The sequence below is a fragment of the Schistocerca gregaria genome, chromosome 2, assembly GCF_023897955.1.
Source record: "Schistocerca gregaria isolate iqSchGreg1 chromosome 2, iqSchGreg1.2, whole genome shotgun sequence".
In the NCBI taxonomy this organism is placed as follows: domain Eukaryota; kingdom Metazoa; phylum Arthropoda; class Insecta; order Orthoptera; family Acrididae; genus Schistocerca; species Schistocerca gregaria.
The window spans coordinates 535,940,310-536,228,667 of record NC_064921.1 but is presented as its reverse complement, the minus strand read 5'-3'; the positions used below and the strand labels follow the sequence as shown (position 1 = coordinate 536,228,667).

Below are 288,358 nucleotides of genomic sequence, written 5' to 3'. Positions count from 1 at the left end.
CCTAAAAAACCCCCATGTGCACTCCACACGTACTCCGCTATCCTTGTAGCCGCTGCCGGCGCGTAGTGCCTGACCTATTCATGGGGACCCTACATTTCTCCACCCGATAGCGGAGGTCGAGAAATTTGCACCCCAGATCTCCGTAGAATCTTCTGAGTCTCTGGTTGAAGCCTTCCACTCGGCTCCAAACCAGAGGAGTGCGATCGGTTCTGGGAACGATACTACAAATAGTTAGCTTTGATTCCACCCGGCGAGCGAGGCTTTCCGCCTTCACCAATTCCGCCAACCGCCTGTACGAACTGAGAATGACCTCTGAACCCAGACGACAGGAGTCATTGGTGCCGTCATGAACAACAATTTGCAGTCGGGTGCACCCAGTGCTCTCTATCGCCGCTGGTAGGGCCTCCTCCACATCTCGGATGAGACCCCACGGCAAGCAGACAGAGTGAACACTAGCCTTCTTCCCCGACCTTTCCGCTATTTCCCTAAGGGGCTCCATCACCCGCCTAACGTTGGAGCTCCCAATAACTAATAAACCCCTCTCCCCGTGTGCGTCCTCGGACCTTGCTGAGTCACTAAAGGCGGCTGATTATTGACTAAACTGTGATTGCTAGCCACTTCTTGTAGAAAACAATGAAAATAGCGCTACCTGTCTCTGGACTGTATTGAAAACAAACACTAGCACTACTGGCACTATGGCTGACTAAAGGGACTTTCTCTGACTGTATTCAAAACAAACACGAAATCCATGGAACACTATTAATAGCACTCGACAATTAAAGCTTCCTAAAAGCAAAAACACGCGGAAGAAGAAGTGACAAGTAAGAAAAATACAATTAATACTTAAATTAAGGTAGCTCGCTGCGCAGCGGACGTGAAGCAGACGGCGGTTAGGACGACACTGGTTGAAGTATGCTGTAGAAATTTTACAATAAAGCACATGGCCTTGTCGTATAGTTGAAACAAGTGTCAAGGAAGAGAATTGTACACAGGATAGTTATTAAGAAATATTTTGCTAACTTGTCTAGGTGTACTGCTGTCATGGCCTAATCAACCATAGTTAAACTTGAAGTCTTCGTTCTCATTTATCGGTTGTTAAGATTAGTTCTCCATTATCATTTTTTACTTTCATGATTCTGTTTGCACACGTGCATTGCACATTGCGAGTTTTGTACTGGGAAGCATTTATAAAAATTGATAAGATATCCTATTGCATTGCATATCGCAAGTGCGCCAAATGAAACTTGATTTTCGACAGTCACATCATTATTTCTAATAGCAACGAGCTGCAGAGCTGACGATCGTTCCGTGCACACAGTAGGCCAATAAATTTAATTACCATCAAAGTTCATGTGCATTATAAAGCAATGTTATTGTCAGAGTGTATCTGTGAAAATAATATCATATCAGTTGAGAGGCTTAATACCAGTAGGAGATCTTAGTAAAGTGCTATTTTGTGAATTTTCAAGCACTTTTATCAGAAAGTGAGACGCGTTAATTTTGATGTTCAATTGGTGTGTAATTACAATAACACCTCTAGTACAGTGACTGATTGTAAGACTAAAGATAAAGGTTAGCAGTATTCAGGGCCAACATTGTAATCTGAGTCATTTTGTTTTGCAGTCAGATGGCCTATGTAAGTTCATTGAAAATGGATCGTTTCATGCAGACGAATTTTTTGATGTACCGGTTAGTCTGGATTTCTCATCGTGTGGTGAGAGCCTCACATATTTCCGTTCAAAATTAAATTTTTATATAGTTTGGTTGCCCTGCTCCAAATTTATGCGTCTCTTAGGTACCAACTTAACACTTGCAAACACAGGTTTAAACTTTCACTGTTATTAACTACATTTTCTGAAATTACACCACAGTTCACTGCGCTGATCAATTTGCCACTACTTCTAAACCACATATACAGCAAATAAAAGGTTACACGTTCTTCTAACTTCAATGGGTGTTACACAGTAAATAAATGACAGTTAAGTCAATGGCTCTTAACTCTTGCTGGGACGATGTACCGCATATGAAGCTGTGAGTCTTGCTTCATTCAGTCGGTTTAAAGCTCCCCAGGAACTTTATAATGTTTGGTTAGTTGTAGTCGAGACATAAAATCCAACACTGCAATGGGTGAATGAAAACTGAAGCTGGTTCTTCTCAATCTCACAAAGAACATATTCGTATCGACACTTTAAGTACTCTAGAGAGTACACAACTAATTGATAGACAACGACTCTTGACACTTCATCTCACATAGCATTTTGTCTATATTCCCTGTGACAACATTAACCAGCAACGTCAGTAATGACGTGCCACATCACTGATTAAGACCACCGACAGTGATGATTAAATGAGCACTGGATTCAAATTTTCCAGAAATTACATAGTAGCACGACGTAATAACCATATTTTGCTACTTAAAGATACCCAGTCGTAAGTAAATGATGAAAGCAGCCGAACACCTGAAAAACACCCAATGAGGTTAACAGCAAAGAATGCAGTAAGATGTGAATTCACTTTCCTCAAGCAACATGACGAGAAAACACTTTCGGTGCAGTGTCAGTTGGACTCAGCATGACTCTATGCAGTTGACACCAGTTTCCAAACTGTTTCCTTCGTCACAGCAGCACGAGACTACAATGATCATAGACCTTTTTCACATCTAACCGACAAGCCAGAAAAGCAGTGACACCATTGTTAATGTGAAACTAAGCAATTAAATTGGGCATACACGATGAAAGCACATGAACATCCTCAGACCTCAGTAAACAGGTCTGCATCTACAATTGAAGCAGATAACCTTTGACACTACATGGAAAATGAAACAATGCTCTCTTTCACATGATATACTGTTACTAACTACATTTTCTGAAGTCACATCACACTGCACTGCAAGCATCAATTTGCCAGTACTTCTACTCTATAAACACAACAAATCAAATTTTATACACTCTTCCAACCTCATCTGATGTAATACGGTAAATATACACTTGACAATTAAGTAACTTGCTCTTACCACTTGCTGAGATGATTTAACTCCCCTCTGAATCTGTGAGTTTCGCTTCGTTCAATGGCTTTAAGGCTCCCCAGGAACTTGAGAATGTTTCGTTAGTTATATAGTTATAGTCGAGACACAGAATCCAACACTAAAAATGCTCGAATCAAAACTGAAGGTTCTTTTACTCCGTTACGCAAATAACGTATTCATATCGATACTTCAAGTATTCGAGAGAGTACAGACGTAATTGCTAGGTAACGACTCACAACGCTTCATCCGACATAGCATTGTTGTCAGCATGCCCTGTAACCAACTTTAGCCAGCAATGCAAGCAACTACAAAGCACGTCACCGTTTGACAACTCAGGTAATAATGATTAAACGAGCGTTGGAATAAAATTTTACATAAATTAAGTATTTGTGCAACGTAATAACCATATTTTCCGATTGAAAGATACCGAGTGGTACGTAAACGACAAAAACACCGGAATACCTAATTAATATTCGACTAATTTCTTAAGCAGTTGGCACTAGTTTCGAACTGTCTTACTCGTCGCAGACGGCAGAAAATTACAGCAGCACGATCCTTCGATGAACATGACAGTATGTGTGATGCGTTTCTAATGGGCGAGCGAGAAAAGTCAGTCACACCGAAATTTAAAAGGAACCCCTTGAGTGCGAGGCCGCAAAACGTCAATGATGTTTACGCCATTCGACGCCCCACATATTGTCTACCATGCAGCCATAATATTGGCTGCTACTGACAATAGGGGGTGGGAATGGAGGTATTCAATGGTGAGCGCGGCACGAGGCTTGGGAGGGTCAACGAGTTACTCACAGCAGTGCTACAGTGCTAGTGGTGTTGGTACAAAGCTGAGCAATGGCAACGACAAACAAAGCAAACACAGCAGTACATAGACAACAACAATTGCTGAAGATTACATTTCGTCAGAAAGGAACGCAAGCAATTCCGCACAGTGAGAAAGAAGTGGTAGATGAAATATTAGCGTTTCTGAAGATGAGTCAGTGATATGAGTGGTGTCGTATACACTCGACTGTACGGGCAATGTACAATAGGAGTACAATGACGACGATATGGGCTTAACAAGTGAAAGTGACACTCAAACAGATTTCGAGCCATGTAGTTCATCTTCCCTGTCGGACAGTGAGTCACAGATCCTGTCTCCAGTGGAACGTAGTAAAGTACAATAATTGTCCAAAGAGCAGATACTAAACATAATTACATACATAGAAGATCATTCACAGCACAGTAAAAAAAAAATATGTACAAATTTCAAATAAGTCTGCAGTCTGTGGATATTCGAGGGAAGATAAGGTACACTTGTTAAAAAACGTGTTCGTGCGTTTCGAGGCTGTTCCATACAATTTTCAGGGTGTACATGATAGTGACTTACCAAGTTATGCACATCAAGTTGCACGCGACATGGATTACGGCGATTTCAAAGGAAGCAGTGGGTAGTTGCATTTCTTCAAACAGCGCTACAGAATTGGAAGACGTACGATAACAAAATTTCAAATATAGTTGAACGATGCACAGCAAACTGAGGACTAGGTCCGAAGATTTGTGCGTCAGGTAAACGAATTTGTCCCATCGTTCCGTAAGGAATTTGTTTCCGATTCCGACTAATAGGAATTTCAAGAGGAAATGCATATGAAAGGAAACCTTGAAATTAGAGGTACGAAGAGTGTTGTATCAATATCAACTAATATCAGTGTCTTCACACATTCGTATAAAATTATGCCTAGTGTTTATCTTGATGGTAAATTGGCTGGAAAGTTACTTATTGTTCAGCGAGAAGTTGGAGGTGGTCTTGTCCTTACGATTGCTTCTTGTGTGTGTAAACTTGCAAGGGAACCAGGGAACATTTACTTCACAGCAAGTACGAATGGGAAAACTGACGTACAACTATGGTATCAGCGCTGGTTTTGGCCAATAGCTGGTCAAACTAACTAGCTTCTTCTTGATTTCCGGTCTGTGTACAAAAATCACACTCCCTTAGACAAATTATCCCTCCTCGAAGTGTGTGTCAGTGGAATTCACACCACCTGGAACCACTGGACAAATTCAGCTTCTGGATGTTTGTTTTCCCCATGCCTGTAAATCATATTATCGCACTATCTGCACATACGCCTTAAAGGTCAGCCAGTTTCGTGATAAGCACTGTGACAGACTGTTTCGGATTCAGTTGCATGCCATCACATTCCATCAGTTCTCATCACCTCGATTCCTTAACAAGAGACACCTATCTCGACGTCCTTCCCGATTTGAAACTCCTAAGGAGTTCGCCTTCGATCTTGATGGAGCGAACCTTTGTGATCACTGTGGCGCGCCATTTTCCATTCGGCGTTCATGGAGCAAGTTATTGATTTGTTTTGAACATTTCTTGAACATCGACGATGTCCATTTTGTGAAGTGTAATACATGTATGGCATACACGATTGATCTCTGCGTCTGAAGAACACCCAGTTTTGTCGTCCTCTTGATGCATATTGTGAGTCATTAGCAGGAAATATATTTCATGTCGTAATTGATAACACAAAACTGTCAAATGAGAGCCTCACTAAAAACTGAACTTGCGACCTCGCACTCAAGGAGTTCCGTGTGAGTAAACAGGTGTGCCCCTACAAGTGAAGCACCTAAACATTGGAACTGTATGAAAATGAAACAATGCGCTCTTTCATGCTGTATACTGTTACTAACTCCATTTTATGAAATCACATCACACTTCACTGCACGCATCAGTTTCCAAATACTTATACAATAAGTACACAGCTATTCTAACTTTAGATGATGTTATGTGGTAGATAAATAGATGACAGTCAAGTCAATGGCTCTTACCTCTTCTGGGCGATGTACCTCGTCTCTGAAGCTGTAGTTTCGTTTCGTTCAAGGAACTTTAGAATATTTCGATATTTGTAGTTTAAACACAAAATCCAACAGTACAAAGCGTGAATCAAAACTGGGACTTCTTCTCCTCAGTCACACAAATAGCGTACTCATATCGATACTTCAAGTACTCGAAAGTACTCGAAGTCACTGCTAGGCCGGTCGCAGGTTCGAATCCTGCCTCGGGCATGGATGTATGTGATGCCCTTAGGTTAGTTACGTTTAAGTACTTCAAAGTTCTAGGGGACTGATGACCGCCTATGTTAAGTCCCATAGTGCTCAGAGCCATTTGAACCACTGCTAGGCAACGACTCATGACGCTTCATCCGACATAGCATTGTTGTCAGCGTATCTTGTGACCAACATAAACCAGCAACGCCAACAGCTACAGAGCACATCATTATTTAACAACAGTGATAGTGTTGATTAAACCAAGTGTCCTACGGAGAAACCTACGTGTCTTGATAGAGCCAAGTAAAATCTGCAGCTGATTCCTCTCATTGTGTCAGTCGAAGAACTAAACGATTGCTTCACTTTACCTGCAGCTGGAGTTGACCAGACAGAAAACAGAGACTCATTGTTTACATAATGGTGGTAGACGAATGTAGCCACGAAGAATTATATTTGTAGCAACTTGGTTTCAATACCATCAAGAACGGCATCATGCGTATCTGATGAGCATCTACTGGATACGATGGCATCACAGGCCAACTGATGAAGTTTATTACTGACCTACTTCCACCCAATATAACATATATCTTCAACCACTCTTTAATCCTAAGAGTTTTGCCTAAGGCCTGAAAACAGAGAGTAGTTAAGCAACTACCAAAAAAGGACGTTGCTACAGCACTTTCTGATCACCTGCATATTGCATTCTTCCTCCACTGTCTAATATCTTAGAATATGCACTGAAGCGCGAAAGAAATTGGTATACTCATGCATATTCAAATACAGAGATATATAAACAGGCAGAGTAGGGCGCTGCTGTCGGCAACGCCTATATAAGTCACTAAGTGTCTGGCGCAGTTGTTAGATCGGTTACAACTACTACAGCGGCTGGTTATCAAGATCTGAGTGAGTTTAAACGTAGTGTTGTAGCCGGTGCACGAGCGATGGAACTCAGCATCTCCGTGGTAACGAAGAAGTGGGGATTTTCCACTACAACTACAGTATTTCACGAATGTACCTTGAATATCAGGAATCCGGTAAAACATCAGATCTCCGACATCGCTGCGATAGGAAAAAGATCTTGCAAGAACGCAGCCAACGACGACTGAAGAGAATCTTTCAACGTGGCAGAAGTGCAACCCTTGCGCAAATTGCTTCACATTTCAATGTTGGGCCGTCAACAAGTGTCTGCGTGCGAACCATTCCACGAAACCTCATCGATATGGGCTTTCGGAGCCGAAGGCCCATTCTGGTACCATTGATGACTCCACGACACAAAGCTTTACACCCCGTCTTGGCCCGTCAACACTGACACTGGGCTGTTGTTTACTGGAAACATGACGTCTGGTCGGACGAGTCTCGTTTCAAATTGTACCGGGCGGCTGGATGTGTACGGGTATGGAGGTAACCTCATGAATCCATGGATCCTGCATATCAGCAGGGGACTGTTCAAGCCGGTGGAGGCTCTGTAATGGTGTGGGGCGTGTACATTTGGAGTGATCTGGACCTCTGATACGTTTGGATACGACTCTGACAGTTGACACGTACGTAAGCATCCTGTCTGATCACTTGCACCCAGTCATGTCCAGTGTGCATTCCCATGGACTTGTGCAATTCTAGCAGGAAAATGCAACACTCCACACGTCCAGAGTTGCTGCAGAGTGGCTCCAGGAACACTCTTCTGAGTTTAAACACTTCCACTGGCCTTCAAACTCCCCAGACATTAACATTATTGAGCATATGTGGGATGCTTTGCAACGTGCTGTTCAGAAGTGATCTCCACCACCTCATGTTCTCACTGATTTATGGACAGCCCTGCAGTATTCATGGAGTCAGTTATCTCTAGCACTTATTCAGACATTAGTCGAGTCCATGCCACATTTTTTTTTGTGGCACTTCCGCGTGCCCGCGTGGGCCCTATACGATATTAGGCAGGTGTACCAGTTTCTTTGGCTGGTCACTGTACTCGTATATACCAGTTAACGCCGGAGTGGCATAGAATAAGTTGAAAGCTAACTAATAATAAACGTGAGCAATACTTCGGTGCCATGGGCCTCATGTAATTTTATATACAATGCGGAACCATATAAAGTAGATTACATACGGACAGCGGCGGCTCCCTCGGCAGTCTCCCGCATATTTACTGACAAGGCAAACGTGAAGCAGCACAATATAAAAATTTAATTGGAAGTAACACCCTTTATTACTACAAGAATGGAGTATAAGCAAATGCGCTCACACATGTAGGCACCGCACTATATTATAGGGCAATGTATCTCGGTAACCAGAATACAGGAACGTCCCTCCACAGCACCCAGTGCTGTAAAACAAATGGTCAGTGTAGTTTCCACGTTGTTCCAGGATGAAATTAAGAACGGCAACAGCCCCATTTTCACCAGGAAAAGCAGAAAATTCAGAGACTCAGGCTCCAATCCAGGACTCACTGCTGCACTAGCAAAACGCAAATACCTACTCTTATCAGCGTGGCTGCCACGTTAACGGTAAACGCTTCTGCCTCGATACTCCAAACGGACCCAGCTGACGTAACCTTGGCCGTTACATTGAGCCATAAGCAAAACGTCACCCAGAAGTGACAGTACTGCAGTGGACGCTCAACTAACTTCTTTGCCGAAGCTCATTCGCGAGCATTCGTCCTCGCGAAACACTATGCTGCTGCCCCCTAGGTGATGTGCGAGCTGCAGTTAGCGGGCCAAAGATGTTATATAGAGAGACAGTTTTGCAAAAGCTCCGGGGGGAGTGGGTTGGATTCCAAATTTAGGAGCCAACCAACCTTTCAGCATCCTGGTTATCAGATGCAACTTTAAGCTGATTTATGTTTGATCTAACCTCTTCGTTAGTGGCTCGATCTTGGACCAGGGAGCTAACTGTGGAAGTATTTTGGTAGTAATCTTCGTGTTATTCTTATATTGGCCCAGAATTTGTTCAAAAAGTGGTTCAAATGGCTCTGTGCACTATGGGACTTAACATCTGAGGTCATCAGTCCCCCTAGAACTTAGAACTACTTAAACCTAACTAACCTAAGGACATCACACACATCCATGCCCGAGGCAGGATTCGAACCTGTGACCGTAGTGGTCGCGCGGTTCCGGACTGAAGTGCCTAGAACCTCTTGGCCATACCAGCCGGCCCAGAATTTGTCAACATACAACATCACCAAAGCGCAAAGAGACCGAGCGCCTTAACCTGTTGTACATGAAGCCTCCCTTTGGAGCGCAAGACGAATGTTGGTCCGGGTCACCTCCCAGGTTTTACTAATGACCTTGTTCCTATCTATGAGAAGCACGTCACTGATCGACCACAGGTAACAGATTATTTTAAATTTAGGGCAACCATAACAAAACTAATTAGATATAATTGATTGACCATTCGTACAGTATAACTCTGGTGTTTACATACAGGTGTTAAAACTTTTAAAATATAAAACTGAATGAAAAGTCCAATAGTCGGCAATCGCTGTATTTATTGAAATCGATTACAGACTCATGCAATTGGTATCGCATCTTTTACCACAGATCAAATAGAGATGAGCAAACAGGAAATGCTAACATCAACGTGGAGGGAGTATTTCTGTGAGTTTCATGTACTGTTGGTATTTAGCGCAAAATTTAAGGCAACTGATTGGTTGATCCTGCTTGGCCTGTGATCTGGCATGGAAAATGATCAGCGATGGATTTCAAGTTTCAATTAATTCATGTTCCAAATGACTACTATGGTTTTTAGGAGGCAGTAGTGACATGACACATAACGCTATTGAAACAGAATTTTCTAAATTTTCTAGAAAAAGAAGGCTGGAACGTTATCGCTCACCAACACGGGTCCTTTAGATACCAAAAATATTCCGCCAGTATTCTCGGCCATAATATTGGTGATGGGAGACTCGGTAGCAGCCACACAAAAGACGTAAAGGTGTCGACCACCACCAAAACGGACCGGTTGCCTTGTTTGGTGTGGGGTAGAGACCCCAGAGAAACGGTAAAAATATTGTTCATTAGATGCTCCGCCGTAATGGGACGAAGCTCATCTAGATGTGTACTGGAATTGGGCTTAAACATCTTGCACTCTTTACATTGTCTGATTAGCTTCCTTGCATCACCATTCAAGGTTCGCCAATTTAAATGCTGCTTAATTTTCATGGCCGTGTTATAAACTGCTATATGTCTCCCACACAATGAATGATGGAAATACCTGAAAACAGCAGAAGTAACTCTATCAGCAAACATATCTTATCTTCGCAATCGTAGCTAGAGTGCTAACAGCGGGTGAGGGCATCAATGCGATACCACGATACTGATCAACTTTAATTCCACTAGCAGACACTACGTGCCTCAAAATCGAAATTTCCTGGTAGGCGAAGCATCATTCAACAGGTGGAAGACTTTCTGCAAATGATCCAGATGTTCATCATAGGTTTTACTGCAGATGACAATATCATCCAAGGAACTGATCACGCATATAAACTACAGGTCACCTAACACGTAAACCAACAACTGCGACAACACTGCCACCCCCATAGCTCACCCAAACGGGGACACAATTACACTCAAATAGATTCCGGTCAGTGCAGAGTGCTATGAGATGCTTAGATTCCTCAGCCAGAAGGAATTGTCGGTACGCTTGATTAAGTTCAAATATTGTAAATTTTGAGCTTCGAAAAACCCACGTAAAACAATTACGTAGCTTCGGTAAGTGTACCGATTCTAACACAACATTTTTTTTTTATTAAGGGGCGGCGGTCACAAAGTGGCCAATATCCCTCACCACTGGGCTCAGGTGGCACCAGAAACATAGGCAAGCCATATCAGAAGACTGAGGGCCTTATCGCACCATCCGCCAAAAGTTGGTCGACAATGTTCCGCAACTCCCTCGTCTTAGTAGGTGACAGCTGGTAAGGGGAATGGCGGACGGGAATCTGATCAGTAAGCTCTGTTTTATATGCACTCTTACTGGTGGCCACTACCTTTTCGTTAAGCAAATCAGGGAACCTCTCCAATATTTCCACCAACGCTCAAATAAGCCACAACAAAGGGCTTCGATTCGAAACCAAACAATCCCTAATGTTATTCAACGAAATGTGTCACCACAACATAACCTTACACACCTAAAAAAGTATACAGAAACCAATGATGCTTATGGATCTGACTATCTACAATATTACAGACACAAAAAAGTGATTTCATTTCTGTACATAAATTGAGAATACATCAGGGAACCACTCCTGCAGATTACTTACACGCCTATTTCCTGACTGGCAAACATGTCAACCACCATCTTTCCGAAGTTTGGAATTTCACTGATATCCTCCTTGTGAATGGAACAAACAGCCATTGAGTTTAGCCATTCTTGCCCCCGTACTATTCCTGAGGAAGATTTTAATTCTCTTTAAAGTGCTGATATGGTGGTGTGTTTCTTCTCTTGAAGCAGTTGTAGTTGATTCAATATGCAAAGTTTTGTGCACTTCAGTGAACGATTCTTCAAGAAAATGTTCCACAAGGAAAGTGAACAGCTCAAAAACCGATGTAATATCTCTAAACCGGGCACAGCCAAAGCATACCAAACCTGCCACGTGGGTGGGTGGGGAGTGGGGGCTTGGCCGCGTGCGTGCTAAGGCTCGCCATACCTTGGCTTTGCTCGTTCCTTCCGGGAAGAACTTGGTACAGCGCAACATTTATTTATCACTGCCGTGTGGCATTTTTGGATTGGCACAACTCTCTTCAATTCGACAGAATATTGGTGTAAGCGCTGTTTACCCATCGTTGTTTGTTCTAGGTGTGAAGGACTTTCACAGGCCCGGTGGCTGTTTGCACAAAAAAGGCACTCTAGTGATCTAACGTCACAAGCTGATCCCCGTTGGTATATGGAACTGGTCAAAACGCTGTTGCAGAAACAACGAAAAAGCATACCACATTTAAACGCAAAATCCCCTAGATTGGCGATCTTTTGCGGAAGCTCGAAATTTAGCGCTGAATTCAATTCGAGATGCTTATAATAGTTTTCCCAACGAAACTGTGTTTCGAAACTTAGCAGAAAACCTAAAGAAAATCTGGTAGTATGTAAAATATGCTAAAAAAGTAATGTAAATGTCGTCTGACTAGGGCCTTCAGTTCGGTAGACCGTTTCGCCGGGTGCAAGTCTTTCGATTTGACGCCACTTCGACGACTTGCGCGTCGATGGGGATGAAATGATGATGATTCCTAAGCGGAGAAAATCTCCGGGCCCTTAGGATTGACATTCTCTCGCGCTGACCACTCAGCTACTGGGGGCGGACTGTTAAGTATGGTAGTGGCAAGACACTATCACTGCCTTCCCTGCGCAATGGAAGTACTATCGATGACAGTGCTGTTAAAGCAGAGTTATAAACACAGCATCTCGAAATTCCTTCGCCAAAGAAGACGAGGTTGTTGTTGTTGTTGTTGTCTTCAGTCCTGAGACTGGTTTGATGCAGCTCTCCATGCTACTCTATCCTGTGCAAGCTGCTTCATCTCCCAGTACCTACTACAACCTACATCCTTCTGAATCTGCTTAGTGTACTCATCTCTCGGTCTCCCTCTACGATTTTTACCCTCCACACTGCCCTCCAATGCTAAATTTGTGATCCCTTGATGCCTCAAAACATGTCCTACCAACCGATCCCTTCTTCTAGTCAAGTTGTGCCACAAACTTCTCTTCTCCCCAATCCTATTCAATACCTCCTCATTAGTTACGTGATCTATCCACCTTATCTTCAGCATTCTTCTGTAACACCACATTTCGAAAGCTTCTATTCTCTTCTTGTCCAAACTAGTTATCGTCCATGTTTCACTTCCATACATGGCTACACTCCAAACAAATATTTTCAGAAATGACTTCCTGACACTTAAATCTATATTCGATGTTAACAAATTTCTCTTCTTCAGAAACGCTTTCCTTGCCATTGCCAGTCTACATTTTATATCCTCTCTACTTCGACCATCATCAGTTATTTTACTTCCTAAATAGCAAAACTCCTTTACTACTTTAAGTGTCTCATTTCCTAATCTAATTCCCTCAGCATCACCCGATTTAATTTGACTACATTCCATTATCCTCGTTTTGCTTTTGTTGATGTTCATCTTATATCCTCCCTTCAAGACACTGTCCATTCCGTTCAACTGCTCTCCCAAGTCCTTTGCCGTCTCTGACAGAATTACAATGTCATCGGCGAACCTCAAAGTTTTTACTTCGTCTCCATGAATTTTAATACCTACTCCAAATTTTTCTTTTGTTTCCTTTACTGCTTGCTCAATATACAGATTGAATAACATCGGTGAGAGGCTACAACCCTGTCTCACTCCTTTCCCAACCACTGCTTCACTTTCATGCCCATCGACTCTTATAACTGCCATCTGGTTTCTGTACAAATTGTAAATAGCCTTTCGCTCCCTGTATTTTACCCCTGCCACCTTTAGAATTTGAAAAAGAGTATTCCAGTCAACATTGTCAAAAGCTTTCTCTAAGTCTACAAATGCTAGAAACGTAGGTTTGCCTTTTCTTAATCTTCCTTCTAAGATAAGTCGTAAGGTCAGTATTGCCTCACGTGTTCCAACATTTCGACGGAATCCAAACTGATCCTCCCCGAGGTCCGCATCTACCAGTTTTTCCATTCGTCTGTAAAGAATTCGCGTTAGTATTTTGCAGCTGTGACTTATTAAACTGATAGTTCGGTAATTTTCACATCTGTCAGCACCTGCTTTCTTTGGGATTGGAATTATTATATTCTTCTTGAAGTCTGAGGGTATTTGGCCTGTCTCATACATCTTGCTCACCAGCTGGTAGAGTTTTGTCATGACTGGCTCTCCCAAGACCGTCAGTAGTTCTAATGGAATGTTGTCTACTCCGGGGGCCTTGTTCCGACTCAGGTCTTTCAGTGCTCTGTCAAACTCTTCACGCAATATCGTATCACCCTTTTCGTCTTCATCTACATCCTCTTCCATTTCCATAATATTGTCCTCAAGTACATCACCCTTGTATAAACCTTCTATATACTCCTTCCACCTTTCTGCCTTCCCTTCTTTGCTTAGAACTGGGTTGCCATCTGAGCTCTTGATATTCATACACGTGGTTCTCTTCTCTCCAAAGGTCTCTTTAATTTTCCTGTAGGCAGTATCTATCTTACCCCTAGTGAGATAAGCTTCTACATCCTTACATTTGTCCTCTAGCCATCCCTGCTTAGCCATTTTGCACTTCCTGTCGATCTCATTTTTGAGACGTTTGTATTCCTTTTTGCCTGCTTCATTTACTGCATTTTTATATTTTCTCCTTTCATCAATTAAATTCAATATTTCTTCTGTTACCCAAGGATTTCTAGCAGCCCTCGTCTTTTTACCTACTTTATCCTCTGCTGCCTTCACTACTTCATCCCTCAGAGCTACCCATTCTTCTTCTACTGTATTTCTTTCCCCTATTCCTGTCAATTGTTCCCTTATGCTCTCCCTGAAACTCTGTACAACCTCTGGTTCTTTCAGTTTATCCAGGTCCCATCTCCTTAATTTCCCACATTTTTGCAGTTTCTTCAGTTTTAATCTACAGGTCATAACCAATAGATTGTGGTCAGAGTCCACATCTGCCCCTGGAAATGTCTTACATTTTTAAAACCTGGTTCCTAAATCTCTGTCTTACCATTATATAATCTATCTGATACCTTTTAGTATCTCCAGGGTTCTTCCACGTATACAACCTTCTTTCATGATTCTTAAACCAAGTGTTACCTATGACTAAGTTGTGCTCTGTACAAAATTCTAATAGGCGGCTTCCTCTTTCATTTCTTAGCCCCAATCCATATTCACCTACTATGTTTCCTTCTCTCCCTTTTCCTACACTCGAATTCCAGTCACCCATTACTATTAAATTTTCGTCTCCCTTCACTATCTGAATAATTTCTTTTATTTCATCGTACATTTCTTCAATTTCTTCGTCATCTGCAAAGCTAGTTGGCATATAAACTTGTACTACTGTAGTATGTGTGGGCTTCGTATCTATCTTGGCCACAATAATGCGTTCACTATGCTGTTTGTAGTAACTTACCCGCATTCCTATTTTCCTATTCATTATTAAACCTACTCCTGCATTACCCCTATTTGATTTTGTGTTTATAACCCTGTAATCACCTGACCAGAAGTCTTGTTCCTCCTGCCACCGAACTTCACTAATTCCCACTATATCTAACTTTAACCTATCCATTTCCCTTTTTAAATTTTCTAACCTACCTGCCCGATTAAGGGATCTGACATTCCACGCTCCGATCCGTAGAACGCCAGTTTTCTTTCTCCTGATAACGACATCCTCCTGAGTAGTCCCCGCCCGGAGATCCGAATGGGGGACTATTTTACCTCCGGAATATTTTACCCAAGAGGATGCCATCATCATTTAATCATACAGTAAAGCTGCATGTCCTCGGGAAAAATTACGGCTGTAGTTTCCCCTTGCTTTCAGCCGTTCGCAGTACCAGCACAGCAACGCCGTTTTGGTTAATGTTGCAAGGCCAGATCAGTCAATCATCCAGACTGTTGCCCCTGCAACTACTGAAAAGGCTGCTGCCCCTCTTCAGGAACCACACGTTTGTCTGGCCTCTCAACAGATACCCCTCCGTTGTGGTTGCACCTACAGTACGGCCATCTGTATCGCTGAGGCACGCAAGCCTCCCCACCAACGGCAAGGTCCATGGTTCGAATCAAAAGCAGCTGACAACATGTTGAGATCTATTGACAAGGTATTCTAACATTATGCTTATGGAATATCATCTCACTTATTCTACTGGATTCGTCATTCCTTGTCAGAGATGTCAAAGTTCGTAGTAATTGATGGAAAGCCATCGAGTAAAAAAAGAATTGATATCTGGCGTTCCCGAAGGTAGTGTCATAGGCCTTCTGTTGTTTCTTATCTATATAAACGATTTAGGACACAATCGGAGCAGCAATCTTTGGTTGTTTGCAGATGATGCTACCGTTTAACGTTTAGTAAAGTCATCAGAAGATAAAAACAAATTGCAAAACTGTTTAGAAATGACATCTACATGGTGTGAAAATTGGCAATTGAACCTAAATAATGAAAAGTATGAGGTCATCCACAAGAATGCTAAAAGGAGTGCCATAAAAATTAATTTAAACGAGGAATTACTCAAATCTAAAGTCCGTAAATTCAAATAAATACTTAGGAAGTACAACTTACGTTGGAAAGAACACACAGAAAATGTTGAGGGAAGCGAACTGAAGTCTGCGCTTTGTTGGCATAACACTTGGAAGATGCAAGAGATCTACTAAAGAGACTGCCTACACTACACATTAAAGTCCTCTTTTGGAGTATTGCTGGGATCCTTCCAGTTAGGATTAAGGAGTACATCTAGAAAGTTCAAAGAAGAACAGCGCGTTTTGTATTATGGAGAAATAGCGGAGAGATTGCCACGGACATAATACAGAATTTGGGGTGGACATCATTAAAACAAATGTGTTTCTTGTTGCTGTGGGTGTTCCTCATAAAATTTCAACCACCAACTTTCTCCTCCAAAGTCGAAAATATTTTGTTGACGAATACATAGGGAGAATCGATCATCATAATAATATAAGGGAAATCAGTGCTCTTATGGAAAGATATAGGTGTTCGTTTTTTCCGCACGTTGTTCGTGATTGAAATAATAGAGAATCCTCTGCCAGGCATTTAAATGTAAATTGCAGAGTATCCCTGTAGATGTAGATGCAGAAGTCCTTAAAAAATGAATAGGAATGACATGGGGGGGAGGGGAGGGGGGGATAAGAATTCTCAATATGCACTTTCAGACAAAAAAAGAAAAACGATACATCACGAAGGAATTATCCGAATGGAAGTATCAGAAGTGAGCCCTGATGATCAGCGAAGACGTGTCTGGAAGGGTTGTGAAGAGGTGGTTGTTCTGGGTACTTATTTCTCAGGATCTATGCACCCAAATTGCGTGGAAATGTAATCACATGTCAGTTCTCGTATAATATATTTGTCCAATGAATAACCGTTTATCATCTCCATTTCTTCTTGGTGTAGCAATTTTAATGGCCAGTAGTGTATATAAGGGGAAAGAATATACATGGGAAGAGACAATTTGTCTAGTGGTTTATACACCTTGCTATCATAGTTAAATGTGTGTAATTGCGAGAGTAAAGCTAAACTGCACATTTTTACAGTACAGTACAAAGCAGCACATTTTCTTTCTCTCTGACAGTTTCAACATAAAACCCACACCTTGTAGTATAGAGTAATATATAGCTTATCTCCGTCTGACTGTCTGTTAGAATACAGTGTAAAAATTTGAAGTAAATCCGTTAACACCTTTTCTAGATTTTTGGTAACGAATTTTGCCATTTTTATGTATATATTTATATCTAATATACATTAAAAAGTATGTAACCTATGGCAATCAGAGTGTTTATTAGAGCATCGTGTAAAAAACTGAAGTCAATACTTCAAGAACTTTTCGAGATTTTTGGTAACGAAGTTTAAAAATGTCTGATCTTTGTATACGGTGGTAGTATAGATATATTTAATTGTATACCACATTTATTGAAAATATGTAGCCCATGTCTGTACCAACGTGTGTTAGAGTTTCGTACAAAGATTTTAAGTAAATTGGTCAAGAACTTAACAGGGTTTTTGGTAATAACGTTGAACAACGACTTATCTTCACACATTGTGGTCAAAAGCAGTCTGAAAAGCTTGTAAAGGTGTTGAAGGGTACCTTGTGCTGAGAAATAAGCGTTAAGAAAAAAATTCGAGGCGTTGCACCGTTTACGAGTTATGTAGCGAATCAGGTCATCGCGTACGCAAATTCAAACAGCCTGACAGAGACCGTGTAGCCGAAAGTGGTAAGCTGAAATAAACACACACAAGAAAAAGGAAATCATTTGACGGTAGCGAGGATCGAACAACCAGCCATTCTGGTGTGCCCATGTTTGTGAGTAATGGATACAAAAATTTCGGAATTCGGCGACATACACCAGTGCCTTCAAAATAATAGTACTGGGCAGAGTGGTGGTGTAGTGCAGTGGTTACGGGACACTAGTGACTCGCACAAGATTATGGATCGGAATCTCGTCGTGCGTACCCAAATTATTGTTTGTAATTCGTTATCGAAATAACTTTGATCATTATTTCTACCTAATTAATTGCTTTAAATGTAACTTTTTTTTATTTCTGCCTCTTTGTAACGTCATGTTAAACGTGGTACTAACGTTTCATTTGTCTTCATTTTTTCTTCCTATCATTGTATACATGGAAGATTCCTGGTGATACTAGAAGGTATCAGATAGATTATATAATAATAAGACAGAGATTTAGGAACCAGGTTTTAAATTGCAAGACATTTCCAAAGGCAGATGTGGACTCTGACCACAATCTATTGGTTATGAACTGTAGATTAAAACTGAAGAAACTGCAAAAAGGTGGGACTTTAAGGAGATGGGACCAGGATAAACTAAAAGAACCAGAGGTTGTACCGAGTTTCAGGGAGAGCATAAGGGAACAATTGATAGGAATGGGGGAAAGAAGTACAGTAGAAGAAGAATGGGTAGCTCTGAGGGATGAAGTAGTGAAGGCAGCAGAGGCTCCAGTAGGTAAAAATACGAGGGCTAGTAGAAATCCTTGGGTAACAGAAGAAATATTGAATTTAATTGATGAAAGGAGGAAACATAAAAACGCAGTAAATGAAGCTGGCAAAAAGGAATACAAACGTCTCAAAAATGAGACGTTAAGCAGGAATGGCTAGAGGACTAATGTAAGGATGTAGAGGCTTACCTCACTAGGGGTAAGATAGATACTGCCTACAGGAAAATTAAAGAGACCTTTGGAGAAATGAGCACCACTTGTATGAATATCAAGAGCTCAGATGAAAACCCAGTTTTAAGCAAAAAAGTGAAAGCAAAAAGGTGGAAGGAGTATATAGAGGGTCTATACAAGGGCGATGTACTTTAGGACAATATTATGGAAATGGAAGAGAATGGAGATGAAGATGAAATGGGAGATACGATACTGCGTGAAGAGCTTGACAGAGCACTGAAAGACCTAAGTCGAAACAAGGCCCCGGGAGTACACAACATTCCATTAGAAATACTTACAGCCTTGGGAGAGCAAGTCCTGACAAAACTCTACCATATGGTGAGCAAGATGTATGAGACAGACGAAATATCCTCAGACTTCAAGAAGAATATAATAATTTCAATCCCAAAGAAAGCAGGTGTTGACAGATGTGAAAATTACCGAACTATCAGTTTAATAAGTTACAGCTGTAAAATACTAACACGAATTCTTTATAGACAAATGGAAAACCTGGTAGAAGCCGACCTCGGCGAATATCAGTTTGAATTCCGTAGAAATATTGGAACACATGAGGCAATACGGACCTTACGACTTATCTTAGGAGCTAGATTAAGGAAAGGCAAAACTACGTTTCTAGCATTTGTAGACTTAGCTTATGAAAATGTTGACTGGAATCCTTTCTTTCAAATTCTAAAGGTGGCAGGTGCAAAATACAGGGAGCGAAAGGCTATTTCCATTTTGTACAGAAACCAGATGGCAGCTATAAAGAGTCGAGGGGCATGGAAGGGAAGCAGTGGTTGGGAAGGGAGTGAGACAGGGTTGTAGCCTCTCCCCGATGTTATTCAATCTGTATATTGAGCATGCAGTGAAGGAAACAAAAGAAAAATTCGGAGTAGGTATTAAAATCCATGGAAAAGAAATAAAAACTTTGAGGATCGCCGATGATATTGTAATTTTGTCAATGACAGCAAAGGACTTCGAACAGCAGTTGCACGGAACGGACAGTGTCTTGAAAGGAGGATGTAATATGAACATCAACAAAACCAAAACGATGATAATGGAATGTAGTCGAATTAAGTCGGGTGATGCTGAGGGAATTAGATTAGGAAATGAGACACTTAAAGTAGTAAAGGAGTTTTGCTATTTGGGGAGCAAAATAACTGATGATGATCGAATTAGAGAAGATATAAAATGTAGACTGGTAATGGCAAGAAAAGCGTTTCTAAAGAAGTGAAATTTATTCATATCGAGTATAGATTTAAGTGTCAGGAAGTGGTTTCTGAAAGTATTTGTATGGAGTGTAGCCATGTATGGAAGTGAAACATGGACGATAAATAGTTTGGACAAGAAGAGAATAGAAGCTTTCGAAATGTGGTGCTACAGAAGAATGCTGAAGATTAGATGGGTAGATCACATAACTAATGAGGAAGTATTGAGTAGGATTGGAGAGAAGAGAAGTTTGTGGCACAACTTGACCAGAAGAAGGGATCGGTTGGTAGGACATGTTTTGAGGCATCAAGGGATCACAAATTCAGCATTGGAGGGCAGCGTGGGGGGTAAAAATCGTAGAGGGAGACCAAGAGATGAATACACTAAGCAGATTCAGAAGGATGTAGGTTGCAGTAGGTACTGGGAGATCAAGAAGGTTGCACAGGATAGAGTAGCATGGAGAGCTGCATCAAACCAGTCTCAGGACTGAAGACCACAACAACAACAACAACATTGTATTACCTATGGGACTCTTTGTGCAAGGTATTTAAATTATTTTTATTATTCTGAAATATTTGAAATTTTCGATCTATCTGTTAGTAACCAAAATACGAGCTAATCTGTATGTACTGACTGTGCAAGAACGTCATAAATGTATTTTATATGTGGGTGTTGTGGATGGTGATGGTCATACAAACATTTAAAACATAAGTTATTGTTGTACTACGGAAAAAATAACACAGATGTAGATGTAAACGAAAGAATGGATTATAATTCAACCCTAATGAGAAAAAGACATAAAATACTTGTTTTTGTTTAAGATATTAGTATTAAAACTATTAATGGCCACCTACTACTACAGTGGAAACGAAAACTTGCAATAACTTAGTGGAAAATAACTATTTTCATGCACTATATGCCATGATTAGTGTCAATTGCATTGTCAGTCAAGTGGTTGTTATGATATGAATGAATATCTTGAACAGAATAGTTACGACTATTATGTGTTTATATGTAAATATCGACTTAGTATTCCATGTAAAACATCTTTCATTAAATAATGTAATTACTCAGAGTATTATTCGCAATAGTGAATGTGATTTTGTTTAGGATACTGTGAACTACCGTATTGTGTGGGATGCCGTACATCCTTTTCTACTAATAAGTAATGCAGCAACATTGACGAAAACATAAGATGTTAAAAAGGACGAAATGAAATACACGTCATTACATAAAAATAATGAAAATCATGTGAACAAAGATCGAAATTGAAAACAGAATTATTGGAAGTAATAATAAGAGCTTTGAAACGGTTCATACGGTGATTGCAATTTAAGGGACGTAAGTGAATAAACATGATGTGCGAAGTAATTTCGTTAAAAATTAAAAAATAAAAAATTCCAGAGCACCCAACGAGATATTAATCCACAAGCTTGCAGACTTCAAGAGCGTTTTACCACTACGCTACGCCATCGATCTGGGCAGTATTATTATTATTAAGACACAAGCGTATCGCGCGAAGTTCCAGTGGTTTCAAAACATGGATCCCATGCCTGGAGACCTCTTCGTTTTTGTCAATAGCCAGAGATATAATTAAAAGAGGGAGAAATAATGACGAAGATGAAGCAATAAATACGAGGTTTTCTCAAGTATTTCATGTAATAACAAAGTAACCAAGAGCGAAAAGTAAATATAACAGCTGCTCAAAGAGTCCTGCAACCTCAACGCACACGTTGCAACGCTGGGTCAAGGGGTCCGCAGGTTTTCCAGGGGACTGGACAACTTCGATCAATCCACCTCAGCCGACACAAAGCATCGTTTGCTCCCGTACGCAGCAGCGAGGTGCGGCAGTGTGCCGTTATGTTGTATCAGATCACCAGACGGACCGTCAGAGGAACTTCTAAGTACAGCAAATGGACGTTTTAACGGACCGTTAAATACGTCCGTCCGTTTAAACTGGGAGAAGCAGGATGAACCCCAATAAGCAGTCGCCTATGTTACCTGCCGAAATGTTCACGCCAAACGTATGCTGATATGACTTCACACATGCGCCATGAGTATTTTCGTCGTTCCAAATGTAGCTGTCTCAAGAGCCGAATGGCCCTTTCTGGTAAGACATGTCTCGTCCGCCCACAACACTCTTCTTTTGAAATTTGGAATTTCGATGTGTTGAATAAAGGACCACAGGGACTGGTGACTCCGAGAAGGACATTCCTCTTTCACCAGATCTTGCCCTTTCTGTACGTGGTACGGAATTAGAGACAAAAGAATACATTTTACCACGTGTAGTTTTCATGTGTAGTTTAAGAACTAACTCCCAACAAATTGCCAGTGGGCGTCGAGCTGGTAAAAGGATTTGCAACAACCGCATCAAGAATGTTTTCTTCAAATTGAACGGTCTGCTCGTAGAGTTGTCGTCCAGTGTCAGCATTGTTCATATCAACACTTCCGCTCTTCCTTAATTGTCTGTCGACCGCTATAAACGTATTCGCACATGGAATAAGGAATTGTAGGTTGTGCGGGCCTCCAGTGCAACTTATCCAGCAGCATATCGACATATTCATCGAAGGAATACCTATGACACGTCAGATTACCACAAGTTCACTGCTGTGGATGTACGTGTCACTCCGGCCGCTGTGCTCGAGCCGTTCTAGGCGCTTCTGTCCGGAACGACGAGGCCGCTACGGTCACAGATTCGAATCCTGCCTCGGGCATGGATGTGTGTGATGTCATTAGGTTAGTTAGGTTTAAGTAGTTCTAAGTTCCAGGGGACTGATGACCTCAGATGTTCAGTCCCATAGTGCTTAGAGCCATTTCAACCATTTGTACGTGTCACGCCGACCTCCGACGTTGCCCCACCGCACCACTTTCCGTGTACATTCTCAGATAAACGAATACTTCCGTTAACGATCAGTTGAGTCAGTACGATTTCTAAAGATGATTTAATGACTACCAGATAAAAGTCTGCTACTGAAGGTGACAACAATAATTCCAGTTGTTCTCATAGCATAGCCTGTAGCGCTCGAGACTGCTAAGCTGTTGGCTCGAGTTCGTTCCACGCAATCTTCATTTATTTAGTTATTCTATTGGTCTGTTCTTCGATTTGAGTAAACAAAACGAAGAACACATTTGACAATACCGCATCTGGCAGGCTGCTTAAGTTCACGTGCGCAACGACCTGCTTGGCTGACTTTAGTGCGAAACTACTGGTAACGGCACAACGTATCGAATTAACTGCTTGTTTTTTGTGAAATCACCACTTTTCTTCTAAATGATAAGTTACCCGAGTAAAGTAAATGCATAAGTCATTACTGAGTGATAATTTAATAAATATGCTAGAAGACTGATCACCCCATTCTGTGCTGAATACTTCACATGATGTGAACGTAATAACTAAACATGGAAAACTTGTGCTTAATGAAATTAATAAGTATTTTAGTTGTAACGCAAAAAATTAGGAAATTAATCTAGGAAGTTATATGAAACAATTTCACGTATCATTTGTACATTGTGGAGCGTTGTTTCGCAGTCAGGGAAACGTTTTTTCACTCGAGAATGTGGCACTCATCTTTCTATTTCTACATTTACAAATATCTCTCGTTCGTAAGGAATTAGAAGACTTTCAGAAATAGAAAATGATTTCTCTGTGAGACCTTACCAGCCATATTTCTGTCCGGAATTTCCAAGTAATGAAATTTTAATGTCTTGGCTACAGACAGTTTATGAGCCTTACAAGTAGCTACACAGTAACAGAATGTCTTCAGAATTTCATGACGATTCTTTTCGTTGAATTTTTCATATTGCCGTCGTTTACTTAAGCATTTGGAACACCAGAGAGTTTGTTGATCTGACTCGGCCTCAACAGGTTCCAGCAGCCGTCATAAAGAAGAGTTCTCCTCATTTCAATCGACTGGATCGTATCGTGCCTGGGGCGACACTCACAGACCGTAAATACCTGCCGATGCTATCAGCGACAGAATGAGTCCTAATGAGGCCATATTATGTGTAACTGGCGCGCCGACCCAAGTGGCTGAAGTATTAAAGGCGGCACACTTCTTTGCTATCACGATCACCGTCCATAACTTGGTGCCGTCATGAGATCCAGCTTCATGGAACTGTTCAGTTTTATTTAGAGCACGAATTCTGCTGTTACCGTCTCCCTTCAGCTCACGTCACGTATGTCTGTTGCAAAGAGGTGCACGATATTGTCACAATACCTTACTCGTTGGAAATTCGACAGTCTAAATCATTTTCGCCTGTGTTGTGATTTAGTTCTTTTCGGTGTGTTTTGTATTTTATTCTGACGGACATAACTGTTTGCAGTAAGGCGACAAGTGGAAGCTTCAAAGAAAATAATGGTACAGACTTGTGGGAAAGAAATATTGATGACGTAATGACATAGCTTGCAGTGAAACGACCAAAATTAAGGATTAGTCATTATTATAAAAAAGCTAACAGACGTGCACTACTAAGTAAATGCCACGCTTCCTTAAACATCTGATAATTGTTTCATTAAGTAAATTAAATAAACGTATATTTGGTACTACCTCTTGTTTCGGAGGAATAAAAGCGAAATATGATGCGCATTTTTCTTACAAAATACGAAAGGTTCTGGAAAATGTGCAATTTCTGTGGACTTCTACGTCCATGCGCAAACAGAAGACACTTTAATTAATTTTCTGACGTCCATAAACTTACCTATTACGTTACTCCATATTTATAGATCGTAGAAACAATAAACTGAAGCATTGCTTCTAGTCCCTTCAGAACTAATAACTTTACAGAGGATCAGTATGAGACAGTTCAAGTGTTGTCACCGTGTCTTTTGTGAAAGTGGCCGTGTAGAAACGGAAGTATGTTTCAGAACATACTCCAGTACAACTCTGGCGACCAAGAGCAAGAGATGCCTCGTGTTGCAAGGTTGCAAGGGGCGAGAGCGAGAGTGCGACTCTGGAACATCTGGAGTAGTGTCAACCGAACAAGTGTAATACAACATCCGGTAAAAGTGATGTAACGATGAAACCGCTACTCTCTGCATTCAGTCATTATTTTTCCATGAAAATTAATCCCATGGTGGTAACGAATGTTAAGTAAATCTGTACACTGAAGTTAATAAAATGAACTTTATGCCGGTGATTAGACACAGCAAATGACAATAAACAAATGGTTAGTATTACAGAACTGGAAGAGATCTCTGACTTACAATCAGAGAATCCTGTGAGACGTGAATCTCCACCTGACTATCTTCCTGTCTAGTGGTGTATCGCTGCAGTGCCTTCGATGAACAAGTTGCCGAACAACTATATCCCAATATGTTCGATGAATGGCAGTCGAATTTTCAGGCCTTTTTCTCGAAAGAAGTGTTGTAGCATTCTCGTGGAGAAACCAAACAAAGGTGTACGTTTTATTGCCACTTAGAAGACGCAACAGAACTACTAAAGAGACAGCTACTCTACGCTTGTCCGTCCTCTGCTAGAGTAGTTCTGTGGTGTATAAGGTCCATAAAGGTTAGATTGACAGAGGGTATAGCAAATGTTCAGGGAAGTGCAGTTCGTTTTGTATTATCGCGAAACAGAAGTTATGATGAGGAGCGAGTTGGGATGGCACTGATTAAAACAAAGGCGTTTTTTGTTGCAGCGAGATCTTTTCACGAAATTTCAGTCACCAATCTTCTCCTCTGATTGTAAAAATATTTTGTCGTCGCCAGCTTACATAGGGAAAAATGATCATTATAATAAAATAATATAACTCAGAGTCGTTCAGAAAGGTTTAATTGTTGATTTTTCCCATACGCTGAGAGCGGAACGGTCGAGGAATACTCTGAAAGTGGTTCGAAGAACACTTTGCCAGACGCTTAAGTGTGAACTGCAGAGTAGTCTTGTAGATGTAGACAAGTAGATGAGTAGTTCGCAGGTAAAACACGGTATGTGGATTCATCTAACTGCCGACAGAGGTGTCCGGCGCGTTGTGGCCGTGTGTACAAGGTAGAGGCCGCTCCATTCTGTAGTCACATTGTGATGTTAAGCGGCCACTCCTTGCTGTGTGGGAACCTCTTCTGCCAGTTAGTCTGACAGATTCTTTACCGCCCGTGCGAGCAAATTGCCAGTGAATGACAAAAAGCAATGACCAGTGATTTTTCTTCGTTCGAGGTCACTCACGCGCTAAAGTTTCGCCGTTCATCAGCGACAAGAAATATCGGAACATGCTTTCAAGTTTCCACTTTGTTAGTCTCCTCTTTGCTTGCTGACCTTTGCATAACACTGACTTTCTCAGTCAGTAGAACTGGAAAGAGTGAAGCTGGACATAAGTGAACGCCAGCTGTCAGTAGTCGTAAGCAATTATTGACGGCGAACTGTTCGGTAGACCCACTGATCTATGATCCATTTTGGCTACTCTTTCTGTGTCTTGTAATGTTCGCAAATCTTGCTGCGAAGGACTCAACGAATAGCTGTAATTTTTATATGGGTTTATGTAACAGCTCGACTTCCAGTCCTAAGTCTGCAATGTTAACGTTTTTACACAATGTTGAAGAGCTGCAGGGTTCATGTGTGTGATAATTCTACCGTCTAGAGGTTAACACAAGTCCTCGCATGAAGTCTGACAATGTATTCGACGATGATCCACTCTCTGTAACACTGCTGGACAACCGGCGGTCCACGGGCAACATCTGGCCATCGATTGGTTTCAAAACGACCTGCGGAGAAATTCTGGGTGAACATAAAATTAATTTTATCTAAAATCCACGTGTTTTGAGCCGTAATTGCGAGTCGAGAAAGGAGTGCCACTCATATCGGTGCGTTCTCCGATAAACATTAAGGTCACTCCGCGCCAGGGCAGCCTACGAGCTTACGTAAGTGTGTTAATTAGGCCTGCGGGTCATCAAAGGTTGCTTATGCATGCTCTATATGAATTGCAATTGGCAGGCACAGCTAACGAAAACTGCGGTAGGACGCAAAGATTTAAGAAATAGTTTATTGTTCACGACAAAGTCAAATGCAACTGTAAACGATTGGAAAATCGGCCCAAGTGCTCAGACTTGTGTAGTCATTACGCAATAACAAAGCCCAAGTCCTTTCATAGCAGTTCAAATAACACGTTCCGCTAAATCCCTCTGAAAGTTCTTCGAACACTTGCTGCCAACTCGCAGCCCATCAGGCACACACACTTCCTTCAGTGAATCCCAGTCACACGTATCCCACATCTTGGGGATAGGTTTCTGAGCAACCCCTTCCTCTCTCCAGCAGCCAACTACGTTCCATACGTTTACAAGACGAATCCTAGAACCTCTCGTGTTACATATAGAAATATTTATTTACCCTGGCCGCTTGTACCATAGTTCACTTTAAATTAGAAAGTGAATTCCTGGAATAGAAAATAAAATGTTTAGATAAATACTTACTAAGGGGACAAAAGGCTGATAAGTACGAAGTTCGATGTTTCCTTCACAAAATCTGTCCTATCTTCTGAAATTTTAAAATAGATTTCAACAGCTTTGTATATATTTAGACGTTTGCATATTTCAGCATTTCGACAAATTTTGAACGATAAGCTGTATAATTAGATAATAACTAGTGATACATTGCTTCACTGCTTGTTTTGTGTGGAGATGATCGCATGTAGCTGAAGTTAAACTTGAAAATGCATATACCATTATCGCTTCTCCGACTGTTATTACCCATTAGTGAAATTTTTATCACATATAAGATAAAATGTTTCTCTGACATTGAGTATGTACTCTCAAGAGAAAACCGTGTTGCTTCGTCTGTGAAGAAAAGAATCTATTTGTGCTATTCACTCATTTCCGGTACGTGACAGATTTTTACCTGTTCTTACTTCCTGCTCCCGTTTCTCCCACTGCGTTTTGATGCCATGCTGATGAACAACCGAAAGATTGCATCCATAAACGCAAAAACACAGCTTGTCTCTTTCACATACATACTTCACTTTTGTATAACTGATGTCATTTAGTGATATCCATGTGGTTAACGTTTTGCTAAGTTTGAGTTTACGGATTCTGGAAAGCGCATTTTGCTCCTTTTCTGTACTTACTTGTTTCTTTAATGGTGTGGCGTGAATTTAAAATCGTGCAGTGTTGTTTTTGCTGCCCGCCCAGCCGGCCACAGCAGGGTTGCTCCAGCGCTTATAGATTGGCCGGAGGGCGCGGCTGGCGGCGTGTCTTCTGCAGCAGCGCCGTTCCCAATCTAGCTGAGGAGGCGCAACGAGGAAGAAGTCAGTCAGGTGCGGCTAGTGGAACAAGGAACATCTTCTGGAGGCCTCCGCCGTCACCGCGGTGGTGGCGACAGACAAGCTCGCGGCGGGTCGCTGGTGACCTGATTGGGGCAGCGACCGAGACGAGCCAGAAGGTCATGCCGAGATGAGCTACACTATGTCATCAAACGTATCCGGACACCTGGCTGTAAATGACTTACAAGTTCGTGGCGCCCTCTATCGGTAATGCTGGAATTCAATATGGTGTTGGCCCACCCTTAGCCTTGATGAAGGCTTCCACTCTGGCAGGCATTCGTTCAATCAGGTGCTGGAAGGTTTCTTGAGGAAAGGCAGCCCATTCTTCATGGACTACTGCACTTAGGAGAGGTATCGATGTCGGTCGGTGAGGCCTAGCACGAAGTCGGCGTTCCAAAACACTCCAAAGGTGTTCTATAAGACTCAGGTCAGGACTCTGTGCGGGCCAGTCTATTACAGGGATGTTATTGTCGTGTAACCACTCCGCCACAGGCCGTCTATTATGAACAGGTGCTCGATTGTGTTGAAAGATGCAGTCGCTGTCCTCGAATTGCTCTTCAACAGTTGGAAGCAATAAAGTGCTTTAAACATCAATGTAGGCCTGTGCTGTGATAGTGCCATGAGAAACAATAACGGGTGCAAGCCCCCTCCATGTAAAACACGACCACACCATAATACCACCGCCGTCGAATTATACTGTTGGCACTACACACGCTGGCAGATGACGTTCACCGGGCATTCGCCATACCCACACCCTGCCATCGGATCGTCACATTGTGTACCGTGATTCGTCTCTCCACACACCGTTTCTCCACTGTTCAGTCGTCCAATGTTTACGCTCCTTATCTGAATCGAGGCGTCGTTTGACGTTTACCGGCGTGATGTGTGGCTTATGAGCAGCTGCTCGACCATGAAATGCAAGTTTTCTCATCTCCCGTCTAACTGTTACAGTACTTTCAGTGGATCGTGATGCTGTTTGGAATTCCTGTGTGATGGTCTGGATATATGTGAGCCTATTACACATTACGACACTCTTCAACTGTCGGCGGTCTCTGTTATTCAACAGACGAGGTCGGCCTGTATGCTCTTGTTCTGTACGTGTTCCTTCACGTTTCCACTTCACAATCACATAGGAAACAGTGGGCCTAGGGATGTTTAGGAGCGTGGAAATCTCGTGTACAGACGTATGACACAAGAGACACCCAATCACCTGACCACGTTCGAAGTCTGTGAGTTCCGAGGTGCGCTCCATTCTGCTCTCTCACGATGTCTAATAACTACTGAAGTCACTGATGTGGAGTACCTGGCAGTAGGTGGCAGCACAATGCACCATTTCGAAAAAAGTATGTGTTTGGGCGTGTCCGGATACGTTTGACCACATAGTGTACGTCAGCTGCACCGAGCGGCGCGAACGAAATACACGAGCCCTGCAACGAACTTGTGACGTAGGCTTGTCCACTTAGCGAACGCTCACTTCTGTGCAGGGTCCACGGGAAATCAATGTTTAATAGAAAAGGTATCCACAGGTCTTAATTTTGTAGTGTGCCATAGAGAACTTCATGCATCTAAACGGGCAGCAAATAGTTACGAAACTCGTGTAAAACAGTTACTCACTGCTGCTGGCAGTGTCACGTACTGTGACTTACGCGCCACAGCCTATCTTTCTCGTGGGCCTCGCACCGAGTGGCAACGCCAAGATCACGTGTGGCCAGCACATGGGCCGTGGTGTAGTGGCAGGCGATCGTGCGACATGGCGTCGCGGGACTGGGTGATGTAAGTGACTACTTTTGCTCCGCCAGAAGCCACAGTGGCTAGCGACGGGAGGGTAATGGGTCGGCGCCGGCCCTGGTATGGTGCGCTGTCCATAACGACACAGTAGACTGTTGTTATCGTTTCATCGGTATCAGTTTTCGTTTCATGAATTGGCAATCCGCGTATTTAACGCAGATGGTCTATCTGAATGTCACCGATAAGGTGATGAAGAGTTATGTATAAACCTATGACATTTAGCGTGAATCAGAGAAGCGTAATGTAACGTGAGATGAACCTCTTTGAACTTTACTGCAGGGTGCTGTCATCTCGCGCCAGAGAATGGAAGCAGTTGAATGTATTCGATATTGTGTTTTCTGTAAAATGTATTATTAAAAGATTTAGTATTGATATTACGTCATATATAAACAAAATATTAAACAATATTGTCAAAAACTTGATGTATTTAATAAGAGAGCAATGGTTGTAAATAATTGACTGTGGGGTCGATTAGGTGATATACCGCGGGACAAAATATGCTATGTAATCCCGTCTTTTTCATTACTCTTTTTTTTAGGCTTTCTTATGATGTCGTTGCTCAGAAGGATTTGTAAGAGATTCAAAGTAAGAAGCTGCTCTTATGAAAGTGACTGCGCGTATTTTTATTGTGCCTCGGAACTGTATTAAAAATTCTTCTTCTGGCGACTATGTCTTATATTAAAACTGTACGTCGTTGGAATGGTGTATTTTGCCTCTGTTTCTGCAAGTAAATAGTAGCCGTATCTTGTGGATGCTAACTGGCAGTTCACACAAAGGATTCAGTAGCTTGTATGTATTGCAATCTACTTTATGGAGACAAATGTTTAACTGGTACAGCTGTGTGGAATTATGTAGCATTTACGATGGACGCAAATCTAATGATCACCGAAGCAACTGAACATTTGTGTATTTTTATTATGAACGTTGTGAAAATCAGTGAAAACGTTGTCAGACAGTCATTTCTCAAAGTTAACTTTTTACCTGATGTAAAGCCAATCTCTCTCAAGCCTAGTGGTTTTATTTTTTGCATATTTATTTTCTTCATTCATTGAACTTTGTGTTACGTGTTTTATTACGCAAATCGTGAATGATTTCCAAGTCTATGTTTCCTATTGCTAAAGTTGTTTCCAGTGTGCTACACATACTACAGGAAGCTGATTCCATCTAAAAGCAATAAGTTCTAACATTAGAAATGTTATGGAACCGTCTGTATAATAATTCAGTTTAGGTCAGCAAACATAACATCTAACTCTCAACTACACAAGGAAGTTGACTTCTAAAAGTAACGGGCCAATTTCTCTAACTAACAGCATAAGCATTGTGGGAGATGTCCAGTGATCTATGGGTAGCGGTCCCTGGTTTGAACACCGCCGCTGCTTAGACATTGAATAAAAATTCATCAGCATTGGCCGCCGAAGAGTCACCATCATTCTCCCAACGGCCTTGTCAAAGACGGCGGAGGAGCGGACAGTAATTCAAAACATTGTCTTGCCCTTGGTGTGGAGAACTGCCCCTAAAGGCAGCAAAATCAGCAATGATAAACGGCATGAGGATGCAGAGGGCAATGGAAACGACTGCACTAAAGACGCATAATGTTTATCCGCAGGATATGTGACCTATAATTGAAAAAGTGGCAAGGTGATCTCTCCATTCGCAACACATTCCGGAATATTCCCCTTTTTGACCCCCGGGAGGGCTGACAAGGGAGAGGTGACCATGAGAAAAAGATTGAATAACCAACGAAAGGGTAAAGTTCTACGAGTGCAGGTCAGAAGTTTGAACCTGGTAGGGAAGCCAGAAAATCTGAAAAGGAAAATGCCAAGGCTCAATCTAGGTAAAGTGATGATCAATGAGGTGAAATGAAAAGAACACAAGAATTTCTGAACAGATGACTATAAGGCACTATCAACAGCAGCAGAAAATGGTATAACGAGAGTAGGATTAGTTATGAATAGGAAGGTTGCCCAGAGGGTGTGATAATGTGAGCAGTTCACCTGATAAGGTTGTTCTCAACAAAATCGACAGCAAACCAGCATTTTCAACGATACTTCAGGCATAAATACCGACGTCGCAAGCTGAAGATGAAGCGACCAAGAAAGTATATGAGGATGTTGAACGAGTAATTCAGTACGTGAAAGGAAACGAAAATCGAATATTCGTCGGTGGCTCGAAAAGGTTTGTAGGAGGAGGAGTAAACGAAAGGGTTAGGCGAGAATACTGGCTTGGTACTACGAATGAGGGGGGATGAAGAGTAATTGAATCATGCAATAAATTTTAGCTAGTATTAGCGAATACTGTACTCTGTTCAAGAATCACAAATGGAGGAGATAGGCTATATTTGGAAAAGGTCGGGAGAAAGGGGAAGATTTCAGTTAGAATAAATCATGGCCAGACAGAGATTCCGAAATCAGACATGAGTGTAAGGCGTGCCCAGGAACACATGTAGACTCATATCACAGTTTAGTAGTGATAAAGAGTAGTCTGAAGTTTAAGAAACTAATCAGGAATAATCAGTACCCAAAGAAATGGAATACGAAAGTACTAAGGAATGAAGAGATACACTTGAAGCTGTCTGAGACTATAAATAGTGTGATAAAGAATAGTTCAATAAGTAGTGCAGCTGAAGAGGAATGGGCATCTCTAAAAAACGCAATCATAGGAGTTAGAAAGAAAAATATCGCTACAAAGAAGATAACTGCAACGAAGTCATGGGTATCAGAAGCAATACTTCAGTTGATTCATGAAAGAAGGAATTACAAATATATTCAGGGAAATTCAGAAATATGGAAATACAAGGCCCTTAGGAATAAGATAAATAGGAGGTGCAGGGAATCTAAGGCGAAATGGCTGCATGAAAAATGTGAAGAAATCGGAAATGATTGACAGATGGACTTAGCACATAGAAAAGTCACAACAGCTCTCTGTGAAATTAAAAGCAAGGGTGCTAACATTAAGAGTGCAATGGGAAATCCTCTGATGAATGCAGGGGAGAGAGTGGATAGGTGGAAAGAGTACACTGAAGGCCTCTTCAAGGAGGAAGATTTATATGATGTAAGGAGAAATGGGAGTCTATGAGTATACAGGGTGAGTCACCTAACATTACAGCTGGATATATTTCGTAAACCACATCAAATACTGACGAATCGATTCCACAGACCAAACGTGAGGAGCGGGGCTAGTGTAATTGGTTAATACAAACCATAAAAAATGCACGGAAGTATGTTTTTAACACAAATCTACGTTTTTTTTTTTAAATTGAACCCCGTTAGTTTTGTTAGCACATCTGAACATATAAACAAATACGTAATCAGTACCGTTTGTTGCATTGTAAAAGGTTAATTACATCCGGAGATATTGTAACCTAAAGTTGACGCTTGAGTACCACTCCTCCGCTGTTCGATCGTGTGTATCGGAGAGCACCGAATTACGTAGGGATCCAAAGGGAACGGTGATGGACCTTAGGTACAGAAGAGACTGGAACAGCACATTACGTCCACATGCTAACACCTTTTTATTGGTCTTTTTCACTGACGCACATGTACATTACCATGAGGGGTAAGGTACACGTACACACGTGGTTTCCGTTTTCAATTACGGAGTGGAATAGAGTGTGTCCCGACATGTCAGACCAATAGATGTTCAATGTGGTGGCCATCATTTGCTGCACACAATTGCAATCTCTGGCGTAATGAATGTCGTACACGCCGCAGTACAACTGGTGTAATGTCGCCGCAGGCTGCCACAATACGTGGTTTCATATCCTCTGGGGTTGTAGGCACATCACGGTACACATTCTCCTTTAACGAACCCACAGAAAGAAGTCCAGAGGTTTAAGATCAGGAGAACGGGCTGGCCAATTTATGCGTCCTCCACGTCCTATGAAACGCCAGTCGAACATCCTGTCAAGGGTCAGCCTAGTGTTAATTGCGGAATGTGCAAGTGCACCATCATGCTGATACCACGTACGTCGACGCGTTTCCAGTGGGACATTTTCGAGCAACATTGGCAGATCATTCTGTAGAAACGCGATGTATGTTACAACTGTTTGGGCCCCTGCAATGAAGTGAGGACCAATGAGGTTGTCGCCAATGATTCCGCAGCATACATTTACAGTCCACGGTCGCTGTCGCTCTACCTGTCTGAGCCAGCGAGGATTGTCCACGGACCAGTACTGCATGTTCCGTAGATTCACTGCCCCGTGGTTTGTGAAACCCGCTTCATCGGTAAACAGGTAGAACTGCAACGCATTCTCCGTTAATGCCCATTGACAGAATTGCACTCGATGATTAAAGTCATCACCATGTAACTGCTGATGTAGTGACACATGAAACGGGTGAAAGCGGTGACGATGCAGTATGCGCATGGCACTACTTTGACTCAGTCCACCGGCTCTCGCAATGTCCCGTGTACTCATGTGTGGGTTCATGGCAATAGCAGCTAGCACACCAACTGCACCCGCTTCTCCTGTGACGGGCCTGTTACGGACCCGTTTGCGTGCTACGACCATACCTGATGCATACAATCGGTGGTAGATGTTTTGCAATGTACGGCACGTTGGATGCTCTCTGTCCGGGTACCGTTCTGCATACACCCTGCAGGCTTCAGCTTATTTCGTCGACACTCGCCATAGATGAGTATCATCTCCGCCTTGTCAGAGTTCGAACACACCATGGTCACAGTTCCTACAACGCTACACTATCACAAACGTCTGGTATCACGGTGTACTACAGTTGGTCTGCGTGCGGAGACGAATGCAGAATAACAATAGCAACAAGCGCTACATGCGGACACTGCGACAGCTAGACCAAACCACAACAGTGCACTACAGCCACACTCGTAAACACGGTCGTCATCGTAAACATGTCCCTGCAGATGCTGCTCGCCGACCGTGGCCCGTGTTTGTTACAACACGCAACTGAACGTCGGAGGTTTCAAGCGTCAACTTAAGGTTACAATATCTCCGGATGAAATCAACATTTTACAATGCAACAAACGGCACTGATTACGTATTTGCTTATATGTTCAGATGTGCTAACAAAACTAAGGGGGTTCCATTTTAAAAAACGTAGGTTTGTGTTAAAAAACATACTTCCGTGCATTTTTGTATGGTTTGTATTAAACAATTACATTAGCCCCTCTCCTCACTTTCGGTCTGTGGAATCGGTTCGTCAGTATTTGATGTGGTTTACGAAATATATCCAGCGGTAACGTTAGGTGACTCACCCGGTGTAGGAGAGCTAGGGGATACAATATTAGAATCAGAATTTAAAAGAGCTTTGGAAGACTTAGGAATAAATATGGCGGTAACGTTAGGTGACTCAGCCTGTGTAGTAGAGCTAGGGGATACAATATTAGAATCAGAATTTAAAAGAGCTTTGGAAGACTTAGGAACAAATATGGCAGAAGGGAGTGATAAAATTTCACCAGAGTTTTTAAACGCATTGGAGGCTAGTGACAAGGAAATGAGTGTGTAGAATGTATGAGTCTGTTGATATATCACCTGACTTTCGGAAAAATATCTTCCACATAATTCCGAAGAGTGCAAGAGCTGACAAGGGCGAGAATCATTGAACAGTCAGCCTAACGGTTAATGCATCGAAGTTCCTGAGAAGAAAAATATACACAGGGATGTTGATTTTTCTTTAGTCTTGCTTCCATTATCAGCCGCAACGTCAATGTTGTCTCTATGATGCCTTTACCTTTCCTAAAACCAAACTGATTGTCGTCTAACACACTTCAGTCAATTTGGTTTTAGGAAATGTAAATGCATCATAAAGGCAATACTGACGTTGCGGCTGATAATGGAAGCAAGAATAAAGAAAAATCAAACGGTCATAGGATTTGTCGACCTTGAAAAGGCATTCGGCAATATTAAATGATGCAAGATGTACGAAATTGTGAGGAAAATACGAGTTAACTGTTGGGAGACACGGGTGTATACAACATGTACAAGAGACAAGAGGGAATAATAAGAGAGGAAGACCAAGACCGAAGTGCTCGAATTAAAAAAAGATTGTAAGACAGGGATGTAGTCTTTCGCCTCCACTGTTCAGTCTAAATATCGAAGAAGCAATTATGGAAATAAAAGAAAGGTTCAAGAGTGGGATTAAAATCAGGGTGAAAGGATATCAGTGATAAGATTCGATGTTAAAATTGCTATCCTCAGTGAAAACGAAGAAGAATTACAGGATTTGCTGAACGGAATGAACAGTCAAATGAGTACATAAGAAAGTAAATCGAAGGAAGACGAAAGTAATGAGAAGTAGCAGAAATGAGAACAGAAACTTAACATCAGAGTTGCGGATCACGAAATAGGTGAAGATAATGAATTCTGCTATGTAGGCACCAAAATAACCCGTGATGGATGACGAAATTAGGATATCAAAACCAGGTTAACACTGGAAATAAGGGAATTCTTGGCCAAAAGAAGTCTACTAGTATTAAACATAGGCCTTAATTTGAGGAAAAAATTTCTGAGAATGAACGTTTAGATCACAGCGTTGTATGGTAATGAAACATGGATTGTGGCAAGACGGAAACAGTAGAGAATAGAAGAATTTGAGGTGTGATACTGCAGACCAATGTTGAAAATTAGATGGACAGAAATGGTAAGGAATGAGGAAATTTTGCGCAAAATCGGAGAGAGCATCTGCTAAGACATCAGAGAATAACTTCCATGGTTTTAGAGGGAGTTATAGAGAGTAAAAACTATAGAGAAAGACAGAGACTATAATACGTCTAGAAAATAGTTGAGAAAGTAGGTTTCAATTGCTACTCTGAGATGAAGAGGTTGGCACAGAAAAGGAATTTGTGGCAGACCACATAAAACCACTCGGAAGACTTATAACTCAAAACAAAAAATACGGTGGTGAATAAAGTTAGTGAAATCATCACACTGTTTACGTGTGGCGAACTTCAACTGTTCTTACATTCCCAAAACAATATGTTGAAATTACATTCAGTTAACTATCAGATTTTCCATAATTACGACCAAGTGAATTTTTGTCAATTTTTTCACTGTAATATAGCAGACACAAATATGTGCGAAATTTCTATTTAAAACACCAGTCAGCAAAGTGTGCATTGAGCTGTTGAGCTTTTAACCCAATGCAGGTTAATTAGATATTTAATTTTTGAATATTAGTGATTTATGTGTTGTACATTTTGAAGTGTTATACGTGTTTCTATGGTCTGTGGTCATATAGTTTCATATGGTTTTGTTAATTTGTTCTATGGACTATGTTACGATCCCACCATCGGCCAACTCAAAGTAACGAAACAGTTTACAGCTCAATTAGCATTTCCTCTTCTACTCAGCTAAAATTCTAATTAGTTATACTTTTTGTGCGGTAGCTTGCATGCACAATCGTTCAATCAAGTGCGGTTTAGTAAACATAATTTCTCAGCAGCTTCTGTACACGAGAGTTATCGCTCGACTGTCCGATGTCTGACGGTGAAATAGAGATCATACCCAATTAGGGGAAAAAATCAAATGTTTCTGAGCACTATGGGACGTAACTGCTGAGGTCATCAGTCCCCTAGAACTTAAAACTACTTAAACCGAACTAACCTAAGGGTATCACACACATCCATGTCCGAGGCAGGATTCGAACCTGTGAACGTAGCAGTCGCGCGGTTCCAGACTGTAGCGCTATAACCGCTCAGTCACTCCGGCAGGCCCCAATTAGGAAAGGACTAACTTTAAAAAACGGAACGGTAGTATTTGCATGTTCCAATGTCCAGACTTGTTTTGGATGTGGCGTAGCGGGCCGAAGTGTTGCCGCGGGCAGCAGCTGCAGCTGGTTGCAAATGGTCGGCGGCCAGCAAGCAAACTAGAAGTTCAGCTGGGACGTGATGTACTGGAGAACCGTCAGCCTATGCAGTCAATGCTCAACACAGGGCGTGGCCAAGCTGCCATGAATATCACTTGTCTGAGAGAAGGGCGTGTCTTTACCCGGTGGCTACAGAAGATGGCAACCACAACCAAAAAGAGAGAAGAGTGGTTTTGTTATCGCTATAATATTTTAGGGGTGCTAGCATTGTATAGTGGGCAACTGAGAAGTTGTCAGACTAGATTATCGTACGGCAGGTACTATGTACACTGAATACAGCCAGTGGCTGACGCATGTGTTCTGTATTCGAAAATTACTTCTTTTTCCTTGACTGATTTTCGATTCCCCCCTGAAGGGGGCGGGCTGGCTGCAGCTTAGTACTCCGCTCTTCAGCCTACAGAACTTTTAAAATATAAGATGAAGATAATAAACAATAAAAGCAGGCGATTTAACGGTGATTTAAATTATAAAACGGCGGAAAATTGTGGACAGTTAAAACATAAAACAAAGGGTTGGCGTTGCTAATAAAAAATACAGGAAGCAGACAGGTAAAATAGTAGCCAGACAATTAAAAAAAAACACGGCGTCAGTCTGGTTTCTGTTCGCAAGAGATATGAAAAGCACACCCAGCGACAGTATGATTTCCGTCTGCAACACTTCGGAAAAGACGTAGAACACTTAACACTCAATGGAAACACTGTACTAAAATGTCAGCACGAAGATGACACACCACAGCCAAGGGCAGATTGGGGGGGGGGGGGGGGGGGAAGGAGGGGAGAACCTGGACAGATCAGAGGAAAAAAGAGGGAGAAGAGGAAAAACGAAGTGGGGGAGGGGACCCGCCGACAAAGGGAGAGTACTCATAAGGGGGGGGGGGGGGAGGGCAGGCGTGACAGGGAATGGGGAAAGGCAGAGGAGGGAAATGCAAAAGGGGGAGAGAAGGGAGGCAGAGAGAGGGTAAGCAGGAAAAAAACAGGATGGAAAGGGGGGAGAGGGAGCCCAGGAAGAGGAAGGGAAGGGGAGGTGAGGATCAGAATTGATATGAGGGATAAATGGAGGGAAGGAGGGCATCATCTGGGAGTGGTAGTCAATGGAAGCCACCTTGGGAAAGGAGATGAAGGGTGCAGAGATGGAGGGCAGGGGGGACACAATGGTGAAGGCAAGGAAGAGGGCGGGGGTTGGAGAGGAGAGGAGCAACCATGGGATGAGAGGGGTCAAGGCGGTGGGAGGTGTAGAGTAGGTAGATACGTTCAAGGAATAGGGGCAGATGGGGGAAAGGAATCAGGTCATAGAGGACCCACGTGGGGGATGGGAGACATATACGGAAGGTGAGGTGGAGTGCATGGCGCTGGAGGATCTGGAGGGACTTATAGAATTTGCAGGGGCTGATATCTAGGCGGGACTGACATAACAGAGGATGGGGCAGATTAAGGATTTGTAGGTGTGGAGGATGGTAGAGGAGTTCAAACCCCATGTCCACCCAGAGAGGTATTTGAGGAGTTGGTTGTGGGCTTTGGATCAGATAGAGTGGAGATGAGGGATCCAGGTGAGGTGACGGTCAATGGTAAGGACAAGATAGGTGAGAGTGATGGAGAGGCGTACAGGACGTGTGCGGATGGTAAGGGAGAAATCAAGGAGCCAGAAGGAGCGAATGGTACGACCTACAATGGCTGCCTGGGTCTTGGAAGGATTGATTTTCAGGAGCCACTGGTTACACAATGCATCAAAAAGGTCAAGGTGATTCTGGAGAAGGCGTTGGGACTGTTGAAGTGTAGGAGCAAGGGCAAGGAAGGCGGTGTCATCGGCATACTGCAGGAGGTGTACTGGAGGAAGGGGGGGTTGGGGCATATCTGCCGTGTACAGGAGGTAGAGGAGAGGGGAGAGGACAGATCCCTGGGGCACGCCTGCGGAGGGGTAGAAGGTGCGGGAATCGGCGTTATGGATGGTAAGATAGGAGGAGCGGTGGGAGAGGAATGAGGCAGTCAGATGGAGATGGTTGACAGGAAGGGCGTAGTTCTGGAGTTTAAACAGGATACCTGGATGCCACACACGGTCGTAGGCCTTTTCGGGTTCGAAGGAGACAAAAATGGTGGATCGACGGAAAGACATGAGTGAGGTGCAGGAGTTGGTCATCGGCAGCGTGTTTCCACGAAGAAGGCGTATTCCATCATTGTATTCTGTCTGAATTCACGCTGGATGTGTGTTGTACTGTTGTACATTGCTGTACGCATTATGAATTATATTTTGCTGTTGTTCTCCGTAGACTAGGTATCCTTGGTGGCCCTTTGTGTGTAGCAACAGTAAGTAGCTGGTATAGGTAGATCCTGTTGTGATTTTATACGTTTTTTGTGCTGTGCTGACTGTCAATGACCAGTGAGGGTGAATATTCTGGTTTGCATTCTGTTATTCCTGGTGAGTGCCCACTTATGCGTCACGGGGACTGAAGCAGATAGGAGGTGAATATCCACTGTATTGATTAGGAAGTTTTTATATTTATTTTATTACTATGTAATGCCCATGTTTACATAAGCATTAGCTCTGAGCTGAACAGTGCAGAGTTATTGTTAACTAATTAACAATCATTGGCGTCACTGTATTCATGTGAAAATACACGTATTGTTAATAAATGCTTTTATAAAATGAGCCTTGCGTGCACAGTCCCCGGCCCAAATCCCACCCCAGTCCGGTCTTGCGGTACAATGGAACCACCTGTTTCTTTCTGACAGATTTTAACAAAACCCACCTCGTAAACGCTATCACCAAACAAACTACCCGATTGTTCTATGGATGATTATGAGAGATTGTAATATTTCTATGAACCGTGGAAAATTTTAATGCACTGCATCCAATGCATATTTTCAGTGCGACGTATCATTTCGTGACGTGTCACATCACATAATACCTCTTTCCTTGTACTGCTAATGTCTACACTGGACCGGCAGCTGAAAGTCTTCTTTGTCTTCATCGCATCATGAACACTGGACAGTAACACTTTTTGACAACACAATTCTCGGACTTGAGGTTCTTGCCAGTGATTTAGAATGCCATAGAGATCATTGTGTTAGTCAGCACTATCTTTTGAATTATAAGATGAGGCAAAATAACACAGTATATATTAACTTCAATGATAAAGCATCCGAAATTAAAAACAATATGGAGCATTAGTGTCACTATGATGTAGGATCGTCATTACCTAATATCACAGCTTTGATTGGTGTAAGAAAACTTTAATGTTGTTGACTCTGAAAGTATTTTTTGTGTTCTGCCGCAGCACGGCGAACAGTTCTGCAAGTGATTGGGCGTTGTCTGAGCAGGCTGTCAACTGTGTCCGAGTCTGATTAGGTGCTTCTCAGAACCATTCGAATCCATTCATACCCTTTCTATCAAACCTCACTATAGCTTCACCACAACGTGGTCATTATCATGGTAGATAGTAGTAGTACTGAAATTTCCATAGACGTCTGTAAAGAACTACAGTTATGATTCGACAAACTAAAGTTGCTGGAGGAAGAGTAAACCATGAAAACTAGGAGCATGAATTGACAACTGCGCCTCTGTTGTTGCATAACTAAATGTTCAAATGTGTGTGAATTCCTAAGGGACCAAACTGCCGAGGTCATCGGTCCCTAGACTTACACCCTACTTAAACTAACTTTACTAAGAACAACACACACACCCATGCCCGAGGGAGGAGTCGAACCTCCGACGGGAGGGGCCGCGCAGTCGGTGGCTCATGGGTCTGAGCACTATGGGACTTAACATCAGAGGTCATCAGTCCCCTAGAACTTAGAACTACTTAAACCTAACTAACCTAAGGACATCACACACATCCATGCCCGAGGTAGGATTCGAACCTGCGACCGTAGCGGTCGCGCAATTCCAGACTGAAGCGCCTAGAACCGCTCGGCCACCTCGGCCGGCCCCGCGCAGTCCGTGACATGGCGCCTCAAACCACGCGTCCATTCCCCGCAGCGTTGCATAACTCACCGAACAAAATCGACGTGGAACGTTCAATGTTGCTGTCGTCGGTCTATGGGCAGCGCCTGGGCTTTACAGACAAATATGAACACCCCTGTCCCATTTACGTAAGACGTGAATTGCACGCGTTTGACGTAATTAAATAGCTATAAGAGGGGTGCTCTAAGGTTTTCATTATCACTTAGAGAAAATAAACTTTTGCAATTAATATTTTAAGATATTATCTTTTATTTTTCACACAAACACTTTTATGGTGCAATCATAAACGGTTTTGGCCTACAATAGCCATCTTCAGATGCTATGGGCGGAATCTGGTGAACAAGTGTTCAATCGTTATGAACATTTGTTCAACAAGTATCACCCATAGCATCTGAAGATGGCCATTGTAGGACAAAACCGTTACCGGTTTGTGTCAAAAGTTTTTGTGTCAAAAATAAAAAAATACCTCATATTAAGTCAGTTACCGTCTCCCCAAACAGACTGTCGTTTTTCCAACATTTTTGTTTGTTTGTGTGTATAGACCGCACAGGATATGGTGGTCGGTGCACAGTGACCAGTTTTTGTCCAAAGCGCTGGACGAGTTCATTCGTGTGCCACCTTTTGGCTGGTCGGCAAATGATAGAATCGAGACATACGCCCTGCAATTTTTCTCACGCAATTTTACAGTAACTATTCGCTAAAAAATCTCATATTTGCGTTATTGGTAGCTTTATATAACAGATTCTTTACGATGTGCCCATCATTTCGTTAATGATCGTAGTGATATTTAGGTTAAAGTAAAACACTGCGTGAAATTCGAAAAAGTTTGTAATTTAAAATAGGGGCCCCTATGATCTTGGGTCTGGTGCATATTAACATATGTTCCTGCACATGAAATTTAGCTAACATACTGAATTTTTCTTTAGACTTGGGCGGAGGTCTCTATCTATCACCAATCTAGAGAAAATTGATCTGATGTAGCACATTCATCCGCCATCGTGTCACCCCAGCGATAAAGTGAGAGTGAATTATTCACAACATTCCTTATATTTTATAAACAGCTCGAGATATCGAAATGAGATTTTTTCAAATCATAGCACACAAAGAGGTATTTTTCCATGTGGTTATTATGCAAAAGTAAATTATCTACCGTGTTACTCCACCAAGTACTGAATTTTTCGATGAAAAAATATAATTTTTAAGGATCTCCGATATCTGATGAAACGAGAAACGCAATTGGTTCAAAGATGTGCTTTTTCATATACTAGTGACCTTATTTTTCCTCAGTTCCTCACTTAATAAACCACCATTTCAGGATTCTCTCGCAACTGCGCCTGCCTATGGTGTTAGTGAGGGGACACTCTGTAAACTCCACTGCATTACGACAAAAGAAACAAATTTTAATTTAGCAACAAAAGAAACGTGTAGGCTTTACTCAAAATTCTCCACTCACGACGTTTCTCTGAAAGTTACAAATAGTTCAGATGCTAGGCGAAAATAAATCGCTAAATTTTCTGTGGAATTCTTTTTTAATATGAACCAAAGCAGAGGTGTCATATATTTTTAATAGTCACCATAGGGGTGGAGGGGCTCCACTTAATATTTAGAAAATAATGTAGCGCAGGTTTCAGTTTAAAACGGCACTTCTCTTCCAGCGCTCAACATATCCCCTACAGCGCCTGTATGCAAACCACACCACTACTGCTCTACCCACGCATGCCCTGCCGACAGCGCATCTACTGGACAGGGTATTCTGTGCGGACTTTCTTTCTTGGTATACACTCAAATTCTCGCACCACAGATCATGGATCACAGTTACAGGAGACAAAACTAAGTAAAACAGGTCACACTGTAGAAGTGGAGTATCGTGTAGTAACTGTAGTAATTCGGTTTCTACATTTTAAGGGGAACGCTGATGAAGCAATCCATATTGAGTTGGTAGACGTGCACTGCGCAGATTCTAACACTATTGCCAAAGAACGTCTGAGTGACGAAGAACGAAGCTGCAGACCATCTCTCTGTGAAGAACTGGGTGTCGCTAGAGAAGATGAGGCCCTGTTCTGAAAGACCAATGAATCACAATCGAACCGGTAATGGAATGACAGAAAATCAGTGATGAATCAGTTTTCAGCGTCGTCCACGACACACTTAACGTAACAACGTCCGCCGCCCATTGTGTTCCGCGACTACTCACAAACACTGCACATGTCTGCCGAACCGAGGCAGCACCGGACATGTTTCAGAACCTGCGTCAAGCCAATTGAGATGACTTCATGAGCTGCCTAATCGCCATGGACGAGTGCAGGGTATATCACTGTGAGTCTCAGGCAAACGAGCAAACCAAACAGAGCAAACATATGGATTCACCACTGCCGAAGAAGGCAGAGACCCAGTTATCATCGGGCAAGGTGATGCTGAGTGATTATTGGGACTGCCAAAGAGAGGTGCTGACACATAAGTTCGTAACGAATGATCTGTCACAGGAGAACACTACCGAAGTCTCCTGACAAGGTTACAGAAGGCCGTGAAGGCAAAGCTTCGCATGGAGCTGTCCAAGGGAACCATTTTGCCCCATGACAGCGCGCCAGCACTTGCTGTACACGACACAGTCAAACATACTGCTTTTCTGCGGAGAAAAATTTTGCCTCGTCTCTGTATTCTCCTGACATTACATTCAGTGACGTCTTCCTCTTTCCTCGGATTAAGAAACCATTGCGTGGCAGGCACTTCCACAATGATGACGAGGCTATGTGCGAGGTGGTACTCACTTTCTAAAAAAAGGTCTACGCCAAGTAATACAGTCATGCATCGTTCGACAAATGTGTCGCATTGAAGGGTGAACAGAATCAACAACTTTCATGGTCGCGACATAATAATTAAAACTTAATGACACTCTCACAAAGCCTTTTCATTTTCGTGTTTACCAAAGACTCTCTGTCTGTCTTAGTACTGCACTTTAAAATCAGTTTAACGTGTTTCACTCTCGTTACACTTCTCTGCATAACACGTGGAAAGCTTACTTCACACTTGTGTATTATTCGATGAAGAGCTCATAATATTTTATAGTTTACTAGCTGTATCCCGCCATGCGCTGCTATGGCTCAGTCTGATTAAATGGAAGAAAAAGTAAAAGAGAAATCACATTATAATGTTCTTCTCCCCCTTCTCTCAGTCTTTAACATGTCTGCAACATGGCCGCTGTTGGTTTTTACTTTGTGTTTCTTTCTCATATAAAACGGGAATTCTGCGGAAACATCCTTTCCGTAGTGTCTGCTGAAGTGATTTCCTGTTTGTGACATTGTATTCCTTTCTCACGAGTGTTTTTAGTGTGATTTTGTGCTGGGAAGTGCTTAAATGCAAATTTATTACATTCACGTTGTATATAAGAGGTTAGAATTGGCATAATTTAAATTGTGAAAGTCGTGAACTTCCCTTTGTTACGGAACATCATTTCAAGTTCCAAAGTGTTTGGTTGACGCGAGGAAACCACCTTGCGTGTGTTGGTTTTCAAGTAGTTTGTGCAAAAGTGGTTTAGTTCGATCTGTGTACCACTAAAGTACCACGGAAATAGTTCGATCTGTGTACCACGGAAATAGTTCGATCTGTGTACCACGAACAAAGTTCGGTCTAAGTACCACGGAGGTAGTTCGTTTCGTGTACCACGTCTTGTGTATTACGACTGATTAAGACTGTCGTTATCCTTCGACTTCACCAGAAGAGTGGCGGCCACAAGGAGAACTGGAGCGAAATGTAGCAACCAAGATTCCTCACCACTTGCAGTAATGGGAACGAGACCAAAGGCAGCAGGTAAGAGCTCGCCAGCGCCTTCGCAAATTTCGGAAATGGAAGATGTACCACCGATATCTGCATCTGAGAAATTAGCTGTAATAGATTCAATCATTACAAAAATATCCAATGAACTGAAAGGGAAACATGCTGGTCAAGGAATCATAGGAATTATAAGAAATGAGATATTTCCTCTTGCCTTGCATCAAGCTAATCTTGAGGGACAAATAACCGTGCTCGAAAGGGAAAACACGAGACTACAACTGCAGGTAGATACGCTAAACGGGCTGCAAGCCGCCAGTAATGTCGAATCACTTGAGGCCTTAAGACATGCACGACTGGAAGGACAAATAGATATTTTGAAGGAAGAGAATGACAGATTAAGACAAGAGTTGACAGTTGCAAATGCGCCAGACGCAAAGCAGCGTATTGAAGATTTACAAAAGGAAATCGAAAAACTCAAGGGTGAAAATGACAAGCTAAGAAGTGCAGAAAACAGATCAATCCTTCCTTCCTATGCAGCAGTGGTTGGAGCTAAAAAGGCAAGTACAAGAATAAAGATTGACCAAGTCAAAGAGAAGCAGGAGACCACTTTGTTTATTAGATCAGCAACTAAACAAGACACGAAGGAGGTAAGGAACATATTAACAAGCAATATCAATCCTCGTGTAGACAAACTTAAAATTAAGTCAATCAGAACTACTCCCAATGTGGTCATTGTGGAAACTGAAACCAAGGAAGTTTGCAAGAAATTAATTGATAAAACATCAACAATAAAAGATATGATGTGTGAAGGCCCAAAGAAGAGGAGACCTTTGCTTGCAGTATATGCAGTACCAACAACTGTTTCTGATGCGGACTTCTTAGATGAGCTGTATGCTCTGAATCTAAGCGACAACCTAACAGAGCAGGAATTTGCTGATGAAGTGAAAATTCGCTTTAAAACTGGACCAAAGGGAAGTGGCACAGTAAACAATATAATTGAAGTTAGCCCTAGAGTGCGAAACTTATTACTGCGACAAGAAAGGGCCTACATCAGTTTTCACGCTCTCAAAACAGCTGACTACAACAATGTTGTCAAATGTTTTAAATGCTGTGATTTAGGGCACTCTACTAAATTTTGTGCAGAAAGCCAACCTGTTTGTATTTACTGTGGTGTGAAGGGGCACAGAAAAGCTGAGTGTTCTGAGACAGAGAGAAAAGCGGGTTGCATCCCATGTAAATTGAGAAATCGTGTATGCAATAAAGCTGGTGGTTCTGACTGTCAAACGTACAAGCAGATGTATATGCGTCAAATAGAAAGAACTGATTATGGCGTAGACGATAATTAACAAGATGGCCCATAGTAGCATCAGTCTGCACACCGATTTTAAGGAAGAACAGGACGAAACACATAAGAATCTGACAGAGAATACGACACCAGAATCCAAAAAGAAATACAAGTCACCTTCTACAAGGGCGCGTTCATGGCGGAGAGCCATTGCATGGCAACAACAAAAGGAACACAAATCAACAGACGTGGTGGATACCACCTTAACTACGTCTTCATCAGAAGAAATTCAGGCAAAATTTTTTGAAGTTACTGATTATATAGATGATATGACCATGCAGGGAGCAATTGATTATTTTGTTGCACGTAATTTAAAACACAAGTTTTTCCAGTGGGCATTGTCAGAGTCGAGTAATATAAATAAAGTTGAAATATTAGAAGAAGAACTGTCTACTTATGAATGCATGGTTACATGCTGTCATACAAACAATTCTACAGACAAATATGTTCATGACAATGAAATTACAAGTTCAGAACGGACATATCAAATAAAATGCACACCCAATAGCTCCAGTGAACATTTTATACGTGAATCATCTGCAAATGAAAGTAAATTTGAAGATGACCCATCCAGAAAAGAACTGAAAAATAAATACGATACAACAAGGTGCAAGGGAAATTCCAAGCCAGTTACGTTTGAGTCAGTTGGTTACTTACGGGCAAGTGCGGAGCAGGTCAGGGTACAGGATACAGCTACATGTACAGTGCATTCAACTACTCCTGAATTTGATCAGCTCCAGTCTAAATCAAGTGAAAGCAAAAGTACACAGGTTGAAATGCCCCCTTCTTACCCCATGATAGACTACAGTAAATTAGAGGAAAATCTACAATTAACGAGGATGGAGAATAAAGAGAACCTACAAACAGTACAAAGACTGCTTATTAGGTTAACCCATCCACAGGGGGATAGAATCTGTTATCCAACAACAGAACAAACGGATAGGATACTTTTGCGATCAGAAAATATACCTACTGATGCGAATGCATTAGAAGACTTGTTAAAAAAGGTGTGTGTACGTCGTTCTGAGAAGCTAGATTTAGAAAAAATCTACAAAGATTTAGTTCGTGCTCATGGTAGAATTTATTTTGACCATAACAAATCCTCGCCTAACGACTACATCTTCACGAGATGTCTACTTTGAGAGTAATGCAGCTGAACGCCGGTAGGAGTATGTTAGTGAGTGCTGAACTAACGAAGGTGGCAGCCGAACAAGATGTGGATGTCATTTGTCTTCAGGAACCATACTCCAGGGCTGGACAGCTTATACACCTTCCCCCTGGAACAATCACCGTGACTGGCGATTCGACTCCAATGCCAGCTATTATTGTACTAAATAGAAATATGAATGTAACCAAAGTAAGCCAACATAGTAATAAGCACTTAGTCACTGTGGAACTTATATGGGGGCATATAAAATGGGTCATATCCTCACTGTATGCCCAATATTCAGATGATATTCATCCATACACGCATATGATAGCTAATGTGGCACAATATTCGATACACAAAAATTTGCTCATTTGTGCAGACATAAACTCTAGATCTGTTTTATGGCACACAAACGAAACTAACGAAAGAGGTAGGCTAGTTAACGATATAATATATGAAAACGACCTGCACATACTGAACAGGGAAGGGCAACCACCGACTTGTTGCACACATACTGGACATCATAGTAATATAGATATATCTTTAGTAAACAACAATACACTGAGGTTTGCGATAGATTGGACAGTTCATGAAGGGTACACTCAAAGTGATCACAATGTCATTATGATTAATATCCAAACTTGGAATGTGGAAGAAACAACAACGTACAATAGATTTCTCCTGAATAAAGCAGACTGGGATGGTCTGCGCCAGATAATCTCGAATTACCCGTTATCAGACATTACAGGTAGTGTGGATTACAAAGTACATAAACTGACAGAGTTAATACAAGACGAGCAATTACGATCAATACCATATATAAACAAAATTTCAAAACCAAAAATGAAAATGCAATGGACTCGTGAACTTGCGGATCTAAGGAAAAGAACACGACAAACACGTAAATATTATCAGCGAGCAAATAATGCGAGGGAAAGACTGGCAAGACTGCAAATATACAGAGAGACGAAAGAACAATATAGGACCACCATACTTGAGACCAAAAAACGACAATGGGACACATATGTCCAGCGACAGATACAAGACAATATGTGGGGAACCCCTTATAAAATTTTGACAGAAAGGATCAAAACCCCGTTAGTTTTGGCTACCCTGACTAAAGATGACGGTACACTGACACAAGGTTGGAGGGGTACTGCAGAATTTTTGCTGCAGAAACTCCTTCCCGACGATGACATAAATACTGATCAAGAGATACACACTGATATTCGAAATAAAATGGAAGAAGAATATGCAACTTAAAGGGTAGTTGATCCATTTACAAACGAGGAGGTGGCTAGAGCAATTGCAAGACTAAAGAAAGGTAAGGCTGCTGGCCCTGACAACATTTATGCAGAAGTGTTACAGCAGATTGTACCACTTATAACAACTTTTCTAACTGAGACCTTAAATGAGGCATTACAGGTAGGCAAAATACCCTCAACGTGGAAAACGGCCAATACAGTAATAATAAAGAAATCCACAGATAAAGATCCCAAGGACCCGAAATCATATCGGCCCATTTGTCTCTTAAATACTCTAGCCAAAGTACAAGAACGATTATTATGCGACAGGCTTCAAGCTCATAGAGAGTTAGTTGGACTGAGTCCTTATCAATATGGATTCCGTAAATATAAGTCAATAGATGATGCAATCAATCAGGCACTTAGTGTAGTCAGTCACACGGAACTAAAATATTCCATCGCAATCATGATAGACATCGCAGGTGCCTTTGATAATTTGTGGTGGCCTGCGTTGTTTGCACGTCTCAGAGAACTTCGGGTGCCAGCAGCCCTCTATTACAGCCTACGGGATTACTGCAAAGACAGGGTTGCTGAGTGGCGTGCAGGAAATCGTAAAGTAATTAAGAAACTCACGAAAGGATGTCCACAAGGATCAATTTGTGGTCCCAATTTCTGGGATCTCACAATTGAACCCTTGTTATATTTGGTGGAAAATCATGAGTGTGCTGATGGAATAGTGGCCTACGCTGATGACATATTAGTGGTTGTGTCAGCAAACTCAAGAGCACAATTGGAAATGAGAGCTAGAGGTATAATGGGTGACATGGCAAACTGGTGTACTAAGTATAAATTGACAATTGCTTTACATAAAACTTTATACATAATGTTAAAAGGAAGTCTCAGTAGAGACCCCTCCATTAAATTAGGAATAAACAACATATCTCGAAAAAAAACCACACGGTATCTGGGTGTCATGATTGACGAAAGGCTATCTTTTAGAGAACACATACAGATGTCCTATGACAAGGCTGAAAAATTACTACAGAAACTGGCTAGAATTAATACAATAGAATTCCGATTGCCATTAAGATATATGAGAGTGTATCACTGTGCGATTTTTGAATCTATTATATGTTTTGCAGCCAGTACGTGGGCTCATAAACTGAACTTTGCGGTAAACAAAACTATTGTTCGCCGCAGGCAGAGAGGGGTGCTACTGAGATTGTCAGGCGCCTTCAGGACTACATCCTTGGATGCCTTGTCTGTGGTCCTGGGTGTCTTCCCAATTGAAATAACTATTAAATATCGTGCCGCAGCATACTGGCTGAAAAAGGGTAGCAGAGATCGGGTAAGAGCTATAACAGGAGAAGACATTCAAGACAAATTACACTTAAAACATTGGCGCCTGGTTACTTGGCAGAGGGACTGGGATAATAGTGAAAAGGGCCGCAGGGTCCATGACTTCTTCCCAAACATTAGGGAGAGACTACAAATGAAATACATAGATCCAAGTAGAGGCATGATACATTTTTTGACCGGTCATGGGCCCTACCCATCACACCTACACCGCATGAATCTCAGGGGAAGTGATACATGTTCATGTGGGGACACTGGGACCCCTGAACACACGATTAGTTTCTGCACACTATTCACGCATTTACGACAGTCAAATTTGGGACAGTATAATATTTACAACTCTATTAGAGATCCAGGTGCCTGGACAGAATTAAATAACACAGCAGACAAAATCTCAAGACAATTACAATTAGAGTACAACAGAGGGAGACCATGGAGACATAGACCGAGAGAACAGAGATCTTCAATTAATATTAGTAGCACTGAGGATTCTGATGATACTACCAATAATGATACAGACACAGAATTGGATAATACATAATATAATATAAGTGGTAATGTGATGAACTATAATATGCACAAGTAAATTCAAATGTAGTAATTTGTAATAATTATAAAACAATAAATATGAAATGTAGTAGAGTAGGTTTAGACATAGAAATAGGTTAGGAAATTTGCTGGTGAGAGGGTACATGGCTCGACGACATTATTCCGAGCACTATCCCTCACACAAGCACTTCAAACTGTGAAATATGCATCATTGTACTATTGTAATAGTAGTGATATGGGTGTGGGATATGGACACAAAATCAATATTAGTATCCAGAGTGAGGCCATAAGCGGCAAGGCTCGAGAAAGTTTGCGAGGTTTCCCACTCATGGCCTTGTTGGTGTTGGGATTTTCATTAGATATAGTTTCTTTTTCATTTTTCTTTATTATAATATGAATTCAATGTATAACAATTAGATTATTTGCTGTATTTTCCAAATAACATGTATGTTACTTTGTTCTTTTTTCTTTTCAAATTATTAAATGCTGCTCAGTGTAAGTAAAAACTGCCAGATACTGCATATGGTCCGCCTCCACGGGGCGGGACACGGGCAACGGCACGTCAGTCACTCAGGTAGATATGTGAACTAAATAAACATTGAGGAGTTGTGTGAGTAAGTCAGCTTTTTGTGGAAGTTCCCTATGTTTGGGCTGAGTGACTGAGGTGACGGCTAAGAGACCAAATGTAGTAGTTACAGCCCGCTTTATTATATAGGCAGCGGGCGTTAATGGCAAGCAGCAAGTGAAAAAAAAAAGTGTCCATTACGTCTCGCACCTCTCTGCGCCCATCTTCTCCCCCGCCCCTCTCCCTCTCTCACCATATCCTCCTCTCTCATCTGTCCACATTCCCCTTTCTTCTCTTTATGACAAATTCCACCCAACCCTGTGTCCATCTCCCCTTTCTCCCTCTATCTGACCTTGAGCCTTGTTTATTGTTATTGCAGATTCTGATTTAGTACTCTGAATGTTTGATATAGTAAAATTTGGTTTATATCGGCGAAGAATGTATCGAGATTTTTGGTAATAATGTTTACCGTTTATGTATTACAAATATGTTACATGTACCAAAAATATATTACTTACATCCATCAGAATGTTCATTAGAGCATCGTTGAAAACTTTGAAGTAAATCGGTCATGAACTTTTCGCTCTTTATCATTACAACGTTTCCCCTTTATATATTACAGATTTATTTATATATAATATATGGTATATTTAAAATTAGGCACATAAAAACATTCTATGTATTCGAGTGCAATATTCTGTCAAAATTTCAAATCAATGGGGAAAAAACATACGCAGGCTGAATTTTTATATATAAAGATTTTAGCCCGCACGTTGTCCAAACCATTTATACTGAAATGATTCCAAACTTAACAGCCTTCGAACCCACTGCAAGCGCAGCAATAAATATCCATGGAACATCTCGTGTAACATTTATTTCCCACGATAATTGAGATGGGATGTCGGGCTGAACCTGCAGGATAGTTTTATAATATTACTTACCTTAATTGCCGTGCGGCAATTACGAGGAATTACGAGGGCTATTCGATTATTAAGATCCGATGTGTCGCGAAATGGAAACCACAGTCAAAATCCGATGAAGCTTTGTACAGATGTACTGCACAGTATCCCTAGTATGCCCACCGATCATATCACGTCGCTCTTTTCAGTTCTCAACTGACGGTGACTACGTATAGATGTCTAGAAAGTAGTGTCTTCCCCCAAATTTGAGGGCCTGGTGAGAGATTTCGTCTGATATCATGCAGCCGACATAACGTGACTGTCATACGTTTCTTTCTTCATGACAATTTTCGGCAGCGTTTTCTATGGGAAATGTTTGATCAGCTACAATACAACCGGTAAGTGGCTTCCTCTGAATTTCAACTCTGCCCACATGAGCCGCTGCTTATGAAGACAACGTTTTGGCACAGACAACGAGCTGCAGACCAGAGTAACGAGGTGGCGGAAAGCAGACTGCCTTATGTGACGAGATCGTTGGTTCGCCAGAGAGGCGACTTTGTAGAGATATAGCTGGAAAGTGTAGTTAACTTCTGCAAATAAAGGATTTTTGATTTTCAATGTAGTTCCTATTTCTCGACCGATCCGAATTCAATAAACGAATAGCCCTCATACCTTTGTCACCAGCCTGGGAGGGACGAGTGTGTTTTCCCTGAATTCGAGGATAGTGGAGCATTCACAGATGCGTTTACTGCACAGAGTATTCAGGCTGTTTCCCGTATTCATGGTGTTCCCAGGACGTCGGGAGTTTTCTTTCTTATTATTCCCTAGATGCAGGAGTTGTCGCAGAGTGACGCAAATGGGAGAACGCAAGTGATAATATCAGGAACACTTTACGTTATTTCAGATGCTACAAAATTCAGTGTTTGATTGGTCATGAAGCACCTCTTATAACAAGTGCCCACTGAGTCGCGTGCTGGCTTTTATGATTCATTTACTATTGGAACACAGTGAAATTCGCTTTCGAATCTTTGTGTGTGAGTAACTGCGCATCCATGTTGCGTTTGACTGATCCAACCAAACCCCTGCTGACAAACGACTGGTACCTTAATATCGTTCGCTCGTATGGAACCGTAAAATTAGTGGTTTTTGTGTGTGTTCCGTGTAAATGCAGTCTCAGGAGTATGATCCACCTTTTAAATAAGCTTTAAAAATCCCACCAGTTAGTTCATTAAAATTAGCCCCAAAGTGCACCCCAGCATGTCTTCGTGCATCCTGTAATCTTTGACTCCCTTTAATCGGTGAAAGAAAGTTATTTAACATATTTAACAAACCGAGATCCCTAATCGGTCATTCTGGTGTTACCTAATGAAAATTACGTTGCACAGTTTTCAGTTTAGGATTGAGGTTACAGATAATAACCAATTAAAATTCATGCAAATTCAGATGATTTGGCAATCAAGGCTGAATAAATATTGTTGAGAACCTTTAATGCTCAGCTACCCAAAGTCCTTAATTTAAGTCGAAGTCAACTTCGTTATAAAACCCAAACTTCACTTTTATCTGGCGGCGTTTGGAAGGATTCTTTTCGACCCAATAGAAATTTTGGGAAGCGTTAGTTAGGAAATATTTAATGTGTAATTTACTCTTACTGGAATACTGAAACTTCTATGCTGCAGAGAAAGTTCAGTGTATAATATGTTCATTTGTATATCACGGCGCGTGTTTTCAGTCGGTTATGAGGATAATCTGGCTAAGGAGTTTTATTGGCAGCTTTGCGTTTGGTTAATGTTCGGAATTGATATTGACAAAGACAGCATCTGATTTGGTGTAATGTTGGCGCCTGAGATTTGACTAATCGTAAACTCCTTGAAATTTAAGTTCTATGGTTGTAAATAAAGAGCTGCGATTGTGTTGAAATCATTCTGTACTGTTGCCATCAGGTTTCATCGCTTGCTGCTGTGGCATCGCGACTTTTGAATGCACCTCACGAGCCAATACCTGGAGAGCTCTGTACAGTGACTCGTAACGCGAAGCAACAAACTTTCTTGACAATGACCGTCTGCATTGATAGCCAATTGTAACTGCATATTCACGCCACATTTTTGTGATTTTCACCTGTAAACGCAGATGATGTCATAATTGTGCTATACTGCCATCGTAGCTGTACTCTTGATGCTTTAATGGATTATCAGCATCAGAAAACACAATGCGTTTCGACTGTTTATAACTGGTGATTCCATCTCTTAGCTGTTTAACAATATTCATTCTCTCCTGGTCCACTCATACAATTGGAAGTTGCCTCACGATATCTGAAACAGAAAACGCCGAGTCCGCAGCTCGTGGTCTCGTGGTCGCGTTCTCTGTTCCCGGGGTCCCACGGGGTCCCGGGTTCGATTCCCGGTGGGGTCAGGGATTTTCACCTGCCTCGAGATGACTGAGTGTTTGTGTTGTCCTCTTCATTTCATCATCATTCATGAAAGTGGCGAAATTTGAGTGAGTAAAGTGTTGGAATTTGTACGGGCGCTGATAACTTCGCAGTTGAGCGCTCCACAAACCAAACATCATCATCATCAGGAAAAGCCGATAGTAACAGTCAGTTACAAAGCCTGAAAACAATACGTGTGAAAGCAAAAGCTAATACTAGTCGTATTTTGAACGCGGTACACGGAATTGTTGATACAAAGCCCGTTGACGATTACGAATATTCTAAAGTTCAACTTCTGACTGGTTTGATGCGGCTCACCACGAATTCCTCTCCTGTGCCAACCTCTTCATCCTCAACTGTTTGCTGAAGTATTCCAGTCTCTGTCTTCCTCTATTGTTTTTACCCTCTGCAGCTCCTTCTAGTACCATCTAAGTTATTCCCCAATGTCTAAACAGATGTCCTCGCCGATTCTGCGCAGAACCTCCTCATTCCTCACCTTATCAATCCACCTAATCTTCAACATTCGTCTGTAATATCACATCTCAAATGCTTCGATTCTCTTCTATTCCGGTTTTCTCACAGTCCATGTTTCACTACCATACAATGCTGTGCTCTCAGAAATTTGGTTCTCAAATTAAGCCCTATGTTTGATACTCTTAGTCTTCTCTTGGCCGAGCTTGCCCTCCTTGCCAATGCTAGTCTGCTTTTGATGTCCTTTCCCCCGTCCGTCATTGGTTATTTTTCTGCCTAGGTAGGAATATTCCCTAACTTCATCTACTTCGTGACCCTCAGTTTTGATGCTAAGTTTCTCGCTGTTATCATTTAAGCTAATCATCAATACTTCTGTCTTTCTTCGATTCACTCTCAAATCCATATTCTGTACTCATTTGACTGTTCATTCCATTCACTAGACCATGCAATTCTTCTTCACTTTCACTCATCATAGCAATGCCATCAGCGAATCTTATCATTGCTACCCTTTCACTTGAATTTTAATTCTTTTCTTGAACTTTCTTTTATTTCCATCATTCCTTCTTCGATTTATAGATTGAACAGTAGAGGCTAAAGTCTTATCATTCCCCCTTGGCTCTTGTACATGTTGTATATTACCTGTGTCTCTCTCTATAGTTTACCCCCAATTTCCTCAGAATTTCGAACATTTTGCATCATTTGAAACTGTAGAACGCTTTTTCCAGGTCGAGAAATCCTAAGAATGTGTCTTGATTTTTCTTTAGTCTTGCTTCCATTAGCAACCGCAATGTCAGACTTTCAATTACATTAATTAATATGTACTTCTACAGACATTGATGAGAAAATCCGCAGTCTCCTCGATGACACTGACTAGACTGCTATCACGTCCTAATATGACGAAAATATAGACGGAGCCATGTACGCTGATGAACTCCGTGGATCACACTACCATTTACGATAAACAACCTATTACTTCTGTTATTCCACGAGCTAAAAGCAGACGAGTGACAATAAAACTTGAGGAGGTACTCAGATCTGGGCTCGTTTTTGGGAACAGTTCCGGCAGTCGATTATTCAGGATCCCACATATTTTTCGTCTGGCTGCTTGGAAGAGAAACCGAAGCTGATGGTATTGCTGTGGTCTCTGACACATATGAAGAAAGCAAGAAAATTCTCACAGGACTCTACGCCTTAAAAAATAGAATTATATTAGCTCTCTTGGATTCCTTGGAGTATTTAATCTCACATACTTCCCAAATCCAGACTCACTTAATTCTACATTTATCTATTGTAACCGCTGCATCCAAGCATTTCACGCTCTCGGTGAGTACATAAATTCTTGTGGTCGTGCTCTAGCACCAAAAATTCACAGAACTTTTCCTGGCGATATCTGCAGGCGCCGGCGTATTGAAAAGGGCTCGCACTACTATTGATCGAATCAACATGGGATGGAATAGATTTGTGACAACAAAATGTCGACTTAAACTCCTACGGCAGCAGGCTCTTATGTCAGCGCTAAGCAAAAAAACCGTCCATTTTGAATCTTCTGCGAATAACGTGGCCTTTGGGCCCAAGAATGTAATAACGTTACTGATGACACTAAAAGAAATGTGAAGTACTAATCGGTGTTTCCTATGCCTACACAGAAAACATAGAATTTGAAATCGGGGGAAGAAGGCTAGAGCATAAGTTTCATATTCTGGCAAACACCTCAGGTGAGCACCGTAGGACCAAGAGGACTAAATAAGTTAACACGATGTGTGCTAGACAACGGAAGTCAAGCATCCATCGTAGGAAAGTCATTTATAGAGGGTTTGAAACTGCCTCTCTCCGATCGCCGGCAACTTGGTGTTTGCATGTTCTGATCTCATACTCGCTCCTCGCGATATCACAGCCGTGTTACTTTTGATATTAGAGGAGTGTGGGGCAGTTCATCCACTTCCATCAACACCTATTAAAGTTACAACTGCCTCACGCCTCATCCCAGAGTCCCACAAGATATTGACAATATAGCAAATGCACGCTCACTGCGGTTAGCTGATCAGCGGACAGATTCCATAGAAGATGCCCATCGCGCTTTTAATTGGCAGTGATCATTATTGGTAGATGTTTCCCACAATATTCAGTTTGATCGTCAGTGGGAGCCAGCCTGCCATTTGTGCGAATTTAGCTGTTGTTAACTTTGTATAAAGGGTGATCAAAAAGTTTCCGTTCGAATGGCACGCTAGACCCTTTCCTGCGTGTCGGTGCTTATATGCCTGCATAGGAGTCCCTCTGGATCGCATACACTCTGCAGCAATGTCCTCAAAGGGAAAATTTGTATCGCTCCTTATATTCCACACTCAAATGCCCAAAGACGACAAATTGAGGCTATTTTGGGATCTAGAAACAGTTGGGTTAACCTCTCATTATAGTCCAGTAAAGACCAATAAAGATTCTGGCCTCCTTCAAAAATTTCAGGAGCCCTGTCTGGTGCATAGTCATAGAATAGTGGTTCGTCTTCCTAAGCAACAAAATATTGTTCTATATTCTACTCACCGACCGACGTGGAAAGTAGATTCCGTAATTAACGTAAAGGACTTGTTAGGAACTGCTCCTTATAGAACATTTGCCAACGTCTCTCGTTAGACTATGTTACAAAGAACCATGTAGAGTTCCTCCCTGAAGACCCGAGTAACACAATGTTTTTCCTTCCGCATCAAGCAGCTAAGAAGGAGAAACTCGTTTTCTCTTGAGACCAAAGCCTGCGCTTTCAACAAAATGTTAGAGGTGGAACTAAATCTCCTGCCAGAAACATTTGCTGTTCTGTAATGTCTCCGATTATATCCCGTAGTGATTATTAGCGATACTGCGCAAGCATTTCTGCAAGTCAGCTTGTACGAAGACGACGTGGATTTGATAAGATTTCTGCGGCACAACTTTTGTCAAAATAGTCAGAGAAACTTATCCGTTTCATTAGACTTTGGCCCCTCCAGCATATCATTCCTGCTTCTGGCAACTTTGGAGAGACGCGCTTCTAGGGATGAGACGACATTTCCATCCCCGGCATATACTGGCCAATAATATTTTCATAGGTGACATCGCGTTTGGCGCAGATAACAACAATGAAGCTATTGCTATGTATTATGAAGTAATAGCCAGTAAGAAATTATTGAACTTTCGATTAGCGAAATGAGTCACTACTTCAGATCAGTTGCAAGGTATATAGAGGGTCGAACGGTGAGAGATTAAAGCAGACTCAAGATTTTGGCATATATTGGAATAAAGCGATGGACAGCGTCTACTTCAACACAGATGATATTAAAGAAGAACTACCTAATGTATATGCTACCAAAAAGAAACTGTTACAGTCCATAGCTAAACTTAATAGACGGCCGGGGTGGCCGAGCGGTTCTAGGCGCTATAGTCTGGAACCGCGCAACCGCTACGGTCGCAGGTTCGAATCCTGCCTCGGGCATGGATGTGTGTGATGTCCTTAGATTATTTAGGTTTAAGTAGTTCTAAGTTCTAGGGCCTCAGAAGTTAAGTCCCATAGTGCTCAGAGCCATTTGAACCATTTAAACTTTATAGCTCACTAGAACTATTTTCTCCTGTGTCAGTACTGACTCAACTATTATTCCAAGAAATTGCGTGTAGAGGAATGATTGGAAAGAACTGCTACCGAATGATCAGTCAATGCGGCGAAATACCTGAGTGTCCATTTTATCTTCATGGTCATGCCTTCTTATCCCGCGTTGGATATACTAAAATCCACGACGTCCATTTTCGTGAATTTTGTGGTGCTTCGGAACGAGCGCATGGGGCAGCTCTATACACCCGCAGTGATTTACACTGCAACACAATGATTCACAGACTGTAGCAAGAGCAGACCTGCACCTCTCGAGCTTCTAGCTGTACTGGTGGGAGCAAAATTATTAACATATTTCTGCGCAGCTACAGAGTAAGACATTACTCATGCAATGTTGTGGACTATCGCTACAGTGGCCTTAGGCTGGACAAACGGAATGAATGAAGGTCATGCATATACGTTTCCTAGCCAATGGAGACATTGTCTTGTATACGATAACCCAGTGGACAACCTAACATGGAGACTTCTTGACAATCAAATCCAATCTGTGCATGTTTGGTGGAAATGCCTACCGTGGCTTGCACGCCCAGAAGAATACTGACCATCCAGTAATATAAACTGAGTCTTGACCTCCCAGAAGAGAAAAGAAGTATAATGCATGTGATCTTCCAGTCTCACAGAAACTTCCAGATCCACTTGTTACTAGAGAGTGATTCGTACAACTGATTGGATCCTTTGCTTCGCACATAATATTCGTCACAAAATAAACTTGCTGGAGAGTTGGCACCAGACGAGCTCTCAAACATATGCAATTACTCGGTCACTATCGTCAAACAACAATGTTTCACGCGGGAAAACCAAGCACTTCAGAATGTCAAACCGAAACCACAGACTCTAAAATTGCTCACTTTCATCCGTTGCTGAAGACGACCCTTTCTTCTGTTAGTAGTCGCAGTTTTCAGACCTCAGCAGTGGACAATGATATCCAGCGCTCTTTGGTGGGCCTCGTAATTGTGGGAGACTCCTCATCTTTCAAACAGAAAAAAAAATGGCACTCCGGCCGGCTTTCAAACTCATATTGATCTTCATCATCTTGTGCCCGAGTTGTGTCATCCGAACTTCGGAAGAATTTTGTATACTTAAAGGTCGTCAAATCATTGAAAAGGTCCTCCATGCATGTTTAGCATGCGAGATCATGAACAGTCGAAGAAGATAGCAACTCGACAACTGCACCGGCTTTGCAGATCATCTTTACATCAAGATAGGCATGACTTTGGAAAAGGCCTGTATAACAGTCTTCGCCTGAGCAGCAACGCCGGCATTGCATTTAGAATTCTGCTCCAGTATGAACATCGACACATTTTGTATGGCCCTACAGAGATTTGCTAGTAGACGCGGATTGCCGGACACCATCTACACTGACAACGCAAAGGCCTTCTACGCCGCCAACGCAGAATTTTCTGAACTATGTAATTCACTGATCAATTCAGGGACCCATCGCTTTCTTGCCAGAAACAGACTCAGTTGTAAGTTCATTGTCCCACAGAGGTCTTGGTGGGGAGAACGGCGGGAGAGGATGGTGGGCACCGTCAGGTGATTCTTACGGAAAGTATTGGGACGATCAAAATTAACTGCAAAACAACTCTACACCACCTTGACCTTTCTCTCCTGGAGGTCACGGCCCACTTTCTGGTCGTTGAAGGGCTACTGAATGTGGCCACTGTCTCGAACCTACTGTCACACGCGGTCAGATGAAAGACTTCAAACTACGTCAGAAGCTAGCTTTAGCTTCCGTGAGTTTAGGGACAGGTCTCTTTCGTGAAGTTAGGGACACGTTTCCTAGATGTATCGACTTCTGATATGGTGACGTGGCTTTAATTCAAGAGGATGGTAATACTGCGCACATCAGACAATAGCTAGCACGTCTGGTTCAGCTGGTTAGCCCACTGTAAGATAATGAACATTAATAGAAACAAAGACACTTATATCTTTGGTTTTATGTATGTTGATACCTGTGGTTTGAATTGTTGTAAACGCCCTACAATATAAGTTCCGTGATTCTAAACATAGAGTCGTGTTGCACTGAAATCACTGTGTACTACTGACGCCACGACAGTAGAAGGCATTTAAGGTGTAATAGGCTGTTTAGGTTTTTATGTTGGTAACGTCACGTAGCGCTCTTTATGAAAATCACTGGCTGTGCTGTGTGCAGTCTGTGGCTGGTTGGCATTGTTGGAATTGGAATATTCACTATTGTAGTGTTGGGCAATTGGATGTGAACAGCACGTAGCGTTGGGCAGTGGGAGGTGAGTCGCCAGCAGTGGTGGATGTGGGAAGAGAGATGGCAGAATTTTGAGTGCAGACGATCTGGACGTGTGTCCATCAGAAAGGGTAAATTTGTAATACTGGATATCATGTATGATGAATTTTGAACATTATTAAGGTAAATAAATTGTTTGCGTTCATATGAAACGTCCCCTTACAAGAATTTATGAATTACTTTGCTGATAAACCTCTTACATTATTTGATTTTCAAACAGCTGAGCAGAACTGAACGTACTCTGACATTTCTCTCTTTGCTTATTCTGATCAACCCTAAACTAACACACAATATTTTTAACGCAACCCAATCTGACTTTCAAAAATCCCTACAAAAGAATGGCCCTGATTAACAATAACCTATACCTTTCATGAATCACTTACCTCACAAAAATCTTCGTTACTCGAACTACTGCAATAAAGCGAGCGCCAATACTGCCAGCTAAATAAAAGATTCTAACTACTGAAGGCACTAACTACTGATAGGCATAATTAGCAAATGAAAGTTTTTGATACAGAACAAACAATGTTGTTATTGTTGTTGTTGTTGTGGTCTTCAGTCCTGGACTGGCTTGATGCAACTCTCCATGCTACTCTATCCTGTGCTAGCTTCTTCATCTCCCAGTACCTGCTGCTGATTACATCCTTCTGAATCCGCTTAGTGCATTCATCTCTTGGTCTCCCTCTACAAATTTTACCCTCCACCCTGCCCTCCAGTACTAAATTGGTGATCCCTTGATGCCTCAGAACATGTCCTACCAACCGATCCCTTCTTCTTGTTAAGTTGTGCCACAATTCCTCCCCAATTCTATTCAATACCTCAAATACAAACAACGTATTTACCTTAATAATGTTCAAAATTCATCATACATGATATCCAGTATTATACATTTACTCTTTCTGATGGACACACGTCCAGATCGTCTGCACTCAGAATTCTGCCATCTCCCTTCCCACATACACCACTGCTGGCGGCTCACCTCCCACTGTGCAACGCTACGTGCTGTTCACATCCAACTGTCCAACACTACAATAGCAGATATTCCAATTCCAACAATGCCAACCAGCCACAGACTGCACACAGCACAGCCAGTGATTTTCATAAAGAGCGCTACGTGACGTTACCAACATAAAAACCTAAACAGGTTACTTACAAAGATTCTAGGGCAGGCACGTGTCAGTTTACTTACGTCGAAAGCTTTGTACCAATAATAGCTGACTCGCGAAATGCGCGACCTTTTAGACCAAACTGTTGGTATTGCTCGTTTCCCTTGTTGCTTCAAGTCAGACAGCTAATATGTAGCTGGAAGTGCTGGTGTCTGTAGAAACGGTTTGTTAAAGAGGGAATCTACCATAAATTTCGATGTTTAATTTTGGTGTGACTTTCTAACATTTACATTTTTAACTGTTACCCTCAAACTCTTTTCGTTTCTGATATTTGCGAACGATGTTGCAGAACCAGAAGACAATTAGAAGAGGACTGTCAGCTTTGTATGTTTCCAGTCCAGTACGCTGATCTTGTAATTTACGTGAACCCAATAGGATTGATGCAGACAGAAAACATTTGTGACTTTTAACTTAGCTATGTGCCTTTAGCACTACTGGCGACCACAATCAACATCTGTTTCAGTTGGGGACGCAGAGTTAGCTGATAGCGTCTGTCGCAGGTACCGTGCTGCCCATTAACATTCAATATCTGGAAGGTCAGAAAATTTTACTTCGCATAGAAAGAAGAAAGAATAAATTAATAAATTTGTAGATTATTTTGAGGTATACAAGGTGCGGAATTTAGTGCACTGAGCCGCCACCTCTCGTAGCAACAATGACCTTAAGACAGATGGGCGTCGAGGTGAAATGAGCTTCGATGACAGATACGAATAAGTCATTCTACGCTGCTTCAGCGCAGTGTCAGAATTCAGCAATAACAGTGGCTGTCGATTGGTGGCGACCTAGTCTCTCAGTAACGCATGACGTGTTTTCGATGAGTGCAAGTGCTGGAGAATGTGGTTGCTCGTCGGAGCAACAATCGAGCACCATCTGTATCGAGGTATGCTACAACAGCATGGGGAACATGTGCTGCTCGGTTTCGTTACTGAAGGGTGGAACTCGAGCTGTCTTCAAGCATCATTGCTGCTGCTGCTGCATCATGCCAAGTCACGACAGTGGTCGTTATGGTAATACTCCAAGTTGTTTCAGATGTCGCACTGCCCTTACAGCTGCTTCTGTGGCTGTAAACAAGCCCGTTTTCTCGCTCAAAATACGAGGCGTGGCTGTCGATCCTGTACGGCCGAGCAACGAATGTGTCTGTCCTCTTGGGCGCTAGTTTCGCAGGGGTCAGTGAGATCGTGTAAGACGTTGGGTATTGCCGACGTGAACACATAGATTCCGTATTCGCACGACATTCGTGGGATGACGACCAACGGAGGTGTCAGCATCGTGAGATGGTAAACACTCTCAACAAGCCACGGTCCTGCCACTGCCGAATTCGGACGCTTGCTGGTACAATATCTCAATCTTGTCGGCCCCCAGTAGCTGGATGGTCAACGCGACAGAATGTCAGTCCTAAGGGTCCGGGTTCGATTCCCGGCTGAGTCGTAGATTTTCTCCGCTCAGGGACTGGATGTTGTGTTGCCCTAATCATCATCATTTCATCCCCATCGACGCGCAAGTCGCCGAAGTGGCGTCAAATCGAAAGACTTGGACCCGGCGAACAGTCTACCTAACGGGAGGCCCTAGTCACATCTCAATCTTCTCGCAAACAGCTGTTGAGTATCTTTTTCTAGCTGCCCAGATGCTATAGCCCAGTTTCGGTATTGTATTCGCCTCTGCCAGCTGCCGGCGGCAGGTGGAAGGCGGTTTTTATTCAGCCTGAAAGAGATGGTTTGGATTTTCCCTGCTTCTAAGAAATGAGAGCCGGTTGGAGACTATTAGACTGGCTTCCGAGCGATATTTCTGGGCGGCGGCTGTTGCATAGAAGGTTCTTAACATCGTGGAAGGAGGCAGCACCTTTCGAAGGGCTGTAAGCAGAGAAAGGGAATAGTCAATAACAGTGTTTACTTTCTGCTCCAGATTCTGGTTGTCTGAAAGGCCTGCATGTTAAATAACGTCGTGGAGCGGTTTGGTGCACCCGAAATCGAGGAGATGGCCGGCAGCCTTCGTCGGAGTCGAAACGGCGAGTTGTGGTCCCTCGGCGGCGGAGGCTTTTCAATTTTTAAGTGCGGGGTCTTACTTCTCTAGTATTGAAAGCCTACAAAATACTCGAAAGTGTGTTGTGATGGGTGGACGTCAAATTCTGCCTACGCCCTTTCTGGTTATTCCCTGTGAGTATTGTAGTTCAATGAGTGGGGACTTGTTCGGTAAAAGATGAGCTCACAGTAGCGCATGGAGACATTAACTAGCTGGGAGTGTGATTGATTAAAAGTGACAGACTTGGTTAGAGTTTATTGATACCACTAAATTTCATTTGTTTCCGTGCAAATTTGAACGTGGTTGTTTTAAATGAGCTTTTCCATGTGGATAGTTATGACAGTTACCATCGGCATATGCAAATAGCCAGTTGTACTGTTAGCGTTGAACATTTCCGGTACATTGTTCGGATCTTGGACTCTTTTCTTAAAGTAGTTAGATACCAAAAGGGCTTTGAATTATTTTCTGAGATGTGAAGTAGAACCTCGTCTCAGGGATCATGTGTAGCAGTTCAGACAATCTGAATCCACTGGTAACAGGTTCCGATAAACATGTTCATGGCGGCGCTACCAAGTGTTTTTCGTTGTAGAGTGACGGGCATGTTCACGCTTTCCTGCGTCCGACAGCCGTCTCTCGCCGTGGGAAGGCGGTCGGATTCAAACGCCCGTTCTTTTACAGCAGCGAGAGATCAAAAATAATATTTTACACTAAATTAATCACAAATTATAAAATCTCTCATTTATTCAGGAAGCTCTCTCATTGACGGGACACGCAAAATTGTATTCACAGCTGATCGTTGCACCTTGCTTATAGATATTATATCATACGTTTGTGTATTGCTGGTAACATACTTGGTAGAGACGAGTATGAGCCACCTGTGGTACACACCGGCGTGAACGTGCTAAATATGCGGAGCAGTGAGTCGCTAATGGGTGTGGCGCGCCGCACGTCGGCAAGAGTGGTGTGGATTCTGTCCGCGGCAACGTAAATGATTTCGCCCGACGGGAACTCTAAGATACGGATGAAAGGAACGATTCACTGCCCACATTCAGATGCTACTTTTGAATGGGAGACCTGCTGTGTTACATTTTCTTTTAGGTAGAAGGTAGATGTCGGTACTCATTTCTGCTGTTACGCTAAAATGTTTATCATTGGCATATACAACCACATACTACGTACCTACAATTAATGTGCAACTTGTCACGCCGGCCGCGGTGGTCTCGCGGTTCTAGCCGCGCAGTCCGGAACCGTGCGACTGCTACGGTCGCAGGTTCGAATCCTGCTTCGGGCATGGATGTGTGTGGTGTCCTTAGGTTAGTTAGGTTTAAGTAGTTCTAAGATCTAGGGGACTGATGACCACAGCAGTTGAGTCCCATAGTGCTCAGAGCCATTTGAGCCAACTTGTCACGAAGGTCCGTCGTGACATGTAATTATCGTGTGGCACCGAAACTTGGTAGATATACTGATGCGTTGATACGGAACCGATTTACGCTGGGGAAAAAAAAGAAAAAAAATACTTCTATCTGTGGCCACCGGATGCGAATCTGGCGCTGTGAACTGACGGTATGACATCTACCTTGTCATTTGACAAGCCATAACGTGAACAGTATGGCTATCGGGCACAAAGACCGTGCGCTGTTAGTGAAACGGTTTTACGTGAACAACAGCAATTACAGTCCTGTTCTGAGAGAATATCGCCGACTGTAACGTCTGAAGAGAGGCCCGAGATCATTAAATCGTTTAAAGAAACTGATTAACGAAATTCGAAAACACGCGTGAGATTGACGTAATACCTGGAGGAGTATGGTTTCCTGTTCCAATCGCAGTTACTGAAGAAGTTGCTGTTGCTGTAAATGACCATGCAAAAGGTGCGCCTTATGTGACTCTGTGGTGTGCTTTTACAAGCACCTTTATTCTTTCTCCGTTCTTCTTTGAATAGAATACAGCCAGAGGGCCTGTTAGGTCTACCGTGACTTCTGAACGTTATCGAGATCTCCTTGTACAGCATGTGATCCCTGCTTTGGAAGAACTCAGCTGTGTGCAAACTATTGTTTTCCTGCAATATGGGGCAACACCTCGTGTCGCATTCCCAGTGAAAGACCTGCTTACTGCAACCTTCGCGAACGTGTTTTCTCCAGATGTTCCCCAGATGCATGGCATGCAAGTTCTCCTCGTGTGAATCCATTTGACTTTTGGTTCTGGGGATATCTAAAAAAACGCCTTTACCAGGGACACATTCTGTTTCCATCTAATCTGAAGGGTAATGTACAGGAACACGTCGCTCACACCTCACCGGAACTGCTGCGAGCAACTGCTGAGCACGTCGTTTTACGGTTACAGGGCTCCGTAGACTTTCAGGTGCTAATACTGAACAAATTGCGTAACTGGTAGTTAATAATAAAGTCAAGATTATGCCTTTCACATTTGTTTGACTTTTTCTGCCCACGTTCCGTTCCTAATCCATTAATTATGGAAACATATCTGTGAGTCTTTCTTGATTTCCCTGCGCCAGATTCGTGCGTGATGGCCAAAATTGGAACTATATTTTTCAGCGTAAATCGGTTCCGCATTAATGCACTAGTATATCTAGCAACTTTTGCTGTAATACGATAATTGCGGCCCTCACTGCACATCCGTAAGTAGCTGCAGTTTAATTATAAGCAACCAGTAGTGCACTTCGTGCCAATTTGACTTTTTTTGCATGTTATCTTCATGGTGCTGCAATTTTCAAGGCAAACAGTCTCCTTGGACACATGCTTTTGCGGTTGTGCCGAGTAGTCGTAAGAGAGAAGACGACTGGTACATTCATCATCCTTGCTTAATTTTCGTCTCAGAGCTGGAAATTTCTTGTACCACATCCAGATCTTCGACATTTTTGTTACGTTTAAACGTAAGCAAAATAAGGAAAATAATGGAGTTTACATTTTAATTTTCAACTACGGCTATGTCATTTGAAGAGGAAACCTAGCGTACTTCGCAACGTGTTGAGGGAGGAAACGAGCATGGCCTGTTTAAGCAGCTATCCCACTGTTCATCAGAGGCAGTAGCCTCGCAAAGACTAAACCACTGTGAACTATTAGCGATCAGAACACTGCGTCTTCAAGGTAGAAGTCGAGTCTGAATCACGAAAGCTATTCACTCGCTCCGTCGGAATTGGAAATGTGAATTATGTAGAGAAAATAAGATGTGTTGGAGAGATAAAAGTGAGAGGACTCGTCCATGGTATAGTTGAAGGAACGATTCAAGTTTTCGTTCTATATGACGTACTCAAACCAGTGAAAGACCAAAGTGAGATGATATTGGTGTGAATTTGAATACAGCATCTTCCTATTGCCAACGCAGGTATAACGATTTGCTCTATTCGATCAGATCGTGTACTACTGAATAAATCCTGTGAAAAGCCTCTCTCTTTACCTGTCGTTAGAATCATTCCTCCTGGTGAACTGCTTTTGCTGACTGCAGGAGAGCCTGCAAATGGGTTACTATTTTATGGTAACTGAAGATCGGTAGCTGGTAGGGTGTTAATTTCTGAGGGAGCAGTAAAATGTTGGATGCGTAATACGTTAATATAAGAACAGACAAACAAATTTTATTCATACTGTTATGTATGTACTAGGTCTTAAAATTTGAATAGAAGTCTTAAAAAAATGGAAGAGTGATTCAGTGGCAGTTTTTCTATCATTAGAAGCAATCCACAACCCACTGGTAGCTCACGTATTATTTGTACCTTATTGTCACTGATTTTAAAATTACATTATTAATTATTGCTATTTCTCGATATATAAAAATACTTTGTTTACACATGTCTCGAACTAAGATACATTTTGTACACATGAAACTAACAAAGTTACTAGTATGAGAGAAATACTTAAAAAAAAGTTCGGAGCACATATCTTAAAGCTTAGAAGTTCGTAGACACAACCAGGTACTCGTACTACTGTTCTAATCCAATTCAACAATGAGGCTGCTACAAATGCCCAACTACCGGACTTAACGGTAGTTGGGACGAGAACAGCAGTTTTTACTAGTTTTTTACCTTGTAAAAATTACGTAGCTGCCAGATCATGTCTTTAGTGTTCTAAGAACGCCTTCGGCCACAGTACTACTCCACATACACTATACGTCACACAATTTGACACAAAATTATACAGTCACTTTATATGGACTAGAATGTTATCACATTTCACATTACGATCTGCCACTCCTTACACTGACCGCCGCAACGTTAATGAACGTTAAGGAAACAGGAAACGAAGAAAAGAAACGTTGAAATAGAATAAATGTGTTGAGTATTTACGTAACAGTTATTTCACCTATATAAATAAAAGTCAGTAGTCTACTACAGGTGACAAGTTTCTCCTTGTTAAAGCATCCCTCTCATTCAAAAATCAGAACGTTAGTGCACCACATATAAAAACTGTAGGCACTGTTTAGAGTATTATTGAAAACCAACTGAATTCACAACACGCAGGAACTGTATAACAGATGTCCATTGGCACGATGGTCAATCACACTTCGTTTTCGTGGCAGTATTCAATGAAGTTTTTGTGTTCATCAACTCGCTCCAGGACGCTGAGTTGTTTTCTGGACACCAGAAGTTCCTTGATGCAGCCTTTGAAGCCGACGTAGTAGGACATTGGCAAACCAGGCGGCAAGGAGCGGGACCCTCCTGCAACCGAAAACGTGATTTCATACTTAGTGGCTCTGTCACAGCAGTTGGACATGTTCACTACAGCCTCTAAATAAAGACTGGGCATACATTCACTGCTGCACGAACCCAAAGAAAGTTATAAATTTTATGTTGCACTGCGTTGACAAGTTATTCCTTTGTTTTGAATCAGATAAATATATAGATAACTAATTATACTATTGTAACTAAGGTGTAGTACAGAATTACTGTAGGCGGAAACTGAAGAACCTTTGTCATTACTTGAAACTTCATTACAAGATGATATACTTATTACTATTATTTTTCGAATCAGAAGCATCGCATTCATGATAATACATATTTGCTAAAAAGTAATAAATGACCACAATTTCAAGCACTATTCAGTTTTAGCCCAGAAACGAGCGCCGTTCAATCCACTGGACTGCATTGATATAAATTCTTCCCAGGTACACATCGTAGGATATCGGGGACGGGAATACGTAGGCGTGACTACTTTTGTTGCACCAGTTCGTAAAGTCTTGGAACGCCAAGGCAATCCCAATTGTACAGAGTTGCGCTGCGCCAGCGAATCCCAACACGATGTCAGAAATTCTCATGTGGTGTGGTATAACTGTCTATATGTCCAGCCACGAGCTCTTTTACAGGTGGGATCCAACGGTCTGCCGTCTATTTTATCCACCTCTCCAGTCGAGATGTGGATATTATAATCTGTCCAGTAAGAAACAAACAGACATTGCTACTTGCGCCAATGGGTGGAATACTTTACTTATAATATTTGCGACACATTGCATCAATCATCAAAGTTGACTAGTGCAATCAAGTTGAGTAACTGACTGCTTACTTTAAGCATCCGTCTTCTGGCTACAAATCACACACAGTGAATAGCTATGTTGAATAAATTTTGAATAAATCAAGTGTGTACTTAAAGAACTGGGCGTCATTACAGGAGACAAATTTCTCCATTGTTTAGGTAGTGGAAATACACTCCTGGAAATTGAAATAAGAACACCGTGAATTCATTGTCCCAGGAAGGGGAAACTTTATTGACACATTCCTGGGGTCAGATACATCACATGATCACACTGACAGAACCACAGGCACATAGACACAGGCAACAGAGCATGCACAATGTCGGCACTAGTACAGTGTATATCCACCTTTCGCAGCAATGCAGGCTGCTATTCTCCCATGGAGACGATCGTAGAGATGCTGGATGTAGTCCTGTGGAACGGCTTGCCATGCCATTTCCACCTGGCGCCTCAGTTGGACCAGCGTTCGTGCTGGAAGTGCAGACCGCGTAAGACGACGCTTCATCCAGTCCCAAACATTCTCAATGGGGGACAGATCCGGAGATCTTGCTGGCCAGGGTAGTTGACTTACACCTTCTAGAGCACATTGGGTGGCACGGGATACATGCGGACGTGCATTGTCCTGTTGGAACAGCAAGTTCCCTTGCCGGTCTAGAAATGGTAGAACGATGGGTTCGATGACGGTTTGGATGTAGCGTGCACTATTCAGTGTCCCCTCGACGATCACCAGAGGTGTACGGCCAGTGTAGGAAATCGCTCCCCACACCATGATGCCGGGTGTTGGCCCTGTGTGCCTCGGTCGTATGCAGTTCTGATTGTGGCGCTCACCTGCACGGCGCCAAACACGCATACGACCATCATTGGCACCAAGGCAGAAGCGACTCTCATCGCTGAAGACGACACGTCTCCATTCGTCCCTCCATTCACGCCTGTCGCGACACCACTGGAGGCGGGCTGCACGATGTTGGGGCGTGAGCGGAAGACGGCCTAACGGTGTGCGGGACCGTAGCCCAGCTTCATGGAGACGGTTGCGAATGGTCCTCGCCGATACCCCAGGAGCAACAGTGTCCCTAATTTGCTGGGAAGTGGCGGTGCGGTCCCCTACGGCACTGCGTAGGATCCTACGGTCTTGGCGTGCATGCGTGCGTCGCTGCGGTCCGGTCCCAGGTCGACGGGTACGTGCACCTTCCGCCGACCACTGGCGACAACATCGATGTACTGTGGAGACCTCACGCCCCACGTGTTGAACAATTCGGCGGTACGTCCACCCGGCCTCCCGCATGCCCACTATACGCCCTCGCTCAAAGTCCGTCAACTGCACATACGGTTCACGTCCACGTTGTCGCGGCATGCTACCAGTGTTAAAGACTGCGATGGAGCTCCGTATGCCACGGCAAACTGGCTGACACTGATGGCGGCGGTGCACAAATGCTGCGCAGCTAGCGCCATTCGACGGCCAACACCGCGGTTCCTGGTGTGTCCGCTGTACCGTGCGTGTGATCATTGCTTGTACAGCCCTCTCGCAGTGTCCGGAGCAAGTATGGTGGGTCTGACACACCGGTGTCAATGTGTTCTTTTTTCCATTTCCAGGAGTGTAAATTCTTCCCAGGTACACATCGTAGGATATCGGGGACGGGAATACGTAGGCGTGACTACTTTTGTTGCACCAGTTTGTAAAGTCATGGAATGCCAAGGCAATCCCAACTGTACAGAGTTGCGCTGCGCCAGCGAATCCCAACACGATGTCAGAAATTCTCATGTGGTGTGGTATAACTGTCTATATGTCCAGCCATGACCTCTTTTACAGGTGGGATCCAACGGTCTGCCGTCTATTTTATCCACCTCTCCAGTCGAGATGTGGATATTATAATCTGTCCAGTAAGAAACAAACAGACATTGCTACTTGCGCCAATGGGTGGAATACTTTACTTATAATATTTGCGACACATTGCATCAATCATAAAAGTTGTCTAGTGCAAGCAAGTTGAGTAACTGACTGCTTACTTTAAGCATCCGTCTCCTGGCTACAAAACACATACAGTGAATAGCTATGTTGAATAAATTTTGAATAAATCAAATGTGTACTTAAAGAACTGGGCGTCATTACAGGAGAAAAATTTCTCCATTGTTTAGGTAGTGGAAATATAATACATTTTTTGATCGTCTTTAATGGTATGGTAACAAATTTGCATAAAAGGTTGTCGATCAATTTGCCGCGTCAAATTAGAATACATTCCCTAGCGTTCGACAACTGCCTTGCCCAGAGGACGGCATCTGATTGGATGAATTACGTCACAGAGATCGCGCTTGCAGAGGTGGCGCCCAGTACGTGCATAGATTACGTTGGCGCCCGTTGTCCACAGTCGCCTGCCACGCAACCACGTACACCAAACGGAAAACTGTGATAAGTCCTTCTCTGTGCTCTTTCTTCATCAAGGACATGCGTCCACGCATTGTAAGGCACACTGCCCAGTATCTCCGTTATTACCACACAGTCTAATCACCATGGATCACCAATCTGAATAGTTCGATGCCAGAGGCAGAATTCTTGTTTGTTCAAACATAGTCTTGTGTTTATTTCACAGTCTGCATTACTGAGTTTGATGTGGTGCTGATGCTCAACACAGAGATCGCCGGTAGTCCGTATAGACTGGTCCACGTAACCGCCATTACACTCATTCGAAATATTATAAATCCCTCTCGAGCCAGCACAGTTTCAAGAATTTCTTTAATTTTCCACCCACAGAGGAAGATTACTCACATTTTACTGCCTGATATAAGTGGTGGAGCTGCAAGCGACATTGGTCAGCAGACGCATGTGTAATCTGTACAAGCGCACCACCTCAGCATACATCATGTCCATGTCACATTTTTGCCGATCAGATGCCGTCCTCTGTCCATAAAAGCAAGAACTTAGACAGTTTGACGACAGTCAGACAGGCCGTGACGACGATGATGCAGGCAGGCAGTTGCCGAAAGTTTGAGATTTTAGCTACAGATATCACAAACATTCCGTCTTCTGCTTGTTTATTAGCCTTGCGTCTTGAGTTTGGGCAGGATGACTAGATTTATTTCACAAAGCCATCGCGGAATCGGAAGACCATTGCAATCGTGGTCATTAGACTGCGGCTTCTTCTCGTATATTAATACCCTTTCCTCCCGTGAAAGATGCCCTCTAATGGGACTCGTGATCCCTTTTCTGGCTGATTTCAGAATCCACTGTCCCACCGCGTTATATTGTGGCTTATGCTCCAATAGAAGGCCTTCAAGACTGAGCCCTGGAAAGCGTTGTTTGTACCTCGGCCTCCTGTGCTCCACGGACACACTACATGTGCCAATGAAACACAACGGCCACCTGCCACTAGTCTTCCGCCACAACCCAAATGTTCTTGTTCACTGAGGCTGCCGCTTGAAACGAAACTGCAGCGGCGATGACTACCTGTCGCCATCTAGCACCGACTCCTTCCAGTCCATCGCAGCCGCTGCCCGATAACTTTGAAGCTTCAGCCGCGTCGTATCCTGATGAGGAAACCATTCTGGAATCAAACTGAACTACTATAGGAATTTCCATACCGGGATTTTGAAAAAGAGGAGTATCGGAGCAGCTGCGTCACCACGGTATTTACAATTTCTTGTAAGACGAGCCCTCGCTCTCGTCAAGCTGCAGCGTCGGCTTTGAGATGCAGTCTCACCCTTCCACTGTCACTTCTGGAAATACTCTTAACGTCTATGAAAACTGCACCACCACGAAGGATGCATACGACTGGAATCAGCATATGCCTCAGATTACGTGCAATACCGCGAATCACAAATGATTAGGGTTACAGAAATGTAACGTGACCTCTGACTCAGATTATAGCACGTTACGTACCTCTATGGAGATGGTATCTGTTCCTTCGGACAAATACCATCTCCATATAGTTAAGGCTAACCAGCCATTGACCTTCTTCTTCTGTGCAGATGCACACGCATTGCCCGAACTCTTACGGGATTCGGTCAGATTGTCTGCCGCGAGTAATGAGTGTAGTGGGCCGGGGCACTACGAATGTAGTGTGTGGGCATTAAGTTAGGTATGTGGGTCTCTCGGGAAGCGTGCAAGGGATAAATCCCTGCAGCTGCACTATCCTCTGTGCCCTCGGTGGCTCGCATGGACAGAGCGTCTGCCATGTAAGCAACAGATCCTGGGTTCGAGTCCCGGTCGGGGCACGCATTTTCCACTGTCCCCGTTGATGTATATCAATGCCTGTCGACAGCTTCAGGTGTTCATTTAATTATCATTTCATTTAAGTACCTCTTATCGTAATGAATCTTCGGAATCTCTGAATGTCGTGACGTGGAATCAAAGAAGGTTTGTTTATGGTCCTGGACAGGAGCTTTCTATGTGGTTTAACCGAGAGAAGTGGTGAGACCCCGACTACAATTCGCGAGAGCAGTGATTCAAATCCCTGTGCAGCCATCCAGATTTAGGTTTTCCGTCATTTTGCTAGCTTGCTTGATGCAAATGTCTCGATAGTTCCTTTGGAAAGCACACGGCCAGTTTCTTTCCCCGCCGTTCCCTAACACGAAATGCGCTCCGGCAGTTGATGAGAAGTAAAATCCAAATTTTCCTTCCTTCCACGTGGTTTGTATACGAGTTGTAAATAATAACCGCCTTTTGTTGCTGTAGAGTATTTTATTTCTCCCACACGCGTTTCACTTTTACTTTAAGACGTCTTCAGTGGAATGGTTATTTGCCTTTTGATTAGTATTTGCGTTTTATCTCATCAGTTCACATGCTGGTGGCTGCGCTATAGCTTCACATACGATAAATGAGCACGTTTCCAAGTTACGAATTCGTTTCTTCAGAATTTTGTATTGTTTGTTTACAAACCAGATAGGGAGAGACAAAATGAACACATTTTTCGGTGAGATATCAACAACTAATGACAGGCAACTAATAGTGCTCCACAGCAATTATCGCGAACAATCTGAAAATTGGGAGAAAAAGATTTCGTAACATGAAAACGTGCTTATTTTTCTTAAGTGGAGATATAGTGCGACCTCCAGTATGTGACCTGATGAGAGGAAACACAAATACCACTCAAAAAGGCAAATAACTAATCCATTGAAGATGTCTTAAAGTAAAAGGCGAAACGGGTGTGTAAGAAGTAAATTACACTTCAGCACGTAAAGACAACTTTTATTTGCAAAACTAGTATTTCTGTGCTTGCTGCGGATGATGGCTCTCATCAGAACCTGTAGGTAAACTATGGGTATTTATATACGTAATTAAGTTTGTACGGAACCGTCAGAGCACTTTCCCTTTTTCCCCCTTACAGTGCGACGCTCCTGGTGACGGCGGTAACAGCGTCCCCGCAGCTGTGCCTTACCTAGGCAGAGCCAGCCGTCGGTGCGCAGCCTGGCTGCGGCGCCGCCGGCCGCCGCCCCTCGCCCCGGAGCCCCGGCGTCCACACGGAGCGCCGCTCTCCAGCGGTGCCGCAGCGCCACCACGCGGTGCCACGCGCCGTCGCTCACCCACACCTGCGCACACACGCTCTGCTAAGTCCTGCCGCCACGCTACACGCTGCACGCTACTCACAGCCCCACGCACTGCCTCGCAGCTTACCTGCGACCTGACGAGGAGCGGCTTGTGCCTCCGACCCAGGGCGAAGCTCATCTCCACTTGCCCGTTGACGACCGCCAGAGAGAAGTGGTTCGTAGCCGTTCTGCCTTTACTCAGCCACAGCAACAGTCCGTTTAACTCCATCGTCCTGAATACGATCTCGTACCGGTTCGCTTGCTCCGTCTTCTTCCTGAAATGGACAATTATTTGTTTCTCAAAAATGCACTAACCTGCTGAATACTGTCTAACATATGGAGCTGTCAATGTCTCCATGCAATACCACGGTTGCACCGATAAAAGTGGTAAATGGTTAGCTACCGCAGGTTTAAATCTGCCTGGACCCGACTGTATTTTAAATCACATAAATACAATGATGTAAAAAAAATAGCAACAAAGAAAATAATTAACACAGGTTAATAAAATTTCGGGATACATGTGATTAGGTAACATATTTAAGTCATTAACATTTCAAGATCACGCCATTCCAATTCTAAAAAACTTAACTCCTCCCGCACAGGCCATGAAGTCCCAAAGGTACCGAATGGCCGCCGTGTCATCCTCAGCCCACAGGCGTCACTGCATACGGACTTGGAGGGGCATGTGGTCAACAGACCGCTCTCCTAGTCGTAGGTCAGTTTCCGAGGCCGGAGCCGCTACTTCTCAATCAAGTAGCTCCTCAGTTTGCCTCACAAGGGCTGAGTCCCCCCGCTAGCCAACATCGCTCAGCAGATGGTCACCCGTCGAAGTGCTTGCCCAGCTCGACAGCGCTTAACGCCGTTGATCTGACGGGAAGCGGTGTTACCACTGCGGCAAGGCCGTTGGCCCAATTCTGAAATGATGGCGCGTTAATAACCGGTCTAACCGCCAGAATATTGGAGGCAAGTATGTAAACGTGCATGCATTGTGTAGTACAGGTCAATAAAGGGACGGTTGACGGTCTTTATCGAAGACACTGGATGTCACTTCACGTATGCCCACGATTGGAGACATATATAGTGATCGAGCAGACCAAGACAACATGTCGACACTCTGGAGAGCATGTTGAGTTACAACAGGCATGTGGACAAGCGTTATCCAGCTGGAAAACACCCCCTGCAATGCTGTTCGTGAACGGTAGCACTACAGGTCGAATCAACAGACTGACGTACAAATTAGTTGTCAGGGTGCGTGGAATAACCACGAGACTCCTCCTGCTGTCATACCAAATCGCATCTCAGACCAAAACAAGTGTAGGTCCACCGTTTCTAGCACGCAGGTACGTTGGTTGCAGGCCCTGTCAAATGGCTACCTTCTAACCAACACATGGCCATCACTGGCACCGAGTCAGAACCAGCTTGCATTATAAAACCCAACAGACCTCCAACCTGCCCTCCGATGAGCTCTTTCTTGATACCACTGAAGTCGTAAATGTAGATCGTTTAGAGTCAGTGGAATGCACGCTACAGGAAGTCTGCCTCGGAGCTGTCCTTAAAGAAGCCGATATGTAATAGTTGGTTGTGTCACCGAGATGCTACTTTCAGTAGAAATTGCTGCTCCAGGTGCAGTACGATGCGCCAGAGCCATACGCCGAACAAGATGGTCTTCCCTCTTGCTAGTGCCACGCGGCCGTTCGCTGCCCAGTCTTCTTGCCACCGTACATTCTCGTGACCACCGCTGCCTGCAATCATGTACAGGGGCTACATAACTGCCAAGACTTTCTGCGATACTTCAGAAGGAACACACAGCTTCACGTAGTCCTGTTACACGATCTCAGTGAGGTGTTAATAATGGGGTCTTTGTCGCCTTAAAGGCAGTATTGACAAACATCAGCTCACCACGCCCAGTCTCAAAGGTAACTAACGCTGACAGCCGTTACCGCCTGAATTTAAAACAAACATCAATTACATCCTCATTGTTATGCGAGTGGCGTGAGAAGACATCAACTTTCAGATGTACACTATACGATCATAAGTATCCGGACATCTGACTCAAAATAACTTAAAAGTACGTGGTAGCCCCCATCAGTAATACTGGAATTCGGTATGGTGTCGGTCCGCCCTTAGCCTTGATGACAGCTTCCACTCTCGCAGGCATACGTTCAATCAGGTGCTGAAAGGTTTCTTGAGGAATGGCAGCCCATTCTTCACGAAGCGCTGCACTGAGAAGAGATATAAATGTCGGTCGGTGACACCTGGCACGAAGTCAGCGTTCCAAAACATCCCAAAGGTCATCTATATGATTCAAGTCAGGACTCTGTGCAGGCCAGCCCATTACAGGGATGTTATTGTCGTGTAACCACTCCGCCATAGGCCGTGCATTATGAACAGATGATCGTTCGTGTTGAAAGATGCAATCGCCATCCCCGAATTGCTCTTCAACAGTGGGAAGCAAGAAGGTGCTTAAAACATCAATATAGTCAGGTCGTGATAGTGCCACGTAAAACAACAAGGGTGTAGGCCTCCTCCATGAAAAACACGACCACACAGTAACACCACCACCTCCGAATTTTACTGTTGTCACTACACGCGCTCACAGATGACGTTCGCCAGCCACTCGCCACATTGTGTACCATGATTCGTCACTCCACACAACGTTTTTTCACTGTTCAATCGTCCAATGTTTACACTCCATACATCAAGTGAGGCGTCGTTTGGTACTTATTGGCGTGACGTGTGGCTTATGTGCAGCCGCTCTACCCTGAAATCCAAGTTTTTTCACTTCCCGCCTATCTGTCGCATTACTTGCAGTGGATCCTGATGCAGTTTGAAATTCCTGTGTGATGGTCTGGATAGATGTGAACCTATTACACATTACCACCTTCTTCAACTGTCGGCGGTCTCTGTCAGTCAACAGACGAGATCGGGCAGTACGCTTTTGTGTTGTAGGTGTCCCTTCACGATTCCACTTCACTACCACAGCGCAAACAGAGGACCTGGGGAAACCTCGGGTACAGACGTATGACACAAGTGACACCCAATCACCTGACCATGTTCGAAGACCGTGAGTTCCGCGGAGCGCCCCATTCTGCTCTCTCACCATGTCTAATGATTGCTGAGGTTGCTGATAGAGAGCACCTGGCAGTTGGTGGCAGCACAATGTACGTAATATGAAAAACGTATGTTTTTGAGGGTGTCCGGATACGTTTGATAACACAGTGTATAAACACGCCTACTAACTTTCGTTCTGTCGAACAACTCCTTCCTGGCGTTGCGATTTTTTGTTCCGACGGTGTACGTTTTGGAAAAGGATTCTGCCTTGAGTAAACAATTTTCTTCTTTCAGTGCCCATATATGTTTCAGTGTAGTTTCACCAACTACATTGGGCTCCCTTTCTTTTCATGTCGAATGACAAGTAAAAAGTTACATGATGATAAATGTAATTTTGGAGACGTAACCACTAGATTCACATTCATGACATTTAACAAAATCTATACATTAATAGCACACATTGCTGTTCATGCATCAGTCTACAGTACAGCTTTATTAGCAAGATATTTATTAATAAGGAAACACGGGCCCAATAAATTCAGCTTTAACTTCAACACGAGTTCACTTTGATTCTTAAGACTTGGCAGCTTTTTTTCTTCATTTTAAAAGTAAAACCTTGCAGACAAACATATTTTTTTTCTATTTCTGAATAATCAAGTGTATCTCGGTCATCACTGTCGTGAATTTCATGGGACTGAAACACATCATAAAATATCTACAACCTTTACGCGAGACTGTCTGTCATAGTTTTCAATCTTCAGAAAATACAAAAAATTACGAAATGTGTTTCGAAAATTTGAAAAAATTTCTTCCAGTCGAAAGGTAATAATCGATTTTCTTTTATTTTTTCAGATGTGTCATCTGGGAGGGTGAGGGATATCCCACAGAACTATTTTAAAATCATAGGATCACGGTAACAGCTGTTGAAGATAACAACATAAATGTAGTGTAAGATTCTCTTATGTTATTGTTGTCGATGACAGATAATTTTTAGCCGCAATTGTGACATCTACATCTACATGACTACTCTGCAATTCACATTTAAGTGCTTGGCAGAGGGTTCATCGAACCACAATCATACTATCTCTCTACTATTCCACTCCCGAACAGCGAGCGGGAAAAACGAACACCTAAACCTTTCTGTTCGAGCTCTGATTTCTCTTATTTTATTTTGATGATCATTCCTACCTATGTAGGTTGGGCTCAACAAAATATTTTCGCTTTTTAGTAGTATTCATTTATGTAAACACGTATTCCACATTCCTGCGTTTTTAGACACTCTGACAGTAAATATCATTTCACTACTTTGCCGGACAATCAACTCATAGTGTTGTTAGAAAATAAACAAAAAAACACTGAAACTGAACATTTTCGTTCATTCGCGAAAAAATCTACGAAACTGAGTTCATTGCGCCATGTCATAGAATTCTGATTGACTAAATTTCACGTAAACAGCAGATGAACGAGCCTTCGTTGCATCGCATCAACGTTGAAAGTGGAACAAGAAAATACAAAACAAGGTGAGTGACTGCCAGGAAATTTTGATCAGAATTCTGGTCAGTCAGCAGTCGAGTATTGTCTTACAATGCATGCTGTCTGCATTGTTTTAAACACGTAGCCAAAAAACATAAGAAAATTATGTTGAAATTATATTGCGTTGTGTTACCTTTTCCACTCGTTCAACAGACTCTCAACATATGCACAAAGACACGCCAACTTTCGCAGTTCTCTAAGAGAAATTAACCATTATAGTGTGGGATTTACGTATACGCAGTGTCGCAATGAGCCTATTCACCGAACATTGTTCTAGGTCAGGGCTTCCCAACGTGTGGTCCGCGGACCCCTTAGGGGCCCCCCGGCTCTTTCTAGGGGTTCCGCGGCCACCTTCCAACAAATCACGTAAAACAATGAGTAAAATTATTGAATAAAGATGTGAAAATCATATTCATCACTTTCTTTTCGTGTGAAAAACGTGTAATTTTACTTCAGGTCGTATTCCCAAGCAGCCTTTGCGGTTCCTAAGTGAGAACGCATACACAGTTTAGTACCGGAGAATGCGGCTTCTCTGATCGACTGTTTCACAACAATACGGGGGTCGTTTGTGCGCCGTCTCACGGCGCTAGATGCGCTGAAACCTTCTACGCATGCGCAGAGCGAGCTTTGTCGACCAATCACAGCGCTCGCTGGCACGTATGCGGCCCCAGGCATCGTTAAACTAGCTTTGTCAGAGCATTACCTATCTCATAAGTCGATTTTTGACCAGTTTATTACTTCTAATATGGATCCGTGGCTGAAGTCGGGTGCGGTTTCTCCATCGCCTTCACAACAAGGGAAGTTTCCAGTTGAAATGAATGAGGAGGGAGGGCGACCAACGGAAAAACAATCACAAGAAGCTCCAAAGACTATTGATACTTCGGGGGCACTGGAAACATGGCACTTGCATTAAGAAGCTTTCAGTTCAGTTCCCATGGGTTTCGCTCTGAAATTTAAAGTTACTATGCTGTTGACTGACTAGGTTCAAATGGCTCTGAGCACTATGGGACTTAACATCTATGGTCATCAGTCCCCTAGAACTTAGAACTACTTAAACCTAACTAACCTAAGGACATCACACAACACCCAGCCATCACGAGGCAGAGAAAATCCCTGACCCCCGACTGACTAGGGGTCCGCCATGTATTTTCGACTGTAGAAGGGGTCCGCCAGCTGAAAAGTTTGGGAAGCGCTGTTCTAGAGGCTGCCCCACCTCCTGCCAATAACTTTTTCGCGGGTTTTTAAACTATGGTTGGAATAAGACCGACTAGAATCGATTTCTAATACGTTACAAAGATACGAGATGGGGGTTTCATTTGAAATTTTTTTGTGAATTCAGTGTCATATTGTACTACATAATATCGTCGAGTATGGCGTCACTAATTTTGTAATCTAGAATGAATGTAAGAAAATCAACTGATTTCCTTTATCGTAAATAAACTGTGAGGAGGGAGTGCGACTTCTGTACTAGGTATAGAAGAAAAACATTTGTTTTGAAAAAAAGAAACATATTACTAGTATTTTAGCTTTGTTTACCCTTCTTTAAAGACCACAGCCCTTGATAATACTTACCTTTTTATTACTTTATTTGGAAGGCGGAAAAATGAGGATCCCGTAAATTTTACTGGTCTCTCACTGATTGAGTCGTTACGATCACCTGGAAAACAAAACTGAAAGTTAAAACACTCACGCCAATGACAACTGAACTTGTTAGTTTATAACAATGGTAACTCTGGCATATGTTACCGTATAACCGAAACTTCAGTGGCACACAATTTCACTGACGATGCTCTTAAACGAAATTATTACAATAAATCAAAACCAATAGCAAGTTTCTTTACAATTCCCAAAAATCAACTAATTTAGAGGACCATTTAAAAATTACGTTTATTCAAGCTTTAATTCTAAACAGGAACACAATTTTTTTCGGTTTCGCGCATTGACTTTTACTGGCATTTAAATCTAAGGCAATTGATCAGTCTGCGAATAGTGAACACCACTGCTATGTATGTCCTTATATTCTGAGTATCGTATTTATGAGGTTAAGATGGAAAATGTGCTGGTAATTCGTCTAGAAGAATGTAGGTAACGGTTTAAACCCATGGTCGTCAGTGTGGCAGGCCAAGAAGCATTAATGACAGTTTAGTCATTGACGAAACTATTTATCCAAGACGGAAAAACTGATGATGTTCGCCTTTTGTGCCAAAAGAGAGTAAGACTTCTGTATCGTCGTAGGCGGTGAACTGTTTGTGTGTTACTATGGTGAAAGGCTATAGTGTCTGTGGACTGACAGTATCAGTTTGAATAACCGTGATGGTGTTCCACGCGCCACTGCCATCCGAAGTGGCAAATCACTACGGTGAGCTGATAAAGGCTAGCCATCGTTGCAAAAGTTCTGCGTTGAAATAAAGAAGTCGCTCAACCAGCACAACAGTTCTAGAAACGCTGCTCGAAATGTTCACTGAACAGAAAGATGATGTCCTTTTCCGTTGGTAACCACGGTTTATTAGCGGAAAAGAGGTGAATCTGGTCGCCAGTATAGAACTGGAGTGCTGCTGATTAGTGATGTGTAGCTTTCACCAACGAGTCGCGTTCCCTACGTCATCGGAGGAACAGGGGTGTGCTTCGATACCTGGTGGGAAACGTTGGAACAAAAGCTCGGCAACCCTTGCAACAAAAAACACAAAGTTTTTGAGGGTAGGGGACGTTTTTAGGAATTCTCTAGAATGATAAATTAATGTGGGACTTACTTTTTCTTCTCTTTCTTTTGTCTTTGTTCCGCATCGGCGCAAAGTTGGCATGGTTATTAACGGATTTGGCATGGTTAATTTAAGGGGTGGCCGGATGCGACCACCCCGTACCTTGTGAGATTGTGGTTTTACATCCTGGCCTGCTCAAGAAACTTTTAACTACATACTGTCATAGTATTGTTGGCCTATAATACAAATGCATTTCATTCCATGATTGTAGCTAATGACTATGTTTATCAATACGTATTTGACTCTTTTGAACTATCTGAAGGTGGATGTAGAAAGCGACCAGAACTAGCCCTCATGCTTTAATTGTATAATTAAAATTACGGTGTAGGCATTAAAAGCTTTTTTCTTTTACAATAAAAATTTTTTATTTAATAAGGCATGCAGTTGTCTTCGCAATGTTCGCTTGTACACTGGTTGGTTATGGGCACTTTCTTACAAAATAACTGCTTTCCACCTGTATGTCACATCTCTAAGACGAGCCATTTAACTGCGCTGACTGCTAACAGGCTACTGGCATATACCACACCAATTCACTGCCATGACTGACGTCAGTGGTGGACGGTTTCATGACCACGTGGTAGCAGTTCTACACCATATACAGCGCTCTTTTAAGGGTGTGACTAATATTGTGTCCGGTGAGTTCTGTAATGCTGCTATCTGAACCCAAAAAATACTACCATATTTCGGTTTATTTGAATACTGATTGAAACGTTGAGTACCAGCTGCCTCATTCTACATTCCTCAGTACCTTCAAAAATGTTCCCAAAAATTTTAGCATGCCAACGTATGCGATTTTTTTAAACATTCAGCTCATCTCAAACGCCCACAAGCTTCCCTAACTGTCTCCTACTTGCTCTGTCTGACAGCTACACTCTTGGAAATGGAAAAAAGAACACATTGACACCGGTGTGTCAGACCCACCATACTTGCTCCGGACACTGCGAGAGGGCTGTACAAGCAATGATCACACGCACGGCACAGCGGACACACCACGAACCGCGGTGTTGGCCGTCGAATGGCGCTAGCTGCGCAGCATTTGTGCACCGCCGCCGTCAGTGTCAGCCAGTTTGCCGTGGCATACGGAGCTCCATCGCAGTCTTTAACACTGGTAGCATGCCGCGACAGCGTGGACGTGAACCGTATGTGCAGTTGACGGACTTTGAGCGAGGGCGTATAGTGGGCATGCGGGAGGCCGGGTGGACGTACCGCCGAATTGCTCAACACCTGGGGCGTGAGGTCTCCACAGTACATCGATGTTGTCGCCAGTGGTCGGCGGAAGGTGCACGTGCCCGTCGACCTGGGACCGGACAGCAGCGACGCACGGATGCACGCCAAGACCGTAGGATCCTCCGCAGTGTCGTAGGGGACCGCACCTCCACTTCCCAGCAAATTAGGGACACTGTTGCTCCTGGGGTATCGGCGAGGAACATTCGCAACCGTCTCCATGAAGCTGGGCTACGGTCCCGCACACCGTTAGGCCGTCTTCCGCTCACGCCCCAACATCGTGCAGCCCGCCTCCAGTGGTGTCGCGACAGGCGTGAATGGAGGGACGAATGGAGACGTGTCGTCTTCAGCGATGAGAGTCGCTTCTGCCTTGGTGCCAATGATGGTCGTATGCGTGTTTGGCGCCGTGCAGGTGAGCGTCACAATCAGGACTGCATACGACCGAGGCACACAGGGCCAACACCCGACATCATAGTGTGGGGAGCGATCTCCTACACTGGCTGTACACCTCTGGTGATCGTCGAGGGGACACTGAATAGTGCACGGTACATCCAAACCGTCATCGAACCCATCGTTCTACCATTCCTAGACCGGCAAGGGAACTTGCTGTTCCAACAGGACAATGCACGTCCGCATGTTTCCCGTGCCACCCAACGTGCTCTAGAAGGTGTAAGTCAACTACCCTGGCCAGCAAGATCTCCGGATCTGTCCCCCATTGAGCATGTTTGGGACTGGATGAAGCGTCGTCTCACGCGGTCTGCACGTCCAGCACGAACGGTGGTCCAACTGAGGCGCCAGGTGGAAATGGCATGGCAAGCCGTTCCACAGGACTACATCCAGCATCTCTACGATCGTCTCCATGGGAGAATAGCAGCCTGCATGGCTGCGAAAGGTGGATATACACTGTACTAGTGCCGACATTGTGCATGCTCTGTTGCCTGTGTCTATGTGCCTGTGGTTCTGTCAGTGTGATCATGTGATGTATCTGACCCCAGGAATGTGTCAATAAAGTTTCCCCTTCCTGGGACAATGAATTCACGGTGTTCTTATTTCAATTTCCAGGAGTGTAGTATCTCATTCCTTCCTCCCTATTGATGCTGTCGCTTCTCACTCTCTCTATTTCTACCTTCCTCGTTCTCATTGTCATACACTGTGTCTCTCATCATCACTATCTCTCATCCCCTTCTGTTTATCCTCCACCGCCAGGCACTTTTCCTTCACTCTTTTCCAAGCACTGTTCTGCCACTGTTAACAATGTTCCAATCATTGTTCTGTCACTATCAACTATGTTCACCTGTTACTGTGTTTCTCTCTTTCTCTCATACTGCCACTGTCTTCATCGCTGTTTCTTTAACACAATACAACCACTGTCTACTACCTTCCAGTATGTATTACTCTGCCGTCTCTTTGCCAGTGCCATTGTCTTCTTCTCTCTCAAAATGAAAAGTGTGAATATGTCCACTTGCCAAAAGTTTTCGGAAAATTTTAAAGGTGGTGAGGAGGGTACAATGACGCAAGTGCTATCCCACTTTTCAATTTTTTAAATACACAGAAACTTGTATGAAAAGATATGTATTGGTCAATAACATGCAGACAGTTAACTCATGAAACTAAAATATCGCGAAACTAATTTTAAGCCTCAGTCCGGGTTTTACGGTGGAGAAGCTTAACAGCATATTTCTCCGTGGTACGTGACTTGAAACAGCGCTTTTGCCTGGCATTGGATTGTACGTATGAATTTTATGTTTACAAATTGGGTAACTTGGTACCTCGGTACCTCGAAACGGATAGAGATATGAAGAAAATTTTCAAGGTTGTTGGAGATTGGAATCTTAGGAATATATCGTAAAAATTTCAGCTATTTTCTCTGCATAACCGTCTCGGAATTCGCGGCTGGGTTTTGGTTCACTGGTGACGACGGAAATACAGTAAACAAACCTTTTTTTGTGGAGTTTATGGAGGAACCGTCCTTGAAGTAATTGTACCTCCATAAGTACCATCAAACACATTGTAGAGCACAATGCAAAAAGAACCAACTGATTTACTCCATTTGCCTAAGCTGGTGGAAGTGTGTATTATTCATACCTTGAGCCTGAACTGTAGGATAGTGACATTAAGATGATCCTTCTCTTGGATATACCAATGGCCTCTGGCACAAGGGCTATCCAAAACACTTGACCCTACCTTTTTATGACCAGCAAAACCCGAGGTACGAGCACGGAAAATCCCGTTTTTATGCGCGGCATTTTGGTTCAAATGGCTCTGAGCACTATGGGACTCAACTGCTGTGGTCATTAGTCCCCTAGAACTTAGAACTACTTAAACCTAACTAACCTAAGGACATCACACACATCCATGCCCGAGGCAGGATTCGAACCTGCGACCGTAGCAGTCGCACGGTTCCGGACTGCGCGCCTAGAACCGCGTGACCACCGCGGCCGGCCGGCATTTTGGAACATACAGTGGTGGAAATCAGTATAAAGGCAGGTTCCTCACGAAAATAATAGTGCAACGTCTGTAGCGTACCTTACTGTATTTATTATGAAAGTAGTAGACACATATAAAACGAACAATAATGACGGAATTACATAATTTCTTTCATAACACGAGTAACAAAATAAGGCGTTAGCATTTCCTTAATGGAAACTGATATCAAGGCAGTCGGTGTACTGTTACGTTATTGCACTGTTAGTAGTTTGTCCAACCTTCTTTCTTCCAAATTACCTCAAAAATTCTCTTCGGCATTGATTTTGTTAGGGTTTGTAGTTCTTGCGGTGAAATTGCCACCTCTCTTCCCGTGCGTAGTTTTCAGCCCACATACGTCCTCACATTGTCTTTCATTGCAATAAATACGGCTTGCAAATATTTAACGAAGGTTTTTCACGCGGTTTATATCCGGGTTACGTGCAAACCAGGGTAATACATCGGTATCTTTATCCTGAAATCACTTTTCGGTTGTAACAGAAACATGTAGAGATGTGTTATCATGTTGAAACATTACACTTTCGTTCCTTAGGTCCACCTACATTTTAATGAGCTCTGTCCCTAGCATCTAAGTGGACATGTTAGAGTTGATTCCAGTGTTCAGCCAAGCAATGCGTTATTTACATTTAGCACAGAAGTCTGCACAAATCATAACACTTCCAGCACGAAAATTTCTGCTCATGTTTACCAGCTGCTCTGTTGTCAGATAACGCCAAAATTTTGAAATCCATCCAACCGATCTAAATTAAATTTCTTCTTACTCAAGATCACTTTAGCCCATTCTAAAGTCCATTACGTAAGTGTTTGAGCAAACTGCAATCTAGCATGTTCATGTTCGGATGTTAGAGCAGGTTTGTGCTGTCTTGAATGCAAGATGTCTATCATTTGTCAAAATTTGTCGTGCGTGTTTGGCAGTGACTGACAACTGTAAAGCAGTATCAAATTGAGAATAACGGTTTGCGTGCGTTGCTTTGCGGTAAAGCAACTGTTTCGATGCGTCAAATAATTTTCTATTTAGCCCATAGTTTCCGTTCTGTCCCTGCTGTGCGCCCAGTCTAACGAAATTATCAATCACTGTACTTGCGCAGTTCAACATCTTGGCTGTTTGACGATTAGAGAGTCACATTTCCTTCCACGCACCGATCTTTGCTTTTTCATCTCACGATAACTGTTTTCCGCATGGCAGTGTTCCATTCGTGATTTACGTACACAACATACACTGTCACTAATGGTGTCCGTCTGGTGTCTGCAACAGAGGGACACACTAACACCAGAAAGAGCCGATTACTTTTATGCTGAGTTCCATCTTGCACCACCCGAACCATGGATGTTTTGTTATACGACGGACGTTTGAAAAGTCCGTGCAGAGTCCGAAAGGTGGCCCCATCGGCGCGTCTCGAGGTCATGTTTAGTTAGTAGCATCTTTGGAAAGAACTCATACCAAGTTTCAGTCATATTGCTTTATTTCTTTGTGTTTGCCATTCGTGTGAATCAAGGAAGTCGAGTGATTGTCAAAAAATGGACGAAAAAGAATTTCGTGGGGTGATTAAACATTGCTTTATGAAAGGCAAAACGCCTCATGAGACTAAAGAGAAGTTTGATAAACATTACGGTGACTCTGCACCTTCGATTAGAACAGTTTATAAGCGGTTTCAAAATTTTCAGTGTGGCCATATGGGCACAAGTGACGCTGAACGTTCTGGACGCCCTGTGGAGGTTACGACTCCAGAAATCATTGATAAAATCCATTATATGGTGATAGATGGTACAAGAGTTAAGGTGCATGAGATTGCTAATGCTGTGGGCATCTCGAATGAACAGGTTCATAATATTTTGCATAAATATTTGGACATGAGAAAGCTATCCGCAACATGGGTTCCGCGATTGCTCACGCTTGACCAAAAACGGAATCGTGTTAAGTGTTGCAAGGATTGTTTGCAACTGTTCAGGAAGAATCCGCAGGGCTTTAAGAGTCGTTACGTCACTGTGGATGAAACATGGATATATTACTCTACTCCTGAGACCAAACAAGAATCTAAACAATTCGTTGCCAAGACGGAATCTGCACCAAAAAAGGAGAAGACCATTCCTGAGATAATCCTCATCGACTATCTGGAAAAGGGTAAAACTATTACAGGTGCATATTATTCATAGTTATTTGACCGTCTGAAAACCGAGCTGCAAGAAAGACGCCGGCGATTGGACCGCAAAAAAGTCCTTTTCCATCAAGACAATGCACCAGCACACACCTCAGCAATTGTGGTCGCAAAATTAATGGAAATAGGATCCCAAATCGTTTCGTATCCCCCCTATTCTCCAGACTTGGCTCCCGCAGACTACTATTTGTCCCTAATCTGAAGAAATGGCTGACGGGACACAGATTTTATTCAAATGCAGCAACTAATAGCGATTTTGCAGAACTGGACAATTCCTATTATTCGGAAGGGATCAACAAATTAGAACAGCGTTGGGTGAAGTGTACGAGTCTAAAAGGAGACTATCTCGAAAAATAAAAAAGGTTCAAATGGTTCAAATGGCTCTAAGCAGCATGGGACTTAACAGCTGAGGTCATCAGTCCCCTAGAACTTAGAAGTTCTTAAACCCATTTAACCTAAGGACATCACACACATCCAAGCCCGAGGCAGGATTCGGACCTGCGACCGTAGCGGTCGCGCGGTTCCAGACTGAAGGGCCTAGAACCGCTCGGCGACACCGGCCGGCAATAACAAAGGTTTACCCCAAACACGTAAATAGCTTTTATTTTTGCACGCACTTTCCAAACTCCCCGTGTATTATGTCCTACTGACATAAAATGCGATACGATCTGACTGCATTTGTCACTATAGTGGGTCTCATACTACTGCGTATACACTGTGCACAACTATTCCGGCCGACAACGTTAATTTTCCTTCAAATAACCATGCCTTTATACTGATTTCCACTACTGTAATAGGTACGCATGCTTGGTGATTAAGAGATGTACGCCAGTCATTTTCCGAAACTAAGAGCTGTGCCTCGGCACGTCTGCAGCGAGCGCGTGCCGGCCTCACCTTGGCTGCAGCGGCCGCCGGGCTGACAGCGCGGCAGGCAGTGTGGGTGCGCGCAGGGCGGCCCTCGCCACGGCGGCACGGGGGGCGACGCCCGCGCCGCGGCCGTCCCCAGCTCCAGCAGGCGGCCGTTCACCGACAGCCGCTGCACGGCGCCGCGCAGGCCCGCCGCCGCAGGGACGCCCTCGCCGCGGGGGGCTCTGCAAGCACGCGCTGGCTGCAACTCAAGCCGCTATTACACGACACACCAGCAGGCCCCTACACACGCACCGACCGACCGATCGACTGACCGACAAATTGGACGTGTGTAGGCCACTTGACCGATCGACCAACTTTCCTCGTCGGGATGTCAGGCTGGTAGGACCAACCGACAGGCGACCACTCCACCCAATATGTGCAATGTGTAGCACTGTCGTGCCAACCGCCCGATGAAAGTTCGCCTTTCGTCACTGAGCGCGCCAGACGCAACACTGCCCCTGGTCATGATGGCGTCACCTACCGCCACCTCAAGGAATCCCCCCCCCCATCCTTCCTGTCTGTGCTTGCTACCCTGTACATCTGCCTCACCTCCGTGTTCAGTAAGGTCTTCGAGGCCATCCTCTCTCACCGTATTCACCGCCACCTTAACCAGCACCACCTCTTTCCCCTTACCCAATGTGGCTTCTGGCCTTCCTTCTCCGCCGACGACCAGCTCCTTAACCTTACCAATGTTTTTTTCCCTCTAACTTAACTCCCGTCACTCCGCTATCTTTGTTTCCTTTGATCTCCAGAACGCCTATGACCGTGTCTGGCATCTCAAGCTCCTCTTCAAACTCCGAATCCTACGCTCTCCCCGTCAACTTCGTCCATCTCGTTGCTTCCTTCCTCTCCCATCGTACCTCCTATGTGACTATCCACAATTCCAACTCCCGTACTTTTTATCCCTCGGCCGGCGTACCCCAAGGATCTGTCCTTTCCCCTCTCCTCTATCTCCTGTACACTGCTGATATGGCCAAACCTCCCCCACTTGTTCATCTTGTCCAGTTTGCTGATGACACCACCTTACTAGCCCTTTATCCTACCCTTCAACGGTCCCAACTTACCGTCCAAACCCACCTTGACCATTTCACCGCTTGGTGCAACCAGTTGTTCCTCCATATCAATCCCTCCAAGACCCAGGCGATCATCATAGGCCGCACCACCTGCTCCTTCCGCCTCCATGGTTTCTACCTCTCCATTTATTGCCGTCCTATCCACTTCACTCCTACCCTTAAATACCTTGGCCTCACACTCAACTGCCACCTCACCTGGACTCCTCCTTACCATCCAAAACAAAGCCCACAACTGCCTCCACCTCCTGAAACTCCTGTCCGGCCAGATGTAGGGTCTGCATCCTTCCACCATCCTTCACACCTACAAATCCTTGAACCGCCCCATCCTAAGTTATGCCAGCGTAGCTTGGATTTCCGCCCCTCCCCGGTTATATAAAGCCCTCCAAATCCTCGAACGCCATGCGCTCTGCCACACCTTCCCCATCCACCTTCCATCCCCCATGCACATGCTCTACGACCTCTTCCCCTTCCCCCATCTTCTCTTTTCCTTAACCACATCCTCAAACTATATATTGTCCGCCGCCTTGATCCCCCTCACCCCCTGCTGTCTCCCTTCATCTCCACCCCCCCCCCCCCAACCAGTTGCCGCACCTTTACCATTGTGTCTCACCCTCTCTCCATCTTCATACCTTCCATCTCCTTTCCCAATGCAACTTCCCCCATCTACCCCTCCCAAATGATCAGCTTCGCCCTGACATCTACCCTTCCTACCAACTCTAACCCCATCTTCCTGCCTCCTCCTCTGGGCTCCCTCTCCCCCCCTCCCTCCTCCTGAGCGGCTTCCCCCTCCTACTCCCCCTCCCTCTCTTGTGTCCCCTTTCAGTGTCTCTGCACTCCCTCCTGCCTTGTCTTCGCTCTTCATCTCCTGCCCCACGTGTCTCCTGCCTCTTAGTGTACCCGCTGACGCTCCTATTCCCTTCATTCGCCACCTCCCCTTCTGCCCCTTGCTCTCCCCTCCTTTTCCATCCTCTCTGACCTTTCGCTCGGCAGGTCCCACCTGGCAGTTTTATTCTTCGTCATGTGTGCTCCAAGTGGGTTTTAAGTGTGGTGCTCTGGAGTGTTTTAAATACTGTGGCCGACTTTTAACCAGTGCATGTGCATCCAGTGTCTTCTCTGTGTTTTAAGAATCGCCAACTGTGTTTTTTAACTTTCTGGTCACTTTTTTAACTGTCCTCCATGAACGTCTCCATGTCAATGTATTTTTACCTCCAAATTGTCCTCTTACTCTGCTTTATGTTCCCCTTTTCTATCTCCTTACATATGTAACATTTTATTCTTGTTTTAGTTGTAGTGTCACTCGGCTGAAGAGCGGCGGATTGTGCTGCTGACAGCACTCCCCTGCCCATATGGGGCAGGGGAATGAAATCACAATAAAGAAAAACACACTGATCGCGGGGTGAAACGCTGTTTGAACATGCGTGACAGGGTACGAGGCGAACTAAGCCTTAAAGATAGAAATTCTGGAGGAATTTAAAGACTGCAGATGTTCGTGGGACACGTCGTTGGAGGGGTATAGCAATACAGATGCAAGAAATAAAGCACTTCTTTTTAAGGAATCCATAATTTTTTCGTGTGGCACATAGAGAGAAGAAGAGACGGTCGTCCTTTGTATTATTCTTTTTAGGATTTATTTCCGATACTCATGGGAAATGAAATCTAAAGCCGGCCGTTGTGGCCGAGCGGTTCTAGGCGCTTCAGTCCAGAACCGCGCTGCTGCTACGGTCGCAGGTTCGAATCCTGCCTCGGGCATGGATGTGTGTAATGTCCTTAGGTTAGTTAGGTTTAAGTAGTTCTAAGTTCTAGCGGACTGATGACCTCCCATGTCAAGTCCCATAGTGCTCAGAGCCATTTGAACCATTTACTTATTAGATGATCTGCGCCACGACCTTCGAATCTGAAATTAGTTTCTTAAATTTCCCGGTCAACTTTTGTTCTATGTAGATAAATTAATAACGTTTATACAAACTTCTTTTGTTTTATTTAGTTTGTCTGTATTACTTCAGTCAGCACGTTGTAGGTGTCAGGAATCATTTTAATAAGTGTGAGGATACAACAGCACTTAATTTTAGGTCCTCTTAACGTCTGCCAGTGGTTAGAAATAGTAATGTAGCTAACAACTAACAACATCTCCTCGCATCTTACAGCCTCTCTCATGGCTGTATTCTCTTCCGTTCACGGTGGTATGATGATGTTCAGCCACTCCGAAGTGCATGATTCATCTATTCTTAGATAACTGCAAAAATCGTTGGATCCTAGCTGCTTAAGTAACAGAGCTTTGGTGAATTTCAAAAAAATGGTTCAAATGGCTCTAAGCACTATGGACTTAACATCGGAGGTCATCAGTCTCCTAGACTTAGAAATGCTTAAACCCAACTAGCCTATGACATCACACACATCTATGCCCGAGGCAAAATTCGAACCCTCGACCATAGCAGCAGCGCGGTACCGGAGTGAAGCGCCTAGAACCACTCGGCCACTGGTGAATTTCTTTCCGTACTTTAACGACTTCTCTTACCACAGCTGTTTCTCAGATTTTTTTTTATTTGGCCTTGTTATCTTTAAAACAGCCAAGGCAAATCCCCGTTTTTTTTTCAGTGTAAAACCAAGCGGGACGTCGTAGAGCAGAAACACAATGACAATCAAATCACAACAGAGTGGCACTGCATTCGCTGAATGCAGTCGGTTGGGACGTGTGTGGGCTACCTCGAAATTGGTTCGTTCACCGGTCGGTCCATAAATTGGTGGCATATCGTATACAAGTCTTCACCAGCGCTCCAAGTGTACGAGTCTGGAACTGCCAACTTTTTCGTTAGCCCTACTACACGATGCACCTAACGTGTAAATCTGCACCAGCGCCCCAAGCATGCATGTGCAGAACTGCGGGCTCCTTCACGTCGATGAGTGTGGAAGTTGATATTTTTGTAAAGCTCTAATTTTCTCACACTGAAACTTCTGAGAGGTTGAGGCTCGTATTTATTAAGCAGTTTTCGTTATTTTGCGCAGCTAGAATGAAATTCCGTTGTGTTTATGTCGAATTATAGACTAAAGTGTTCTTTTTATGTCATGCATGCATAAGCAAATGACTATCGGTGTTAACGTTTCACGGAATTTTAAACGTGGAGGACACATTATCCCTTCAGTGTATGAAGTAACAGTGTCCGACTGGGGGAATCTATTTCATAATCGTGTAACCGCAAAGCTGCAAAACAACTTTTACTGTCGTCACTGCTCGTGGTTGGCATAACTGCTCTGGCCCTCGCGATTATTCTATAAATTTACTTCCTTGAATTCTGAAATAATATAAAACATGCAACCAAGTCAAAAACGTGCGGTACTTTCACCAATTAAGATGATACATACATATCGAAGGTAAAATTAATATATCACATTTACGTATCAAAACTACAATTAATATATCACATTTACATAAAACATGTGTTGTTGTTGTGGTCTTCAGTCCTGAGACTGGTTTGATGCAGCTCTCCATGCTACTCTATCCTGTGCAAGCTTCTTCATCTCCCAGCACCTACTGCAACCTACATCCTTCTGAATCTGCTTAGTGTATTCATCTCTTGGTCTTCCTCTACGATTTTTACCCTCCACGCTGCCCTCCAATACTAAATTGGTGATTCCTTGATGCCTCAGAACATGTCCTACCAACCGATCCCTGATTCTAGTCAAGCTGTTCCACAAACTTCTCTTCTCCCCAATGCTATTCAACACTTCCTCATTAGTTATGTGATCTACCCATCTAATCTTCAGCATTCTTCTGTAGCACCACATTTCGAAAGCTTCTACTCTCTTCTTGTCCAGACTATTTATCGTCCATGTTTCACTTCCATACATGGCTACACTCCATACAAATACTTTCAGAAATGACTTCCTGACACTTAAATCTATACTCGATGTTAACAAATTTCTCTTCTTCAGAAACGCTTTCGTTGCCATTGCCAGTCTACAATTTATATCCTCTCAACTTCGACCATCATCAGTTATTTTGCTTCCCAAATAGCAAAACACATTTAATACTTTCAGTGTCTCATTTCCTAATCTAATTCCCTCAGCATCACCCGACTTAATTCGACTACATTCCATTATCCTCGTTTTGCTTTTGTTGACGTTCATCTTATATCCTCCTTTCAAGACCCTATCCATTCCGTTCAACTGCTCTTCCAAGTCCTTTGCTGTCTCTGATAGAATTACAATGTCATCGGCGAACCTCAAGGTTTTTATTTCTTCTCCGTGGATTTTAATACCTACTCCGAAATTTTCTTTTGTTTCCTTTACTGCTTGCTCAATATACAGATTGAATAACACCGGGGAGAGACTACAGCCCTGTCTCACTCCCTTCCCAACCACCGCTTCCCTTTCATGTCCCTCGACTCTTGTAACTGCCATCTGGTTTCTGTACACATTGTAAATAGCCTTTCGCTCCCTGTATTTTACCCCTGCCACCTTCAGAATTTGAAAGAGAGTATTCCATTCAACATTGTCAAAAGCTTTCTCTAAGTCTGCAAATGCTAGAAATGTAGGTTTGCCTTTCCTTAATCTATTTTCTAGGATAAGTCGTAGGGTCAGTATTGCCTCACGTGTTCCAACATTTCTGCGGAATCCAAAGTGATCTACGCCGAGGTCGGCTTCTACCAGTTTTTCCATTCGTCTGTAAAGAACGCGTGTTAGTATTTTGCAGCTGTGGCTTATTAAACTGATAGTTCGGTAATTTTCACATCTGTCAACACCTGTTTTCTTTGGGATTGGAATTATTATATTGTTCTTGAAGTCTGAGGGTATTTCACCTGTCTCATACATCTTGCTCACCAGATGGTAGAGTTTTGCCACGACTGGCTCTCCCAAGGCCGTCAGTAGTTCCAATGTAATGTTGTCTACTCCGGGGGCCTTGTTTCGACTCAGGTCTTTCAGTGCTCTGTCAAACTCTTCACGCAGTATTGTATCTCCCATTTCATCTTCTTCTACATCCTCTTCCATTTCCATAATATTGTCCTCAAGTACATCGCCCTTGTGTAGACCCTCTATATACTCTTTCCATCTTTCTGCTTTCCCTTCTTTGCTTAGAACTGGGTTTCCATCTGAGCTCTTGATATTCATACAAGTAGCTCTCTTTTCTCCAAAGGTCTCTTCAATTTTCCTGTAGGCGGTATCTATCTTACCCCTAGTGAGATAAGCCTCTACATCCTTACATTTGTCCTCTAGCCATCCCTGCTTAGCCATTTTGCACTTCCTGTCGATCTCATTTTTGAGACGTTTGTATTCCCTTTTGCCTGCTTCATTTACTGCGTTTTTATGTTTTCTCCTTTCATCAATTAAATTCAATATTTCTTCTGTTACCCAAGGATTTCTACTAGCCCTCGTCTTTTTACCTACTTGATCCTCTGCTGCCTTCACTATTTCATTCCTCAAAGCTACCCATTCTTCTTCTACTGTATTTCTTTCCCCCATTCATGTCAGTTGTTCCCTTATGCTCTCCCTGAAACTCTGTACAACCTCTGGTTTAGTCAGTTTATCCAGGTCCCACCTCCTTAAATTCCCACCTTTTTGCAGTTTCTTCAGTTTTAATCTACAGTTCATAACCAATAGATTTGGTCTGAGTCCACATCCGCCCCTGGAAATGTCTTACAATTTAAAACCTGGTTCCTAAATCTCTGTCTTACCATTATATAATCTATCTGATACCTTCTAGTATCTCCAGGATTCTTCCACGTATACAACCTTCTTTTATGATTCTTGAACCAAGTGTTAGCTATAATTAAGTTGTGGTCTGTGCAAAATTCTACCAGACGGCTTCCTCTTTCATTTCTCTCCCCCAATCCATATTCACCCACTATGTTTCCTTCTCTCCCTTTTCCTACTCTCGAATTCCAGTCACCCATGACTATTAAATTTTCGTCTCCCTTGACTACCTGAATAATTTCTTTTATCTCATCATACATTTCATCAATTTCTTCATCATCTGCAGAGCTAGTTGGCATATAAACTTGTACTACTGTAGTAGGCATGGGCTTCGTGTCTATCTTGGCCACAATAATGCGTTCACTATGCTATTTGTAGTAGCTTACCTGTACTCTTTTTTTATTCATTAGTAAACCTACTCCTGCATTACCCCTATTTGATTTTGTATTTATAACCCTTTATTCACCTGACCAAAAGTCTTGTTCCTCCTGCCACTGAACTTCACTAATTCCGACTATATCTTACTTCAACCTATCCATTCCCCTTTTTAAATTTTCTAACCTACCTGGCCGATTAAGGGATCTGACATTCCACGCTCCGATCCATAGAATGCCAGTTTTGTTTCTCCTGATAACGACGTCCTCTTGAGTAGTCCCCGCCCGGAGATCCGAATGGGGGACTATTTTACCTCCGGAATATTTTTCCCAAGAGGAGGCCATCATCATTTAACCATACAGTAAAGCTGCATGCCCTTGGAAAAAATTACGGCTGTAGTTTCCCCTTGCTTTCAGCCGTTCGCAGTACCAGCACAGCAAGGCCGTTTTGGTTAGTGTTGCATGGCGAGATCAGTCAATCATCCAGACTGTTGCCCCTGCAACTACTGAAAAGGCTGCTGCCCCTCTTCAGAAACCACACGTTTGTCTGGCCTCTCAACAGATACCCCTCCGTTGTGATTGCACCTACGGTACGGCCATCTGTATCGCTGAGGCACGCAAGCCTACCCACCAGCGGCAAGGTCCATGGTTCATGGGGGTAGGATTAAACTGATAGTTCGATAATTTTCACATCTGTCAACACCTGCTTACTTTGGGATTGGAATTATTATATTCTTCTTGAAGTCTGAGGGTATTTTGCCTGTTTCATACATCTTGCTCACCAGATGGTAGAGTTTTGTCAGGACTGGCTCTCCCAAGGCCGTCAGTGGTTCCAATGGAATGTTGTCTACTCCGGGGGCCTTGTTTCGACTCAGGTCTTTCAGTGCTCTGTCAAACTCTTCACGCAGTATCGTATCTCCCATTTCATCTTCATCTACATCCTCTTCCATTTCCATAATATTGTCCTCAAGTACATCGCCCTTGTATAGACCCTCTATATACCCCTTCCACCTTCCTGCTTCCCCTTCATTGCTTAGAACTGGGTTTCCATCTGAGCTCTTGATAGTCATACAAGTCGTTCTTTTTCCTCCAAAGGTCTCTTTAATTTTCCTATACGCAGTATCTATCTTACCCAAAGTCAAAATAAAACATTTTTAGTTGTACCTTCTTAATTGTACAGCGTATCTAAAGGATCATACAGACACCTTCCCTTGCTATTTGCCTCAATAAGCACCCTTATACTGTCTTTGTTTCATTTCATTTCTACTCTAAAAAGCTATCACGAGATATACAGCTTTTTTCAACGGCAATACAAAGATATAGAATTTTCATTGGTTTTATTGATGCAGCTCAAAAAAAGTTACTCATTGAGAAAATGTCTACAATATATCTCACAGTAGGCATAAACGGCTTCAAAAGCTCACGTATGTACAAATAGAAAGCCCGCTAAAACGCTGCGTTCTGCGCATGCGCCAATACACCTACTGCGCATGCGCGAATCTACGACAGAGTAAAACGGTTCCTATTTCTTCCTGTTGGATAAACCGTCTGCTAAAATCGCAGCTTCATCCGTTCCGCTGATGAGTAGCACGTCTGCACGTGACTTGGACGCGTTATGCGCGCCGTGCAATACCGGCTTAACGTAACGTACAAGACACCAGGTGCGCCGCCACTACCCAACGGGGCCTCAGCGTCTTCCAACTGTCGTGTCCCACCCTTTTAGCGCTGAAGGCAGACCGGCTGCAAGTTGTATCGTTTCCTGCTGCTCGTGATTGCTGTCCTGTTCGCTATTGTAAACATAAGGACCAGTTTCCGGTGCGTGAGCACAGAGACTTTGTTCAGCCTGGGGAGGATGGCTGCTCGTTTTTCTTTTTTTTAATCCTCCTCAGTGGGTAGTGTTCTGGGCTTACGTGGCTGATTTCACATGTTAATAATTTTCTCATAATGATCAGTATCTTGTGGAATTAAGCTTCTGCAGATCTTGGCAGGACGCACTGCCTTACAAAGAGTTTCTAATTACGGTGGCCATAATTGTCCATAGGTTTCTACATTCTACAATGAACATTCATTGTAGATTGTAGGTAGTTTAACTGGACAATTCATGCCGCCACAATCGCTCAGCAATGGACTGTGCCCTGGTTTGAAACATCCCAGAACATTAAAACTGTGTGCCGGACTAGGACCCGAAACTGGAACATTTTCCATGGGCAAGTACTGTAACGACTGCGCTATCCGAGCACGATCCAGCAACCTCCCTCACAGATTTACTTCCGCCAGAACCTCCTTCATACATTTTGCTCTGGAGACTCAGTGACTGAAGGGCTTGATTTTTAGAACTGTGGAGCGGTTTGGAGCTTGCGAAATTGTGTCTGCCTGCAGTGCTCGTGAGGACCCATAGGGTGGAGATGGCGTTGTAAAGTGTTATACTGACGTCGGGAATTGTGATCCTTGGCGAGCAACAGAATTAATTTTCATATCGAGAAAGACTGCAAAAATCGAAAGAGCATTCCCTTCTCGGATGAGGAATTCTAATTAGTTCTTTTCTGGTTTTCTGTGTAAGTCTTGCTTTTTAGTGACCGTGCAAATGATCCTTAGAAAGACAGATCTTATATTAAAGTGTGGAGCCATCAACTAACTGCACGTGGCGTTTCACTGAACGAAGGGGATTATATGGCGATATTTCATCGAAGGCAATAAATTACATTTGTTCCCGTGCAAATTTGAAGGTGGTGCGTTTTATGTGATTTTTTTACCCATTTACTTTCCGCTGTATTCCTATTTGTTTGTTGTACACAGTAACAGTGGAATTCTGTGGTTCCTAGTATGGAGAGTAGTCCAAATGATTCAAATGGCTCTGAGCATTATGGGACTTAACTTCTGGGGTCATCAGTCCCCTAGAACTTAGAACTACTTAAACCGAACTAACCTAAGGACATTACACACATCCATGCCCGAGTCCATATTCGAATCTGCGATCGTAGCGGTCGCCCGGTTCCAGATTGTAGCGCCTAGAACAGCTCGGCCACCCCGGCCGCCTTGGAGAGTAGTGTATGAATTGTTAGCAGTGTGCGTCTTCTAATTTCGTGACTGGATGTCGTACTTTTCTGAAACTAGATGGACGGCTACAGATCTTTCATTATTGACTTTGGAGCAATGATACCTTTAGTTCACTGTTTCTAAATAATTTTAGAATCCTCTACCGCCAGCGCCATTTTGACACTACAGGTCTGCGACAGTCAGTAAATGATCCTAAAATAAGTGCCTTGAAATAGCGAACCAATAGCCAAAAAGGAATCAGGAATGTGTATGATCCTAGGGTTTGTAAACTGGCTGTCGCATAAACATTTGTGGCACTACGCTGGAAAACAGCCCTCAGTAGTATGTGGCGTGTCGACAATCCAATTTACCCCTGTCTGTGATTTATTACATACATTGAAGCGCCAAAGAAACTGGTATAGGCAAGCGTATTCAAATACAAAAGTATGTAAACAGACAGAATACGGCGCAGCGGTTGGCGACACCTATGTAAGACGACAAGTGTCTGGCGCATTTGTTAGATCGGTTACTGCTAATTCGATGGCGAGTGCGGCAGCTCCTCTACAAGCCGCAGTCGTCGGTAGACCACTGAGTGAGCTAAAACTATAGTCCCACAGGCAGCCGAGGATCCCATGCTGCGCCCGCTGTGCATTAGATACGCAATTACGAGCACCGTGTGTAGTAGTTTTTAACATCGTCTGTGCACCCGGTAATTTACAAAACTTTGTGGTGTTGTTTTTATACCTCGCAGTATACGGCCTTAAACTACAGACGAAGTGGTGTTACTCTCTGTGCAGTTAATTTTTAGTATGGTGTTATTATCAGTAGCAGGTATGTGTAGTCCAATTTTTTAATATCATCACAGTTATCGCTTTTTAACATTGCAGAATTTCTAAGTGTGTACTAGTTTGGGGCTGTTTCAGTTATCACTTTGGACTGAGTCTTTTGCCACCAATTTACAAGTGGAGCATAAAGTTTATTTCGATTGTATGTGAAGGGAGCATCCTGCATAGAGTTACTATTTATTTTGAGTCCGGCTGCTACTAGTTTCGAGTGGTAGAGTGAAATTTTTTCCAGCCAAGTAACACCAGTTGTGTGATATCGTCAATTTTGATCCGTATTGCGATTTTATGCACTCATTCTGTAGCACTTTGTATATAGATGTGTAATTAGGATTACTTCAGTTTCCCACCAAAAATAAATAAAGTACATTAACTTAAGCTTTCCCTCCATCAGCTGAACAGAGAGTGACTGTTCCCCACCATTTCCAGGGGTGTGGTGGTGGTTGGGTGTGGGTGACGTCGTAAGAGTGGTACGAGCGATGGGAGGAGTTAGGTTAGGTAATGTACTCCATTTGTTGCCAAAATCTGAATTTCCCATCATGATGTCAGTGCGACAATGCCACATCTATGGCTGCCATCTTGAATCGACCATCTTGGATAAATTTGGCAAACTTCCTAACCCCACAACTGACGTTGCCTCATTAGTGATGCATTGTGTGAGTGGACGTAATTGAAGTGAAGTACCACACAAGCCGTGCAGGGTGGCCGTGCGGTCTAAAGCGCCATCTCATGGATTCAAAAATGTTTCAAATGGCTCTGAGCACTATGGGACTTAACTTCTGAGGTCATCAGTACCCTAGAACTTAGAACTACTTAAACCTAACTAACCAAAGGACATCACACACATACATGGCTGAAGGTAGGATACGAACCTGCGACTGTAGCGGTCGCGAGGTTCCAGACTGTAGCGCCTAGAACCGCTCGGCCACCCCGGACGGCATGTCACGGATTGCGCGGCCCCTCCCGCAGGAGGTTCGATTCCTTCCTCGATCATGGATGTATGTGTTGTTCTTAGCATACGTTAGTTTAAGTTAGTTTATGTAGTGTGTAATTCTAGGGACAGACGGCTTCAGCAGTTTGATCCCTTAGGAATTCCCACACATTTGAGGTAACACACACCTTTGTGGATTGTGTAAGTGTTGGTGGTTCATCCCACGACAGTTTTCATACGTATCAGATAGAGTAACCGGAAACTTGAGTAGCTTTATAATGGTTGAAACGCCCCTGACGGATCTGTCATTGAGGTGACATCCAATGACTTGCCCACATACAAAATCACTGAACTCCCTTGAGCACCCCTTTCTGCTGTTACCGCTTCACTTCTGACAAAACTCGCCACTTCATTTATTCTGGTTGACCCATCTGTTGTGGTGTGTTGTGGTTACTTACGCGTTACATTGGGGCGTCCAGATACTTTTGACCAGAGAGTGTATAAATATACACAGCGTTCCACAAGTCAATGGACAATGATAAAAACTTAAATAATCCTGGGCGAATAAATAACTGAGATTAAAGTTATTTGTTAACACGCTAGAACCTAAAAGAAACAGTCACATAGATACCAGCGGCACAGAAGCGCTTGCGCCAGATGCACATTGCGGACAAACTCAGTGTTTGATGGTACGACGGAATTTCTTGCTGTGGGTCTCTGAGATTATTACATGAATGGCGAACTGAGAGAACGGGCCTGCTCTTGTAGCTAAACGCGTTGGTCGTTAATTTGCAAGAGAGATCCATATCGAACGCACATGGCCGATTTACAACCGTTGGTCTGGTGCACCATCCAGAGGCTTTTGAGCGGTGCTCGACTCTCATTACGCACGTACTTGATTGTTTCACAATATCTCCCTCAAAAAATACGATACACGAAATATGATAACACACAGAATAAACTTTATATGATCCACATAAAGATGCCGCACGCGACTTCACTAACATAGTGAGGATTGTGCCAGGAGCAAGAGCCTGCGCCACAGTTTAAAAAAAAAAAAAAGAAAAAGAGATATTTGTCAGGTCTTGAAAACAGCTGAGTCCTTAAGACGGGTTAAACGCTAGTAAAGAAAGAAGGATAGAGAGTGCGGTCAAAAGTTGGCGAGACGTCAATACGGGACAAAATGCAATGAAGGGCCACTGACAGATGAAAGGCTGGTCAAACTCAAACAGACGTGTCCTCCTGTTCCTCACACAGCAAGAGAGCAATAGCTGGCCACTCGTCCGGCATCCATAATGTTCAGCCAAGGTGGGATAAGTTCTTTAGTGACTGCTGCTGTACACTCACAGAAATAAGATCTAGGCCCGGTCTCGAACTATGGTGAAAAGGTGGCCTGGGCCAAATGTAGCAACATATAAGTAACCGTGGTTTCTGATCTTCCTTCCACCACGGTGATGAGAATTGAACTGTTTATCATTATGTCTTAAGAGGCTGTCTGTCAAAGTACAGGCGAAGGTATCGAGAACTGTATGCATCGCAACAATTTTCCTGTTTTATCGAATGATGACGAGTTTATTCTGTCATATGTTTCACAGTTTCCTCTATATCAACCAGATATGCGTCTTCTACATAGATGTTCCACATGTTCTCTCGTAATAAATATAGACAGTGTTACAGGTACAAGTGCAGATATATTTATCGATGACTGAAGACAGTCTACTGAACAGCATTACAACAGTATTTTATTTAGTTTGTAGACTAATAATTGAAGCCATTACGAGTAGTATATTTCAGGTTAGTTAATACCTCCAACTATGCGTGGTACAAGCAATTCAAAGATACTTGAAAGATATTTACGACTTTTCGCTGCCTTGGGGCACTGAAATAAGTCAGTGGTGACAAATGACAATGTGTTCCGGCTTGTAATTCGAACCCGGATTTACCGCTTTACACCAGCGGTCGCTTCAACCGATTTTTTTTTTTTACCAAGATATCAACCTTTTTTAAAAACCAAAGGGGTGATGGTGTCGGGGGTTAGAGGAGGGTGGGGGAGGGGGGACAGAGTGGGCGGTTGAAGTCTCTCGAGTCCTGGCCATGGCGTTCCCTTCGTTAAGGGAGAAAGAAAGCGCAAGGGGAACAGGATAAAAGAACAAACTAAATGCTATCCAGAAGCATTTTTTTTATTAATTTTTTCAATCTATATATACGACATCACGTCGTGCCAAGAAGAAATAAAAGAAAAGGGAGGATCGTCTCTGACAGAAACAAAACAAACATTCACTCCATTACTAGTTGCCAGACCATCCTAGCGTATCTTCTTGTATCTTTTGTTGGATCACCGTGTCTTGTTCTAAAGCCATCTGCGTTATAATATGTTCATCATCTCTCACCATGGATATGATCCAGCTGCGTGGCGGGTTGTGTAGTACAATACAGAGACAAGTTGGAAAAAATTGTCTATATTGGGGGTTCGTAAGCATTGCACAAGGCCGTTCCTGCATGTAGTTCCAAAAATAAAGTACATCCTTTTGGCCTTCGCTAAATAAGTAATGGACTACATGGCCACGCATCCACGTGAAGTCGTTGGTCTTGGTCCTTGAATAGTACCTCTCGTCTGGAAGAAGAAGAGTTCGAGTGGTGATGTGTGTTTGTGTTACCAGCAGTAAAAAGAAACATTTGTTTGTCGAAGTGTCATACCGCTGTGGCCTCTCTGCAGCTAAGGCGATGTTCGTCTGTGTCAATCACATTACATTGCACGTAGTTGGAGAACTCAGCCTTGCATATTTTGTGTAGACATTCCTGTATGGTGTGTTTTCTATTGACTATCACATACCAGGTGCACTGGACGTCTGAGATGAGCATGGCTGTGTGAACTGTTCATCACACGGCACAACGTTGCGTGCTGGAGATTTTTTTTTTTTTCCCACTGCACTCAGATGTCGTCTCCGTTCTCTGTTGCATGGCGCTGTAGATCTTCTTCGCCGTCGCCAAGGGTGGAGCCAGAAGAGCGCCGCATGTATAACTGAGTTCCAAACAGGAACGCCCCAGGATAGAAGGATGGTGCCAGGATGTTTTGCAACGACACCGGGGCTCGGGGCAGACTGGTGCTAGTGCTTCCAGAAGCAAGCTCGTGAGGCAACACTCGTGGGACAACGATGCCATAAACATAAACGTTGACTAACAAACAAGGCCACCACTCTATCGTAAACGTTCACTAGTCCTGGTCCTCGGTGACCTTGGGCAGAGTTAGGGATTCATATCAACTTTGAACAACATTCCTGCGCTAACCTAGAGTCGCCGTAATGCTGCAGGCCATTGAATTCGTTATTGGAAGAACCTATGTGACGTGTGGGATGCGCGACATGACATAGTGTGCCCTCTGGAGAATCTTCAAAGTGTGCAGACGCCGATCTTCTATCCCTACTCTTATTTTGTGAGGTAGGTTCCTGTTAATACACGTCGTCTTGCAGCAGTGTAAACCCATGCATCGCGACTGGTCGCTGACCCAAGTGGGGTTCAAAAATGGCTCTGAGCACTATGGGACTTAACTTCTGACGTCATCAGTCCCCTAGAACTTAGAACTACTTAAACCTAACTACTCTAAGGACATACGCACATCCACGCCCGAGCCAAGATTCGAACCTGCGACTGTAGTGGTCGCGCGGTTCCCAAGTGGGGTGACACTGTCCCTATATGCATGGAGACTGACTTTTCGACATTAATGCAGCTACCAGCCGCTGCCCCATAGATAGTCATCCATTCCATGGCAATTCTCGTATCATCACCGCCACGGAGGACCAGCATCAACTCGTCTGCGTACGTGGTGCTTCGGAAGATGGCAGTACTGAGCATCATTCCAGTCAGTGTACGGCGTAGCGACCTAACAAGAGTACTAAGGCCAATGCGTATAATATCGTTGATAACGGGGAGTCTTGGCGCACTGAATGGCGTATCTGGAGGCCGTCGTTAAACGACTGTTAACGAACACCCCAACGACACATCGCAAAGTAGGTGCATCACCACTTCACTTTGATACAGCTGTCCAGATATCACATGCTCCAGCGAACTGCAGTCAACTTGGTTAAATGCTTGACTAAATTCGATGGGTGTCAGCGCACCTGGTATGTTCCAAACTTTCGCCAGTGTTATCAAGTCCCTGCACTGGCATAGCGCTGCATGTATGTTGTGGAGATCCCCCAGAGATGCTTGATACTCTATTGTACTCCCAAAAAGGGTAGCCGTCAATCTGGTGAAAATTTTCGTGTCACTATTCAGCAGCGTCAAGGGTCGGTAATCATGGATATGGGACCCACCATTCGGGTTATGAATAGCGATTATCAGTCCTTCTGAAAAGGTTACAGTGAGTAGTAGCACTGGAGACACCAGTTCTTGGCATATCTTTGTCAAACACAGCAACAACAGATGCTTGAAGTCCGATGAAACTCCAAAGCGAACATTCTCTGAAGATAGTAAAATAAAAGTCCATTGTGTGTCTGCACCATGCAGCACTTTCTGTACCATACGTAATGAAAGCCTGAGGGCCGGTTTTGTGCAGCCAGTTCACCATCCTGGGCCTGAGGGGTGAAGATCACGACGACAGACACACTTATTCCATGTATCGTATATGGCTACTCGATAGACTGGGGAGGTGAAATGGGAGGTGTTGAGTTGTTGAGTTTCCATGGGCTTTTACTTCGCAATAGCCTGAAGGAAAATGAGGTCTATGGAATATATGTAAGCTGAGTAATCCGAAAAAGCTGTTGGCTATAGCTCCGCATTGCATATCAGTGTCTGGAGTGAGCGAGTGATATAAACCCTGTCAATTCGGCTGGAGTGACTTGTGAAGTCAGAATAACAGTATCTATCATCGTGGTCGTAGCCGGCCAGGGTGACCGAGCGGTTCTAGGCGCTACAGCCTGGACCCGCGCCTCCACTACGGTCGCAGGTTAGAATCCTGCCTCGGGCATGGATGTGTGTGATGTCCTTAGGTTAGTTAGGTTTACGTAGTTCTAAGTTATAGAGGACTGATGACCACAGATGTTAAGTCCCATAGTGCTCTGAGCCATTTTTTTTTTTAACCATCGTGGTCGTAGCGCGATGTGTCCAGCTGTTGAAGACTGCGGATGAGTACTTCAAGCTCAGCGTAAGTGGAATGGCATGGGAGATGGTCCGGAGACGCTTGTGTACAGTTAGTCCACACCAATCATCAGACCTTCTAAACGACCCTGGCAGAGCAGCGCAATGTCCGCTGCAAAAAAAGCTGAGGCGTTCCCACTGTCGATCGGTACCGGAAGGGGCATAAACATTGACGAGTCAGAATCCATTCACTGTGACGGCCATGCACCCTGCGTTGGCGAGATACTGAACGTCACCTTCTACCAAGCCCTTTCTAAGTACAACGGCGATGCCGCTGCCGATGGGTGAAGCTTGGTAGACTTCAGCTGTATAATCGAAAACGCCGGGAAAGCTGGCTACGCATACCTCTTTCATGAGAGCGATGTTGATATCCGCAGCATTAAGTACGTCTTGCAGCATGGCAAATTTATGGAGGGTTCTGATAGTGTTAAGTCTTATTGCTGACAGCCGAAAAGTTTGTTGTTTTGTCTCCATCTCAGGCGGTGTCGTCAGGGACGACGAAGGAATGGGATATCGTCGACTAAACGCCGCTGACTCACTGCCACTTACTTGGTCACCCGAGTGGTAAGGGTACACTGGATATCGCCATATCGCCCTTACTTTCCTCTCTCTCTCTCTCTCTCTCTCTCTCTCTCTCTCTCTCTCTCTCCCTCCCTCCCTCCCTCCCTCCCTCCCTCCCTCCCTCCCTCTTCTATCGGCGTGACACGTTCAACTTCGTCTGCCCGCGAGCCGTAAGTTGGGGGCTGCTGTAGTGTTAGAATTTCCAAAGGTCACATAACGTACCTCTTTCCAAAGGGCTACTGATGTAGGGTCATCTTCCATTGGCGTTCTATCCAGAAGGTCGAGAAGAGACGAGAAGACCATATCTAGAGTGTGGAAGACGTCAGGTGGGCCTACCCAAGCACCGGCGCGTCGTTAAGCCCTCTGCAACCCCGTCGCTGTCCTTTTACGTCATGCGGAGGAGGCAATTGTCGGAAGATGCGCGCCGTCGCTCTTTATGTTTACGATGTGATCGTTACTTGTAGACCCGAGTTTCCGTGTCAGAGTGTGGGTGGTGATCGTTCGCCATCGCTTCCTCAGTAAGGAAGGCTGATGTCGGCACGACCCTGTTGTCAAAGTCCATCTTTTCTTAAGAGTCCCCTGGTCACAGCGGTTTGGGATATTCCAGGATTGTCGTCGCCTGGGGTGGCGGTAAAAGCTTGGTAGTGTCCTTATTGGATTCGCAGGACATCAGCACCTGCATGTGAGCCGTGACTTCTTCGTCACTTCGTCACTTTCACGTAAGTGAGGGTAATGATCGTCGCCACCGCCCTTGGGGTCGATCTGATAGGTGTCTGTGTCAGTCAGCGTTGAATACACCCCGATCTGGCATGGCCTTCCCGGCCACAGCCAGAACACGTACGTGGTTGGCTACCGTACATCACTACTGCACAGCAACCGCCGATGACCATGTAGGACGTTACGTGTATTATCAGTTCGATCTTTATTTGCCGGACACCACTGTACGCGTTAAAGGTCTCAAATGTCCGCCATTTCTCAGACACATGCTTGATCATGTTTCCATACTGTCGGAAGCCCGCAGTTACGACATCAGCATGCACCTCAAACCAGAATTCAAATACACTAAAGTCGTGCAAGTCCAAGCTCCGGGATCCACTGTAACGACATCGATGGGACCGTCGGACTTAAGTAAGTTCACGAATTTGTTCACTCCAGTCGAGCACATCTTGGCATTTATCATCTTGACCGTAATCGAGAAATGGATGTCCATGATGTTCAGGAGATCCAGACGTAGATCGTCTCGTAGGAATCGTTCCACCTCATAAGCACGTGGTCGGGCGTGATCCTGTCTGTACAAGAGTGGCTTTGATCATGGCCTGTCTATAGAAGTGCGCTATATTTAGAACGTGTGGCCAGATCAGACTGTGTCAATTCGTCTATCCGAGCACGTCTCCCTTCCAACCCAAATCTCCGTATGCCGCACACTGCAGTGTTCCCTGTCCATCAATAGTCTTTGTTCCAGCCCTACTGTATTGCCGCGAGAGGTCGGACATTATTTTGCATCCGCACTGAAGCACCGCTACAGCATCACTGAACATACAGTGGTCAAAATAAATGTTTCATATTGCCGAAACTTTAAATTTCGGGGTTGTGGCCCAGAAACACTTTATGATATCAATACATTGGTTTGTTTGTAATGTCATTCTAGAGGAAACAGTCCATGTTTCTACCACGAGGGGGCAGTATGTGCAGTCTGTGGTAACCATGTCTCCTGTAAACATTGCAGTACTCTTGCTGTGTATCATCACGAGAGTTGTGTCGTTTCAGGGCGGTTTGGACAACAGTAACATACGTTCAGAGGCTCCTTATAGTCACTCGAATGGGGCAGCGAATGAGACTGGTGAATGTCGCTGTGAGTCAAGGTAGTGCCTATAGAATTTGGATCGTCACAGTACTGGCCGCGGTGTGCGGGGCCGATATCTGCGTATAACAGCAAGTAGACGCCCTAAACACAATGCGACATGTCTATGGCAGCAGTTCCAAACTGCTATGGGAGTGCTGGTGTCAACACAAATGATACGAAATAGGCACCATGAGCAGGGATTGCGTGCCAGAAGGCTTCTCAAGGCTCTTCCTGTAAATCGGGTTCGGAGAGGGTCTCGTCTCGCATTGGCATGAAACCAGTCTTTGCAGACAAGGCAGCAGTGGGATACAACGCTCTTTTCTGATGAGACCTCTATCAGTCTCCACCCTGACAATGCTCAAATTCGTGTGTAGAGGCAACGAAGACAACGTTAGCACCCCAACTGTATCGTCGATCGCTACCCATATCAAGGTGGTTCAGTCATGTTTCGAAGTGGAATCTTATATGGGCACAGGACACGGCTTATTTCAATACATGGGAAGCTAGCTAGTGTGAAGTATCGGGACGACGTACTTGCACACATTGTGATCCCGTTTGGTAAATAAATGTCGAGTGGCTACGGCCTCCCGTCGGGTAGACCGTTCGCCTGGTGCAGTTCTTTCGAGTTTACGCCACTTCGCCGACCTGCGCGTCGATGGGGATGAAATGATGATGATTAGGACAACACAACTCCGAGTCCCTGAGCGAAGAAAATCCCCGGGCCCTTAGGAGTGACATTCTTTCACGCTGCCCACGCAGCTACCGGGGGCGGACACTCCGTTTGGTGAAAATATTGGAGTGGGATTCACGCTGATGGATGATAATACGTGCCCTCATCATCAGAATCTTGTAAACACTTTCCTAGTGGAACGTACAAACGCTCGGATGAAATGGCCCCCATATTTTTCAGATCGCAGCTGCATTTAAAATGCTTGAGTCATGCTAGAACGAGCAGTTGACTATCATCCTGTCCCACCAGAGACCAAATAGAGGCCTTTGTGGAGAAACGAAACAATGTCCCTCAGGCTTATCTGGACCATTTGGTAAGGAGTATGCCTAACGGCATTGAAAAGTGTCTTCAGTTATGAGCAGGCCAGATGGACCATACACAGGATGTTACGTAAGATGACTTTGAGAAGAAACTTTAGTGTCTGCATCGGAATGTTTTGTAGGGGTTTGTTTTTTTGTCGTTGTTTCTGATTACAAAGAGGAAATATGTTTTTTATTTTCATTTTTTGTGACTATTTCTGACAGAACAAAATCAGATTTATATCCTATTATGTCAAGTATTTACAATAAAGGGATATGCAACATTTCTTTTGACCACTGTGTTACACTACTGGCCATTAAAATTGCTACACCACGAAATTGACGTGCTACAGACGCGAAATTTAACGGTGAGGAAGAAGATGCTGTGATATGCAAATGATTAGCTTTTCAGAGCATTCACACAAGGCTGGCACCGGTGGCCACACCTACAACATGCTGACATGAGGAACATTTCCAACCGATTTTTCATACATAAACAGCAGTTGACCGGCGTTGCCTGGTGAAACGTTGTTGTGATGCCTCGCGTAAGGAGGAGTAATCACGTTTCCGACTTTGATAAAGGTCGGATTGTAGCCTATCACGATTGCGGTTTATCGTATCGCGACATTGCTGCTCGCGTTTCTCGAGATGCAATAAGTATTAGCAGAACATGGACTCGGTTGGTTCAGGAGGGTAATACGGAACGCCGTGCTGGATCCCAGCGGCCTTGTATCACTAGCAGTCGAGATGACAGGCATCTTATCCGCATGGCTGTAACGGATCGTGCAGCCACGTTTCGATCCCTGAGTCCACAGATGGGGACGTTTGCAAGACAACAACCATCTGCACAAACAGTTCGACGACGTTTGCAGCAACACGGACGATCAGCTCTGAGACCATGGCTGCGGTTACCCTTGACTCTGCATCACAGACAGGAGCACCTGCGATGGTGTACTCAACGACGAACCTGGGTGCACGAATGGCGAAACGTAATTTTTTCTGATGAATCCAGGTTCTGTTTACAGTATCATAATGGTCGCACCCGTGTTTGGCGACATCGAGGTGAACGCACATTGGAAGCGTGTATTCGTCATCGCCATACTGGCGTATCACCCGGCGTGATGGTATGGGATGCCATTGGTTACACGTCTCGGTCACCTCTTGTTCGCATTGACGGTACTTTGAACAGTGGACGTTACGTTTCAGATATGTTGCGACCCGTGGCTCTACCCTTCATTCGATCCCTGCAAAACCCTACATTTCAGCAGGATAATGCACGGCCGCATGTTGTAAGTCCTGTACGGGCCTCTCTGGATACAGAAAATGTTCGACTGCTGCCCTGGCCAGCACATTCGCCAGATCTCTCACCAATTGAAAACGTTTGGTCAATGGTGGCCGAGCAACTGGCTCGTCACAATACGCCAGTCACTACTCTTGATGAACCGTGGTATGGTGTTGAAGCTGAATGGGCAGCTGTACCTGTACACGCCATCCAAGCTCTGTTTGACTCAATGCCCAAGCGTATCAAGGTCGTTATTACGGCCAGAGGTGGTTGGTCAGGGTACTGATGTCTCAGGATCTATGCACCCAAATTGCGTGAAAATGTAATCATATGTCATTTCTAGTATAATATATTTGTCCAATGAATACCAGTTTATCATCTGCATTTCTTCTTGGTGTAGCAATTTTAATGGCCAGTAGTGTATATAGGTCAAGCATTAAAGTGTGGGCACTTGAGGCAAAATGGATCGTCTATATCGATAGGCACAGTCCACTTCGTGGTGGAGCTACAACCGTGTAGAAAACATCAGATAGTGATTTATGTGACGTGTTTGAAGGAAGCGCATCAGTCAAATAAAGAAAAAGACACTTATGTGTTTACATATTAAGGCACCAGTGATTACAGTATCTGCACCTATATGCCTAACATGCTGCACAAGGTGAAGGTAGAAGAGATGGGGAACAGAGTGCTGGACTGGACTCACCCCAGCAGCAGCGGGCTGCGCAGGTCGAGCCTGGCGAGTGGGGGCGGCGCCTCCCCCGCGGCCTGCAGCCCTTCTTCCTCGCCCAGCCGCAGCCACGCCCTGCGCCCTGCGCGGCTCACCAGAGCGCGCTGCCAGCGGCCGAGCTCTGCCCTCTGTGGGGACCTGCAAACACCACACACGAATGCTCACATGTACTATCACGAAGAGCCAAGTGTAACTCCTCCGTCGCAGATGAAGACCAACAACGCCACTGAGGGCGCATGTAAGATGGATTACACACGTTTCCCTTTATAAGTATATTTCTGGTTGTTGAGGAGTTTACATCTGGGTCCAAAAACGGTTTGCTAACAGCTAGAACTATGAAAGAGAACTGTATGAAATCATATTGTAAACTGCTCAAGTACGCATAACACTGTTAACAGAGAAGCTTATCGCCTCTGATCGCTCTAATATCTCCTCTACATTACAAAAAAATAGGCTGATAGAAAACCTTTTTTTCGGTTTATGAGCACGTGAAAGAGGGCAGCGATGTTTCGACAAGAAATTTCCTTCTCCTATTCTGTTAAATTGCCGATGCATCCACTTCCGGGATGCAGAAGAAATTATAGGACTTCATAGGGAAGGATTATGTTTTTAGCTAAACCGGACCAAGTTTTCCATTTTATTTGATGAACTTGGTTTAACATTTTCCCAGGAAGTAGATTCTATTTACAACTTCGTTGGAGATGGTTTCACATGTGGAAATAATTGCACGTAGGATGCCACGAAGTCCGACTTTGGAGATAGTTTCAGATATGGGAATAACTGCACATAAGATGCCACAAAATCTGATGTTTAGGATAAATCTGCCAGCAAGTCATTTGTCGTCTCTGTTAGTAATTAACAATGACAAGTTGTGTCAGAATATGTGAAGTTCCTCGTAAAAGGTTACTGCATTTTGGCTTTGCAATTGACGCAGCTTTCTTCCAAGCGTTCAGAAGACTGGCGGAGTATTCCCCAGTTATTTACAAAGCAATTAATATGAAGACTCACTTTTTCCTTCAGAGCAGAACCGCCGGTTTACACCTACTGCTTTGCTTTCTGGTGGCGATACATCGGTAGCAGACTGAAGCATAAAAACTGTTGCATTGTTATTAAAATTGACCAAACACTAGAGCGAAATTCATTTCCGCGTTTGCATTCAGCCAACATACAAGAAACATGGTACTCATTATGCGCACAGCTTTGACATGATTAATTATTTATGTAAATGGAACCGTACGCTTTTCAAAGTGTCCAGACGCGTATGAATTCCTAAGGGACCAGTCTGCTGAGGTCGTTGGCCCCTCGACTTACACACTACGTAAACTAACCTATGCCAAGAACAACACAGACACACAGCCATGCCCGAGGGAGGACTCGAACCTCCGGCGCGAGGGGCCGCGCAATCCGTGACATGGCCCCTCAAACAAAGCGGCCACTCCGCGCGGCACGCTTTTCCCTCTTATATTTGTGCAGTCCATTATTTCCCATGTCCATAATCACCGATTACCCAATACTATAAAAAGAAATTTTCCCCTCTTTTCTTCTGTGGTTGCAGTTTCGCACGTACTCGGTGTAGATTTCCTTAAAGAGAAATACGGTCGATTCCTAAAGTTTTCGAAATAAAGAAGCTGTCTCACTAATGTCCAGCTACTCTGTAAGAATTTCCGTTGGCGATACTCTCAGCAAAGCAAAGAATTTTGTAATACGGTGCTCTGATTCATCAGTCTGAATGAAACACGCGCAGCACAGCTGCATTAATAAGTTATGCAAATAAAAATTATTCTTTAGATCATGCTGACGCTTAATTTAAGTCATTTTTCAACGTTTACAAACTTCACGAAAGCCAAATTTCTTTGTTATCAGTGTCATCTCTGTGCCTGGCCGAGGCGTTTTTACCATGCTGCATTATGTAAGCTCCTGCGATGCGACGGTGGGTTCCTCAGACAGCGTTCCCAGCCGGCGGCAGTGCCCCGCTTGTGTGGGTGGCTGCCCAGGGCCGCTACAGCTGCAACTGATGCGTCTGGCGCAGCGCGCGACCTGCTAGTTTCCCGAGAGACTTGCTAAGTTGTGCTGAGACGAAACCTCTTCACCCGCCTAAAGACATGAAAATTGTACATAACTCACTTCCTCAATTACACCGTCCCGCAGCAGAAGGGGAAACGGACGATTCTTTAAAGTCGATATCGCGTATCTACGTTACTCTATGTTCCATAGTGCACAAATTGGTTTCTGTGAGAATACGTACGCCCCACGACACGTGGCAAACTCGATGCTTTTAGTGTCCGATGTAAGATCTACCTTTTCCAAAGCGAACGCGACACAGGAAGCCCGGCTTTGAGTTTTTTGCAGCCCAAAAGGTGTATTTTGAAGATAGTCGCCAGGGCTTCAGAAAATGTGTATCACTCCAACACTCTCTATTCCCAAGATGCTGTTAACACAGGATAGCAAGGCCATCTTCTAGCCGTTTTCTTCACTTTATCGTTTGGCGCCGATGCATTCAACCTGTTTCCAATAACTTCCAAATCGTTATCGTTTGAAATACAGTCTTTCCTAGGCTATTCCATCTCAGTTTATCACATGCAATCCTCACCGTTCACAGCAGCGGATAAAAAGGTGAATGTCGCTGAGCCGTGTCGCGAATCGACCTGTTGCTCTGGGATTTCGCAAACGCGTCATCAGTGCCACAGACCTACTCTACGTGCGGCCATGAGACCGCGAGCTGCATTTATGCATCTCTCCATTAATACCCGGTGAGAATCTTTAAAAATGGTTGCCTATACGTAGCAGTGCAGCAGCGGTGTTCTAACTGCAATTATGACTCGTTATACAGGCCGCGTGCTAACTTGGGCAATCCGAACTGGCTAATGCCAGAAGAAGATCCTGCGAGAACGGGACGGACGACGACTGAAGAGAATCGTTCAACGTGACAGAAGTGCAACCCTTCCACAAATTGTTGCAGATTTCAATGCTGTGCTATCAACAAGTGTCAGCGTGCGAACGTCATCTATATGGGCTTGCAGAAGCAAAGGCCCACTCGCGTAGCTTGATGACTGTACGATGCAAAGCTTTACGCCTCGCCTGGGCCCGTCAACACCGACATTGGACTGCTGATGACTGGAAACATGTTGCCTGGTCGAACGAGTCTTGTTTCAATTTGTATCGAGCGGATAGACTTGTACGGGTATGGAGACAACGTCATGAATCCATGGAGCCTGCATGTCAGCAGGGGACGGTTCAAGCTGGTGGATGCTCTGTAAAGGGGTGAGGCGTGTGCAACTGGAGTGATACGGGACTTCTGATACGTCTAGCTATGACTCTGACAGTTGACACATACGTAGGCATTCATGTCCATTCTGCATTCCGACGGACTTGGGCAATTCCAGCAGTACAATGCGACACCCCATACGTCCATAATTGCTACAGAGTGGCTCCAGGAACGCACTTCTGAGCTTAAGCAGCTCCACTGGTCATCAAACTTCCCAGACATGAACATTACAGAGCGTATCTGGGACGCCTTGTAACGTGGTGTTCAGAAGAGATCTCCACCCCCACGTACTCTTACGGATTTATGGACAGTCCTGCAGGATTCATGGAGTCATTTCCCTCCAGCACTGCTTCACACACTAGTCGAACCCATGCCACTTATTGTTGCGACACTTCTGCGTGTTTGCGGGGGCCCTACACGATATTAGGCGGGTGTATCAGTTTCTTTGGCTCTTCAGTCTATTGAGCTCGGTAGTGCTGGCTATAAGCCCAAAAATTTTATACTTCTTGCAAATGCATCAATATTGTGTTAACGTATTGTAGGGCTCTGTTCCTTTATGAGGTACCAGGAATTTTTACTTGTTCCTTATTATATTGTTAAAAACTGACTGTACTGTAGGAATCCGTAAATCTAATCCTCACATTATAAAATTTAGCTATTTGTTCCCACGCTATATTGCGTGTGTTATTTTGTTACGAGGTTTGCCAAGAAAGTAATGCACCTCATTTTTTTTTTCTCAGCCGAATACAATGCTACAAATGTGAAACGTTATGTGTGTATTATTGGAAGTCTCGTATGTAAGTGCGCCAAGTTTCCGTCACCGTCACTTCCTACAGTAAGCTTAGCTGCAGGACGGTTTCAAAATGGCGTTTGTAGGTTATGCACGTTACAAGCAACGTGCCATCATTGAATTTCTCACTGCAGAGAAAGAAACTGTGTGGAATATTCACAAACGCTTGTGCAAAGTTTAAGGAGCATCTGTTGTCGACAGACAGCTGGGTATGGAAGCCAAGGTCATCACAAGGCGGTTCGGCGGAGCTCCACGTTTTGCAGCGGTCGGGGAGACCATCCACGGCTGTCACACCTGATCCACTTGGCCTAACTTCCTCCGACTTCCACTCGTTTTTTTCCATTAAAGGAAGCCACTGGTGGAAGACATTTTGAGGACGATGAGGAGGTGATCCACACAGTGAAGCGCACTGTGGCTCCGCCACCAGGACAGGGATTGGTACCGACAGGGCATACACGTCCTTGCTTCGCACTGAAGGAAGGCCATAGAACGTTATGGAGATTACGTGGAAAAATACGGCGTGTAAATAAAACACCAGTCTTTCGTATGTGTAATTCTCATTACGTTCAATAAATATTGTTGAAGAAAAAAAAGCGGTACATTACTTTCTGGGCAACCTTCTTATTTTGTAATAACAGCCTTGTGTATGTTTTAGAACCAGTTAATTTGTTTTACTTGGCCGTGTTCTTCTGGGGTGTCACGCCCTCTACCACCAGATGCGAAACGCTTGCAAACCAGAAGACTACTCAGAGCATTTTGTAAAAGTTTGACCTTCAAATTTTTTATTACAGTTGTTGTATATACACACACCAAAAAAAGTTTTGCGTCACCTCAGTTCCGAAAGTTACGGAACCTGTACAGACTATTGGAATACAGATAAACAGAAACATCATTTCCGCCCTCTTTATTGCTCAAAAAAACGACATGTTGCATGTTGTACCACCATACAGCGAGACCTTCAGAGACGCTGGTCCAGATTGCTGTACACACCGGTACCTCTAATATCCAGTAGCACGTCATCTTGCATCGATGCATGCCTGTATTCGTCGTGGCATACTATCGACAAGTTCATCAAGGCACTGTTGGACCAGACTGTCCCACTCCTTAACGGCGATTCGGCGTAGATTCCTCAGAGTGGTTGGTGTGTCACGTCGTCCATAAACAACCCTTTTCAATCCATCCCAGTCATGTACGATATGATTTATGTCTAGAGAATATGCTGGCCACTCTAGACGAGCGATGTCGTTATCCTGAAGGAAATGTGCACGATGGGGGCGCGAATTGTCGTCCATGAAGACGAATGCCTCGCCAATATGTTGCCGATATTGTTGTACTATTGGTAGGAGGATGGCATTCACGTATCACACAGCCGTTTCGGCGGCTTCCATGACCACCAGCGGCGTACGTCGGCCCCACATAATGCCACCTCAAAACGGCAGGGAACCTCCACCTTGCTACATTCGCTAGACAGTGTGTCTAATGCGTTCAGCTTGACCAGTTTGCCTCCAAACATGTCTCTGATGATTGTCTGATTGAAGACATATGCGACACTCTTCGGTGAACAGAAAGTGATGCCAATCATGAGCAGTCCATCCGGCATATTGTTTGACCCATCTGTACCGCGATGCATGCTGTCGTGGTTACAAAGATGGACCTCGCCATGGACGTTGGGAGTGTAGTTGCGCATCACGCAGCCTATTGCACACAGTTTGAGTCGTAACACGACATCCTGCAGCTGCATGAAAAGCATTATTCAACTTGGTGGCGTTGCTGTCAGGGTTCCTCAGAGCCATAATCCCTGGGTCACGGTCATTCACTGCAGTAGTAGCCCTTGGGCGGCCTGAGAGAGGCATGTCATCGACAGTTCCTGTCTCCCTGTATCTCCTCCATATCCGAACAACATCGATTTGGTTCGCTCCGAGACGCCTGGACACTTCGTTTGTTGAAAGACGTTCCTGGCACAAAGTAACAATGCGGACAAGATTAAACCGCGATTTTGACCGTCTAGGCACGGTTAAATTACAGACCATACGAGCCGTGTACCTCCTTCCTGGTGGAATGACTGGAACTGAGTGGCTGTCAGACCCTTTCCACCTACAGTGAGGAGGTTGACGGCGTGGCTTGGATGGTACGGTGCTTCTAGAAGAAACTACCACAGTGTTTTCCTAAGTGATGCATCCGGACGTCCTCTAGAGTTGTATCGCGATAGTATATGGTGTGTACAGCGGTGAGGATAGTGTGACAAATCGAACTAGGCAGTATTAGTGGCCCAGGAATGGAAATTATTCTATCTCTCTTTCATGTTTCAATTCTTTATATCAATGGAAACCTCCGGAACAGTGCGTCATAGACTCCCCTCTACGAACATTACCTTTTCGCAAGAATTCTACTTCAACAGTGTGCAAAACTTTTTTCCACGGCGCTACTACCCCTTTTTTACCGTCGTAATTATCGGAATCGTCTGAAGCTATTTTCAGAATTTTGCTGAAGGGAAATGGCTGAGATCACGAAAACTTTGCTCTTGGCAGCGGTAACGTTGTTAGAGAGTAGATGGTAGATCTTTCATTTTTGCGGTACTTATGAAAAATAGTCTCATTTTCATTGGAGAAGTTTCGTATTTTCTTTTGGAATGAGGAAAAGAAACCATATAACCAAGTTTCAACGCGGGGAGCAAACTAGAAATTAACTTGTTACAGATTTTGGTGTGAAACGGAGAGCAAGTGAACTAGAGGCAGAGACGCACGTGACGGTGGCGGCGCCGCTGCCCAGGTTGAAGCGCAGCTGAAGGCGCCCGCCGACCAGCGCCAACCACAGGAAGTCTCCGCCTCCGCCTCTTGCTCCCCCTCCAGCAGACAGAAGCACGCCGTCCGGCTGCTCTGCCAGGAACCACAGCTCGAGGGACAGCGCCGCTCCAGCGCCCTCGGGCCACGCCAGCTCCAGCGAAGAACTGCCGTCGAGCGCCGCCACGAACGCGCTGCCTCCTGCGAACGGAACGACGCTTCAGTCCCCGACCCGCCAGTGGCTAGGCAGGCAGCCTTCAGTAGGAGGGCGGACACACACTACATACCCGTGTCGCAGGCGGCTCCGCGGCTGCAGTTGCACAAGAAACCACCCCCAGCCAGCGGCTCACAAGTCGAGCCGCCCACACAGGGGCTGGAGGCGCACGGGTCGAACCGGCTGGACGAGCAGGAACCACCTGCGGGCAACCGCAACCAGCTCTGAGGCCTTCTGCACGCTACCTCACACCATACACACCTGGCCATAAGGTGCAGTTCTAGAAAATCACTAGAATATTTCATCTCACGAAATGCAATACGTAGGGTTATTCCCAGATATACAATATTTTTCTATCTCTGGACGCAAGCGACTTATTATTTGCCCCCGCCTCCCCCCTCCACACCCAGCATCGCCTTGTGTCGCTTGTGCCTTAAAGTGGACCTGCTGATTCCTTAATACGACCAAGGCTTCAAAAGACTTCTTTGCGAAAACTACAATACATACAAAATAATGACACATATCAGTCGACACAATATCTCTCCGCTTCTGTTCGTAATACGCGCTGCGGAATAGTTATAAAGGAGATCAGTAGGGGTAATCCTTTCATGATATGTAGGCGAATCATCCGCTGCATTTGTTGTCGTTGTTGTGGTCTTCAGTCCTGAGACTGGTTTGATGCAGCTCTCCATGCTACCCTATCCTGTGCAAGCTTCTTCATCTCCCAGTACATACTGCAACCTACATCCATCTGAATCTGCTTAGTGTATTCATCTCTTGGTCTCCGTATACGATTTTTACCCTCCATGCTGCCCTCCAATGCTAAATTTGTGATCCCTTGATGTCTCAGAACATGTCCTACCAACCGATCACTTCTTCTTGTCAAGTTGTGCCACAAACTTCTCTTCTCCCCAATCCGATTCAATACTTCCTCATTAGTTATGTGATCTACCCATTTAATCTTGAGCTTCTTCTGTAGCACCACATTTCGAAAGCTTCTATTCTCTTCTTGTCTAAACTATTTATCGTCCATGATTCACTTCCATACATGGCTACACTCCATACAAATACTTTCAGAAATGACTTCCTGACACTTAAATCTATACTCGATGTTAACAAATTTCTCTTCTTCAGAAACGCTTTCCTTGCCATTGCCAGTCTACATTTTATATCCTCTCTACTTCGACCATCATCAGTTATTTTGCTCCCCAAATAGCAAAACTCCTTTACTACTTTAAGTGTCTCACTTCCTAATCTAATTCCCTCAGCATCACCCGACTTAATTCGACTACATTCCATTATCCTCGTTTTGCTTTTGTAGATGTTCATCTTATATAGTCCTCTCAAGACACTGTCCATTCCATTCAACTGCTCTTCCAAGTGCTTTGCTGTCTCTGACAGCAATGTCATCGGCGAACCTCAAAGTTTTTATTTCTTCTCCATGGACTTTAATACCTACTCCGAATTTTTCTTTTGTTTCCTTCACTGCTTGCTCAATATACAGATTGAATAACATCGGGGATAGACTACAGCCCTGTTTCTCTCCCTTCCCAACCACTGCTTCCCTTTCATGTCGCTCGACTCTTATAACTGCCATCTTGTTTCTGTACAAATTGTAAATAGCCTTTCGCTCCCTGTATTTTACCCATGCCACCTTCAGAATTTGAAAGAGTGTATTCCAGTCAACATTGTCAAAAGCTTTCTCTAAGTCTACAAATGCTAGAAACGTAGGTTTGCCCTTCCTTAATCTAGCTTCTAAGATAAGTCGTAGGGTCAGTATTGCCTCACGTGTTCCAACATTTCTACGGAATCCAAACTGATCTTCCCCGAGGTCGACTTCTACCAGTTTTTCCATTCGTCTCTAAAGAATTCGCGTATTATTTTGCAGCTGTGACTTATTAAACTGATAGTTCGGTAATTTTCCCTTGTGTCAACACCTGCTTTCTTTGGAATTTAGGCTCATCGAATTACTTCGCGCCTACGGATAAGCAACCCACTGTACAGATTTCCAAAGCAGGAGGATGTGTTTGCTTTAATATTTCTGTTTGCAGTGTCTGTGTTCCTCGGTGTACTATGCAATGTCTTTCAGAGATGCAAGCACGCCAGGAAGACATTGCATAGTACGTTCAAAAGGTAGCATTGGCTGTTGTTGGCTTAATTATATATGAGGTGACTATTCCTTCAGACAAGTGACGCCCACTCCAGGCTCGAACATTTAGGGGGATCGGCCAAATGCCGTGAGTAATGAAGATAATGGGGCAAGGGGCGCGACATTAATAGCGTGTGGATAAATTGAAAATTTGGATCTGATGAGAGGCGTGCTAGGTTAGTGTGTGTAGTTGCAAAGACTACTGTGTCCAGATCGCGTTGTGGTCAGTGCAACTGCTAAGTTCGACAAGGGTTCGAGTTTCTGCCTAGTATGTAGGAAACCTGGGTTCGAATCTTTGTGTGGCACAAAGTTTCAACTTACCAAAAAAATGGCTCTGAGCACTATGGGACTTAACATCTATGGTCATCAGTCCCCTAGAACTTAGAACTACTTAAGCCTAACTAACCTAAGGACAGCACAGAATACCAAAGTCATCACAGGGCAGAGAAAATCCCTGACCCCGCCGGGAATCGAACCCGGGAACCCGGGCGCGGGAAGTGAGAACGCTACCGCACGACCACGAGCTGCGGACTTTCAGCTTACCATGTTAATTTAAATTTAATTCCCAGTTCAATTCTTTTGTGTCTTAATTCACAGTGGTTGTACATGACATACATATACACGAGATGCACCCAAAGACTGACACTTTGTGAACAGCGACTTGGACTGGGTCGGCTGACCTGTGGTGAGGTTGCGGAGGCAGCCTGGCGGCCGCAGACAGCGCGGGTCCCCCGCGGGGCAGGGCGGGCAGCGCCGCACCGCTACGGCGGCCCCGCGCGCCGCCGCCCCAGACAGCGCCAGCCGCAGGCCGCCCACGCGCAGCGCGCGCACGCAGCCCACCAGGCCCGAGGAGGCGCCCGCGTTGCCGTACACCCTGCAGCAGCACAAGCGAGCTCTGTTCTGCGCTCACCAGGCGCTAGGCGGCACTAATTATACGGCAGCGACAACGATACACACGCTCATTAGCACTGCCCACTCACACACACTGCGCACACTAGCGAAGAATACGCCTCTACAATAAGTAAAATAAATTACTCAAACTTTAGAAGAAAATACAGTATACAAACAGAAACAAACATTGGCAGTGTGGCTAACAGGAGCTTCGCACAAAAGGATACGAAGAAATACGAACAACACACAGAAACACTGAGCATTGGTGCATAGGCGTCCCCAAGAATCTCATCTTGAGCTACAGACTTTTTAGTCATTGCAGAATTCTCATACATTTTGTGACGTAATAGGATGAAGTTCAAAATGGTTCAAATGGCTCTGAGCACTATGGGACTTACCTTCTGAGGTCATCAGTCTCCTAGAGCTTAGAACTACTTAAACCTAACTAACCTAAGGACATCCATGCCCGAGGCAGGATTCGAACCTGCGACCGTAGCAGACGCACGGTTCCGGACTGCGCGCCTAGAACCGCGAGACCACCGCGGTCGGCTAGGATGAAGTAATCTGCGTTGAGTCGTGAGTCATAACAATTGAAAAACCTTGGCTTCGCGACTTGGCACAGATTTTATATTACAATAAAAAAGAGCAATGAATTAAAATCCAGCAAGTGGCTTAGTAGCATCAAATATTCAATAATCGACTAATAACCCGCTCAGTCAAGGCTAAAGGCAGGAAACATTATGTAGTGTGCAACAAAATTACGGGATCACTTCTTCGAAACCCCGAAACAGTCTCCGATTGCGACACATAAGTTTGAAATTTGGCTAAAAGGTGTCTACAACCCTGTGGCTCCATAAACTTTCATGGCGTAATAACTAGTTGTGTCCATCTCGGGTCTCCAGTCGGAACATATAATCTGGAAGAAATATTTCGGCGGTCCACCTGGCCGCCATCTTCAGGTGTTTAGGCCACCGACTAACTCACTGCAACGCCATGGCGACTCCTTTATACACGAACCGTGAGTCCACCGCGCGTGCGAGAACATAACTGCCCTCTAGTGCACGGCACAACAACGCACCGGCAGTCAAAGCTCACAGAAACGATAAATCGATATCAAATACTGTTGACAGCTTTTGGTGACCGAAACAAGGACCGTTCGTTCTTAATGTCAAACACAACAGGGTTCCAACTCTTACTTAAGGGATACTCCTTATCTCTGTTTACAATATTGTCAGATAGCCGGATTTTAGTGGCTTCTTTCACTACACAGTCCCAGAACCATGAAGCAGGGACAGCAATTGGAATCCAGCTATCTGACAATATTGTAAACAGAGATAAGGGGTATCCTTTAAGTAAGAACTGGAACCCAGTTCTGTTTGACATTAAGAAACGACAGTTCTTGTTTCGGTCACCAAAAGCTGTCAGTAGTGTCTCATGTAGATTTATCGTTTCCGCAAGCTTTCACCGCCGGTGCCCTGCTGTGCCTTGCACAACAGGACAGCTATGTTCTCGCACGCGCGGTGTACCTACGATCTGTGCACAAAGGAGCTGCCGCGGAGTGTTTGACATCCGTTCCGGCGAGATAGTGCGACGGCCTACTCACCTGAAGATGGCGGCCAGGTGGACCACCGAAATACTGTGTCCAGATGACGATATGTTCCGGCTGGAGACTCGACATGGTTACAATGACTACAACCCTCCTCTGAATGGTGCTAAAGCGTGACGCCCTGCGACGTCACCCCACGAGCTCATCAACGCTTCGAATAGGAAGGTGATGACACATGCGAAAGAAAAGGCCACAGCTGACAAGTTCATGTGAAGAGTAGGGTGGGTTAATGTTCTCACAATGGCAAAACATACCACCAAAATTATTCCCAACGCCAAAGTGGATGTGCCACAAGATGAAAAGGTCGTCACACCCCCTATAATCCACATTTCACCCCTTCTTTTGACGTCTCTTCTGCAGAGTTCAGAAACGCGACCCCCGTTCAAATGATGCTTGTGGAGTGTTGTTTGTGGAGAGCCTTACTGGTTTCGTTACGGGCCGCCGAGGAAGACATTTCAGGCACAGTGGCGTAAGCGCGTGGCGTAGAGGCAGTCAATGAAACCATCCTTCCCCTTGGGGCGCTGATCCCCACACAATTCGCAGTGGACAACGACAAATCGCAGTGCGACGAGCAAGAGGGAGACATTCTTTGCCTTATTGGACACTACTGACAACCCCTGCACGATTCATCTCTTCTCTAAAGACATCGTGGACCAGTAACTCCACTGAACGTGAGCGCACCCCTTTGGAGTCCCTTGCAATCGTAATTTTTGCTCTACTGTACACGGGTACACGTTGGAACCACTAGGGACCGTTCAAAACCATTCGACTAAGTTTTAACATCATCCGAAGCAGCAAAAGGTGTTTACGCTTTTTCAGTGCTTTTGTTTCAGGCTCTCTTGTAGCATGGTCACGGAGGGATGTGAATTGACAGCAAAAAGGCAAAGGGTCCTTCTAATCCTTCCCCCTCCTCCTCCAGTTCAGCAACTCTCTGACATCCACCTGCCGTTCTTTAGTACTTCAGAACGGTACCTATACGGAGGCAAACTGTGATAAAGTCCTACTCGCCTGTAGACAGGCAAGCCATTCGACAGACCTCCGATTTCGGATGGCCTGCTAGCAGGCACAAGGACAATACCGTATCCTGCTTGCAGGCGCCCAGCAGTCTCGTCACGGGTTCTGTATGTACAGGTACATTTCTCAGGTTATCAACAAAGGTGGATGGGTTGCATCGAGCATGGAAATGTACCTGTCGACGTCGCACCCCTCTGTGATGACGCCACAGGAGGGCGCAAAGCGCAGTGGTTGAGTTTGTCGAATTGTTTTGAACTGTCTGCAGTGATTGTACCTTTTAGAACAGAGCAAACATTTTCCTCGCTATCACATTGAATGGAGTTCCTGGCCTACGATACGCATAGTGAAGAGTTGAATCGTCCGGGAATGTCAGAAGTGACAAAGATTGTCAAGAACATCACCCTGTTACTCATTGTACTGCGAACTGTCGTCTTCGACCGCCAGTTGGGTAGAAATCAACACCCCAAGGAAAGGAGCGGTTTTATTGACACCCTTAACGCCATCCTCTAAGGGCTTTTACTGTCGAATTTGAGGGGCGGTACGTCTCAAACTTTTTCCCCGGCCACTCATAAGAAAACCACGTAATTCATGAAAGGGTGCATTGTCATGCTGACACAAACAATCGTCGTCTTCGAACTGTTCCTGCACTTTAAGCAGTACATAATGTGTTGATATCCTTCCACATTTAGTGTTTTCTTAAGGGCAATGAAGGGACCTCATCCTAACCACGAAAATCATACCCATACCGTAATATGACGTTCTCTGTACTTTGGTACTGGCACTAGACATGACGGCAGTTAACATTCTCGAGCCATTCGCCCAAGTCAAACCCTTCCGTCGCTGTTGAACAGCGTATAGCGTGATCATCACTCCAAATCACTCATTTGCAGTCATCCACTGTCCAGTGGCGTCGGTCCTTGCGCCACCTCAAGCGTCACTTAGCACTGACAACATAAATTTGTATTTGTGTGGATCCACAGCCTCCAGATGCTTAATAAACTTAAACATGCTCCTTAGTAGACTACAATGAGATTATTAAATATAGTGCGATTGGCTAATTTCGACCAAGCGTTACTGTCAAGCACATACGTAGCATGAAACAACACGAAATGCAGATGTTACAAATGTGCTTGACAATGGAGCTTAGTCGAAATTAGCCAATCGCACGATTAAATAAACATCGCATTCTAGTCTACTACGAACCATGTTTACGTTTATTAAGACTACAGAAATATGTTCCTAGTGAGGAGTTGCTCGACCTTTGTACCCCCTTCTTTTTAACTCTCTGCGCACAGCCCTTGTAATAGTTGGACTGCTGGTGGCACTGTGAAAGTCATAGTGATTTCTCCCGCGGGTTTCACTCAATTATTTTACACACATCTTCCGTAATGCTAGATGTCTGTCAGAACATGAAGTCTGTCTGGTCTTGGTAAAACTGTGGCTGTTGCCTCACGTTTCCACTGTACAGTCACGTCACAGTTGACTTGGGGGTATTTAGCAGGAATGTCACAGTTGGATTTGTTACGCAGGTGACGTCGAATGAGCAGTCCACGATCGAAGTCACTGAGCTCTCCTGCCCGATCCACGCTGCTGTTACTGCTTCTCTCCTGACAGCACAACACTCCCCGTCCCCTTTTATTCTGAGGTGTTCGCCTCTTGTGACATCCAGTGGTCAATCCCGCATTACATAACTGGTGTCCGGACACTTTTGTCAGGCAGTGTACACCTGTAAGTGCTGTCATAAGCTGTGTCACTGAGTCGATATTCTACTGGAACCCACTGGTAAGGTGCGCCGTGTACCTGGAGTAGTTGGAGGGCACGAAGCCGAGGTAGGCGGGCTGGCGCAGGTCCAGGAACTGGTGCGTGCCGTGAGACTGGCCGGCCGCCTCGGGCCCGGCGTCGACGCGCAGCGCGGCGTCGCGGTGGTAGCGGCGCGCCACGGCGCGGTGCCACTCGCCGTCCGACACGCGCTCGCCGCTCTCCAACACCAGCGGGCCGTTGCCCACGTTCAGCCGGAACTGCACGCGCCTGCAACACGGCGCAGGCACACACTCTCTCACTCACTCTCACCCTCGCACTCGCGCAGAAGCGCCAAGGGAACTGCTATAGGCATGCGTATTCAAATACAGATATATGCAAACAGGCAACGCCTATGCAACACAACAAGTTACTGCTGCTACAATGGCAGGTTATCAAGATTTAGGTGAGTTCGAACGTTGTGTTATAGTCGGCGTACGAGCGATGGGTCACAGCACCACCGAGGTAGCGATGAAGTGGGGATTTTCCAGTATGACCAGTTCGTGAGTGCACCGTGAATATCAGGAATCCGGCAAAATATCAAATCTCCGACATAGCTGCGGCCGGATAAAGATCCTGCAAGAATGGGATCAACGACGACTGAAGAGAATCGTTCAATGCTGGGCCATCATCAAATGTCAGCGTGCGAATCATTCAACGAAACATCATCGATATGGGCTTTCGGAGCCAAAATCCCATTCATACAACCATGATGACAGCACGACACAAAGCTTTACGCCTCGCTGGGCCCCTCGAAACATGTTACCTGTTCGGACGAGTCTCATTTCAAAGTGTTTCGAGCGAATGGAGATGTACGGGTATGGAAAGAACCACATGAATCCACGGACCCTGCATGTCAGCAGGTGGAGGCTGTATAACGCTGTAAGCTTGTACAGTTGGAGTGATATCGGTCGCCTGATACGTCCAGATACGACTCTGACAGTTGACACGTACGTAAGCATCCTCTCTTATCACCTGCATCCATTCATGTCCATTATGCATTCCGACGGACTTGGACAATTCCAGCAGGACAATGCGACACACCACACGTCCAGAATTGCTACAGAGTGTCTCCAGAAACACTCTTCAGAATTTAAACACTTCCGCTGGCCACCAAACTTCGCAGACGTGTACATTATTGAGTATATCTGGGTAGCCTTGCAATGTGCTGTTCAGAAGAGATCTCCACCCTCGTGCTCTTACGGTTTTACGGACAGCCCTGAAGGATTCGTGTTGTCAATTCCCTCCGGCACTAGTTCAGACATTACTCGAGTTCATTCAACGTCGTGTTGCGGAACTTGGGACCCTACACGATATTAGGCAGGAGTACCAGTTTCTTTGGCTCTTCAGTTTATTACGGCTTCTGTTCCTCTTCGCTAAGTTTTGTTTCTTTATTTCTTCTGTTCTTAATACAGAGGACATCTTTATTCATTTAATGTAGAAGGGGTGACCAATAATTTTCCGTCTGCGTGCGTTGCTACAACACACATGCTATGCAGTGCGACTGCGATGATGGTATGCAGTGTGATCCAGAAATAACTGTACACGCTTGGTGGGTTGGTCAATCAAGTGAATGGCGTCTGTTTCGAGGTCAGTCTTTTTACCCACAGAAGGTACAGCATCTGACACCTGTAAACTACCCTTGATGTCAGAATTTCTGTCAGTGGTTACTCGAGCGCCATGTTGCTGATACGCTGTCCGGTCGTCGGGTACTGTTTGCGGATGAAAGCCTCTTTACCCGAGCGTGTATTGTGAACGCCCATAACGTGAATGTGTGTGCGTATGAGAATCCCCACGTAACTACGGTAAGAGTATAGCAACATCCTTTTGAAGTGAACATTTTGTGTGGTGTGGTGGACAATGTTACTCGGACTATATGTTACTCCGCAGCGCCTGACTGACAAAGTGCATCGACAGTTTTTGGTGGTTTGCTTCATGCTGCCGCGCTCGCTACACGAACCAACGTATAGTCTATGCATGGCGGTGCCCCTGCACATTTTGGTCGGGAGGCAAGAGAGTATTTCAGTGGTGCTTACCCCGATTACTGGATGGCGCCTGCAGGACCAGCTGTTTGGTCCGCGAGATCTCTGGATCTTGTCCCCCTGGACTTTCACCTTTGGGGCCGTCTCAAGGAGCTCGTGTGGGTGTTTCAATTGAGAATGTAACACAACTACAGCAGCCGAAATGAAAATAGCCGTGCAACTCTGCAGAGTGATTTGAACGGAGTCTGTACCATTCCGGCAACGGTAAGACGTCGAGCACGTCACTGTCTTCTTCTACATGGACATCATTTTGAACACGTTCTGGGGTAAATTTGAAGTCCTAGATTTGTTGAATTGTGCGCCCCTACGTGTCGTTGTTTTCTGAGAAGAATTAATTTCGTGTTGATTGTGTTGCCCTTGTGATCCCTACTCTACGTCAATTTCTGACATAAAGCAATGTCAGATAAACCTTTATTCAGCATTTCACCCTTATTTTGATGTACACATTACACCCACGAAATGTGTGAGGTTACTTTTGAATCATCCTGCATAAGTATTGACATTTAGGCAAGGGATTATTGTGGCATTTGTGCCTTTCCGATGTGCGTGTGGTAAATAAGAAAACATAAACTATGTTGCCGTTAGTACCAAAGGCGTTCAAACAGGACCAAGGTGCTGCTGCTCTTTACTTGGCTGCCGAAGGACAATCACTAGTAGACATTCATGAGCGAGTGACTTATTTGTATGGGGCAGCTTGTCTATATGAAACTACCGTTGTGGAATGGTGTGCCAAGTTCTGTGCTGGTCGTGGTTCGACACTGGATGCCAGTCGATAACGCACGTCCCCATATCGCAAATCTCGTAACGTAAAAGTTACGCCAACCACGGTGGGAGAATGACAAGCACTCTCCCCTTAGTCCTGGCCTCTCTGCATGCACTTATCACGCCTTCGGTCCCTTAAAAAAGACCCTGAAGCGTCTACGATTTCTGTCGGTCGCGGATGTGCAGCAGGCTTTTACGGACTTTTTCTCGCAGCAGGACACGGTATCCTCAACCTGGTGCAACGGTGGGATGATTGCCCCAACGCTCAAGGCAGCTTTGTACGATTAGTATACCGATTCTGGACTGTACGGTCTTCGAATGGAAACTATTTGATCGCCCATCATATTCTAAGAGTCTACCAATCTGTGAATCTCACACTTATTCACCCTTTTTTCTGTTTTTTTTTTTTTTTTTAATTCTCAGAGAGCCTCTCAACATAGAAGTTAGAAATTACTTCGACATACTGCGTACTCACTTGACATTCTTTTAAGTAGTGCGTATTTGCTTGAGCTTCACCTTTATCCTATAGATAGAAATCGGTGAACTTGGAGCCAGCGCCTGCCAAACTTAGCGATCGAACAATATTTTGTGCAGTTATAGCAATTACTGAATTATCTTAATCGTCTCCTTTGATTTCATATATCTAAACAATTGTCACTGAATAAAATGATTTCAACTCCGATAAAAGAAACATCTAATCGTTTGTTACCCCTTATTTTCGCAGCTTCTCGGTGTGAAACGCTGAGCAGGAAGTTTTCACTTCTGTTTTGGCTGACCTGGTGAAATGGGCGGAACTTATCTACATTGGCACTCATCTTCGCTTCACAGCAGCATGTGTGCGGGACAGAGATATCTTCCTTCATCCCCTTGCTACCCACCGCTAGAGCTAGCTGCACGGATAGAAATTCTTTTCATTAGTTGAAGAATTTAATGTTTTACCATTTTCCTTTATAGATCTACATCTGTAACTATTCTCCGCAAGCTGCCTTATGGTATATGGAGGAGGTATTCTGATCCATTATCTGCCCTCACCTACCCTCTTTTTTCGTTTGCGAATGGCCCAGAATGATTGTCAGTAAACATCCATATTATCTTTAATTTATCTGTGATCATTTCACTAGACGTATGTTGACCAACTCTTGCCGGAAAGTACTCTTTCGTAATAGCAAACCTCACGCTATGTACAACGCCGCTCTTGTACAGTCTACCACTGGAGGTTATTGAACACGTCTGCGCCTAAATCATCCCATGGCGAAACACGCCGCTTTTCGTTGGATCTTCTCTATTTCTTCTCTTAATCCGGCCTGGCAAGGTCGGTTACTCTTAGGTATTCTAAGATGGTTACTGTTTCTAATGACTTGTTGGCTTACTGTACACTAACAGTTTTATCCGCAATATGTTACATTTACTTACTTTCATAGTCAACTGCCTGTCGCTGCAAAAATCATCTATCCTTACTGTTTACAATATACCGTAACTGGTGTACCCCATGAGACGTCAGACGCATTTTCTCTGGCGTTTCGGCAGGTATTTGCAACTTCGTTTTTGCAATGTCTAGCTGGACTCACTCCAAACGTGGGCTGATCATCACATCTTCACTTAAAAGTTCCGGGCTTTACCTCCGAGGATGTCTCCCGCAGTCAGAGACGAAACGTCAGGAGGGAGTTTTATACTTCGACCACGGCCTATGAGCCCGGAAGTTTTAAGTGAAGACAATACCGGCCGTGAAAGCTTACATTGTATGATCATCACTTCTTTAGCGCAACGTCCAGTGTCGACGGAAAACGCTGGTTTGTTTCCCCTTTACAAATCTTACGTGCCTATTCAACAGTGCGCTCACAAAGTAGTATGATATTCGTTTGATCGATATGTACCAGAAGGGACAGTAAAGCAAGAATAATAAGCAATATTCCAGCAGAGACGACACCACTCATGCCCGCGCTGACTGCTGCTGCCATACAGCAGCGCTGCTCAATCGCTGCTGGAGTATTATTAGTCATTCATCGTGTTTTACTGTCCCTCCTATTACATGTCGATCAAACGAATATCATATTAGACTAATTTGTGAGTGTTATGTCGAATACGTACGTAAGATGCCGATTTAGAAATCATTTTGTTTGTAATGGGAAACAAATCGGCGTTTTCCGTTGCCGCTAGACGTCACATGAAAAACGTGATGAACAGTATTTCTTTGGGGTAACTCCAGCTAGACAATGCAAAAACTAAGTTGCAGACATCTGCAGAAACACCAAAGAAAATACGCCTGACGATTGTTAGGAAGGACACCCTTTATATATTGCAAACAGTAACGGTCCCATCTGACTTCCTTGGAATATTTCTAAAATTACCTTTACATCCGTCGATTTTGTTCCGTTAACAGCCTCATGGTGAGCTCTCTCTGCAAGTAAGTCTTTAATGCAATCAAAAACCTGGACGAATAGTCGATAATTTCGTAATTTTTTCTCTACACGGCAGTGCGGGACGGTGTCAACTACCTTCCAGAAGTTCAGGAACATGGCATCCATCTGAGCCCCGTTGTCTACGATGCTCTGAATTATGGTCACTAAGAGGGTGAGTAGATGATCTGGTCCGCTTACTGACTTTACATAACGCCAAAACTAATTGAAAGCTTCTCTTACTGGTCTGCTGACGGTCATTTTCGTTTCGTTTTTGTTTTGTTTGTCAATTAGGCTTTTACTTATCTTAAATATGTGATGAGGCTGTCTTTGTATTCCTAGTAACTTTTTAACACTGTTATTGACCATGGTTGGTCTTTGCTATTCCTTAAAACCTTTCTCAGAACATATTTTTCTGAGGTGTACTAAATAATACCTTTGAATTTTATCCAGTTGCGCTATATACTCTTTTCCTTAGAACTGAATGTTCTGCAATTTGTATCTTACCATTCTCATCAAGCAAAAATATTTTTCTACCTTTTTCAAAATTCCTTGTAACACCAATGGTCATGGACGCTACCACAGGCTTATGATCACTGGGTTGTTTGTTGCTAAAATACGAGGGAATTTGCAGTAACCCTATTGGACATTATCGGATTATTTACTACAATAAGTACGCCTTCACCATAGTCGTCTAATCTATACATACATGTGACGTATATTCCAATCGCAATTAGGACTTCGCTACTATTCACTTCCGGTTGAAACCAATTTTCGGTTCGTAATAATATCTGTGAGTAATTATCTTTAATAATGTATCTTTTACTATAGATAATTACGCACAGATATCAGAGAGCGTTCGTCCTCGCAGATCGGAAATAGAAAAGACTAATATAACATTTGTAAACTGCAAGAGTACCCGTGGTATTATCTGTGCGTAATTATCTGTAATAAAAGATTCATTAGTATCTTGTAGTTTACAAATGTTATATTAGTCTTTTCTATTTCCGATCTGCGAGGACGAACGCTCTCTGATACTAATGTCGCTGATGTATCTTCGGCCTCGGCAGGTAGTTCATCACCAATCCCAACCTGAACCACTAATCTAAAACAATACCATGTGCTACTTCCTTTACGAAGTGCACGCCTGACCTATTTAGGAGGGGAGAGGGCGGGGCTACAGTTCTACGTTCTTTAGCGGAGGTCGAGAAATTCGCAGCCTATATCGTCGCAGACTCGCCTGAGCCTCTGCTTTAGACCTTCCGCTCGGCTTTAAACCAGACGATTGCTGTAGGCTCTGATTACGATGCAACATACAGTGATTCAGATTGGAATTCAATGGACATGAGATGAGGCGCAACCCTGAAGTTAAGATATTTCTCCAAGAAGATATATGTAACTACAGCAAAACAATACGATGTGCATGGAATATTATGCTATTGGATTTTTTTAACTTGCGCCCCGCGTCCAATGGTGGCTGCCTTCACAAACTCAGCCAATTACCGAAAATAACCGAGGACAGCCTCAGAACACAAACGTAAAAAAATGGCTCTAAGCACTATGGAACTTAACATCTGAGGTCATCAGTCCCCTAGAACTTAAAACTACTTAAACCTGATGAACGTAAGGACGTCACACACATCCATGCCCGAGACAGGATTCGAACCTGCAACTGTAGCGGTCGCGCGGTTCCAGACTGATGCGTCTAGAAGCGCTCGGCCACAACGGCAGGCTTGGATTGTTTTAACTAGCGTAAGATATCCTGAGATGGACAGAATGACCTGCCTTACTGCCGTCGCAGTTATAAGGATGTCGGCACCAGAACGATCCAAGAGGCTCGTAGAAGTCCGCTCCCTGCCAGTTGTGAGAATGTGCGAGGAAATAACAACCGAATAAATGCTGCCACTTAGTCCGTACGAAATCAGTTTGGTGATTTATGCGCGGTTCGTTGAGAACGGCTGCCGGTACTCACCCGTTAACGACGGCCAGCGACACGTAGTCTCCCGTGCCGTCCTCCTCCTGCTGCGTGTACAGGATGATGCCGTTGCTCTCGTATGTCTTGAACTCCACCTCTATGCTCAGCTTGTTGTACGCCTCCAGCGCTTTCAGTCGCATGTAAGAGTGTCCGTCGAAGGCCGGAATGTCCTCAGCTGGGTGAAGAAGAATTCAATAGAAGCTACCGGTGGAAAGTCTACTTACTTCTCGTGTACTCGTTTATATACAAAAAGTGTGTTACCTGTTGCAAACAGTTCAAAAAAGACAAATGCAGACATCCGAAGATCGGCATAGATACCTGAAAACTATTATGAACTTAATAAAGTAGAAATTTTTTTGAAACTAGGACCATTTGTACATTTTTTCTCATAAACTGCAAATGTTGAGGTACCACTGTTTTGCTTTATGCGAAGTAGTTGGACGGGTATTATAGAGAACTAGCGTAATTTTTTTTAAATTTTTTACTGGCCTTACGCTGCTCTATAGGGTCCGTATTAGATGGGTACCCGCTTGCGGTAAATTTGGAACTTGTTTTTGACGCCCAATAGCCTTCCAGCCGCCAAAAACGCGCCTATGTGTAAAGGGTGGGATAGTCGAGTGCGTCGGCCATTTCACTGTCATTCCAGCTCTTTCCTTTGTCTTTTTGCGTTTTTGAAGCCATCTGTTCTCCTAAAATGATGTCTATACTGCACGAAAGCTACACACAGCCGATTTTTTCGCCGAATGCTAAGCAATTTTAATTATTCTCGGATATTTTATCGGACTGACACGTTTTTTCTGCATGAATATTCAGCAACAAAACTTGCTGCTATCTTGAGGCGACTTCTGAGGAAGCCAGTACCTTCCTCGTCAGACGCCGGCGCCGTCTTAGGGTTCAGGAACCGGCTGCCTACAAGTGAAGCATACGCCCAACAAATCACCGATTTTGTTCAGTTTTCGCACGACTGTAGAATATACTTGTATATAACGAATAGAACTCTATTACGATGCCCTTCTCAAATGTTTTCGGAAAATGCTTGTGACCGTCCTGCAAATTGGAAGGCCACAATTTCACCCTTTGAAATTCGCTCCGTTGGCTGTAGAAGAGCGAGTGCATTTACCGTGGCCTGGTTGTCTTTTTGCTTTATACGTTACACCACACTGAGCCTTCTGGTTGTGTGGATTCCCTAGTAAACGATAGACAAAGATGGCGCTTTGGTAACTATGGCACTACGCTGCCTGTTGGTGGACGACGCTGAAACCATTATCAGTACGTCTAGTATCCCCCAGGTGCCATGCGCCATCATTGGGTCAAAATCGACGTCGTCTTTCCAGGTGTTCTTTTTTCCAGCAATGTACTGTTATGTATTAAGACTTATGTCGATTACTTTTGAAATAATAAACAGTTTACTTACTTTTCCACCTGTCTCGTTTTCATTTGATTGCTCTCTCTCTCTCTCTCTCTCTCTCTCTCTATATATATATATATATATATATATATATATATATATATATATATATGGTGTTTCAAAAATGACCGGTATATTTGAAACGGCAATAAAAACTAAACGAGCAGCGATAGAAATACACCGTTCGTTGCAATATGCTTGGGACAACAGTACGTTTTCAGGCGGACAAACTTTCGAAATTACAGTAGTTACAATTTTCAACAACAGATGGCGCTGCAAGTGATGTGAAAGCTATAGAAGACAACGCAGTCTGTGGGTGCGCCATTCTGTACGTGGTCTTTCTGCTGTAAGCGTGTGCTGTTCACAACGTGCAAGTGTGCTGTGGACAACATAGTTTATTCCTTAGAACAGAGGATTTTTCTGTGGTTTATGCAAGATGGTGCCCGGCCACATCGCACGGCCGACGTCTTTAATTTCCTGAATGAATATTTCGATAATCGTGTATTGCTTTGGGCTATCCGAAACATACAGGAGGCGGCGTGGATTGGCCTCCCTATTCGCCAGACATGAACCCCTGTGACTTCTTGCTGTGGGGACACTTGAAAGACCAGGTATACCGCCAGAATCCAGAAACAATTGAACAACTGAAGCAGTACATCTCATCTGCATGTGAAGCCATTCCGCCAGACACGTTGTCAAAGGTTTCGGGTAATTTCATTCAGAGACTACGCAATATTATTGCTACGCATGGTGGATATGTGGAAAATATCGTACTATAGAGTTTCCCAGACCGCAGCGCCATCTGTTGTTGACAATTGTAACTACTGTAATTTCGAAAGTTTGTCTGCCTGAAAATATACTGTTGTCCCAAGCATATTGCAACAAACGGTGTATTTCTATCGCTGCTCGTTTAGTTTTTATTGCCGTTTCAAATATACCGGTCATTTTTGAAACACCATATATATATATATATATATATATATATATATATATATATATATATATATATATGGCCGTAGATATTTACTGCTACCTGTGAGAAAATAGGCGAGGTCGTTATTACTCTATAAGCACAACGAGTAAAATTTCTTTATTTGGTATCGTTCCTGGTGAAACAATTTTATTTGCTAGCAGTCTAGAAGTCAGTGTGTAAAGCAATAAGTGCTGCTGGCGAACGTTCATGAGAAACCAACTATTGAACACGTCAGAACAGCCGAGAAGAATTAAAGCTAGACGTTGTCCAGCGTTCGCTGTAGACCAACGACTCGCCGTGTGGCATGCGGAATAAGTCTGAAACCCGTCTCGCAACTTACAACAGCAAGACTGTCTAAAGCGTGATGGCAACCGACCTGTGAGTGTTTGGTGTGTACTCACGGATGCAGAGCGTGTCGGTGGCGCGCGTATAGCCGGCCGCGCAGGCGCACGCGCCCTGGCTGCAGGCGGAGTGCGGCGACGCGCAGTCAGCGCCCGTGGCGCACGGCTCGCCCAGCAGCGCCGCCCCCGCCACCCGCGCGCTCACCACTTGCGGCGGCGCCCGCACCGCCTCAGAGCGCCGGTCTGCAACCCGACACACAACACTAGTACGCACGGTTGTTACACAACAGGCTGACGGTTAAACACAGGTTCGCCTACAAAGCAGTATTCAAAAACTGCATCAGAAAACAAAAGTGCACTTTACGAAACAAAAGGGCCAAGTACTGTTCCATAAAATACAGCGCCGCACAAACAAATGTGAAGTACTCAGAAAGGGAGGAGAAAACAAAATGAAACTTTGCATTTTGAGAGAACATAAGATGTCATAGCAGTGCTTGCGAAATACAGTGAAACAAACAACGTGGCAGAATGAGCCCACATATCAGCGCACCCGATGGCTCCCGACACCATGACACCCCTGTGCCTCTCTAAACCATTGGAAGAACGACACCCCTCTCTAGGTCGCCACCATACTCGCCGATGATTGTCATTTAGTGTACGGCAGAACTGAGCACAATGTAAATATAGGAGACGCAGTTCTCTGTGAGAGGTACAACAGCATTCATCAAGTGTCTATGCTTCCCAGTCACAGCACCATTCCAAACGCTGTTGTTTATGTTGTGGTGGTAATAGCAGCCTACAAATGGGGCGGTAATTCCCTAGTCTGGCTGTCACTAATCTCCAACCAGTGGTGCTGGATGACAGAATGTTGCAGGGAGTCCACTATGTGTTCACGGACGGCAGTGCTGGGGGCACTATATGGCGATACTCCCCTATGGTGATCAAATGCGGTCGACCAGAACCTTCAAGGCGAGTATGTCTGCCCTCAGGTCCCGTGGAGTCCAACATTGGGCCACTGTCGTATCTGAATCTCCCACAAATCTGGGTATTGTATGACTCGATGATCCAGCCAAATGGAGACCCACAATGAGCCCGTTTTGAAACTGCCAAGTGCTGATACTGCTGTTTCACACGAAACTGCGGCACCTCCATGCCCTTCACAGTGATCGCTCAATATTTGACGCTGTTCACGCCACTTATGATTTCTACCTGACCGATAACAACACTAAACATGAACAACACTATTGCAATCTGTACGCCGCTCTAACTTTCACAGACATTTGCAAAACTAATCACTGACACCACACCACAGATGGTGTGTACTTGTACGAAATTACATTCACGTCCGATATTGTCTTCTGGGTGCTTCACTTTTTTTGTCAGGCAGTGCATAAAAGTGAGACATTGAAACACCGTCACGTCCACTCCTGACATCCGTCAATGGACTCCCTGCAACATTCACCGTCATCCCGCACAACTGGTCGGAGACTGGCAGCAGCCAGCCTAGGGGAATTACGAGCCCGTGCGTATGCTCCCGTCAACACAACACAAACAGCTACCGGCAAGCATAGACTGCTCACGAATGGCGTCTCATTGTGTTCAGCGATGAATCGCGGTCGCACACAGCCCCGGATGGGCATCGTCGGCGAGGGTGGTGGGCGACCCATTCTTCCAGTATTTTGGAGGGGTTACAGGGATGTTACCCCTCGCGTTATGGTGTGGGGATCCATTGGCTATGACCGCAGGTCACGGGCGTTAGTTGGTCAGCACAGCTGTACGTCACGTATGTCGTGCTCCCTCCTTAATTACTTCCGATGCAACATTATCGTGATGCCATTTTTCAACAGGAGAATGCTCCACCACACATAATATGTGTCTCCTAGAACTGTCTGCCTGATGTTAAGGTACTCCTGCAGCCAGAAAAGTCCCTAGATCTGTCTACAGTAGAGATAAGCTGGGACGTCAAAGCCATCCCAGCGCCAGTATATAAAATTTCATGGACTAATCACAACATGTGTGGGTCAGTTTGCTCAGGAGAGGTTACAACGGCTTTATGACACCTTTCGCAATAGAAGAGTGCATGCATCTAGGTCAGAGGGTGCACACAATCATAGGCTTTTATTGACAAGTACCTTGTAAAACTAACTCGATATAGTAATCGCCGAAATGTCATCACGTAGGCTCACAGCCCGTTAAGTATTATTTAGTGTCCTCCTCTCCTTCTGTGTGCTTCGCTTTTTTTGTCAGGCAGTGAAATTGGTTTCAGCCGAAACCGGGAATTGTGAAATCGTGGCGAGAATTAGCAATACAGGTATACGTCATTGTTACATCCAGATAACCACATTGTCCACTCACGAACTCAATGTGATTTCTTGTACCTAATAATGAGGAATACCGACGTTTCTCATCAGGATCTGAGGATTTCAGATACCGGCTGAAACACGTTATTTTGTGGGAAATATTTTACGATTGTATAAGAAAATAAACACCTTTGTATAAATTAAAACTAGATCCTCCATGTTCTGACGAAAGGAATCTACTACGTATTATTTCTGGACTTTCTTCATCGTTGCAGGATGACGTGTCACGTAGTTCTACATTTTTTGTTTTGTTTATAGAAAGAAATAAGTGTTTGGCTTCTTGCCCTTACAGCCGACATATTTGCAAATAAATTCTTCCTACACGATGTATTTACTTATTACTTTATCCAGACTGAATATTACCATTATCTGAATATCGTTATCAAATGTAAATCTTCACTCACAATTATATGTTGTCACTTTCGTAATGTTCGATTATGTCCGTTCTGGATTCAAGCAGAAAAGCCACAGTTATGCCTGCGGTTAGAACCGAACCTGTGACATGCATATCAGGACGTGCGATGTGATAGCAAGACAATTTAGTCTCCCTGTCTTCATGATATTTCAATAATACCACGTCCGAGGTGTCTGTTGGACGAGAATCGTACCGTCAGTGATTACACATTTGGGATACGCATGCTAGGTAATTGAATAATTATCTTAGAATGCACAAATGGAAAAAAAAACAAATAGAAAACTTCATGTGACCAAGTAGTGGCGAAATAACTCAACAAGCTCTCCTATCTTTCTACAGATGAGAAATCGAATGTTCAGATCACTCAGTCAAAGGTACTGAAATCTTTGTTGTTTGGTTGTCATTATGTAGTCAGTGCCATAAGCAGAGATCTGTACGAGTGATCAGTAGTGGAAATGTCTAAACATTTCATATTTCTACTATAAAGTTCTCTGTTTCCAACCAGTCGTAGGTAGATAAATGTCTTCAGTTTAACAGGTCCACAAGTACCGGGTGATCAAAATGTCAGCATGACTTTGAAAACTTAATAAACCACGGAATAATGTAGATAGAGAGGTAAAAATTGACATACATGCTTGGAATGATATGGGGTTTTATTAGATCCACCCCATATTGCTAGACGCGTCAAAGATCTCTTGCGCGCGTGGTTTGGTGATGACCGTTTGCTCAGCCGCCACTTTCGTCATGCTTGGCCTCCCAGGTCCCCAGACCTGAGTCCGTGCGATTATTGGCTTTGGGGTTACCTGAAGTCGCAAGTGTATCGTGATCGACCGATATCTCAAGGGATGCTGAAAGACAACATCCGACGCCAATGACTCACCATAACTCCGGACATGCTTCACAGTGCTGTTCACAACATTATTCCTCGACTACAGCTATTGTTGAGTAATGATGGTGGACATATTGAGCATTTCCAGTAAAGAATATCATCTTTGCTTTGTCTTACTTTGTTATGCTAATTATTGCTATTCTGATCAGACGAAGCGTCATCTGTCGGACATTTCTTGAACTTTTGTATTTTTTTGGTTCTAATAAAACCCCATGTCATTCCAAGTATATGTGTCCATTTGTACCTCTCTATCTACATTATTCCGTGATTTAATCAGTTTTCAAATTTATACTGAGTTTTTGATCACGCGGTAAATTAGCCTGATCGATTGTTTCACTAGGACGTAGTAAGGACAGAGTGTTAGTGTAGCGGCAGAACAAATCTGCAGTTAAAGGAGGCAGTGCGGGTACTGACAGCCCAGGTCCTCGACGGCTTGGTCGGCCATGAAGCCCGGCTCCCTCTGAGGCTCGGAGGGCTGCCGGCTGCGCTTGTGGCCGCGAGGCAGTAGGTGCCGCGGCGACTTGGAGGCCTTCCTCGCCTGCTTCACCACTGCTTCAGGGGGGTCACGGTCCTCGAAACCTCCTGTAATAGAACAAAACACTCAAAGTAAGTTCAGTTAACGATCGTCAGAGAAATGATGCCATGACTCTGTAAGCGCCGAGCACTCGGCTGCTGGCAGTACACACCTCCGCACGCGTCAACTCCATCTCGCGCGCCCTGGCTCTCCCAGAAGTCCCGCTGGCACTGCTCGCACTTGAACCCCGTGAAGCCTCTCTTACACACACATTGCCCAGTGATAGGGTCGCAGCTGTCCGACACGGATCCTGCAAGGACCAACACAAGTCACTGCATTCTCATTCCATATTATTGTTAACAATAATCAGTCGTCTATTAACTTGACCCTAGCCAAACTAACATTTAGTAGTCTTCCTGGCTTGTAGGCAGAGCGAGTTACATTATCTGAGCAAAAGTATCTGGACATCAAGCTGTCAAGAGTGGCGGATCTGCCAGTATAAAATGATGCGGGGAGTATTGTGCTACACGTAGAGAATCAGTAACAGCAGAATGAGTCGGTCTGAAGAGTTCGCTGACTTCGAACGTGAAGTGGGCATTGGTTGTCACCTGAGTAACAAATCCGTCGAGAACATTTCAATTCATCTAAAGCTGTCCAAGTCGACTCTCGCTTGGTGATGTGACTGTGAAATGGAAACGCAAAGGAACAACCGCCGGGCGCTTCAGTCTGGAACCGTACGACCGCTACGGTCGCAGGTTCGAATCCTGCCTCGGGCATGGATGTATGTGATGTCCTTAGGTTAGTTAGGTTTAAGTAGTTCTAAGTTCTAGGGGACTGATGACCTCAGATGTTAAGTCCCATAGTGCTCAGAGCCATTTGAACCATTTTTCAAAGGAACGACCACAGATAAACACACCTGAGGCAGACCTCATGTACTGACGGACATAGAACGTCGAGAATGGCAGAGGGTGGTTGTAAAAATAGTACGAATCCAGCGCAAGGACTGTCCAATGAGTTCGAAAGTGCTACCAGCAGTCCACGTAGCACAATGGCCGAACACGGAGAGTTAAAAAGAATGGGATACAGCTCCTCATAAGCTGTCCTCATAACGAATACGAAATTTCTGTTGTCAGTGCTAAGTGACGCTTAAAGTGATGTGGAGAGCGACGTCGATAAAGACTGAATGACTGGAAACGAGTGATTTAGAGTGATGAATCACGATACACCCTGTGGCAATACGATGGAAGGGTTTCGTTCTGACGAATACCTGCAAAACATTAACTGCAGTCATGTCTACAGTGAAATATGGAGAACGCGATGTTACGGTATGGGGGTGTTTTTCGTGGTTATAAATGCACTTAAGAAAACACTAAATGTGGAAGGATGTGAACACATTTTACATTACTGGCTCTGGTTCAAATGGCTCTGAGCACTATGGGACTTAACAGCTATGGTCATCAGTCCCCTAGAACTTAGAACTACTTAAACCTAACTAACCTAAGGACATTCACACAACACCCAGCCATTACGAGGTAGAGCAAATCCCTGACCCAGCCGGGAATCGAACCCGGGAACCCGGGCGTGGGAAGCGAGAACGCTACCGCACGACCACGAGATGCGGGCTTACATTACTGTGTGCTGCCTACAGTACAAGAACAATTCGAAGCGGATGACTGCGTAATTATGACAGTTAAGACTGTCCTAAAGCAGCATCTAAGAATCTAATAGAGACCTCTGGAATGAGTTAGAACGTCGATTTCACTCCACATCCCAACGTCTAACATCGCAACCTTCTCTGGTTTTAGCTCCAGTCACTGAGACACGTCATTGAAAGAGTTCCCAGCAAAGCCATCATAAAGCCGAAGGGTGGAAGCACCCCATATTAAAGTCAACTAATAGGTGTCAGGAAACTTTTGGTCAGATGCTGTATGTTCTCCGGAAGTAAATGTTATGTCGTTCAATTTTCTTACTTCTATTGGCATTAACTGTTCTAAATGTATGAGAGACCTGTATAGTGCATGCGTATCACTATATTATTACTGCTACAAACTACAGTTTTACCTACTTCCATCGTCAACTTTAAGTGCCCGGTCTTAGCTTTGACTCACCTCTGCTGTCACATTCGCAGTGCCTCAGTTGTTCAGCGTTCTTTGTCGGCCGGAGGCTTGAGTCGCCATCTTGAAAAAGAAAAACAAAAACGAGTGAAACTTTAGCACATTATTACCGGGAAAAGATATTTTAGTGTTTCTTCAGTTCATTATTCATTTATGAGCTACAGCTTTGACACACTATGACAACAAATGTATTTGGTATTAGTTATTCATAAATCATCTTCAATACATTTCGCCACTAATTTAGTCCCATGTCGACTACTCCAAGATTGGCATTAGCGAAGACAGAAAGGAAACCCATCAAGTTCACTTACATTTTGTTTTTATTACTGTAATTGTTGGCTGCCAGGTGAAGATGTGTATCGAAGTATGTATAAAACACTGGAAAATCACCATCTCAATATGAATTCATAATTTAATGTTTCTCCCAAGTATACAACGAACTATAAAAACTCATGATAACGTCTCCATAATTTTCTTAGTATTGTTACAAAAATATATTTTGTGTTGACTTAATGATCTACAGTATAAATGAAAGTATCTGCATGGGCCTCTAACTTTTACTGGGTAGAAAATGTATCTAATGAAAAGTTACCAGTGAACATTACTGGGAGGCGTCGAGGACGCGGGAGGGGGGGGGGGCGAATTTCTGTTCCCTAAATAATGAAATGGTCACCCTTTTGAGCAACTTAATAACAGCAGTATAAGTAACGAAATGAGTGTCACTGTGGCACAAAAGGCTTTCTGTAAGTACGGAGACATAATATTATTGTGACGGAAGAAATAAGGAAGAGGGAGGAAGATTAGAGTTTATCGTGCAGTCGACAGCGTGGCCATTACAGACGGAGCGCAACCTCAGATTATGAAAGGATAGGCTAGAAAACCCGCAGTGCTGTTTTAAAATGAACCATACTGGCATTTGCCTGGAGCGATTTATGGAAATCAAGGAAAACGTAAACCTGGCTGGCTCGGCGGGGATTTGAACCGTCGTCCTCCCGAGTGCCAGTCCAATATGCTAACCACTGCGGCACTTAGCTGAACTGAAGAACTAAGTAGCGGTCAGAGACACACCTGCAGTTTTCAGGAAAAATAGAATGGTCAATCGTGGCTACCATCAGCACAGCGCTAAGCAACCGGAGACCAAAGAAAGGACGTACCACTTTACTTCCAGAGTTCAGCCGTAAGTGACAGGAGGGCATGCAGCTAAAGTCACCCTTCTGTGAGCGGCTGTTATTCGCTAGCCGTGCCATTCAGATAGCTGGAAGGCGCTTCGCCCCTCTTTGCGGTACCAGCTCCTGTCAGAGCTAAATCCTATTGAAATTCTTCGTTAGTGGAAAACGAGCTACTTTCCGTGTTAAGTGTACTGATATCGCAGTCCCGAGAGCGCTTTCAAGCAGCTAAGAGCTGACAATATGTGTTAGAAAATGAAACTGAATTTGTTCAGTACTGGTTATTTGCTTTCTGTGTATTGTTCGTGGAAGATATCGATAGAGCACTTTCCTGCGGATGCCAAAGATCCCAGGATCGAGCTCCGGTTCGGCTCCCAATTCTTATTTGTCAGGAAATTTTTAATTATCATCTCGGTAAAATAAATTTTTGTGTGTTTGCAGGTACGTGCCCGCTTTGAATCGCCATGCCACAGTACTGCAACACTTCGTTAGAAGAGCCAATACAAAACGGCGCAACCCTTCTGCACCATACCAGTGGTCTGTTTACTTCGTCGATTCAGTTTCAGGAAGACAGGATTGAGAATGTGGACAAACAAACCACTTTATTCTACTGGCTGATTTTACTTAGTGTCGTTCTTACGATTATTTATTCATTGATTTCTTATTGGTTCATTTTTTATGGACGAAATAGTTGAAAAAGTGAATATCCGCAGCTAAGGAACGCATTTATAGAATAAAAATCCGCTTCAGTTGCCAATAATTTGTGAATTTATTCCACGACCGGTTTCGAAGTCTAAAGCTTCATCTTCAGGTGCCACCAGATAATTACGGTCTCATAAATGTGTGGCGGTCACTCAGTCATTGGGGATCTCACCCATGTCAACAGAACACATGGGAGCATAGAACCAGCAACCATAGAGCCCGCCTGGACAACAGGACACAGAAGTGGTTGCTGGTCCTGCGCCTCCATACGTACGGTTGACTTGCCCGAACGCCACACATTTATGAGACCGTAGTTATCTGGTGGGACCTGAAGATGAAGCTTTAGGCTTCGAAACTGGTCTTGGAATAAATTAAGAAATTACTGGCAATTGAAGATGATTTTGTTCCACAAATATTTTTTATGAGTTGGCAGGTAAGAGAATTCTCCTTCACATGACTCTCCCATGCAGTTCTTTCTTCTTTAGTAGTTACTTGCAAATGTATTAAACATTTGGCAGTAGTGTGAGACATTCCTCGCGAATGCTTGACAACAGAATTAGAGCGCAGTTTCGCTGGTAGTGGAAGCTCACCAGAGCGGCAGACCTCTGGAGCGGCCTGGGTGAGCGTGTTGCCGCCGAGGCAGGCGGCGCGCCGCAGCAGGCAGGGGCTGGCGTAGCGGCGGCCGTCGCTGCCGCACACCTCCTCGCGCCGGCCGCCCTCTGCGCCGTCGACGTCTGCGTCCCCGGCGCTGGCCGGGCACTCGGGGCACTCGCAGACGGAGCGGCCGGCTCGCAGCACGCACACCTTGCCGCCCGAGCACGCGCACTTCTCTGCCGCACCTGTCGGCAGCCCACACTTGCATCTTTGCTGTTGTCGACTTCAGCTCTTCGCTCTAGTCCACGGTGTGCAAACCTCTTCTCTGTGTAACTAACCGCCGCAACCTACATTGATCTGAACTTGCTCGAACACTCTTGCCTTGGTCTCCCTCGGCACTTGACGCCTTTACGTGTGTCCTATCAACAAATCACTTCGTGTGGTCGAGTCTTGCGTCTACGTCTACATTTGCACTCTACAAGCGACCATTTGGTTTGTGGTGAAGACTATTTCGTGTACCACTCTCATTTCCCCCCTTTCCAGCCGGCCGCTGTGGCCGAGGGGTTCTAGGCGCTTCAGTCAGGAACCTCGCTGCTGCTACGGTCGCAGGTTCGAATCCTGCCTCGGGCATGGATGTGTGTGATGTCCTTAGGTTAGTTAGGTACAAATACTTCTAAGTCTAGGGGACTGATGAGCTCAGATGTTAAGTTCCACAGTGCTTACAGCAATTTAAACCATTTTTAACCAACCTTTCCCGATCTGTTGGCGAATGGTCCGTGACACGAATGACAGTCGGTATGTCTCCGTGTGAGCTTTAATTTCTCTAACTTTACGTTCATGGCAGGAGTAAGCAGTGTATTAGATGTCCCGTCTACAAACTATCCTCTCGGAAATTTAACAGTTAACCACACCGTGATACAGGATGCCTCTAGGGCAGCGTCTGCCCCTGGACTTGACTCGGCATTTCCGTTACACTTTGGCACTTACTAAAAGAAGCTGAAATGAAACAGGCTGCTCTTCTTTGGATCTTCTCTATTTCCTCTATCAATCCCACCTGGAAAGGATTCCAAACCGTCGAGTAGTATCCAAGTATCGGTCGAACGATGGTTTTGTACGCTAAAATGTTTGCTGGTGGACTACAGCTCCTGAGGACTCTTCCGATCAGTCTTAGTCTGGTATCTGCCTCAACTGCAATAAGTTTCATGTGTTCCACTTTAAAACGTTCCGTATTTTATGGATGCGTCTGCGTCCAGTATTTATTCTGCAATCATGTAAGCATTCAATAACCGTTCTTTGTGTCTTTTTAGGCGCAATACGTTACATTTGTTTATGTCAAGGGTCGACTGCCGATCCCCGCAGCAAACCTCGATAGTCTACAGAGCTGCCTTCATTCCGGTACAATTTTATAGCGTCGCTATTTCTCTGTCTACAACACCATCCCCGAGAAGCCTCTTGGAAGTTCCCACGTCATCGTCAAGGTCACTTGTATACCTTGTGAAAAGTAATGATCTTGTAACAGTCCCTAGCGGTACACTCGTTGTTACTTTCATGTCTTTGTGCTGTTGGTTACAACTCTTCAGTCCAGTCACATAGCTGGCCTGGTATTTCGTACGCTCGTATTTCGTTCATTAGGCGGTACTGCTGAACTGTATCAAATGCCTTCTGGTAGTCAACGAACACGTCAACTTGGGCGCTGGCATCTTCTGCTTTCTGGGTCTCGTGGATAGACAGGTCGAGGTGTGTTTCACAAGTTCATTGTTTCTACAGACTTCATGCTGATTCCTACAGAGGATGTTTTAGATCTCCAGAAGTTTCATAACATGAGAGCACAAAATATGCTCCAAAATCCTGTAACAGATCACAGTCAACGATGCAGGCCTATATTTTATTGTGTCTTTTCGACAAACTTTTTTGAAAATCTGAATAACGTGCTTTTTTCCAGCACGTGGAAAGTTTCGCTCCTCCAGCGACCTATAGTGCACTGCTGCTAGAAAAGGAGCAAATCCCGCCAACTCTATGTGGAACGGTATTGGTATCTAGTCATATCAAGTCGCCTTTCCTCTCTTGGGCGATTTCAGGTGATTCTGTATTCCGTAGCCACTTATTTCAATAGCTGTCATTTTGTGTCAAAGGTTTCGTTTTCTCCCAATTTGATTCAGTAGCTCGTCACTAGCTATTTGATTCACCCATCGAATCTTCACCATTATTCTGTATTACCATTTCAAAGGTTTCTATTCTCTTCTGGGCTGACTCTTTATCATCGACGTTTCACTTCACATTTCAGACAAATATTTCATTTCACATTTCAGACAAATACCTTCGGAGAAGTTTTTCTAAAAGTTAAAATGAATTCCACGTTAAGAATTTCTCACTTTCAGAATCACTTATCTTGCAGTTGCACTCTGCAATTTCCACCCTCTCTAGTTCGGCCATTGTCACTTTTTTACTGCCCAAAATGCCCGTATTTTTTAGTACACCGTCATTATGAACAATGACGTCAAACTCGCGTCAGACGAGACGACGAGGAAAAAAGTTTAATGAACGTGTGTGAGAAAAAGTAAGATTCCTACGCTAAAGACCGTTTTAATCTGTGGAAACCGTGTCAACAACCTTGATGCGAATTAATTTCGTGTTGTTATTTAGGTTTTATTCACGGCTACCAGTCCTAGTGGACCAGTCATCTGAATGTGATCTGAAAGGGGGCCATCTGATTATTCTACTGTGGAAAATAGAGCCTAAATCATGTCTTAGTTCATTACACTCTCAGCTCACCAAATAGATTATGTTCTGCCCCCTCGTCCAGACATCACTAAAACATTGTACGCCTGCTGCGCAATTTCCCATGTCTGAATTACGACACTGTTTGTACATACGGATTCACCTATTGTACGCATGTTACACAATTCCATCTGAAGGGAATTATAACTACCATTTACAGTAATGTTTAACTTTTGTCCACTAGTGAAAACAATCATGCAGTATAACCAATTGACCCCTCTAATAAGTATGTGACTGCGCTAAAATAGGGCATAATAAATTCTGAAAGGCACTCTTTAATTGGAAACATCGTTATTAACAATCTTAACCACAGGAAGTCACTATCTACAGCAACCTGTGTGATCGAGGCAAAACTAAATGTACCTTCTCAGTGCTGTTCATTGGAGCGCGTTGTTTGTCCGATTGTGAACGAAACTAAGCCATTTTGTGGAGAGAACGTCAAGAAGTATACAAGCATGTTATAATGCACAAGGTGCAGCAACACAATTTTGAGTGTTAGTAACAGTTGTTGTCACCCCATATCTACAAGGAATGTACTTTCGAACCCACTACTTTCATTTTGGTTACTGTTTTATTTTTATTTCATTTTAAGGTTTTTTTCAGTCAATAAAACCTACTCTTTCAGTCCCTTCTCCTTTTGAACGTAAGCCGTTACACGCTCGGAAGTATGCAGGGGGGTGGAAAATAATTTTGGTGCATCTTTGGTGATGTTTGTTTTATGGGTTTTAAGTCGTGATTGAACGCATATTCCTATTCGTAATGTTTCTCCTCCTAATGCTGCAGACATCATCAGACGTTATCAGGACTCAGATAGCACTCTAGAGATTTAAACAAGTTCAGCAAGCGAAGCGGTCGATACGTATCCACGCAATGGTCGGGTCATTGCGTCATCAGACTGCTAACCAAGGTTGCAGCGAGAGTTACACCGACAATGGGGCATTCCGCTGACGACCGACAACGGCCGAGGACTGTCAATCTTTTCAAATCAGTGCGCCAATAGTTGCGCCGTCTCGTTGCAACCTATCTCAACGTCTGAAAGCACAGACTTCAGACGACGCTCGAGTAATTTAGATCTGTTTTCTTCGGTCGAACCGGGGGACATTACCATACTCGAAACGTGGGTTGTGAGACTTGTTTAATTTTAGCACAAGGAAGAAGGAGTTTATGGCACGTTGAGAAAAAAAATCCAAATGTGTGTGAAATATTGTGGGAGTTAACTGCTAAGGTCATCAGTCCCTAAGCTTACACACTACTTAACCTAAATTATCCTAAGGACAAACACACACACCCATGCCCGAGGGAGGACTCGAACCTCCGTCGGGACCAGCCGCACAGTCCAAGACTGCAGCGCCTTAGACCGATCGGGCATGCTGAGAAAGAGAAAGATAATAACTATTGTCCGTGGTCCGAAATGGCTACTTTGTTGGGAACTGCAAGTTTGGAACAACTTCAAAATTTAGTAATAAGGAATTGAATGATACCTTCTATTACATTATGCATCTGGAACGTAGTCAAACCTGTATCGGAAATTTTAGGCCTCGATTACAATCGGGGGCGTACGTTAATTTTGAGACGCTTAAAGCTATTGTAGTGAAGTTGTTTTTGTGGATTGTGTTATTTGAGAATTAGCTGTCTTCATGTAATTATTAACAACATTATTATTAATATTTTTATTATTATTCTTGGTTATTGGTTTTTTATGCCAGTTGAGTTGTGACTCTGTTAAATGAGATTGTTTGCAAATGTGGCGCATTTTTTTCCATTTTCCAGTGCGTTTGGTTTGCAGTGTATTTTATTCCAAAATTTATATTTGTCTTTGACATAAATGTTGAATTATTAAGAAATGTGTGTTTCGCTGAATTTATTTCAAGTTGTGCATAGTGTTCATAATTTTGGCTTTTAATGTCACCATGAATCATCTCGAGTATGTAATACAACGGTCCTCTTTTCATCTCATACACATATTAGCAAAATTTGTCTTGTTATTTCCTTAACTGAAAAACGAGCGTGTAGTAATCGCCACGTCCTTTTGACCAGATAGAGGTCATTCACATGCATTCGGCGATGTTTTAGTAGCAAAAGTCAAAGTGCACAGTCGTCACGAAGCACAGACGCGTCGCGGTATACATGCCGCACAAGGAAGCTAGAATATATTTCAGTTATCGTGTGACTTCTAGCGATCACTGTCGGCACCTGCAATCTGATGACGTCGCAATTCCACTGTTGCGCGAATAAGTATACAGAGTTCAGGATGCCGAGCTTGTTTGAGTTCGATAATCAAGTAACGGAGTATTTGGAACTCTGTCATGTTTCCAGCATTAAGAGGCGGGAGTTTAGGCACAGGAATACGCCTTGTACGACAATAGAATGCACATGAACAAAATTAGCCGTGAAAGCCTCCGTTGTGTGATTTTTGAGCAGCTTAATAAGGACGAAGATGAACATCAACAGAAGCAAAACGACGATAATGTAATATAGTAGAATTAAGTCGGATTATGCTGAGGGAATTAGATTAGGAAATGAGACACTTAAAGTAGTAAAGGAGTTTTGCTATTTCGAAAGCAAAATAACTGACGATGGCCGAAGTAGAGAGGATATAAAATGTAAACTGGCAATGGGAAGGAAAGCACTTCTGAAGAAGAGAAATTTGTTAACAACGAGTATTGATTTGAGTGTCAGGAAATCGTTTCTGATAGTATTTGTATGGAGTGTGGCCATGTATGGAAGTGAAACATGGACGATAAATAGTTTGGACAAGAAGAAAATAGAAGCTTTCGAAATGTGGTGCTACAGAAGAATGCTGAAGATTAGATGGGTAGATCACATAACTAATGAGGAGATACTGAATAGAATTGGGGAGGAGTTTGTGGCACAACTTGACTAGAAGAAGGGATCGGTTGGTAGGACACATTCTGAGGCATCAAGGGATCACCAATTTAGTATTGGAGGGCAGCGTTAAAAATCGTAAAGGGAGACCAAGAGATGAATACACCAAGCAGATTCAGAAGGATGTAGGCTGCAGTAGGTACTGGGAGATGAAGAAGCTTGCACAGGATAGAGTTGCATGGAGAGCTGCATCAAACCAGTCTCAGGAGTGAAGACCACAAGACAATGAGGACGCGAGTAGATGGTATACTGACCGCAGGGCGCGCCGGCGTGCAGCACGTGCAGGGCGGGGTCGCGGCGCAGGCAGGCGTCCCTGCGCAGGTGGCACAGCGTCTGGTAGGAGCGGCCGTCCGAGCCGCAGACGGGGGCCGCGGCGGCGGTGCAGGCGGGCGGGCAGACGCAGCGCGCCTCGCCGGACGACGGCGACACCAGGCAGCGCGGCCAGCCGCCGGCGCCGGGGCCCGCCGCCGGGCACGCGGCCGCCGAGCACGGGTTCACGCCTGCGCACCCACACTGCTGCTGTGTACGCACTCGACAAAGTCACTCTCAGCTCTGCCTAGAGCGGTCCGAGTTGCCCACCACAATAACATTATCTTGTCACAAACATCCCCGTACTCCTGTTTGGTGCAGAGTTGACCACTAGGCGTCACAATAGCTTGACCCGCCAGTATAAAAGAAGGTCAGCAGAAAGGCAGTAACACCCCCCCTCCCCATCTCCTCTCAGTCCAAGCCGAGGCACGTAACCGTCTCTGGCTCGTGAAACTCCTCTCTGGTCGAACATAGGGATTAGACCCTTCAACTGTCCTACATACCTATAACACCCTCATCCGCCCCATCCTGCGTTATGCCCACCACACTTCGATCTTCACTGCACCCCCCCCCCCCACCATCTACTACAAATCCCTCCAGATCCTTGACCGCCATGCACTCCACCTCGCATGTTGCATCCGTCTCCCGTCCCCCAGGCGGATCCTTTACGATCTGTTTCCCTTGCCCCACCTCCTCCTGTTCCTTGAATGAATATGGGTCCTATACATCTCCAGCAAACTGGCTCTCCCCCAATCCTTTGGTTTCCCCATCCTCTCCCAGCTTAGCCCGCTGCCGCGCCTGTACCACAGTGTCCCACCTGGCAATTCAGAGGCTGGCTGCTAGATTTGTTACTGGTAGGTTTGATCATCGCGCGAGTTTTACAGAAATGCTTCAGGAACTCGGATGGTAGTCTCTAGTGGAAAGGAGGCGTTCTTTCTGTGAATCGCTACTGAGGAAATTTAGAGAATCAGCATTTGAGGATTACTGCAGTACAATTTTACTGCGGCCAACATCTATTTCGCGGAAAGACCACAAAGATAAGATAAGAGAGATTAGGGCTTGTACAGAGGCATTTAGGCAGTCATTTTATCCCTCGTTCTGTTTGTGAGAGGAACAGGGAGGGAAGATGCTAGTTGTGGTACGAGGTACCCTCCGCCACGCACCGTACGGTGGATTGCGGAGTATGTATGTAGATGTAGATGTAGTCTCCATCTCCACACGCTCCATACCCTCACCCAAGGTGGCTTCCGCCAACTCCCCCTCCTGGACGATGTCCTAGTGCCTTCCATCTACCCCTCCTACCAGATCTAATCCCTTCTTCTCCCCCCTCCCTCCTCAGGGCTCCCTCTCTCCCTCCCTCTCCCCATTCCCTTCTCTCTCCTTTTCCCTGCCAACCACCTTTTCTCTCCTTTTCACCCCCCCCTCCCAGGCTTCCGGCTCCTTCCTTCTCCCTTCCACCACTCCCCTCCTCGCCCCTCCTGGTTTCCCCCTACCGCCTCTCCCCCCTCCCTTTTCTTCCCCCTCCCTCCTACCCTTCACCCAGTGGTAGGTCCCCTTTGGTGCAGTGATTTTTTACCATTTTCGTTGTGGTGTCAGTATTTCTCCAGTGCCATATGCAGTGCTACGTTCCACCAGCACCAACAGTGCCGCCAGCATCATTCATTTGTGTTCCCACTGCGGTGTTCCTTTGTTTATGTGTCGACTCACAGTGCTCATTCTCGGCATGTGTATGTGGCTCTCGCCTATGTTGTTTTTAAATCTACCATTTATAATCTATCTTTGTTCTTGTTTATTCACCAATATATACCATTCTATGTTATGTCTTCTTTTCTCACTTGGCTATGTTTTTCTGTAACTCTCTTGGCTGAAGAGCAGCGTATTGTGCCGCTGCCAGCTCGCCCCATTTTCGAGAGTGAAATAACAATAAAGAGAAAAATTGCAGTAACAGCAGATTCGATCGTTCAGACAAGCTCAGTGACTTCTAAGGCGTCCTAACTTTCTTTCAACCTATCGTTCAACTGTTGAGCTGGTTTAACTAGTGTTTGTAAGCAACTATACCTTCTTGCTACTGACAAAGCAGCACAGATAATAACAAGTTTCGTCTGAACATCCTTCCACAATTTCAAAATTTCATTTGAATAACAAATCCATCAGGGATATTTCAACCCTCTTAAAGCCAGCCAACTCGACTGTTTGTGATGTGATCGTGAACTGGAAACACGAAGGCACAACCACACCTGAACCATGAACAGGTAGACCTCATGTACTGATGGACAGGCACCATCGAGCATTACGGAAGATGGATGAAATCAGAGGAAGAAATCCAAACTCCTATCTGCACAAAGTGCCTAGTGAGTTAAAAAGAATGGGGTGCAATGATCGAGTAGCTCCTCAGAGGTCACAGATTTCTGTAGTCAACGCTAAGTGAAGCTTGAGGTGGTTGAAAGAGTAACACCATTGGACAAATGACTGGAAACGTGCGATTTGGGCTGATGAATCACACTACACCCTGTGTCAATCCGACAGAAAGTTTCGGGTTTTTCGAATGTCTGGAGTACGTTTCCTGCTACCATATGAAGTCCCAACAGTGAAGTATGAAGGTACTGCCGCTACAGCATGGTTAGAATGTGGTCCCATTGTAGCAATTTAAAAACGCTTAATGCGGAAGGATATGAACTGATTTTATAGTACTGTGTCCTGCATAAATTATGCCAACAGCTTCAACAGTTCGGAGACAGTTATGATCTGTATCAGCATGACAACGCACCCTCTCGTAAAGTCGTATCTGCGAGGCAATGGTATATGGACAATAACATTCCTGGAGTGGACTGGCTTTTCTGGAGTCCCGACCTGTACACAATGGACCATCTTTGGGATGAGTTAGAACGTCCACTTTGCTCCAGACCCCAGCGTTCAGCATCAAAATCTACTCTTGTTTGAGCTCTAGAGAAAGAATGAGCTGGCATTCCTCTACAGACATTCAGAGATCTCAGTGAAAGTGTCAAAGCGGAGTCCACACTTATAACGAAGAAGGGTGGACACACCCAACATCAATGCCCACTAGTAGATGTCCTGATTCTTTTGATCAGATAGTGTATATACAAGAATGAAGAACAAAGCTGAAGACTTCTTGGATGTCTGTCTGTTTGGCTGAGAAATCGTTAGACTTTTCCAGAAGAAAATATGGATAACATGTACAAGATATGAAAAGGATTTCAAATGCCGCTAACAGTCACAAAATGGCGTGGCACAACAAGTGAATGTTTCATAAAAAACATTTCATGTGAACAGAACACCAATACACAAAGTGACATCACCTCTTACTAGGTTATCCTTCTCTCTCTCCACAGGATGGTCACAGCAGTCATATAAAGAAGCTTTAATATCTGCATAAACATGTGTTAAAAATTTTGCAATGCCTTTATAGTATCACCACGAAACCTGTCGCTAAATAAATAATTTAGTTGGCAACAAATTTTGTGACTGATAGCAGTATTTGAAATCCATCTTATATTTTTGAAACAGTCACGGTCGATTAATAAACAACATGAATTCAAATTATTTAATATGTAAATTAACCTAAAGGTAACTATTACAATCGAAGGCCAAGACAAAAATGTTGAGATTAAAATGGGCGTAAGGTATCGACTCATTCTGTCTACCTATACATCTAAGAAGGCAATGAAGGAACTAAAATAAACATTTCGCAGTGGAATCAATAATACGATTCGTTGATGACAATGCTATCCTCAGTAAAAAACGGGAAAGAATTACAGGATCTGTTGAGTGGAATTAACTGTATACTCGGTACAGAATACAGATACAGTAAAACATACAAAGACGAAAGTACTGAGGGATAAAGAAATGAGATTAAGAAGAAACTGAGAGCCACGTAGCAAATAAAATTACGGAATTACACTAACCTCGAAGGGAAATGGCACAGGCGGATGAAGTAAGTAGGACATAAGAAGAAGACTATAGGCACAGCGAACAGTTCTCCCAAAAAAGTCTACTAATATCAAACATCGATCTTAATTTTGTACAGTTGTCTAGGCGATTCTGCATCCGGAGCCCAGCACTGTGGTGAAGTGCACTGTGGACTATCGGCACATAGGGAAAGAAGTGAATTCAAACGTTTCTGATGTGCTGAATATTAAGCGCACTGTTCCTATAATAAATAGTGAGATCCTCCGTAGAAGCGGAATGTAAAAGAATGTGTGGAAAACACGAACTAGAAGAAGGGGCAGGATAATACGGCATGTGTTAAGCACCAGGAAATAACTTTCGTAGAGATACAAGAAGCCGTGTGCTGCTAAAAACCGTAGGGGAAGATTGAGGTTGAAGCACATAGAATAAATAATTGAGGCTCACAGTGCTTGTGAGACGAAGAAAGTGTCGAGAACAGAAAATAATGGCGAGTTATATCATAGAAGTTAAAGTACTTATGAAAACAAAACAAAAAAGTAATGCAAAGTGGAGGACGCTACAAGATTCCGTCCATCGCCCATTTCCTTTATTGATATACGTAGTATCCGACGTATGTACGAAGGCGAACACAAATGAGAATTGCTTTCCTGTGGGCGAGAGACGCGTTCTCTCGTTGGGTGCGTCTACTGCACATTGTTTTGGTCCAGTCGACCAATCATCATCTCTTATGAAAGCATCAGTCACGTCGCAGTAATAGCATTTATTTTCGTAAACTCTACTCCATGTGTTCAGATATTTTGCAGTTATAAACATTAAAGCATTAAACAATAACATGGTGACACCAGTTTCTGTTTTCTTGTATGGCAATGAGGTGCCGAAACTGCCGCGCTGCTTCCATAGTCGTGCTTGCAGGAAGCGTTCAGGTGTGTGTTTCATCGCCCACAGCGAAGAAAGCATAGCTAATAACTACTACGAAATGGTTTTTTTCTGACATGAAAGGGAGAGCACCTTTAATTTGTTCCTCCAGGCCCCTCAGTTAACCGGTATTATGTACTTCAAGTGTTAAAGCGTTTGCGTGAGGTACAGCAGAAGGAAACGTCCTGCACTGTGGCTATCGAAACATTGTGGCCTCCATCACGACAGCGTTTCCAGTCACATAGCAGTGAGTGTCGGCCAGCATTAGGTGAAAACAAAAGATTACTGTTTCGCAGCCATCCTGTTCACCGGGTGATACCATGGCAATTACTCCTGTTCCCAGTACTGACACGACACCTTTCCTGGACACAAAAGAGGTGAAACAAAAATCACAGGAGGCATTATGCAGCACAACTGAGATAACTTAAAGAATTGTTTCTTTCAGTTGTTGGAACACTGGGGCAAATTCATTAGAGCCAATGATCGCTATGCTGAAGGTGATACAATTTTGTAATTGTTCTGTGGAATACAAATTGTGAACTGAAGAATTTTAATTATTCGGGGATCCCACTTAACGTTTTCCATAATCCGTTTGTGCCATTCAGACATTACTTTTTATAAGTATTCGTACGTGAATGAGGCAGCGCATGTTTCTGTGCGGTCACTGTTCCTAAAGTCTTGAACTAATGAGATCATTATTGTATTGTTTGTTGCATATAACTGTTTGCTTTCTTTGAACTACTCTTTCAAATAGAAAAATAGTGTATTGAGTTTGTTAAAGTTTTTACTAAAACCTTTCGTATACAAGAAACCAGACATGTGTAACTACATTTGCCAAATTGCCGCCAAAATTCGAATTCTGCTCTCCTGCCAAATTCTGACTGGTCAAGGAGGTGTAACGGTAGTGCTGGCGTTCAAAAGTAAAACATTCCTACCTTTTTTGTGGTTAGTTCCACTTCATTCTTAAACAAGCATTGTGCCGGTAAAAGATACCTTTAAGAGGTCTGCAGTAGCCTTACAGGGCACATCATTCCTCTTAAAAGACATCTTTACATCAATAACTCGGCAGACAGTTTTTTAAGAATGCCAGTCGTCAAACACGTTACATTTTACTTCATAACATGCTACAGGTGTTCAAGACTTATGCAAAGCAACTGGAGCGTAGAATGGTAATGAAACTTTCAATTACACGGTTTATTACCGAGTAATGCATTGAGGCGAGTTACGCGCATCCATACCATTTATAAGATGATTTTTCATTTATAGTCGCCAACTTAATGAAATGCGTTCTACCTACGGACCCAATTACGAATCTATCAACGGTCAAGCTATCTGTGAGTCATCAAGGGCCACTGGGCTGATTGCTTAGAAATGAATATTGTATTTGTTATTCTAGCTTACCGTCTATTGTAGAGTGGTATAGTTGTTTCTGGGGAACTTACCTGTGAGCACCCTCTATTGTTGAGTGGTGTAGTTGCTTCTTGGAAGCCTTACCGGTGTGGCAGCTACCCTTGTTGGGGGTTCTACTTATGGGGCGACTTTCTGGTAAGACAGCTTCATTTGTAGTTCGGTAATGTGTCTGGGGAGCCTTACCAGTGTGGCAGTTACACTTGTAAAATGGTGCTGCTGTTAGTGGAGAGACAAACCTGTGTCAGGTTTCCCTTGTAGCATGCTGCTCTTTGAGGAGAACCTCAGCTGTCCTTGTTGCTGTTTACGAGAAGACTTACCGGTGTAGCAGCCACCCTTGTAGAGTGCTGTTGCTGCTAGTTGGTGGCCTTACCAGTGTGGCAGCTACTCTTACAGAGTGTTGTTGTTTGTGGCGATCCTTACCAGTGTGGAAGCTATGCTTGTAGAATAGGGTTCTGTTTGGCGAGACTTACTCGTGCTCGTGTGCCAGCTACCCCTATAGAGTAATATCGTTTGTGAAGAGATTTATCAGAATGCCAGCTACATTTGTAGAGTGATAATTGTGGGTAGCCTTACCGTTGTGACAGTTACCCTCGTAGTATAATGTTGATTTGGGGGGGGGGGGGGGGGGGACCTTGCTGGTGTGCCAGCTACCCTTATAGAGTGGTGGTGCAGAGACATATCGGTGTGGCAGTTACACTTGTCGAATGGTGCAGCTGTTAGTGGAGACATACACCGGTGGCAACTACTCATGTAGAGTGCTGGTGCTTATGAGGAGCCTTGTCAGTGTGGCAGCTACATTTGTAGCGTTGTTGCTTGTGTGATGACTTGCCAGTGTAGCAGCTGTCTTTGTAAAGTGGTGTTGATGTTTGTGGGGAGCAGTGCTAATGTGTCAGCTATCACTGTAGAGTGAAGTTTGTGAGGAGTCTTACTGAAGGTGCAACCTCTGTTGTAGTGTTCTTCAGTTGCTTCTGGGGAGCCATACCAGTGTGGCAACTATCCATGGTAGTGTTGTTGTTAGTGAGAAATCTTACCTGTGCAGCAGTTATCCTTGCAGAGTGGTCTTTCTGTTTGTGGGAAGTGTTACTGCCGTGGTGACTATTGTGGTGTCACACTTGTTAGGTGGTAGCCTTTAAATCGGCCGCGTGTCGCCACTATGAGTGATTGCAGACCGAGCGCCGCCACACGGCAGGTCTAGTCTAGAGAGACTCCCTAGCACTCGCCCCAGTTGTACAGCCGACTTTGCTAGCGATGGTTTACGGTCTACATACGCTCTCATTTGCAGAGGCGCCAGTTTAGCATAGCCTTGAGCTACGTCATTTGCTACGACCTAGCGAGGCGCCATATTCAGTTACTAACAGATAATATTGTGAAACATGTACCGTCAAGAGCGACGTTCATCATTAATGGATTAAAGTTAAGTATCAAATTACTTACGTCCCCTTTCTGAATTCTAATTCCTTGTCATGTTCCAGACCTCACGTCAGTATAGTTCTTCCCTCCTCACGCCAGCCTGCGTGAGCTAAAACGCGTGCATTTCGGCCTCTTCTAGTAACACGGTGTTGGCTCTTCTGCCAACACTACAGCTTGTTTGTGGTGAGCGTCAGCAGTGTAATAGCTACTCCTGTCGAGTGTTTTGTTTATGTGGTTAGTCTTATTGGTGTTGCAGCTACTCGATTGATATTATTTGAGGGGAGTCTTGCCAATGTCGCATCTATCCTTATAGAGTGATGTTATTTGTGGGCCCCATACCAACGTGGCAGCTATCCTTGTAGAATGATGTTTGTGGGGAGCCTTACTGGTTTAGCAGCTACCTTGTGGGGTGGTGATGTTTGTGGGGAGCCTAACAGGTGTGGCAGCTGCCACTGTATATTGTTGCTGTTTGTGGGAGGCCTTACACATGTGGTAGCTATCCTTCTGGACTGGTTCTGTTTAATGTGGGTAGCCTTGCTGGTGTGCCAGCTACACTTATAGAGTGACGTTATTTGTGCGAAGCTTTTCCAGTTCGACAGCTACCCTTGTAGAATGGTGCTGAATGCGGTGTGCTTTACTAGTGCAGCAGCTATCCTTGTAGAGTGATACTGTTAGCAGGGATCCTTACTGGTGTGTGCACTCTTGTTGTGTCGGGACTCACCGGTGTGGCAGCCGCCCCTGTAGAGGATGGTGAGGGCGAGCCCCTGGCGGCAGGCGGCGAGCCGCAGGTGGCAGTCGCTGGCGTGTGAGCGGCCGTCGGAGCCGCAGACGGGCTGGGGCGGCCCCCGGCAGCCGCCGCCGCACGAGCACTCCGCCTGCCGCCGCGGCCCGGACACCGACACCCGGCACACCGCGCCCTCCTCGCTGCACCGCACGTCCCGGCACGGCTCTGCGGAACACACGTCTGTCACAAACACGCTCGCGGCAAGTTGTACTTCAGGGCACAGCTGGCCGAAAATCACCTGTTCTCAGTAATCACCCGTAACGTTTCCTGCGTCAAAACCTTGTAAATTATGCAAAGTCTTTGCTAGGCAGGATCTGCAAACTGCCGGGTCAGACTTTACTATTTGGCTGTAGCCAGTCTAACTGTCGATCTCGTTACTATAGCTGTGAGTCGGGCGTTCATGGATTCACACGCCACTGTGTGAGCAATCCTTCCCACATCTATTGAATGGCGCGTGGTTTATTGCTGAAGTCACAGACTTCTGACAGATAACTTGTTTGGTCAATAGCCGAAAACTTACAGCAGTTCCAATTGGCAACTCTTGTTCGTCCGTACAGTCAGTCGTCAGCGCCTGTATCCTTCTGCAAATTGATTTACTTTGCTGGAAGATTCCATTCACAAAAGTAATGGGGCAGTTATTATTAACGGGTGATTATAACATCCAAGGAGCAAGAGTACTGCCCACTTCCATTAATGCCCGTAGATAATGTAACTAAACCGCTCCTCAGACATGACCTATGCTCGCACAGCAGGGAAGCGATTGAATTTGTTTGCTTACAGCAGGTGGAAGGTAACACGGAGCACTGCGACTGGGTACCCCTCACCCACCCCCCACCCCCCACCCCCTCCTGGCAGTTCTCCTCCGACGGTCAAGCGTGCGAGCTGCCTGAATGTACGTGCAGCTAGATATTTCGCAACAACACATTCAAAAAATTCATAATAATTAACATACTGTAAATTGTAGCTTGAATTGTTCAAATTTTTATAAGAACAATAGATCATGAGTTTGAAGTTTTTTTGTTCGAGGGATCTACGATAGATCATAGATAAAAGAGGGACTAAACAACAAATTCAGTATAGAATCTGATAGTGGTTCTATTGGGCCTTGGAGCTTTGTTCAATTTTAGCGATTTCACCTGTTTCTGAACGTCACTTGGATAGTTTAATGGCTAATGTAAAAAATTATTTAGACACTAAGATAGCAAATGTCCATACCATCTGTATATCATTTCAGAAATGGTATCTATTTGACCGACAGGCTGGCACATAAAACAGAATTCCAGTTGTTACTAATTGCCACAGAAAACTACTCTGTACTGAATAATAAACTAAAGAAGGAAGATTAGGATTCAACGTCCTGGCGACAACGAGGTGATTAGAGACCGAGTACAAGTTCAGTTACGGAAGGATGGGGAAGAAAATCGGCCGTGCTCTTTCAAAGAGGAAGAGAAGTTTATGCTGTTTTCACTGACTTGTAGAAAGCCTTTGATAGATTACATTGGAATAAATTAATCGACATTCTAAGGAAGTATGTAGTCTACTCGAGGAATAGAAGGCTGATAAAAAACCTATATTTACAGCAGAAAATACGAGTTCAGATTGGGAATAAGATGACAGAGAAAAGCACAATTGGAAGGGGAGTAAGGTAAGGCTGCTGTCTCTCCCGATACTTTAACGTACATTTGGAGCATATTATTCAAAATGGTTTGGAAAAAAAATGTGGGAGTGCGGGTTGGTAGTAGGAAGACAGAATCTATTCGATTTGCGGATAATATAGTCTTATTCGCAGAAGAACGAAAGAAGTATGACTCGAATGTCGAAATAATTAATAAGACCTATGAGGTCTTCTGAAAAAGACTTAATGAGAAAAGGGCAACACGTATGGTGATAAGTGCAAGAAAAGTAAAAACAACTATAAAGTTAGAACAGGAAGATATAGAACAAGTTAGTGTTTTTAAATATCTGGGAAGCATTATTACGGGCAACATGAGATGTGATAAAGAGGTGAAAACACGTATAGATATGCCAAGAAGGCATTTAATAAGAAGAGGAGGCTTCTATGTGGGTGCATGGACAGCGACCTGAAGAACGGACTGGCAAAGTGCTTCATATGGAGCATGACACTATACGGAGTTGAGACATAGATACCGAAGAAAGAGGAAGAAAGAAGAATAGAAACATTTGAGATGCGGATTTGTAGGAAGATGGAAGGGGTAAAGGGGTGAGTAATGAGGAGGTGTTCAGAAGAGCAGGGCAAGAGAGAAATTTGAAAGGTAATCAGGGAGAGGAAAGACAACTGACTTGAACGCTGAATGAGAAGAAATTGTTTACTGATGGATGCTATGGAAGGAACGATGAATGGAAGAAGAAGAAGAAGACCCATAAGATACCAGATGAAGAACAGTATAAGTATAGAAAACAATTATGAGAAAACGAAGATGGTAGCAAAATGACAGGACTACATAGATATCTAGGTGGGAAGACCTGCCCTAGAGCAGAACACTGATGAAGGTGAAGATATTAAAGAATCAAATTTGATATTTTTATCGTAGATTTATTTGATCATAAAAAATCACCCTGAAGCCCATGTATCGCTACTTTTGCTTTTCTTCTAATTTTTCCCGAAAATGCCAAATTTCATTCGGAATCAGCGAAAGTGTTGTAGAGTATGTACTCCATATAGATTTTCTAGCAAGCTGAAATTTGAGCACCATATTCCATTTTTACGTTGATGAAACTGTACCAGTTCTAAAAATAGTGATTATAATGTTGCATACTACAGAGGCTTTGAAGCGGCGAGTTGAAAGACTACGAGTGGTGCCGTTATAAGTTTGCACAAGCAGGTACCATCTAAACAGGTAAGCTGTACCAGTTCTAAAAATAGTGATTATAATGTTGCATACTACAGAGGCTTTGAAGCGGCGAGTTGAAAGACTACGAGTGGTGCCGTTATAAGTTTGCACAAGCAGGTACCATCTAAACAGGTAAGCTGTACCAGTTCTAAAAATAGTGATTATAATGTTGCATACTACAGAGGCTTTGAAGTGGCGAGTTGAAAGACTACTAGTGGTGCCGTTATAAGTTTGCACAAGCAGGTACCATCTAAACAGGTAAGCCGTACCAGTTCTAAAAATAGTGATTATAATGTTGCATACTACAGAGGCTTTGAAGCGGCGAGTTGAAAGACTACGAGTGGTGCCGTTATAAGTTTGCACAAGCAGGTACCATCTAAACAGGTAAGCTGTACCAGTTCTAAAAATAGTGATTATAATGTTGCATACTACAGAGGCTTTGAAGTGGCGAGTTGAAAGACTACTAGTGGTGCCGTTATAAGTTTGCACAAGCAGGTACCATCTAAACAGGTAAGCTGTACCAGTTCTAAAAATAGTGATTATAATGTTGCATACTACAGAGGCTTTGAAGCGGCGAGTTGAAAGACTACTAGTGGTGCCGTTATAAGTTTGCACAAGCAGGTACCATCTAAACAGGTAAGCTGTACCAGTTCTAAAAATAGTGATTATAATGTTGCATACTACAGAGGCTTTGAAGTGGCGAGTTGAAAGACTACTAGTGGTGCCGTTATAAGTTTGCACAAGCAGGTACCATCTAAACAGGTAAGCTGTACCAGTTCTAAAAATAGTGATCATAATGTTGCATACTACAGAGGCTTTGAAGCGGCGAGTTGAAAGACTACTAGTGGTGCCGTTATAAGTTTGCACAAGCAGGTACCATCTAAACAGGTAAGCTGTACCAGTTCTAAAAATAGTGATTATAATGTTGCATACTACAGAGGCTTTGAAGTGGCGAGTTGAAAGACTACTAGTGGTGCCGTTATAAGTTTGCACAAGCAGGTACCATCTAAACAGGTAAGCTGTACCAGTTCTAAAAATAGTGATCATAATGTTGCATACTACAGAGGCTTTGAAGCGGCGAGTTGAAAGACTACGAGTGGTGCCGTTATAAGTTTGCACAAGCAGGTACCATCTAAACAGGTAAGCTGTACCAGTTCTAAAAATAGTGATTATAATGTTGCATACTACAGAGGCTTTGAAGTGGCGAGTTGAAAGACTACTAGTGGTGCCGTTATAAGTTTGCACAAGCAGGTACCATCTAAACAGGTAAGCTGTACCAGTTCTAAAAATAGTGATTATAATGTTGCATACTACAGAGGCTTTGAAGTGGCGAGTTGAAAGACTACTAGTGGTGCCGTTATAAGTTTGCACAAGCAGGTACCATCTAAACAGGTAAGCTGTACCAGTTCTAAAAATAGTGATTATAATGTTGCATACTACAGAGGCTTTGAAGCGGCGAGTTGAAAGACTACGAGTGGTGCTGTTATAAGTTTGCACAAGCAGGTACCATCTAAACAGGTAAGCTGTACCAGTTCTAAAAATAGTGATTATAATGTTGCATACTACAGAGGCTTTGAAGCGGCGAGTTGAAAGACTACGAGTGGTGCCGTTATAAGTTTGCACAAGCAGGTACCATCTAAACAGGTAAGCTGTACCAGTTCTAAAAATAGTGATTATAATGTTGCATACTACAGAGGCTTTGAAGCGGCGAGTTGAAAGACTACGAGTGGTGCCGTTATAAGTTTGCACAAGCAGGTACCATCTAAACAGGTAAGCTGTACCAGTTCTAAAAATAGTGATTATAATGTTGCATACTACAGAGGCTTGGAAGCGGCGAGTTGAAAGACTACGAGTGGTGCTGTTATAAGTTTGCACAAGCAGGTACCATCTAAACAGGTAAGCTGTACCAGTTCTAAAAATAGTGATTATAATGTTGCATACTACAGAGGCTTTGAAGCGGCGAGTTGAAAGACTACGAGTGGTGCCGTTATAAGTTTGCACAAGCAGGTACCATCTAAACAGGTAAGCTGTACCAGTTCTAAAAATAGTGATTATAATGTTGCATACTACAGAGGCTTTGAAGCGGCGAGTTGAAAGACTACGAGTGGTGCCGTTATAAGTTTGCACAAGCAGGTACCATCTAAACAAGTAAGCTGTACCAGTTCTAAAAATAGTGATTATAATGTTGCATACTACAGAGGCTTGGAAGCGGCGAGTTGAAAGACTACGAGTGGTGCTGTTATAAGTTTGCACAAGCAGGTACCATCTAAACAGGTAAGCTGTACCAGTTCTAAAAATAGTGATTATAATGTTGCATACTACAGAGGCTTTGAAGCGGCGAGTTGAAAGACTACGAGTGGTGCTGTTATAAGTTTGCACAAGCAGGTACCATCTAAACAGGTAAGCTGTACCAGTTCTAAAAATAGTGATCATAATGTTGCATACTACAGAGGCTTTGAAGCGGCGAGTTGAAAGACTACGAGTGGTGCCGTTATAAGTTTGCACAAGCAGGTACCATCTAAACAGGTAAGCTGTACCAGTTCTAAAAATAGTGATTATAATGTTGCATACTACAGAGGCTTTGAAGCGGCGAGTTGAAAGACTACGAGTGGTGCTGTTATAAGTTTGCACAAGCAGGTACCATCTAAACAGGTAAGCTGTACCAGTTCTAAAAATAGTGATTATAATGTTGCATACTACAGAGGCTTTGAAGCGGCGAGTTGAAAGACTACGAGTGGTGCTGTTATAAGTTTGCACAAGCAGGTACCATCTAAACAGGTAAGCTGTACCAGTTCTAAAAATAGTGATCATAATGTTGCATACTACAGAGGCTTGGAAGCGGCGAGTTGAAAGACTACGAGTGGTGCTGTTATAAGTTTGCACAAGCAGGTACCATCTAAACAGGTAAGCTGTACCAGTTCTAAAAATAGTGATTATAATGTTGCATACTACAGAGGCTTTGAAGCGGCGAGTTGAAAGACTACGAGTGGTGCTGTTATAAGTTTGCACAAGCAGGTACCATCTAAACAGATAAGCTGTACCAGTTCTAAAAATAGTGATTATAATGTTGCATACTACAGAGGCTTTGAAGCGGCGAGTTGAAAGACTACGAGTGGTGCCGTTATAAGTTTGCACAAGCAGGTACCATCTAAACAGGTAAGCTGTACCAGTTCTAAAAATAGTGATTATAATGTTGCATACTACAGAGGCTTTGAAGCGGCGAGTTGAAAGACTACGAGTGGTGCTGTTATAAGTTTGCACAAGCAGGTACCATCTAAACAGGTAAGCTGTACCAGTTCTAAAAATAGTGATCATAATGTTGCATACTACAGAGGCTTTGCAGCGGCGAGTTGAAAGACTACGAGTGGTGCCGTTATAAGTTTGCACAAGCAGGTACCATCTAAACAGGTAAGCTGTACCAGTTCTAAAAATAGTGATTATAATGTTGCATACTACAGAGGCTTTGAAGCGGCGAGTTGAAAGACTACGAGTGGTGCCGTTATAAGTTTGCACAAGCAGGTACCATCTAAACAGGTAAGCTGTACCAGTTCTAAAAATAGTGATCATAATGTTGCATACTACAGAGGCTTTGAAGTGGCGAGTTGAAAGACTACTAGTGGTGCCGTTATAAGTTTGCACAAGCAGGTACCATCTAAACAGGTAAGCTGTACCAGTTCTAAAAATAGTGATCATAATGTTGCATACTACAGAGGCTTTGAAGCGGCGAGTTGAAAGACTACGAGTGGTGCTGTTATAAGTTTGCACAAGCAGGTACCATCTAAACAGGTAAGCTGTACCAGTTCTAAAAATAGTGATTATAATGTTGCATACTACAGAGGCTTTGAAGCGGCGAGTTGAAAGACTACGAGTGGTGTCGTTATAAGTTTGCACAAGCAGGTACCATCTAAACAGGTAAGCTGTACCAGTTCTAAAAATAGTGATCATAATGTTGCATACTACAGAGGCTTTGAAGCGGCGAGTTGAAAGACTACGAGTGGTGCCGTTATAAGTTTGCACAAGCAGGTACCATCTAAACAGGTAAGCTGTTCCAGTTCTAAAAATAGTGATTATAATGTTGCATACTACAGAGGCTTTGAAGCGGCGAGTTGAAAGACTACGAGTGGTGCCGTTATAAGTTTGCACAAGCAGGTACCATCTAAACAGGTAAGCTGTACCAGTTCTAAAAATAGTGATTATAATGTTGCATACTACAGAGGCTTTGAAGCGGCGAGTTGAAAGACTACTAGTGGTGCCGTTATAAGTTTGCACAAGCAGGTACCATCTAAACAGGTAAGCTGTACCAGTTCTAAAAATAGTGATTATAATGTTGCATACTACAGAGGCTTTGAAGCGGCGAGTTGTAAGAGTACGAGTGGTGCCGTTATAAGTTTGCACAAGCAGGTACCATCTAAACAGGTAAGCTGTACCAGTTCTAAAAATAGTGATCATAATGTTGCATACTACAGAGGCTTTGAAGCAGCGAGTTTAAAGACTACGAGTGGTGCCGTTATAAGTTTGCACAAGCAGGTACCATCTAAACAGGTAAGCTGTTCCAGTTCTAAAAATAGTGATTATAATGTTGCATACTACAGAGGCTTTGAAGCGGCGAGTTGAAAGACTACGAGTGGTCCCGTTATAAGTTTGCACAAGCAGGTACCATCTAAACAGGTAAGCTGTACCAGTTCTAAAAATAGTGATTATAATGTTGCATACTACAGAGGCTTTGAAGCGGCGAGTTGAAAGACTACGAGTGGTGCCGTTATAAGTTTGCACAAGCAGGTACCATCTAAACAGGTAAGCTGTACCAGTTCTAAAAATAGTGATCATAATGTTGCATACTACAGAGGCTTTGAAGCGGCGAGTTGAAAGACTACGAGTGGTGCCGTTATAAGTTTCCACAAGCAGGTACCATCTAAACAGGTAAGCTGTACCAGTTCTAAAAATAGTGATTATAATGTTGCATACTACAGAGGCTTTGAAGCGGCGAGTTGAAAGACTACGAGTGGTGCCGTTATAAGTTTGCACAAGCAGGTACCATCTAAACAGGTAAGCTGTACCAATTCTAAAAATAGTGATCATAATGTTGCATACTACAGAGGCTTTGAAGCGGCGAGTTGAAAGACTACGAGTGGTGCCGTTATAAGTTTGCACAAGCAGGTACCATCTAAACAGGTAAGCTGTACCAGTTCTAAAAATAGTGATCATAATGTTGCATACTACAGAGGCTTTGAAGCGGCGAGTTGAAAGACTACGAGTGGTGCCGTTATAAGTTTGCACAAGCAGGTACCATCTAAACAGGTAAGCTGTACCAGTTCTAAAAATAGTGATTATAATGTTGCATACTACAGAGGCTTTGAAGTGGCGAGTTGAAAGACTACGAGTGGTGCTGTTATAAGTTTGCACAAGCAGGTACCATCTAAACAGGTAAGCTGTACCAGTTCTAAAAATAGTGATTATAATGTTGCATACTACAGAGGCTTTGAAGCGGCGAGTTGAAAGACTACGAGTGGTGCCGTTATAAGTTTGCACAAGCAGGTACCATCTAAACAGGTAAGCTGTACCAGTTCTAAAAATAGTGATTATAATGTTGCATACTAAAGAGGCTTTGAAGCGGCGAGTTGTAAGAGTACGAGTGGTGCCGTTATAAGTTTGCACAAGCAGGTACCATCTAAACAGGTAAGCTGTACCAGGTCTAAAAATAGTGATCATAATGTTGCATACTACAGAGGCTTTGAAGCGGCGAGTTGAAAGACTACGAGTGGTGCCGTTATAAGTTTGCACAAGCAGGTACCATCTAAACAGGTAAGCTGTACCAGTTCTAAAAATAGTGATCATAATGTTGCATACTACAGAGGCTTTGAAGCGGCGAGTTGAAAGACTACGAGTGGTGCCGTTATAAGTTTGCACAAGCAGGTACCATCTAAACAGGTAAGCTGTACCAGTTCTAAAAATAGTGATCATAATGTTGCATACTACAGAGGCTTTGAAGCGGCGAGTTGAAAGACTACGAGTGGTGCCGTTATAAGTTTGCACAAGCAGGTACCATCTAAACAGGTAAGCTGTACCAGTTCTAAAAATAGTGATCATAATGTTGCATACTACAGAGGCTTTGAAGCGGCGAGTTGAAAGACTACGAGTGGTGCCGTTATAAGTTTGCACAAGCAGGTACCATCTAAACAGGTAAGCTGTACCAGTTCTAAAAATAGTGATTATAATGTTGCATACTACAGAGGCTTTGAAGCGGCGAGTTGAAAGACTACGAGTGGTGCCGTTATAAGTTTGCACAAGCAGGTACCATCTAAACAGGTAAGCTGTACCAGTTCTAAAAATAGTGATCATAATGTTGCATACTACAGAGGCTTTGAAGCGGCGAGTTGAAAGACTACGAGTGGTGCCGTTATAAGTTTGCACAAGCAGGTACCATCTAAACAGGTAAGCTGTACCAGTTCTAAAAATAGTGATTATAATGTTGCATACTACAGAGGCTTTGAAGGGGCGAGTTGAAAGACTACGAGTGGTGCCGTTATAAATTTGCACAAGCAGGTACCATCTAAACAGGTAAGCTGTACCAGTTCTAAAAATAGTGATTATAATGTTGCATACTACAGAGGCTTTGAAGTGGCGAGTTGAAAGACTACTAGTGGTGCCGTTATAAGTTTGCACAAGCAGGTACCATCTAAACAGGTAAGCTGTACCAGTTCTAAAAATAGTGATTATAATGTTGCATACTCCAGAGGCTTTGAAGCGGCGAGTTGAAAGACTACGAGTGGTGCCGTTATAAGTTTGCACAAGCAGGTACCATCTAAACAGGTAAGCTGTACCAGTTCTAAAAATAGTGATTATAATGTTGCATACTACAGAGGCTTTGAAGCGGCGAGTTGAAAGACTACGAGTGGTGCCGTTATAAGTTTGCACAAGCAGGTACCATCTAAACAGGTAAGCTGTACCAGTTCTAAAAATAGTGATTATAATGTTGCATACTACAGAGGCTTTGAAGCGGCGAGTTGATAGACTATGAGTGGTGCCGTTATAAGTTTGCACAAGCAGGTACCATCTAAACAGGTAAGCTGTACCAGTTCTAAAAATAGTGATTATAATGTTGCATACTACAGAGGCTTTGAAGCGGCGAGTTGAAAGACTACGAGTGGTGCCGTTATAAGTTTGCACAAGCAGGTACCATCTAAACAGGTAAGCTGTACCAGTTCTAAAAATAGTGATTATAATGTTGCATACTACAGAGGCTTTGAAGCGGCGAGTTGAAAGACTACGAGTGGTGCCGTTATAAGTTTGCACAAGCAGGTACCATCTAAACAGGTAAGCTGTACCAGTTCTAAAAATAGTGATCATAATGTTGCATACTACAGAGGCTTTGAAGCGGCGAGTTGAAAGACTACGAGTGGTGCCGTTATAAGTTTGCACAAGCAGGTACCATCTAAACAGGTAAGCTGTACCAGTTCTAAAAATAGTGATCATAATGTTGCATACTACAGAGGCTTTGAAGCGGCGAGTTGAAAGACTACGAGTGGTGCCGTTATAAGTTTGCACAAGCAGGTACCATCTAAACAGGTAAGCTGTACCAGTTCTAAAAATAGTGATCATAATGTTGCATACTACAGAGGCTTTGAAGCGGCGAGTTGAAAGACTACGAGTGGTGCCGTTATAAGTTTGCACAAGCAGGTACCATCTAAACAGGTAAGCTGTACCAGTTCTAAAAATAGTGATCATAATGTTGCATACTACAGAGGCTTTGAAGCGGCGAGTTGAAAGACTACGAGTGGTGCCGTTATAAGTTTGCACAAGCAGGTACCATCTAAACAGGTAACCTGTACCAGTTCTAAAAATAGTGATTATAATGTTGCATACTACAGAGGCTTTGAAGCGGCGAGTTGAAAGACTACGAGTGGTGCCGTTATAAGTTTGCACAAGCAGGTACCATCTAAACAGGTAAGCTGTACCAGTTCTAAAAATAGTGATCATAATGTTGCATACTACAGAGGCTTAGAAGCGGCGAGTTGAAAGACTACGAGTGGTGCCGTTATAAGTTTGCACAAGCAGGTACCATCTAAACAGGTAAGCTGTACCAGTTCTAAAAATAGTGATCATAATGTTGCATACTACAGAGGCTTTGAAGCGGCGAGTTGAAAGACTACGAGTGGTGCCGTTATAAGTTTGCACAAGCAGGTACCATCTAAACAGGTAAGCTGTACCAGTTCTAAAAATAGTGATTATAATGTTGCATACTACAGAGGCTTTGAAGCGGCGAGTTGAAAGACTACGAGTGGTGCCGTTATAAGTTTGCACAAGCAGGTACCATCTAAACAGGTAAGCTGTACCAGTTCTAAAAATAGTGATCATAATGTTGCATACTACAGAGGCTTTGAAGCGGCGAGTTGAAAGACTACGAGTGGTGCCGTTATAAGTTTGCACAAGCAGGTACCATCTAAACAGGTAAGCTGTACCAGTTCTAAAAATAGTGATTATAATGTTGCATACTACAGAGGCTTTGAAGCGGCGAGTTGAAAGACTACGAGTGGTGCCGTTATAAGTTTGCACAAGCAGGTACCATCTAAACAGGTAAGCTGTACCAGTTCTAAAAATAGTGATCATAATGTTGCATACTACAGAGGCTTTGAAGCGGCGAGTTGAAAGACTACGAGTGGTGCCGTTATAAGTTTGCACAAGCAGGTACCATCTAAACAGGTAAGCTGTACCAGTTCTAAAAATAGTGATCATAATGTTGCATACTACAGAGGCTTTGAAGCGGCGAGTTGAAAGACTACGAGTGGTGCCGTTATAAGTTTGCACAAGCAGGTACCATCTAAACAGGTAAGCTGTACCAGTTCTAAAAATAGTGATCATAATGTTGCATACTACAGAGGCTTTGAAGCGGCGAGTTGAAAGACTACGAGTGGTGCCGTTATAAGTTTGCACAAGCAGGTACCATCTAAACAGGTAAGCTGTACCAGTTCTAAAAATAGTGATCATAATGTTGCATACTACAGAGGCTTTGAAGCGGCGAGTTGAAAGACTACGAGTGGTGCCGTTATAAGTTTGCACAAGCAGGTACCATCTAAACAGGTAAGCTGTACCAGTTCTAAAAATAGTGATTATAATGTTGCATACTACAGAGGCTTTGAAGCGGCGAGTTGAAAGACTACGAGTGGTGCCGTTATAAGTTTGCACAAGCAGGTACCATCTAAACAGGTAAGCTGTACCAGTTCTAAAAATAGTGATCATAATGTTGCATACTACAGAGGCTTTGAAGCGGCGAGTTGAAAGACTACGAGTGGTGCCGTTATAAGTTTGCACAAGCAGGTACCATCTAAACAGGTAAGCTGTACCAGTTCTAAAAATAGTGATTATAATGTTGCATACTACAGAGGCTTTGAAGGGGCGAGTTGAAAGACTACGAGTGGTGCCGTTATAAATTTGCACAAGCAGGTACCATCTAAACAGGTAAGCTGTACCAGTTCTAAAAATAGTGATTATAATGTTGCATACTACAGAGGCTTTGAAGTGGCGAGTTGAAAGACTACTAGTGGTGCCGTTATAAGTTTGCACAAGCAGGTACCATCTAAACAGGTAAGCTGTACCAGTTCTAAAAATAGTGATTATAATGTTGCATACTCCAGAGGCTTTGAAGCGGCGAGTTGAAAGACTACGAGTGGTGCCGTTATAAGTTTGCACAAGCAGGTACCATCTAAACAGGTAAGCTGTACCAGTTCTAAAAATAGTGATTATAATGTTGCATACTACAGAGGCTTTGAAGCGGCGAGTTGAAAGACTACGAGTGGTGCCGTTATAAGTTTGCACAAGCAGGTACCATCTAAACAGGTAAGCTGTACCAGTTCTAAAAATAGTGATTATAATGTTGCATACTACAGAGGCTTTGAAGCGGCGAGTTGATAGACTATGAGTGGTGCCGTTATAAGTTTGCACAAGCAGGTACCATCTAAACAGGTAAGCTGTACCAGTTCTAAAAATAGTGATTATAATGTTGCATACTACAGAGGCTTTGAAGCGGCGAGTTGAAAGACTACGAGTGGTGCCGTTATAAGTTTGCACAAGCAGGTACCATCTAAACAGGTAAGCTGTACCAGTTCTAAAAATAGTGATTATAATGTTGCATACTACAGAGGCTTTGAAGCGGCGAGTTGAAAGACTACGAGTGGTGCCGTTATAAGTTTGCACAAGCAGGTACCATCTAAACAGGTAAGCTGTACCAGTTCTAAAAATAGTGATCATAATGTTGCATACTACAGAGGCTTTGAAGCGGCGAGTTGAAAGACTACGAGTGGTGCCGTTATAAGTTTGCACAAGCAGGTACCATCTAAACAGGTAAGCTGTACCAGTTCTAAAAATAGTGATCATAATGTTGCATACTACAGAGGCTTTGAAGCGGCGAGTTGAAAGACTACGAGTGGTGCCGTTATAAGTTTGCACAAGCAGGTACCATCTAAACAGGTAAGCTGTACCAGTTCTAAAAATAGTGATCATAATGTTGCATACTACAGAGGCTTTGAAGCGGCGAGTTGAAAGACTACGAGTGGTGCCGTTATAAGTTTGCACAAGCAGGTACCATCTAAACAGGTAAGCTGTACCAGTTCTAAAAATAGTGATCATAATGTTGCATACTACAGAGGCTTTGAAGCGGCGAGTTGAAAGACTACGAGTGGTGCCGTTATAAGTTTGCACAAGCAGGTACCATCTAAACAGGTAACCTGTACCAGTTCTAAAAATAGTGATTATAATGTTGCATACTACAGAGGCTTTGAAGCGGCGAGTTGAAAGACTACGAGTGGTGCCGTTATAAGTTTGCACAAGCAGGTACCATCTAAACAGGTAAGCTGTACCAGTTCTAAAAATAGTGATCATAATGTTGCATACTACAGAGGCTTAGAAGCGGCGAGTTGAAAGACTACGAGTGGTGCCGTTATAAGTTTGCACAAGCAGGTACCATCTAAACAGGTAAGCTGTACCAGTTCTAAAAATAGTGATCATAATGTTGCATACTACAGAGGCTTTGAAGCGGCGAGTTGAAAGACTACGAGTGGTGCCGTTATAAGTTTGCACAAGCAGGTACCATCTAAACAGGTAAGCTGTACCAGTTCTAAAAATAGTGATTATAATGTTGCATACTACAGAGGCTTTGAAGCGGCGAGTTGAAAGACTACGAGTGGTGCCGTTATAAGTTTGCACAAGCAGGTACCATCTAAACAGGTAAGCTGTACCAGTTCTAAAAATAGTGATCATAATGTTGCATACTACAGAGGCTTTGAAGCGGCGAGTTGAAAGACTACGAGTGGTGCCGTTATAAGTTTGCACAAGCAGGTACCATCTAAACAGGTAAGCTGTACCAGTTCTAAAAATAGTGATTATAATGTTGCATACTACAGAGGCTTTGAAGCGGCGAGTTGAAAGACTACGAGTGGTGCCGTTATAAGTTTGCACAAGCAGGTACCATCTAAACAGGTAAGCTGTACCAGTTCTAAAAATAGTGATCATAATGTTGCATACTACAGAGGCTTTGAAGCGGCGAGTTGAAAGACTACGAGTGGTGCCGTTATAAGTTTGCACAAGCAGGTACCATCTAAACAGGTAAGCTGTACCAGTTCTAAAAATAGTGATCATAATGTTGCATACTACAGAGGCTTTGAAGCGGCGAGTTGAAAGACTACGAGTGGTGCCGTTATAAGTTTGCACAAGCAGGTACCATCTAAACAGGTAAGCTGTACCAGTTCTAAAAATAGTGATCATAATGTTGCATACTACAGAGGCTTTGAAGCGGCGAGTTGAAAGACTACGAGTGGTGCCGTTATAAGTTTGCACAAGCAGGTACCATCTAAACAGGTAAGCTGTACCAGTTCTAAAAATAGTGATCATAATGTTGCATACTACAGAGGCTTTGAAGCGGCGAGTTGAAAGACTACGAGTGGTGCCGTTATAAGTTTGCACAAGCAGGTACCATCTAAACAGGTAACCTGTACCAGTTCTAAAAATAGTGATTATAATGTTGCATACTACAGAGGCTTTGAAGCGGCGAGTTGAAAGACTACGAGTGGTGCCGTTATAAGTTTGCACAAGCAGGTACCATCTAAACAGGTAAGCTGTACCAGTTCTAAAAATAGTGATCATAATGTTGCATACTACAGAGGCTTAGAAGCGGCGAGTTGAAAGACTACGAGTGGTGCCGTTATAAGTTTGCACAAGCAGGTACCATCTAAACAGGTAAGCTGTACCAGTTCTAAAAATAGTGATCATAATGTTGCATACTACAGAGGCTTTGAAGCGGCGAGTTGAAAGACTACGAGTGGTGCCGTTATAAGTTTGCACAAGCAGGTACCATCTAAACAGGTAAGCTGTACCAGTTCTAAAAATAGTGATTATAATGTTGCATACTACAGAGGCTTTGAAGCGGCGAGTTGAAAGACTACGAGTGGTGCCGTTATAAGTTTGCACAAGCAGGTACCATCTAAACAGGTAAGCTGTACCAGTTCTAAAAATAGTGATCATAATGTTGCATACTACAGAGGCTTTGAAGCGGCGAGTTGAAAGACTACGAGTGGTGCCGTTATAAGTTTGCACAAGCAGGTACCATCTAAACAGGTAAGCTGTACCAGTTCTAAAAATAGTGATTATAATGTTGCATACTACAGAGGCTTTGAAGCGGCGAGTTGAAAGACTACGAGTGGTGCCGTTATAAGTTTGCACAAGCAGGTACCATCTAAACAGGTAAGCTGTACCAGTTCTAAAAATAGTGATCATAATGTTGCATACTACAGAGGCTTTGAAGCGGCGAGTTGAAAGACTACGAGTGGTGCCGTTATAAGTTTGCACAAGCAGGTACCATCTAAACAGGTAAGCTGTACCAGTTCTAAAAATAGTGATCATAATGTTGCATACTACAGAGGCTTTGAAGCGGCGAGTTGAAAGACTACGAGTGGTGCCGTTATAAGTTTGCACAAGCAGGTACCATCTAAACAGGTAAGCTGTACCAGTTCTAAAAATAGTGATCATAATGTTGCATACTACAGAGGCTTTGAAGCGGCGAGTTGAAAGACTACGAGTGGTGCCGTTATAAGTTTGCACAAGCAGGTACCATCTAAACAGGTAAGCTGTACCAGTTCTAAAAATAGTGATCATAATGTTGCATACTACAGAGGCTTTGAAGCGGCGAGTTGAAAGACTACGAGTGTTGCCGTTATAAGTTTGCACAAGCAGGTACCATCTAAACAGGTAAGCTGTACCAGTTCTAAAAATAGTGATCATAATGTTGCATACTACAGAGGCTTTGAAGCGGCGAGTTGAAAGGCTACGAGTGGTGCCGTTATAAGTTTGCACAAGCAGGTACCATCTAAACAGGTAAGCTGTACCAGTTCTAAAAATAGTGATCATAATGTTGCATACTACAGAGGCTTTGAAGCGGCGAGTTGAAAGACTACGAGTGGTGCCGTTATAAGTTTGGACAAGCAGGTACCATCTGAACAGGTATTACTATTACAATACACTGCCTGAAAAAAATATGAAGCACACAGAAAGTGAGCAGGAAACCAAATGAAACTTTCAGGATTGAGAGAGTACGTGATGATATTTCAGTGATAACAAAATCGTGTCTGATTTACAAAGAACTTCGCAGTGTGAGTACACTTATCAGTACGACGTTGCACCCCCTCAGGTCCGAATGCATCCACTGATCCGGTTCGGGAAAGTGTCGTAAAGCATCCTCGCGAGCTCAAATATTATGTTGGGTATTGGGGAGAGAGAGTACTGTAAGTGAGAAAAAAATCAGTAAAGGTTTAGATTATTTTCGTATCTTCACTTCGCAAACTGTGTACTAGGACGAACTTTGTAGCAAAATGTGTGTACTCAAAGTAATAACATAGCACAGATATTTTGTTCAAGTTTATTTTCTTAATTTGATAACTACAGCTAGAGCTAATGATATGAACTCTCTTTACACTACAGAAACGTTTAACTCCACGCACCCTGTTCATACTTGTAATACAGCTCGATTTTTTTCTTTTATTTTTGAGGTACATTACACGTTGCTTCAGGGTAGTCTGTGCTTCTGAAGAGCTCACCAATGTGAGTAACTTCATCATTACCGGAACAACGGGTGACGACGAGGCACCGCAAAAAACTTGGTAAATTCTTCCCTAGGTTTGTGTACTTCCTGGAATATACTCATCTAGGTAACATACTTAAGAAATTAACTCTGCAAGATCACAGGTTAATGTAAATGTGAGATAAGTCAATGCAATTGAGAAATTCTGGTATATTAATAACCCGTGTACCCGCCAGAATATTGAATTCAAACATGAAAACGTACATGCATTGCGTTGTACAGGGGCCCGATATGAGTATGTGGGATGTTGTTTGTGGATAACGCTAGAGTTGTCGTCCTATGATATCCCATACGTGCTTGACTGGAGACTGATCTAATGATTGAGCAGGCTAAGGCAACATGTTTGGTTACAACAGCCCTGGAATCCTGTTCATGGATGACAGCACAGGAGGTCGATTCACAAGAATGACGTACAAATTTTTAGTCAGGGTGCATGGCATAACCACGAGAGTATTCCTGCTGTCGTACGAAATCGCACGCCAGACCATAACTGCAGGTGTAGGTCCAGTGCTTCTAGCACGCAGAAAGGTTCGTTGCAGGCTTTCAGCTGGCCGTTATTGGCACCGAAGTACAGTCAACTTTCATTAGAAAATACAGCAGGCCTCCATACCGTCCTTCAATGGAGTCTCACTTGGCTCCATTAAAGTCGCAATAGGCGGTGGATCTTTATCAGTAGAATGTACGCTACGGGCTTCTGGCTAGTAGCTGTTCATCGAAATAATAAATTTGCAGTAGTTTGGTGTGTCACTGTGGTGCCAACTGTTGCTCATATTACTGCTGCACATGCAGTGCGATGCGTCATAGCCATACGCCGAACACGATGGTCTTCCCTCTCGGTAGTGCCAAGTGAATATAAGGAGCCCCGTCTTCTTGCGACCATACATTCTCCTGACCACCGCAGCCAGAATTCATGTACAGTGGCTACATTCCTGCCAAGTGTTTCTGCAGTATCGCAGAAGGAACATCCAGCTTCTTGTAGCCCTATAAAACGAGGTTGTTCAAAGTCAGTGAGGTGCTGATAATGGCGTCTTTGTCGCCGTAAGGTATTCTTCACTAACATCAACTCAACACGTCCAGTCTTGAAGGTAACTAATGCTCACGATTGTTACAGCGTTTATTTAATGCAAACCTTATTTGCAACCTCATAGTGGCGCTACTAGTGTCACTCTTAAGCGACTGGCGCGAAACTGGAATGGACATCATCTTTCAGATGTAGAAACATTTCTACCAACTTCCGTTTATGTCACACAACTCCTTCTTGGTGTTGCGATTTTTCTCCCGTCAGTGCATTTATGCAGTAAAGTATTTCATTGTACACTCACGCTAATAAATTAAGGATAATTGCAGAATGTGGTGCTACACAACTTGGCACTACACAAAACTGGCGCTAATACCATAGGCACTTAGGGAACACACACGACACAGATCTGTAAGTACACGGTATTGGTGAAAAGTTGAGAAAACCGTGATACAAAACGCCACTGTTTCCTGCCCATGTACTCCGACATCAATACGGGATATGATCACCATACACACGTACACAGGCCGCACAACGGTTTGGCATACTCTGGATCAGGTGGTCGAGCAGCTGCTGAGGTATAGCCTCCCATTCTTGCACCAGTGCTTGTCAGACCTACTGAAGTGTCCTAGGGGTTGGAAGATATGCAGCGATACGTTGACCGATAGCATCCCAGACGTTGTCGATGGGATTTAGGTCTGGAGAACAGGCAGGCCATTCCATTCGCCTGATATCTTCTTTTTCAAGGTACTCCTCCACGATGGCAGCTCGGTGGGGCCGCTCGTTAGCCTCCATCAGGAGGAAGGTGGAACCCACTACTCCCCTGAAAAGCCGGACATGCTAGTGCAAAATGACCTCCCGATACACCTGACCTGTTACAGTTCCTCTGTCAAAGACATGCAGGGGTGTACGTGCACCAATCATAATCCCACCCCACACCATCAAACCACGACCTGCCAATTACCTTGTACTGTGTTCTTGACACCAGGCATTACGGACTCTCCTGTGACCAGGGGTCAGTGGAATGCACCTTGCCGGTCTCCAGGCGAATAAACCATGTCTGTTCAGTCGTCTGTAGGCTGTGTGTCTGGAGCAACTGTTCCAGTGGCTGCAGCAAGGGCCCGAGCAAGGCTACCTGCATTAATACGTGGCCGTCTGCAGGCACTGGTAGTGAGATATCGGTCTTCTTGTGGTGTTGTACACTGAGGACGTCCCGTACTGTAGCGCCTGGACACGTTTCCTGTCTGCTGGAGTCGTTGCAATAATCTTGAGATCACACTTTGTAGCACACGGAGGGCCCGTGCTATGACCTGTGTTTGACCAGCCTCCAGTCGCCCTAGTATTCTACCTCTCATAACGTTGTCAATATGTGTTCTTTGAGCCACTTTCAACACACAGTCACCATTAGCATGTCTGAAAACGTCTGCACACTTACTCGCTGTACCGTACTCTGACATGCACCTACACACCTCTACGTATGTGGACTGCTGCCAGCGCCAGCGTGCGACAACCGCAGGTCAAATGCACCACATAGTCATACCCCGAGGTGATTTAAACCCTCAAACCGCCCACCAAAGCGTTGTTTCACCATGCATCAGCATCATCCTTAATTTATGAGCATGAGTGTAGATTATTGCATCATCTGCAAAAAGTCTGAGGTTACCACCAGTATTGTCCGCAATGTCATTAACATACAACATAAACAACAAGCGTCCCAGCTTACTTCCCTACGGCAGCCCCGAAGTTACTTCGAGATCTGACGATGGCGCTCCATAGAGATAACATGCTGCGTCCTTCCTACCAAAAAATCCTCAGTCCAGTCACAGGTTGCGCTTGATACTCGATATGATCGTACTTTTAATAATAACCGTATATATTCTACTGAGTCAAATGCTTTCCGGAAATCTTGATTCAAACCTTTCAGAAAATTGTTAGAACATTGTGAACTGACTTTCGCATGAACGATATTGCGAAATTGGTGATGGTTGGCATGGAGGAGGTCGTTTTGTTCGAGATATCTCACAAAGTGTGAATTCAGAATAGTTTCTAAAATTCTGTGACAAATCGACGCCAGGACTATTGGTCGGTAGTTTCGTGAATCAGACCTACTAACATTCTTGTAAACTGTTGTGACCTGTGCTCTCTTCCAACTACTGGGCCCGATTTGTTGTTCCAGGGATCTACGATAGATGATAGTTAAAAGAGGGACTAAGCAGCAAATTCAGTATAGAATCTGATAGTGGTTCTATCGGGCCTTGGAGCTTTGTTCAGTTTTAGCTATTTCAGCTGTTTCTGAACATCACTCATCTTTTCAGTGGTGCGAGGAGTAAATTGGAGCAATTTTTTGGGCTTTCCTTTATAAAGAAACATTTCGAAGCGGAGTTAAGCATTTCAGCATTTGCTTTGCTACCTTCCACTTCAGTTCCTGTCTCGCCCGCGAGTGCTGGACCCTAACTTGGGTGAGTTATACGGTCACATACATAGCTTTCTGTCTGTAATAGTTTGTGAAACTAACATTTGTTAGCGCAGGATTTCACGAAGGAAATGGTGGGTTACAGCAGTGCTGGACATCGACGTGCAACGTGTGCCAGCGTGTTTAAAACAGCGCACAGTAAGAAGTAGTTGACCGCTGCTGGGAACAGCTGGGAACATTGGTGAGCAGCGCGTCTCATCTCAAAGGGGCTCATCCAGGCAGAGCTGCGGGTCGTGCAGTAAGTACAGCAACACTGAGCAGTGATGATGTCAGTCACAGCAATGGTGTAAGAAACGAAGAAGTCGCCTAGTGATGCAGGTCTGTAGCAACTGGAGGAGCCCGTAGCAACTTTAACGTACATGCTAAAGTTCAATGAGCGTGCTGAACGGTTGTATGTTGACCCATTGAAGTTGGACTACTGGTAACTTAAAAAACGACTTGGATAGTTCAATCAGTAATGTAAAAAACGATTTAGACAACAAGATTGGGTAATGTCCCTACTACCTGTATATCAGTTCAGAAATGGTACCTATTTGACCGACAGGCTGGCACATAAAACAGAATTTCAGTTGTTACTAATTGCCACAGAAAACTACTCTGTACTGAATAATAACGGAAGGAAGGAAGATTAGAGTTTAACATCTTGATTAGAGACCGAGTACGAGCTCGGAATACGGAAGGATGGGAAAGAAAATCGGCTGTACTCTTTCAAAGTAATCATCCCGGCATTTTTCTGAAGTGACTTAGGAAAATCATGGAACACATAAATCTGAATGACTGGTTGGGGAGGGATTTGAATCATAGTCCTCTCGAATGAGAGTCCAGTGTGCTAACTATTGTGCCAGTTTGCTTCGTAGACTGGACAAAAGAGTCCACCAGTTCCTTTAAAGACTTTTCAGAACTACAACGTTATTTAAAAGGGGGTCGCTGGTTCACAGCCTCGCAACATGCCATTTCCCGGTGCTGAATGGTGAAGACGTAATTTAGTGCCACCATAACAGAATTAGCCAGGACATCATGACATCAGTTATATTTAAAGCTAAATAAAAACAATTAACAGATACTGGTATTCTTGACAATGCTCTAAGGTGACTTCTAAATAATATGAAGGGTCTTCAAAAATTAAGTTAGACTTGTCGTCCCATAGTAAGACTCTTGCACAACAAGAGTGGTGCATTGTCGTAACATTGTGTATGTTCCGGATCCACTGCAGGCAAAGATCTGCAGTGGTACGGTTAACAGGTTCATCATCACCTGTGTATGAAATGACGCTATTATCGAAAACATACTCCAAAATTGAAGTATGTGAGATTGCTTGATTGCCGTGGCCAAAACGTCTAAATCATGCACAGATTCACTATGAACATCTGGTCACGTATGGATCGAATACAGTGTCGCGTCCAGCCACGATGAAATGGTGCAAACAGTTTGATCAAGGCCACACTAACATTGGTGATGTTGATCGGGAAGGGAAGTCATACACAGACGACAATTTCCAGGTAATCTACCAACTGAGTTGCATCAGTTGCAGATTTTCCAGTGATGAGGACGGTCACACAGCAATTCTCGAAAAGCTTCTCGACCAAGGAACGAATTTCTATTGTCGATTAATCGAATGGTTGGTAGAAGGTTCCGACCATTTTTTATAGTGACTTGGCGACTACGTCAGAAAACAGTCCCATGTGTCCATGTCACTTTGAAGTGTACTGCTGCATTAATTAGTTTCTTGGCCTGTCATAATCTGTGTAGCTTAGCTTTTGAAGTATTACATAACACAACGTACTAACTTACTAAAATATCAGAACATCAATATAATTTTGTTTTAAATTGTTCAAAAAATACGCTGAAGCGCCAAATAAACTGGTATAACCGTGCGTGTTCAAATGCAGAGATACGTAAACAGGCCGAATACGGCGCTACGGTTGGCAACGCCTATAAAAGACAACAAGTGCCTGGCATCGTTGTTAGATAGGATACTGCTGCTACAATGGCAGGTTATCAAGATTTAAGTGAGTTTCAACGTGTTGTTACAGTCGGCTCACGAGCGATGGGACACAGCATCTCCGAATTAGCGGTGAAGTGTGCATTTTCGCGTACGAACATTCACGAGTGCACCATGAATATCAGGTATCCGATAAAACATCAAATCTCCGACATCGCTTCGACCTGAAAAAGATCTAGCAAGAACGGACCAAACAACGACTGAAGACAATTGTTCAACGCGACAGAAATGCAACCCTTCCGAAAATTGTTGCGGATTTCAGTGCTGGGTCATCAACAAGTGTCAGCGTGCGAACCATTCAAAGAAACATCATCGCTGTGGCCTTTCGGAGCCGAAGGCCCATTCGTGTACCATTGATGACTGTACGACACAAAGCTTTACGCATCGCCTGGGCCCGTCAACGCCGACATTGGACTGTTGATGACTGGAAACATGTTGCCAGGTCGGACGAATCTTGTTTCAAATTGTATCGAGAGGATGGACGTGTACGGATATGGAGACATCCTCATGAATCCATGGTCCTTGCATGTCAGCAGAGGACTGTTCAAGCTGTGGAGGCTCTGTAATGGTGTGGGGCGTATGCAGTGGGAGTGATGTGGGACCCCTGGTACGTCTAGGTACAACTCTGACAGGTCACACGTACGTAAGCATCCCGTCTTATCACCTGCATCCATTCATGTCTATTCTGCATTCCGACGGACTTGGGCAAAACCAGCAGGAAAATGCGACACCCCACACGAAGAGACATGAACATTATTGAACATATTCGGAATGCCTTGCAACGTGATCTTTAGAAGAGATCTCCATCCCCTCGTACTCTCACGGATTTATATAGGGCCCTGCAGGATTCATTGTGTCTGTTTCCTCCAGCACTACTTTAGACATTTTTCGAGTCCATGTTATGTCATGTTGCGGCACTTCTGCATGCTCCCAGGAGCCCTACACAATATTAAGCAGGTGTACCAGATTATTTGGCTCTTCGGGTATCTTCCAGTGTAATAAAGAATAACATTTAGCAACCAGACCACAGCATCACAATACCCTTGTCCTTTTATTCTTGACTCCTTTGCAATTGCAAAACAGCGTCAAACGCTGTACTTCCTCCTTCATTGGCACTGCGATTTTTACTGACGGAGCAGTATTTATGGAAATACCGTTACATACAATTTAAACTTTTCTATTTGCCAGTCTGTTGCAGGTCGAACGCTCGTGAGAGGCCACCATTCCACTGCATCCAGATCTTATCACCAAGGAAACCAGACATGGCACAAAGGTGACAGTTGTGTAAATGACGACACTGACACTTCACTGAATGTTTAATATTGTGTGAAATGACATCTCAGGTGAATCCACCTCTATACTCTGGTATTATTAGCCAGTACGAGGCCTGTTTTCTAAGGAAGTAACTCTTTGAAACAAAAATAAAACAAACAGACTTTTCTTAGCAAATTCGTCTTTACATGAAAGCCTTTACTTTAACCTACTTTTCTACATAATTCTTACCAATATTAATGCATGTATCATGTAGTACAACCAACTTTTGAATACCATCCTCGTAGAAATCTGCCACCTGATACCTATTGCTACATAGTCGTTTTGACATCTCCATTATCGTCATGGCGTTGCCCCACCATATGCTTTTTCAAATGCAGTAACATACAGTAATCACTGGGCCCTAGATCATGTACAGTTACTTGTTCCCAGCCAAATAATCCAGTCAGCTCTTGAGTTTGATTGACCAAATGTGGATGGGCACTGTCACAAAGCAAATCGATGCTCTTACTCAGCATGCAATGCCTTTTTGTTTTGAGTTGCACAGTGCATTTTTTTAACATCTCTCAATAAGTTTTAGAATTTATGGTCTCACCATGAGACAAAAAATCCATAAGCAACACTTCCTTCCTGTCCCAAAAAACACTACACATGGTTTTAAGGGCAGAAATTGTTTACAGAAACTTTACTTTCTTGGGTGATGTCAAATGCCATCATTTCATGCACTGCTACTTTGAGTCAAGCGTAACGTAAGGACCCATGTTTCGTCACTTGTAAAAATTTGGCTTAAAAACTCGTCACCTTCCTCATTTTACTTTCCTCAGCTTAAAAATCGTCACCTTCTTCACTGTACTGCTCTAGAAAAGGCAAAGAACTGGCAGTCAGCATTTTTGGTACCCATAGTGAGTATTACTTTAGATAATTTAAAACAATTGCACAAAGCACATTTTTAATATTTGAGGGAACTCTTCAAATAACGTTGAAATCATGAAGCATCTGTTCTCTCTCATTTTTTCATCAACATTCTGCATCAAATCCTCAGTAATGACAGAAGGTCACCAACTTCATACTTCATCTCGCACATTCGTATAGCCATCTTTGTTTACGTAACATCACATCGCTCATAATGTTTCCTCCATACACTTCACTGATCTGACGATGAATTTCAGCTACTTTCACGCCTTTATCACTAAGAAAACGAATCACTGCGCTTGTCTCACAGTCGGAGGGATTCTAAATCAAACTGAGAATTTCAGATACTCACAAACAAACGCTAACACTTCGAGTGACTCTGTAATGGCGTCAGTGGCTAGCAAACAGAGTGCGGTACACCCCGGGTATGCGTCAAATGACGACCGCAGCGCTGCGGCGGTGGAATTTGAAAACACGCCTCGTATATGTACCTTACTGAAAGCAAAAGTTACCAGTATGTGTAATATGCAGGAAGACTCGCTTACCGCAGACACCTCGGTAAAGGACGGTGATGGCGACGTCGGAGTGGCAGGAGGCCTGCCGCAGGGCACACGTGTCGGGGAAGTCCCGGCCGTCGCTGCCACACACGGGGCCGTCGCCGCGCTTGCAGCCTCCCAGACACAGTGCTGCCAACAGTAGAAACATGCTCTCAGGCACCTTATCCCTCCTGCAAAATCATGAACAATGGCAATTTCGTGGCTGGATCAATGTGACAGTAATTTGTGTTTTCTCTTACCAGTTTGTATAGAAATACTGCACTGGATCTGTGTACGAGGCAAAATTGTAATTTATTTTATAAATTATGTGTTACAAAATGTACCATCAGTAATGATCTCAAAGCAATGGCACTCAATAATAAAAGCACATTATTTTCGTTATGTAGGGCAACACAGTAAAAAGACATTTTGAAGTATTCCACTTCGACAGTTTTTTTAACAAGTATTCAATATAGTATATCTTGCACGATTGGCCAATTTCTGACTTTAGGCCATTTTCAAGCTCAGTCTACAGAGGAACAGATAAAAGACACAAAGAGTATATATCCAGCTTACTGTCACACAAAAATTATATTTTCAATGGGCAGCCTAAAATTTTACTTACAGGTGTCGATGCGTTCACCAATTATTATCCTGTTAACAAACGGCGATGTGACCGATCTGAAAGCGTGCACGCGTCGGAATTAAAACTGGAAAGCTTACTAGGTGAGGTAATACTCATATTTGTAAGTAATGCTGAGTTGTAGGACACTATATGTGCTCGCTTTCGTTGTCGAACACCAGCTGTCACTTCTGTCCACATGGGGAAAAGTAACGGCAAAGATACAGCAATTTGGATCAGGGTGTTCATAGGCTGATACATGAATCAGAGACGCAACGTACTGTATACTATTATACGCATATATGATAAGGTTGAAGTTGTAAAAACCAAATCTAGAACGAACTGCTTGCTAAGGCATCAAATGCGTGTGCAAAGTGCGGCGATATCCAGAAAAAGGGGGAAAGGAAGTCTTTATTAAATTTTGGACGTAAAAAACTTAGAAATACACTCTGCCAGAAATCATTAGAAATGTAACCTGAGATAACATAACTACACATATGTAACAAATAATGTTTATTTTAGCTAGAAAGCGACATTCATGACTGACGAGGGCTTACATTCAGAGTCAGAATAGATATTGTAATAAACGGCTTACCAGAAGACATATAAACATCACGGACCTAGAGTCATCTTGCGTAAGAGGCGTTACTGACAGCGAAAATATAACAAATACTTCATCAAATAAAATTAAACAGCATGTGTCCCTGTCACTATAGGCCAGTTCACAAGTAGGACAACCAACGGCGGATCACCTCCAGCAGGGCCACGCCTACTGAAGTGCAGAGCTGTGCTAAAACGGCTTTTTTATTTTTAATTGACGCATGAGAGCCCTCCAAGTTTTTATAGTTGTTTATAGCGTTTTACTTTAAAAAGAAGATTCCAGTGAGTGAAATTAATTCTCACTACTTTCATCAGAAATTATTCAGATCGTTAAGTGAGATGAAAAATTTATTTTGGAGGGAACTGGAAATCAGTAGTAAGGAAAGGAAGAGAAGGAAAAACTGCAGGAGAACACTGACTGGAGGACAAGAATAAATGCGGAAACCCCCTTAGCAGAGATTCACACGAAGCTCCTTTTAACAATTCGAAACATTTGGCTTAAGCATCATAAAGGTGGCTGTATACATGGGAGACACCGGAAGGTTTCACACATAATAATAATGGTAAGACAGAGATTTTGAAACCAGATTTTAAATTGAAAAATAAACAGAGTTGTTATGAAATGCAGTTTGTGGCAGAAGAAACCGATGAAAGATAGGAAATTAAAGCTATGGATCCAGGATAAGCTGAAACAACCAGAGGTTGTGGGAGTTTCAAATGAAGCTCTAAGTCACATTTGACCGAAACAGGGGAAAAGAGTACAAAAAAGATAAATGGTTAGATTTAAGACATGAAGTATTGAAGGGAGCAGAGAAGCAATTAGGCACAAAGTTGAGCTCAGCATAATCCTTGGATAACATAAGAGATATTGAATTTAAACAACGAGGAGAGAAAGCATAAAAATACAGCAAATGGCGCAAGCAACCGGGAATACAAACGTCTAAAACATGAGACTGACAGAAGGCGCAAAATGGCAAAGCACCTTTGGTAAGAAGAGAAATGCAAATCTGTAAAAGCACAGATGAAATGGGAATGTTAGATGCTGTGTACAGAAATATTAAAGAAATATTTGCAGAAAAGAGCAGTTGTATGAACATCGAAAGCTGAAATGGTAAACCAGAACTAAGCATAGAAGGAAAGGTTGAAAAATGGAAGGAATACATAGAATGGATATACGAAGGACACAAGCTTCGAAGGGAACTTGAACAGGCAAAGGATCAGATAACTGGAAGTTCTAAGCCGAAACAAGTGTCGTGGAAGCGTACCCTCAAGATTACTGTCATGTCTGGAAGAACCAACCATTACAGAACTATTCCACCTAGACCACAAAATATATGAGAAAGACAAAATACCCGCACACTTGAAGAAGACTGTAGCTGTAGAGAAGGCATCACATTAATAACTCATGATTTTAGTTTGTTCTGCACGCCGCTATCAGTGTTGCTGTCTGTCTTATCCCATTCGTCTCCATGCATGCTGCCAATGAGTAGATAGGATGGAACGAGCTGCGTTAGTGTTATTGTTCTTCTTCTACTGTGAACTTTATGTTTTTTGGTACAGTATGTACGTCTTTGTGTAGTTGCCGTATTCTTTTTTTAGGATCATGTGCCATGTGTATTGTGTCATCCTTGTATCTGTACCAATAGATGTCGTTGTAGCTTTTCTTTGTTATTATGTCTTCAAATATTATTTTTTCTATATGATTCATGAAAATGTTGACTAATGTTCTAGAAAACTCACTTAACTTTCTAGACATAACTATAATAAAAGACAGTAACAAACATACATTTGACATGCAGGAAACCCGTAACAAATGGCACTAGCTTAAATGCAACCTCAAACCACCTGCAGAATCACAAACAGGCAGCAATCAGATACATATTAAACAGACTGAAAAAAATTCCCTTAAACACTTATGATAACCAGAAAGAGCTAACCATTATAAAACAAACATCATTGAAAATGGACACAAAGAAACCATGGTAGACAAAGTAAACAGAAAAATAAAGAGAAAAATAATGAAAAAAACTAAACAAACCACTCTAACACATATAACCTGCAGTACTACAAAAAATGACATACAGTGACCTACCGCAACAAATACACACGTAAAATAGGTAACACATTCAAAAAACAAGGCATAAACATTGCTTACAAAACAAAAGATTCTGGTATCTATCAGCTCAGTTGAGAGATTGTGCAAATATATACAACGGAATAACTGGCAAGATATTCAACACAAGATATAAAGAACACATCAGAGCATTTAAATATGGTAAAACCATTCAACATTTGCAAATCATCTAAAACAAGAACACCGTAGGCCAAGCAATACTGAAAAACAATATCATAAGAATAAGTGAAGACAGGCGCATCCTCCCTTTCCAAGAAAATTTCCACATACACAAAGCTTTAACACAAAATGAACAGTTGCTCAATGACCAAAATAAATATTGTAAACCAGGCTCCATAAAAAATAATTGATGAAATTACATGAAAAAGAAAAGACCTTTTCCATCCTTCACCCACTCCCACTCTCCCACCCAACCCTCCCCCTTTCCCAATTTCATTTCTCTTTTGCTCCTCACCTTATCCTCTAAATTAAACTCAGTCACAATACTATTATACACTTATGCCCACTCATCATGGTTTCTCCCTCCCCTACACCAAAAAAAGAGAGAAAGAAACTCCATCACTATTCCTTCCATACTCTTACGCAGTATATAAATACACAGCAACATAATTAAATAGAATGATACACATACAATATTCTAATTAAAATAAAGATTGTAGGTCATAGACGAACTACTGGTAAGATCATGTTGGCAACATTGCAAAACACACACCACAACACATACTTAGGAGTATGAAAAAAAAAAAAAATTCAGGAAACAGTGGTGTGTGAAAAAGTGTGCTGTTAAAATAATGAGAAATGCATAGTGCTGCAGAAAAACTAAAAATTAGACCACAACTATCAGTGTCTAAAGCAAAAAACCGTCAACAATGTGCTAGCAGACAGCATTGGCCGATGCAAGCGAAAATGAATCGAAAATCACCCTAAGTACAAATCAAAATATTGTTAACGAATTGCTTTCGGTCTTTGAGCAAATCAAAATGTAAAAAATCTTAACTACAGACCGTTGATGATGCTTTGCCTCAATAAAGCGAAACGCGTCTGATGAAAAAAAACACGCATTTTTGAGTAGCAACGACAGAACAAAAATACCCTCAATAATTGTAAAGCAACTACAGACATTTTAGTCATACAAATGAAGGACTTATACCTATTCGTTCCCCAAATTACGGACGTCTTTCGTGCCGACCTGAGGCACAATATAGACATTTAGACGCATTTAATTTATGTATGGCTTATGGTAATAATCTCCACCTTACAGATTACAATGTATTATTCCACTACTATTAAATTTTCAGCTCATTTAGTTTACATACATAACGTTAGCCTTAGGCCATGTTTGCTGTACTTGCTCGAAGTGCCAGTACCCTTCCCGCAATAGAATCGCTATCCGACGTTATCTGTCACATCACGGAATCAGCTTTTAAAGTCCATCAATAAACCCCTAGACAAGGAGCACGGACAAATTTCTCTCGATCGAGCCTACTGCACACCTTGCTGAATGGCAGACTCAAAATTATCACTCGAGTGGTCATTCCGCATATTACGTTTGTGCCTTTAGATCTACTTGTCATTGGCTTCATTGTATGCATTTTATATAAATATGGCTGTGGTAAATGACGTAAGCCAGCACCAAAGGTTGTTCCCGATCCCAAACCAGTTGGTGAATATCGGGGTTAACAGTGTCACTCCATTGGTTTATGATATGAACCCTATTTCTAGTAGTTAGTCCAGTTCTTCTGCAGGTCTAATCAGACCAGATTTGTAAAGGGAAATTACCTTCATTTGTTAACTTTAAATGTCAAGTGTTTACTAAGTATTATGAATTATGTAAAGTTTTTATAATTCTATTCTTTTGTAATAACGCCTTTAATTGCAAATGATTGATTTCTGGTAGTAGTCTTCATTACTCTTCTATCCTCTTTTCTACAAAACGTAAACTACTACATCCCCACTGATGTGTCTTCCGTCTACGAGTGTTGCAGTCACCGGTAGCCGACCCACATTCTGCTCGTCAGCCTTGACACCGGAACCTTATCACGGTGCCCGCGTAACCATACACCGGCTCAGCTACAGCCCAACTGTCTGCCGCCACCTTGCTCACAGCCACAGCTGGTTCACAACTGGCCACTATACCAACTCCGACAAAGTCGCACATTTGGGGAGTAACATTTAAACAAAATTGTTAAGCAAGACGCTTCTAGAAATGATACTTGTGAACATGAATTACTACAATACTGTAACTTTGTACCACCTGCCCCTAGTATGCTTTTAACATTTACTTTTCACCCTCCATTAAGATTAGTCCGTCTTTCCTAAAACTTTAAATGTTGACCAACTTCCGGAGAGCCACTTCAACAGCTTTATTTTTGTTGATTATCAAACTTGATGTAAATTAATTAACGACCATAACTCTCACAGAGGAGGAAGAGAACTATGCAGCCCTTAAGTGGTGTTAAGGGTAAAAAAGAGCTTTATTCTTTTTTTCAAATCTGGCAATACTTTTTTGCGACTACTGCTGCGCCTCGGGGTCGTGACGTAGGTTACATACGCAGCTCCGCAGCAACGGGGTTGGATCCGACGCTCGGTTCCGCTGAGCTAGGGACGCTATTCACGGAAATGCTGTGTACGTAACGCCTTCATAAAGTTCAAAGCCAACCAATGGGAGAGTAGAAATCGGTCACGTGTGTGTGCGGGTTGGACGGCGAGGCATTGGCCGCAGCAATGGATCGATCTCTTGCCTACAAGCCTTCCTACCCTACAGACGGGTCCGCTTGCTCCTCCCACTGAGGGCGAAATGTACTCCGCCACTACGCGCGCTTTCCTCCGCGGTCGTTGCAGACAATAGACAAATGTACCCCGTAGAATACAAGGAGATAAATCTCCATTTTTTTGTTTCATTCTGTATTCTAGTGTGAACAGGATCAGTCCTGGATGTCCACTTACGCCCCTTAACCCATCGTAATACCTACAGAAAACCTGCAGGGAAGTTATGTGCAGGTTAGTGGGCTACATGTAAGTTAGGCGGAACGAAAGTCATGTCGTTCAGATACTGTTATCATGTAAGTACATTAATGTAAGGCCGTGAGTACGATCCAGTCCACCACCAACAATGGAGGGTGAACATTTGACAATGCTAATGCTGACGAAACACTAGAAAAATCGTTAAACAATCGTCGGCCGAAAATCACGAGACAAAAGCCATCAGTCAATCCATTAACATTACAAAAGTGCATGTACAAACATCAAAAAAACGTTTTGTATCACCTCGGTTCCGGGAGTTCCGGAACCGGCACAGAAAATTGGAAACGATATCAACATAAACATCATTTCCGCCCTTTTTATTTCTCATGAAAACCACACATTGCACGTTGTACCACCATATAGCCAAACCTTAAGTGGTGGTGGTCCAGATTGCTGTACACACCGGTACCCCTAATACCCAGTAGCACATCCTCTTGCATTGATGCATGCCTGTAATCGTCGTGGCATACTATCCGCAAATTCATCAAGGCACTGTTGGGGCAGATTGTCCCACTCATCAACGGCGATTCGGCGTAGATCCCTCAGAGTGGTTGGTGTGTCACGTCGTCCATAAACAGCCCTTTTCAATCTATCCCACGCATATTCAATAGTGTTCATGTCAGGAGGTCCGGAGAATGGCGGCTCTTGTCAAGCGATGTCGTTATCCTGAATGAAGTCATTGACAAGATGTGCACGATGGAGGCGCGAATTGTCGTCCATGAAAACGAATGCCTCGCCAATATGCTGCCGATATGGTTGCACTATCGGTCGGAGGATGGCATTCACGTGCAACCATTACGGCGCCTTCACGACCACCAGCGGCGTACGTCTGCCCCACATAATGCTGTCCCAAAACATCAGGGAAGCTCCTCCTTGCTGCAATCGCTGGACAGCGCGTCTAAGGCGTTCAGACTGACCGGCTCGCCTCCAAACACGTCTCCGACTATGATCTGGTTGAAGGCATATGCGACATCATCGGTGAAGAGAACGTGATGCCAATTGTGAGCGGTCCATTCGGCATGTTGCTGGGCCCATCTGTATCGCGCTATACGGTGTCGTGGTTGCGAAGATGAGCCTCGCCATGGACGTCGAGAGTGAAGTTATGCATCATGCAGCCTATTGCGCACAGTTTGAGTCGTAACACGACATCCTGCTACTTCACGAAAGGCATTATTCAACATGGTGGAGTTGCCTTCAAGGTTCCTTCGAGCCATAATCCGTAGGTAGCAGTCATCCACTGCATTAGTAGCTCTAGGGCGGCCTGAGCGAGGAATGTCATAGACAGTTCCTGTCTCTCTGTATCTCCTCCATATCCGAACAACATCGGTTTGGTTCACCCCGAGAGGCCTGGACATTTCCCTTGCTGAAAACCCTTCCTGGCACAAAGTAACATTGTGGACGCGATCGAACCGCGGTATTGACCGTCTAGGCATGGTTGAACTACAAATAACAGGAGCCGCGTGCCTCCTTCACAACCTTAGGTGGAGCACAAGCGGTCAAAGACACCACTAGCTAGGGCATAGCCACCTATGGTAAAGTAACATACACCAACAAGCGACAAACGTCGGTAAGCCCCTGCACATCAGCAACACTGACTGGTAATTACCAGCTGCTACTAGAGCCGACCAACAGGCTACATCGGGGACACCGACGAGCTCGCCCACTAACGCACAAACAATCCGCGAACATCACCCTACACTGTGCATCCGATATATGACCTATCGGACATAAAAACGATGATAAACCTAATTGTTGCAGGTTGCTGAAGCTGTACGAGAGCCCAACACCGGTACCCAGCGGCAGCCGTAGAGCAACACCACCGCACAACGCCAAAGGTATCGACAGGCATGATACCCACTACTAGGAAAGCCTACCCTTGCACGGCCTATAGCAGGCAGCAAGAGATCCGCTTTGCTCTTAACACCCGACCTAACTATCGCAGAGATTTTTTCCCCTTGGCTCTTGCCTTGGTATTTTTTTTCCTCTGCCCTTCAAACCGCTACCCTTCGTTCGATTTCGACCTAATATATCTCCAGATGAACGCGTATTAATGGTTAACCTTAACTAGATGTACGCAAACATCGCAGTACCCACATTCTGCAACACCTCACTTTAGTAAAAACTAACCCTTATGCAGAGATGGCAGTAGACCTATTGAGTTGGCCATCATGCCGGTGTGGGCGTGGAGGGGCTCCACCTCTTTTAAAAAAAGAAAAACCTCCTTCCTGGTGGAATGACTGGAACTGATCTGCTGTTGGTCTCTCTCCGTCTAATAGGCGCTGCTCATGCATGGTTGTTTACATTTTTGGGCGGGTTTAGTGACATCTCTCAACAGTCAGAGGAACTATCTGTGATACAATATCCACAGTCTACATCTATCTTAAGGAGTTCTGGAAACCGGGCTGATGCAAAACGTTTTTTGATGTGTGCATATATCTGTGTATGTTCCACATTTCCTCCTAAACCACTGGATTGCTTTGCAAACAAACTTGGTACAGACATCATGTATGGTCTGGACAAAACCATTTTGAGACTAAGAACTACTTACCTCACAAAGGGATAGGCGTGTGGATGAAAAAGGAGCAGCTCATCACTCGCAAATAGTCAGACTACTTTCATCCAGTATTTGCGAATGAGAGCACTTGATGACTTGTAAGTGACTTTAAAAAAATTTAAAATCTTTACGAGATTTTTTCTCGATGATGCACCCAGCGAAATGATGAAAGGAAAAAAGTTTATCTTTTACTACATGTACGCATTTCGTGCGGTAAAACTACCGCATAATTTATTGCCTCTTTGTTACTAATCCTTTTTGTGACACAATTGGATGTAACTGCTCAATTATATCATTATCCGGCACATAGTTGAGGAGATATGAAGCATTAACATTGAGCTGCTCGAAATTCACTAGAGATACAGGTTAAATATGTGTACACATACGTGAGAAGTATGTTAAATATATATGAAATATATGTGACATGATGGTAGATGGGCAAATCCATGTGTATAAAGCTCCCCCTAAGCCCCTTGATCAATGTCAACCAAACTTGGTACACGTATAACCTACTATCTGGAAATAAATGCTGTAGGTGTAAGAACCAGCAACTTCCTGTTTGGGTGAAGGTAATAACTTAGAGGGAGAAAGGGGAAGGGGAAGATGGACAGAGAGGGAATGGGGGAGATGGACGCAGATAGGGGGAGCAGGAGGTGGAGAAAGAAGGGGGTGGGGGAATGGACAGAAGGGAAGGGGAGAAGATGGACAGAGAGAGAGGAGAGGAAGAGTTGGACAGAGAGAGAGGAGAAAAGTAGATGGAGAGAGAAACAAAAAGAGGAGGGGATAAACAGAGGGGAGAGGAGGAAATGGACAGAGAGGAGGGAGGAAGAGATGGGCAGAGGCAGGTTGGAGGAGGAGATGGACAGATACACGAGGAGAAGGAAATCGACAGAGAAATGGAAGAAGAGATGGACAGAGAAAGGGGATACAAGGAGATGGAGAGATGGCAGTCAAGTATGCGTGAGGTATGCTTGCTTGTGTGAATGAATGTGTGAGGGTTTCCTTTTCTGACGAAGGCTATGGCCAAAAGATAATGTGTAAGTATTTTTTAGTTGCGCCTGTCTGCAACTTAACGTGACATCTTTACGCTACGTAGAATCTATCTTTTCCTTATATTGCTAACATCTAATATAAACTGAAAGGTAGTCTTGTACCGAGCGACACGTTTATGATGAACAGTTCACATAAGAATAGAATACAAGTTTTTCAAATGTGCTACAGACGTATACTGTAATTTAGATGCGTACATCAGCTAACTGAGAATGTACTGAACAGAATCAGAAAGAAAATAAACTTATGGCACCAATTGAAGGGATCAGCCTAGATGAAACGGCCTGAGGGGGCCAGGAATAGTTAATTTGTTAATGGAGGTAGTTGCGTGTGTGTAGGAGTGGATAAGGGAGGAGGGAGATGGATAGAGGAGGTCAATGCCGCGTATAATAAGCAGGTTCAAATGGAAGTAGGTTGCAGTGTTGTCCATAGATGAAGAGGCTTGCACGGGATACGCTAACGTGGAGAGTTGCATGAAACACGTTTTCGGTCGGACGAGCACGACAGGAAAGGAAATCGGCCATGGCTTTAATAGGAAGCAATTCCGTAGCCCCCCTAAGCGATAATTACGGGAAACCTAAATGTGTACGGCAACTGTGATATCACTTGCCGACCTCCCGGGTACAAGTCCAGTGTGCCACCACTGCGCCACCTCGCTCTGTGACAACGGGGGGAGGAGCTTACCTAGTAGAACAATGAATGGTTCTGTAATAGTGTCTACAGTACTGACCTAAAACTCATTTCCAACTCCTCTTCCTTTTCTTTTCCTGGACCAAGGAATCGTTTTTGCCATATAATTCCTACCTGACAACCAATGTGAGTACGACACACACACACACACACACACACACACACACACACACACACACACACCCGCCGCTATTGCATAGGTATATCTCATACAGTACGGCGCAGTCAAGTACTCAGAAAATAGTAAAATAGTATCGCCTACTTCCGTCTCTTATATTCATCGTAAATGAGATATCAATACTGTGTCAATCTGAGGTATCCTGTAAAACTGGCCTCAGTCTACACCAAAGTTTGCCTGTGTGGCACGTACATGGCATTTAACTGGTGAGTGAAACAGAGTAGGTTATGTCTCACCTTCTTGCTCCTAGAAACTAGAATCAAGCGATTAACAAACAAACCAAACCGTCCTATCCGAGCAGCTTGTTTACCTACGTTTAATGCATTGCAAACTTCAAACTACTTGCATTCTTCTTCACCATGTGAGTGAAATAACTTTACGGAAGAATACATGCTGTGAGAGCGCGACTCCTACCGCTGTGCCCCAATCTGTAAGTGTGGGGACTTGAACAGAACACACCAGTGTGTAGCAAACAAGACAACTCACAACAGCTGTCCCAGATGGACAGTGAGCCACAGTAGAAAAATCACTCAAAATATTAGTGTGGAGATTGAAAAGGTATCCTATCCAGAATACAATTTGGAAACAATAATATGAGACAGAGTATACTCAGAGTTCAAAAAGGTGTGTTGCTGTCGAGAAAGTATCTTTATTTAGCGTGACATAGAAATCTGGAGTTGATTAAGGTGACTCATATAATTTGACAATTCCTCAGAGGCATAAAATCAACGTTGAAATCCAAGGGATATATGTATGTTGTATCTAATAGATGGGCAGGAAAAAGATAAGGAAATTGACTGTCCCAGAAATTCTTTGTTTTCTGGAGAACTAATACGAGTTTGCAAAGAAAAACTTCGAAAAACAGGAATACAATATGAAGTCGGACTGGAGACGAAATTTAAGGGGCTCTGTATGAATTACTTGAAGTTCCCTAATAGCATTGGTGTAGTTTCTGAAAATTCGGTACCAAAACAACTTCCAAGACACTTGCTGAGAAAGTTTGGCTTCAAACATCTTTTGAAATAACCAAATTTATGTCAAATAATGGAAATTTACCTAAACCGTAAGGAATGTAGCATGAAAAAGTTGATAGAGTTGAAATAGGTACGTCCTGTGGTGAAATTATGCGTATCAGTACCTTAGGTGAAGCAGTCACTAACCGAAAAGTCGTAAAATTAGAAATCATGTTCCAATACTTTACTAAAAATACAAATAAAAGAAAATATTACAAGTAAAATAAGATATTTCAATACGATAGTGAATCCAACAGGCCCATACTGAATGTACAAAGTATATTCTCAATGTCATTCAACGAGATAGAAAGGATACAAAAAAAGGTAGATGGATTTTAAGAAAAAAAGTTTGAATAATAATAGTAGAGGAAAACAAGTTTAATACAGATAAATGCAGGAATGAAGAAAAAATACGTCCGACGCTTTTAGGAATCTTATTTGTCCATGCAGTGACGATAACCATCAAAAGACTCAGCAGATGAAATTTAAATTGTGTTTGCAAGAGTAAAAGTATAATTACTAGAACTGAGGAATAAAAAAAATGATGACAGATATTGTTATAACGGAAGAAAGATCTGAAAATACGTTTAGAAATTTTATGCAAAGGTTCATGGTTTTTCAAGAGAATGAAAAAAGATAATTGTGAGGTGGAGTCAAGCAGAAAAAACAACAAATTGAAACAACGGAGAGAAGTCAAGGATGAAAATGAATCCACTGAGCTTATTTGCATGGTCCTTAGATCTGGGCTATTAGCAATATCCTTTCTTGAACACTGTGCGAGAGGAACGAATACACAAAAACAGAAAAAAATGTCTGCAGGAGTTTGGCATGATAGAATTCTCTCTTTTTGATCGGTACAGCAAAGCACGAAAATAGTATAAGTGCTCCGACATAAACATTGGACGTATTTCCAAGCATTCAGAAATTAAATGGAACTCTGTGATTACCATGGCGTCATTTTTGAAAATATTGTACAAAAATAAAACTATTACAACATAATCCAAAACTTTGCTTCTGTACTTACCTCTGTGGTTGACAGTGACGTTTTCAGGCTTAGAGTTGGCGTCATCCCCTGAAACAAAAGAAAAGAATTTTTAAACACTACGCACTTCGATCACCAACGGTTAAGATTGCGAGCGTTCTGAGGTGAATGTGGCACTGTGGTTCACTACACAAGTAGCTCATCAGCGAGACTTTTATGACCTTCTCGTGATACTAAACTTAACCATTGGTGTATCATTAACCGATTTCTTTCTTAGAACCACATAACACTAACTCTAATTTCAGCAAAGGACATTAATGAAGTGCCAGATAACGTTAACAGTAACGTAAAACGTTTTGAAAGTTACACGGTCTATAATAAAATTCCATCTAAAAAAAAAAAAAGGCTACACAAATACTCTGTCATATCTTGATACTAATTCAAAATGGTACACAGATTGCCAACTTTCTCTCATGGTCATAAATGCCAAATTGTGCACTCTTCCAAAATGCAGAAACATAGTAGCCTATGACCAGTGTTCCAGTCAGTCACAAATGGAGTTAGTCAACTCATACAATGACCTAGGGTTAACAACTGTGGGTATGCGAAATGGAGTTATGACATTGGTTCATTTGTAGGTAAAGTACATAACAGACGCTGGTTCATTAGTACAATGATGGGAAAATATGTTCAGTCTCCGAAGGTGATTGCTTATAAAACGTGCGACCCATCCTAGAATTCTGCTCAAGCCCGTGGGACCCACATCAAATACGGCTAACAGAGGACACTTTGAATGAGTACAAGAAAGCCATCAGGTTTGTTTAAACCAGCGGAGAGTGGCATGGAAATGCTGAAAAACTTGAGGCAGACACGTGAGGATACACATCAAATACACTATGTGATCAAAAGTATCCGGACACCTGGCTGAAAATGTTTTACAAGTTCGTGGCGCCCTCCATCTGTAATGCTGGAATTCAATATGGTGTTGGCCCACCCTTAGCCTTGATGACAGCTTCCACTCTCGCAGGCATACGTTCAGTCAGGTGCTGGAAGGTTTCTTGGGGAGTAGCAGGCCATTCTTCGTGGAGTGCTGCACTGAGGAGAGGTATCCATATCGGTCGGTGAGGCCTGGCACAAAGTCGGCGTTCCAAAACATCCCAAAGGTGTTCTATAGGATTCAGGTCAGGACTCTGTGCAAGCCAGTCCATTACAGGGATGTTACTGTCGTGTAACCACTCCGCCACAGGCCGTGCATTATGAATACGTGCTCGATCGTGTTGAAAGATGCAATCGCCTTCCCCAAATTGGTCTTCAACAGTGGGAAGCAAGAAGGTGCTTACAACATCAATGTAGGCCTGTGCTGTAATAGCGCCACGCAGAACAAGTGGTTCAAGCCCCCTCCATGAAAAACACTACCACATCATAATACCACCGCCTCCGAATTTAACTGTTGGCACTGCACACGCTGGCCGATGACTTTCACCGGGTACTCGCCATACCCACACCCTGCCATCGGATAGCCCCACTGTGTACCGTGATTCGTCACTCCACACAACGCTTTTACACTGTTCAGTGGTCTAATGTTTACGCTCCTTATAGCGAGCGAGGCGTCGTTTGGCATTTACCGGGTGATTTGTTCCGCCGATTTCACGCGGTCTTTTGCAACCAATGTCCAGGATGCTCGACGGTTCCTGTCCCTCAGTACAAGAGGTGTGCCTGGTGTTGGTTTAGCTCTGGTTGTTCTTGCATTTCCACTTCACAGTCACGTCACCAACAGTCAGCTTAGCCAGATGTCCCCGATGGATCTTATTTCGGTGACAGCCAACGAATAGTCCACGTTCGAAGTCAGTGAGCTCTTGTGTCCTACCCATTCTGCTGTTACTGCTTCTCTACTGACAACACAATACACACGCCTTCTTTCGTAATAGAGCGTCCGCCTCTCGCGACACTTGTTGGTCAGTACAGAATTACATTTGGTTGTCCACACACTTCTGATCATACAGTGTATACAACTAACTTCACCCTCTTACACCAATTCTGACGCTTGATATGTGGTTGATTTATACAGATTGGACCAAGCCATATGAAACGCCTCCGCACAGACACCCTTTTCGGATACTACTTATGTGACGTATCTTTAACATACTGTTGACTTTGGTTTTGGTTTTGTAGTGTATCGTCTCTGAATCGCCAGAACTCTATGATCACTGTAGTGTCATTTAGTTGCTGCATCTGCGGTCTGCTATTGTAAAGTTTTCCAAGCCAGGTGAAATTAGTTTTCGTTTTTGGGAAGAGTTCAGAACTCGAATTACCTACCAATAGGGCACAATGAATTTACTTTCATGCTGTTCGTTGTAGTAGGGGGAAGTAAAAAAATGTCGCGTGCAATTGAGTCTGTCTTCTGTTAACTCTCGCTTTGGGTGGAAGTAATACTGATCTTCGCAGTGAGCTTTTGATAAAGTCCAAGAAACAAGACATTTATCATGTTTATTCAATACGACAGGCATCATTTCCAATAGGAGACGGCATCTTAGAAGACAACATTGTGCGATCGTAATGTGAATACTGGATTGGTAACACAATAAGAGTGTAAAATCTCAATGACGATAGTTTGGGATTTATAACATAGAAGTATCCTGATACTATTGACGTGATACCTTAGAGAAAGAACACAGAGCGAATTCCTCATTCATAAATCGTTTCTGAATGTTTGTTCGTGGTATTACCGTGATGTCTTGTGAGAAGGTGAAAAGTCTGCTAGCACGTGCTGGAATCCAACAGGAGAATGATTGTAGCCTATGGAGACTGCGACTTTTCGTTCTGCGGCATTTCTGCTCCCGTTAGCCGGGAACCCTCGATTGTTGTGCGAATATGTAAACGACGAGTTCAGGAGGGCCACTTGCAACCTCATTCAGGAACTAAGCGGCCGCGAATGACTAGCGCCCAAGACGTGAGACATATTGATCGCTCTGCCGTGCAGGACTGTGCAGCCATGTTAAGTATTTCGAGTCATGAGTTATTTACAGCAAGAAAAGTATTCACAAGGACAGTGCGACGGTGTCTGGAACATCACAAAGTGTCTCCAAGGCGACCATTGTTGGGACTTTCCTTGACGCTTTCTTACTTACTTACTCCTCTGCTCTACAGCCCTTGATGGGTCTTGGCCTACATCACAATATCCTGCCATTCTATCCGATCCGTGGCTTTCCATCTCCATCCTCTGACACCCAGCTTTTTCATGTCTTCTTCAACTCAATCCCCTCTGCCGCCTGCCTCCAGCCTTGCCATCAAAAATCCTCTTACATGCTCTGTCTTCTTCCATTCTGACCACGTGCCCTGCCCACCGCAGTCTTCTTATTTTAATGGTAGTAACAATGTCAGGTTCTTCAAAAATGTGTTGTACTTCTGCATTCACACGAATGCGCCAACATTCTTGATCATATATTGGGCCATATATTTTATGTAGCACATTTCTCTCCCATATGCTAAGGATCATTTCCTTATTTGCAGCCATGGTCCACGTTTCGGCACCATACGTAACAATTACCATAATTGTTTTGTAAATGAGGATTTTGGATTTTCGTGATAGAAGCGAACTCCTAAGCATGGTAAATGCGGCAAAGTAGCATCTGTTACCTGCTACTATTCTGGCTTTCACCTCACTGCCAATGTTATTTGTCTCAGTTATAGTCGATCTAAGGTACTTGAAGTCTCTCACCCTTTCAAATTCCCTGTCGGCTATCCTGAGATTTGGTAGGTTTTGTTGGTTGCTCATTGCCACATACTTGGTCTTTCGACGTTGACTGTCGGGCCAAGTTCCCTTGCAGCTTTCTCCAGCTGTTGATAGGCTTCGCCTAGCACAGCAGTGTTTCGTGCGAGTAATGCCACATCGTCAGCGTAGACACTGCAGCAGGGAAAGGCGGCGCGCCAACAGTGGTGTGGCCAAATACAAGTCTTGACACAGGAGTGGCGCCACGTCGTCTATTCAGGAGAGTGCCGGTTCTGAGTACGGACGTACCTAATGCAGAGGCTCTGAGTAGGACGAAAGTTGCCAGATTTCATTTGTCATCGCCATTTGGTCCGAGCACATGGCGTAGTGGTGTCGGGTGCCGTTCGATACACAATACTATCACGTCTTGTTCGTGCAGCCGGCAATTTCTAGAGAAGGCTTTATAATTGTAGCGTGTTAAGGTCAGTGGCTGCGAATTAATCTTTCAGCAAGATAAAGAAAGACCGCATGTTGCCAGTGATGTCCTGACGTGCGTCAAAACGGAGTCTGTCTTACTGTCTGTCCCCTGACCAGCACGTTCTCGAGATCTGTCGCGCACTGAAATATGGCCGTGTGTTGCCGGGAGACTGTCACGCCACCACTCGTCGGCCACTGACGTTAACAACGTCTGGCGCAGAGGGGATCACCATGGAATCATGTACGTGGATCCCTTACCCAGATCGAGCTCGACTCGATTCTCAGCCCGTTGGAGACATTGAAAAACAAAACCGCGAAGAATATTCGGTGCACCTACTCCTTATGATATGAAGATTTTTGCGATAAGTCAGTTTTCTCCTGCACCTAATTAGAGGGGTGTTCAAACAGCTTTCATTATTCCATGTGATCAAAAAGTTTCCGTTTGAGGGCTTAGATGTAGCGTATATGCAACGTAGGGCGAATCCGATGCAAGTATGCTTTGGCCTGTAGGCGAGGGATTAGTGTGGCATTCCTGTCTTTATATCCGACGTGCGTGCAGTAAATGCGGGAACGATAACTATGGCGACCAAATGCGTCCAAACAGCACCAACGTGCTGTTATTCTGTTCTTGGCTGCCGAAGGACAAAAACCGGTAGACATCCATAGGAGAACGAAGAATGCGTATGGAGCAGCATATCTGTCGAAAACAACAATTAAGGCCAAACAGCAGGGAAAACTGAGAGAGGGGTGCTGCTGCACGTCTGTATATCGCAAATGCCGTAACGCAGAAGCTACCACAACTCAAGTGGGAGGCACTCTAGCATCCGCCCTATAGTTCTCATCTCTACCCATCCGATTATCAAGACTTCGGTCTCTTATAAAAGGCGTTGAACGGTCGACGATTTCTGTCAGAAGAGGACGTGCAGCAGGCAGTTACGGTCTTCTTTACGCAGCAGGACACAGTGTTTTACCAGACGGGTATCTCAGCTTGGTGCGTTGGTGGGATGACTATCTCAGTGCTCTCGGCGATTTCTTATGATTGGCATACCGATTCTGCAGTGTATGGCCTTCCAAAAGAAACTTTTTGTTTGGTTGCTTTGGAGGAGGGGAACAAACTGCAAGGACATCGGTCCCATCTGAGTAGGGAAGGATGGCGAAGGAAGTCAGCCGTGCCCTTTCAAAGAAACCGTCCCGGCATTTGCCTGAAGCGATTTAGGGAAATCACGGAAAACGTAAATCAGGATGGACGGACGCGGATTTGAACCGCAGTCCTCTCGAATGCGGGTCCAGTGTACTAACCACTGCGCCACCTTGCTCGGTCTGAACCTTTTTGATCACCAGTGATACATAACGGTTGTCTCTCCTAAGACTTGTCAGGCCCATTTTCTCTGTTGTTTCGGCAGATATCTGCAATTTCGTTTTTTCATTGTGTACCCGGAGCCCGCCCAACACTGACCGCTCGTTATGTCTTTTATGCGACCCCAATGTCAACAGAAAACGTCTGTTTCCCATTATAAAAAAAAATTTTAAATCCGAATTTTACGTGTCCATTCGATAGATCGCTCCCAAATCAGTCTAATCCAACATTCGTTTGATCGATATACATACATCAAAAAGAGTTTTGCATCAGCCCGATTTCCAGAAGTCCTGAAGATACACGTTGACTGTGGATATTTTATCACAGACACAGTCCCTCTGACTGTTCAGAGGTGTCACTAAAACCGCCCAAAGATGTAAACAACCATGCTTGAGTAGCGCTTATTAGACGGAGGGGGTCTGACAGCCGATCAGTTCCACCATAAAGGAGGTACACGGCTCGTGTTGTCTGTAGTTAAGCCATGCCTAGACGGTCAATACCGCGGTTCGATCACGTCCGCATTGTTACTTTGTGCCAGGAAGGGCTCTAAACGAGCAAAGTGTTCAGACGTCTCGGTGTGACCCAATGTGACGTTGTTGGGACATGGAGGAGATACAGAGAGATAGGAACTGTCGATGACATGCCTCGCTCAGGTCGCCCAAGGGCTACTACTGCCGTGGATGACCGCTACCTGCGGATTAGGAGCCCTGACAGCAGCGCCACAATGTTGAATAATGCTTTTCGTGCAGCCACAGGACGTCGTGTTACGACTCAAAGTGTGTGCAGTAGACTAGACTTCATGATGCGCAACTTCACTCCCCACGTCCATGGCAAGATCCATCTTTGCAATCACGACACCATGCAGCGCGGTACAGATGGGGCAAACAACATACCAAATGGATCGCTCAGGATTGGCATCACGTTCTCTTCACCGATGAGTGCCGCATATGTCTTCAACCAGACAACAGTCAGAGACGTGTTTGGAGGCAACCCGGTCTGGCCGGACGCCTTAGACACACTGTCCAGCGAGTGCAGCAAGGTGGCGGTTCCCTGCTGTTTTGGGGTGGCATTATGAGGGGCCGACATACGCCGCTGGTACTCATGGAAGGCGCCGTAGCGGCTGTACGATACGTGAATGCCATCCTCCGACCGATAGTGCAACCATATCGGCAGCATATTGGCGAGGCTTTCGTCTTCATGGACGACAATTCGCGCCCCTATCGGCCACGTCTTGTGAATGACTTCGTTTAAGATAATGACATCGCTCGACAAGAGTGGCCAGCATGTTCTTCAGACATGAACCCTATCGAACGTGCCTGGGATACGTTGAAAAGGGCTGTTTATCGATGACGTGACCCACCAACCACTCTGAGGGATCTACGTCGAATCATCGTTGAGGATTGGGGCAATCTGGTCCAACAGTGCCTTGATGAACTTGTGGGCAGTATGCCACGACGAATACAGGCATGCAATAATGCAAGAGGACGTGCTACTGGGTATTAGAGGTACCAGTGTGTGTACAGCAGTCTCGACCACCACCTCTGAAGGTCTCGCTGTTTGGTGGTACAACATGTAATGTGTGGTTTCATGAGAAAGAAAAAGGGCGGAAATGATGTTTATGTTGATCTCTGTTCTAATTTTCTGTTCAGGTTCCGGAACTCTCGGAATCGAGGTGATGAAAAACTTTTTTTTCGTGTGTGTATATTAACAAGGACATTGAAACATGAAGAATAAACAGCAATCCAGCAGCGACTCACTAGCTCTGCATGCTTGGCAGTAGCAACCAGCGCGGTCCAGGGCGGCGGCTTCGCTGAAGAGTGCACTAGAATAACTTTTTACGGTTGTATCAAATGAGCACGCAAAATTCCGTTTTGAAAATCATTTTGTTGTAACGGAAAACAAACCAACGCTTTTCATCGACACTGGGTGTTGCATGAAAGACGTGACGAGCGCTATTTGTTTAGGCTGAGTCCTGCTACACAATGCGAAAACGAAAGTGCAAATATTTAATCAAACACCAGAGAAAATACACCAGTCGACTCTTCGGAGAGACACCGTGTATCAGTATTTCATGTGTTAAAATGTCTGCATTATTGTTTCACGTTGTAATTTTTCTATACAGGGGGACACACAGAAGTCAGAGGAGGACAAATCTTACCAGGCAATACTGGCAGAGTTCTCCTTAAGAGCCACAACCTGATGGACTTCAAGCGGGGTGCAATAGTTGTCGTGATTGGCCCTCCAGCAACGGACCAACCGTAATATTTGTGACCTCGATGCCTGCACCCGAGCTAGCATGTGTAAACAATAGCAAGCACACCATACGTAGAAATAATACTTACGCTAAACTCTGAGCACATCAGCAAAGGAAAATTCGGATTATTTACAGAGCGAAAACCGAGAAACGATGTTGGCAGTAAATCTGCGCTAATTTTATTTCTCCGCAGTGGCAGAAGGGGTATGTAATGAGCTCCATATATCAGAGGAAGTATCTAGGTAGTTCAAAATCCATTCGGCTATTTCCTCTGAAGAGCAATTTTGAGCATTAAAAGTAGCGGCCGAGAAGACGAAGATTCGGGCGAGACGAACGACGCCCGCCAGTGAAAAGCCGCGGCTGGCGCAGGCGCGGCTTGGCCCTTAGTTTACGCTGATGTGGCGACATGAGCATTTGCATAAGGGCGGCAGCGCGACAGGGCACGCATACATCTCCGCGGACAAAGGCGGCCGCTCCACGCCACGTCGCAACAAATTGTTTCGTTGCTGGCCGGTTGCTGCGTGACAGCCGTAAAGAAGCCGGCGTGCCTTACTAAACTGTTGTTTATGCCGCACACGCCTCCGGCACTTACGGCGGCCGCCCGTATTTGGTAGGACTCTGTACACCGGCAGCGTGGCCGCTCTCCGTTTAACTGGCCATACGCCTGATTTGTCACGACTCCCATGCAGCACGGCAACTACAGTGTCGAATAATTTTCAACATTCACCTGACAGTAACAAGTCGAATAATCATCTATACGTTTCTGGTGCTGGTCGTGCTGGAAAAGTTACCGTCTAGTTATTATTGAACTACGAAAAGAGAGGGAGATGATGCGGTGGTTCAGACAATGGATTGTATTCGAGGCGGCAGCGGTTCAAATCCCTGTACAGCCATCCAAGGATGGATATTTTGCGAATAAAACCGTCTATATCGATATATTACTTTATTTATAATGTCATGCAGGCTGTTATCATCCTCAGGCCAAAACTTAGAACTTGCGAAGCAACGTTCAGTGTCAATAAAAACCATGCTTAAGCACTGGCGTAGATTTTATTGATAGACACTGAACATTGTTCTGCAAGTACTAACTTTTCATCTGATAATGGCTGTAGCCGAAATGGCCTTGCATTAAACGACCGAGGCTGTTTTACTCATAAAGCATCCAAGGTTAGGTTTACTGTGATTTCACTAAGTCGTTTAAGGCGAATTCCGGGATGGTTTCTTTTAAAGTGCGGTTTCCACCTCATCTTCCATACCCAGACCTTGTGTCCAACCTCTAATGACATTATCGTCAATGGGACGTTAGGCCCTGGCATTCTTTCTTTTGACAAAGAAAAATTCAGTTCCGGCCGTAGCAGGAACTACGTCACGTGAATAGGAAAATATGCATTTTAGTTGAGAGTAGTGAGTCAAAGTAAGCTCACTGTCAAGCACGGAAAATAGTCACGGAAAATGTCTCCACATATAGCCACGGTGGTTTTCAATTAATATCATTAAAGTTACTGACAATAAAAAGTCCCGGAAGAAGGTAATGGAACAGGCTTTCAAAACGTGAAAATTGCGTTAATGGGTGGTAGAAAACTCCGATAGGAGGGTCCTAAACCCAGGGTCTTTAAAAGAAATTACATGTGACCTGCCGACTGAGAGAGTAAATGTGATACTATGAATCCAGAGTTTCAAGGCTCAACCCTCACTCGATATCAGACCTTTTTCTGCATCACTCCTCACTTATTTACCCTCGAGCAATGATTTGTCTATGTGAAAAATACCGGGTAAAGTGGGATCAAAGACACAGTATACCAAATCCCTGTTATCTGGGCGACATATAAGAGAAACACAAACACTGAGACGTATTTAGGAGGCTTCAACTTGTGTGTTTGTTATCTGTGCCATAAGGAACACGAAAGACTAGAAAATTGTGGCAACCATCAGCAATTACTGCTACAGGATTTCTTCAAAGCTTCGTGATTTCAGCAAAAACAAACTGTTGCAGCACCCACAGGTGACAAGGTACATCTGTTTTTCAGTTGAATTGTATCGAAACAATATCGTATTTGCAATATATGTGAAACCACTTTTAAGCATAATTTTTCTTTCCGTTATTTTACCAAAACGGCTTTTTTGGAACATTACAAGGATAGTGTATCGTGCTTCATCCGACAAAATATTAGTCAGCCACTTTCAAAAGACGACAATAGCACCTCGCGGTTGTCGAGCTCCATGGCGGGCGACAGTCAGGCTGGTGGACCATCGCAGTCTGGGCCGTCTCAAGACACGTCCTCGGCCAGGAATCTCATTGACTGGAGTATAATTCTCTTCAGCGGCGATTCCCGCTCCGAAGTGAGCCCCGATAACGAGCGAAGACGTGTCTGGAAAAGTCTCAGGCAACGGTGGGATACAAAATAGTTCAAATGGCTCTGATCACTATGGGACTTAACATCTGAGGTCATCAGTCCCCTAGACTTAGAACTACTTAAACCTAACTAACCTAAGGACATCACACACGTCCATGCCCGAGGCAGGATTTGACGAGAGGTCGCGCGGTTCCAGACTGAAGCGCCTAGATCCGCTAGGCCACAACGACCGGCATGGTGGGATACCAATCTGACTGACTCCTGCCATACGGCCTGACAACCAGACTTGTGGTCCGTTGTGCCATTCCTTTTCACTGCAGCGGCACCCTTACAACACAACGGTACGTCAACAATATTCTACGCCCCGATTTGTTGCCCTTCTTTGGCAAGCCATCTTGGGCATACATTTCAGCAAGATAATGACCACCGGCACGTGGCGAGAGTTTCTGCTGTTAGCGCTTGCCAGATCCTGCCTTGGTCAGTAAGGTCACCAGAGCTCTTCCAAATTCAGATTTTTTGGAGCATTATGAGCGGGGTCCTCCAATCAGCTCGGGATTATGACGATCTAACGCACCAACTGGACAGAATTTGGCATGATATGCCTTAGGAGGACAGCCTACAACTCTGTCTTTCAACGCCAACCCGAATAACTGCTTGTATAAGTGATAGAGGTGGTCCAGCACGTTATTGACTTGCTCCGTTTGTGAAGCTCTTTCTCTTGAATAAATCATCCGATTTTTCTGAAATTGTAATCTATTGTTTGCCTGTATATGTGCCTCTCGTCAACCGATTTCAGCTTCTTGTTTTCCTTTTTCCACCACTTGGGATCGGCGTATTTGGCAAGTGTTCTCACTCTTCCCTTTTCTTGAGATTCTTCTCCCCCGTCATATGCATAGTCCATCTATCTCCTTCTTGGTCTTCCTATTATCTGCCACTTTACACTATCATTCCTACCATTCTCTGGCCAACATAGGTATCGTCCTTCCTCACGATTTGTCCAAACAATTGCAGTCTTCTGTCTTGAACTTCGTTTGGTACTGCCTCTTATACTCTCGTTTCTGATCCTATCACCTCTGGTGACGACACAAATTCTTCATAACATTCTCATTTCAGCAACATACATTATCTTACAGTATGTCTTAGCTGGTGCCCATGTCTCTGCTCCATCCAGCAATGCAGATCTCTCTTCTGACTTATATACCATTTGTTTAGCCTTCTGATTTTTTCTCCATCGTACAGCTCACGTGATGATCTATTCCAGTTCATGAGATCTATTTGCACTCTACGGGCTGTTGACATACCTGAATTGTCATCATTAGACGCTGTTGATACTAAGTGCTAAAGCAATCGACCCTCTTTCTTGTCTACACAACTACATTGTTACCACCCCTTGTCCTCATACGCGTATGTACTCAATTTCCTTCCTACTGGTTTTAATCCATCTGTCTTCCGAGGTTTTTCTTCAACTTTCCAATCTCTTTTTCCAGCTCATCCTTGTTGGTGCTACATCACTATCATCTGCGAACATCATACAGCAAGGTGCTTGCTCTCTGAGATCTTCTGACAAGACGTCAGTGACCAGATTAATAACTTGCTGACTGAATGCAGACCCTTGAGGCAACCCTGCCAGTGTCGTCGTTACTGCCGTCTGCTTCACATCCCCTGTGCAGCAAGCTACGTAAATTTAAGTATTAACTGCTTTTTTTCTTACTTGTCACTTCTTTTTCCGTGCGGTTTTGCTTTTAGGAAGCTTCAATTTCCGAGTACTAGTAACAGGGTTCCATAGATTTCGTGTTTGTTTTGAATACATTCCAGAGACAGTTAGTGCTCATTTTCATTGTTTCCAACAAGAAGTGTCTAGTAACCACAGTTTAATCAGCTATCAGCCGCCTTTAGTGAATTAGCAGTCTAGTTAAAAGTTGATTACTTAACTCTCTACGGTAAATTGTTGATTTCTTAGGACAGATAGGATGCGTGACTACTGTGTACGGACGAAGGAGGAGCTGGTCACTGTTCGCGAACAGCTAAACGTGCTGATGGCCGCGGTCAGCCGTCTTCAGGCTGCTGCCTCGGAGTGTAGCGGTAGTGGGGAGTCTCGTGCGTCGCATGGTACACCACAAGTGTTACATGGTTCACCCACGGTCCCTGCTGTCGAGACACCTTCGCGGGTACCGGTCGCTGTTAGGCCACCCTCTCCCCAAGGAGAGTGGCGGGTTTAACGGCGTTCGATTCGCAAGAGGCGGAGGGACAAGGTGGAGGCCGGCTATGTGGCATCGCCTGCTCTGCCTGTCAGTGGACATGTGCCCGCTCCTTCAGCAAGGTCCGAGAAGGCACACGGGGGAAGGGGTTTATTAGTGATTGAGAGCTCCAATGATAGGCAGGTGATGGAGCCCCTGAGGGAAATAGCGGAAACGTCAGGGAAGAAGGCCGGGGCGTCACATCCGAGATATGGAGGAGGCCCTGCCGGGGGCGATAGAGCACTGGGTGCAACCGACTGCAAATTGTTGCTCCTGTCGGTACCAATGACTTCTGCAGTCTGGGTTCAGAGGTCATCCTCAGTTCATACAGGCGGCTGCCGCAGTTGGTGAAGGCGGAAAGCCTCGCTCGCGGGGTAGAATATGAGCGACCTATTTGTAGTGTCGTTCCCAGAACCGATCCCGGTCCTCTGGTTTGGAGCCGAGTGGAAGGCTTAAACCAGAGGCTCAGACGATTCTACGGAGATCTGGGGTGCAAATATCTCGACCTCTGCTATCGGGTGGAGAAAAGAAGTAGGGTCCCCCTGAATAGATCAGGCGTGCACTACACGCAGGAAGCGGCTGCAAGGGTAGCGGAGTACGTGTGGAGTGAACATGTAGGTTTTTTAGGTTAGAGAATTCCTTCCTTAGGCCCGACAAGACGCCGCCTGAGACGCGACAAGGTAACAGTAGGCAAAACGCAACAGGGAATGACAATATTAATGTGGTAATAGTAAACTGCAGGAGCGTCTATAGAGAGGTCCCAGAACTGCTCTCATTATTAAACAGTCACAATGCCCACAAGCTCTAGGGACGGAAAGTTGGCTGAAACCAGAGGTAAACAGTAATGAAATTCTAAACTCAAAAAAAATGGCTCTGAACACTATGGGACTTAACATCTGAGGTTATAAGTCCCCTAGAACTTAGAACTACTCAAACCTAACTAACCTAAGGACATCACACACATCCATGCCCGAGGCAGGATTCGAACCTGCGACCGTAGCGATCGCGTGATTCCAGATTGAAGCGCCACGAACCGCTCGGCCACAATGGCCGGCTTCTAACCTCAGACTGGAATGTATACCGCAGAGATAGACTGGACAGTGAAGGGGGAGGCGTGTTTATAGCGATAAAAATTGACGGAGATCCGAAATGTGAAATAGTTTGGGTGAAGGTCACTGTTAAAGCAGGCTGAAACATGGTAATTGGATGTCTCTATAGGGCCCCTGGCTCAGCAGCTGTTGTGGCAGAACACCTGAAGGAAAATTTGGAAAATATTTCGAGTAAATTTCCCGACCATGTTATAGTTTTGGGTGGAAATTTTAATTTACCAGACTGGAAGACTCAAACGTTTATAACGGGTGGCAGGGACAAAGAATCCAGTGAAATTTTTTTAAGTGCACTCCTGAAAACTACCTTAAGCAGTTAAACAGAGAACCAACTCGTGGCGATTACATATTAGACCTCCTGGTGACAAACAGACTCGAACTATTTGAAACAATTAACGCAGAAGAGGGAATCAGCGACCAGAAAGCGGTTACTGCGCCGGTGATTTAAGCTGTAAATAGAAATATTAAAAAAGGTAGGAAGATTTTTCTGTTTAGCTAAAGTGACAAAAAGCAGATTTCAGAGTACTTGACAGCTCAACGCAATAGTTTTATCTCAAGTACAGATAGTGTTGAGGATCAGTGGACAAAGTTCAAAACCATCGTACAATATGCATTAGATGAGTATGTGCCAAGCAAGATCGTAAGAGATGGAAAAGAACCACCATGGTACAACAACCAAGTTAGAAAACTGAACGGAAACAAAGGGAACTTCACAGCAAACATAAACACAGCCAAAGCCTTGCAGACAAACAAAAATTACACGAAGCGAAATGTAGGCGTTCAACGAATTCCAAGTGCTGACTTGACAGAAAATCCTAAGAAATTCTGGTCTTATGTCAAAGCGGTAGGTGGATCAAAACAAAATGTCCAGACCCTCTGTGACCAAACTGGTACTGAAACAGAGGATGACAGCCTAAAGGCCGAAATACTAAACGTCTTTTTCCAAAGCTGTTTCACAGAGGAAGACTGCACTGTAGTTTCTTCTCTAGATTGTTTCACAGATGACAAAATGGTAGATATCGAAATAGATGACAGAGGGATAGAAAACAACTATAATCGCTCAAAAGAGGAGAGACCTCTGGACCTGATGGGATACCAGGTCGACTGGAAAAGGGTGCAGGTCATCCCCGTTTGCAATAAGGTACGTTGAACAGTGGTGCAGTACTATAGACCTATACTCTAACTTCGATCAGTTGTAGAATTGTGGAGCACGTATTATGTTCGAGTATAATGACTTTTCTGAAGACTAGAAATCTACTCTGTAGAAATCAGCATGGGTTTCGAAAAAGACGGTCGTGTGAAACCCAGCTCGCGCTATTCGTCCACGAGACTCTGAGAGCCATAGACACGGGTTCCCAGGTAGATGCCGTTTTTCTTGACTTCCGCAAGGCGTTCGATACAGTTCCCCACAGTCGTTTAATGAACAAAGTAAGACCATGTGGACTATCAGACCAATTGTGTGACAGGATTGAGAGTTCCTAGATAACGGAACGCAGCATGTCATTCTCAATGGTGAGAAGTACTCCGAAGTAAGAGTGATTTCAGGTGTGCCGCAGGGGAGTGTCGTAGGACCGTTGATATTCACAATATATATAAATCACCTTGTGGATAACATCGGAAGTTCACTGAGGCTTTTTGCAGATGATGCTTTGGTGTATCGAGAGGTTGTAACAATGGAAAATTGTACTGAAATGCAGGAGGATCTGCAGCGAATTGACGCATGGTGCAGGAAATGGCAATTGAATCTCAATGTAGACAAGCGTAATGTGCTGCGATTACATAAAAAGAAAGATCCTTTATCATTAGCTACAATATACCAGGTCAGCAACTGGAAGCAGTTAATTCCATAAATTATCCAGGAGTACGTATTAGGAGTGATTTAAAATGTAATGACCATATAAAATTAATCGTCGGTAAAGCAGATGTCAGACTGAAATTCATCAGAAGAATCCTAAGGAAATGTAGTCCGAAAACAAAGGAAGTAGGTTATAGTACACTTGTTCGCCCACTGTTTGAATACTGCTCAGCAATGTGGGATCCGTACCAGATAGGGTTGATAGAAGAGATAGAGAAGATCCAACGGAGAGCAGCGCGCTTGGTCACAGGATCATTTAGTAATCGCGAAAGCGTTACGGAGATGATAGATAAATTCCTGTGGAAGACTCTGCAAGAGAGACGCTCAGTAGCTCGGTACGGACTTTTGTTGAAGTTTCGAGAACATACCTTCACCGAGGAGTCAAGCAGTATATTGTTCCTTCCTACGTATATCTCGCGAAGAGACCATGAGGATAAATCAGAGAGATTAGAGCCCACACAGAGGCATACCGACAATCTGACTTCCACGAACAATACGAGACTGGGAGAACCGATGGAGGTACTCAAGGTACCCTCCGCCACACACCGTCAGGTGTCTTGCGGAATATGGATGTAGACGTAGATGTAGAACGCAACTTAAAATGTTATCCAGCATGCTACCTGGATTCTGGTTCCATTATACATATCCTGAATAATACGTACATATTTTTCCGGCAGTTCCCTGTCTTTCAGACACATCCATATTTCTTCCCATAGACCTATGTCGTAAACCTTTTCTACGTCTATAAAAACCATACGTAATTCCTTCGTGCAGACGTGTCCAAACAATCTTTTGAAACTCCTTTGATATCTCCGTTATTCGACACTGCCTCTTATTCCCTCGTTTACGATCATATCATTACTAACCACGATACAATTCCTTCATAATATTCTCATTTCAGCTACATACGTAGCCTTACAGCGTGCCTTAGTTGATGCTCATGTCTGCGCTTTTGGTATTGTTTCCAGCATTTGGTTTCTCCGTCTCCACATTCTACACATACTTGTCTTACTTCATCTGTAATACCTGAGAAGAACGATATGTCCCTTTTCTAAGGGCGCTATGACTACTGCTCTTCTCCTCATAAGTTAATTCCGTGAGCAGCAACACAATACATGTACCATAAGAAAATTTACAGTTATCGCTTTCCATGCGTGAATCACGAGGTAATAACTGGCAACACTTTGTACTTGAATACAGCTTAACTGTGCTATCTGCCGCAAAGAAATAGGAGATTTCTGAACTGTTCATGTGCTACAATTGCCTTATATATTCAGGTTGCTTCCTGGTTGAATCTGGGAGGAAGAAATTCTAAAATAGCAGCGGACAGCAGCATTTCGCCCAAATGACGGCGGTGAAATGCAGCGCACAAGTCGAAGCTACTCAGTAACAAGTTTGATGAGTAACAAGTTTGCACTGTCTCGTGCTCGAGAATGTTGACTTGATACGATGTGTCTAATGTTTTTATATGACTGACACAGCAATGTCTCTGGAAATGAGGGGAAGTCGAAACGCGTAAGATAGACGAAAAATAAAAGTGTGGTCAAGTTTTAAGTAAAGTTATTAAAATAAATCAGTGCGTTTTTTCTTAAAAAAGAAACTAATTTGATTCTGACATGATTGAAAGGGAAAAGATTACATGTAGTCTTTGTTAATGATTCAACGAAAAACTTAGAGGTATTATTTAACTTAGATAACCATTTCTCTTAACTGTTACGATTTTATAGCTGATGCTCTCGGAATATTACGGCAACCTATAAAAGAAAGATTTCATGATCTTCTTATTGTAAAATAAACTAAAATAATAATAGAGGTCAGTTATACTGGCCCGCTAAATCATTTTAATGTCATAGAATAAATATGGGTCTATTTAGAACATTGAGTGGAGCGTATAATACAAGATCCTTGATAGCTTGGTAGCTCCACGGTATCTACTCGTCAATGAGTAGCTTTAGATGGATACAACATACCTAAAGTATCTTGCAGACTTTCTTCTTGAGGTCATTATCAAGACGGTGTCACACGGTACTACCATTACGCCTGCCTGGGACCACTACACTTTGTCCGGACCGAGCGGTTCTAGGCGCTACAGTCTAGAACCGCGCGACCGCTACGGTCACAGGTTCAAATCCCGCCTTGGGCATGGATGTGTTTGATGTCCTTAGATTAGTTAGGTTTAAGTAGTTCTAAATTCTAGGGGACTGATGACCTCAGAAGTTAAGTCACATAGTGCTCAGAGCCATTTGAAACCATTTTGATCAGTGTAGCTTTCATTTAGAAATGAGGCATTCCAATTTCTTATGTAAGTTTCATGTATCTGTAACGCCTCAGCCCTGAGCTCCTCTACCACTCTGCAAAAAGTCCACTTACAGCGTTCCACTCTTCATGCGATTAACTTGTGTAAGTCGTATGCAATTTGGGGCAGAGCGCCTAGAACCGCTCGGCCACACAGGTTGGCCCCATAGTGCTCAGAGCCATTTGAACCATTTTATCCGACGTGTTTACATAGAACGCAGTTTACTTAAATTTTGCATTCGCTTATTTAGGACAGTAGGTGAGTTTGCCTATAATTGTCGGTACCTGCAGGCAATGAAAAGAAAGCAGCGGGCACAGACGAAAGGCGTCGGCCCTCGTATCTGGTAGTGGTAGTCGCCGCGGCGGAGCGTGGGCGCCCCCCATACGCCCCGATCCCTCGCTGCCAGGCTGGTCGGCGCCTTTATGCCTACACTGCGTAGGCTCACCGCTCGCTGGAATTTCCGACCCCGGAGTCTCACGCGCCGCGCCGCGCCTCCTACCGGCGTACGTGTTTACGATTTTCCTCGAGATGCTATCTGCACCACTCGGCGCCTTCCTCTGGCCGCCGCCGAGGATGCTCACCAGTCGGGGCTCGGCCGCGCTGGACGTGACGGTACGGGGCTCGAGAATTATCGACTGGCTAAGAAACTGGCGCCACAGTAATAGAAGTGATGGTGCTGCCTCGCCGACTGAGATGTTGCACATGACTCGTGTTAAGGAGGCTTAGGAAAACGGAGCGGGTCTGCAGTTACGGTGTTGGAATAAAGGTAGGAGATTAGTAAGACAATGTTCAGCATTGCCTGGGTGATACGCAAAAACACGTCTACCTCTGAAAAACGCTACTGAACTTGTAAAAATTGAAGCCCTTTTATTGACAGATTTGAGTATCAGTAATATAAAATATTTGAACATCACATCCTGTATATGTCAACTGCTTCTACAAATGTACATACGTATTTTACCGTTCAGGTTTTCTATACTCGCCGCGTCACTCCATCTGGGACAAATGGTTCAAATGGCTCTGAGCACTATGGGGCTTAACATCTGAGGTCATCAGTCCCCTAGAACTTAGAACTACTTAAACCTAACTATCCTAAGGACATCACACACATCCATGCGCGAGGCAGGATTCGAACCTGTGACCATGGCAATCGCGCGGTTCCAGACTGAAGCGCCTATAACCGCTCGTCCACACCGGCCGGCCCAGCTGCGACAGCCAAGTATCATTGACCCATATGAAAATGTTAAACACTGATTGACAGAGAGAACCGTTCCACGTGCTTCACATTAACGATCGTACCTCCTGACTGGCGAGTGTGGAGGCAACCAGCCAGCCACAACATTTCCACAGCACACCTCTAGGCTCGCCATTAAGTGTTCGAAGCGATCACTGTCTTGCTAGTACTTGCCTCTGTCGCCGCTGTCACTGTGCCATTCTCTGGCTCCCGTCCAGCTCATCACTGGCCTTTACTCCAGACTGTATTCACTGTTTCCTCCCACGTGAAATAGCTGTCCACATCCGCCCCTTCGACGCACCTTGTCACCAAACAACTCCCTACGTCCTAAACCCACCACGCTATTGAGCGACCCCTCGTCTCTCTGCAAAGCACACTGTCTGTCCGTTCCGTATTTTACCTGGACGCAAATGCTACATTCTCCCACGATGACTTACATCTCACTTTCTCCAGCCTAGATACCCTTGCTTAATCCCACTCACACCGCCTTATCCATAGCGTCCCAATTCCATTCTCAAACTCGATCGAATCCTGTCCCATTGCCCTAATGCTTATTTCACAAATGACTTGCTCCGACATACCCTCCACCCCTTTTCCCTACCGCATTCGAACATCAACCGCCTCCTATATGTTACATCCACTTTCCTGTTCGTGATTTCATCATCCAATTCTTCCATCCACCTGCTCACTGAGAGATAAATTCCAAACAATTTTTCTAGTCGGTCTTCACAAGCCCTGACATCAGTATCCACCATATCAACGGCACATATTTCAACTTGCAAAACATGATCACTATGTCAGTATCTTCTGTTTCAATAATAATCTACAACAATTTTTTTATAAACTCTGCATGGTTTGAAAACAATCCCACTGTGCCACTACCATACTACCACTCCCCCCTGGCCGGCCGCGGTGGTCTCGCGGTTCAGGCGCTCAGTCCGGAACCGCGCGACTGCTACGGTCGCAGGTTCGAATCCTGCCTCGGGCATGGATGTGTGTGAGTGCTTAGGTTAGTTAGGTTTAAGTAGTCCTAAGTTCTAGGGGACTGATGACCACAGATGTTAAGTCCCATAGTGCTCAGAGCCATTTGAACCATTTGAACTCCCCCCTGACTCGACCCACTTAATAGAGTGAAATGAGAAGAAAAAAGTGGCCTTTTTTTACTGGTAATCTTTTACAATCTATTCTTTGCAGATGTTCAGCCAACTTTCTTCTATTTTAACCTAGTTTTTGTTTTACGCTATGTATTTAACACCTGACAGTGTCTGCTCGTTTTCATCACATCTTAGAAGCCTTGTCGTCCTATTCTCGATATGCGTTTCATACTTCTTCTTTATTATTCGTGCTTAAATTCTAAAAAATAGCACTGCTAGAGCATCAGTCTTATAAAACTTAATTATTGTATGTTTGACAGCTTTATTTTTCAAATATCTGCTGATGTATTGCAAATTATCCCACCTGACTTCCAATTAGGCACCCACTAGCATCAAGCTAACATCGCGAACTGTGCTGTAGTCTTTCTTGTAGGCACGATTCAGCGAGGAAGTCCAGAAATTTCTTCACCTGTGTAACATCCAGCTATAGCCTCCGATTGGTGCAACATCTACGACTTTCCAAAGGCGTGACAGTTATTTTATCTCGTGAGGTTATTACTAAAATTATTCACTTCACAAGTATTATCTTGTATATCTGTCATAACCACATATTACATCAGAGCCAAGGTTTTTGGAGTGATTGACTTGTTCTATTATTTCATGGGTAATGAGAATGTAGGCGCGATTGGAGAGTTTTCCTATAAAACCTACTATGCTAAAATTATAGTCGTAATATATTTTATTCAATTCATGAACAGCATTCTGCACATCATTTTCTTTCCTTGAAATCAAGTCGTCAGCACAAAGCATTGCTTGTAATACAGAAAGACTTCCAGCTGGTGAACAACTTCTAATCTATGGTTGTTTTTGTTATTCGTTTTTATGGTGAAAGTAAGATGTTTACTGTTCCAACACTTCACAGTTACCAAATGGTGAAATGTTTATAGAATTAATAACATAGGCAAAAAAATTGAAACGCGGATAAAGGATATAGCTGAGGCGTTGATGTGTCTGTCGGCTTCAACTGGATTTTACGTGTTGTCTGCGAGTTTTACTATCACAAGCAGCGACGTTTGGAACGCAGACAGACCAACTGGGACCGACCGACCACCATCTCTTCCTCTTGCCAATGGCGTCATGTGGATGCAACGTGGAGAGGGGGGTTCACCACACCGCACTTCTAGCCGTTGTTGGCTAAGCAGACCCGGTGCCTCTATTACTCTACCATATAGATCCTCAATAGGCATCACGAGGCTGAGCGCACTCTTTTCCGGTCCTCCCACCAAGGAAACACCGGCTATCGAACCTGCGTCCCTCGCTTGGCAGTCAGCCACACTCACCACTCAGCTATGGTGGCAGACGATGTTATTATCATACTCGCTGCATTCCAGATGCTGGATTTGGACGGGTTACTCCTGTAACTGAAATATCAGATCTGAAGATGGTTCTGAATGAACCGAAACCGGTCATATGAATAAAAATATTTGCAATCAAGACGGTTTTTAAGTAACATCAGATTTTTTTGCCTTTGCGTCTAGCAAAGGACTGCCTCCACATAATATTTCAAATTTGTAGAATGAATAACATCACTCTACCCACATATCACTAGGTAATGTTATTTCATCCCCTGCCATTATTTCACAGTTATTATTTTGTGACTACTGGACCTACGTCCTTGGGACAAATGCTTTGCATTTTTCACTGTGGGGTTGTCTTAGGGTCCTGTTTTCAGCAGAAGGCAGTCAGTAAATCTCACTAGGAGAGCACATGTCCTCAATGATATTTTTGCCTTTTCTGCACTAAAATCAAAGGCCGTGACTCGTAGTACAACCCAGCCAGTGTGAGAATGAGGGTTGCTTTCGCTCTAAAATTTTGGGTCGCCAGTCAGACTGAGTCACTCTGCCACCGCACTTATATTGAAGGGTCCAACCAGTCGAGGGAACACTGCTACAGGCTGATCCCAACCTCATGCTCTTTAATGTGTATTTTTCACGCCAAGAGTGGGAAGTTTCTGCTGCATTCTTCTGATTTTTTTCTATGAAATGAACGATATTCTAGTCAGTCACACTGACAATAGCGTTAAGTCGTCCTCTGGATGTAGAGGTTTCTTTTTTTCAAAAAAGAAAAAAAGGGTAGAGAGAGGGGGTTATGCATTTAGATTCGGGACATCCGCCTCCGAGCCTTCGTTGAGAAGGAGCCAGCTACAGTCTGGTGCTCACTTGCTCAAGCTAGCTGATTTCGAGAAATGTATGTGTCGCAAATTTCGTTAACGTGATCTGCTTTCTGAGGAGCTCATTACTCGCTTACTTTGCCATGTAACATGTGTTGCTTAGTTTGGTTATGATTTGCGGCATCTTGTTGCGTCTTTAACTTTCGTGAGCTGCCCCGAAGAGTAGATCTTGCTGCGATTTCTCCATACAGTCTTCCACACTTTTTGGTACCTCCCCACTGTGTTAGGGTCATTTTGTAATTTAATATGAGTTTTAAAGAACTTTGCTCACTATTAATTTTACTGTCCCCTACGTCAGTCAGTAAACCAAATAACCAGCTTTTAATCTCAGTATTGATTTATATTTCAACATACCTCGGTGTCCTACGATTTTTACACCGTTAGGCGATCGATAAATAACAAATATAATCTGCGCTACATCCAAGTTATTGCTCTCACTGTGGAGGTGTTTTCTTTGTGTACAGTGACCAGACTCATGATCAGTTTTTCACAAAACCAGACGTCAAAACTTACTGAACAATTCACGGAAAAATTTTCAGAGTTTGTAGCTATTTGAAGAAAATCCCAAATTCTGAAGATCTAAAATCGCACGAATAAGCACAAACCAGGCTCGAACGATTTCGTTTTCAAAATAAAGGTAGTGTTTACAACGAAAAGTGCTAGATTACCCCAATCAGAGGTATTAAGACTGAATTGGAAAAACGTAAGCTATTATGAATATTAGGGAACTCTGTTTTCAACATGTGTCAAAATTTTCCCTGTTATCTGTTTTTGTTCGTGTTCCCTATAGTGTTTCCATATTTTGGCCACAAGCTGATACCTGATTACTTTCAAAGAGGCATACGACACTTAACATTGAATACTATTATTGGAACCGCTGTGTCTAACTTACCAATCCAGAGCAAAGACTTTTTCCTTGTGATGCAAATGAGATTCTGTGGCACGCCATCTTCGCTGACGTTCGTGGCTCATAAATAGCTGATTATACAGTGAAATACGATCTCTCTGGAACTGTAGAAACGTACGGCAGCTTCCTTTCCAATGACGGACGGGATGAGACTGAGATACTCACCCGCCTCGCCGGCAGTTTCACCGCGCCGCCAACAGCTGCCGGGGTTAACGTGGTCCTGCCTTTTAGGGACGGCCGTTATTTGGGGAAGGATGGCTGCGAGGAAGCGACGCACCAGCTTTCTCCTCCAAGTGGTGCTACGATTCCATGTCAGCCTATCATCTCTCTGCTTAACTTAACCATTTTACAAGCCTCATGTCATGGTCTAAAAGTACTTCTGTTAAAATAAATTGAAGATTCATGCACGAAACGTGAATTCAGCGTTACTGTACTAGTTAATTGTTGATACTTTATGGTGTGTTTGAGGGAGACTCAAATACCTAATTCAGAAAGTAGCAATATTAACCCCTAATATACCGAGTCTAAGTCGTTAACATTGTTTACGAATCTGGGGTCTTCTGGGGAGACTATAGATTTTTCTTAATTTCTCAACATAGTAGTGTAGAAGGTTACTCAGATGAGGTCCTCTGGATGTATGAAAGTACATTTAAGTTAAATAAGCGTTGTCGCTTTATCGTCAAACCCGATAAACTGTAGAACATATGAAAATCGATCAGGTTAAACCTTTCTCCATCAACTGGGGCTACAATTCCATATTAACCTATAATCTGCTGTCCCCAATACGTAAATTGATTCCTTTCTGCAGCAAAGAGGAAAATTAGTGACATTCATATTATGAAAGATAACAAAAATAAATCCATCATAATATGTAACGTAGTAGACAAAAGAGGGTCCTGCCAGGACCACAAGTCTGTTTTTATATTTTGTATTTTTTAAGGAATGTATCAGATCTAATTATGTAATATTCAAATGTATCAGATCTAATTATGTAATATGTATCTTAAATAGACCCAAGAAACATTTTTTTTTCTTTTTAGTCACCAGTCTTCTGACTGGTTTGATGAGTCCCGTGCGAATTCATTTTCTGTGCCAACATCTTCATCTCGGAGTGACACTTACAAAATATGTCCTCAATTATTTGCTGTACGTATTTCAATCTCTGTCTTCCTCTACAGTTTTTTCCCTCTACTGCTCCCTCTAGTACGATGGAACTCATTCCCCGACGACTTAACATATGTCCTATCATCCTGTCCCTTGTCCTTATCAGTGTTTTCCACATATTCTTTTCCTCGCCGAGTCTTCGTGGAACCTCCTCATTGTTTATCTTATCGGCCCACCTAATTTTCAGCATTCGTCTGTAGCATCACATCACAAATGCTTCAAATTCTTTTTTTTTTCAGTTTTCTCACAATCCATGTTTCACTCTCATACAATGTCGTGCTCCAAACCTACATTCTCAGAAAATTCTTCCTCAAATTAAGGCCTATGTTTGATACTAGCAGAGTAGTCTTGGCCATGAATCCGCTTCTTACCAGTGCTAATCTGCAATTTCATGTCCTCCTTGCTCCATCCGTCATGAGTTATTTTACTGCCTAGCTAGCAGAATTCCTCAACTTCATCTGCTTAGTGATCACCGGTTCTGATGTTAAGTTCCTCACTGTTCTCATTTTTCGTCTTTTTTCGATTCACTCTCAATCCATGTTCTGTACTCATTAGACCGTTCAATTCTGCAAATCCTGTAATTATTCTTCGCTTTCACTGAGTATAGTAATGTCATTAACGAATTTTATCATTGACATCCTTTCACCTTGAATTTTAATCTTACTCTTGAACCTTTCTTTTATTTCCATCATTGCTTCTTCGATGTGTAGTTTGAACAGTAGGGGCGAAAGACCACACCCCTGTCTTACACCCTTTTTAATCAGGGCAGCTCCTTTTTGATCTTTCACTCTTACTGTTCCCTCTTGGCGCTTATATGTACTATATATTGTATTTCCCTATAGTGTATCCCCATTTTTCTCAGAATTTCGAACATCTTGCGCTATTTTACATTGTCGAGTGCTTCTTCCGGGTCAACAAATCCTATGAACGCGTCTTTATTGTTCTTTTGTCTTGCTTCCGTTATCAACCACAGTGTCAAAATTGTCTCCCTGGTGCCTTACCTTTCCTAAAGCCAAACTATTCGTCATCTAACAAATTCTCAGTTTTTCTTTTCCAATCTTCCGCATATCTGCCAACGGCCTTGCCGCAGTGGTAAGACCGGTTCCTGTCAGATCACAGAAGTTAAGCGCTATCGGGCTTGGATGGGTGACCATCCGATCTGCCGAGCGCTGTTGGTAGGCGGGTTGCACTCAGCCCTTGTGAGGCAAATGGAGGAGCTATTTGATTGAGAAGTCGCGGCTCCGGTCTCGGAAACTGACATACGGCCGAGACAGCGGTGTGCTTCCCACATGCCCCTCCATATCCGCATCCAGTGGCGCCTGTGGGCTAAGGATGACACGGCTGCCGGTCGGTAGCGTCGGGCCTTCCAAGGCCTGTTCGGACGGAGTTTACTTTTAGTTTAGTTCTGTATACTATCCTTGCCAGCAACTTGGATGCATCAACTGTTAAGCGGATTGAGGGGTAATTCTCGCTCTTGTCAGCTTTTGCAATCTTTTGAATTGTGTGGATGATGTTTTTCCGAAAGTCAGATGTTAAATCGCCAGTCTCATGTAATCTGCACACAAACGTGAATAGTCGTCTTGTTGCCACTTCCCCAAAGATTTTAGAAATTCTGATGGAATATTGTCTGTCCTTTTTGCCTTGTTTGATTTTAAGTCTTCCAAAGCTCCTTAAATTGTGATTCTAATACTCATCTTCTACCTCTTCCCTATCGACTCCTGTTTCTTCTTCTATGAAATAAGTCCTTCCCCTTATAGATGTCATCACTGTACTCTTTCGGCCAATCCAATCTGTTCTCTGCATTTAACGGCGGAATACCCTTAGCGCTCTTAATTTTACCGCCCTTGCTTTTACTGACTCCGAAGGTTGTCCTCACATTTCTGTATGCTGAGACAGTCCTTCCGACCACCATTTCTCTCTCGATTTCTTCACATTTTTCATGCAGCCATAAAGGAACCCACACCGCGCCTCAGTATTCTAAATGAGGACGGACAAGAGTAGTGTATGTAGTCTCCTTAGTCACATTTTCTAAGTGTCCTGCCAATAAAACGCAGTCTTTGGTTAGCCTTCCCCACAACATTTTCTGTGTTCCTTCCGATTTAAGTTGTTCGTAATTGTAATACCTAGGTATTTATTTGAATTTAAAACTTTTAGATTAGACTGATTTCTCGTGTAACCAAGCTTTAACAAGTTCCTTTTAGCACTCATGTGAATGACCTCACACTTTTCGTTATTTGGGGTCAACTGCCACTTTTCGCGCCATTCAGATATCTTTTCCAAATCGTTTTGCAGTTTGTTTTGATCTTCTCATGACTTTATTAGTCTGTAAACAACCGAAGACGGCTGCTCAGATTGTCTCCCAAACCGTTTATATAGATAAGGAACAGCAAATGGCCTATAATACTGCCTTGGGGAACGCCGGAAATCACTTCTGTTTTACTCTATGACTTTCCGTCAATTACTATGAACTGTGACCTCCCTCAAAAGAAATCATAAATCCAGTCACATAACTGAGACGATATTCCATAAGCACGCAATTTCCATACGAGCCGCTTGTGTGGTACAGTGTCAAAAGCCTTCCGGAAATCCAGAAATACGGAATCGATCTGAAATCACTTGTCAATAGTATTCAAACACTTCATGTGAATAAAGAGCATAGTTGTGTTTCACAGGAACGATGTTTTCTAAAGCCATATTGACTGTGTGTCAATAGACCGTTTTCTTCGACGTAATTCATAATGTTCGAACGCAATATATGTCCAAAATCCTGCTTTATATCGACGTTAACGATATGGGCCTGTAATTTAGTGGATTACTCCTGATATCTTTCTTGAATATTGGTGCTTTCCAGTCTTTGGGTACGGATCTTTCGTCGAGCGAACGGTTGTATATGATAGTTAAGTATGGAGCTAATGCATCAGCTCACTCCGAAAGGAACCTAATTGGTATAGAGTCTGGACCAGAAGACTTGCTTTTATTAAGTTGCTTCACAACTCCGAGGATATTTACTTTTACGTTACTCATGTTGGTAGCTATTCTCGATTCGAATTCTGGAATATTTACTTCGTCTTCTTTGGTGAAGGCATTTTGGAAGGCTGTGTTTAGTAACTCTGCTTTGGCAGCACTGTCTTAGATACCTCAGATTTTCTTCCCCATTTCTGTGTCTGCCCTTCTTAGAATGTTCATTCCTCTTTAATGAACTGCGTAATGGACTATTCCTTATCACAGTATCTATAGCTTTAGAAACATCATTCCCTAGTACTTCATTTCCCACATCTTTGTACACTGATTCTTGCTGGCTAGATTCTTAAAATTCAGCCTAACTTTAACCACTACTAAATTGTGACCTGCGTGTATATCTGCGCCTGGGTACGCTTTGCAATCTAATATCTGATTTGAGTGTCTCTGCCTGACCATGATGTAATATAACTGAAACCTCGCCGTATCTCCTGACCGTTTGCAAGTATATTTCCTCCTTTGTGAATCGTAAACAGATTATTTGCTATTACTAGCTGAAATTTATTGCCAACATCAATTACACTTTCTCCTCTCGCATTCCTTGAACCAAGCCCATATTCTCCCGTAACCTTTTCTTCTACTCCTTCCCCTACAATTGCATTCCAGTCCCTCTTGACTGTTAGAGTTTCAATGTATTTTTACGTACTGTATTGTCCGTTCAATATCCTCATACACTTTCTCTATCTCTTCATCTCATGCTTTCGATGTCGGTATGTATACCTGAACCGTCGTTGTCGGTGTTGGTTTGCTGTCGATTCTGATGTGTACAACCCTTTCACTGAACTGTTCATAGTAACTCACTCTCTTCCCTACCTTCCTACTCATAACGAATCTGCTACCGTTAGACCATTTTCTGCTGCTGTTGATATTACTCTACGCTCGTCTCACCAGAAATCGTTCTGTTCCTTCCATTTCGCTTCACTGAATCCCACTATCTCTATATGGAGCCTTAACATTCCCCCTTCAGATTTTATAACTTCCCCACCATGTTCAAACTTCTGACGTTCGACGCTCCGATTCGTAGAACGTTATCCTTTTGTTGGTTACATAATCTTTCTCTCATGGACACCCCTCCCCCCCCCCCCCCATGGGGAGGGGGGGGGGGTGACTAGTCCGGGATCTTTTGCCAATGAAGACATCATCATGGCACTTTTTCAGTTACAGGGCACTTGTCTTGTGGATACACATTATATGTCTTTAATGCAGTGGTTTCCATTGTCTTCTGCATCGTCATGCGGTTGATCATTGTCTATTGTCCCGCCGATAGGAGTAGTTTTTCAGCCCAAGAGCCTGAGAGTGCCCTGAATCTCCGTCTGCTCCTCTCTCTCTTCGACAAGACCGTTGTCTTCAGCCGCTATTGCTGATGATTTTTAATCAAAATTTAAGCGGTGGCGGGGTTCGAATACGGGACTGAGGACATTCTGATTATTAATCAGAGACGCTACGTGTAGACCACGAGTGATATGGCACAAATAGAAACTAAGAATAAACTGGTTTTAGAGTTACAGCAGTATCACCAAGAATCAGTCTCTGGAGTCCCTAGTGGACCTCGCTTGGTATGTTAAGGGTTATCAAGGGCCCTCTAAACCTATGATTACTCAATACACAATTAAAATCCTAATCAAACAGTGCTGATACGATAGCTCGAACAAATCAGGACAGCTGAAAAGCACAGCGTCTGGAAGGAGCAATGTTCCCTACTTGTCCCCTTCGGGGGAAGAAGATGAGCAGAAAATTTGTCGAAACTTTTCTCCTAGATTACACCGTAACTGAACCGATAATTCTAAATTTTTTTTTATCATCTTTGTAATTCGCTGAGAAAGGATGTGTTCTCAGAAGAAAAAGAAATTACAGGGCAATTCCACTCAAATATCTTGTCGAAAACTTGGAGCAACGTAAATAACTACAGCGGATAACAGTAGAAAATATGCAGAAAATTGTAGTTATCCAACAAACTGGGTAAAGAGGAAGTTTTCTCATTTATCACGGCTAGATTCATTTTATCCAGTCAGTGAACGTGTAGAGCAGCTGCGGCTCAAGAGTTCTGGAAAAATATACACCTAGCAGAATAATTATGGTAGGTATTTCTTTGGAATACAGACAATACCAGAAGGCTTCTCATGAAACAACGCCTACTTGACAATAGAACAAAAACAAAGCATAAATCCGTAGAGAGGCAGATGTTAACTGCAACTAACTCCACTAACAGAAGGGAAATACATGAAGCTTTCAATAACTACTGTCGCAAGTTATGATTCGACGTGTCCAAAACTCCAAGAAAGTATGGTCATATAATAAGGCTGTCAGTGGCACAAAGTTCAGTGTTCAGATGCTGCTAAAGAGGCCAGAAATCTAAAACAGCAAAACAAAAGACGAAATGCTGAATTAAAATCTTCCTTTGCAAAGAAAAATCAAGAAATGTTGGCAGCATTCAGTAGTCAAAATGCTGCTGAGTGACACAGTTCAAGATGTTCAGATGTGTGTGAAATCTTATGGGACCTAACTGCTAAGGTCATCTGTCCCTAAGCTTACACACTACTTAACCTAAATAATCCTAAGGACAAACACACACACACCCATGCCCGAGGGAGGACTCGAACCTCCGACGGGGCTAGCCGCGCAGTCCGTGACTGCAGCGCCTAGACCGCTCGGCTAATCCCGCGTGGCAGTGACATAGTAACTGGTGCCAGGGCTATTGGAAAATAGCTTTATTCCCAAAACGAAATACGTCCCCTAGGTCCGATGCAGCTCTCACAGGTTCCATACATAACTGGCGAGCGTACTAGCTCCGCCCTTGACTACAGTTTACCGCAGACACATCGAGCGTAGATGGTCCCTATGATTGAAGAACACAGATTGCGCACTATTTACAAGACGGGAAGAAAAAGAAACCCACAGAACTTCCGTCATATATTTCTGACACACATGTTAGAATGCTAGAAGGTGACCTACATGTGACGAAATAGATTTCCCCCTGGAAGTTTGCATGTATTCCGAAGACATTCATCACGTGAAACACAACTCGCATTCTTCTGCGTATTTCGTTTTAGTACACATCTATTCAAATCACTGTTCCTGAAGGCCAAGACACTGTGAATACTACAGAAAAGTGCTGAGATGACTCATCAGCATAACCACGACCGGTTTCCTTTGGGTTTGTGCTTCGTATTCTAATGAACGGTATGTCGAAGGGCCGTAAAAATCGAATCACCCATGCCACTACGTAGCACATCCAATTTGCCTCAGTACCAAAAGTTGCCACAAATTTCAATATGTTAGTATAACGTCCGGCAGAATTAACAGTAGCGTATGTAAAGGACAGAACTTCGAAACTTATTGAAACATACATTGAAAAAAAAAAAAAAGAAAAATATATGCCACTATACAGGGTGTTACAAAAAGGTACGGCCAAACTTTCAGGAAACATTCCTCACACACAAAGAACGAAAATATGTTATGTGGACATGTGTCCGGAAACGCTTACTTTCCATGTTAGAGCTCATTTTATTACTTCTCTTCAAATCACATTAATCATGGAATGTAAACACACAGCAACAGAACGTACCAGCGTGACTTCAAACACTTTGTTACAAGAAATGTTCAAAATGTCCTCCGTTATCGAGGATACATGCATCCACCCTCCGTCACATGTAATCCCTGATGCGTTAATGCAGCCCTGCAGAATGGCGTCTTGTATCACAGCCGTCCACAATACGAGGTCGAAGAGTCTCTACATTTGGTACCGGGGTTGCGTAGACAAGGGCTATCAAATGCCCCCATAAATGAAAGTCAAGAGGGTTGATGTCAGGAGAGCGTGGAGGCCACGGAATTGGTCCGCCGCTACCAATCCATCGGTCACCGAATCTGTTGTTGAGAAGCGTACGAACACTTCGACTGAAATGTGCAGGAACTCCATCGTGCATGAACCACATGTTGTGTCGTACTTGTAAAGGCACATGCTTTAGCAGCACAGGTAGAGTATCTCGTATGAAATCATGATAACGTGCTCCATTGAGCGTAGGTGAACGAAACTAAAATGTGCTCTAACATGGAAATTAAGCGTTTCCGGACACATGTCCACATAACATCTTTTCTTTATTTGTGTGTGAGGAATGTTTCCTGAAAGTTTGGCCGTAGCTTTTTGTAGCACCCTGTATACCATACCCGCCCTTCCAGTTTCGAATATGGCGCCGTACAGATGAATGCCATCAGATTCCGTGCTTTCCTCCAGGCGGCTTACGGAAGCTTCCATCGCCCTAGTCAGCGTGTTCGATAGGAGTTTCTCCACTGCTGCACGTTTCCTTTTCTCGCGATCAGCCGCAGTATGAGGACGTGTAGCGTACATTTGACTCTTTCAGCATCGCCATAAGTGGAAGTCAAGGCAGTCAAATCGGAAGAACGTGCTGGCCAGTGACTGTCTCCAAATCTGGGAACCGATCGAGAAAGGAAATGACACTGCAAGGCATCAGTGGACTAACAGGCAGTATGAGCTGTTGCCGCACCCCGGTGGAGCCATTACGTCGTTGTTCAATCTGGTAAGGAGGAAGCCATTTAACAATGACATAGCGATCGCTGGTAACCGTTTCCGCACGGCTATGAAGACCCACGAAAAGTATGGATCCATGGTGCCAAACGAAGTTACGCCACACTACACACTACTTTCACGGCGAAGGAGTTTCTCACGCAACCAGGGAGGATTATTCGTTTTGATTTATTTACTACACAAACCTTGATGTCCCCAAAAATCCCAATGCGGAGAAAAATACATAAAAATATGCTAAGCGTGCATGTAGGTATTGAATGCAGGTACAAGTTATGACATAGTCACGAAAAGGTTTTCAGGATCCAGAAAAATATTTGGTTTATTATAGTATGGGACTTAACTTCTGAGGTCATCAGTCCCCTAGAACTTAGAACTAATTAAACCTAACTAACCTAAGGACATCACACACATCCATGCCCGAGGCAGGATTCGAACCTGCGACCGTAGCGGTCGTTCGGTTCCAGACTGCAGCGCCTAGAACCGCACGGCCACTCCGGCTAGCGTCTGGGGTCACAATGTTTATTTGTAATTAGGTTATTAATTTCGGTCGGTAATAACCATCTTCAGATCTGAGTTGGAAACGTGTTGCATTATACATATCACGTCTGAAGATGGTCAGCCGGCCGTGGTGGTCTCGCGGTTCTAGGCGCTCAGTCCGGAACCGCGCGACTGCTACGGTCGCAGGTTCGAATCCTGCCTCGGGCATGGATGTGTGTGGTGTCCTTAGGTTAGGTTAGGTTTAATTAGTTCTAAGTTCTAGGCGACTGATGACCACAGATGTTAAGTCGCATAGTGCTCAGAGCCATTTTGAAGATGGTCATTACCGACCAAAATTAACAGCCTGGTTACAAATAAACATTGTGATCCAAGTCTGGAATTATAATAAAGCGAATAAAGGTTTTCCGCTCTCCAGTCAGTTGCCTTGGTCGTTCTTGCAACGTTAGTTTCCTGCTTAAATGGCGTTCGGATTAAGGGTACATAGGCTGCTGTCTTAAAGAGTTTTCTTTTCTAGATTTCTCGGAAAGGAAGCCTTTGCAGATCCCGTAAATGGTCATTAAAATGCTAAATCTTTAATTGTCTATCAGTCCCATTAATTTTGGGTCGAGTTTGCTTCATGAACTTTACGCGTGGTTTTCTCTAAAGCCTGCTAAACATGAGCCGACACAGTCGGCCGCGGTCTGGCGCCTTTCTCTGGTCAGCATATCCGATAAATTTTAGAGGCTAGCCGACGTCTAGACAACTGTGACGCCGTCGCCAAGCCCCTAGATCCTCACTAACGAGCCCTGCGACAGCATGATTGCAGTCTTCACACCGAGTCCCCCTCGGCAGGCACAGCACAACGTAATAACAGTTAATACCCCCTAACTGCTTTCCGGGAAGGAGCACGAGTCCACACACTAACGAACGGCTCGCCCAAGTCGCCTCCTCGTTTTCTCAGATCACTTAACACATCCAGTGTACGCAATTATCTTACCAGTATATTATCTTACCAATACCTCACACCACATAATCTCAAGTTTTAGTAGTGGAACTGGGCAGCATTTGTATCTAGGGGCGGATCGGCTTCCCGTAATCACTCTGCGTCGTTTGGGTTCAATATATGATGAAGCTTTTTCTATGTTTATCGAAAAAACTTCGTGATAATTTACGAATATCGCGCGGAGAACAAGGCTGCAAGAATAATAAAAAAAAAAACATTCTTCTCGCGGCTGTAGTCTCATCACTGTGCGAGAAAATCTCACGAAACATAACCCATTCCTTCAACGTGCCATTCTACTGGGGATACCTATGAATGAGTCTAAATTTGGCCCCCAAAGTACTTATTAGGCGGTAATTTCGTTATTCTAGTAAACGTTCAAACTCTGCTTCTATATATTTTCAGTGCAGATCTCTGAGCATGCAGATTTGTACAATGACAAGTTGTGAGATCAAACAGCAATCTGTAAACAGCACCACTGAATTACTCAGAACAAATGTTTTTGAAACATCGTTCAGCTCCATTGTAACTGGTCCTTCGGTACTTAAGTTTCCTTTACATATATTTCACGTTAATAATTGTGAATTCGACGTGAACTGCTTTTTGATGGCGGTTAATTTTATAGGAGTATATTCTGGCATCCGCTCATCATCGACAGTATGTTACATTGTCTGGACGCCCTGAGACCACTTGTCCTGTATTACAGATTTTAATGCAACAACGTTGTGAGTTGATAGTATTACTTTCTTTCCTAATGGTTTTTAGCTTCTAAATCGCTGTTCCAACTTACTTCGCATCCATATTATCTGGAGAGATTGTAAACGCCTTGGTTAATTTAGGTATACGTCTACAAATGTACAGTAAAAATCTAAATCGTTTGTTGATGGAAGTAGCAATCTAATATTGCACTCAAAAAAAAAGGACAGGAAATAGCACGCGTCAAAAGCTGGTTTCTCCATTTTGACCCCGAAAACAAGAGAGCATCAATGCAGTTTCGTCACAAAGGATCACTGATGCCAAAAAAGTTCACTACCATCCCATCAGCAGGCAAAGTCATGCTCTTAGTGTTCTGAGATGTTTAAGATGTGGTGCATTTGGAATTCATGTCTAAATGCAACATTATAAACTCTGCAAGGTGCTGCGAAACCCTCAGAAAACTGAAAGCCGAATTCGAAGAGTTCGTCCACACTATTAGCACCGTCTCCTTCAGCATGAAATTTGCCCCATACGACGCCTTGGATTCACTGTCACCGATCATCCCCCATACAGTCCCGACTTCGTCCTACCCGATTTTCACCCTTCCAGCACGACATCGTATATCCAGTGACAAAAGGAACCGCTGTATCGAGATGCCTGCCGGCAGACATCACAATCAGTGTGACGGAGAGTATCGTCGGGGATGTTTACTTGATGTAGACCTACGTCTGTGACACCGTTGCCCACAGCTGATGGTCTTTTATGATGACTCTAAATACTACAGGGAAAGAGCATTCTATGGTCGAAAATCCGTGCCGGGCTGAGGAAATTTTTCGTACAGTTCACCCATCGCACTCTAACAGTTTTTACGGGTCATTGTAGGGACAGTATTCTTTGACGACCACTTTCTTGGGATTTTCTCCCTCTCTCTTCAAATAGCAAGTGACCCTTTCTTGATACGACTGCGGAAAGTATACAAAACGTTTTTGCAACATGTCGTGGACAGGAAAAAAAAACATATTTTTTCTCGGAACAATGATACTCATTACCAAATCTTTCACTTATGGCTTGAGTTAATACTAATGGAGACGAATACCATATATTTGGGCACTGCAATTCTCTGGTTTATCTCTGCTTGTTTTGAAATCATTTATGGCCTTGCTGGGGTCATATTCTACAGCGACTCTGTACGCAGCAGAAAGAGCTAGACAGATAGCACGGTATTAGGGACGACTGCAACAAAAGCTGTTTCATGGTGTCTGGGCGACCTTTCTCTCGGACCTTTCGCTCTCTCTTTCGCTCTCCACATAGCACTCACTCCACTAGAAGTTCATTTGTCGATCAGGAAACAGACCAACAAAACTGAGTAGAGAGCATCGTAGCATCAAATATCTTAATATCGAATGAAGATAGGAGAACTCGAAAAATGTTCTTGATTACAAGTGGAGTTGACGGTATAACGGTTTTACTCCATAGGAGAGATTGAGTGGAAAGGTTCATTATCAAATCTGATTTTATTTTACTTGAAGAAGTAAAACTGCATTCTTCCTACACAAGTACAAGAGTCTCTTCGAACCGTTTCCCAGTTAGTAGTCACTACAAACCTTACGAGTTTGCTACAGGAATTTCGATACATTGAATATACAAAACTATAAAATCTGGCAGATTCCGCTGTACTCTGCGTAGGAAAGCGAATCTTACAGACTACAGATGACGCTTGACCAATATATCGCCTGCGACTGTTGTTTAATCTGTTCCATTGACCCTCGGTTCAGTCAATAATCGGTAGAGTGCTTTTTCAATTGTCCTCTGCTCAGGGAATCGCTGTCGATAGACAGGGCGTTAACAGAAACGGCTTACCTTTGCCTCCGACTCAATAGGTTTCTCACACGAAAGACGAGCCGGCTATTTTCGTCAAGTCATAACCACTCTGCATTCGTGCAAGTCGTGACAAATTTAACGTTCGTAGTTGTTTATAAGAGATCATCGTTTGGTTCTTGGATGATTATCTTAGTCTTCGAAGCAACATAGACATATATTCAGAGGTACACGTATTGTATCGCAAAAACGGCTAGGACGAAGTCGGGACTTTATGGAGGATGATCGGTGACAGTGAATCCAAGACGTCGTATGTTGCACATGTCATGCTGAAGGAGACGGTGCTAACTGTGTGGATGAACACTTCGAATTCGGCTTTCAGTTTTCTGAAGATCTCGTAGCACCTTGCAGAGTTTATGATGCATTTAGACGTGAATGCCAAATGCACCACATCTTAAACATCTCAGAACACTACGAGCATGACTGCCTGCTCATGGGATGATAGTGAACTTTTTTGGCATCAGCGATCCTTTGTGACGAAACTGCATTGGTGCTCTCTTGTTTGCGGAGTCAAAATGGAGAAACCAGCTTTCTTCATCCTTCACGCTCCAAACTTTTCCATTGTTTTACGGACGCCATTTGAAGGCACGTTTTCTGCAACTAGAAATTCGATTACAGCACGCCGTTTCTCACACTCCGACATAGATACGCAACAGACCGCGTCGTACACGCTACAGTTCGGAAAATTGTAGCGGCAGATAGTCGTAGCTTGCGTCTGCAAAGTAGGAACGTCGTCCGAGTAATAGGCGTGAAATGTAGTACCTCAACCGGCATTGATAACAGAATAAGAATTCCGAGGCATTACTTTTCAGCATGGCCACGTTTTTGCCTCCTGTCACTTTATATAAGCTTTAGAGGGATCGAGAAAACACACCTTACAAAGGTTGAATACCATCCCTCCATTACATTAGCTTCAAAACGCACTAATATATATGTCGGCATACCGTTGAAACATATTACTCTTCATTGGAAATATACCCCGTTCATACTCACTTAAATATTCATCTACAGAAATTCCTACACCTATAATCTGCAATCCCCTTAGAGAACGTTACTTAGTGTATTCTTAATCGTACCACATACAGCGCTTCTTTACGTTCCATTCAAGGATGAAACTTAGGAAGAGCGGTGGGCTGCACACTTTTGTGAGAGTTGTGGTTAGTGTAATGCAATCTGCGTGATTCGTAGGGGATTACAGAATATTCGTAGAACTGTACTTGGAACGCTGTATGTAGATTTTTATCAGAAATATAGTGGTTTACCAACTAATATTTTTTAACATTTCAGTTATTGTCTAAGACCAATTAAATTAGCCTGTGACCACGCGCATGGCCTTTTATTGTGTACGCGCTATGTCCTGTTTTAATTTGACCCGATGTGCAGGTCACCTCACCAGTCTAGCTGACATTGGGGACTTTTTATTCTTAATTTAATTTTTTCCCCCTTAAATTTTCACTTTCAGTACCGACGTACAATATTTTTGGCCTATTTGCCGAGTAGAATCGGCACCTGAGCCTCAACTTGTTTGTTCTGGTAAAAAAACGCTGACAAAGTTCCCCGCGCTGCAGTTGAGCGAAGAACGAGGAGTGTGGGAGAGGAAACACCTGCGGGCTGCAGGGCGTGACCGCAGTGCCGGGTAGAAAGACGGACGCCCTCTCTGGCTCTGGCTCTCAGCTCGGTGTGTCGTCTTCCCTGTAGCAGTTTGCACAACTAAACTTTGTCTCGAAACCTGGCAGAAAATCCGAAGAGATTCCGGTTATATGTAATAAAGTACGCAAGCAGCAAGACACAATCAAATCCTTCTGGAAATAATGTCGATGACAGTGCTGCTTAAGCAGAGTTACTAAACACAGCCTTGTTTCACCAACGAAGAGGTAAATATTCCAGAATTCGAATCACAAACAGCAAACAACATGAGTAACATAGAGGTAGATAACCTCGAAACAGTGAAGCAACAAAAATTACATAGTAAAAGCAATTCTTCCGGTCTAGACTATGTACCAACTAGGTTCATTTCAGAGAATCTTAACGCAGTAGCTCCATACTTAGCAATTACATATAACCGCTCTCTCGACGAACGATCCGTACGCAAAGGCTGGAAAGTTGCACAGATCACCCCAATATTAGGTAGTAGGAGTAATCAATTAAACTACACAGACATATCATTAAACGTCGATATGCAGCAGGATTTTGGAACATTATGAATTACCCCGAAGAAAACAGTCAATTGGAAACGCGCGTCTGCTACGGTCGCAGGTTCGAACCCTGCCTCGGGCATGGATGTGTGTGATGTCCTTAGGTTAGTTAGGTTTAAGTAGTTCTAAGTCCTAGGGGACTGATGACCATAGATGTTAAGTCCCATAGTGATCAGAGCCATTTTTGAACGGTCTATTGACATACACCTCCCCCCATGAACCATGGACCTTGGTGGAGAGGCTTGCGTGCCTCAGCGATACAGATAGCCCTACCGTAGGTGCAACCACGACGGAGGGGTATCTGTTGAGAGGCCAGACAAACGTGTGGTCCCTGAAGAGGGGCAGCAGCCTGGATGATTGACTGACCTGGCCTTGTAACAATAACCAAAACGGCCTTGCTGTGCTGGTACTGCGAACGGCTGAAAGCAAGGGGAAACTACGGCCGTAATTTTTCCCGAGGGCATGCATCTTTACTGTATGATTAAATGATGATGGCGTCCTCTTGGGTAAAATATTCCGGAGGTAAAATAGTCTCCCATTCGGATCTCCGGGCGGGGACTACTCAAGAGGATGTCGTTATCAGGAGAAAGAAAACTGGTGTTCTACGGATCGGAGCGTGGAATGTCAGATCACTCAATCGGGCAGGTAGGTTAGAAAATTTAAAAAGGGAAATGGATAGGTTAAAGTTCGATATAGTGTGAATTAGTTAAGTTCGGTGGAAGGAGGAACAAGACTTCTGGTCAGGTGCCTACAGGGTTATAAACACGAAATCAAATAGGGGTAATGCAGGAGTAGGTTTAATAATGAATAGGAAAATAGGAATGCGGGTAAGCTACTAGAAACAGCATAGTGAACGCATTATTGTAGCCAAGATAGATACGAAGCCCACACCTACTACAGTAATACAAGTTTATATGCCAACTAGCTCTGCAGATGACGAAGAAATTGAAGAAATGTATGATGAAATAAAAGAAATTATTCAGATAGTGAAGGGTGACGAAAATTTAATAGTCATGGGTGACTGGAATTCGGTTGTAGGAAAAGGGAGAGAAGGAAACGTAGTAGGTGAATATGGATTGGGGGAGAGAAATGAAAGAGGAAGCCGTCTGGTAGAATTTTGCACAGAGCACAACTTAATTATAGCTAACAGTTGGTTTAAGAATCATGAAAGAAGGTTGTATACATGGAAGAACCCTGGAGATGCTAAAAGGTATCACATAGATTATATAATGGTAAGACAGAGATTTAGGAACCAGGTTTTAAATTGTAAGACATTTCCAGGGGCAGATGTGGACTCTGACCACAATCTATTGGTTATGACCTGTAGATTAAAACTGAAGAAACGGCAAAAAGGTGAGAATTTAAGGAGATGGGACCTGGATAAACTGAAAGAAGTAGAGGTCGTACTGAGTTTCAGAGTGAGCATAAGGGAACAATTGACAGGAATTGGGGAAAGAAATACAGTAGAAGAAGAATGGGTAGCTTTGAGGGATGAAGTAGTGAAGGCAGCGGAGGATCAAGTAGGTAAAAAGACGAGGGCTAGTAGAAATCCTTGGGTAACAGAAGAAATATTAAATTCAATTGACGAAAGGAGAAAATATAAAAATGTAGTAAATGAAGCAGGCAAACAGGAATACAAACGTCTCAAAAATGAGATCGACAGGAAGTGCAAAATGGCTAAGCAGGGATGGCTACAGGACAAATGTAAGGATGTAGAGGCTTATCTCACTATGGGTAAGATAGATACTGCCTACAGGAAAATTAAACAGACCTTTGGAGATAAGAGAACCACTTGTTTGAACATCAAGAGCTCAGATGGAAACCCAGTTCTAAGCAAAGAAGGGAAAGTAGAAAGGTGGAAGGAGTATATAGAGGGTCTTTACAAGGGCGATGTACTTGAGGACAATATTATGGAAATGGAGGAGGATGTGGATGAGGATGAGATGGGAGATGCTATGCTGCGTGAAGAGTTTGACAGAGCACTGAAAGACCTGAGTCGAAACATGGCCCTCGGAGTAGACAACATTCCATTAGAACTACTGACGACCTTGGGAGAGCCAGTCCTGAGAAAACTCTACCATCTGGTGAGCAAGGTGTATGAAACAGGCGAAATACCCTCAGACTTCAAGAAGAACATAATAATTCCAATCCCAATGAAAGCAGGTGTTGACAGATGTGAAAATTGCCGAACAATCAGTCTAATAAGCCACAGCTGCAAAATACTAACACGAATTCTTTACAGACGAATGGAAAAACTAGTAGAAGCCGACCTCGGGGAAGATCAGTTTGGATTCCGTAGAAATACTGGAACACGTGAGGCAATACTGACCTTACGACTTATCTTAGAAGAAAGATTAAGGAAAGGCAAACCTACGTTTCTAGCATTTGTAGACTTAGAGAAAGCTTTTGACAATGTTGACTGGAATACTCTCTTTCAAATTCTAAAGGTGGCAGGGGTAAAATACAGGGAGCGAAAGGCTATTTACAATTTGTACAGAAACCAGATGGCAGTTATAAGAGTCGAGGGACATGAAAGGGAAGCAGTTGTTGGGAAGGGAGTAAGAGAGGGTTGTAATCTCTCCCCGATGTTATTCAATCTGTATATTGAGCAAGCAGTAAAGGAAACAAAAGAAAAATTCCGGGTAGGTATTAAAATCTAGGGAGAAGAAATAAAAACTTTGAGGTTCGCCGATGACATTGTAATTCTGTCAGAGACAGCAAAGGACTTGGAGGAGCAGTTGAACGGAATGGACAGTGTCTTGAAAGGAGGGTATAAGATGAACATCAATAAAAGCAAAACGAGGATAGTGGAATGTAGTCAAATTAAGTCGGGTGATGCTGAGGGAATTAGATTAGGAAATGAGACACTTAAAGTAGTAAAGGAGTTTTGATATTTGGGGTGCAAAATAACTTGTGATGGTCGAAGTAGAGAGGATATAAAATGTAGACTGGCAATAGCAAGGAAAGCATTTCTGAAGAAGAGAAATTTGTTAACATCGAGTATAGATTTAAGTGTCAGGAAGTCATATCTGAAAGTATTTGTATGGAGTGTAACCATGTATGGAAGTGAAACATGGACAATAAATAGTTTGGACAAGAAGAGAATAGAAGCTTTCGAAATGTGGTGCTACAGAAGAATGCTGAAGATTAGATGGGTAGATCACATAACTAATGAGGAAGTATTGAATAGGATTGGGGAGAAGAGAAGTTTGTGGCACAACTTGACTAGAAGAAGGGATCGGTTGGTAGAACATGTTCTGAGGCATCAAGGGATCACCAATTTAGTACTGGAGGGCAGCGTGGAGGGTAAAAATCGTAGATGGAGACCAAGAGATGAATACACGAAGCAGATTCAGAAGGATGTAGGTTGCAGTAGGTACTGGGAGGTGAAGATGCTTGCACAGGATAGAGTGGCATGGAGAGCTGCATCAAACCAGTCTCAGGACTGAAGACCACAACAACAACAACATTGACATACAGTGAACATGGATTAAAAAACGTCGTTCTTGTTCAATATAACTAGCTCGGTACTGACGTGCAGTGTTGAATGCTGTCGACATCCAGAAGGCTTTCGCCACCGTACCTCACAAACGTCTTATAATCAAATTCGTGTACTTATGGAATACCGTTTAAGTCATGTCACTAGATTCGTGATTTCCTGTCAGAGTGGTAACAGTTCGTAGTAACTGGCGGAAAATCATCGAGTGAAACACAAGCTAGCGTTATAAGCCCTATGCTATTCCTTATCTATACATAAACGATTTAGGATACAATGTCATCAGCCGTCTTTAGTTTTTTGCACGGGATGCTGTCATTTATCGCCTGGTGAAGTCTTCAGAAGATCAAAACAAATTGCAAAAGTATTTAGAAAAGATATCTTTATGGTATGAATTTGCCAATTGATCCTATATAATGAAAAGTGTGACGTCATCCACACGAGAGCTAAAAAGAATCCATTAAACTTCGGTTACACGATAAATCAATCAAATACAAAAAGTATGCTTAAAAATATATAAATACCTAGGTTTTACAATTACGAAAAACTTAAATCGGAAAGATCATATAGAAAATATTGTGGAGAAGCCGAACCAGAGACTGCGTTTTATTGTCAGAATAGAGGAGATGCAGCAGATGTACTAAAAAGACTGCCTACACTACGTTTATCCGTCCTCTTATGGAGTACTGCTTTGCGGTGTGGGATTCTTGCTAGACATTATTAACGGAGGACATCAAGGGCAGCATGTTTTGTATTATCGAGAAATAGGGGACAGAGTGTCACAGAAGTGATAAAGGACATCATTAAAATAGAGGCATTTCTCTTTGCGGCGGAACACTTCTCATGAAATTTCGATCATTAAATTTCTCCTCCGAATGCGAATATATTTTGTTGTCGCCAGTCTATAAAAGAAAACATGATCATTACAATAAATAAGGGAAATTTGAGCTCGCACGTAAAGATATAGGTGTTTTTCTGTCGAGCGCTGTACGTGTGTGGAATAATATAGAATTATTGTGAAGGTGGTTCGAAGATCCCTCTACCAGGCACATAAGTGTGATTTGCAGAGCAGCCATGTACACAGGTATTTCCACATGGGCTATACAAGTATTTTGTGCACAATCTCTTTTGTAGACAAACTACAGCGTACGATAATCCAACAAACGAATCCAAACCTAATTTCATAGAATCGTAACAGAGGATATATTTAGCAGGAAACTGCACAGTGAAATTGAAATTCGCGGCACGCTTCTCCTCCCGCCAGTCCAATTTGTCGCACGTGCTCAGGTCAGAAGCTGGATTCCGGTGCCAGGGCGCATGGGGCAATATGAGGCGACACGCAGCGCCACCCCGAGCTTTCCTGCCACGGTGCGAGTCGGCGCAAGGCAGTCTGCGCTACGGAGGGGAATCGACAACTTCATCTGGAGACCTGCACCACGACAGCTGTGGAAGCGGCTGGCAGTTCTGTGGCACGTTACCGGGGGCCAGGCACTGTGCCGGGTGGAGCGCATTGGCAGAACGGCCCAGAATACGCCGGGGTCAGGAGAAGAGTCTGAAGTACTGCAGTTCACACTGACTCCTGCCCTCGCAGCATCCGGGCTTTCTGTGACACGTCCACAGACTTGACTTGCCTCAGCTTCTGACCAAGGGGCCGTTGCAGGACGTGGGCAGATGTAGCCAGCGTGAGAGTCACCTAGTCTTGTGTCAGCTCCGGAGGCCACTGTGGAGGATGCAGACAAGTCGTACTTCGGGCGGTGTCGGGGTCTTGTTGGTGTGCTGCCCGGACCTGTGTTTTATCGGTGTTTGCTGGGAAGAGGTTGGCCGCAGTCATGCATGGAGGCTGCCGCAGATATGACAGAGCCAGTGAGTTTTGTTTGGTGGTGTGCAAGCATGATACATTGGAATGAAGCGCTCTATGTAGCCGGGCGGGACAAAAAAGGTGCACAGAGTAGCAATGCTCAACGCGGGCCGTGGCCTGCTGTATGGAGACATTGTTTAATGGAGAGCAGTTGCTGTCTTCTCCAGAGTCCTGGCAGTCTCACAATCAGAGACAAGGAATGGCGGACAGCTTATTACTGCGAAATTATGCAGAGCACAATGCTTTGTTCTTTCGGAGTCTGCATCTATTAGTGTGAAACTGATAGTTTGTGACAAAGTAAATTATAGTGGTGCAAAGTGGGCCGAAAGAGATGATATATGCTGTTCCGTCCGATGGTGGTTTTGAAGCCATAGACTGGCGCAAGGCCGGCCGCTGTGGCCAACTGTTTCTAGGCGCTTCAGTCCGGAACCGCGCTGCTGCTACGGTCGCAGGGTCGAATCCTGCCATGGGCAAGGATGTGTGTGATGTCCTTTGGTTAGTTAGATTTAAGTAGTTTTAAGTCTAGGGGACAAATGACCTCAGATGTTAAGCCCCATAGTAGAGCCATTTGAACCATTTTTGAACTGGCTCAAGCTGGGCCGCCGCCTTCCAGCTATGTCCGGCCTAACTGAGCGCTCACACTATCTAGGTGAAACTGGACCTCAACCTCTCCGGACTGCTGGCAGGAAGTCCATTCTCTTGTACTTGCTGCACATACACATATATCCCCGTAAGCCACTGCTCACGTGGCCTATTGCAGTATGGCGTTCGCCATTTTCCCAGCAATGGGGAAGAGACGTACACAATGTAGATACCACCATTAACTCAGCACCTAATGGTGTCGCACGTGCACAGGACAGTTATATTATTGCGCCTGTTTTAGTAAGAAGTACTATTATGTCTGTATCTTGGCGGAATATTGTTTACTTCTGGTATTATAGGTTTGAAGATATTTTTGAGATCATGCATAAGAGTTTTAATTTTCATGTTCATATAATTATAAATGATTGTTAATAAAATATATTTAAAATAAGCCCACACGCACAACCCTCATCGCAAACCAACTCCACCCTACTCCCGCGTTATAAAACATGAAGTCAGCGCACAAGCAAACGAAAGAGCGGCAGACACTGACCACCATAAATTCAGAAGCTTTCACTTCCGATATAATAATCTCCACAGTCAACAGGCGCTGCTCTGTGCAGTATAAGACTTCATCAGGTCCATACTGTTAAAGAGAGTAAACGAAATGTTAACATCCACTTCTGAGATGTTTATTTCGTAACGAGTGGTAGATTACGCTGCACGGATGAAGCGTTACTTTGTAGTTGTTAATTCACAGTGGCGGCTGTATTTCCAGTGATATGACGCACGGTGTCCGACAGTGAGGGAGGTATCAACAAGAGGCGGAAATTACGCCGGGTGGTCAGAGGCGGGAGCTGGCGCTGGCCTCCAATTAAGCCGTGTCACACTGCCAGAGCGAGCTCGGCCGGTGCCTCTCAAGCGTTTAGAAATTAATGCGCCGCTAACAAGACGCGATCTGGGCGTTCGTTAGTTCCCCTCTTGATACGTGTATTCCACCACTACTTGCCACAGTAGCAACAGACGACGTGGCCATTGCCGACGGCCGCGTGTTAATACGTAGTCACAGCGTGGGAATGCATCTGTACCTTGCACCTGAGATAATGACAGTGGAATGCTGAAACAACGCTATGAAAGACAAGATAAGCCCTTATTCAATGGTCGAACATTAATCTTCTGATCACGTTGGAATTACATTATCCCGAAAAATTCTTCTTGTTCCAAAGATAAGAAGAATTCTTATCGTTTTCTGCATTCTGTAACACTAAATGGTATTTAACCTCTTCAATACAATAACAACATGATCTCCCAACGAACGTACATAGTGAGGTTCCGTAGTGATTAAGACATTCGGATGGAATTCGAGAGGACAGCAGTTCAAAGCCCTGTTCGACCATCTACATTTAGGTTTTCCGTAGTTTCCCTAAGCTGATTACGATCAATTTTGAAATAGCTTTTTTGAAAATAACCCTCCGCCATCTTGGTCAGTAAACCAGGTTACAAGTCGAAAAATAAGCAATTCCACGTTCCAAAGAGGACCAACATTTCCTAAGGAGGCTGGCATTTTCACGTACATCAGTTCTTCGACTGTCTGGAGTAGACGACAAACGTAAGTGACCACCCCGTCAGTCCAAGAAGTTTAGAGACCGGATTAATAGAAAGTAGAACAACGTTAAGATGGTGGCTTTAATGCCTCATGTTTTCTACATAGTACTTGACTATCGAGCGAAGTTTCCTGGACAAGGACGATCAGAATTATCCAACGATTTGTCATTCGTTTTCATATCGAGAGAGTTAGTGATCCAGAGATTTTTATCTTGCTCTGTATAACAACTGTATACCCCAACAATGAAACATGCCCAATTACCCTACTCGGTGATCCCATTACTCAAACATTCTGCAGATTCCCATGTTATAGGAGTAAACTACACTGGCGTGCTAAACTTAAGGAGGAAAGAAATGGTTCAAATGATTCAAATAGCTCTAAGCACTATAGGACTTAAGATCTGAGATCGTCAGTCCCCTAGACTTAAAACTACTTAAACCTAACTAACCTAAGCACATCACACACATCCACGCCCGAGGCAGGATTCGAATCTGCGACCGTAGCAGCAGCGCGGTTCCGGACTGAAGCGCCTAGAACTGCTCGGCCACATCGGCCTTCAAGGAGGAAAGTAATTTTCGCATGATGCGTCACTGCCGGGTAACATAGCTCGATGAAATTTGAACCATAAACAGAACTGCTACAGTGTAGTACAGAAGGCAACTAAAAGAAATTCGCAATGAGAGTAGCGTAAATGACACTTTTAGTTAAAGATAAAAATACATAATTACACTGATATCACCACTGTTTATGATGGTCACCTGGACATTGTAAAAGGCGGGACATTGTTCTTAATAGGGTGTGTGATCACCTCGGATGTCAGTACATGCTCTGCAATGTTCTCCCATGATGGCCACAAGGTTGGTCACGAGATTTTTTGGTAGGACGTTCCATTCTTCCACCAGTGCGGTACACAAGTGCTGGATGGTCGTTGATGGAAGTAAGCGTGCTGCAATACGTCTTCCCAGAGCCTCCCGCATGTGCTCGGTGGGATTTAAGTAGGGGGGTGAGGGGGATGGGGGGTGGGGGGGGGGCGGGGGAAGGACGACCTAATCCATTTGCCGAATATCCTTTCGTACCAAGAGCGCATCCACCTGCGCAGTTCTATGCAATCACGCATTATCATCCATGCAAATATGAAGTCAGGGCCAAATACACTCCTGGAAAGACGAACATGGAAGGACTACAGTTACACAATAGCACTGACCGGTCAGTGTACCGTGTTCAAAGGCCAGTCCACTCCATGTAACATTACGACTCCCCGCACCATAACATCTGGATCAGCAAAATAATCGTGTTCGACAATATTCCTGGGTGCGTTACGTGTTCCCGCCTCTCGCCATACGAGGGTACATCCGGCATTATAACCTAAACTTGCTTCATGGAATTTACAAATGCTCACTGGAAACCACGATATAATTTCCAATAACCTTGACAGGTGAAAGAAGAAAGGCTCAGTTGTTCGATTCTCCTGGTGCTTCCCCTGAGTAAACGCACACTGCGGCAAGAAACAGCACAAGTATAATTTCATCGTACCATATTGATAGGTATCCAGAACGAGATTTTCATTCTGCAGCGGAGTGTGCGCTGATATGAAACTTACTGGCGGATTAAAATTGTGTGCCGGACCGAGACTCGAACTCGGGACCTTTGCCTTTCGCGGGCAAGTGCTCTACCACAAACAGTTTTAAACTGCCAGGAAGCTTCATAACAGCACATCGCTGCAGAGTGAAAATCTCATTCTGGAAACATCCCCCAGGCTGTGGCTAAGCCATGTCTCCGCAATATCCTTTCTTCCAGGAGTGCTAGTTCTGCAAGGTTCGCAGAAGAGCTTCTGTGAAGTTTGGAAAGTAGGAGACGAGGTACTCGCAGAATTGAAGCTGTGAGGAAGGATCGGGAGTCATGCTTGGGTAGTTCAGATGGTGGAGCACTTGCCCGCGAAAGGCAAAGGTCCCGAATTCGAGTCTCGGTCCGGCACACAGTTTTAATCTGCCAGGAAGTTTCAAATCGGTAGGTAGTCCGAGATTTTCACTCTATCCACAAATAAAAATTTATTTGGCATGGCTTGGATGAGTTTACAACAGCAGACCACAGATGCAGCAGTTAAACAAGTACTATATATGTTTATAAGATAGCGATCATAAATGTAGTGGCGAATCAGAAGCGATACAGTACTTGAAGGAAACGAAAACCATCAGTATACTACACAAAATATTTTCTGAAACGTGTGTTTGTACGAAGGTGTTTCATATGACTTTGTCTAATCCTCGTAGATGAAGGACATGTCATGCTTCAGGAGTGGTGCAAGAGTTTTCAGTCAGCCGTGTGCCATGCGTCTCCCCTTCTGAATACTGAGTCTACGTACCGCAAATTCAATCAGACTGATTTCCTCTATTTACAGCATTACTGCGATATTAAGGTAGGTTTAATGAAGACCTTTTCGTTTCAGTGGTTGTAGAAAGTATTAATACCATACCAGGTCCATATCTGTTGTAGAACAAGCGTGGGAACTGAGTCTCAACTTCTCATCTAGCTACCCTCATTGAGGTTTCCGCGGCTTCTCTATGTCACTTCGAGTGAGCGACGTACTAGTTCCACTTCTCGCATATGGCACAAATTATGCTTGATGAGAAACATAGTCTTGCAATGGCAACGTGGGGTATTAAATATTTGATTGTTCTGTTGAGGACGCAGGATTTTTAAGCGAGCAGATATCCAGTACAGATGTAGTATGAAGGTTTAAATGGTTCAAATGGCTATGAGCACTATGGGACTTAACTCCTGAGGTTAGTAGGAAGGATCCGGATTGAGGGCGTCGTATACGTCAGGTTGATTAGAAATGCGATAATCCATGATGATTGTAAGATGCGAAGTATATATTCATGACAGAGTACTGCAAATGAAATGGCAATGTTTAACCAATGTGTTCATCAGCCTTGTTAAGCACATATTTCCGTTGTACGAATGCCGACAAGTCAACCCAAGTCATGGTACTCCCTGTTCTAATCAAGCTGCGGAGCTATGGGGTATCGTCTCAGTTGTGCGACTGGATTCGTGATTTCCTGTCAGGAAGGTCGCAGTTCGTAGTAATAGACGGCAAATCATCGAGTAAAACTGAAGTGATATCAGGTGTTCCCCAGGGAAGCGTCCTGGGACCTCTACTGTTCCTGATCTATATAAATGACCTGGGTGACAATCTGAGCAGTTCTCTTAGGTTGTTCGCAGATGATGCTGTAATTTACCGTCTAGTAAGGTCATCAGAAGATCAGTATCAGCTGCAAAGCGATTTAGAAAAGATTGCTGTATGGTGTGTCAGGTGGCAGTTGACGCTAAATAACGAAAAGTGTGAGATGATCCACATGAGTTCCAAAAGAAATCCGTTGGAATTCGATTACTCGATAAATAGTACAATTCTCAAGGCTGTCAATTCAACTAAGTACCTGGGTGTTAAAATTACAAACAACTTCAGTTGGAAGGACCACATAGATAATATTGTCGGGAAGGCGAGCCAAAGGTTGCGTTTCATTGGCAGGACACTTAGAAGATGCAACAAGTCCACTAAAGAGACAGCTTACACTACACTCATTCGTCCTCTGTTAGAATATTGCTGCGCGGTGTGGGATCCTTACCAGGTGGGATTGACGGAGGACATCGAGAGGGTGCAAAGAAGGGCAGCTCGTTTTGTATTATCGCGTTATAGGGGAGAGAGTGTGGCAGATATGATACACGAGTTGGGATGGAAGTCATTACAGCATAGACGTTTTTCGTCGCGGCGAGACCTTTTTACGAAATTTCAGTCACCAACTTTCTCTTCCGAATGCGAAAATATTTTGTTGAGCCCAACCTACATAGGTAGGAATGATCATCAAAATAAAATAAGAGAAATCAGAGCTCGAACAGAAAGGTTTAGGTGTTCGTTTTTCCCGCTCGCTGTTCGGGAGTGGAATAGTAGAGAGATAGTATGATTGTGGTTCGATGAACCCTCTGCCAAGCACTTAAATGTGAATTGCAGAGTAGTCATGTAGATGTAGACGTAGATGTTCACTAACAGTGGTTGCTCTGCAAATCAACTGCGTTTCCCTATCCTGTTCGTGATCTTGAAGGACTGAAACAATCTGATCATAGTTCCACCCTCTTCCGTTGACAATGTGACTAGCAATCTCCGGGACATTTTATCTTAACCAACCAGAAATGTCTCTACATATATCCGTCCTTTTTTTTAATGGGCAATTTTTCTGTCTCCGTTCTCTACGTCATAAGGAGAACGTCTTCGATCTCTATTGATCTCGTTATCGACAGCGCACCGTATGTAAACCCGTCCTCACACAGACCTAGGCCGAGAATTCGGATGAAAACTTGCTACATGTCTAGTTAATGATCTCAGAGAGTGGAAAATGCACGTTGCGCAGTCTTTCCGAACGTGCAGAACAATATCAAGCGAGTCATATATTCTGAACGCGCATACGAACGTGGACCAGCGAGATGGAAGAATGTAGTAACGTGGTATGCAGGGCGCTTCTCGTTTCAATACAGCAAGAGTATCATGGTTGCTTGATCACGAAAAGAATGTATAATATTTTAGGAATTGATAGGTGCATTCAAAAACCGAGTGGAAATAACGCTGTAAAGGTATCAGAACAACTGGAAAAAGAACGCAGAATACAGATGCTGAGGTTTGCAGATGACCTAGCTGTGATAGCTCCAGATGAAAGACATAGAAAACTATTGTTAGAAATTATGGGTACAGTACTAAGGGATGAGTACAAGCTGGAAATAACTCAGGAAAGGCAGAAATATTCGCGTGCAACAAGGAACCATAACAGATAAACGTTAAAATTTCAGGAAGTTAAATAAAACAAACAAGGTCATAATATTGTTTACGTAAGGTAATTAAAGACATAAAAAGTAAACATGACAGGAAATAACGAATTAGTGAAGCAAAAGCAATTCCCAGGAATAAAATAGAAATACTTTGCTCAAGGAATATAAGTACTGACGTGAGGAAAAGAGTGACTGAGAGCTGTATTTGGGGTATAGTACTGTGTGACTGTGAGAAATGAACAACAGGCAATAATTAAATGAAATCCCTTGAAGCATTTGAGGCAAATTGCTGGAAACACCTGTAAAAGATAAAGTGGGTGGATAAAAACACCAACCGGGAAGCCCTGCAAAGAACTGGCGAAGAAAGGTAACGTGGACAACAACAGAGCGAAGAAGACAGGAGTGGATTGGTCACATAAACGACACAATCAGTTCTTTATAAATGTCCTAGAAGGAACTCTACAAAGTAAGACAGCCTGTGGAAGACTATGACCGGCATTTTTAAAACCAGGTATACACAATCCAGTAGTGTCTAACTAAGCAGAAATGAAGAAATCAGTTTATAGCAGAGAGCTGTCAACCAACCGAAAATTGAGTAGAAGAAAGGGCATTCGTACAAGAACAATCCCTGTAAAACGTCAAAAGTACAAACTCACACACGTTATAATAATGGATGTACATATATATGAATATGTATACGTACGTTCCACATCTACACCTAAACCACTGGACCGATTTCAACCAAACTTGGTACACACATCATTCACTGTCTGGAAAGAATCCCTGTGGCGGAGAGAGCCACCCACCTATCAAAATGGTGGGGGTGGGGTGAAAAAGCAGTATATGGGGCAATACGCATACTTCAGTCACCCAGTATTCGAGAATGAGAGCACTTAGATTGTAACCAACTTTACACATAATTTCAAACCTTCACGAAAGTTTTTCACGCTGTCGACCCCCACAAAACAATGAAAGGAAAAAACTTGATCGCTTACTAAATTTTCGCTGGTCAAGTAGTAAAACAGCGACACGATGCATTTCTTCTTAATTTATTACTTCTTGGCTACTAATTTTATTCGTGATACATTTTGCCCGTAGTATTCGCATATACCACTGAATGTACCGGAAGAATTACAGCGTTATGCGACACTAGCCCAGGGGATGTAAACACTAACAGTCGTGAAAACTACTGCAAGACGTTTAAATTCATTACTTCGTTGCTACTAATTCTATTGGCAAAACTTTTTGCAGGCGGTATGCACATCTGCCGCTAAATGTACCTACAAAAATGTCATTTTACAACGCCTAGTTCAGGAGATATTACGTCAAATACTGAGAGGCGAGAAAAAATTGCCACATCCTGCACGTCATTTTAATTTATTACTTCTTTGCTATTACCTCTATTCGCAACACAGTTCGCAGACAGTACCCACACATGCCGAATGTACCCACAAAAATTTATCGTTGTAACAAAGATAGATCAGGAGATATGATGTCACAAACACTGAGGCGCCCGAAAAACTGCCGCACTAAGCATATCGTTTAAATTTATTACTTCTACTATCTCTATTCGTAGCACATTTCGCACACGCTATCGACATATGCTGCTGAATGTACCAGCAACATTATATGATTGCACGACACAGAGTTCAGAAGATGACATAACACTGAGCTGCTCGAAAACTTGAAAACGAAACTACAGCACAAAATTCGCTAGAGATACAAGTGAAATACGTGTACAAATACGTGTTAAATATATTAAATAAGTATCAAATGTGCGTATGCATACAAAGTCCTGGATAAGTAGTTCATCCTAAACCACTGGACCGACTTCGATCAAATTTGGTACATACATTAGTTACATTATGGAAAAAAATAATGTTAGGATTAAGAACCACCAGTCTGCTATGGGGGTGAGTGTGAAAGGAGGACGAGGAGATGGACAGGCAGCAAGGTGGAAGGAGGGATTTGGCGCATATAGGAGGAGGAGGAGGAGGAGGAGGAGATGGACAGAGATAAAGGGAGGCGGATGTACAGAGAGCGGTGAAAGGAGGAGATGGGAAGAGAAAGGAAAGAGGTGATGATGAAGAGATACAGACGAAGGAAGAGATAGGCAGTGATATGGGGAGGAGGTGATGAACAGATGGGGAGGAGAAAATGGACAGAGAAAGGGAAAAAGAGGAGATGGACAGAGTGGGGCGAAGGAGGAGATTGACGAAGAGAGAGGAAGGAAAAGATGGCATTAGAGGGAGAGGAGGGGATGGACGGAGGGGGAAAGAGCAGATGGACACAAGGGGAGAAGCAGATTGACAGTGAGAGGGGGTGGTGGAGATGGACAGGGACAGAGGGAAGGAAGATATGGGCTAATAGAAGATTGGAATAAGTACATACATGTGCAACGTCGGGTACTCCGCTAGTTACCGTAATAGAGACTGGTGCATAGAGACTCCGTCTCGCATCTTTGACAAAGTGAAAAACTATTACACCCCAGTCCATTTCGACAACACTTCTGTAGTTTATCGTGCGAGATGGCACAGTGGTAGTACACGTGACTGACATTCGGGAAGAAATGTTCAAATCCACGTCCGGCCATCGAGATTTGTGTTTCCCGTTTACAGCCAAGTATTGGGATGGTTCTTCTTAAAAGGACACCACCGATTTCTTTACAGATCCTTTCGTTATGTGAGCTTGTCCTCCGTCTCTAATGACCACGCTGTCGTTAGGACATTAAACTATAATTTTCCTTCCTTTGCTTCTTTGGTTGTAGTTCGCGTGCATCAGCTGCAAAATCCATTTCCTGCTGGAGAGCTCTGTGGTCTCATTTGTCCACGTTGCAGTACTCGTACGACATGAACGTGACAGATCCTTTCTGAGCTCTCAGCAGCACTATAGAAACTACGACAGCGCCTAGTACGTCGAAGCTACGCTGTCTGTGAAAGGAGCATAAGCTACGTATGTTCAGCTGGCCGGGGTGCTTACCGGTGAGGGCGGCCTTGACTGCGGCGATGTTGCGGAGCGACAGCAGCAGCGGGCTGCCCAGGACGGAGAGGCGGCGGTCCACCAGGAAGATGGCGGTGCGCAGCGGCCGCAGCCCGGCAGCCAGCGTACACGCGGCGTGCAGACGGAGGCTGAGCTGGAGGCCCGGGGCGGCCAGGGCGCGGCCGCGCAGCACGGAGCGCACGCTGACCGCAGCCGTGCCGGCAGCCGCGTCGGCGGACTGCAGGCGCGCCGTGAAGGCGGCGGCGGCGGCGCGCGCGCGCTGCCGCAGCGGCGACTCGTCTCCGGGGCACTCGGAGCCCGGGCCCGGCGGAGGCAGGCACCAGCAGCACGCCACCAGCGCCGCCGCCACCACGCAGCGCCGCAGCATCGCGGTCTGCACAGTAGGAAGCCACTGGCAGCGTCTGTACCACATCCGCTGCAATTCATACTTCATAAAATCACGGAGGGTTGCGACATCGACACAAGCGTAAATTAAACGGCCATCTACACTCCTGGAAATGGAAAAAAGAACACATTAACACCGGTGAGTCAGACCCACCATACTTGCTCCGGACACTGCGAGAGGGCTGTACAAGCAATGATCACACGGACGGCACAGCGGACACACCAGGAACCGCGGTGTTGGCCGTCGAATGGCGCTAGCTGCGCAGCATTTGTGCACCGCCGCCGTCAGTGTCAGCCAGTTTGCCGTGGCATACGGAGCTCCATCGCAGTCTTTAACACTGGTAGCATGCCGCGACAGCGTGGACGTGAACCGTATGTGCAGTTGACGGACTTTGAGCGAGGACGTAATTACAAAACCGAGTCAAATTTACAAAGAAATTAGCAGTATTAGCCCACTTATCAGTATGACGCAGCACCCACTCTGGCAAAAAGGGATGTACTGATTCGGTTGGGGTGTTATAATAAGGCCACTGTATTCTCTCCTCAGGCTAGCTGACCCACAAATATTGTCACCAGTCACTGATACTGGCACAGGTGTGTAATTTACGTCTGAGCTGATCCCACACATCTTCGGGTACAGATCCGGAATATTGCTGGTCACGGGAGCACCTGGTCATCACCTAGACCGTTTGTAGAGACGCGCGTGAATGAGCGTTGTCCTGTCGAAAAATGGGACCATGACACTGTTGCGTGAGACCCAGGATGTCCGTTGTGCAGTTAGATTTCCCAGCCAATCATATCCAATGGCTCCCCGCACTATGACGACATGAGTAACAATTCTGTGCCTCTGCAAAACACTGGTAGAATGGGACCCACCCCAAAATTCGAATAAAAAAGAACTGCCATTATGTGTAACTCAGAAGCAGATATTCTGGGAGTAGATAAGCAGCTAAAATTACTTAATAAAAGCGAATTTGCCGGACCAGACTATACACCAATTAGGTTTCTTTCAGAGTATGCTCATGAAATACACTCCTGGAAATTGAAATAAGAACACCGTGAATTCATTGTCCCAGGATGGGGAAACTTTATTGAGACATTCCTGGGGTCTGATACATCACATGATCACACTGACAGAACCACAGGCACATAGACACAGGCAACAGAGCATGCACAATGTCGGCACTAGTACAGTGTATATCCACCTTTCGCAGCAATGCAGGCTGCTTTTCTCCCATGGAGACGATCGTAGAGATGCTGGATGTAGTCCTGTGGAACGGCTTGCCATGCCATTTCCACCTGGCGCCTCAGTTAGACCAGCGTTCGTGCTGGACGTGCAGACCGCGTGAGACGACGCTTCATCCAGTCCCAAACATGGTCAATGGGGGACAGATCCGGAGATCTTGCTGGCCAGGGTAGTTGACTTACACCTTCTAGAGCACGTTGGGTGGCACGGGATACATGCGGACGTGCATTGTCCTGTTGGAACAGCAAGTTCCCTTTCCGGTCTAGGAATGGTAGAACGATGGGTTCGATGACGGTTTGGATGCACCGTGCACTATTCAGTGTCCCCTCGACGATCACCAGAGGTGTACGGCCAGTGTAGGAGATCGCTCCCCACACCATGATGCCGGGTGTTGACCCTGTGTGCCTCGGTCGTATGCAGTCCTGATTGTGGCGCTCACCTGCACGGCGCCAAACACGCATACGACCATCATTGGCACCAAGGCAGAAGCGACTCTCATCGCTGAAGACGACACGTCTCCATTCGTCCCTCCATTCACGCCTGTCGCGACACCACTGGAGGCGGGCTGCACGATGTTGGGGCGTGAGCGGAAGACGGCCTAACGGTGTGCGGGACCGTAGCCCAGCTTCATGGAGACGGTTGCGAATGGTCCTCGCCGATACCCCAGAAGCAACAGTGTCCCTAATTTGCTGGGAAGTGGCCTTGCGGTCCCCTACGGCACTGTGTAGTATCCTACGGTCTTGGCGTGCATCCGTGCGTCGCTGCGGTCCGGTCCCAGGTCGACGGGCACGTGCACCTTCCGCCGACCACTGGCGACAACATCGATGTACTGTGGAGACCTCACGCCCCACATGTTGAGCAATTCGGCGGTATGTCCACCCGACCTCCCGCATGCCCACTATACGCCCTCGCTCAAAGTCCGTCAACTGCACATACGGTTCACGTCCACGCTGTCGCGGCATACTACCAGTGTTAAAGACTGCGATGGAGCTCCGTATGCCACGGCAAACTGGCTGACACTGACGGCGGCGGTGCACAAATGCTGCGCAGCTAGCGCCATTCGACGGCCAACACCGCGGTTCCTGGTGTGTCCGCTGTGCCGTGCGTGTGATCATTGCTTGTACAGCCCTCTCGAAGTGTCCGGAGCAAGTATGGTGGGTCTGACACACCGGTGTCAATGTGTTCTTTTTTCCATTTCCAGGAGTGTAAATCTGAGCCCAGCTGTTTGTTGCATAAAAACTATCGATACTGCAAAACGAACTTAATACGGTATTATTTTAGGGAACTTTAACGTGAAAATTTGTCATCCATAGACATGTCCAATGGAAAATGTTTCATTTCCAAAATAATCCGTAAATTTCACCTTACACTTGAGCTTACAAATAACATGCTGATCCACTAACATGCACTACAATCAAAATAGGTGTAACTCAGTAACAGGTGTATCCAAAATACCAGCAAGATAACTGTACATGCTACCGGACGAAGTGAAGGCAGATCACTAAACGTGGAGTGCTCATGACTATCATTGCGGACGATAGCAGTTAGTCCGCATAAAGCTTTAATATTACTGAATAGGCTTTTCATGAAAGCAGAAAAATTGTGTCAGCTGTGCCTTAGAGAAAGCAGTTTTTCGTCATAAAGACTTCTGACGTTATCCAGGAATTACTCATATCAAAAAACACTGGAGTCAAGGAATAACTGTTCACTGAGCTACGATTCTCTTTTGTACGAAGGCGTCATTTTTCTCACACTGAGGACGTTGCGTGATGGTCCTGCTTAGAACAAGTTTAATGGAATAGTTGTAAGCTATTTTGTATGAAATAAAGACAGTACTGCCTAAACGGCTACTGACAAAACTATAATGATCGTATAGATATACAGATACTTCTTTCTGCGTCATTACCTATAACATATCTAGGATAATAACCAGTATGTGACTGCTATGTAAATAATGGTGAACGGACTACCTCAGTCCTAATTCAGATGCTCCATTTCCATGAATAAAATCAGAGATCATTAAACAATTCGTCAATCGATATACAAAAGCGGCAAACAGTATAGGATGACTCCTTATGACTTACAAACACAGAAAACAGCTTTTCGTGAAGACACAATTGGTCCAAAGTAAAAGTCGTATCGGACGAATATAAGAGTTCTGTTCGCGCTTTTCTTCTTCTTCTCAGGCCTACCTGAATGAGGGAATTCTGAGAAAGCTAAAACTCTCACGCGAAAAACAGAGTTATATGGTTCAAATGGCTCTGAGCACTATGGGACTTAACATCTTAGGTCATCAGTCCCCTAGAACTTAGAACTACTTAAACATAACTAACCTAAAGACATCAAACACATCCATGCCCGAGGCAGGATTCGAACCTGCGACCGTAGCCGTCCCGTTCTTCCGGACTGCAGCGCCTAGAACCGCACGGCCACAGCAGAGTTATATAAACGCAAGAACAGAGAAAGTGGAAGGAGAGTGCAGAGCCACCTAGAAAATTATGACAAAACAAAACTTTTCACTGCACCACCGTGCATGCCTGAACCGAAGTACAAAAAAAGAAAAAAAAGGGAGACGACTATTGACCGTGACGACCAAAACTATTAAGGTCCTTGTCTGGAAGAACGGTTTAAAGTTAAAAGCGACGAAATTTTCTTTTGTGAAGAAGAGAGTTGCAAGAATTAAACTTAAATTAATCAGGGTGGCAGTTGTGGTCTAGAGGGAAGAACAGTAGATCTGACTGGTCCTTCAGGTTCCGCGTTCAATACCGCGTTGGGGATGGGGATTTTCCTTCGTTCCAGTACCTGCAAGATGGCCCTAGGTCCATTCAGCCTACTGTCAAAATACGTACCGTGGATCTCTCACGGAGGTAAACGGAAGATGGGGCGAGGGGCCCTCCACCCCTCTGCTCCTAGTGCCGTGGCTCTTACAAGTACTCCACTCTACCTGCGCCATAGGCTTTATCTTTACCTCTCATTAATCAATACGTAGAGATATGCAGATGAACTAGTGATAAATGCAGTGCTGAAAGGCTACAGTTGTCTCTTAGAGAAGCTGAATTCGTTTACAGAAAGATCTCAGTGTCAGTGTAACAAAAACAGATGAATCATATTCAGCGAAGGTAGAATGAAAGCTAATTGAAATGTCAGAAACAAACAAATTCTGAAAGCGTAATATCATGGTTGTTAGCCAACTCAGGAATTGAATTCATAAGTGAAAATCAAGGGCCGATGGAAATAAAATTCTGTAGCCCGCATCTCGTGGTCGTGTGGTAGCGTTCTCGCTTCCCACGCCCGGGTTCCCGGGTTCGTTTCCCGGCGGGGTCAGGGATTTTCTCTGCCTCGTGATGGCTGGGTGTTGTGTGATGTCCTTAGGTTAGTTGGGTTTAAGTATCTCTAAGTTCTAGGGGACTGATGACCATAGATGTTAAGTCCCATAATGCTTAGAGGCATTTGAACCATTTGCACCGAACGAGTTCTGTTAATAGGAAACTGCTAAATAGCTGATGATCACCGTCACATGCAGGAAGAGAACAAATAATGTCATTGATACAAAATATTTGTTGCGAACAAATTCTGTTAAGGAAAAACTGCTAAATAGCTGATCATCTCCGTCTTATGCAGATAGAGAATCTTCACTGAACGTATCTGTCGCAAAGAAAAATAGACCTTGCTTTGTAATATAAAGCTGAAGAAGGTCTAAAAAGAAGGGTTTGCCTGTGGAACATCAGACTGAAATGACGTGATGAAAGTGATTTAACATCTGTATCAAGCTGCTAAGTATCGATTAGCAAAGTCCAAAGCGAGCGACGAAGTCAGGAAGATCAAGCATGACGCACACTCGAGGAGGATCCGAAGAAGAAAAAGAAGAAGAAGCGATGGTGACAGATGCCTTGATAGTATGTAATACAAATTTCAGTTTCCTTGTCGGACGTAATAACAACTACGACAGAAAGAAGCAAGGACGAAACGTCCGAGTATCGGACCAGATTTGCGACTGGATTCAATACTTCTTTGCAGATAGAACTCAACACGTCGCTCTTAACGGAACAAAATCGACAGATGTCCGGAGTATCCTAAGAAAGCGTGATAGGATCGTCACTGTTTACAACGTATGTAAATGAAATAGCAGAAAGCGTTGGAAGTTCTTTAAGTTTGTTTGTAGATGACGCCGTCGTCTGTAAGAAAGTAGCGAGATCAGTTGACAGTATCGATTTGCAGAATGTCCTACAGAAGGTTATTCAGTGGAGCGGGGTCTGACACATGACTCTAAACGTAAGTATATGTAACTATGGCGCATACATAGGAAAATAAATCCACTAGTATACAACTACACTGTTGATGACAAACAGTATCTACGTAAAAGATCTAAGAGTAACTGTCCACATCGACTTTAAATGGAATGACCAGACAAAGCAAATAGTAGGAGAAACGGCCGGCCGGAGTGGCCGTGCGGTTCTAGGCGCTACAGTCTGGAACCGAGCGACCGCTACAGTCTGTGGTTCGAATCCTGCCTGTGGCATGGATGTGTGTGACGTCCTTAGGTTAGTTAGGTTTAATTAGTTCTAAGGTCTAGGCGATTGATGACCTTAGAAGTTAAGTGGCTTAATGCTCATATTCATTTCACCATTTTTTTTAAAAAAAAGAGCAGACGGTAGACTGATTCATAGCTAGAATCTTAAGGAAATGTAATTCAGCTACGAAGGAAGTGGCTTACAAGGCGCTTGTTAGAATCGATTGTTAAGTATTGGCCATCAACGTAAGAGAGATAGAAAAGATAGAGAAGATGCAACGAAGACGGGCGCGTTTCGTCACGGGATCGTTTAGTCGGCGCGAGAGTGCGTTAAGCCGGCCGCTGTGGTCGAGCGGTTCTAGGCGCTTCACTCTGGAACCACGGGGCTGCTATTGTTGCAAGTTCGAATCCTGGCTCGGGCATGGATGTGTGTGATGTCCTTCGGTTAGTTAGGTGTATGTAGTTCTAAATATAGGGGACTGATGACCTCAGGTGTTAAGTGCCATAGTGCTCAGGACCATTTGAACCATTTTAGAGAGCGTTACGGAGACGCTCAACAAATTCCAGTGGCAGGCGTTACGAAAGAGATGTTACGGATCACGAAGAAATTTCGAGTGAGCACTTTCCGGGAAGAGTCGGAAAACATATTACTTCCTCTCACATACATCTCGCGTAATGACCACGAGGAGGGAATGCGAAAAATTGGAGTTAACAGCGAGGCTTACCGACAATCATTTTTCCCACCGGCCATTCGCGGGTGGAACAGAGAATGAGGGATCACTTAGTGGTACCAAAAGTACTCTCCACCACTCACCATTGGGTGGCTTTCGGAGTACGATATAGATGTAACACCATCCTGATTACAGTTATTACCTTTCTGAAAAGTCCAACCACTGTGTGCCACACGTATAGTGTTTCATTTTACGATTCAACGAAGTCACAATGCCAACCAGTTAATTAAGTTCAAGCGAATGACGGAAGTCGAGTGCATTGCTACCCGGGAGAGCTTTAGGATTTGTATACCTCTCACCATTGGGGAAAAAGTCATTTCGATATTGCGGCGAGAGACGCGAGCAGGCGGCCACTCCGTTGTCGACAGCTTGTTAAACACCGCAGCGGGCAGCGGGCGGCAGGTCCTCTAGCGAGGATTTTGACACCGGCGGCGCTCTCTCGGCAAACAAACAGAGCCGAAGAAAGCCCGCACCTGCCGTAAACTTCCTCCTCTATGCACTACCGAAAGCAACAAAACTGTGTCTCACCACAGCAGAGACACCTGTCGGATGCGTAATCACAAGCACCGGACAAATTTGACACTTTTTTGATTTATTCTAGTACAGTTATAACTTCCAACCAGACCACTTAATTAAGCAAGTAGTTGTAAAAAAAAATGAGAGTGAATATTATATTCTAATACTAACGCGTCGGTGGTTTCATCCCACTCAAATTGTTTACCTCAGAAGTCTTCTGTGGCATTAAAGACATTGGAGACTTGTTTTCACCTAAATGGACAGTCACAAGAGACTCACAAAATAGTGAAGCTACTATAATGAACACAGAGATAAAACATCATATTTTCAACTACAACTATAATTTTTGCAGCGACTTACTATGGTTCAACTTTTTTTAACTTATTGGCTTTCGACCACCTCGATAGTGAAATGCCATTTATGACATACGAACATGAGGACAACACAACACCCAGTCCTCGAGTGGAGAAAATCTCCGACATGGCCGGGAATCGAACCTAAGTCCCTTCGGTTACGAATCCGCCATGTTGACAGCGTAGCTACCATGGCGGACTACAATGATACAACGAATTTAAAAAACCTTCACAGTTGCACAGGTATTCCTTTTATTTAAATTGTGACACATTTCGGACTTTAATCCAGTATCAAGCCATCAAATGGCTCTGAGCACTATGGGACTTAACTTCTGAGGTCACCAGTCCCCTAGCACTTAGAACTACTTAAACCTAGCTAAACTAAGGACATCACACACACCCATGCCCGAGGCAGGATTCGAACCTGCGACGGTAGCGGTCGCGCGGTTCCAGACTGTGGCGCCTAGAACCGCTCGTCCACCCCTGATCAAGCCATCCATATAACTCCTACCATAACGCCATAATGTGTACACGCTGGCCACATTACTTGTATGAGTGGCTAAGAGCAAGATATTGTTTGCATATGACGGTCTAGCGTTGCGTGTAGCAAAACATGCACGCAGTACTGGACTGCCATAGGCAAACAGTATCTTGCACTTAGTCACTCGTACAAGCAATGTAGCCAGCGTGTACATATTATGGTGTTATGGTAGGACTTATATGGATGGCTTGAGAATGGACTAAAGTCAGAAATTTGTCGCCACTCAAATAGAACAAACTTCTGTGCAACTTTGATGGTTTTGTAATTTCATTGTACCACTATTACGTTTTTCGGCTCCAGAATAACAGATTTCTGTAAGGGAGTATTCGGCTAGATAATTAATTCGTATATCTGTTCATAAATCATGTATGTTTCCTTCATATGACATGGGTCTATTGGATTTACTGCGGCAGCTTCAACAACCGCTGGTTTCGGTGCTTCATTGGTGACTTCCACTACGCCTCTTTCAGCCTAACGTTTGGATCACACTGGTGAATGTCGGACAAGCTAGACAGAAATTACACTAAAACTATTCAACATTAGCTTACGCTGCCCCTTTCACAATTTGATGGCATTGTGGGTAAGTCCACGACATATCAACCATTTCTTCATTAGTAGCAATCATTGTAGAACTATAAATGGCTTACAGATCATTAATAAATGATTAGTCTGATTACAGCAACATATTGCACTTGTAAGTTAATTACCATACGTCTTATAACAAAGAAGGAGAACGTAGTGGTGCCACTACATCTGATCCAAATTCTTCGAAGGGTGACAGACAACTAATGAAAGGTCTCATTCCTAGGGGAAGACTTTTACTACAGATAGACGTCTAAACAACCGGGTGGCGCATCATTCAATTCCGATTTTAAATACGTTTTCCTCCATAAACTCCGTTCACATATAAGATTAGTTACATCACTCATTTAAAAAAATTCAGGTCTCCTCCTCATAGGTTAGTAAGGTTACATTATGATGCCCACTATTTTCTCAAGCATCTAAAGCTACTCGTCTAGGTGAAAACAGATAACCAATATCTAACCGTACCAAATGATACCTGAGGTTTTAGAATTATGAGGGGTGCCCTTGACAAACAATTTCACGTCATGTAACAATCTAGGACGTTCTGGATGTTGTTTTACGTCCTGGCCCAACTGCTCTAAACTTGTAGGAAAGGTTGTATGTGTCTAGAACGTTGAGGTGAGAACTATACGACGTGGGGTTACCGTACAGACCCGAAAATTTACCTCATCAGGCAGCTATGTGACAGAGCTGTAAGAGTGCGTAATTGTCAAAGCGTGAAACAATAACACGTAAGTGAATCAAATAATTTAACATATTATGTCTTCGAATCAATCCCAGTGATCGAACATTAACGTTCTTAAAACGCAGTCAAGATTTTCAAAATGTGAGTTGCAGGTAATGTAATTCATCTTCAGAGACTTCGTTTACCACCACTGGTACCCCCCACGTGAAATATCCTTTCCACAGTTGCCACATTCAGAAAATGTCATCAAACTAAAACATTTATTCAAATAGTTTTGGAACAGATGTATTCGTACGTTCTATATGCTACTGAACAATGGATTATTTGTGTGATGGATTGTTTCCATGACGCGAAAAGTCTGAAAATGAGTTAAAGAATCAAATTGAAATTGGTAATACGTAGTTCAGATAATCGAACTGGGCGGTATTTCAGAGTACAGGGGCAGTTGTTGCTTTGTATATGTGTCTGGCAGCGGAGAGAACGGTTAGAGCGGTAGCCACGGAGTTTGGGCCTTCCGTCCGGCTATCTGTTTCGTGTAATACGACTGTGGAACGTTATATCCGCGACCAGATGAGTCACGGAGCGCTGACGTCCTGCTTCACTTGCTGCCACTCCGTCAGCGCGACTGATCAGCTGTTTATTGCCCTGCCGCCAACGATTTACGTTCGCTCGGCCCCTGCCTGTCACCTCTTTATAGATCTACTACTGTTAGCGACTGGGATCACTCAGCGATCGGATGCTACTCTCACGACAGAGGTAGCTCCTCTTTCCAGTCGTCATCGTCTATTGAAATTGCAGTCACTGAAAATATTTATGCTAAACAGTTCCGGAAGGCAGACGAAGCCTATTTAGAAATGAGACTTGTTTCCGTCCGTAGCTAAATACAATACGTAGACGTCGATAAGCCACAAAATGTACACAGATATTCACTGTATCCTGCCTTTATGTAAAAAAGACACGTATTTACAGTTTGTGCAGCTGTGTCCAAATGGATGATATAACAAAGTGAATAGTTTCCCTACAGCCGTTCCATCTCTGACTTCTGCGATCCGTAGCTTTTCTCTTAGCAAACATATTGGAGTGTGTCGTCAGTAGGTACTCTTGACATCAATTTCTTCAGCAACGTTACTTATTCCATCAGTGGCTTTAACACTCACGTAGTTTCCAGGCATAAAATCTGTTGGCTGTAGCCGAGGCAGATTGCACAGAGGTTAAGACATTGGTCTCGTGTTAGGCAGGAACGGGCAACAAATGCCCTCAAGACATCCTAACTTACATTTACCGCAACTTCCTGAAACCAGTTCAGGCGAGTACCGGGATGGTACCCTGTGCAAGACCACATCCTCTATCCTCCCACAACCTACCGAACTCTACTAGAGGTTCTAGGCGCTTCAGTCCGAAACCGCGCTGCTGCTACGGTCGCAGGTTCGAATCCTGCCTCAGGCATGGATGTGTATGATCTCCTTAGGTTAGTTACGTTTAAGTACTTCTAAGTCTAGGGAACCGATGAACTCAGATATTAAGTCCCATAGTACTTAGAGCCATTTGAAACAATTTTGAACTCTACCAGCGCTCGATCTGTAATGACCTCGAAGTGACAGGAACATGAAATCGAACCTCGCTTTCTTATAGGCTGTCGGCACGATATGTCATCATTTCATCCAAATTTGAAAATTTCTTTCGTACACATAAGACGAACTGTAGGCTCTGTATTTTGTTACTTACTACAACATTCCTACATATCAGAATGGCCACTGTTTCTCCGAACATATTTTATATTACGAAGCCAGATAACCATTAACAATTATAAGAAAAGGTTTCTTCGTAGCCGTACGGTTCTTTTATTTTGAGTTATAATATCTGTCATATAGCTCTAAGTTTGTCAGTTGCCGCAACAGCTGGGACGTTGTAACAACAGAGTCGCTGCTTTCGCTCTGACACTACACTGTGCAAGGATCCTTGTACTGTTTTCTCCTGAGTGGCGCTCTGTTACAAACCAAACGCATGCCTTACTTGTTTTGTTGTTGCTAATAACCAAAGATCCGCATTCTAAAAAGCGATTCGATCTGTATCAGCAACATGCATTCATGTCGTATCTCCCTTGAGACTCTAAAAAAGCCCCTTTTCCGAAACATTCTATTCCTGAACACGTCTTGGAACTAGACTGATAAGATATTGATATCTAAGACTCCTATCAGAGATGCGCATAATTCAAATTCATATCCGGATACATTCATTTAGACTTTACATTCTACCTATAATTCCTTTACTGATAGTACAGGTTTGAGTAAGGTCCTTTCTCCATTCTTGTCCAAGTGAAAAAGTCTAATAGTTGATATGATTGTATAATGCTCCCTTCCTTCATCTTCTACAAACTATAAAATGATGTTCAGTGCAACGAGAAGTCTGTCAAAGAGCAATAATAACTTGGTCACTACTCGACAAATGGGTCACAGTCCCAGAAGCACATCTTTTCCTGCGCTGCCATATACTGTCTTGATACAGTTAGACTTGCTGTTACAAAGGGCTTGATTCGGGCCCCAATCCCAGCTTTATGCGGCCAAAGATCCATTACATGAGCAATCTGAATTCCACTCCAAAGCCTTCCAAATTCCGCTACGTTATGACATACTTCCATGAGAAAGCCAAACGACTGCAGTGTTTTGTCTTTAGGCGGAACAGGTGTGAAAAATTCGGCAACAACAAAGACCAATAAGCAACAGGGTATACACAGATGCGCTAAATAAATGGTGTAATTTAACTAAATTATAATAATGGCTCACTAGACCAATTCGCAATATCGCTTCAAATGTAGAAATGAGGTTTTCACATCAACTAATACGAACATGGAGCTACAATAAATAATACTTACCTAATTTAAATCAGGCCCCTGAGGATAAAGTCTTCACAGTCAGTAACTCTTAAGTCATAAAGATGCTAAACTTGATAAAAGAAGAAACGTTCCACGATGTTGTCCCGAGAATGTTAAACATACATCAGAAACTTCTGCTGCTGATCGTCCAGTTCGTTCCGATAAACGCTACGCTTTGTCGTGTCTCTCCCCGAGATATCATTTGCCGATTGAGTTCTCGAACCAAAGATATCCCAAGAGCCGCTCCTCTATTTCGATGCGATGACGGTGATACAGCACCCGGTCACCGGCGCCTCACGGTGTGACATCCGGCCCGGCTAGAGCAAAACTTCGCGGAGCGTTTCGGCCACACGTTGACAGACGTCATCGGGCAAACAGGCAGGCGCGTCCGTAGAGCGCTGGTGACCCTGCGGGGCGGCAGCCGGACCACCACTGCCACCTGAGGCCGCGCGGGCGCGCCTGCTGCCCTGTGACGTCACGGCGCGTGCCCGCCAATGGCCGGCGCGCGCCTCCTGATAACCTACCGGCGGCCGGCCGCTCCTCCAACGTAATCCAACAAGACGTACGAAGCCAACGGGAACACTACTCTCGCTCAGTCGGAGAAAATTACTAGCACCAGCGTATTGTAACAAGTCTCTATATTCAATATCTGTCACACTCTATAGCAATACATTTCACTCACGTGTGGACGGAATGTAACGTTGTGTCAGTCCCCTGAGATACACACTCTCTCATCTAAGACATAGTAGCTGAAGAAGTCTATTATTTCAATGGCACGCTTCAATAGCATGGGTAGCGCAATTCGACTGACGTCCTTCGATATAAGAATACACTGACGTGATATAAGTCAAGGGACAGCGATAGACACTTCCGAAGATGACGGCAGTATCGCGTACACAAGGTATAAAAGGGCATCCCCTTGGCGTTGGCGGTGCTGTCGTTAGTACTAAGATGATTATGACCGCACGACGGGAGTTACTACACTTTGAACGTTGAATGGTACTTGGAGCTAGAAGCGTGGGACATTTCATTTTGGAAATCGTTAGGGAATTCGATATTCCGAGATCCACAGTGTCATGAGTGTATTGAGAATACCAAATTCAGGCATCACCGCTGACCACAGACAACGCTGTGGCGGACGGCCTTCACTCGACGGCCGAGAGCAGCGACGTTTGCGTAGAAAAAAATGGTTCAAATGGCTCTGAAAACTATGGAATTAACTTCTGAGGTCATCAGTCCCCTAGAACTTAGAACTACTTAAACCTAACTAACCTAAGGACATCACACACATCCATGACCGAGGCAGGATTCGAACCTGTGACCGTAGCGGTCGCGCGGTTCCAGACTGTAGCGCCTAGAACCGCTCGGCCACTCCGGCCAGCGTTTGCGTAGAGTTGTCAGTGTTAACAGAATAGCAACATTGCGTGAAATAACCGCAAAAATTTATGTAGGACGTACGACAAACGTATCCGTTATGACAACGCTCCCAAATTAGGCGTTATTGGACTATGGCAGCAGACGACCGACGCGATTGTCTTTACTACCAACACTTGCAGAGCCTCTCCTCAGATCATGACCACATCGGTTGAGCCCTAACCGACTGAAAAACCGTGGTCTCTTCATATGAGTCCCGATTCCAGTTGCTAAGAGCTGGCAATAGAATTCGAATGTGGCACAAACGCCACGAACTCATGGACCCAACAAGCCACTGTACAACCTGGTGGTGTCTCCATAATGGTGTGGTCTGTTTTGACATGGAAAGGACCGGATTCTGTGGTCCAACTGAACAGATCATTGACTGTAAATGGCTATACACTACTAGCCATTAAAATAGCAACACCACGAAGATGACGTGCTACAGACGCGAAATTTAACCGACAGGAAGAAGATGCTGTGATATGCAAATGATTAGGTTTTCAGAGCATTCACACAAGGTTGGCGCCGGTGACGACACCTACAACGTGCTGACATGAGGAAAGTTTCCAACCGATTTCTCATACACAAAGAGCAGTTGACCCGCGTTGCCTGTTGAAATGTTGTTGTGATGCCTCGTGTAAGGAGGAGAAATGCGTACCATCAGGTTTCCGTCTTTGATAAAGGTCGGATTATAGCCTATCGTCATTGCGGTTTATCGTATAGCGATATTGCTGCTCGCGTTGGTCGAGATCCAATGACTGTTAGCAGAATATGGAATCGGTGGGTTCAGGAGGGTAATACGGAACGCCGTGCTAGATCCCAACGGCCTCGTATGACTAGCAGTCGAGATGACAGGCATCATATCCGCATGGCTGTAGAGTTCGCCGACGTTTGCAGCAGCAGGGACTATTAGCTCGGAGACCATGGCTGCGGTTACCCTTGACGCTGCATCACAGACAGGAGCGACTGCGATGGTGTACTCAACGACTAACCTGGGTGCACGAATGGCAAAACGTCATTTTTTCAGATGAATTCAGGTTCTGTTTACAGCATCATGCTGGTCGCATCCGTGTTTGGCGACATCGCGGTGAACGCACATTGGAAGCGTGTATTCGTCATCGCCATACTGGCGTATCACCCGACGTGATGGTATGGGGGTGCCATTGGTTACACGTCTCGGTCACCTCTTTTTCGTATTGACGGCACTTTGAACAGTGAACGTTACATTTCAGATATGTACGGACCGGGGTTCTACCCTTCATTCGATCCCTGCGAAACCCTACATTTCAGCAGGATAATGCACGACCACATGTTGCAGGTCTTGTACCTGCCTTTCTCGATACAGAAAATGTTCCACTGCTGCCCTGGCCAGCACATTCTCCAGATCTCTCACCAATTGAAAACGTCTGGTCAATGGTGGCCGAGCAACTGGCTCGTCACAATACGCCAGTCACTACTCTTCATGAACTGTGGTATCGTGTTGAATCTGCATGGGCAGCTGTACCTGTACACCCCATGCAAGCTCTGTTTGACTCAATGCCCAGGCGTATCCAGGCCGTTATTCCGGCCAGAGGTGGTTGTTCTGGGTACTGATTTCTCTCGATCTATGCACCCAAATTGCGTGTAAATGTAATCACATGTCAGTTCTAGTATAATATATTTGTCCAATGAATGCCCGTTTATCATTTGCGTTTATTCTTGGTGTAGCAATTTTAATGGCCAGTAGTGTATTTGGCTACTTGGACACAATTTGCATTCATGGACTTCATGACAATACGCCACGTCGCCGGGTCGTAATTATTCGCGTTTGTTTTGAAGAACGTTCTGGACAATTAGAGGGAATTATTTGGTCACCCAGTTCGCCCGACACCAATCCCAACGAAAATTTATGGTGAGACGTCCCCTTAGAACAATTATACACGACTGTGCTTAAACTGAAACACAATATTTTTGTCGCAACGCAATCTGACTTTCAAAAATCCCTGCAAAAGAATGGTCCTGACAAACAATAACCTATACCTTACATGAATCAGTTACCTCACAAAAATCTTCGTTGCTCGAACTACTGCAATACAGCGAGCGCAACTACTGCCAGCTAAATAAGAGATTCAAACTACTGAAGGCACTAACTACTGATAGGCATAGTTAGCAAATGAAAGATTTTAATACAGAACAAACAATGTATTTACATTAATAGTCATAATATATATATATATCAGTTCATGACATCCAGTCTTACAAATTTCAAAACTCCGCCATCTCTCTCCCCACGTCCACCACTGCTGGCGGCTCACCTCCAACTGCGCAACGCTACACTCTGTTAGCATCCAGCTGCCCAACACTACAATGGCGAGTATTACAACAATTCCAACCAGCCACAAACTGCACACGGCACAGCCAGTGATCTTCATACAGAGCGGTACGTGGCGTTTCCAAAAAAAAAAAACCTAAACAGCCTACTTACAATGGAACATAATCGGGAGGTCAGTTCGTGGACAGAATCGTGCACCGTCAAACTCTTTCGGAATTGTGAACTGCTACATTGGCAGAAAGGTTCAATATTTCTGCAGAGGACTTCAAACGACTTGAATCCGTGCCACGTCGAGGTGCTACCCCACACTGGGCAAAAGGAGGTCCGACACGATATATTTTGTCACTTCATTGTAATATGTCCCTTTTCGTCGTTGAACAAAAAATTGTGACCAGTGGTTCGAAGAAAGCACAGGCCACACCTGTCTGTGAAAAGGGTGGCAGAAATTATCCACAAAACCACAATCCTATCTCATTGATGTCCATCTGTTGTAGAATCCAAGAACGTTTTAAACACAATGAGTTAAGCAGAAGTGAATGATCCCTCCACGCCAACCCACAAGGGTTACGAAGACTCACCTTGAACTTTCCGCAGTAGAATCGATGTGTTTCACAGCAACAAAGATGAACAAATCCTCTTAGCTCTTAAGGTATACATTTAGATCACGTGTTTACTTGACACTCTTGCTTCGAATGATCGTTCCTGCACATCTCTGAACATTGACCAATCTTCCTGGGACACCCTGTATATGTAGATGTAAGGCTAAGAATGCTCACCTCTTTTAATATCTGCATTCCTCTTTTATTTTTATTTAGTTACGTAGTTCCATGGGGCCATGACAACGAAAGCTATGTGATCATGGAACAAATCAGTACATAGTTTTCAGGATGGTGATTAGAAAATTTATAAACAAAAGAACTAAAGAGATAACAAAACGTGAAGAACATTTGTAGGAGAGTATATGAATAAATAACACATTACAAAGAAAAGTTCTGAAATACTGCCAGGAAATCATGCACAGAATAGCAGGAGTGTGCCACAACGAAACCTTTCAACTTGGAATTGAAGACTTGGGGTTTTCACTCCTTTTTTGCTGGGATCCTTTTTAAAGGAAGTATTATTCAGGCGCAAATAATTTTTCCGTCTAGTGTCCACTGAATGTGTGTTGCAGTCGCTTCAGAATGAGTAAACATTTTCAACAACGAACTGCATGAAGGAGTATATCTACAGTGATGGCAGAGAGTTCTGCGATATCTACATACGAAGGTTGCGATCTCATACTGTAGATTAGCCTGAGGCCACCCCCTTTTCTAAGCTAATAATATTCTTGGAGAGTGCTCTGGTAAAGCCAAAGTTCCGCGTTCTGGCACTAGATTGGCCAGCCGCCTCCGACCGACCGGCGCGTCACCCTCTGCCAATGGCGTCTGTGGATGCGGTTTGGAGGGAGTGTGGTCAGCACACTACTCTCGCTGTCGTTATCGGGTTTCTTGAATTTGGAACCGCTTCTCTTCGGTCGAGGAGGTCCTCAGTTAGTATCACGAGGCTGAGTGCACCTGTAACAGTAATCCCCCTAAGGAAAAATCCCTGGCAGTAGCGGAAATCGAACCTGGGGCCTCCGCAAGGCAACTAGGTGCGCTAACCACTCAGCTAGGGAGGTGCACAATAAGTGCACAGGACTGCCCCAGAATATTATACCAGAGGAGCTTCTCTGTCTTGTGAATTCAACATGGAAGTCATGACTGTCTCACCACCTCGGGACAGTAAAATTTCGCTTTTACATGAGTTTAGTGTCAAAAACTTTATGCATTGTGTTTTACTGCAAATAAACTTTAATATTTTCTCAAGGCCATGTATTCTTATTACCGCCTACCGAAATAGCTAGATCATTTACATTATACCGTGCATTTCACAGTAGCACTAGAGTCACCCGGAAGAGAAAAATTTTAAATCATCTGACATGTTTAGTGGAAAATCATTGATGTACGAGGGTCGGTCAAAAAGTAATGCCTCCCATTTTTTTCTACTTAAAAAAATTAAGTTAAATGAAAAATTTGAATTTGGCGCCATTCCTCAAACCTTCTTCTGCAATCCACTGCAGTAGTAACTTTCTGTGTCAACAGGTGGCAGCACAGCAGAAGTTTGTAAGATGGCCGACATCGATGTTCGTTTGAGACAGCGTTGTGTGATTGAATTCTTGAATGCAGAAGGTGAAACGCCCATACGCATTCATGAAAGACTGAAGAAGGTGTATGGTGTTGTGACAGTGGATGTCAGCACTGTTAGACGATGGGTTCGTCGTTGTAAGGAAGCTGAAGGGCAAACACCGTTGACTGACGAAAAGCGGAGCGGCAGGCCGGTGAGTGCAGTGACTCCACACAACATTCAGCAAGTTGATGACATCATTCGTGGTGACCGTCGGGTGACTGCAGATGAAGTGTGTCGCATTATTTCTCTTAGTAAAGGCAGTGTGATCACGATTATTAAACAATTGGGGTACTCAAAAGTTTGTGCACGGTGGGTTCCAAGAATGTTAACCGATCAGAATAAAGAGGCAAGGAAAACAATAGCCTCCCAACACTTGCAGCGCTTCCGTTTGGAGGGAGATGAGTTTCTGAAAAAAATTGTGACCGGGGACGAAACATGGGTGCATTTTTTTGAACCCGAATCAAAGAGGCAGTCAATGGAGTGGCGTCACACAAGCTCGCCGAGGAAGAAAAAATTCAAAACTGTGCGATCGGCAGGGACAGTTATGGCAACAGTTTTCTGGGATACAGAGGGTGTGATTCTGGTTGATTTTTTGGAGCAGGGATGCACAATAAATTCTGTTCAATACGTCACAACCCTCAAAAAACTTAAAGCACGTCTTCAGCGAGTTCGCCCAACAAAATCAATGGCAGATGTTCTTCTTTTGCATGACAATGCAAGACCACACACCAGTCGTCACACCTCTGACGAGATTGTCAAAATTGGATGGGAAGTTTTGCCTCATCCCCCATACAGCCCTGACCTGGCACCATCAGACTTCCATCTGTTCGGGCCACTAAAAGAAGCTCATCGTGGGATTCATTTTGAAGATGAGGAGGCCGTCAAAACATCCGTGCGTCAGTGGCTTAGGAAGCAGAGCTGTGATTTTTACCGTGCTGGGATACATGCCCTTGTTCAAAGATGGACCAAAACTGTAGAGATGGGCGGAGATTACATTGAAAAATGACAAAATGATCCTCAATGTTGTGGTTTTCAACCTATGTAATTGCATTTAAATTTCCTGACAATTAAACGTAGAAAAAAAAATAGGAGGCATTACTTTTTGACTGACCCTCGTAGTTAAAGAAAAGCAACGCACTCAGAGCAGAACCGTGTAACACCACTCACTTTACGTGATTTCAGTCAAATTATGGCACGCGAACATTCTAATACTTTTCTTCGCCGAAAATTTGCCTACTGTTACTGCCTGGATGTAGCAGCAAGTATTCACCAACCTATTTCTTCTTCTGGTATGTGTTTTCGATAATCTTCTTTCCTCACCTTGTCTTTTAGTACTTCCTCATATCACGCCTTATCCGACCACGTAATTTCTGAGATTTTTCTGTAGCGTTACAATTGAACCGCTTACAGGTACTCCTTCTCCACCATTTTGGTGGAGCGTGGTTAAGATCCCAGTACGGATATCCTTTTCTAAGCCTAAGGCAAATACCGGAATGGCTCTTCCCCGAGTTTGAGTTCAGTCTCTAATGTCGTCTAGAGGCGCCACGTCCTGTAGAGTGACCTGGGGAGTACTTATAGGAAGCTAAATCAAAATTGTAGCTTCCGTGGAAGACGCTGGAGACGTCAGTCATTAAGAAATTCACGCATAAGGAAATAAATATTTTTATTACCTCTTTTATTTATTTATCCGTTCAGCTGTACTTATTGTTTTTCAGTTGAAATGTTGTCGATAAGGAAAACACAACACTACATCTGTAGGTGTAAGTATGCAAGAATCGATAGGGTGTACATTCGAAACAAACAGGATATAGAGCGTGAAGAAGCTGTTCCATTCGTGTATCGACAAGTACGAATCAACACTTCGAGCGCCGGCCGGGATGGTCGAGCGGTTCTAGGCGCTACAGTCTGGAACCGCGGGACCGCCACTGTCGCAGGTTCGAATCCTGCATCGGGCATGGATGTGTGTGATATTCTTAGGTTAGTTAAGTTTAAGTAGTTCTAAGCTCTAGGAGACTGATGACCTCAGAAGGTAAGTCCCATAGTGCTCAGAGCCATTTGAACCATTTTTGAACACTTTGGCTGAGCCTGTTACTGTGTTCTCGTATTTCTCGATACATGGATGAATGGATGAAGAGCCTCAAATCTGAACCATTGAGGATGTACACCGACGATTTTCGCCTTGGTTTTCACCCGTTTTGCATCTATTGTCCGTGGCGGGAAGCGATCTTCCTCAGGCTCGATTGCTTCTTGGTTTCAAGCAGGTGAGCGTTGCCTATTTTGTACTAGCTCCGAGTCTGTGCCACTACTATACAATTGGCACCGCGTAAACTTCCCGACAGTTAGTGAGATCAGCATGAACTACGTGCCTCTTGGATCCATATTATCTTCTGTGAATTCTGTCTGTTGAGGAGCAAGGTCATCTGAAAACAACACTGATTTTGCTATAGTTTTCATCTAACCTATTGGATATGTGGCGAAGAGAAATACTGTTATAAGGTATCAGGCACCACAATATTTTAATTCATTGGTGAATATACATGAAATAACCTTAGTTTTCAGTCATGAAACTGTATTCGTTGTGGGTCGTTTGTAGGAAACTCTCTCTTCATCTTAAGTTATTATTCAAATAACTATCTTGTATTTCACTGTGGAAACAGAAGGGCGTTATGGTAATTTGAGCACTGACGAATAGCACTTAGTTGTAACAGTATATCTTTATGGGGATAACGGATGAAATAAATGTCGACGTATATAAAATTTGACTAAACCAACAATTAAGAGGCATTATGAAAATAAAAACAACAATAAAACACCGAAATAAAAATTTTGGACGACAGTGAAGTGTTTTCCAAAGCAGTGGAAAACGGAAGAGCACATTTTTACAGCTGAAAGTAATAAAAGCATTATATTGCAAAACGAAGGGACTACCTAATAATTTCAGTGTAGGAGAAGCCATGGCCGAATCCGAGGGAAACGATAAAAGCCCCGTCAAGGAGGCCCAAGCAAGAAAACAAAGCTAACCGAAGCAGAGCAGAGGAAATCTAGAATTACAACTCCATCTGTGGAAACGAAGTGTTTTGGATGCTCTGCCGACGAGGCACCACATCAGCTCATTCGTGAAACAGAGGAATAATGAGTTGTGCAAGGAAGATACAGTGGAAGAAATGATCAGATCCATGAAACGCAAAATATGGATTCATACAAAATGTACACGGGGTGGGGAAAGAAGTGAAGAATTAATACTGTAGTGACGGAGAGTACTGATGAAAGAACGAAAATATGGACCATTTCCGGAAACGTTGTATAGTACGTATATATAATCTCAGAGGCACAGTTTTATGGGTGGTACAATTTCCGCACCCACTGATACAACTTTGGAGACCATGTTTCTCAATTGCACCACTTGCAGACGTTTAGAAAATTGTGTGTTTATTTTCCTCCAAATTTCCGTTCTTTAAAATAAGATACCAAAAACAACGTCCTCTAGTTGAAGATGGCATTGTTCAAGTTCTTTCGTAACTTCTTGTTTAGGTTAAAATATCAAATATATGAAAAATCGATTACTAAAACAAGAACTCGGACCTAATTGACCCTTCTGTATGAAAGACTGTTGGTCAACTGCTTCAAAACACGCCACTCTCATATAGTCAGATATTCTAGAAAAAAAAGAAAAGAAGAGAGAGAGAGAGAGAACAAACTGATTTCATACAAGGATTAATATTGTTGCCCACATTGTATACGGTGAACGCAAAATTGCGAGGATTGTACATGGATATTTTTCGACTGTTTCCGTTGGCACGTTACAAAACAACAATGTGTATATTTCTGATTCTTTCGGTTAGTTACCCCAGTTATCTTTGTTTCTGTGAAAAAACAACAATGAAAAAGCCTGTAATATACCAAACCGTACAACCCAAATGTAAGACGAAACACGTACATTTTATCACAGCGTGTTCAATTTGTTCTTCAGTGTACAGTATAAACGAGTTCTTGAAAAGGTATCCAGGAGCTTGTGGTCCCCCGGCCGTTTTGCAGACTTCCCAGACCGCCGAGCCTCTACTACACAAGAGAGTAACTCCTTAATTGGCATCACGGGGCTGAGGGCATCCCGATTCAGTCCTGTCACCGAGGAGAAATCTCGCATCACCGAGAATCCGTAACGGATACTCCGCATGGCAGCGGTCCACAATGACCAGTCAGTTACGTAGGCCGACAGTGCACAGTATCGCAGCTAACAAATGCAGAACTGCTCCGTTACAGATATTATTCAGAATGTCGGCCACCGTGGTCACAGGACAGTATACAACGACTGTTTACATGCAACTAACGCTGCCGGGAAAACAAACACGATACAGAACCGAGCGGAACTGAACGCAAGCTTCAAACCGAAGAGTGCACAGCACATCACTGCTGTCTACAGCAAGTACCGTGAGGTAATGGAACAAGCTTGCTTCCAATCAAGACACACAGCGCATTGCTCTGCTGTACAGATATTTTCGATGTAATACAGATACTAATAAAATGGAAACAAGAAATCTCACGAAATGTAAGTACTATGTAACGAGCTACTGGAAACAATGGGTACATTATACCGAAATAATCATAAAATATCACCGAACAACCTCCGAAATTTTGTCGGTGGATTTCGGGATCGACCTGTATAATCTATGCGTATTCCCACTCGCAGTAAGTGGAAACTAATTATTGGCTCTCTGTATGGATGATTTGGGTACTTGTGTGCAGAACAATCAGTACCTGCCCATAACTATCAGAGACATCGATATGACTAATTATTGTTCTCTGGCAACATAAAGTATATTTTTTAACATTTACTTAGCCTAACAAATTACACTAGCTTTTTCCTTTTTGCTTACATCAGGTTGAATAAACATATACTTCTCTTTTCATGGTATGGCAAGTGCATAATTTTGATAAGTTGAATGATAATTTCCGCTTAATGTGGTAATAATGATAAAAATATGAAATCAATAAAATGTAGAGACATATAATGATCTATCGCCCCATCAGCCTCCTGTCCATATTTCACAAAGTTTTTAATGGAATTTGGACTACCAGTTGAGCACTACACCTGATGTGGCCCAACCCATTGAGCAAGCTGGGTTCCGGGCACGGTTTAGTGAAGTTGATCGATACTCACTCAACGTGACACATTAGTAAGGCAAATGGGTGCCATTTACCTCTTAGCATTGCGTTCATAGATTTTGAAAAAGAATTCGATTCGATCAGTCACCCAGCAGTGTTTGAGGCTCTACCAGAACAAGGTATAGAACTGGCCTGCATTGAAGTCTTATACAATGTATACATATTCTCCACAGCGTTTGTGAATGTAGTTGAAGAAACTGCTGAATTTCCCACCGGAAAGGTTGTAAAACAAGGTGATTCTGTGTCTCCAAAACTATTTCCAGCAGTCCTCGAAAAACCAGTGTCTAAATTGGATCAGAAAACAAAGGGAATCAAAATTCTGCGAAAGAGAGTAATAACCTGAAATTCAAAAATGGCTCTGAGCACTATGGGACTTAACATCTGAGGTCATCAGTCCCCTAAATTTAGAACTACTTAAACCTAACGACATCACACACATCCATGCCCGAGACAGGATTCGAACCTGCGACCGTAGCAATAGCACTGTTCCGCACTGAAGCGCTTAGAACCGCTCGGTCACAGCGGCCGGCATATTGAGGTTCGCTGAAGATATTGTTCTATCTGCAAATAGTATAGAAAACTTCAAATATTGCTTAGTAGACTTGCGTCAGTCTGTTCCGAAGGTAGCCTAAAAATGAACTATAATAAAAACTAAGATCTTGATGAATGAATGGACACCAGAGAGTAATATATCTGTTCTAAGCACGCAGTTGCAAAGGGTCACAGAATATGTCTACCCGAGTCATCTGCTAAATATGAAAGGAGACCTAAAACCAGAAATATTTCAACATTTTAAGTTAGGATGGTGAGCTTGGGCTAGCGCGCTCCAGTTTTGAAGTATAAGATGTCAGCCGAGCTGAAGAAAACCAATGTATACTGACCGAAAATAACCTATGGCTGTGAGATGTGGATATTAAATGAATTCGTTGTTAGAAAAACAATAGTAGCCCAAACAGGAATGGAAAGATTAGTGTTGGTTTACACAAAGAAAGACCGAAAGAAAGCAGTTGATATCAAACAGGAGATTGAATCCCTTGAAATGACAGTGGGCTAGTCATGTCTCTCGATTAAAAGAGGCAGATGGTCAAGACAAGTACTGTATTGGAGCCCAGTTTACCTTAAAAGACCAAGAGGAAAACTACCGGACAGATGGGACAGAAACTAAATAAAGACAACCAGGTTGAAATGGCAACGGGAAGGTCAAAATCGGTAAAAATGCGAGAACCTGCAGGGGTCCTATGCTGCAAGCCACTCAATGATGCCACTCCACAAAGTCACCGAATTGGCTGACGATGATGATGATGATGATGATGTTGTTGATTATGATAATGATGATAACGATATATCAACCGTCAGCAGGTATTAAATTAACTCTAACTAACTAAATTTTCCTCACGTTCTCCGCCCAGACACGGTAAAATATAAGTTACAGCACACAATTTGGAATATTAAAGTTCCTGAAGGAAGCCCAATGGTTTTATGGAATTCGGTAGAATTCGAGTCGCCCAGTCTGAAGTAGAGCGTCACTTGTTCAGTTTACTGATACGCGCTATGGAAAAATATTGTGAACTGTACACAACATATTGTCTGTCCACTTAATTGCCTACAGTAACAATAAATACGTTGCGAATGCCAATAAAAGAAGTAAAAGTAGAAACTAGGCATCCGTGAAATATGTGGTCGTTATATTCATGTAACGATGATTGTGTTTAACATTAAGGGATAGATGAAATAAATGTTAAATGAGGCACTATCTGCGGAGCTGCATGCTGCACGACATTTGGATAAATGTTGTCGTGATCTGGAGCTTTCCCCTTCTTCATTTAAAGAGAAGACGGAGACTACATCTTCCTCCGTAAAAGGGAACATAGGAACGTTGTTCTGACATTCAGTATACACTTCAATACGAAAACGAGTGTGGCTCACAATGTTTGTAGCAGCGACTGCTTCTGGAAAAAAAGTCTTGAGCAGATGTTCCGCTGACTCCTTCCAACGTCTAATCATACTGTCGTCATCCCTTCGTAGAAGTGAAGTGAATACAGGTGATATGAGTTTTTCAGACAGCACTTTGTTTAGCTACTCCAGAAGGTGAGCTGTAATTGGCTATTTAGTTAACATTCCCAATACTCTTGCCTGAGAATAACAATTCATTCTCTGAGCTCCCTCTTCAAGCGATGATAATTCTCTTAACAATATGGAGTTATGTGTCCGTCTTGATAGAAAACACTTCTGTTTTATTTATTTTCTTTTCCAAATTAGGTTCAGTGGCAATACTGACACCATCACTGGCTTTTTGTTTATTCTAAAACATGCAAAATTATCATCTTTATAAACATTATGAAACATTATCACATTTGTAATGTTTGGTTCAAGATGTAGTATTCCGTGAATAGTATCGTAACACCTTATTTATTTTAAGACAGCGTGGTCTTTACGTTTGTTACCATTACTTCCAGTATACTTTCTATGTTTTTGTTACCGTTTCTTCGATATGCAGCATGTCATCTGCAAATTCTGTTCGTTTTTTATGTCTCCATCGTCAGGACTTCTGATGCAATTTTCAAAACCATCTCACAATATGCTATAAATTCTCTCGAAACGCGCAAACAGCAAGATGGCGTAATGTTTTGAATTACGACCAACGTGCAAAAGTTATTTTTTTTCTTTGTTTAAAAGCAACTGTGAACCCAACAATGACCGCGAGTATGTGATAAATTACGTAAAACCCTAGTGCACACGTAAAACTGTATCCACAACACTACCGCGGTTCCCAATAGTATAACACTGAAGTAGAAGTTAATTTTTTTCATATTTCTTAATAACAGCCATTCACACAGTTGCAGATGACCTACTTTATGCGGAAGAACGGCAACAAAAAAACAGAAAATATGCAGGAAATAACGGCAACAAACGTAGAAGCCGTACTCAGTCTTAAAGTAAATAAGGTATTACGAAACTATTCACAGAATACAATAGATGAAAACAAACAGTACACATGTAATAATATTTTATGATGTTTATAACGATGTTAATTTTGCATGTTTTAGAATAAAGAAAAACGTGCTGTTGATGGCGATATTGTCGTTGAAACTAGTTTGGGAAAGGAAATAAATAAAACAAAAGTGTTTTGCACCAAGGCGGACCCACAATCCCATATTGTTGTTTTTAGGCAAACATTGATCAATGGAACAGTTTCAGATGGAAGGTCTCTGCGTAGCTACTAAAATCTACACCCATTTTATCCTACTTGCTGTATTCATGGTTTGGTCTCCCTCTACAGTTCTGAGCCCCACACACCTCTCTATTACCAAACTGAAGATTCGCTGATGTCTCACGAAGTATCCTATCAACTGATACCTTTTTTTAGTCAGCTTGTGCAATAAGTTCGTTTTCTCCTCAATTTGATTCCGTATTTCCCCTTTAGTTATCCAATCTACCAATCTAATAGCCAGCATTCTATTGTAATTTCTGTCTGAACAGCTTATCATTCACATTTCACTTACGTAATAGGCTACACTTCAGACAAATACCTTCACAAAAGAGTACCTATCACTTAAATTTATATTACACTAGTTGACAAACGCGGCATTGCTTGAATATTCATTTTACCAACTTTTTATAAACAAATAATAAACTATGTTTGCCGTGTCCTGTAGAAAACTTTCATTCCCATGTATTCATGAAAACACCTTCGAAATTATGAAACAATTCTGCAAAGAAATACGCGTAATGTATAGGTACAGTATCAAAATTAAGACATTATTGGTGCGCTGGGCACAGCTGCTTCGCATAAACAACCAGCACCGAGGTGTTGATACAACCCCTCTTCGTAGCTCTATAGACGGCTATTTGTTTCCGCCTACGGCTGTTTGTGCTATGCATTTGAAAGCTGTCAAAAGCTCTACGGTGCCCGGGATTTCCTTAAGTTGGCTAAACTGTAGGAGTGTCTTAGTAGCAAAGAATAAATTTATTAAAACTTCACGCATGATGCGGCAGTTTCTCACTCTCCTCGGTGTTTATAGCGTCATAGCTCCTGTCCGGGTGTCATGTAATGATATAATTTTGTTTGTACGTTCAGCAGCATATGTGACTACTGTCTGCAAAATGTGCTGCGAATAGAGTCAGTTGTCAAGGAGTAACAAATTTAAACGCCATGCTCAGTGCGGTGGTTTTTAAGCATCTCAGTCTATATGATGTCATATCTCTTGAACTATGTGTGATACCATTATACAATTTTGTAGATGCATTTGGCAGCTTATGTGGATAACTTCTGAGACATTTATTCCGAATCGAGTTAGCAACACAGAAGTAATAAACATAAACGTCATACATGATGCGCCAGTTTTCACACATCTCACTGTTTAAGACGTCATACCTTCTGAACTACGGTAGGCGGATAGTTCTCACCTCACAGCGATTGTTGCCTGACAATAAGGGATAAGTGTACCAAGTCTGGTTGAAGTCGGTCTAGCGGTTTACGAGGAGATGTGGGACATACAAACATGCGCACGCACACACACACACACACACACACACACACACACACACACACAAACAAGTTCCTATTTTTCAGAAGGGCTTTTCTTCTCGTTGCCAGTCATCGTTTTACATCTTCTCCACTTCAGCCGTCGTCATTATGCTGCACTAATAACGAAGTTCATCTAGCACTTTCCCAATTTCTCCCAGCGTCACCTGATATAGCTAGTGTGTTCTATAGCCGACACTGCCACCATACTATACCAATATAAATGCCCTTAATACCCGAGATTGCAGCATGCACCGTTTCAGTACAGTCGTAGTTCTCGCGAGAGGATTTTCAGACTAGTCAGTATGTGAAATTCGTAGATCGTCATCACGCTTAGTGACATTCTAGTTTAAAGACCAACCATGCATTCATTCCATGACCGATCTGTTGGCCAGCTTTACGTTACTATTGGTTGGTCCTCTTCTGATAATTATGTGGCAGACTGACTATATTCACGACAAGTACGTTTCATTCAGCCATTACAACTTGTAGCAGCAGACCACGTCCATTTGTTACACAGCACAGATTTCACATTAACATCTACAAATAATCCTTGGCAGGTACCAATTGTCCTCAGTTTATTCAAATAATAGTCCACCTTATGCGAAAATTGTATGTAAATGCACGTAATAATCCATCAACCAACTTCATGGGAACGTTTTTACCTTCACAGAAATGTACACGTTTCGTAATGCTCATTCTCCGTTGAGCGCTACGATCATTGATTTGGCATCAGGCAGCCTCTTGATCACTGTAGCTTTCATTTAGAAATGAGGCATTTCAATTTCTTATGTAAGTTACATGTATCTGTAACGACTCACCTCTGAGCTCCTATACCACTCTGAAAAAAGTCCACCTACAGCGCTCCATTCCTCATGTCGTTAACTTGTGTAATCCGTATGCAGTTGGGGCCACCTAGTATGAAAGATACATTCCGACTATGGTAATGAATAATTACGTCAATGTATCTGACCGGAGCACTAGTACATTCTTTTGATGTCCATTTTATTTTATAGATTTTCTAGCTCCTGCGGTTTTAGCTGCTGATTATAACTTCAGCTTTACAGATACCAACAGAGACAGACACAACCAGAGTAAAAGGCAAAGTCTTGAGCAGATGTTCCGCTGACTCCTTCCAACGTCTAATCATACTGTCGTCATCCCTTCGTAGAAGTGAAGTGAATACAGGTGATATGAGTTTTTCAGACAGCACTTTGTTTAGCTACTCCAGAAGGTGAGCTGTAATTGGCTATTTAGTTAACATTCCCAATACTCTTGCCTGAGAATAACAATTCATTCTCTGAGCTCCCTCTTCAAGCGATGATAATTCTCTTAACAATATGGAGTTATGTGTCCGTCTTGATAGAAAACACTTCTGTTTTATTTATTTTCTTTTCCAAATTAGGTTCAGTGGCAATACTGACACCATCACTGGCTTTTTGTTTATTCTAAAACATGCAAAATTATCATCTTTATAAACATTATGAAACATTATCACATTTGTAATGTTTGGTTCAAGATGTAGTATTCCGTGAATAGTATCGTAACACCTTATTTATTTTAAGACAGCGTGGTCTTTACGTTTGTTACCATTACTTCCAGTATACTTTCTATGTTTTTGTTACCGTTTCTTCGATATGCAGCATGTCATCTGCAAATTCTGTTCGTTTTTTATGTCTCCATCGTCAGGACTTCTGATGCAATTTTCAAAACCATCTCACAATATGCTATAAATTCTCTCGAAACGCGCAAACAGCAAGATGGCGTAATGTTTTGAATTACGACCAACGTGCAAAAGTTATTTTTTTTCTTTGTTTAAAAGCAACTGTGAACCCAACAATGACCGCGAGTATGTGATAAATTACGTAAAACCCTAGTGCACACGTAAAACTGTATCCACAACACTACCGCGGTTCCCAATAGTATAACACTGAAGTAGAAGTTAATTTTTTTCATATTTCTTAATAACAGCCATTCACACAGTTGCAGATGACCTACTTTATGCGGAAGAACGGCAACAAAAAAACAGAAAATATGCAGGAAATAACGGCAACAAACGTAGAAGCCGTACTCAGTCTTAAAGTAAATAAGGTATTACGAAACTATTCACAGAATACAATAGATGAAAACAAACAGTACACATGTAATAATATTTTATGATGTTTATAACGATGTTAATTTTGCATGTTTTAGAATAAAGAAAAACGTGCTGTTGATGGCGATATTGTCGTTGAAACTAGTTTGGGAAAGGAAATAAATAAAACAAAAGTGTTTTGCACCAAGGCGGACCCACAATCCCATATTGTTGTTTTTAGGCAAACATTGATCAATGGAACAGTTTCAGATGGAAGGTCTCTGCGTAGCTACTAAAATCTACACCCATTTTATCCTACTTGCTGTATTCATGGTTTGGTCTCCCTCTACAGTTCTGAGCCCCACACACCTCTCTATTACCAAACTGAAGATTCGCTGATGTCTCACGAAGTATCCTATCAACTGATACCTTTTTTTAGTCAGCTTGTGCAATAAGTTCGTTTTCTCCTCAATTTGATTCCGTATTTCCCCTTTAGTTATCCAATCTACCAATCTAATAGCCAGCATTCTATTGTAATTTCTGTCTGAACAGCTTATCATTCACATTTCACTTACGTAATAGGCTACACTTCAGACAAATACCTTCACAAAAGAGTACCTATCACTTAAATTTATATTACACTAGTTGACAAACGCGGCATTGCTTGAATATTCATTTTACCAACTTTTTATAAACAAATAATAAACTATGTTTGCCGTGTCCTGTAGAAAACTTTCATTCCCATGTATTCATGAAAACACCTTCGAAATTATGAAACAATTCTGCAAAGAAATACGCGTAATGTATAGGTACAGTATCAAAATTAAGACATTATTGGTGCGCTGGGCACAGCTGCTTCGCATAAACAACCAGCACCGAGGTGTTGATACAACCCCTCTTCGTAGCTCTATAGACGGCTATTTGTTTCCGCCTACGGCTGTTTGTGCTATGCATTTGAAAGCTGTCAAAAGCTCTACGGTGCCCGGGATTTCCTTAAGTTGGCTAAACTGTAGGAGTGTCTTAGTAGCAAAGAATAAATTTATTAAAACTTCACGCATGATGCGGCAGTTTCTCACTCTCCTCGGTGTTTATAGCGTCATAGCTCCTGTCCGGGTGTCATGTAATGATATAATTTTGTTTGTACGTTCAGCAGCATATGTGACTACTGTCTGCAAAATGTGCTGCGAATAGAGTCAGTTGTCAAGGAGTAACAAATTTAAACGCCATGCTCAGTGCGGTGGTTTTTAAGCATCTCAGTCTATATGATGTCATATCTCTTGAACTATGTGTGATACCATTATACAATTTTGTAGATGCATTTGGCAGCTTATGTGGATAACTTCTGAGACATTTATTCCGAATCGAGTTAGCAACACAGAAGTAATAAACATAAACGTCATACATGATGCGCCAGTTTTCACACATCTCACTGTTTAAGACGTCATACCTTCTGAACTACGGTAGGCGGATAGTTCTCACCTCACAGCGATTGTTGCCTGACAATAAGGGATAAGTGTACCAAGTCTGGTTGAAGTCGGTCTAGCGGTTTACGAGGAGATGTGGGACATACAAACATGCGCACGCACACACACACACACACACACACACACACACACACACACACAAACAAGTTCCTATTTTTCAGAAGGGCTTTTCTTCTCGTTGCCAGTCATCGTTTTACATCTTCTCCACTTCAGCCGTCGTCATTATGCTGCACTAATAACGAAGTTCATCTAGCACTTTCCCAATTTCTCCCAGCGTCACCTGATATAGCTAGTGTGTTCTATAGCCGACACTGCCACCATACTATACCAATATAAATGCCCTTAATACCCGAGATTGCAGCATGCACCGTTTCAGTACAGTCGTAGTTCTCGCGAGAGGATTTTCAGACTAGTCAGTATGTGAAATTCGTAGATCGTCATCACGCTTAGTGACATTCTAGTTTAAAGACCAACCATGCATTCATTCCATGACCGATCTGTTGGCCAGCTTTACGTTACTATTGGTTGGTCCTCTTCTGATAATTATGTGGCAGACTGACTATATTCACGACAAGTACGTTTCATTCAGCCATTACAACTTGTAGCAGCAGACCACGTCCATTTGTTACACAGCACAGATTTCACATTAACATCTACAAATAATCCTTGGCAGGTACCAATTGTCCTCAGTTTATTCAAATAATAGTCCACCTTATGCGAAAATTGTATGTAAATGCACGTAATAATCCATCAACCAACTTCATGGGAACGTTTTTACCTTCACAGAAATGTACACGTTTCGTAATGCTCATTCTCCGTTGAGCGCTACGATCATTGATTTGGCATCAGGCAGCCTCTTGATCACTGTAGCTTTCATTTAGAAATGAGGCATTTCAATTTCTTATGTAAGTTACATGTATCTGTAACGACTCACCTCTGAGCTCCTATACCACTCTGAAAAAAGTCCACCTACAGCGCTCCATTCCTCATGTCGTTAACTTGTGTAATCCGTATGCAGTTGGGGCCACCTAGTATGAAAGATACATTCCGACTATGGTAATGAATAATTACGTCAATGTATCTGACCGGAGCACTAGTACATTCTTTTGATGTCCATTTTATTTTATAGATTTTCTAGCTCCTGCGGTTTTAGCTGCTGATTATAACTTCAGCTTTACAGATACCAACAGAGACAGACACAACCAGAGTAAAAGGCAAAACACGCCGGAATGGTAATATATGCAGCGGTGAAAAGCGACAACGGAATGAATTAAGGCAATAGGGTCCAAAAACAAAATTTCCAACCAAAAACATTCATCTTCACCTACAATCATATTGTAAAAAATGGTTCAAATGTCTCTGAGCGCTATGGGGCTTAACTTCTGAGGTCATCAGTCCCCTAGAACTTAGAACTACTTAAACCTAACTAACCTAAGGACACCACACACATTCATGACCGAGGCAGGATTCGAACCTGCGACCGTAGCGGTCGCGCGGTTCCAGACTGTAGCGCCTAAAACCGCTCGGCTACCCCGGCCGGCAATCATATTGTTCGCATTGTAATTGGATATCGGTTCTCGAACCGAATTCAGGTAGGGTATATCTCGTTTGTCGATAAGAGGTTGTTCCAAACATCCGGAAGACAACGCATTGTACGCAATCATTGACGCGCTAACGCTGCAACACGATGCTAACTACGGAATTGCGAGCAAATCAACAGAAGAATTAATCAAAGATCTCCTTATAAGAGCGCTACTGCGTTGTAAGGTAAATACTGGACCTGAAAATCCTCCATCAAATATTCCCAGTTGAGAGCTTTCTTAACGGGCTCCCAGCTTGCAGTGAACTGGCTGAAGATAGCAGCAAAGGGACAAGTTCTGGAACAACCCGCACTGCTATCTTCAGTTTGCACCTCGGATAGGAAATGCTGATAGAAGAAAGAGATAGCAGATGACCTGCCAAAATTTGCGAAATCTTGATTTTTACCAGCAGTCCGGCACGGGAATAGTGAATTACAGTGTCGGGGAAGAAAGAGTCGATTTCGATTCAAAGTTGTCTGTTCTGAGCAAGGTTCAGTTTGACTGATAGAAAACCTAGAGAGTACGTTAGGAAGGCTGGACTGTAGTTCTTTCGAACTTATCCGAAATTACCTCTTGAAAATAATTTTTTGTCTTAAATCGTATAACAAGTTGGCAGTAAACAGATGCAATTTAACGGCAGATGCGTGACTTTTCTCCTGTTACGAGCCTGTGGCTGGTAACAGCTGCCGTCTGGACGAGTTTTTTTACTACTGGAGCCGTGCTGTGAAATAATGGCACGAAGCAAACAGCAGAGCAAGCCGGAAGAAAACAATGGGCGGCGTGCTGAACCTGGAATACGCCGGCTGGGGAACAGCTGCGTCATTCGAGCCGCCGTATTGCGGATCACGTCCTCTACGGGGCTGCTATCTCAAGCCTCGCGCGTGTGTCTTTCAGTCCTTGGCTCACAACGTACAACAGCTGCTACACGTGAATGAAAGAAATAACTACCGTTAACGATGTTGAAGAAGGATGATAAGAGAAGAAATATTAGGTTTCAGATCGACGCAAAGATCGTTAGAGAGGAGCAGTAGCTCGGATAGTACAAGGAAAGGGAAAGAAATCGACTGCGTTATTTCCAGTGGAACATCCTGGTTAATCGATCGATTTAGTAATACCACAGATAACCTAAATCTAGGTGTTAGAAGTCACAGCTACCGATCCAGACCCAGATTTTCTGTGGTGTCCCTGAATCGCTTTAAACGAATGTCGGAGGGGGGGTTCTAACACAACATGGTCTGCGAAACAAGAATGAGAAGATCTTGAACAAGGATCGCTCTGCAGCTTGTAAATATTGGAAATATGTTATATTGACGTAAGTTGCCCAATAGTTTTGTGGCGCTCTGTAAATGTGAATCGAATACTAAGCAGCTGATGTCAACATATACTGGGCGGAAAGGGTATAAGTTCAGATATTTTAATATGTGGTTCCTTAATATGTACGCACTTCAGTGTGTTGGTTGTTTCTTCTCTATGTCTGTCCTCCCACAGACACGTCACATAATTTACTGCCTGATGTTTTCTGCATGGTCGTCACTGCACCACTGCAGTACCCGTTATACCCTAACAGGTATTATTGGTGGCTGAAGACGGCATACTCAACAACATTACGCCTATATTTACGTCATTTGCAGACTAATAATTATAGCTATTAGAAGTCATATGTTTTTAAGTTGGTTAATACCTCCAAGTACATGCGGCAACAGCAAGCCATTATTGCATACTTTCCCTTGGGCAGCAGGTCAGGTGGTGAAGTGTGGACGCAAAATGGTTAGTGTATAAAGACAGGCATAGTCCACTTAGTGGTGCAGTGACGGCTGTGCAGAAAACATCAGGGATTAAACTGCGTGACATTTCTGTGGAAAGACTGTTATATACAGGAATAATCACTTAAAATTTGCACCACAAATAATGTGGAAATGGAAACTGCTCTTGATGTGCGGTTTTCACAGAACAGAACGGTAGCTGGGTGCTGGCATTGATAGTCAATAAGCAGATTAGCAGATAGTGAAACACCACTGACTTTCTAATTTACGCTACGTTTAGTTTGTTAATGAGAATAGACATCGTTCCATCTTAAAAAAAAGTGTATGGTTGCACAAAAATACACTTCATAAGTATTATATATAAATGTAAATAGATAGGGTAATTCAGCTGTCTCTACCGCTGTCTTTTATACACCCTTCAATGCCGTAGCTAGCCTTCACAAACCACGTATGAAATTTTCATATTCTCTAGCTCAGTACACGTGAGCTGTTAGTGCCCTCCAAACGCAACAACACCCCACACTCATCCATCATCAGTCAGGACTGCTAGTACGTTGTTCGTGGCACTCTTTCCTACCACTCAATAAACATTTTCGGCTACATGAACTATTTCTGATATTGACTGGGCTACTACGCCACCAACTTAGTTAACATTATAAGTTAAAACGTGTCCGTAAGGGTAATAAACCAAAAAAGCTTTCATAAACGTTACGCTAAAACCACTGACGTTGACTGTTCGATCCAAACTTAACGCATACAAGCACAGTAGTTTCGTAGCCAGAAGGCCTTACGAATGTAACGATGTAATTGTTTGTATTATGCTGTTAAAATTCAGAAAATTTACACAAACGTCAAGTTTATAATTTTTAAGTGCTCGCCGAAGACGGCGGCGTAATGAGGCCAGTCAATGAAGACGAAGACAGGTAGAATGTAGGAAACAATTTGTGCAGTCGCAAATAAACGTACAGTGGTAGGAGGCAGTGCATTAAGAACATAGCAGATATTGTGACTGGTGAAGGCTAAGTATGTCCTCTAGCGAAAACATACATTAAATTTCCTACTAACTGCTTTAAATTTCCTACAAAAATTTCCTGTTAATTTTTTCTGTACGACTGATAGTTTGGGCGTGGAAAGCGAGGAATATGAAAATCTCGTGCGTGGTTTATGAAGATCAGCTATAACATTGAGAGTCGCATAAAACAACAGCGGTAGGGGCAGCTGAATCATTATATATATATATATATATATATATATATATATATATATATATATATATATGTGTGTGTGTGTGTGTGTGTGTGTGTGCCCGAGCGGTTCTAGGCGCTACAGTCTACAGTCTGGAACCGCGCGACCGCTACGGTCGCAGGTTCGAATCCTGCCTCGTGCAGGGATGTTTGTGATGTCCTTAGGTTAGTTAGGTTTAAATAGTTCTACGGGACTGATGACCGCAGCTGTTAAGTCCCATAGTGATCAGAGCCATTTGAACCATTTTTTTATATGGATTTAGTATTGCACGTCATGTAGCGAGTTCCTGATCACTAATTCCAAACAGTAATACTGAAATAGGAATTTTCGCCGTCAATTAATCCGATTTACGTGGAGATCACAATAAAAATTACAAGAAAATTTTGCGATTAACAGAGGACACGAAAAGATACTCTTTGTTATGCAAAAAAAAAAAAAATCTGTCAGTTGCATCTTGAAAGTTACGATGCTGATGGCTCAGCACAAGAGACATCCCATACCGTGTCCATTGAAGTCTTGACGGAACATTAGTGAATAAAATTGACGAAACATTCGTAAATAAGATCTTTCTGAAGTCAGATAAGTTTTTTGCTAGTAACGTTCTATAAAACAAATCACGGATGAGAGAGAATACTGGATTTGTTAGGTGATGACCACGAAACTAAATATCCCCGATAGAGATCGAAAGCGCTTTGTTACTAAAACTGTGTCTTGCAATAGC

The 288,358-nt window shown here is 43.6% G+C and overlaps 1 protein-coding gene across 1 annotated transcript; it reads right to left on the bottom strand.

Moving 5' to 3' along the window:
* Positions 1 to 68,330: 68,330 nt before the first annotated feature.
* Positions 68,331 to 264,291, bottom strand: LOC126330717 (agrin-like). Its single transcript, XM_049996390.1, has 22 exons — positions 263,872 to 264,291; positions 251,428 to 251,821; positions 198,050 to 198,097; positions 185,170 to 185,310; positions 159,908 to 160,135; positions 151,470 to 151,715; positions 145,548 to 145,796; positions 143,084 to 143,152; positions 141,148 to 141,285; positions 140,876 to 141,043; positions 136,858 to 137,040; positions 134,073 to 134,250; positions 126,904 to 127,131; positions 122,273 to 122,466; positions 119,517 to 119,645; positions 119,193 to 119,430; positions 112,371 to 112,532; positions 89,858 to 90,054; positions 81,913 to 81,997; positions 75,845 to 76,031; positions 75,609 to 75,759; positions 68,331 to 69,430 (listed from the first exon to the last, which is right to left on the bottom strand). The coding sequence occupies exons 2-22, from the start codon at positions 251,813 to 251,815 to the stop codon at positions 69,270 to 69,272; spliced, it is 3,768 nt and encodes a 1,255-aa protein (XP_049852347.1). The 5' UTR covers positions 251,816 to 251,821; positions 263,872 to 264,291; the 3' UTR covers positions 68,331 to 69,269.
* Between the last annotated feature and the right edge of the window lie 24,067 nt (positions 264,292 to 288,358).

Coding starts and splice junctions, on each gene's coding strand:
- LOC126330717 (XM_049996390.1), bottom strand. CDS start 251,815: ATGCTGCGGCGCTGCGTGGTGGCGGCGGCGCTGGTGGCGTGCTGCTGG. Junction 185,311..198,049: donor CGTCACTGTCAACCACAGAG/GTAAGTACAGAA, acceptor TACTGTTGGCAG/CACTGTGTCTGGGAGGCTGC. Junction 127,132..134,072: donor TCGCTGGCCGTCGTTAACGG/GTGAGTACCGGC, acceptor GCCGTGTTGCAG/GCGCGTGCAGTTCCGGCTGA.